Source organism: Malaya genurostris, chromosome 2 (genome assembly GCF_030247185.1).
Source record: "Malaya genurostris strain Urasoe2022 chromosome 2, Malgen_1.1, whole genome shotgun sequence".
NCBI lineage: Eukaryota > Metazoa > Arthropoda > Insecta > Diptera > Culicidae > Malaya > Malaya genurostris.
In genome coordinates, this window is record NC_080571.1 from 257583917 (window position 1) to 257872274 (window position 288358).

At 36.4% G+C, this 288358-nt stretch overlaps 8 protein-coding genes and 1 long non-coding RNA gene across 18 annotated transcripts; 6 read left to right on the forward strand and 3 right to left on the reverse strand.

The window, feature by feature from the left end:
• The first annotated feature begins 15348 nt into the window (after positions 1-15348).
• Positions 15349-16531, forward strand: LOC131429627 (m-AAA protease-interacting protein 1, mitochondrial). Its single transcript, XM_058593871.1, has 4 exons — positions 15349-15815; positions 15874-16038; positions 16097-16227; positions 16309-16531. Exons 1-4 carry the CDS (start codon positions 15429-15431, stop codon positions 16442-16444), a joined length of 819 nt encoding a protein of 272 aa, XP_058449854.1. The 5' UTR covers positions 15349-15428; the 3' UTR covers positions 16445-16531.
• Positions 16532-23907: 7376 nt separating this feature from the next.
• Positions 23908-82764, forward strand: LOC131429629 (nocturnin). Of its 7 annotated transcripts, none has more exons than XM_058593875.1 (7): positions 23908-24271; positions 72403-72860; positions 80448-80680; positions 80755-80820; positions 80881-81002; positions 81076-81810; positions 81881-82764. In XM_058593875.1, the coding sequence occupies exons 2-7, from the start codon at positions 72787-72789 to the stop codon at positions 82019-82021; spliced, it is 1371 nt and encodes a 456-aa protein (XP_058449858.1). In that variant the 5' UTR covers positions 23908-24271; positions 72403-72786; the 3' UTR covers positions 82022-82764. The 7 variants fall into 7 exon arrangements, with proteins under 7 accessions (XP_058449858.1, XP_058449855.1, XP_058449860.1 ...); XM_058593872.1 differs by lacking the exons at positions 23908-24271; positions 72403-72860 and adding exons at positions 43861-44026; positions 52746-53213; XM_058593877.1 differs by lacking the exon at positions 23908-24271 and having other exon boundaries at positions 72134-72860.
• Positions 72854-73516, reverse strand: LOC131429630 (uncharacterized). Its single transcript, XR_009229443.1, has 3 exons — positions 73378-73516; positions 73052-73273; positions 72854-72996 (listed from the first exon to the last, which is right to left on the reverse strand). It is a non-coding gene; the product is annotated as an uncharacterized LOC131429630 (long non-coding RNA).
• Positions 82765-87960: 5196 nt separating the features above from the next.
• Positions 87961-118328, reverse strand: LOC131429631 (proton-coupled amino acid transporter-like protein CG1139). 2 transcript variants are annotated; one of them, XM_058593880.1, is made up of 9 exons: positions 117985-118328; positions 100661-100834; positions 100320-100592; positions 100176-100260; positions 93226-93364; positions 89416-89546; positions 89161-89339; positions 88927-89102; positions 87961-88862 (listed from the first exon to the last, which is right to left on the reverse strand). In XM_058593880.1, the coding sequence occupies exons 2-9, from the start codon at positions 100795-100797 to the stop codon at positions 88621-88623; spliced, it is 1362 nt and encodes a 453-aa protein (XP_058449863.1). In that variant the 5' UTR covers positions 100798-100834; positions 117985-118328; the 3' UTR covers positions 87961-88620. The 2 variants fall into 2 exon arrangements, with proteins under 2 accessions (XP_058449863.1, XP_058449865.1); XM_058593882.1 differs by lacking the exon at positions 117985-118328 and adding an exon at positions 100899-101027.
• Positions 118329-122894: 4566 nt separating this feature from the next.
• On the forward strand, positions 122895-124726 carry LOC131429192 (uncharacterized). The gene is made up of 2 exons (XM_058593242.1): positions 122895-122968; positions 123029-124726. Exon 2 carries the CDS (start codon positions 123134-123136, stop codon positions 124724-124726), a length of 1593 nt encoding a protein of 530 aa, XP_058449225.1. The 5' UTR covers positions 122895-122968; positions 123029-123133.
• A 4033-nt stretch (positions 124727-128759) lies between these two features.
• On the forward strand, positions 128760-129755 carry LOC131429193 (uncharacterized). The gene has a single exon (XM_058593243.1). The coding sequence runs from the start codon at positions 128760-128762 to the stop codon at positions 129753-129755; it is 996 nt and encodes a 331-aa protein (XP_058449226.1).
• Positions 129756-137213: 7458 nt separating this feature from the next.
• Positions 137214-177954, reverse strand: LOC131429632 (proton-coupled amino acid transporter-like protein CG1139). The gene is made up of 8 exons (XM_058593883.1): positions 177118-177954; positions 140040-140112; positions 139577-139975; positions 139321-139489; positions 138588-138779; positions 138326-138504; positions 138084-138259; positions 137214-138018 (listed from the first exon to the last, which is right to left on the reverse strand). The coding sequence occupies exons 2-8, from the start codon at positions 140096-140098 to the stop codon at positions 137765-137767; spliced, it is 1428 nt and encodes a 475-aa protein (XP_058449866.1). The 5' UTR covers positions 140099-140112; positions 177118-177954; the 3' UTR covers positions 137214-137764.
• Positions 177955-206948: 28994 nt separating this feature from the next.
• Positions 206949-272843, forward strand: LOC131429633 (proton-coupled amino acid transporter-like protein pathetic). 3 transcript variants are annotated; one of them, XM_058593885.1, is made up of 6 exons: positions 206949-207363; positions 270009-270655; positions 270722-271087; positions 271142-271298; positions 271393-271653; positions 272422-272843. In XM_058593885.1, exons 1-5 carry the CDS (start codon positions 207298-207300, stop codon positions 271651-271653), a joined length of 1497 nt encoding a protein of 498 aa, XP_058449868.1. In that variant the 5' UTR covers positions 206949-207297; the 3' UTR covers positions 272422-272843. The 3 variants fall into 3 exon arrangements, with proteins under 3 accessions (XP_058449868.1, XP_058449867.1, XP_058449870.1); XM_058593884.1 differs by having other exon boundaries at positions 206953-207363; positions 271393-272843; XM_058593887.1 differs by lacking the exon at positions 206949-207363 and adding an exon at positions 223139-223489 and having other exon boundaries at positions 271393-272843.
• Positions 272844-278850: 6007 nt separating this feature from the next.
• On the forward strand, positions 278851-280727 carry LOC131429194 (proton-coupled amino acid transporter-like protein pathetic). The gene is made up of 4 exons (XM_058593245.1): positions 278851-279368; positions 279430-279795; positions 279853-280009; positions 280143-280727. Exons 1-4 carry the CDS (start codon positions 278851-278853, stop codon positions 280404-280406), a joined length of 1305 nt encoding a protein of 434 aa, XP_058449228.1. The 3' UTR covers positions 280407-280727.
• Positions 280728-288358: the final 7631 nt, after the last annotated feature.

A 288358-nucleotide genomic window follows, 5' to 3' on the forward strand; every position in this document is an offset into this window, starting at 1 on the left:
AAATCGCTGTTTTCTTCATTCGACTTCGCGAAATTGACTCTCTCACTGAAAACTTTGAGCACTCGGAAAACAAAAACCGAATACAAGTAGTACACCGGAAGGCGTAGCCCGGAATGAGAAGATACAAAAAACATCATTTGACGTGTACAATTAGAGTGCAACATTCGAAACTCACTTCACTGTTTCGCGTAAAAACATTATTACCCACAATCGGTTCAACTGCGCACAAATTCTGAATAAATACACTTTCCACTAACGGTTTACGTCATTTTTACATATCGGTTTAGAAATTTATATAGGGATATATCGTAACACATGCGAAAAACATCTAAACAATTTGCGAGCAGTTTGAACAAGACTGTCCCTTTAAGCTTTTTAATGGATTGTTTTGCTTTGACACTGCTGACCTTCAGTAATGACGGTGATAGATAAATAGAATCAAAGTTTTTGATTTTAATAACGAAATTAGTTGTCAATGAGAATTTCGTGTTGGATTGAAATATTGCTTATTTGTGCCCAGAATATTCGCCAACTAAACACATTCTCTAAAAATAAGAGTTTTTTTTCAGCACAGTAAATTCTAAATTTTAACTAATTTTATAGTTATTTTGGAAATTTTGTTGTTAAAATCAACTAATTCAAAAACAGTAATACGAATTAGGCGCAGAGCTAATTTCGGTCGTTCCGTGTGTAAAAGAAAACCGTGTTAATTGCGGAAACCGTGCAAAAAAAACCGCGTGGAAAATTTGACGTAATAATTCCAAAAACCGCAGATTTGATTATTTGTTTGTTTTGTTTTGGATGAAATATAACTTTTAATTATTCGAAGGGGAAAAAGATTGTTTTTCAACCCCCAAATTTATGCAAGGTGCCCATAACTGTGAAAATGTAACTGGTATTTCCCAGTAAAAACGGAAATCTAAAAAACAGCCTGAGGTTACGAGAAGGGTCCAGTCATACTTGATAGAACTCATTGGATGACAAATTGAAATTAGAACACTTAGGAAACGCGTTGCACGATAAGCAAATTATTCTAAATGTGTCATGCCTTCTGTATAATGCATTCAGTTTTCAAAAGAACGATAATACGTACAATTAGAACCCATAAACACTTTCACTACAAAAAAAGCTTGAGAATAAGTTCTTTTCAATTCCGAAGGTGCAATGTGTAGTAAACACTAACGATCTTAACAGTCATTCTTAACTAAACTGAGTGGGAAGACATGTGTATTGGATAAAGATCTATGCACGCAGCGACAGAATCGAAGGGGAAGAATTCATAGATATGAATATGGATCAAATTAGAAAATGTATTACTATGTGTCATGCTGAAGAAACTCATTTCATCGGCGTAAATCATAATACTACTAGAGCTATAGAATTCAAATGGGTATAAAATATTGTACTGTTTGATATGACGAAGAGTTGATGAGATTAGTAAACTCGACTAGTTCTTCAACGCTACGAAATTCTCGATGATATCAATGACGATGCTGACATCATACACCACAACTGAGCGGAAGAGACATTGTCGTGTAATTTACAACAGGGATTCAAGATCTGATGACTGATTAATCATTGTATGGAACGACAATCAATGATCCCGTGAATTGTTGAATGAATGATTTTAGTTAACTTTCAAACTTTAAATTAGGTAAAATAATTGTTTTCTTACAGACAACCTGTTCCCTTTTTTAAATTTTTTCTCAAAAAACAAAAAACGGTGCTTTTCAACTCTCATCAGAAACCGTGTTAATTGCGAAAACCGTGTGAATAAAAACCATGTTAATTCCGGAATCCGTTTATAAAAAAAAACCGTGCGAAAAAACACGTGTAAAAAGAAACCTTAGTGTATAGGCACTTCAACTGAACCTGAAGATTGTGGTTTTTGAACAGTACAAACAACAAAATCATCCGACTTAGCAACATTCAAATCAAATACTAGTTCGATTGCCTTAATTTTGAGAATGTTTATATTCAATCCACAAGAAAGTAGGGAAAAAACAAAAACACAGAACAACAAACAACAGCTTTCGTCAGGCTTTCCGCCACTATGAGTCGCTTGCTGCAGCATCTTGGTTTCGTTCCCATCATTTATTTGTTTTTTTTTTGTTGTTCTCATACATTGTTTTTTTTTTGTTGTTCTCATACGAATACTTTAATAACAGTTTTTACAGTCGCATAGTTTGATCAAAATCGGATTTTTTTATTACACGAACAACACTTGATAGATTCTTGCTTCGACATCATATTGACAACTGTTTAGAAAATAATAAAAAAATAAACGGAATATTTCACAAGTAGATGTTGAAAAAAGTAATTTGATGAATGAGGCAAAAAATATGTACTGGAAACTGGGACTGTGTGGGTCGATTCTTGTCTGAAATACTACAGCCGCCGGATATCACGCGGTCTCTAAGCTGTTTATGTCCGAAGAAATTTAATTTGTTAATCATCTTTTCAATGTAGAACAGCTACACAGGTAAAAGTTTCTGCTCAAGTTATCAAGTGTAGTATAACATTGCCGTACATGAAAAAAGAGTGCAATGAAAATTATAAATAACTTCACATAAAAACATGGTGTGATGTGAAATCCCATAAAATATTTATTTGCCATCCGAACAGCTTTTATAGTTTCGCACTCTTCCGAATAAATTAAATGCTTCTAACTTTTATTAGATTAGATTCAATACTCGAAAAATAGTCAGGCGCTGTAATTGACCGCCTATTCAATTTATTTGCGTGAAAGTAGAGGTGCAGCTTAGCAACATTTATACGAATGAATGTCACTTACTCTAATGAAAGCTTTTCTAAATCTGCATTGGAAAGCAGCAGAAAGGCCAGTATAGCGATAATCCATTATTGTTATTATTTGTATTAATTCCAAGAGCAAATAAATTGATGTTGAAATGTGAAATAGGTTCCATAAATTCCCAGTATCTGTTTTTGACGTATATTATTCCACTAGTTGCCTTGCTCAGCCTTCCACATTGCCTCCACCCCCGTTCCGTGACGCCGGCATGATCAACGACGTTGGCACTCGGCAGTCCTGTTCGGTTCAGCATCTTTTTCATTGCAAATCATTTCTATATCGCATTTATGCCATTATGAGCACTGAAAGTCTGATTTTATTATACCCATCACAACTTCCTGCGAGGCGTGACGATTCGTGAGAGGGATTGAGAAAAGCCTTCCCCGTTGGATCGAAGCAAGGAAGCGACGATAGGTGAATGCGCTAGGTGAGCAGCATACTAGGGATGTACATCACAAATGTACGAATGTGCAATTTATGATTAGAATAAGAGTGATCTAACGAATGTACATTTTAGTGAACATACTAGTTGTGATTGTTTTTAACATTATGTTTCGTCTCCGACGAACCGGTGCTCAGCAGTGCAAACTGAACTACTAGTGCAACTATTTTATTAAACTGGAAGTCAAAAATCACAACATAACTCTTAGTAAAGAATTATTCTAATTGAACTTTTAATAATGCCCATTCCTTGCTATTAGGCCAATGTTCATGGATGGATCATCCCTATAGAAAACCCAAGACTGTTATTGATGTGTACAAACAGAACCAGTGGACCGAACGTCGCGGTGCGCTCCGTTCAACTGTAGGCACACGCGGGTCAACATCAGCATCACCGGTTTGCTACTCGTCGCGATCCGAAACAGGCTAGAACGGTGCTTCCTGTGCAGCATCTTCACTTCCCTTCTCTACTCCGATCGACTGAGTAAGCAGATCTAAAAACAAACGCCAATGACGTGATGTAAGGTGGGTGGAAACCATGCGCGTGTTTCATTTGAAGGTAGGTTGAAGGAGGTAGGTAACTCTGTATGGAAAATCCTGACGGCGCTGGCATACCCATAAAATAACAAACGGAATAAATATTTTGTTACGACACAGCTTGTTACGGTCGGTTTTTGTTCAATTCGATTCCATCTTCTTGCGTTGATTTCGATTTGGATGAGGGTAAGAGAGCAAAATTAATATATTTGTGTGGACGCCTGACGCTGATCAATGGCATTGAAACGTTTTTGTTTTGACCACAATTATTGGCAAACCCATTACTTTGCCTTTCTATTCGCATAAATATGATGTTTTCGACAAGGATTGAATATAGATAAACTTGGGATATATTGATAACCTACGTCGAAATAATAAATAGAACGTTATTTTTCTTTCTTTCTTTTTTATCGGCTGTGTCATCTCACTTGGGATGACGTCCTTTGTTGAAACAGATTTTTGGCTATATTAGAGGACAATTTACATTTTCTAGTCCAATGGACTTTACTTTCACTGATTACCGATGAGAACCTAACGGTGTCACAACACAAATATAAGCTCCCTGATTGCTACCTGGAACTGGGCAATCATCCTTCAATGTACATCTTCTGGTATTCATCGATCAGTCCCGGCGCCGGCCAGCCTCGAACGCAGAACGCCTAAGGAATGGGAAGAGATGTTAGTCTAATACTTGCCGTTACTAGAGGCCGTATATACCATTGCGCACTCTACAAGTGTCACAGAAAAAAGTTATTTGTTAGTATAAATTCCAATAATGATGGTATCCGCGCGCGATTTAGTACGTTCCAATTTCATGATAAATAATCAAATTTCATGCAAACAAATTTGACAAGATATTATTTTGTTAGTTCAATGTGAGGCTTTTATTCCAATAGTATTCCTATTAGTAGAGTCGCCATATTACTTCACCGATTACCCGACATTCAATCAACGAATTGTGATAAAATCGGATATAACATCATTGCTACGACTCTCAGAAACAGTACTACAGAAAAATAGTTTGGAAACTGTTCAATACTGCACTTATAGCGAGGCGAAAACCTGAAGCGAATGCATCTATTTTCATCTTACCCTTAAGGGCTGAGGCCAGTAGGTCGCGTATAACCACGTGGCTCGCTCTGCGTATTATATTTCTCTCCATGCTTTCTCGCAAATGTGCAAAATGACTCTCGATGTGGCCCGGGTGGCCCAGAAAGTTTTGAAATTTTCGGTTACAAGTTTGACTACATCACATAAAATCCAATAAAGCTACCGCTTGTTTGGCAGCCTCTCTGAGCCGATTTTATTTTTCTCTATTTACCAGGAAACTGGAGCAGAAAAAATGGCGCCACCATAGAAATCGACTTACCTTCACACAAATAACATTCTTTTCCTTTTTTTCGCGACAACATATTTATGCACTAATCGCATCTAAATTAAATTATCTAGATATTGTCAGGATAGATTTTTTATGCATGCCTTTGAAGGCGAGATATTCATTGAACAAGTTGAAAGTTACCGTTTTCAGCTATGCAATTCTTCCTTCAGAAAAAAGATCAATTAATCATTCTGAAATTTTCACAGAATAATCTAAACTAATTTTCCAATAGGTTGTCAGTTGGGATTTTTGATATTCGTCACCATTTCTGAGAAAATCAGATTTGAAGCGTAAAAATAGTTCTCCAAATCACCCTAAAACACACTGGCCTCAACCCTTAACACCCCTGACAGAAGGAATATATATTGAAACGAAACAACTCAAAACTTAGCTTGATTTCCTAGCTCCGATGATCGATAATATAGAAACCAAAATTTTTCAAGGTTTGGAGTGTATTCCCAGTAGCTGGTTTATGACTGATATAATGAATGCCTCTTTGAATTATTAAACTAGTTTTGTGTATGAGCGTTCATCGGATGACTGTTTCACTCATATCAAATTTTGTAGTTTTAAGGTACATTTGATTTTGATGTTCTACCGTAACATTTTCTGACAAAAAAAACGGAGGAAATATAATAGACACTAGCTCTACTTTTTTATGCAAAGAAAATGATTTCTACCCAAAAAGGTGATGAATTACCTGATTTTGTTTGTAAATCATGCCGACTTTGTCTAAATCCGCATAAATTTCAAGATGTTCAGTCATAATTCCTTTTTCACCCGCATATTCACAATAAAATTAAGAGCGCCTGAACTTTTAACATTGACCCTCGAAATTGTAAATAAATCTAAGATATTCTTAGTATGTAACCATCAAAAACGGCATGGCACACACACATATTCCAGAAAAATGCTATCAATACGAAATTTTCATAAAAAGAATTGTGTTTATCATAAACCAGATTTTAAAACCTTCTTGAATTTGAAATCTTTCCGAAATAGATTTGACATAGATTTGATACTTCATTTTGCTTCATAATCTCATAACGGTTTTATTGGGATTTTAAGGATTTTAAAGGTGTTATGTTAAATCCATTTCAACAATAAATTTACTTGTTATTGAATGGAATAAAATGAAAAAAAAAGAATATATTGTTTTCCTTATTTATATTTCAAACCTTCATCAAATTTATGAACATTTCTTTGTTGACTGCATTTTGAAAATATGCTACAACGTTGACAAAGTATATAAGTTTTATGCTTCTTGTTAGCATTTAATCGAGATTAAAAAAAAAATAAAACGATGGTTGTTCATTATTTGATGCTTAAAAGAAGGAAATATTGTTTCATGAGTTCACCATTACTCGCCAATGGCGCTGGTAGCATTAAACAGTGATGTGATTTTGCACAGTACAACGATCAATGATCGTAGTACGGAAATCACCGTTGTATCATGATGCTCGCGTGATACCACCGTGATTCAGGGTGACAGACATGTGATTTCATAGTGTACAGTGATTCCGATATCACATGTCTGTCATAAGCATAAGGTCAATCTATCGAACAGAGACATCAGATCTCACTCTAACTAATGGAAAAGATGGCTTTTATCGTATCAAAAAACGCTCTTCACACGAATCAATCAGTGCCATCAAAGAGAGACGGATATCATCTCATCAATAAAAAAAACCGGCATGGTTCATTAAACATTGAATTGACATCGGTGTAAGAGCGAATTTCTCTCGATGATCTGCCTGAGCATCACAGGTTAGCACGCTGCTATGGGGATTCGCTCTTAAGTAACAAACGGTCGCTTATTCTCGTTTTGCGATCCGATTCCATACGGGCAGTGGATCATTGTGATTGAATCATTTTACTATTGCCGCTTATTCTAACTTTGTGCATATAACCTTTGTATAAGTTGTGGTCGTCAAATGGTGAGATAACTAAGTCCTCACAAGTCCCTATCTCATGCCTCCCCGAGCGTCTATGATGACATTTGGTCAATAGAACGGCGTCGACTGGGTGCTATCGCCTTCTGCGTTAGTAGCAGAATGAGAGGGTGCGAAATGGCTTGTAGGTTGAAGCCCATCCTAAAGTGCAGTGTTTATCATAGTATATTACAACATATAATTCTGTTGTTTATTACATCATGTATTATTATTATTATTATTATTATTATTATTATTGTTATTATTATTATTATTATTATTATTATTATTATTATTATTATTATTATTATTATTAGAAGAGCGTAACTTACACTGCGACATTAACTGTTATATTGTATCATAGCATATAATTTCACATATTATCGGCTTACACTATTTTATGTTATTATATACTATGTTGTATGGTATTATACTGCATTGCATTATATCATATTATATGGTATTATATTATAATATATTATATTATATTGTATTCTATTATATTATGTTACATTGTATTGCATTATGTTGTATTATATTATATTATATTATATTATATTATATTATATTATATTATAGGGTTTATTATGAGTAGTACTACGTACCTCTGCGCAAAATATAAATTTGTTTTCCTTATAAGTTATCATTTTTAAAGTAAATTTTAACTAAAGATCAAGGTCATCACAAGGTGAGCTTGGTCCTCACTGGTTCCTGTTGTGTTTTATTCATTCTATTATTTATTATATAATTCATTGTACTATATTATGTTGTTTTTTTTATTATTTTCATTATTATATTTATTGTTAGTATTATTAATTTGTCATCAATAATAATAACATATATTATTTTTATAGATGTGGATATTATTATTCTTATTAGAAGAGAAATATTCTACTTCCTGCAGTACTGCGAAGATAGAAGAGCATAACTGACACTCTACAGTAACTGTTATTTTATATATTGATTTATAATATATTATATTGTATGACATTGTATTATATTATATTAAATTAAAATATATTTTACTATATTATGTTATATTATATTATTTTGTAGTATATAAGTATTATTATTATTATTATTATTATTATTATTATTATTATTAGTATTATTATTATTATGATTATTATTATTATTATTATTATTATTAATATTATTATTATTATTATTATTATTATTATTATTATTATTATTATTATTATTATTATTATTATTATTATTAGTATTATTATTATTATTATTATTATTGTTATTATTATTATTATTATTATTATTATTATTATTATTATCATTATTGTTATTATTATTATTATTATTATTATTATTATTATTATTATTATTATTATTATTATTATTATTATTATTATTATTTTTATTACTATTATTATTATTATTACTATTGTTACCATTATTATAATCTTTATCATTATCAGCTACATTTTCATTTCCATACTAAACATTTCACTTTACACATATATTATTAAATTGTATCATATTATATTACGTCATATTTTGTGGTATTATATTATATTACATTGTACTATATTATACTATATTATGGTACAATGTTTGGTATTGTTTTATATAGTATTGTAATGCATTTTTTAATACACAATTATAAGTGTATTATATTGCATTGTGATGTATTACATTTTTATATTTTATGCATAATAATATTTTATTATATTCAGTGTCGTATAGTGACCAAACTATATTATAATATATTATGGTATATTTTACTATATTATGTCACATAACATTATGATACTATTATATTCATCATAAAATATTATAGTAGACTATAATACACTGTACCATACGATTTTGCACCGTTTTATACTATATTGTGTTTTATTGTATTATACTGCCGGAAATTATATTAAAGTGTATTATGTTACATTATATAATACTATGCTCAAGTACATTGTAAGGGAAGAGGGATGGGAGTGCATCAGGGTATCTTACAAGTGAATGACTGGATGAAGGAGTGAAATGTCAACCCGATTCACAGGGGAAAGCTGTGTGTTTTCCCCAGAAGGTCTGAAATGAGTAAGACGCACCCTTCTAACAAACAAACCATCAGGCAGGTTTAAGCTGGTACAGCGAATTCTTTTATTATATGGCCGGATGTTATTGCTGGAAGGCGCCGGGTCCTCAAAGTCCATTTTGGCCTTCTTAACAGCAGTAATATGAAAGTTATCTGATAATCAACTTCGGATCTACTGTAAGTCTACCTGCATCCACTGGTAATGCCTTGAACTGATGGTGGCTTCACACATACATACATACATACATAACCTTTGTATAAGTTGTGTCTATGAAGATGTCTGTGAATGCTTCACATCAAGGCTTTGAAATATTGTAACCTAGAATGATAATCATTAAGTCGAATCATCGATTCGATTTTCTGCGATTATTGTCAACTTGCGATTCTCTCTTGGTATATTCAACACAGCGCCGATCATTGCCAGACTGTATATTTTTTGTTAAGGACGGTGAAATACTCAGAGCATGAGATGGAGCGAAGAAATGTAAAAAAAAACTGCTCTCACGGTTCATCATTTAGAGACAGCAAGTTCTTGTAGCATCATCTACCAGATTGAAAATTGAGCCACTTTCTGTCATATTATCAGCAATCACCAACACTTACTAATGGTTCGAATATATGACATAACTACTGGAGCTGTTACCCCATTTAAAAATATCTCAATTCGATAATATTCCTTTGCCCAAAATTTTTCTGAAAACTTCAAAGTTCCATCTGAGGGAATTGGAGTTGGGAATTGGAATTGGGAATTGGAAATAGGCTCTACAAGTCTGTTTCGACTCAGATTAACGAAAAACTGTCCGGAAAACAGAGTTTGTATGGAAGCCTTAAGGCCCAGTAACTTTATGGACCGAGAAAGAAAAAGGACCGGTATCTTAGTCCAATTTAAAAAAAATCTTCGCAGGTGTTTAGTGTGAAAGAGAAGAAGCAAGAACGAACCCAATTTTATTCCAGTTTTGTGAGATGATGCTAAACTAGATTCAAAACTGCCAATGACGTGATAGAAGTAGAACATCTAAACAGTATAGCAGAAGTTGTTACCTATTTCACTCACAATTTCAAGATTGTACTACCAAAAAAACCTTCATTAATACGAAATGGATTTATACAACTTTTTTACAGATAGAGACTTTTTTCCGATACGTGACTACATACGCTATTTTCGAAGTCCCTTCTCACATAGGCAAGATGGCTTCGCTTTGCGATTATTTGATTTATTTTGATTTGATTTAATGCGAGTTCAAAGTTTTACTGTCTCGTGTACGACAAAAAACCCCATCGGGAGATGGGCTGTTGGGATTAAGAGAGTTTGCCGAAGTTGACAAGATTTGGGCTATTCAAGCACATTGGTATCGCAGCAGCCTCTACCGTCAACAGCATCAGCATCATCATCGGCACCACCGTCATTCCTTTCTCGTTCGCGTCAATATCGTGATATCGGCAACCATCAAGTAGCGAAAGGAAGATTGAACGATTGAACTCAAAATGCCGGAAAGAGCGTGACAAGTTGATGCTTCCGTTCCGTCCGTAGTGAGAGCTCCGTTCACAACAGCACTTCGCACTGACTGAGACACCGAAATGGAAATCGGTTGAAAAGGCGTAGAGTTGAAAGGACCAAAAGTGTAACATTTGAGGTAATTCAATCAACATAAAATTACGCTCTCTGTCACTGCATGATTGAATGAGGGGGATTTCTGGCTGTGTATGCACGAACTTTATTTCGTGAATTGAACGAAATGGATTCCACGTAGGCGATAAGTGTCTTTGGGAGGTTTGGTACATTTATAGGACTGTGAGCATACGAACATTTTACCTTATCGGAATCGTTACTAAGAATCGATTTGCCGGAATTTAGAAATTGATTTTGAGTCTAAGTCTTAAAAATATTTTCTCCAATTATGGTCCAATGATCGACGATGACGTTAAACATTTCATTCAAAATAAATGAAATCATTCTTATTAAGCATTCAAAAGTTTTGTTGGTTTGTGCAAAAAGCACTTATTTTATTTCGGCTTCGCCTCATCAATGCTGGAAGCAGTTCAAATTAAACAGCCATCTTCGCTAACCATTTCGTTTCTTAAAAATCACAGAACTTTTCGCTCCCGTGGAAAATCAAATAAAATTGGTCGTGTTTTGGAAAGAAAACGTATGTATTGCTTTCGTTTCCTTGGGGCTTTTCAATAATTCAAGTGTATGTAATTCAAAATATTACTAAACCTGCATACCTTTCATAACACGTTTTTATAGGTAATAATAATAGTGCTTTAAATTTACAAAGTTTCAAAAATAATTAAGAATAAAATGATTTCTTTCAAACTAATCTGCAACGTAATTTTTTATACTACTCTTATTTCAATTTAAATTCGTTTTCAAATTCTTAAAAATCAAGCTTTTGATTGATAATACCAATTTTCATTTGCTATTCAAGACATGTAGCCCTTTTGTCGCGAGGCGATGTAATTATTCACATATCACAAACAAGCCCTGGAATTTTAATTGGTATCCAATGATTTAGAGTTTCATCAGTCCGGTCAAGATCTCTGAATCAAATACAGGGTCCGCCATCTAACTTTTTTTTGAACTAGCGGTTATTTCGACATTGGTAACCTTTAGGGGTTGAAGCCAGTGTGTTTTAGGGCATTTTAAAGGGCTATTTTCACACTTCAAATCTGATTTTCTCAGAAACGGTGACGAATATCTAAAAACCCAACAGACAATCTTTTAGAAAATTAGTTTAGATTATTCTGTGAAAATTTCAGAATGATTGTTTGACTTTAGCGGTCGGGAAAGTCTTTTTTCTGAAGGAAGAATTGCATAGCTGAAAACGGCAACTGTCAACTTGTTCATTGAATATCTCGCCTTCAAAAGCATGGATCAAAAATCTATCCTGACAATATCTAAATAATTTAATTTAGATGCGATTAGTGCATAAAAACATAGATGAAAATTAAGTGTAAGTTATTTTTGTGGAGGTAAGTCGATTTCTATGTCGGCGCCATTTTAGTTCCCTGGTAACGTAACGAAACATAAGAGAGAAATGAAATCGGCTCCAAAAGGCTGCCAAACAAGCGGCAGCTTTCTTGGATTTTATGTGATGTAGTCAAACTTGTAACCGAAAACATCAAAACTTTCTTGGCCACCCGGCCACATCCAGAGTCATTTTGCACATTTGCGAGAGAGCATGGAGAGAAATGTAATACGCACAGCGAGCCACGTGGTTTTACGCGACCTACAGGCCTCAGCCCTTAATGTCACTTCTAATTTGACAGAAACTTAGTTTTATCCTTCCGCTGAACGGAAATGGTTGTGTATACGCTTGAGGAAGATCCTAGAAAACAAATAAAAAGTTTTTCCGAAAACACCAACTGAATTTTGGTTGACATGTAATGAATAGTTAGTTTATTTCCACAAAAAAGTAAGCCAAAAGAAATATTTTTTTCCATTTGACATTTCCAAAATTTGGATTCAAATCAAACAGAGAACACTATTGCTGTTGAAGGTAGAAATTAGTTCAAAACAATCATATTCTAGCTAGAAATCATCATGAATCGAGTTTAAAAATCTACTAACAATTTTGTCATTTTAAACGTGCTCGATTTCTCTGCGTGTTGGATGCAATAAAAATTAAGGAGCAAGACTCCCTGATTTTTATCAATAAATCCTCCATATGGTTGAAAAATAATTAATCAGTTCATTCTGCTCAAAATTGCAATTCAAGAAAAGCGAAAATCTTTGTCTAAAACTTCTTCGTTTTATTTAAAACTGCTCGAGAAAAAATATTTCAGTTTAAGCTTACTTCCACTGACACATTTGATTAGCAACAAACACATTCCTATATAGATTTCCTCTTGCAGAAATTATTGCAATATAAAGATTTACAAACCTTCTATTAGTAATCCCGCAAAATAGGAACCTTTAATTTAACACACGAAATGCAATGAATATGAAATGTGGTCGTAAAACTATTTATTTTTCCGGAAAACTACTTTTTTAACTGGAAATATTAAGTTTTGTTTATTTTGTGTAGCGCAACCTAATACAAATGCATTGAAGCAGTGTTGCTAACTTTTTTATAAAAGAATTAAAATCTACGTTCATAAAATGTAAGCAATTTTCCATCAAACGTCGTTGAAAAATTTATCAAAACTGATATTTCATCCAAAAAGTCAGGCTTAACATTCATTTAAGAATAAATTATTGTTGAAAAAGATTGTTTGAAACTCAATCGTGCAACCCACTTTGATAAACTCGGTGCACTGCATATACGAATACATAGATCTATGGCATACGTTCCAAACAAAATGTATACGTGATACACATATTACCAACACAAGTTAACTTGGTTTACTCTTGATGCTCAATATACCAGGAGCTTAATTATGGCATGTGAAAAATTCGACAAAAGGACCCAACTGCTGTTGAAAGCATTTGGCTATTTGAAAATGGATAAAATTCGAAATAATAAGAATTAGAGATTAGTGGCAAAATGACTTTGAAAATAAGTTGGAAAGAAATTTTTTTTCTCAAGTTTGTTCACTTTAAATTGATTTTGTGAGTGAAATTTACTATGATATTGTTTGTCAAGAAATTGACAGGTACGCACACCATGAAAATAACTTTTTGAAAAATTGTTCTGAGATGCCACTCTGTATTAACAAATTGAAAACTTTTTGCCTTTCTCATATAGAAAGGCTCTATAATCTATAATCACCGTGAAAACCGACTTTTGAACCACGAGCTGAGCAAATGGCTGTATGTGCACGTGTGTATATGACAAATAATTTCACTTGATTTCCTCAGAGATGGCTGAATCGATTTTCACAAACTCAGATTCAAATGAAAGGCCTCATGGTTCCAAAGTTCGCTATTGAGTTTTATCCCGATCCGACTTCTGGTTCCGGAATTACAAGGCAATGTGTGCAAATCTATGAGAAAATGCGCACTCAATTTTCTCGGAAATTTCTTAACCGATTTACAAACTAAGATGCAAACGAAAGGTATTGAAATTTTTCAAAAAGTCCCTGAAGAATTGATCCTGATCCTACTTTCGGTTCCGGTATTACAGCGCAATAAGTGAAAAAATTTCAATTTCATGAGATTTTTTTCAAAGGGATGGCGAAACGAGGTGCAAAGTTTTATAACTGGTAAATTCATCTAGTTGCAAACCTTGTTAGCTAGTGGATATTTGAATCTATTTTGGGACTTCTACAACCTGGTTCCCACTGCCGAACACCCAGGTAATAGTGAAGAAAAACTCCACAAACGGAACTCACTTCGTTTTCTCAGCAACGGTTAAACCGATTTTCACAAAATCATGATTCAAATTAAAGCTCATCAACTCATCATCTTAAAAGATACTGTGCAATGTCATCCAGATCCGACGTCCAGTTCCGAAATCAGATGGCGATGAATGTCAAAACATTTAAGCTGTCATACAAAATGAGGCAACACCGGTACCCATCGATACGTGCTGATATGGAAGAAGAAAACACTCATTTTTAAGCCATATTCAATAATTCAGGTAGAGTTTTAGATATAAATTAATTATCTGGCAGTGTGTACAGTAAACAGCCTCCTGCTATGACGTCATGAAACTGTGGCCAGCATAATTCTGCAAAAACCAAATCTATTAAGAAGAATGGTTAACAAAAAATTAGATATTACAAACTACTTGTTTATTCAGCACCCTTTACCGCACTTCCCCGCAAATTATCGATCAGAATATCATCACTACGAAAAGAAAATTAAGATTTTACTCGATTTGAAATGCTCGAACCTTTGTTTACCAAACTCTGAGCGCTCTGATTGCCCACCAAATGCCCCAGATGTTGGCTACGTTAGCACTTGCCGCGGCGCCTTATCCTTGCCAACAGGCTGACAGTAAAGCACTAGAAATATTTCATATCTTCCTCACAATATTGTGTTCAACATGAGGGAAAGTATATCTAGAGCAGTTTAAACCAACAACAATGAAATATTTCAAACGCAAAGATGCCACTTTTACCAGACAAGTATAGTTTTTGTTAATACTCTGTTTTTACCTTTCAGTCAATATTTTACTTAAATCCTTTTTCAAGTGTATGGTTATGTTTTATGCACAGGTTTCTGGGTCATCACCAAACTAACGAAACATATCTATTTTCGTGTAGTTATGCAAAAAGAAATTTTTAAATAGTGTTATGCTTTCGAACGATCTGGCCTCCCTATTTAAACGTCAACGTGAACTGGATTGTTTGTTATTGTTTCTTTATTTCCGTCTCGGTAGTTTCTTATCTAACGTAATGTTCCTCTATCAACGTACTCGAAACCTCAAACAAATTTCCCGATATTTGCATAACATTACTAAAAACCCATCGCCAGCAATATCTCAAACTACCTCCGTTACTGTAAATCTAGGTCGTACACCAGAACCTTTTTCACAACGATTACCTCCTATCGTCGGCTTTGGTGCGAGCCTGCGACGTAACTATTCAACTGAAAGCAAAGATGAAGCGCGTCCGAAGAAACCACGGAGCTTACCGATGCTAATGGATTTTCCAGAACTGGTATGGCCTTCCATGATCAAGTCCGTGAAAAACTGGATAATGGTTCAGTTTATTATTCGACCCTACTTTGATCGGGAGTTCAACTTACCGGATTTCATCCAGGGCGCCAAGCAGGCACTTCAGGTTAGACTTCTTATTTTTGGTTAAAATTTGAATGAATGGTGACAGTTTTATTTGTTAGGTTGTATCGGCTGCATTGTCCGGTGGAGAATTGAAAAATCTGGAAGGTCTGGTGGATCGTCAAACATTGCAAGATTTGAAAGATTCTGTCGGAAAAATGTCCGTTGCCCAACGGTACGATTTGATGGTTGACAAGAAGGACATATATTTCTCATTTCCTTATCAGGTACGTAAATGATTCCACTTTTTGCAGTAAGATCTTACCTAAATACTTGTTTCGGCAGGTGGGCGTAATGTTTGACGAAGAAGACGAGCAAAGCCAGAAGCGGTTTGTAGAAATTACGATGGTGTTCCATGTTCTCAAAGGATTAAAAGGAATGGTCGAAAGAGGTGAAGCAATCCCTTTGAATATCGGGTAAGCATGCAATTTCAACAATAACGCAACATTTTTTTTCAAATCATTTAAATTGTCTAATTATTTATTTTGCCAATTTAGTGTGATGCCGGAATTCCGAGACAAAATTAGTATTTGTAACTACCGGTTCATAAAAGAGTTCACGAAAGGGGTTGACTCAGACTGGACGGTGAATATAGTAAATCACTTCAAACCAATTGACCTCGTAGACGAATAACGGCATTGCCATCAATGGAACAGCATGATGCTGAGTACTAGTGCGACCTTGTATATTTTGCGAATAAAAGTCATAATAAGATTAAAATGCATATTCATTTTTTTTCTAAAGAATGTTTAGAATAGATTTCCAAAAAATTTCAGCTTAAAATTATGCTATTCTAAAGCACAATTTGCATTCAGTTAGGCAACTGTGTTTATCTCATCGATAAAATTGTCGTAATTTTATCGATAGGATTATTACAGTCAATGAATTTCATAAAAATCACTATCAGAATTTTTGATTTAGTTTTAAAAAATAATGTAAATAATGTGGCGGAAACGATTTTCTCTAACTTAAATTCAAATGAAAGGTCTTGAATTTCGGTTTAGGAATTACAAGGTAATATGTGTTTAAATCCCGATTTTATTTCACTTAGTGGTAAGATGTCTTTCGCACTAGCGCATATATTACTGTTGCATTCTTCAAACGAATAATTACTACGCTTGACTGAATTATAACAATGAAGTTTGTTCAAGCATAAACTTACAAAATATAAAAACTAAAATAATATAGAAATTAGCTTAAAATCAAATTATCTTTTCATTAAACAGTTTTTTAAACATAATTTCTTATCATTTTACGACTATATGATCTGTTATTTATTTCCATCCAGCTTCTGGGAAAAGTTTTGTTTGGTATTTATTTCTTCTTCCATGCCTTTCAAGATTATAAATTGAATGACAAAAACCAACTATCGCGAAGATCCATTCTTATAACAATGTTAATAACAGAGATCGGTATAATGAATAAATAGTAGAAAAATGTTTGTTTAATCACCTATAAATGTTCTATCACTCGTAAATGTGTAATCATCTTACTCCGATAGATTCAAAGTCAATAAATTAATTTTTTTTCGGCAGCCGGCTGCCCAGATCAACCAATATAACCAGTTGAACATTTTTCGCAATAAATAATATAGTGAAAATAATAAACCATCAAGACGCGCGTGAAGTCTTTTGACAGTTGATTGATGATTTAAAATGATTTGATATAATATATAGAATAATTAATACACGTACATTATCTGTTAAATAGAGCTTACGGATGATATTAAATATGTCACTATAATTAATCAACTATTTTGCGTAAATTGTATTAATTCGTTTATACAGTAGCCGACGATTTCATTAAGAATAAAATTAGGAAGATTTTATTAGTTACGCGATAGCGTTTCAAATTTTCCCTCGGTTTCCACGAAAGAGATTTGCGAATCAAAACATGCCGGGACTTCAGTATCGGCGACTACGATTACTGAAGTTATTTGCTAACAAATATCCTTCTCTCGTGATACGTGCAGTAGTATATACGGCCTCTAGCAATAACAAGTGGTGGACTAACATCCCTTCCTATTCCTTAGACGATATCTACATTCGGGCCTGGCCGGCGATGATCAAAGTACTCTGGTGCTACCAGGAGATGTACATTGAAGGATGATTTGTCAGTCTAAAATCTGATCAACTGAAAAATTCTCTGTACAATTTCAGTTGATTCCGATTAGTAAAGGAGTAGTAACCAGAAGTGGCTGCTCCAGCTCAAGCTGCCTGGCCCATCGTAACCGCCCTACCTTGACCGTTTGGATGAGGGTTGGTCCTCCCAGCAATTGGTTCATTCGCCTTCTCAATGTACAGTTTTAAATCCGCACTCCGCCAAAGATGGCTCGCAACACCTTATATTCAAAAACACCCAGGGCACGTTGATCCGGTCTAATCAGCGTTTTGTAGATAGTAAATATCGTACGACGGCGAATTTTGCTTAATCGAAGCGACCTACGTAGTCCAAAGTAAGCATAATTTTTTGACAAGATGCGTCTCTGAATTTCTCTGCTGGTGTCATTATCGGCAGTCACCAATGAACCCAAGTACACGAACTCGTCGACCATTTCGATTTCAGAACGCCAATCAGAACTCGTAATGGGTGACTGACATTATCTTCTCTCGAGTCCCTGCCTTTCATGTACTTTGTCTTTGACACATTGATGTCTAATCCGATCCGCTTAGCCTCAACTTTTAGTCCGATGTACGTATTTTCTATCTTCTCAAAGTTGCGTACCATAATGTCAATATCATCAACGAAACCAAGTAGCTGGACACACTTTCTGAAAATTGTGCCATTCGTGTCTATCCTCGCTCTTATTATCACAACCTCCAATGCAATTGCGAATCGAATTAAATTTAGAATCAAATATTTCGAATAGACAGCAATGCAACTTATAATGAAATTTGAATTGAACATATTTCACTGTACTCAGATATATTCGGCATGGTTCAAATAGAAGAAACACTACGTCAACAAAGAATGTTAAGGGAAGGATTCCTACCCAATAAATACTTTCGAAAGTTAATCACCGCCTTATTACAAACCTGCAGTTCTGTATTTGTACAGGAATAAAGTAAATAAATGATATCATTTTAATGCTTATTTCGTTACTTGGGAGCTTTTCGTTAAGAGAAAGTTAAAACGAAAACAATGTTACTTAAATATGATCATAATTAAATACATCAGTATCTAATGGGGTAAAAAAGAATGTAATATTGACATGCAATGCAACTAAATAATGGAAACCACGAAAATGTTACCGCAGAGACAGGACTCGAACCCGTAGCTAACTCATAACCGGGGAAATTGTTTTACCAATTGAATTACCCTGCATATGAAAACACACGAAGAAATATCCCAATTGATTAGAAGAACCAAGCATGCTTTGATACACTTGGTCACTTTACAGTCCTATATCTACGGAAACAAATTCAAGAGAACACACACTGATCGGGAACAAATACCCGAAACCGATGGGTATGGGTCGGGTTCAGAAAAAAAAATCTTTGTCGGGTGACGCTTTTTTCATTTTGAGCAGGTACTGGTTGGATTCGGGTTTCAGAAATTCGAGCTCGATATCGACCCGAAAAATGTACCTGTCGAGTTCGGATAAGGTTCGGGAACAATTTTTTTTTTGGATACGGATCATTTGTACTTCTATATCAACCTCCATGATCCAACTACTTTCAAAATGGCTAGGAAAACATGTCCACTAAATCAACGATAAAACAATGGCGATCGAGTTCAACGAACTACTCACGATTTTTAATCTCCAAGATATGACCATTTCGTATAGATTACACATTATTCGATGGTTATTTTACGTATAGTTGCGAGTCTCATCAGACTGAAAACACGCAATCGTACTCTTCTTTGATTGCCACCAACCGAAATTCACGAACCTTCCGAGACTATTCGTGTTTTTTTTTTGCTGCAGTTCTCATAAGGATGATTACATTGAAACAAGAATAAAACAATTTGCCATTCGAATAACGGTTCAAGCCAGCTAGAACCGGTTTGTTATCGGGTCAGACAGTCTGGAAGTGTGCGATAATAGCTCGTTCGGACTGGCGTAAACAAAGTCACACAATGTGCTATGTAGTGTTTGTAGTACCCGGTAATAATTTGCACAAGCCAGTTGCTTATCTGGTACCTATTATTTGTTTATAAATAACTTATCACTTCATCTAAGTAATCAGAGACATTTTTTTGGATTTGGTGATGCAGTACCTTACTACTAGCATTTTATTTACTATACTCCGCAATATTACAAGGAATAATTCTCTCGCCCGAGATTTTGAAAAAAATGGTTTAATAAGATGAGTGAAAATTACTACCGATATTGAATTGGATTTAACTGATATTACAATTTGAAGACCGCAATGCTTGCCGGGGAAGGAGATCGTTTCGCCGAAAGCCATTTCGCCAAAAGCTTTATGGCCGAGTAACATTTCACCGAAAGTCATAAATTTTTTCACCGAAAGGGTAATTTAGAATAAATCACATTAATAATTAAAGCTTGCTTCATATAGAATTGGAACAAAGACAATTGCCTGTATTTCAGTTATTTATTATTGAATTCAAGATCATTTTTTTATTCAAACGTAGCGTTTTCTTCATACTTCTAAGAAAAAATACGGATAAAATTATTCGTCACGGTTTCGAAGGAATTCTCGAATTTTTCCTGTAACACGGCTCATTAGGCGGCGCACACCTTCTTCGTCCATCGTTTTAGCTATCTTATTCCACCAGGTCGTCATCTGATTGATGTCTTTGACAACCTTTCCCTTTGCCTTGAGTCTCCTCTTCATGATTGCCCAGTATTTCTCAATAGGGCGGAACTGGGGGCAGTTGGATGGGTTAAGGTTTTTCGGAACAAACTGGACCCCTTTCTCTGCATACTATTCTTGAATGAATTTGCTGTAATGACAGCTTGCCAAAACATCTGGCCAAAACATTACGGCATGGTCGTGGGATCGAATGAACGGCAAAATTCGTTTTGGGAGACACTCTTTTTGGTATAGTTCTGATGTCATTGTCTTATTTGTAACGAAAACTTTCGTTTTTTTTGCCACAGCTGCAAATCCCCTGCCAAATCATAAATTTTCTTGCATATTTGTCGGCAAAAACAAATTTAAATTTGGCTGGAACATCCCCCCGAGCCGTTGCCAAGTAAAATTTTTGACCTGGGATTTGCCCGAAGTCAGCCTTGACATAGGTTTCATCGTCCATCAGAAGACACCCGTCGAACTTGGTCAGCACCTGGACATCCGAGCACGAATTTTGACCATACTATTCTGTTTTATGGTCCGATTTGGCTATTTGCTAGCTCAATACGACTTCATTCCTTCCCGGAGTCGAGCTCTCCTCACGGTACTATGGGCAGCACCGAATTTTCTGGCCAAATCACGTTTCGACAGATTAGGATTCCTCTTAATCGTCTTCAAAATCTTACCACGCAGTTTTCGGTCGACATTTCCACTCCGACGATTGGCTTGAGGCTTCCGAATCGTCGTCAATGTTTCCTTATACCGCTTGATAACGCGTTATACGGTATTTCTGGGCAATTTCAGCTGTTTAGCTAGCCTAGATGCAGACCACAATGGATTTTCCAAATAACTGTGTACAATTTTTTCCCTTCTCTCGGCTTCCATGTTGATTGTTTACAAAGTACAGTCGATTTGCGGAAAGTCAAAAATCATACGTGAAGCTGACAAAACTCCCGACACGTGGGCGCCAAGAACTTCCAAATCCGTCCAACAGGAGCGCCACAATATGAGCAAAAGTTTGTTCCAATTCTAAATGAAGCAAGCTTTGAGCCGTTTCCGAGAAAGTTGAGTGCACATATTTTCTCTAGCTTTCACATATTACCCTGTAACTTCGAGTTCGGAAGTTGGATCTACAGCAGGCTATGGGACCATAAGACCTTTCATTTGAATCTAATGGCGTTTTTCATTGAAAATCACTGGTGGCGTGGATTGCTCTGATTTTGCACTTTCGAGCAGAAATGGCAATGAAACACCGTCAGAATATTGCATTTCTGCTCGAAAGTGCAAAATCAGAGCAATCCACGCCACCAGTGTTTTTCAATGAAAAACGGCATAAGTTTATAAAAATCGTTTCAGCCATCTCTGAGTGCATACGTCCCGTCCAAACATACACACACAGACATTTGTTAGGTTTATCAAGCTGAGTCGAATGGTATATGGCACTCGGCCCTCGGTTAAAAAGTTAGTTTTCACAGTTATTGCATAGCCTTTCTATAGGAGAAAGCAAAAACGGTAGCTTTTGTAGGAAAATCATGTTCTTACATATATACGGCACAAACTGATACGTGTATGGGAATCTTATATCTAACGTTTTAATATTCGACACTATGTCACCAAGTAACGAATCTTTCTGCGTCATATTGCTGATTACATTTGATAAACGCCGAACTACAAGTTGTTTTAATTGATTTTTTTCCACTTTCTAAATGTTCAGATGAATTCTTTCTCTGTAAAACTGGAATTTCTTCATATCAAAATAATGGATTTCTTTATATCGACATAATTTTATTGTGTTCGATGCTTAATTGAACTTGACAAAAAGTTTTTTTATCATTCATTTATTAACTGAACAAATTATGACACAATCATTCGAGATCAATTACAATGGATAAAATGATGTGTTACATGCAAATATGTTGGATGCATTTAAGTCCCTTTGTGTATCAGAATGAATAAAAATGATATCATATCATGTCTACTGCTCAGTATTGTTTTTGAAGGTGTGATTAGAAGAAAGAGAATCGACACAACTGGTATAATCTCCCGAAAGTCTGTACAGCTTTTGAGGTTCGCTGACAGCGTTGATATTGTGACACGTAACTTTAAGATGATGATGGAAACAAACATCGGCCTAAAAGTCGGGTCGGTCTGGCTATAAGTGCATCAACAAATATTGATTGTTGATGACACTACCACCCTAAATTTACCATCTACTACACGCTCATTCAATTTATCGTTCTCTTTGGCCACGAAACCAGTTTTTGGATGTGCAGATGTGGTATAAACCGCGAATTAAAACAGTTACTTAGACAACTACTTACCCAAGCAACCAAAAGTTTCACAATTTTTGAAAACATCCACTTTTTTGCTGCTTGAAAGTTCACGCGGAACTTTTGAGAACTTGAAAGTTCAGAAGAAGTTTGACGTGAACATTCTCATTGCTTAAGGAAACACGTGGTTATTTTTTAAAGCTGGGAAGTACAAAGCAAGTTCAAGTGTGAATAATTACTTAAAACGGGCTGCTAAGAATACTGTTTATGAACTTCGTAAGCCATTTTAGCCATATCAGCCCCTTTTATGCGAACTTGTTGGTTAGTTAGGTATTGTATACATGGTAACACTTGGACGACTACAATGGAGTTGACATGTCTTTATCAAATATCGATTTAATCGATTATTCTCGGTAAATATTGACTGAGAGAAGTGAAAGATACGAAATGTAGAGATGGATAGGTATTCTAGATCCAAACAGTTAAAGAATTAGGACGGTAAAGCTAGATTAGGTAGGCTTCTATAAATATGATCAGAAAAAATAGATTCTACTTCTACCTTCTACTTTTTCAAAGTAAATTGCATGGTCGAGTAGAAAGTACATTTTTTCACTATACTGTGCCACTCACACCGGAATACTTGTATATTCACTTTCAGTTCAGTTGATAGTATAATGAAAATTGTTTTCCAAATAATGCAAAACACAGTGCACACTTATCTCCACTGGTTTTGGTAAAATTAACTTTATTTGGCTCAAAGTGAACTGTATTGGTGCAACACTGGAAAGGTGAATAGGTGATTCATTACGTTTCAGCTCACAGTCAGTGTGTAAACATGGCCAAGAAGCTTGTTGTATAAGGTTGGGGCATTTTCACACTTGAAACGCCAAACGTTACTCGTAAGCCCGAGGGGTAAAATTTTCCCTATGTAAGAACCACAATTACACTTTATCAAGACGAGTTACTACAAGCGAGCGTGAACTGATAACGCCAAGTACTTTCACATGGTACAGTTTTGAATCGATACCCGAGAATACTGAATTCAATTGTCCAGTAGAAGCGGCACAGCACGGTTGTAATTGCCTTTGGGCTTTAAAAGTAAACCAGTTCCTTGGTGTGGGATTCGCAAGGTATTCGCTGAGTTGTTGGTGTGATGTTCTTTCAGTTTTACTTGACGTGATAATCAAAAGTTTATCAGTTCTAATGAGTGATTCTGAAGATTAGTGCTTCTAATGAGTTCAAAGATTGAAGAGCAATGAGTACAGAGGTTCATCAGTGAAAGTTCTTACTACTTTGAAAGTAGAGAAAGTGTTCCTATGGATATACAGTAGATACGAGTTCATCGAAAGATTGCCGTTACTGTCCAAATTGGGTACAATCAAATACAGCTAGTTTTAGTGTTCCTAATATTTACTTATCTAGTCTACCAGGTGAGTACGTCTTTCTCAGAATAAACCAAAACTCTCATCACCTGCAATTCGCAACAACAGGAGTATTTTAAAATGGTCAAAAGCTACAAATTGTTACAATAAGTTAGTAGATAGAACAAATGCTTTAAAATATACTACCAGCGATTGTTTTTATAGATTTATCAATTTCATTGATTTCATGGTGATTGAATCTTCGGACAAGGCCTACTAAATTGTATGCGAATCTATTCATAAGTAATGCAAAAGCATAATGTTTTCACAATATAGTACTGTTTATTATATCGCCCTAATAGGTTTTATTTATACAGTTTATTTTGATCCGGATTTAACCTGATTGTGGTCGTTAGCACCCTAATATGTCATTCAGTTAGCGAGCCGTGGGGTAATGAAATCAAAGTCAATGATAGTACCGGCTTTTTCACCATCTGACTTACTGATTGTACGAAAGCAATCAGACATCATGTAGACTGATTACGACTTCAGAGTCGCCATTTTTGTGTTTACATCGACTTTGGCCAGACTACTTTGCGATTAGCTGCTACTGCTGGAATGGACTAGCCAGAATGGGTAGTAAGCGGTAAAACACTCTTCTAGACACCTTCAAGTTTTTGAGATATGACAGTAAAAACTGCACTAAAGTGGACTGAACCAAGACTGAAAATTAAAGAATGAACAATCACTCAACTAATCGAAGTACGCTATATGTATTACTTGTGGCATTTCAAAAAACGAGCAGGAGTTGTTCTGGAATTGACCTTCGTTGAAATCACGTTACTGTCCTTAACATTTGCGTCTTCACCCAAATTTAAAAAAAAAAGTAAATAGTTGTATGCAAGACACGACCGAGCACGATAAAATAAAAGTAAAAATAAAAATGGTGATGCACTGAACTGTGACAAATTACAAATTGATTCTACTTTAAGCACTTAGATTTGTTGCGAATCATAAAATTGACAATTAGATTCTTTCAGAATAATTGGTTCTATTCTATTTTGATGCATTCCACAATTTGAAAAATATCCCTTAAATGGAAGTCATTTATAATGATTTCATAGTTACTTAAAAAATCAGTTTTGGATACGAACAACCTCAAGATGGCGCTGAACCGAGTTCAGTGAGGGATCTTATTCAAATAATACATGTAAAATCGCAGTTCAGCTTATCTTGAGTTTAACTTTGATACTATAGGGTGATTTTTTAAGAGCTTGAGAACTTTTTTAAACAATAAAACGCATAAAATTTGCAAAATCTCATCGGTTCTTTATTTTAAACGTTAGATTGGTACATGACATTTACTTTTTGAAGATAATTTCATTTAAATGTTGACCGCGGCTGCGTCTTAGGTGGTCCATTCGGAAAGTTCAATTTTGGGCAACTTTTTCGAGCATTTCGGCCGGAATAGCCCGAATTTCTTCGGAAATGTTGTCTTCCAAAGCTGGAATAGTTACTGGCTTATTTCTGTAGACTTTAGACTTGACGTAGCCCCACAAAAAATAGTCTAAAGGCGTCAAATCGCATGATCTTGGTGGCCAACTTACCGGTCCATTTCTTGAGATGAATTGTTCTCCGAAGTTTTCCCTCAAAATGGCCATAGAATCGCGAGCTGTGTGGCATGTAGCGCCATCTTGTTGAAACCACATGTCAACCAAGTTCAGTTCTTCCATTTTTGGCAACAAAAAGTTTGTTAGCATCGAACGATAGCGATCGCCATTCACTGTAACGTTGCGTCCAACAGCATCTTTGAAAAAATACGGTCCAATGATTCCACCAGCGTACAAACCACACCAAACAGTGCATTTTTCGGGATGCATGGGCAGTTCTTGAACGGCTTCTGGTTGCTCTTCACTCCAAATGCGGCAATTTCGCTTATTTACGTAGCCATTCAACCAGAAATGAGCCTCATCGCTGAACAAAATTTGTCGATAAAAAAGCGGATTTTCCGAATGGACCACCTAAGACGCAGCCGCGGTCAACATTTAAATGAAATTATCTTCAAAAAGTAAATGTCATGTACCAATCTAACGTTTAAAATAAAGAACCGATGAGATTTTGCAAATTTAAGCGTTTTATTGTTTAAACAAGTTCTCAAGTTCTTAAAAAATCACCCAGTATATGCTATTGCATCTAATAATTCTACATAACACATGGATCAATAAGTCCCGAGACTAACAATGGAAACAACATTTTTTGTGCAAAACTTTTTCTTATTCATCAACATAATCACCTTTTAGGGTGATACAATGGTTCCAACGTTTTTCCAATTTTTCAATACCATGTTTATAAAAAAAAATTATCTTTCGCTTCAAAATAAGCTTCAGTTTCAGCATTTTTTTAAGATCAGCAAAGAGCCAGTAACCACTGGGGGCTAAATATGGCGAGTATTAGCGTGGGGAAGCAGATCAAAGCCCAATTCGTTCAATTTCGCCATTGTTTTCATCGACTTGTGGCAGGGTACATTGTCTTGATGAAAAAGAATTTTTTTTCTCTGCATGTGCGGTCGTTTTTTTGCGATTTCCTCCTTCAAACGCACCAGTAAGTCAATATAATAATCACTGTTGATCGATTTACCTTTTTCGAGGTTGTCAATGAAAATCACGCCATGCGTATCCCAAAAAACTGACGCCATGACTTTGCCAGCTGACTGCTGCGTTTTCGGACGCTTCGGACGGCTTTCGCCAGCTGTGCGCCACTCAGATGACTGCCGCTTCGACTCTGGAGTGTAGTGATGTATCCATGTTTCGTCCATGGTCACGTAACAACGCAAGAAATCTTTTTTGTTGCGAGTAAATAGCGATAAACTGCTTTCTGAATCATCGACTCGTTGCTGTTTTTGTTCCATCGAAAGCAATCGCGGCACCCACTTGGAAAAAACCTTTTTCATGCTCAATTTTTCATGAAGAATAGTAAATACACTTCCATATGATATCTGTGTCATCTCAGCAATCTCACGGAGCTTCACTTTACGATCTTTCATTATAATTTTTGTCACTTCACTATCATTTTCCGGTGTAACGGCTTCCACAGGTCTACCCGAGCGTTCCGCGTCATTTGTGTCGGTACGACCACGTGTAAACTCGGCGAACCACCGACAAATCGTTGCTTTTGATGGACAAGAGTCCGGATAACAATCCATTGTTTCGCTTGCACGGTGTTTTTACCCATTAAAAAAACAATGTTTTATCAAAACAAAAAAACTCGGTTTTTTCCATTTTTTAAATAAACTACAAAACGACTTTACTCCAACCTCGATAACTCAGCTGTTTCTGGTCGGATCGACTTAAAATTTTGACCCGTTTCAAGCAAAGGTTAGTACTCTAGAAAGACGTGGTTACTGGTTTACTACGAGCGCCATCTCTGCTTTAGTCTCGGGACTTATTGATCCATGTGTTATGTGAGTCTGTGCATCTTATTCGTACTGAGCTCCGAATCTTTTGAAGCGTTTTATTTCTGGTGGGACATCAACTTGTTCATACTGCATAACGCATAACTACTTTGCATTGCATTGTTTTTGTTACACTTAGTCTGGATTCCTTCTATGAGATTTTTGGAAGCAAGATTAGACCAAAATATTATGGATTATAGGACTAAATCAATTTCCAATGCTAGTTACCGGATAATCTAAAAAAAAGCTAACTTGTTTTCAATACCAGTGAATACGGTATCAACACACCGCACACATACAAAAGCGACTACCCAGCAGGGAATGAATGTAACTTTCAGCTTTGTCATCCACTCACCCTTCCTCACTGCAGCCAAGAGTAAACTAAAACAGAAATGTATTTGAGCATATACACTGAGGTCTTTTTTTATGCGGTCTTTTTTATGCGGTTTTTTTTTACGCGACTTTTTTTATGCGAATTTTCAGAGTTATGTAGTTTTTTTTATGCGAAGTTTCAGAGTTATGCGGTTTTTTTTATGCGAATTTTCAGAGTTATGCGGTTTTTTTATGCGGTACGTAAATTCGCATAAAAAAAGACTTCAGTGTATTTATAGATTCCCTTTTGTGTTATAGTTCATACTGCGCAAATCATACGAGAGGATGACATCATTGGCAAGCAATGATGCATTTGAAATACTCAAATGACGTTACCTCATAAGTTTAGGTTAAATGTTTCTAAATCGATTGGTAGTTAAATTATATAAATCCATCAACAAACGACTGAGTTTTAAGCGTTCAAAATTATGACAGGAAAGGGTTACGCGATTAGTTTTGCATTTCTTAAATTGATACCCAGCCTCGTATAGTAAAGAGTAAGGCATTTTCAATGCCAGAAAATTATATCTAGTCGAGTCATCAAAAATATTGAAAATATTTTCATCAAAGTTATCGAAATTTTGGGGATTGCACCCCTTTTTCAAAACGTCACAATTGCTTACTTAGTTTCGAGCTATAAACATACGCTATAAACATACTTATCGAATCTCAAGTCAAATGAGCGTTATGTGATGATTATCTTGTTCAGTCAAAAGAAAACACCATCGAAAAGTCATCGAATTATTTTTGAGAGTTGTGGTGATCGGGTTCAAGCTGTCAAAAGTGGCGTTGTCAACAATCGATTTCACGCGGAAAACTACCGAAAATGTTTGCACACACAACAAATGATGGCGTAACAGTTTTTTATTCAATAATGATATATGTTAACGCACATTGCGTTAGCTCTGAAATGCCGGGAGTATTATTTTTAAATCACAAAATCAAAAAAAAGTAGTGTACTGCGAGCTTCTTAAGCCCGGCGAAACAGTTAATACCGTTACAGTTAATACGGCTACCGTCAACAAATGATCAATTTGAACAACGCAATGCATAGGGCACTGGTCCTAAAAGCCAGTTGTCGTATGTTTGAGCCCCGACCTGGAAGGATTCTTAGTGTCAGTAGGATCATAGCACCAGCCATGCAATGATTCTGTACACTATGAATCGGCATTGACACAAAGACTTGTCAATATCATTTTGCAGTGTGACAAAGCTTCTTCATATTCTGCATAAGTGGTCCAAACACAATTTCCTCGCTTGGTTGGGAATTCCTTTTACACCTGCCATATTCACTAAACCAGGTGCCAGTGAAAAGAGAATATTTATTTTCCAATGGTAACCATCTATCGCCGAAGAGAAGGACAAAATGTGTTGAAAATGAGAGCCAGTACTTTTTAAATAAGAAATATTTCGCGATCGTTTTCGAATATTCGATTGGTTTAACAAAGAAATAGACGACATTTTAAGCTTGCGTTCCATGTAGCTGTTCATATCTATTTTGCTGCTCATTTGATAAATCAATCCGAATTCCAACCGGTTCCTGACGCAAGATCATCAAACAAAACTTTATTAATCGCATCGGATTTGTTTAACATTCACTCGTCAACATTGACTACCGACAACATTTCTTAGTTGCCAAGCATCTACAGGAAACCTCTCCAAAACAATATATGCAAAATCATGGGTATTAATTCTAATCGTCATCTCCGCTCGAGCAATTATTACAATATCAAGCTATCAGATCATATACCGAACCTAACCATTCCCACGTGGGCGTCTATATTAGAAGTATGTTGTGCTGATCTCTCTAGCATCCCCACTTGAAAGGCAGATACATTAGGCATCGTTTTCGTTTAGCAGTAGTCTTCATTCAGAAAGCATATTGTGCCGTTGCCAGGATTAATGATATCTGCATCATTGAAAAGGTCAATAAAGCGGCTTTCCCTTGGGCACGTATATTACTTTTGCGAGACCAATTTGTAGTTACCAGTTCTTTTCTCAACACTCAACCACTCATCGCTAGATGATTCACCGTCCAAATCGTTTCATTACACCATCTAATTAGTGATAATATAAGTGATGCTTGCTCATGGCAGAAAATCTGTTTACAATGAATCAGGAACGTTTTTTGCTGTGCTTTTTGCCCGGAGAAAAGTTTTTACTGGCCCAAGCGAGTGGTGATTCATTGTACCGCTCAATCCATAAGAGTAAAACGAAATATGGATACTTAAGAATTCAATAGTGCTAAAAAATTAATTGCTTTTCGGTCATACAGAGGGCATCGGCAAGCTATGAACCCATGACTATGTGCTGAGAAGTTTTGCTGTTACAGTGTATTATCCTAAATATAACACTAGAAAATCCAACGCAATTGTGATAGATAAGACACGTGTCTATCTAAAAAAGGTGGGATGAATGAGGGCTGACTAAAAGTTAATTGGTACGCACAAAAAAAAATGTAATTCATGTAATTCAGACTAAATTCATGAGGCGACCAGTAACATACCTCTGCGTACTTTCATTGGATCTCATCCAATCATTACGACCACTGTAGTTAGCAAAACGTGCTTCAAGCAGAAATCATCTTTCAGTGCTGGTTCTGATGGGATTATGTCTATGTTAATAAAAATATGTTCAAATGAAATTTTGATTCCCCTATCGATACTGTTTAATAACTCTTTAAAAACTTTTTTCAGTCTTTAAGATAGGCATTAAAACCGAAATATCAAATCATCGTGGAATGCGCAGTATCCAAATTATTTCAAGTAATCGTCTTGGACTTCATCACGCATAATTGCTCAAACTATATATCTGAAAGCCAACACGATAGTTACACTTCATTTATCATTAAATCTCTGCAAATGAGACTGCAAGTAGATACTATATATACTGATTTTTTTACTGCTTTCGACAAGAATGATCATCGGATCAAAATTTCCAAATTGAGTAGACTTGGATTCAATTTACCTTTTCTTAATTGGCTGTGCTTTAACTGATCGCGACATGTCAGTGAAAACTGCATTACGTCTCCATTTACTGTCAGCTCTGGAGTTCCTCAAGGTAGTCGTCTTGGACCATTTATATTGCTACTTTACCTAAACGATTTAAACATTTTGCTAAAATGCATGAAGTAATCGTATGCTGAAGATTTTAAACTGTTTCATCTTATCAAAACCTTCGAAGACGCCAGATTTTTGCTGTCGCAACTGGACGTTTTAAAAAATTTGTGTAGAGTAAACCTAATGACAGTTAATGCTTCAAAATGTTCTGTTATTTCATGCACTCGCAAACGTTCCACGATTGAATTCAACTACACGATATTACAAACCGTTCTTAAACGAGAATCGTATGTTAAAGACTTGGGAGTCATCTTGGACTCGAAAATGAATTACAAACAGCACATTGAATATACTATCAATAAAGCCTGGAAGCTGTTAGGGTTCGTCTTTCGTGTGACGAAAGACTTCAAAAACATATACTGCCTTAAAGCATTATATTGTGCTTTGGTCCGTTCTACACTAGAATATGCAGCTGTTGTTTGGTCACCTTACTATCAACACGACATTCAACGCATAGAAGCAATTCGTTTCACGCTTCGCCAACTACCATGGAGAGTCCCCCTAAATCTTCCGAGTTACCAAGATCGTTGCAAGCTCATAGATCTCGATCTACTGTGCGTTCACAGAGATCTGTTCAACGCAGTTTTCATTGCTGATCTTCTCAAATCACGAATTGATTGCTCGGACCTGTTATGTTTGATAGATGTTGATATTCGTCGTCGTTGTCTCCGAGCTCATTCTTTCTTACGCATTCCTTCTGCTAGAGCAATCTATGGCCACAACGAATCATTTGTCAGTATGTGCAGACTGTTTAATTGCTGTTCAAGACAGTTCGATTTTCATCTAACCCGTGATACTATCAGGAAATTATTTCCTCGAATACTAACTCTTTTAAAATTTATCTTTAGTTTTAAGAAATTTTTTATGTAGTTATAATAATTAATATCATGAAATGTATCATTTGGATATTCTGTAATCTATTGGTACAAGATATGAGGAGGTTTTATGCCTACTGGAGACGTTGTGATAGATTGATAATAACTTATCTCCAGTGGGGTTTTCCCTGCTCCAGAAAGAAATAAATAAATAAAGAAAGAAATGATTAAACAATTTTAAAAAGACAATTATAAGTGGCTTTACAATACTTTAAAATTACATCACTAGGGAGTTACGTCTCCTTGATGTACATCAGCACCGCACAGTGGAAACAGACACGAAATCTGTGCATTTCATAAATTTTGCGCATTTGCTGAATGTTTAGACAACAGTGCTAATTCAGAAAAAATGTCGTTGATGAATTGTATAGGTTTTAGTGATATATGTTTAGAATTGGTTTAAAAGAATATTTCTAAGTGTTTTATAAATCCAAAACGGTCATCATTAAATATTATCTAACGTCTCACTTATCGGATTTAGTGTTCAACAACAACGCTCGACTGAAACTCAAAAACCAGATAATCAAACACCAAGCCGGCATCACAAGTGCTAAGTAAAGCCACAACAAATTAATTAGATCAAAGAAAACAATCAAAGATCCGGCCAGGAGACGAACGACGCCATCAACAAAAAACACGCTGCCGGTATGTTGGAGCAATAGTAAATCGAAGCTCGTGTACGCCGCTGTTAATTAGCAAAAGAATGTGACGCCGCGTTGCCGGCCGGTTTCTTGGGGCGCATTTTGTTTAAAATGTTTATGGCTTCAGCGAAAATAGAAGGCGCCATCCGAAAGGTGTGAATTAAGGAATTAATCAAAACACATTTTGATCGCATCCACGCTGGAGAAAAGTAAGATTTACTGCAACACGTCGTAGGACACGTCTAACCTTAGTTGCTCAACGACCAATGAAAGAAGCAGGTTCTAAAATAAACGTAACCATAAATTCACTTCATCAGTTTAACTGAAGGACACACATAAAATCGTGACTGTTTACTTACTGAGTGAACCTTTTGGCGGATTACATTTAGAGTGGTCATTACTCTGTGAAACAACTATGATTTGTGTAATCAGGATCTTTGTTTACAGAGTTATTTCTTCCCGAATATTTTATGATTATTGAAACATCTACAGCATCAAAGTTTTAGGTATTACTTTTACCAAGTAAATGATCGATCAAAAGCACATGAAATGAAAAGATAAACTAAGTTATTTCTATTCACAAAACACTACTTGCCAGGTGAGTTTACTTCACCGTCAAACGCTTGTTAGCTTGGCTCAACTCTAGCATCGTGACGAACGGATAGCATATAAGGAAAGTTGTTTCAGTTTGCTTTCGTCATTCTGTAGAGATTCAGGTTCTGAACAATTGTGTATCAGACGAGAGTCTATTACAGCGCTAATGGAGGATGACAGTTTTATTGTCAATTCATGAATATGCAGTACTAATTGATTATAAGGTTCCAATATACCGCGAAAGACTTCCAGGAAATAAAGTAAATATAATATAATGAATTGCCATTTGATAAATGTTATAAATCAAACGCATATTACTGCTACGTCTGTATCAGAGTAATCACAATTCCTTAAACGAGAAGCGTCATTAATCAAATAACGAATGCTGCCAACGTTGAGTTAGGAACTTACTAATATGAAAGACACTCGTTTTGAAAATAAAGTCAGACTTGTTAAGAATAATGAAGCGTGAATATTTCAATGGACTTTTCAATTGGTTCAGTGGATAAGTCATTGAATGTGCATGCTAGCTGTCTCAAGTAGTTTCCCGTTCTGATAGCGTCACAGTACTAGTCCCTGTTTATGCCTTTTCGGGCCATAGCAGTAATTCTTCCGAATTTTCTGAGTAAGCCGTTTCAAATTATAAACAAGACTTCCTACAGATTAACTCTTCATGATGGTCCAGAAATTTTTGGAAGGGGTTTGCGTCGGAAGATGGGAAGGGACAGTTAGGAACATCTTCTCACCTAACATCATGAAGATTCGTATGTAAATTCTGTTAGTAACTCCAAGCTGTGAAATCCATGCTCTGAGAACACCGAATGAAATTGATACTGTTTCCAAACAAGAACCAAACCTAATTTTCGAAAATCTTGGCCCTCGCCATGCGAGGCAAATTTCAAAACAAAGTCTGCTCTCTTCGTAGTTTCGAGCAGCACTGAGGTAAATAAGTAACATAGTCAATCGCTAAAAAGATCCTGCTAATCAAAGAAAATGTGAACAATTTTGATTTTATTAAAAGTTGTATTAATTGATTTATTTCGTGAACCATAATGAATACCGATGAATATACTACATATAAATCGTTTTTGCTATTCGAAAATTCGCTCTGTCAATTGAACTACTCTTGATCTATTGAACAAAATTCAGAAAGCAACCCGACTAAACAGAATTCCATACATGCTCGGGATTTACATAGTCTCATTAGTCAAAGAAGAAACAGGCCCATATGATCTATCGTTGGCTGGAGACATTATCATATATTACTTGTCTCAGAGTATACATTAATTGCATACATTGCTCATAAGTTCCATGTTTCCCCGTATTTCTATCATGACATTTGGTCAATATAACGGCGTCGGCAGAGTGTGTTCGTTTTCTGCGTTAGTAGCAGAATGGGAGGGTGCGAGTTGGTTTGATCATCACAACATCATCACAATTTCTTCAAATAGCTCAAGTAGCTCAATTTGCTGATGTACTACTGACTACCGTTTCAATGACGCTCACTATTGCGAATTTAATGAATTTCGTTACATAATAAAGCGTTGTTTGGAAGCCAGATTTAAACCAGAGAAGTCCGTCATTCTCACAAAATTTTGTTGTTTGAAGAATTTCGCTCTTATGAATTGCGTTATATGTAAAATTTTGCATATTACTTGTGCAATTAACAATTAGTTTAGTTGTTTACTTGGAAATAAACGTAAATTTACGTCTTTTGAGACCTACATGTACAACATTCCAAATAACTTCTCACAGTGTTTTTATTGATTTTTTAGTTGTTTTGATGTGAAGTCGCCTTAATCAGTCGTGAGGCGGTTAGGATTTAGATTATTTATTCAATGTACGCTTTGCCAACTCAGATGCTATTATAGAGATGTGTCTATCATAGCTCAGGGTAGCGGAAATGGTAAACGCGTATGCACGATTTGCTTAAGAACGCAGGTTAGAGTCCTGACTCTGAGCGTATCTTTTTCCAAAAAATCATCTTTTTTGTGAGTTTCTCAACCATTCGGTTCCTTCAATATATGTTTCCTCTTTTCACAGTTCATTTAAAACATTCATTGAAATCAAATTCGATAAAAGACTGATGTTTATAAAATTAATTTTAATCTTTGTCAAACGTACCCAGCGTTTGGTACTTATACATTGCATTACATGTACTGTACATTAGTTATCTGTCAAATCAATTGTAAAAATATACTTTTTATGATACTGACTCAGCAGACACAAATTTTAATGATTTTACTTAATGGCGTTTTCGCTTGAAGCCTAACCCTGTTTCGACCCCAAATGTTGTCAAATGTATAGATTTGACTGCAGTTGGGGATGGAGTTGGGTTCGTTTTGGCTTCAACCAAAATCGGCATAAGTGTGTCTATACGCAAATCAAAGTATGCCGTATTTTCTTGTGTCATCACATGAAATAACATTTAAAACTAAATTGTCTGTAAAATTTGGTATCATATTCAACTAAATTAGCAGTGATGTTGATGACAGTAAATATTTTACACTTTTTGGCTTGAATTAACATGACTTTTTCCTACCGTGTATGGTTATGTCGTGAAACAGATAACAGATGGTTTCGGAAGCAAATTGGGAAATATCGAGTAATTGCAAAGCAAATTGGGAAATATGTAGCAAAGCTTGATTCAGATAGAATTGGAAAAAGGCAATTGCCTGCATTGCAGTTATTTATTATTGAATTCAAGATCTTTTTTTATAGAAATGTAGCATTTTCTTCATACTTTTAAGAAAAAATACGGATAAAATTATTCGTCACGGTTTCGAAGGAATTCTCGAATTTTTACTGTAACACGGCTCATTAGGCGGCGCACACCTTCTTCGTCCATCGTTTTAGCTATCTTATTCCACCAGGTCGTCATCTGATTGATGTCTTTGACAACCTTTCCCTTTGCCTTGAGTCTCCTCTACATTATAGCCCAGTCTTTTTCAATAGGGCGGAACTCGGGGCAGTTGGGTGGGTTAAGGTTTTTCGAAACAAACTGGACCCCTTTTTCTGCATACCATTCTTGAACGACTTTGCTGTAATGACACCTTGCCTAATCATGGACAAAACATTACGATATGGTCGTGGGATCGAATGAACGGCAAAATTCGTTTTTGGAGACACTCTTTTTAGCATAGTTCCGATGTAATTGTCTTATTTCTAACGAAAAATTCGTTTTTCTGCCACAGCTGCAAATGCCCTGCCAAATCATAAATTTTCTTGCAAATTTGTCGCAAAAACAAATTTAATTTTGGCTGGAACATCCCCCCGAGCCGTTGCCAAGTAAAATTTTTGACCTGGGATTTGCCCGAAGTCAGCCTTGACATATGTTTCATCGTCCATCAGAAGACACCCGTCGAACTTGGTCAACACCTGGTCATATACTTTCCCAGCACGAATTTTGACCACACTATTCTGTTTTATGGTCCGATTTGGCTGTTTGCTAGCTCGGTACGACTTGATTCCTTCCCGGAGTCGAGTTCTCCTCACGGTACTACAAGCAGCACCTAATTTTCTGGCCAAATCACGGTCCGACAGATTAGGATTCCTCTTAATCGTCTTCAAAATCTTACCACGCAGTTTCCGGTCGACAGTTCCACTCCGACGATTGGCTTGAGGCTTCCGAATCGTCGTCAATATTTCCTTATACCGTTTGATAAAGCGCCATACGGTATTTCTGGGCAATTTCAGTTGTTTAGCTAGCCTAAATGCAGACCACAATGGATTTTTCAAATAACTGTGCAAAATTTTGCCCTTCTTTCGGCTTCCATGTTGATTGTATACAAAGTACAGTCGATTTGCGGAATGTCAAAAATCATTCGTGAAGCTGACAAAAATTCCCGACACGTGGGCGCCAAGAACTTCCAAATCCGTCCACTAGGAGCGCCACAATATGAGCAAAAATTTGTTCCAATTCTAAATGAAGCAAGCTTTAATCAAAAAGTGATTTTATCAAATAATCAGGATACTATCTTAGCAATATTATCATCCCGGTCTTATGGTCAACTCCTCTCAAATAATTATCGTCTTTCAAAAAAAAAGTTGTTCCTGGGAATGATTTTCGACGACAAAAATACTGAGCTATCAGACCAACATTAATACAACAAATCAACCGACACTGAAATCCTTCCGTAACAGAACTCACTCATACACGATTGATATATGAAACCAAAGCTTTCAGTTCTCGTTTGTACTGACGAGTACCATGATTACCATGGTTACCACACGTTACGCTACTACATTGTACTACCATACGTACGACCACTTAAGTATTAAAGCCAATAGAGTGATGTTTGTTTGTTTGTTTTCATAGTAACAGCAAACCGTATCGTCATATACAATAGCATATAATTAACGTCCGGCCCGTCATCGTTTACATGTTTACTCCTCAGTCTGACCTAGTACCGCCTGGAGGGCATTCGCTGAGTCTGATAAGACTGGCTCGTGGGAGATAATGTCTTCATTGGCTTAAGTTGATTAGAACTACCGGTGCCAAGAGTAGAAACTACTCCACCATTTTCCATCCAAATACATTGTAACTGTAGGTTCGGTGTTCGGTGCGAACTTCATCACTGGAATGCCATAAGCGAGATGGGAACTTTATCTTCGCCATCTTTGGCAAACCCGGCTCATACGAAGTGTACAAAAGCCCGTGTCTTGTTCCCTGTTCGGGAAGTGATTAGCATCTGTTACCACCCTGCTAGTAATGCGGATTCATCACACATTCGACTGCCCCGTTATCAGCTGTATCGCGCAGTGGTAGCACTTTATCGAAAAGATCTTTTCATGAATCGTGTTGTCAGTACATGTTGGTATTTGCTGTTGCTATGATTGGTAGGTATTTGGGAACAGAAGTGAACGTGAATTCACGATTTCGAATGACAACGCGTTGTCATTGTCTAAGCCTAATAGTATTATGGAAAATATTGTATTTTCCCAGAATTCTGAATGTATGACTATAGAAATACAATCTGTGGGAAAACAGACTAAGAAGTACTATAACTGATGAACATAAACTGTGCAACGTATCACCTTGTTATTACATTCTTATGCGAAACTGGACGTGATGTTTGAACATTGTTCACATTGTGGCGAAAATAGAAAGTATGACATAATCTGTTACTCACGCTTGACTCTGTATGATATCAAAGGTATGCTTTATAAAAATTAAAAAATGTCTGATATATCGGACATGTCGGTATAATCTTCATTTGGTACATATAGAAGAAAAAACTGCCATTTGAGATTGAGTTTGTGCGACTGACTTGTTCCTCAATCAAAGTACATCAACGTCAAATCGGTTAGAGGCATCGAAATCATTAGGAGTTTTCGATTGCCTATGAACTGACGGAATTCCAAAACAACCAAAAGTTTAAAAATAACCTACTTTCTTGCCACCTAAAAGTACACGCCGAACTTGCTTCGACTTATACGTACAGACCAAGTTCTGAGGGAATTTTCTTACTGCTTAGAAGCAGAACACTGCAACTTATTCATCCATCAAACCATTCATTCATTTACTCATTAACTCATTCATTGACTCATTAATATACTCATCTATTTATCCACTCACTCATTAATTAACACTTAAAATTTCTTTTATTCACATATTATTCCAAATACGTAACAAAAAGATGAGGAGGTTTTTGTGCCCTTTTGAAAGTGTACTGGTATAACAGTCAGCTCAAGGGGGCTTTTTCCTGCTCCAATGAATGCATATAAATTTTGTTGTAAATTATTATTAGTTTTTAAAATATTTAAAAGAGCCCCTTAAAAGGAATCGTACATTCCACTGGGTGCTATTGCTGTGTAATATTAGTTTATTGCCTTCTTCACTTGTAATAACCGTTAATTGTTATATCCTCAGCTTGTTAACATCGCGTTGTAGTCTTTTGTTGTGTTGTAAAGTTTTTATTTTTTTCCAAGCTGAGGTTTGTATGTGTCCGTTACCAGGGGGCTCCGAACGTGAGCTCTTTGGTGCGGGGGAGTGTGGAGGGCCAATAAATAAAAAAAATGTATTTCAGATGTTGCTTAGATGTATGCTCAACTGATGCGTGATGTGCGAAGTCTGAGTGGAGGCAACACACGACTTGAAGTAAAGCGATGCCAAACTTGACAGATCGCACAGAGTCGTGCAAACAAGAACCGCTCATTTGATTCTAGCAAGAAAATGACATGTAGATCAGAATAAACACGATGTGTTGCGAAGCGAGCATCACACTTATGTCGTTTTTCATTGAGAACACTCGTGGAGTGTTTTGCTCGATTCGTGCACTTTTCGTGCAGTTGGGCAATCAAAACAGGTGCACTGTGTTTTATTGATTTGCACCGCACGAAAGAAATGCACTTTCGGGGCAATTCGCGGGCAACTATTTTGCACCCGTTTTCTTTCCAGAGCAGCAAGCGTGCAAACCGAACTTTACAAAACCGTTTCATTGATCAACTGTCAAGGCAAAACACTTGCACCGAGCGAGTGGAATCAATGAAAAACGACATTAGATTGCTGTCAGGGTGCAAGCGTCAAATCGTGCGTTCGAGCTAATTACATTTGATCAAAGTAAACCTGTCAGATAGAATGCTATATGTTAGCAGTAAACCGCATTGAATCGTTTCGCTTGACTCCACGTTACACGCTCACTCTAACAGCATCATTTATGAGAAGCCAGAGTGAGCGCGGAACGTGAAACGATGCGAAGCGATTTAATGTGATGTACTAATATTAGCGTATCGCAATTACTGTTATATGTTTTATGTATTGATGCTTTGCGTGACAAAGCACCAAGTGCACCATAGAAATCAACATCTGCATCTGATGTATATATTTTTACCAATTGTATCCAAACTTCAAGTCCAATTATAACTTCTGGACAAAGTATGATATTGCACACATCTGAATGCTATTCCCTTAGATAGCCTATGTAAAGAACTAATAACAAAAATAGAATTGCTCTTACTCTTAAGACATATTACGTACTCCTGATGTTGAATTCTCTAAGAATGTGATTAGAAATACTTCACAGAAGGTAGGGGAGAATCGGCAGGCTTAGGCCATTTTCCATTTGACATTTTTTTATAACTGTAAATGAAAGGTATTTAAAAACTCTACATCCTGGCATTTTAGTTCACCTCCTTACTTTTATTGTGAATTTTTTGAAAACAGATTCTTTAGTAATTTATACACAATAATTTAACTTGAAAATTTGATAGCTTATGGCCAACGGCACCCTCCTTGACGGGTCTATCTTCAACTATCATTTTTGAATTTATAATTGTTTCAATGGATAAAACTTTTAATAATACTATTTCGTGTAAAGAAAAAAATGATTAGGGTGGTATTTTCTTACAAATTTATATTTTTACTAGAAATAATATCGTAAATTATGATATGTAATGCAAGCAAAAATGGAAAAAAAATTTTGAGGTCAAAGTCTCTTGACTTAGTGTTGTGCCATTTCTACTTACTTTGTCCGAAACGACACATTTCAGGGGCATTGCTGATTCCTTCTTTTTTCTCTATTCATGAGCAGTGGCCCAAGGCTGTATACTGCAGTGTGGCACCAGATTGTGCATTTTAAGATCCTTCTTATTGAAACATTTTTTTGTCCCACTCGAATTGTAATGAAATCTACACAATCATATTATTTGATACTCAATTTCATTATTCTCTGCAAAACTGAAGAAAAAACTTACATTCTGTCAGAGTATTTATTTTTCTTTTGAAGTAATCTAATATTTATGATGCAATTTGGATGGAGGTCACAGATATTACTCACTTCACTTTGAAAAACTCCCTACTATCCACTCTCCCTACTAAGAATTATACAAGGAATTTTCAATTAGGGTTTTTTCAAAACAATTCAATTTGTTGGCGAATAATCATACTAAATTAGAACAAATTTTGAACAAAATTTGATTGGTATTGAACAAACTTCTGCAATTCGACGAAAAGACGGAATACTTAACCAATTCCAAGGACTTATATAAAATGGACTATATCATACAAACCAATTAGCACCTTATCATTCAGCTACTAACGCAGAAGGCGATAGTCAGGGCCGCCAAGAGAAAATAAGGAAAGGGGGGAACTCCCTCGGGCCTGGACTTTGTCAGGGGACCCCAAAAATTCGAAGATTTAAAATTGTTTTTTATTCTTCATAATTTAAAAAATGTTAAAAAAAGCATATTTAGTATGCGAATAATTTTGTTCAAAAATGTATTTATAAATTTCTTAATTCAACGATATTCCCATGCACACAAGTTTTAAAGTTTTTTTTTATTTTTCTAAATTTTTTCCCTGCTTAACCAACTTAGAAGCCATCCGTATCCGAGGGCTCAAATATTTCAGGCGAGAATGGGTGCCTGTAACCATGTCGTAAAAGGCAACAAAATTTACAGAAGTTTATTATCTTTTAGTGCTCTCATAGGCTTCCAGTGGTTTGCCTTTCGCATTTCATGACCAAAATTAAGTTCTTTCGATTTGTCATCGATCAATTTGTTTTTACTGTACCTTTTGTCTATCTATATCTATTTTTCCTTATTATTAGAAATTGTTTTAAAAAACTTCCTTGCATATATTTTCGTGGAATTTTATGCGACGCAGTAGTCATATTACAGACTAGTCTTATAGACCTTTTTTTGATTTCAGATGTGATGTGGTATAAGGCTTGTTCGCGACAAAATCTAAACATTTTTCAGACTTCTGAAAGTGTGTCTGTTCATTAGATAAAATAAATGTTTGCTGATACTACAACCGAATATGGCGTCGAAAGAATAGCAAGTACGAAAAACAATTGTGTACGGTCACAATAAATATCTGGATCTGTCAGTAAGAAAACTTGCAAAACCGATTGGTTTTCCTGCAAGCACTACCAATAATGTTCTTAAATCTTTCGATACACATTTAACAACAACCAGAAAGGCTGAGCGGGGGTCTCAGAAACCGTCAGAAGGACGTCAAGGTGGAGAGATTATTTCAGAAGAGACCAGATCTTTCGGTAAATACTGTGGTTAGATAAATAAAAATGTCTCCAACTCCTGTCTCCAGCACTGGCAAGATATGAAGTCGTTCAAGATAAAAAAAATGGACCGAACCGTAATGACAACCAGAAAGTGACGCCTAAAACCCGGGCTCGCAAGTTGTATCGCGCATATTTTACAAAGTTTTCTTTCGTGATAATGGATGATGAAACTAATGTGCTGGAAGACTTTTTCAGGGAAAAAAAAGTTTTATAGAAAATATTCAGTTTGGAAGGCAATATGCAGGTGTGGTTAAGCAAGTCAAAGCTTCATCATTACCGGAATGGTAAACAAAGAAATATACCGTGAAGAATGCATAAACAAGCGATTGTTACCATTCCTACCCTGCTCTCGCTATTCTGTTCTGATTTGGTATCTTATCACTACGCCAAAGATGTTTAAGAGCAGTATGTAAGCGGAGTTCATGTTGTACCGGAAGAAGCGAATCCACCTTACTGCCCAGAGTTGTGACCTATCGAACGGTACTGGGCTCTCGTGAAGAGAGAACTTTCTCAATATAAACCACAAGCAACAACTATAGAAAAATTTCGAAAATCTTGAACGAAAGCAGCTAAATTGGCTGCAGAAATGTCTGTACAGAACCTAATGCGTCCTTTCATTTTCGTACCTTTCGCTTCTTCCAGTTAATGTTTGTTGAAAAGAATCAATCAAAATTGATATAATAGACATTATGTGACAATTAAAACCAAATAACAAGCCTTAATAATATTTTTCATTTTAAAGCTAAAGTAAGAATGAATTCAGGTCAACTTTAGGTATTTTCGAAATAATAATTTAGGCTACAGGTACATTTGATACATGTATATGTCAATAACATTGGGTTTCGGGAGATACCACTAGGTCCTCTGATTGAAATAATTTGGGTAGGAAGAGTGGAATCGTAACAACAATAGGGAATGTTGACATTTCTTGGATTTTTGGTTTGGCTCTTCTTCTCACTTATTGGGGCTACCTAACATTACAATGATTTGTGCTGCGATTGAACTATATTGTTCTGTTTTCGGAAAGAGATTCTTGAACGTCTCCGTGCTCCAGCCTCTGTATTGAAAATATATTTAAATATATTTAAATACAGACAACGTAAAGTTTACTCTTAACCACGCCGTATCGGCTACGATCAGTAAAATAAGTAACACCAAGTCGAAAGGTGACATGGACAACCGATCGATACTCTGTTGAACGTAGACCCACTGTAATTAATGATCACATGTGATTATTATTCATGACCACCCCGGCATGCGACACTCAACAAAACGATCACGATCGACGTTCAGCGGTCAGTAACGAAATAGATAACAAACCGTTCTTCCCGAACTGAACCGGTAAGAGCTCATCTTCCATGCTCGAACGTCTACAACAGTGGATATGTGCTACTAGAACTGATTTCTACGAGTACAACCGAATGACGTATCTGAGAACCTGCCAGTTGAGCGACTTGAGTCGTCCTTTTCCCGTCCATCGGCAGTAGCATTAACGTAATACCGACATCGTTACAACGCGTTGTAGCTTTCGGGGTTCGGTCTGGAATAAAACCATTACCCCGTTCTCAACGACCAATTAGTATCAGCTCAGTGCTCGATCGAGATCGATCGTATTAGGCAAACCCGTGTCGAACAAGATACACACTGTGAAACTAGTTGTACTGAATCGCACTTACGGATACAAAACCGCGCATTATCGTCGCCGGTGTGCTTTCCAGTTGTAGAGAATACAGAACAGAACGGTGCATTGTATGTTCCTTTGTGTAGAAATATCTGCCCGCTTGTCCGTCTATCCGATCTTCCGCTTGGGGCATGTGATTGTGATTCGAAATACAATTCTCACCAGATTCTGAGAAGTGCAATATTTTTGGGATCGTTCTGAGTTATGGTGTGCCTTCGGAAATCTTTTCAAACCTTCATTTTGACCAAACAATAGCGAAGCGATGAAACATGAACAGTGATTGGTTGTAGAGCGATCACTAGAAGCTGTGCATTGTTCCAGAAAAAAATCAAGGCACTGTGGTAGTTCCGCGAACTCTCAAAATCCTACTCTGGTATGAATATTATACAAAGAATTTCTATGCGGACAATGTTGGTTTGATGATACTTGATACGTGATTTTTTGGCGTGGTTCGTTAAATTAGTGAATACTTTCATTGTACCCGGTATCAAATTTATAGGCACGATAAGGACGGTACATAGTTGAACGAGACAGTAAAAATAAATTAGATTAGGCCTATCCGGACTGTTACACAAAGTATTAAAAACTGTAAAAGTTGCTTGCAAAAAATTGTTTTGTTCGTTTCAATAACCGTTGTTTTTCATTAAATTATTGAAATTTTGACTTTTTTTGAGCAGAAACGACGTAAAAATAGATTTTCAACTGCGCGGACTCACTGACTGCGCTTCTAGTGAGAATACAAACTGTGGTTTTGTGAGATGCACAGGCCAACTTTATACACGCATTTGAAAAACATTTACGTGCCCATTTCTCACCAGAGACGCTTCTGGTATCACGGGCTGCTCAATTTTATTACTATTACATTGAGGTATACAGATTTATGGTTAGAGTTTCAAGATCCTTATGGTGTTGAAAATCTAATCCAAGTAAGCCACCGGTCTTACTTGTGAAAAGTCGTGAATTTTTTTACCAGCTCAAGTTTTATGTTCAACCTTAAAAAAACATAAAGTAATCAATCAATTATGAGTGTTAAATTCTAAAGTCTCATATTCATGAATTTTTTTTTGATGGACACCTGCGGTATGAGTTCATGTTTAATGTGCGTTCAGAGAAATTTGTGTTTGATCATATTCTAATCAGAAACTTTTCGCTTGAGTAATAAGTAGAATTTATTCACAGATACACTTTCAGTCAGTCCTACTAACAATTATAGAGGTTTTTAACTTTAAGTAACAAGAAACTTTGCAAGCGTGTGAGTAATGTCAACAATGTGTGCGTAAAAACAAATTCCTGCGCTTCTTTCCTGATTTTATTCAATAAATCTTCCATATGGTTGAAAAATAAACAAATCAGTTCATTCTGCTTAGAATTGCCATTCAAGGAAAAAGAAAGTATAAAACTCTTCCGTTTTCCTGAAAACTGCTTGAGACAAATTATTTCAGTTTCAGCCTACTTCCACTAACACATTTGAATAGCAACGCCCACATTCATATATAGATTCTCTCTTGCATAAATTATTGAGAAATAAAGATTTAAAAACCTTTTATTGGTAATACCGCAAAATAGAAACCTTTAGTTTAACACGCGAAAGGCAATGGATATGGAAAATTATTGCAAAACTATTTTATTTTCCAGAAAATTGCTTTTTTAACAGAAATACAAATGCATTGAAGCAGGAGTGGCCAACTTTTTTATTAAAATATTAAAATCTAGATTGGTCAAAACTGATGTTTCATCCAAAACGTCAGGCTTACCATTCGTTTGAAAATAAATTATTGCTAAAAAAGCTTGTTTTAAACTCAATCGTTCAAGCCACTTTAATAAACTAGTTGCACTGCCAAGTAGCAAATATAACTTATCAAGATTTCAAGGTGTTCTACAATTGTGTCAGAATTGTTATTTATGTTAGATATGTTCAGAAAGATTTTTGAATATAATTAAATCTGTTGTGCAACTTATCGCTGTTGAGTTTCACAATACTACCTTAAAATCTCTGTAAAACAACTTGTTCATGTTTCACTAGCAGCTATAGAAGTCCTGTAAAAAATTTCACATCGTCATGTAAAACGGAAGTAACTATAACGATTGTTAACTTATCAAAAAAATATTTTTCTGATGAGTCAGCATAGTCTTGGCTGCCTCATGAATTTTTAGGTCAGTGTGTGCAGTTTTCTTCAATTTAAAAAAAAAACAATGATATAAAATTTCAAACTTGCAAAAAAGTTGTGCAAGATTTATCTCACTTATAGTAGAATTCAATGGTGTTAAAAAAATTTTATCCTATCATAAATATTCTACTAAACACTCAGACCCTGTTAATTAGTGAAGATTTATCTGTTTGAAATGTACGCAAAACTTGCAGACATAAGAATATTATCAAAAAAGTTGCAGAAATACAGCATTACATACGCAATGAAAACAAAAATCAATCAGATAATTTGTATTCGGTTATCATCTTGCGAAAAAAAATAAGCAGACTTGACATCACTTTTTAAAGATATTGAACAAAAAGTTAAGTTCATCATAGTTTCTCTCATAGTTATATATTACCGCTTGAGCAACTTGTTTTTGCAACTCCAGCACATGGGCTTCCCAAAATAATACCTACAGTGCGTATCACAAAAGTCAGGCCCGCTTAGATGATACTATACTGTTTTGTTGTTTAATTCAACTAGAAGATTTAAACTGATAAAAAAAACAAAACGTAAAGCATTTCTTTACGAAATATTAACATGTTAATGTTTCCTGTTATTTAGACTAGTGTTTGATGGACAGAGAAGATGTTTGGATATAAAGGTATCGTTCGGGTGACGGCCAGGATGTAGACCATGTTCGATGTACGTTGCTACTATGTCTGTGAGTTTTAGTGTGGCTAAAGCAAGATCAGAGTGGCGAAATGGTAGCGCGTATGCACGGAATGCATAAGAACGAAGGTTCGAGTCCTGTCTTTGAGCGTATCTTTTTCCAAAAAAATCATCTTTTCTGTTAGTTTTTCTTTCACTTGGCTTCTCCAATATATATTTCCGCTCAGTCATTGCAAAAACTGAACTTAGTCATGGCGGCTTTACGTCAAACTAAAATTAATAAATCGTTAAACACATTTTTTTGCCAAAATTCGTTTTTATTATTCAACATAATTGCCATCAGAGGCGATACAGCGATTATAGCGATCTTCCAACTTTTCGATACCATTTTTGTAGTACGATTTGTCCTTTGCCTCAAAATAGACCTCAGTTTCAGCGATTACCTCTTCATTGCTTCTAAATTTTTTACCAGCGAGCATTCTCTTGAGGTCTGAGAACAGGAAAAAGTCACTGGGGGCCAAATCTGGAGAATACGGTGGATGAGGGAGCAATTCGAAGCCCAATTCGTTCAATTTCAGTATGGTTTTTCGTTGTTGTTTTTGATCGATTGTGAGCTCATGCGGCACCCATTTTGCACAAAGCTTTCTCATATCCAAATATTCGTGAATAATATGTCCAACACGTTCCTTTGATATCTTTAGGGTGTCAGCTATCTTGATCAACTTCACTTTACGGTCATTGAAAATCATTTTGTGGATTTTTTTCACGTTTTCATCGGTAACAGCCTCTTTTGGACGTCCACTGCGTTCATCGTCTTCGGTGCTCATATGACCAGTACGAAATTTTGCAAACCACTTACGAATTGTTGCTTCGCCTGGTGCAGAGTCTGGATAACACTCATCAAGCCATTTTTTTGTATCGGCGGCACTTTTTTCATCAAAAAGTAGTGTTTCATCAACACACGAAATTCCTTTTTTTCCATTTTTTTTTCACAATAACAAAAGTAGCTTCACTCAAAATGCAATATCTCACAAACTAATAATCAGACAGCTGTCAAATTTATACACGTATCTTTTGAAGGTTTGTACTAACTGAAAATGGTATGGATTTAATTCTAGTGGCGCCCTCTCATAGAAACGATACGAACTTTTCAGCCGATCTGTTATAGTGTGTAAAGTGTGTATGAAATTGCAACCCGTCATTTAGAGCGTGAACGCAATAAACAGAAAAAAATTCTTCTATATTTGGCTCAAAATTGTCTTGTAGGCTGTGTTAGTTGCTGATCAAACGAACCAATTTCAGCTATGCCGGTCCCCAGTTCCCGGTTCCGGAACAATCTTCATTTCCTCAGAGACGGATTGGTAGATTTTCACAAATTTAGACTCTCAAATGAAAGTTGTTATGGTCTCATCGACTTTTGTTCCTAGGCGACGTCCGGATCCGGAACACCAGGGTGGAACGTGATTAAAATTTATGACGTCATATAGAACGAAAGTGCGAAAGAAATCGAAGAATTCGTATAAACATGACTAAAAACTTTTTATAAATTGGAAAGGTCATGCTAGTGTATGCACAACAAAATCTTTTTTTGTTCTAATAAAAAGTTTTTGAAAACTCTCTCAGTAATATTTATTAAAACGTGTGTCATATGAGAAAGGCACCACCACTAGGTGGATTAAAACAAGTTTTTAATATATTACAACAAAAGTGGTCATACCGGTTACCTTATATTATCTCGGACAACGTTGAATTCAATCTGGAAGTCGATCGATTAGGACCCGAAGGCCAATCCATTTCATATTTTGAAAATAAGTATCAGAAAACGTTGACATCGAACGTTCCCATTGTAAACCCACGCATGGTTGTAAAAGGGGCTCTTTTTTAAGGCTCATTTGTTTATTGGATAAATGAGACCCAATAAGTTTTGATTGGACGTACTTTAGAGCACTTCGATGGATGCATATATTTGGGAACAAATACTACGAATTAGACAAATACCACTACTATACGCTATTATAATAGTGACATGAAGCTAAATTGGATCAAAAGAGTATTTTTCATTTTGCTGCTACAAACACGAAGAATAGCGTTTTAAGAGTATCCTGAGTAAAGGAAAGGTCTTAAAAATTTATGATCTACAAACATTCAAGTCACTTCGAACACGTTGCTTACATTTTGTCACATTTCTTATTTCATACATACAAATAACATACAATAATTAGCCATTAGTCTCCTTCATAGTAAACAAAAACAACCAATTTCAACTTGCATCCCAAGTCATTCCAGAAGCTTTTTTTTATTGTCAACAATCTCTCCACGATCGATGACACGTAGGAGCGGAGTTGGCGTTCCGCACATCAATTGAGAACGTGCCAACGTCGACGAGTGTGTCTCGTCTCGAAGTGTTTTCCATTCGGATAAGGCATTTCTTTCCTACACATCCATCTGTACATTTGTATATTGTTCACCACAAGGTTAACGAATTTCACTCTTCCATAGAGCTAGAACACTTAGTGGTGACGAGTAACACGGGATGTCTGGCTCATATATTGCGCATTTTCACGAAGGTGTCAATTCCTCCCTGATTGTCCGAACACAATATTATTGATAGTAGATATTATACGAGCTCGCTTGAAATCGATATTGATTTAGCGGACTGCTTGGCACACATTTTGGTCTCAGGTCATAACTGACTGAGTCTTTTTCGCAGCAGAATTTTACTGCGAATCTGTTTACTCCATAGCTCTCGATTCCTGTTCACTGGACTTCTACGTTTTTGTTTTTCGGTGTTGTACGAGAAAAAATTTCTAAACACTCTAATATGAACTAGTTTGCATTCTAATTTAGACAAATGTAGTCAATATAGAAAAAGAAAAAAGTCATCAAAACAGTTTTTTCGATATATATCGCATTTCGTGTCCGGTTGCATTTAGGGAGTTATATATCTTCTGGTGCGAGCAAACAAGATGCAGAAATGATTTTATTTCGTTGAATGAAAAAGCATTAAAAGTATATTCTCCGTAATGTTTGTGAAATGAATATTATCGTTATATGTGGAAATGATAGATTGTTCGGCTCATGATTTTTTGTTGAAATTCATTACGTGATATCACTGAAACCAATGAATCGAACATTAATAATATTACAAATTAAATTGGTATAACTGAAGCTTGAAAAAAGAATTTTTCGGAAATAGTAATTGAATGATTGATTTTTTTTCCGAAAAAAAATTATATTCGAATATATACAATATATTTTGACACCACAATACATTGGCTAACCCCTAAATGACCACAATACATGTTCTATTAGATGCTTCTTGATTCGGATTCGTATAAACCTCTCTAAGTCGCTTAATTTCAGTCTCTTGTGTGTATCAGTGGATCTAAGTTACATCACCAGTCACCTTTCTATACCAAAAGTATATGCGATTTCGCACCAGCAAGCCAAACTCGCTTCTTAAGTGCGCTCGCATTCGTGTTTTTAGTCCGGAATCAGTATGTGAGGCATCCAGCAGCAAGATACTTTTTGCATCTGCCGAATCTCCCTCAAAATATGTTAAGTGCGTTCAGTACTACTGCCTTTAAAAGAGAAATAAAACCGTTATTCTCCATAACAATCAAAGCACGCGAATAAAAATCGGGTGTCAAAACAAGACAAACTTTTTAGCAGTCAAATAGGTTTTTTAACCCACCTAATTCATCCATTCTAGGTACTACTGAAGTATTCTCATCTAGGCAAAATACAATTTACTGTGTATGTCTTAGAGAGATGCAGTTCTCATCGCTTATCGTGTCCATATCAATATTGTTGGTTATGTCAAACTTATGATTTCGATTAATCTACATATTCAAGGTACTGAAATTGATCAATTCGCACATTCCTATTGCTTTTGAAGATTACACAGTGAGAAAAAACATCTTGTAGCATGAGGTCTTACTAAAAAGCAATTCCAGAAAATAACAGCACAAAATGTGGCAAAATCAGGAACGACTGGTTTCAATTTGAATAAAACTTTGTACACGTCTTCAGTATGGCAAACCATTAATGTTGCACGTGACTATAATACCTACCGATTTGACTCAAGACTGGCCTTTCCCGTATAAAGTAATTATGCAATCTCTGTGAAAACCGATTTTCAAATCAAGGCTCTGAGAGCCAAGTTTCATATACCATTCGAATTAGTTCGTCTAGATCAGCAAATGTCTGTGGATGTGAGTATGTATGTAAAATTTTGTGCACTCGAATCCATTGCCGGTACCATGATTAAGAAAGTGTGAAAATCATGAAACGCGTCTTCTCATAAGATCATACCTATTATTAGTGATAATATTAATAATATTAGCAAAATGATTTAAATCATGATTTTTTTTGGGATTTGCTTACAAAATCATCAGTAATAGGCATAGTCTCATGAAACATAATGTTTTATGATTTTCATGGTACCGGCAATGGATTTGTACCCGTGTATCTACAAGTGTGCGTTAAAGATATTGATTGAATTCATTACGCGACGTTTATTTGACATATTTATTGTCTCACGACAAAAGAGCCCACCTGTAAATGAGAGCCTCTCTTTGTTTACTTTATCTTTCGCTTATTACGGAGCCACGATTGAAATTTCTTGAAAGCCTATAATATTTAGCGAAATCTTATGGTTTTGACTTGAAAATTATGCGAAGAGCTAAGCATCTAATAAAAAAATAAAACAAACAAAGAGAAACAATCATTTGCAGTTCGGCCCTTTGGTCGTGGGACGATAGATATGTCTAAGATATTTCGTTACAACTTTAGCAGCAGTTTGTTTGTTCAATCGTTTCAAACTATTGTGGTCATTCACCGGGATTTCGAACAGCTTGCGATTCTCATGCAAATTCTCGCAACTATTGATGACATCTCAGTTTAGCACATCCAACGGCTCAACTGCTCAGTGAACTTTCGTCCTCAACAATGTCGATGACTCTACATCAACAGCTCTTAATATTAGTCCTCAAAGTGTATTTTTGAAACTAATGAGCGAATGAATCCGGTCCTACGTAGAAGTAGAATGCATGATTATTCATAGATATAAGAGCACCAGAACAATTTTAAAACTATTTGTATATTTCCGTACCCAAATAGCTTAGACCGCGCTTAGGCCGGACGGAAAGCTCCCATCAAGAGCATTCACATATCACATTTCCGTGAAACAACATCTACATATTATTTACGAATTAGTCTCAGATTCATCCGGCTGAAGACTGTTCTATGACTCCATCCAAGCAAGCTACACTCATGCACCAAAATAAACTCTCAGTGCATCAAAACAAAAACCAGCGTTATCTTAAAATCTGCAAAACATTCCGTTCCGTCTGCCAAAACCGCACTCAACCGAGTGCCAGTGAGACTTGAAAAATTTTCCGTATGGTTATTGACCGCACCTCCACGGAATATTAGACCGGGTTTCGTACACACGAACCGCGACCTTGATCTTGGGAAAGTACCCACCCCGCAGTTGTATTCGTGTGTGTGAATGTGTATAAGAGCTCGGTCCGCGATTGCGTTGCCGCGAGGCACCCGCTGCGACCTACCGGTTTTTTTTAGATCATATCCCGTTCAGCACGGGGGTGCGAGGGCGACGAATCACTTGCCAAACTCAGCTGAGAGAATCGAATCCAAACTACACAGGGGCCGAAGATCGCGAATACGATCTTGCGCGTTGTACAAAAAGACGTTCGATACGCGAGGCGCCTCAGTCGGTTCGTGAAACCCATGTCGAAATAAACGGCGATCAGGACGTTTTAAGTGAATTGTGTGCTCACGAAAAAAAATTGACTGCTTTGCCGAAAGTGCGTCAATATTTTACGCGAATTGTGTGAGTTTTGTTGTTTTGGTTCGAATTTAGCCCAAAGCGAAACTAGAAGCGGATAAGACATTGGCAGTATTTTGACAGGAGAAACATATATCAGTGCATTTGATTTTTAATATTTTTCGGACTCAATAGTAACGTTTGTGGAAAGGCAATTATTTCAATCGCAGTGATGTTCCACGGTCCGTCCATAATGGATCTGCTGGTCGGTGGTCAGTTTGTGAATGCCCAGGACAAAAGCAAGGGCCAAGTGTCGCGTATGATATCGAAGGAATCATTACACTGTTATCACCGGGGCAATTTTCGCAAGGACTCATCGGATGCCGGCGATCTGGTAGTGGTTCAACAACAGAGCGACGGTATCGACGGGTACTACCAAGACGAAGAGGAAGAAGTGGACTTGAGTCAGTTTGAAAATGAAAAACAAACACGGGACTATTTTCGCAAAAGGATTGCCATTTTTGAAGCATCGATGAAGACGCCGGTGACCGCCAATCGCCGGTTGGCAGCACGCAAGATTGAAATGGAGGGTGGATTTGACGACGGGCTCGACACGGAAAATGAATGCATTCCGCCGAAACAGTTGCTGATGTATCTGGTCAGGTAATTATTACTGGTTTGATAATTACGGCGTAGTATTTGGAGTAAAAGCAAATGCAAAAGCAAAGGATTAATTCAATCTCTTTCTTGGTGTCATTCTCCGGTTTATTGATGTTGAAAATTCATTGTTCCTGAATTTGACCGATTTAGGGGCATTAGTATATTACATATTTTATCTGTAGCATGGAAAAGCCCAACCTTAAACTTTCAAGTAAAATTTCGGAAACTAGAGAACAAACGATTTTTTTTTCACTTCATTGGCCTATGGCGTCAATTGTCAGCTTGAGACGCAGTTTTATTATTTTTAAAATTCGCACTTTGACCACTTCGCCGCGGGACTGTGTTTCTCCCGTTAATTTGTAGATTGTTAATTAAGCCAAATCAGATGAGTAAGCAAAATGGCACATATCATTTGCAGGTATATTTTGCACCACATGCCTAATTTTTTAGAACAAAGTTGTTTCGCAATCGAGACTGACAAGAGACTGTTTGTTCCTTTGGGTTTCAGGAAATATTAAGGGGGCAGAATAATTACACAATCAGCATTAATGATTTTTAGAGTTATCTGAACCAAATCGTTGAATGGAGCTATTTATTAGAGTTTGTTTGCAGTGACGAGATAAAACAAAAACAAATCATTAATTGAAACGAATATCTTTTGTGCAGATATTTGATGGTGAATACTGAAATACATTTATAATTTGAAACCAATGGCATCATGAAACTTTGTCAGACTGAGAGTTTTATGACTTGACTTGACGTTGCGTTATGGGCGTTGAAATTCCATGTCAACGTATGAAGTCAACATGTTCAAACTAGATAACAAAACTATTGAATTCTCGGAAGCGCAATAATGACATACGAAGAACCATAATCTATTACAATAACATTTTTTATCAACATTTTATTATAGAAATTTAATTTGATCAGTGAATACAGATAAATACAGATTTTTTTACAAAACAATACAAATTTGCTATGAAAATATCTGACATCTCTGCTCTCGAGTCTCGGGTAGGTTTATTTTCGACAACGGATTGAATAACTACTCTTTAGTCATATTCAATACAAAATTCTGTAACTTGCTTTATTTTGATACACTTACCGGCATACTTGCGAAATATGACAGGAAAAAACTTTTTTCTACCTTTCGCTTTAGAAGGGTAGTAAAATTGCTGGAAACACTTCGACTTCGAACGGAGCCTCGGAGACCCATAGTGTTATATATCATTCGACTCAGATCGACGAGATCGGAAAATGTCTGTGTGTGTACCGCTTCGAAAGCTATTATTCAATTGAGGATAAAGTTCGAAGATGAAATGGCCTTCTTTTCTGGTTCCAAGGATGTGATGGTATAAGTGACGTAACCGACAAAACGTGTTGTTTTCTACTGTTCTTACAGATGGCAGAGCCGATTTCTACAAGTCTAGGCTCGTTTGAAAGCTACTATTGAATTTTGGATGCAGCTCGAAAATCAAATGGTTTTCACTTCCTGTTCTGAAGATATAATAGTGACGTAACCTACTAACCGCAGTGTTGGTAATTGCCGAAAATTTGACAGAAGCTGCTATATTGTATACAACATTTTCAATCCGGTAGAAGATGCTACAAGAACTCGAGTCTCTCAATGCATGAACCTTGATAGAATTTTTCTACATTTCTTCGCTCCACTTCATACTCTGAGTGTTGCACGGCCCTTAAAAAAGATTTACAGTCTGATAATGATCGTTGCTGTGTGAAATTTCCCAAGAGAGAATCGCAAGTTGACAATTATCGCAGAAAATCGAATCGATGATTCAACTTGATGATTCTCATACTAGGTTGCAATATTTCAAAACCCTTGTGTGGAGCATTCACAGACATTTTCATAGACACAACTTATACAAAGGTTATATGTACATAGTTAGAATAAGCGGCAATAGTAAAATGATCGCAATTGTCAACTGCCTATATAGAATCGGATCGCGAAACGAGAATAAGCGACCGTTTGTTGCTTCAGGGAGGATCCCCACAGGAGCGTGCTAACCTTTGATTCTCAGAAATGTGATCGAGAGAAATTCGCTCTCGCACTGGTGTCGATTCTATGTTAAATGAGCCATGCCAGGTTTTTGTTGTTGCGATGATTTCCGTTTCTCTTTGATGGCACTGATTCAATCGTTGAAGAGTTGCCAGTGAACGTTCTTTGATACGATAAAAGCCATCCTTGACTAACCGTACATTTTTTATCGGCTCAATTTTCTTGCTGATGAATCAATGAATTTCGATAAACTTAGGTTTATTGGAAAGCTTACCATATTAATCAAATTTGAACGGGTTATGGCGAACACTTCCTATTCGAGAGATGTAATCTTATATGTGCCGTATCCGACCAATCCTAGGGTTTTTTATGCACCTAACTTACTCGGAGATGAATTAATCGATTTCGGAAGACTTCGACTCGTTTGAAAGCTACTATTAGGTTATCTGATAAGCTCTCAATACAAATGACCAAGAATAGAACCCTACAAATGTTTTCATAATGGCAAAAGAAAGGCATTATCACACTATTACGTGTATTAAGAAGGGTTTTTTAATATAAATTTTGGAGATTTCAATAGGATTCAAATTGGCAAAAGCATTTTCCTTGGCCAAAAAAGGTTCAATTTAAGGTCATAATGTTGATTCCACTTACTTCTAATTCTGCCTTACTTTCGAGGCGAACGAAAACAAAAATTATTTTGAAATTTTCAAAAACCTAAATTGCAAAATCGGTTGGTCCGAGTTATATGGTGTCTTCGAAAATGTTTTAGGTAATTTTTCGGGCTAAATTGATGATAAACAGATGAAATTTGTATAATGCACTATAGGTCAAGATGAAGAGAACATGAATTAGTACACTGAAAGATTTTTATGTGCTTTTCTACGAAATTTCAAAGTTCTACGGAATTTCGTGTGAATTTTCAAAGTAATACTGTTTTTAAGGCAAATTTTCCAAGTCATGCGCTTTGTTCGAATTTTTCAATGTCAAATGTCTTAGAAATGCATAAAACGTTAAAATCTGGAATTATCCCGAAAAGAGATAATTTGTCAGATTTGATTAACTAGAGATTTTTTTCGTGATAATGCCATATCTCGGTTTTTTCCTGTTTTTATTTACTGTAATATTGAATTATTTCAGTTCAGTTTCAGTTCGTCACAAAATTCTATATTTGTGGGTCTGTGTAACTCACTTGTACTAAACCAGGCAGAACGCTTCAAGATCATTTTCAGAATTTTATTCCTTTTGGAAAACCAAATTGACAAGCGTTTTTTTTTCCTATTAGAAAAACAACTTGACCAAATTGCTACTGCATAAAACATGGCTGCCTGAAATTTATTTTATAAATTAACTATTAGTTCTTATGACAGAGCATAGTATTCCCTATTATAACAGGATACAAACATGGCGTATAGGGAAAAGGTTGGCAATAGTGCGCGGTACATATTAGTGCGCATCTTATTGTGAGTTCATGTCAATGTTTGCCACTATTTACTTACAATAAATTAGAGATTTCGCCCTATTACTTTATGAGCCACAAATCACTTTCCCACCTCAAGATGCATTAAACGCGGTCTTCGCTAACTGTCGTAAACAATTAGTTCGAGATTTGTTTTGACCACAAGACATTTTTTTCTTAGTCCAGAGTGTTGTAGGAAAATTTAAGGCTCGCAGAAAAAAAAATTTTTTTTTAAGTTTCATGGTGACCTTACCCCTTAAGAAGTTAAGCAAAACATTAAATAGAAAAGGATTAAATAAAAAAGCTGTCAAGTGCTACCAGCTCGAAAACGAAACTCACTGAATGTTTGTTATATACCTGCCGATGAGTATATTCAAACAAGAAGCATATTATTCTTTAACAATTTTGTGCTGTGTTGGAGAGCTAGATTTTCTTATTGCTTTACAATACCCACAATTTGTGTACCCGAAACGGTCATCTTTTTTTTGGGAAAGGCAAAATAGTGTTTTGAAGAACAAGGATCATCAGAGATAGTCTGATAATAATTGAAAATTTAACTACTAATTATCTAGAACATAACGTCAAACCGTCAAGAAGCAAAATAAACGTGAACATATCTTCAACATTACATATGTTCAAAACAGTTCCAGTTTAATGGTTTACAAACTTGTTTTATACAATAGTAGAGGGAAACATTTTGATGATTCCTACAGTTTGAGTGTGTATAAGCAGAAAAAATCGCCACTAAAAAGTATCTGATCTACTAACAGGATGTAGTTCACATTTCACAATCGCGGATAATCGCATTTTTGATACGCAATGATTTTAATGGTTGATCTTCTCAAGTCAAGCATTAGTTATTTTTCAACATTATTACTTTCACCTTCTATCTCGCCTTAAAACAAACATATTTTTCTGAAACACGCTCTATTATGCACCTAAAGATATGAACATGACAAGAACATGAATGTGTTCTAATGTTTAAGTAAATTCAAAATTAATGAGTGCATTGTTAGAATTCCCAAAGTTACAGATTGTTGATAATTATTTAATAACGGTATTTAGAATATCAAAGTCACATAAAACGAAACTCTTGGCTGCACTACGATGACATTGATGACAACTAGTCGATTATTTATACCATCCATCGAAATGCAAACTGCTTCGGCCCGGCATTGCCGCCGGGCTGAGCATTGCCGCTCAGCAGTTTCGATCGTACAGTTTATGTTGGAAGAAACGAAATGCAATGAGTCAACAACATCTGCGATCATCGGACTACTCTGCGCGAACTGTGCGATGCTGACTGCTGCAAGTGGCACCACCACTGATCTCAACCGTTAAGGTTAAGGAGCTGATGCATAACGAAGCGATCAGGTCAATTTGGTGAATAGGCAGAGCTCTAAGCCGACATTCTATTTTTTTCTAAGCAAACCACAAACGTGTCGTTTGAGTCTATCTGTTCTGATTCGATCCTAGTTAGATTGCAGCGTGTGATCACCCTGGGTACGATCTCCGCGTTTTATCGCCGCCGAGCTCTTCGGTCGCATATGCTATCGTGTCTGCTTCGGTGACGTCGTAGTCATGAAGCGAAGTGCCCGCGCAAAGGGTGCAAATGGTTACAGGCGGCGGGCGATGAATTGTGCGCTCAAGGACATCGATAACTGTAATTTAAATTTTTCACTTTGTTCAAGTTTGCTTCCGTTTCGGCGTGGAGAGTAGTAAATCTCGTTCGTCATGCAAAGCTGTCGCCGGGATATATTGTAGTGTGGGTGATACCGTAGAAGGGTTTTATTTTTTCTAGATACGCACCGCAAACTTGTTCTGGAACGGTTGTCGCGTCACCAGCTTGTTTGGCCCTTTAGTTAATGTGTAAGGGGCATACAGTAGAGGCTCCTAAATCAGTATGTATAGGCAATCGGAAGTCGCTACAGTTTGTTCGTAGCAATTTTGTTCCCCGAGAAAACTTGTAGTGATTTGATTTTAGCTTCTGGCAATTTCAGGATTGCAGTATCAGCTTTTGTTTTAATCATACATTAAACATTCCTTCCAATCAGGATCGCCGATTGGCTATTAAATATAGTACCTAAATTGACTTAGGTTCAGGAAGCAATAAGTGTAATAATCCGACCATTGATTAGGTTTACACCAATCACCTAAACCCAGTCGGCTCAGAAAATTAATACATCGTTTATCAATAGCTAACAACCAAACAATTCCACCTCTGAACCCACGGGTTACGTACACCGCAAACCCGTATGAGTTAGCGAAATAAACAAAATGATTTAGAATTGCGGAAGTTTTTAGCCGAGTTCACAAGGGATCCGATAGGCTGTGGAAGACAAAACAACTACTATGGGCACAAACATTTAGCACAAAACAAGTGAGCGGGTGAGTCAGCCGGTCAGCCACTACCCGTTTTACTTGGTTTGGCTTCAAAAAAAAAAAAAACAATGCTGTTTTCGGACAATCACTATCGACCTAATCTATGAATAAGAAAAGAAAAACGAATCCCATTGGTGTCGTGAACCTACGAGTTATGTACAATTTTTCGTGATAATTACATCGGGAAATTATTCACCTAACGAATATAAATTGACCTCTTCGAAGCATCAATTTTATTTATTAAAATATTGTAGTCATGTTTGTTATTTATTTGCTTTTTCCAAACAAAAAAAAATTCTTCAATTGCCTACAGCGGTGCTTCTAGTTCTCCAGAAATCGCTTATAGGCGATTCATGCGTGCTAAATTATACAAAATGATGATTTACTCCACACAGTTTTTTAAAAGAATTTCGTTCTAAATAGTTTTGAAGCCTATTAATTGTACATGTTTGAATTATAAATTAATGTTTGACTTATTGTAAATGATTATCATATTGAGAGGGAAAACTAATCATATACAATCAACCATCGACTTGATAAAGAGCTAGTTTGAGAGAGAAATACGCATTGTAGTGCTTGTGCATACTTTGCCATTAGTTTGCAAGACTTGTGGTCATTGAATGATACAGTCCGATTTCTAATAATTTCGATTTTTATGTACTATATCTGCATTCCATTCTTTAATCGGAATGAATCAACCTTATAACATTTTCCTGACTGAGACAGTACATGTACCAACCGATGTGAAAGGGTTTAATGTAATTCGACTAGTATAAGACGATGAGTCTGTTTTATAAAAGGTGCTATCCTGCAGAAATTGCTGAGGCAATGTTTTTTCTGTTCTCCCAGTTTTTCAACTAGTTTCAAAAGTATCCAGGTTCAATACAGTGCGCCTGAAATTCGTCACATGATTTCCACATTCCTGAGATTCTCAAATAAAGAATCTTGAAGCCGTTTAGTTTGTTCAGGATTTGTTATAGGATGTCCCAGAAAGGTTGATTTTTATGCGCCTTTGTTGTCTTAAAATCTGATGATAAAATTGTATTATTGTTTTTATTTCGATCTGAAACTCTGTGAGTCTCAAGTTTCGTTGCATAGAGTTTTCACTAAAAAGTGCAAGGGATTTCTGCAACGTTGGTCCTGTGAACCGAAACCTGGATCAGCAAATCGGGCAAGCTTTCAAACGTAAAAGAGATGCTTCCATGCGAAATGTGGCCAAAAAAAACTGGAAACTTTCAAGAGTACCATCTTTTGAGAATAAATAAAGATAACAAATGGACTGAGGCCTTTCAAGAAGCAGAAAAAAACGAAACTCGATGTGAAAAATAAGCCGCATCTGTCCAACTAAGGGTCCGTAATTTATACGATAAAGCACTGTGCGGGAAATAATGGATGATGAAACCTACGTTAAACTTCACTATAAGATTCTTTCGGGCGACCAGCTCAACACGGTCCGTGCAGGACTAAGTATCGGAGATGCAAATGAGCCTATATTTACAGGAAAAATTGGTGAAAATACAATGGTTTGGCAAGCAATTTGAAAATGTGGACTGTTTTTAAATCTTACACAGCTAAAAAATTTGAAATTTACAGGTGACGCAAATCTTCATATGACGCAATTAATAAGAACGATATTTATAAATGACTTTTACAAGAATATTTCAAACGTACCCCGACTTTCAAACAGACGTGAAATTTACTTGTCCCATTACTTGAAAATTTGTCAGAATACATTGAACATGTATTAGATTACTGTAAATATGAATCATATTTGACCTTCGAATATATCGAACTCAGAAGACTGACTGTCCCTACTTGAATGGTTCGTTTGGGAAAGTAGCTTGTTGTCCTTATGTAATTTGATTTCCTGAATCTTCTTGCCTTAATTCGGATGTAGCTTCTGTATACTGATATTTAAAACTCCTCGACATAAAGTTCAATCCTAGTACCCCTAGCTTTCAAAAACAACTAGTAATTTGGAAGCATGATAAATTTGAACACTTGAAATGCAGAAATTCTTGAAACGACAGATTCCTTGTTAAAAATGTATTATTTTGTAATATTTTGAGTTGGCAGGACTGTGTCATAATGATACCACGAACGTGTAAGAATGATCTGATTATGAGCTCTGATGAGCGAATTGAGAATGCACAAGCGCTATCGTATCTTTTACTGACATTTATTCGATCGCTTGTTTATTTGCTTAGACGCTTTTGAATTTCGTCCCTTCGTTCGTTTCTGAAAAAGTTTGTTCGCGAAAGTGCGTTTTGATATATTAGCGTATTCATCTAATTCGTTCATTACATGAAAGACCAATTCCAATTTTCAATATGAATGTACGAGTAGCATTAAATAAATGAGTTTGGCGAGAGTTCCAATACATAAAAAGAGAATTGTATCTATCATGCACCTAAACTACTAGGCGTGCGGTCCTTAGTACAGAAAGTCCCCACGATCCCTTATGATTAAAAGACAACATATTTCAATTTGCTACTCGTTTTCTATCAGTAGAAAATGTCTATATCTATTTTAAGGAGCATAAAAGCTCACCGCCTACGAGTTTAACCAGCTGCAAACGGCATGACAATTGTGTAGACGGTAGTAGTAGGTCCATAAACCAGGCATAACTCTCGATGAATTCCATTAGCTGAAGAACCTTTTGCACAGAAAAATCGTATTTCAGCACGAACATTATAGCTGGCGGCAGCAACGATTATAGCAGACATTGTTTACTGCACGCAATGATCGGCAAATGACTGTTGAATCGAAACAGTACGTGAAATAGTTGCTCGAGTATCGCTCGTACAGATCCGCATATTTTCCAACGTGTTACTTACTGTGACCTTTCACATTTAAATTGTTAGCGAACTGCCCTTAATTTTCGAGCCAAGGCTTTGCTTTCCGTACAACCAAATCCAACGCTAAGACAATCGAAAGCCGTCCAGTTAGGCACATGTTGAAATGTGCATAAGGTTTAACGCAGAAGTGGAAATAAGCCCATTTTGCGCAGGAAAATGTGAATCAAGATTTCCGATTGTGAATCAGAAAACCGAACACCGTGAATTAAAAAATTGGGTAACAAAACTAAAATGGCGATTAGTTTTTAAATGGTGGGAACTGATCGGAGTTCGAGTGCTCCATTCGCATGAGGACAGGTGTAGCAACTTGTGCTAATTAACTCTCTGACAAGTCCCCGCTCACAATATAATATTCATACAATTTTGTGATAATATTAAACCCTACATTTGTTGTCAATTGTGTTTTCTGAGACTTGTTCAATTACTTTCCTTTGCGTACGGCACAATTATTAATAATTAGGATTACTATTATCACTGATTCCTGTATGATCAAAGTACTGGACGATTCGATCAGCTATGAGTATTTTGGAAGAAAATCACATACGAGCCAAATCAGACATGAGTGCCGATAGATTTACACCTAAAATCGTTGATCCCAATGAGGGGCGTGAAATTTAACGACAACAGTAGTCCTACAGTAATTTTTAACTAAGGATAACGCGTGTCAATCAGACTTTTAAAATTGTGGAAAATTGCAAATTTTGCATCTTTGGGAAGTTTAGTGATGGGTGATAAGGAATATTAAAGGAGTTTGTACATCAATGATTTTTGTCAATTTATATGCATGATGGTGCATATTTTTTAACTTTCAGGAATGCTCGTTTAACAGTCTCTATCACCAGAGTTGGAAAAAATGCCAGTTTCGTTACGGCACGGTTTACGAAGTTTCAACACATGTTCTCCTTTGATACAAACCGTATTCTATTTCGCAAGCTGTTGTTTAATTGCAGTAAAATGAATACTAGATGAAAGGAAGTTAATGGTAAATGAAGGTTTTATGAAAATAATCAAATTGGATCGTAATCCAATTGATAATGTTAATATTACAGTTTTCGCTGCGCAATATCAACACACAATGCAAAACTAGTAAAAAAATATACCTCCCCAAATTGTGATTATAGCGACAAAAGACTTTGTTTTATTTCCAGCTGGTTGATGCTGATGATGACGTTCATGCACTATCTAGATTAAACCCAATGAAACGCTATTCGACATGAATTTGATTTAAAGAGATAACTGGAGCGCAGCATTTGACGCAGCGTTTCAATGTTGCGTTTGAATTGGCGTAGTCAAATCCTGCACTCCTGTTACTTCTGTTTATGATATTCAAGCTAAATAGGGTAATATTAATCAACTCCATAGCACGCTTTGATCTGTTTTTCTTATAGTTATAATTATTATTCATCGCAGCATGTATGTTAATATTATTCGCTGTTTTTATTGATGATATTACTCCACCACGACGGTATTGCTGAATAAATTTCAAATACATCACGAAACATGGAATTTCGATGCGACCGACGAAATAAACTCACTTAACGAGCCTAAAATTATTGATATCGGATAATCCATATCCGAGAAAATTGAGCGGTAATCAGTTTTGACGTTAACGTCACTTATACCACTACATCGCAAGAACTGTAAGTGACAGTTATTTGAACTTCAAACCTGTTTAATGAATACAGAGTAGCATTAAAACGAACCGAACTTTGTTGAAATGTTGATTCCGAATCAGACAGTAATACTGATAACGATGAAGACATTTATAAAATCTAAGTAAAATAAAAAATTTATCTTATAAAAAATCATTCGTTGCAGAATTCATTATATTATCTACAATAAATATGTGATATGAAATAATAACCCTAACTATTTTTATTTACTGTGAATCAAAAACTTTGCTTATTTCCACCCCTGGTTTAACGTGTAAGTTTATAAGGAATCGGAACAAATTGGTTCGAACAGCACGCTCTCAGAGATTTGAGAATTCGTGTCTTTAAGAACCAATCAACAGATGCCACCAGCGCATTGAGAATTTCAATCCTTACCCCGGTAGCCAGTTAGCAATAATAATTATGGCCGTAAAGTAGCCTTTTATGAGAACCAAAAATTCTCATAGCTCAATATCTGCAAAATGAAAGGTCATCTGTTGTAAATCAATCAGAATTTAGCTCTCAGGATGCAAACTAGTCATAAATAAGCACTATCTATAAATAGCCGTTGAAAGTCGGCCCTAATTCAGTCTCAAAAGCGATAGTTTTCTATCATAATGCGGCATTGGCATGTGCTTACTGATAACCTGAATTAGACTCTTGTTCTGCATTCCTTTCGCGTAACACATAAGTTCCAACAGGGCAGAAACCGGTCGAACGAAAATGTGAATCAACCCGAAGAAAAACAAATAACAAACTTCCCTCGGCGAAAGACCACATGGCTAAAGTCGAGGTCAAATATACTTACGGCCAATCAAATAACACGCTTTTGAGTGTACTTGCACACACATGCAGCCAGACACAAACACATTTGAACAAAATAGAATATATTTCATGCTTGAGCTCAGATCCACTCAAAAAAAAAAGATAGCGCGTTTTTTTTTGCATCATCAACTTCTCACTGAAACAATCCCTAAATAATAAACAAAGCATGGTTTTGTACGAAGTTATGTGATATCGATTAGCGACACCCAGTGGATACATGTTTTCTAATAAAGGCACAATCTTATTAAAATATGCATTTAATACAATTTAAGTTCACAAAAAAAATACACAATCTACTTTAGTAGAGTATTTTCAATCGGCGCGGCGGATGGACAGTTGCAGAACAACAACAGTTTCGATAGTTTGTCGGAATTCTACCGGGTCGAAGTCAATAAAATAATAGTCATAAACAAGTGGAAAAAACCTGAAGAATGGAGAGGTCAACGAATGCATCGCTGTCAATCATCCGTGCTCGAATTTCAACCAACACCAAACACCATCTGGTTAAACTATTTATCGGCACACGGTAGCAGGTCGTCGACAGCCGATGAGATAAACCTCTTTTGCACTAATGATTAATCCATTTTGGCTAAAACTCTGAAGACTAGTTGTTGTACATGTAGAAGACGAAATTCGTATGAATTTATAAAAACAGGAAAAATACCATTATTAGGAGGAATATTTTTTCGGGATTCTTTTAATCTTATTAATTTAAAAAAAAACAATAGACAGTTTGGCGTCAGCTTGTTTGTTGCTTCCAATACGATTCATGAACGCTAAAAATCAACGGCGAAGGTTAAGTCCCACAGTGGGATGTAGTACCAAGCCGTAACGATTTTACTTTGAAGGCATAGAGTTAAACATTTTGCGTCGTAATCAACCGCGTTCAACCTAAACAAACGGGAATTCCAGTTTTCAAGGAATTCATTATAAAGCTAAAATATACCAGTTAGTTGCGCATAGATGAATGGAAAGGAAACACACCTTCGGCGGCATGTTGATACATGATTTGGAATGTTACAATGGGTTTGATATTTTAGAAGATAAGAGAAACACTATCCAGTAATAAAAAAACGAATTCCGATCAAGTCTGGTGTAAGCAAAAAATTTCTGTGAAAACAGTTATTTATTGTGTTGTTGTTGGTGGCAATGTTTACAGATATGTTATGACATTCAGCGCAACTAATAGCTATTCTTACAGCACCTTACAATTACTCATCATACACTACCGCTACTAATTCCTGATTGAAATTCACTATACTACCCTGATCAGAGGTACCGAAATGATTCTTCAGTCATGCAGTTCTGTTTTCATAAACCCAATCCACCTGTTGTGGGGTGTGTTTTGCCGGCATTTTTATTGCGTCGATTTAGTTCGATAACAATTCGTCGCCGATCGCTGATCGAATTGGTGATTAATTTCTACGTTTATATTTTACTCGTGTGATCGGTTGTTTGTTTATTCTAGACAACTATTGCTGTTTTGATTCGACAGTTTGTCTGATAGCGTTTTAACAGGTTGTTTATTGTTTGTTTGGAGACCGGTTGAATCATCACTAACTTCATGATTGTACCAGTGTAGGTGGCGGAACGGAAATTTTTCGGTTGATTCCTAATACCAAACTGATCTAACCTGACATTTCCTCGTACACGAAATCAACATTCGTTATATAATATTTTTATGACTTGGGCAGGATTTAGCGAATGGTTAACAATACATATTACATACGCAAAGCAGCACTTGAAGAAACAATATAAATTACTTGGTTCAATCAACTGAACTTTTCGACAACCTGCTTTATTTTCTTTTATTCCGAATCATTTATATCTTTTCTGCTTAAACTAAGAGACTACTTGCCACGGAAAGTATAATTTATTCATCCTAATATTGGTTTTCTTACTCTCCAAGATTTGATCTGGTACAACCATAAAAATAGAACGAATATTAGAATATTCAATACTGATAGGTTTATTGCCGTCACTAAACAGTTCAGGATCAAGCATGAGCGGCTTGAATAACGAATTATGTACCAGTATGCGTTGGTTAGTGGGACTTGAAACCAGTTTCTCTGGTTTTAAGCAACAAATCTTCCTTTTTCTAGCTTATAACAGGATAGCTAACATGATTTCACAGGTGCGAGTTCTGATTTATGGTCGCACAGGTTCGGTTGAATAAATAATTCTGAACAAATTTGCATAAATCGGGTTTGCGTGAAATTTCAGAAGTATAAAAGAAAATAAAATTTCAGAAGTATGAAAAACAGTTTAAGTTGAAGTTAAAAAATATTCGGTTGAGCGTCTTATTAGAATGCTTTGTAAGGTGCAAACTCTAAAAATCATTCCAGTAATTCTATTATTTCTACCTCTACTTTAAGACTTCTTCAGTGTCTGAGTCACAATGGCATTCTAAGCCTACAAGTAGTGGCCAAAATACGTGTCTGTCTAGAATACGAAGAAAAAATTGTGGAATAAGAAAGGATTTTTGTTCTAATGCTGCAAATATTGTGCTGAAATCAAAGAAAGTTGACTTCTTCTTGTCTATTCTTACAACGATGAGCTATGTCAATGAAAAGCTTTTTGACCCGCACATAGGATCAAAAAGCTTTTCAGGCCCGAAAAGGTGAATGATCTTAAGGTTATAACCTCTATAATCGAAACAAAAAAATATTTTAAGTTGGGTTTTTGGTCAACTTAGCATTATAATTTCAAAATCCGTTACATTTCTGCTGTTTTCATCATTTTTTGTCCTGAATAGTCGTTCAAGTATTTAAAAAAATTAATAATAAAATCACAAACGGGTTAGTTAAAGGACGGATAGGGTCTAACTGTTTTTAAAAAATATTCTATTTTTTCCTGGTAAAGGGCAGAGATGTTTATCTCCTCTGTGTGACGAAGAGCAAGCAAAATTTCTCCCCTCGCACTGAGAGAGCTCTTCTCTTTCACATATATACACCACTGTTGTATAAAGTGTGCACGCATCATGAGTGCGGTTGTTTATTTCCTTTTACCTCTTCCACTGAATCATACCAAAGTGCTAGAGCATTAGCTAATAAATTCTCTGAGGTGGATGCAGATACTTTCACAGAGGTGTACACGCCGATGAGCACTCTGCTGTATGGTTTGCGTAGAAGAAGCGTGGGACACGCAAAATCAGCAAAATAAAACAATTTATCGTAAAATTTTCGGTTTTCCTTGCAAATTTTTCATAGCAAGGCCAGATCTACTCTCTATTAATTGAAGTTCACAGAAGTGTTCGCTCACCATCACGCGCCAGTGGTCACTTGGGTGTATTTAGACGAGAGCGCGTGTGAGCGATTCATGCGAAGAGAATGTGTTTCACTCGCGCCAGCTGCTTTAACCACAAACACACACTCAAATGCTGTCTATTCGACACTGAGAAGAAGTGCGCTTTCCTCTTTGTGCGGTGCTTCGTTTTTTTCATCCTCGGTGTGGACAAGAATCTGACTCCAGCGTGTATCACTCTGGTGAAATGCCATCTCTGGTAAAGGGTGATTTTTTCAAATGAATAGGATTTGATTTTTAAAAATAATTGAGAAAATTGATGAAATCTTTATTGCAATCAATAGAACGATCAATATAATTTAATGTTTGAATATGATTTCGGCCGGTATTTTACGAATAATGCCACCGGGCCATTATTCACACAAAACAGTACCATTTTTTTAATGCATTGGTAACTCTTGCAATGCTTCTGGCTGGTCTTCACTCCAGATGCGGCAATTTTGCTTATTGACGTATCCATTCACACAGAAATGAGCTTCATTGCTGAACACAATTCTTCGATAAAAAAGTGGATCTCTAACTTTGCCAGCGCCCATTCATGATTAAATGGCGGACTAAATGACGATTCATGATTAAATTATGGACCAAAATTTGACAATGACACCAGACAAGATTCACTGGCTAAATCTGTCAAAAACAGTGTTACCAAAAAGATATCAGCAAAAAAATCACCCTTTATTTCCTTATAGTAGAATATTTCAGGAATATTTTGTCAAATTTGCAGGACATTCAAAACAAAATTAGGAAGTTAACATATGATCTTTTATCTTTCTTATTTCAAACTGCGGAGAGACAAAAGGCGCTGCTTCGATGGACTTTGAATTTGACAAAACTCTTTTGAACTATTATATTATACCTAAATACAAAGAAAACATAAATAATTTTTCGAAAGTGTTCGACCCTACCGACCCCCTTGAAAAATAAAAAGTTCCGTTCGATTTTTTAGACAGTAAACTTTAAACGCTTTTTTCTCGGAAGTCCGTGTCCATCTTCATTTAAAAACTTTTCCCCCAATTATTTTCAAATTTTGCTTACACTTTCTACGTATAAAATACCCAATCCCAACATTTTCTTCTTGGTTTTTGTTGCTTTGGGGAAGTTTTTCGATTACAAAATGGCATGATTTTTAGTCTAAAGACTTTTTACAGACTTTAGAAACTTCGATTGTTTGCAGACATTCGTCAGAAATTACAGACTTTTGAAAATTGGCGCAATCTTTTCGTTTTTGCTAGCTAAACTTATTGTATAATCTGGCATCTCGTGTGTTATGCAACACGTAGACAATATATCCGTCATATAAGTAAAAACTTTCGTTCTCTGGTTCTGGCGACTTCAAACAAATCGTCCAAGTCAAGGGAAATGAATTTTAATGCACTGATTAATGCCATTTAACGTTGCTTAGTGGATAAGAAGCCAATAAATTCGACTGCAGCAACGTATTCAATCCCGCGAAGCCGGTGGAAAACCGGCCTAATCGACACCAAAGGCGCCACCATCCAAATCTTTGGCCAAGAGAACCAAGGCGAGGAGACAATTAAGACTTTTGTCCAAAACACCTCCGAAAAGAATAAATTCCATTTTTTTTAATAATTGCAGTTTTTACTTATATTTTTCCTTTTTAAGCGAAATTTCTTGGGATGTCGGTAACCGAACACCTTTTTTTAAAAATGTATCACTTTGCTAAATTGATAATAAATTTTTTTTCAATCGAATTAATCAACTTAGTTTCTTATTTAGTTGTTAGCTAGGGACTTTAGCTTTTCATTAATGTATATATGTCCGCATAATGTGCATAATAGTCAGAAGTTATAAGCTTGAAAGAAAAGGGTGCCGGTAACCGAACTCTCTCCCCTACAACTATGTTGCTTTGATTTTATGACTTTTGATAATTTTACGCTGAGATACAGTGGACACCGCCAGTGATGATTTTTAAAACGTCCTCGAAAATACTTTTTGACTGACTTTTTTCTCAATATTACAAAATTTTGCTCGAATGCATTTTTCCAGTCCCCTGAGACCGGGGCGAAAATTGTCACTTTTGGTCTTTCGCAAAAAAAAGTGTGGAAAATAATAATTTCACTCGGAGTGCAATTTCCTGTTCGAAAGCTACAACTTTTACTTACGAAACGCATTAGGTTTGAAGGTCATATCCCTACCTATTCCAACGCAATCTGGCTCAGAATGCACCAAATATTGTGTTTAAATGGAATGTTTTGGATTCATTCATATTTTGCAACTGTTTATTGTCAAAGAAATTAAAAAAACACAAACATTACGAGAAAAAAATATGTGAAATAAAATGCAATTATATTTGAGTTGAGATCAAAACTTAAATTAATAAAAGAAACGTAAACATTAAGGGGTTTTTGGATTGTACAGAAAAGTACATATTTTTCTTCAGCTTTCTTCAGGATTCGCCTTCGGCTCATCAGTGCTTAAAGCAGTACAAATTGAACTGTTAGGCGGAGATCACTCATAACCTGATTCACTGTCTGGCTCAGGAAAGTAATTCACGCATGTGAAAATGTTTTTGGTTTGAGCGCACAATCCGGGTGAGCTCTGTGGGAGCATTCAATCCAAACTTTGTAGCACTGATTATTGAGTAATTTCTCCCAGTAAACGCAGCATTTATCAAAATTATTCGATGGTACACACGTCGTCAGTAATATCGTATTTATGATCGTCAATTATGGACCGCGAATTGGAGAAATTTTGGACTATTGTGTTGGATCGTTGGAGCGGAAAAAGTGTAGATCTTCATTAAATCAGCAAGTTTTGATAAAAAAAAACAACAATAAATTTAGTCATAACACAAACAAATATTTTTTTTTTCATAAAAATTACTATTACCATTCGATTCGACGCATCTTAATTACTTAAAAACACGCAACCGAATATGATCTGTATATTCTACAAGCCAAAAATTCTGGATCTAAAAAAATTTACTTTTGACGAAAAAATATACACTTTCGCACTCACCGACTACTGAGGCTCAACTTAGTGGGCGGCGTGTCAATTTAATATAAGCCAATAGTAGTTAATACTCGGGCCCACGTATAGAGGGCGTAGCCGATGGAACGTGACATTTAGTTTTCGAATTATTGCGAGTGACCATTTTCGCCCCGGTCTCCCCTGATATTAACACATGGATCAATAAGTCCCGAGACTAACAATGAAAACAACATTTTTTTTTGCAAAATTTTATTTTATTCATCAACATAATCACCTTTTAGGATGATACAATGGTTCCAAAGTTTTTCCAATTTTTCAATACCATGTTTATAAAAAATTTATCTTTCGCTTCAAAATAAGCTTCAGTTTCAGCGATGATCTCCTCATTTGAGCCAAATCTTTTTCCCTGGAGCATTTTTTTAAGATCAGCAAAGAGCCAGTAGTCACTGGGGGCTAAATCTGGCGAGTATGGGGTGTGGGGAAGCAGATCAAAGCCCAATTCGTTCAATTTCGCCATTGTTTTCATCGACTTGTGGCAGGGTGACTCGTTGCTGTTTTTGTTCCATTGAAAGCAATCGCGGCACCCACTTGGAAAAAACCTTTTTCATGCTCAATTTTTCATGAAGGATAGTAAATACACTTCCATATGGTATCTGTGTCATCTCAGCAATCTCACGGAGCTTCACTTTACGATCTTTCATTATAATTTTTGTCACTTCACTCACATTTTCCGGTGTAACGGTTTCCACAGGTCTACCCGAGCGTTCCGCGTCATTTGTGTCGGTACGACCACGTTTAAACTCGGCGAACCACCGACAAATCGTTGCTTTTGATGGACAAGAGTCCGGATAACATTTTTCAATCCGTTGTTTCGCTTGCACGGTGTTTTTACCCATTAAAAAACAATGTTTTATCAAAACACGAAACTCGGGTTTTTCCATTTTTTAAACAAACTACAAAACGACCAAAAAAATTTACTACAGATCATTGAACTTTGCAATATATAAAGCATTTTTATGAAGGAAACGGAAAGGTTAGAGAAAATAGAAAACAACTAAGTAAAAATCACAAACATTTTCCCTACTATTTTAGTAATAACCAATATACGAAAGTGGTATAGTATAGCACAATTCACATTGTAGATAATTTGTTTTAAGTAACTTTAGTAACTTTGTTAAGAAATGTGAAGGATTACGGAGGCGAACTACGGGATAACAGAAAAATGTGTTATATTTCTAGCAAATTTTCTAATATTCCAGTTGTCAAAATATTGAAGGGGGAGTCATGGCCACTCCAAGAAATCTTGAAGCAAAAAGTGCTTCAAGACCCCCCCCCTCTCATAGTTTCCGCGCCTGGTTCCAAGTATGAATTTTCGTAAACAACAAAATGTCAAATAATTATGATATGGAAACGATACGAATTTATATCGGCTTTAATGAGATATACCGAAAATTCACTCATATTATGAGTGATGCGATCTAGATATAAACACATTTTAGGGAAAAAACTGGTCAATCTACAATTTCTTGCCTGCATGGATAAACTTTTTCACCTAGTCTGTTATTCTATAAAAACAAATCTCTCCTTATTGTCTTTCAAAGTAAACATATCATCGAGTAGGTTGCGAATTGCCGGATGGTGTAATAATTATAGAATGATTAATTTCCTAACAGCTACCGGTCTGACCTACAGGTGTTTTTTTTTCTTCCGTCCATTTTTCTAATTTTATTTTCCCTAACTAAAGCTTGATCGACGGTCCGACAGCAGCTACATCTGTAGAGAGACAGCTACAACACCCGGAGTTTTGATCAAAGATTCGAACCTTTTACAGTGAAGGAAACGAAACACTCTCTCATCGAAACAGTTCCTCTCACGGAACCTAGTGAGGCATCACCAACACAGTGTCAGTACACCCGTCGACAGTCGCACACACACATACCCACGAACATATTGACGAAAGTCTGTGAACCCCACACGAGCAGGTGGTCGTCTCCCACAAAAACACCCACAGCTGTTCCTAGCCCACTACCCGTTACTGGCGATCTGACTGCGGGTGACAGTGTGAGAGAAAGTGTGCTCCAATTTGTTACAGTCACTGCCACATACTGCAAATACCGATACCCACACCATGATGGACCTGTTTGTACGTACGATTTCTGTCTTCGGCACGAGACGATTCAAAGCATTACTACTTATTCCAAGGTAATAATATATACTCTTCTACTCGGTGTCATCAAAATCGTCCGCTTGATCAAGTTTTGGCATTGATTTAGTTCATCTACTCATCTATAAGTGTTTTTGTGCTACGTATTTCCGTGTGTCGTGTATGTTCGGTGTCCTGCCAGAAAAGTACAAGGTGTGGACCTATTCGCTATATCCATATTTATGTGTACCAATAATTTGCCACCCCACACAGTTTGAGTGATCTCTCTGGCACGGGTAGTTTTCAGTTTTCATTCGAGGGATGCTGTAATCAGTGGCAAGCTAGTGCATTATACCACGTCTTCAATCAGTGTTATTGTCCTTCACCGATGGAGGTGTTAAAACTAATCATGTTCACATTTAGAACACTCCTTAGAACTCGGTCCAGCTCGTACCGAAGCAAGCAATCAGATCTGGAAAGGTACTTTTATTTGACCTTTTCGTATCAAGGAGATCATTCAGAAGTACTCATTGTGACCTTTTTGGGGTCAACCATCCATTCACACTAACTACCTACCTATGTATTAAGGGTGCAACGCTACAAAATAGATAAGAATGGAACTGGCCATACCGTGACCGAGTAGTCAGTAGTCAGAATTCCCGAGTGCCTTTGAGTCATGCCATCAGATAGTGAAAGCAACTGGAATCAACTGGCCTTTACATGGAAATATATCACTTTTGTTGACGAAGTAGTTTATTACAGTTGTTTATTGCTTGGCCTCGTAATGTGTGAGTGAAGATGATATGAATTTGTACAGCTAGCCATCGTAAAGTTGGGAGAAGTTTATGTAGTTAAAAAATGGCATCATTTCATGGAGTACCTAAACTTCACGGAAGTAATATGTTCTTCGAAGCTCAAAACTAGTCCGTTGTAAACAAGAATCGCACTGCATACGTCCACCCGTACCTTGCTAGTGGAAAACTCACTGTTGTTGATACCACAAACACCAACATAGTATATCGAGGAGTGATTTTAATATTCCCATAGCTCCTAACAAAATGCAATACTTTCACGATACACACTCTCCCTTTCGAATAATAATTGTACTCGCTGCTGTGATATCGTGAGATGCCACTGCCTCTCCGTATGCACTGACGCACTCATAGTTATTTTCCAATGTGACGCAGTGTTTTGTTTGTTCGAGACAGTCAATCCTAGCAACTACTACCGACACTAGACCATTCGGACTTGCTGCGAAGATGCGCTGATTTTAGATGCGTTTTCGCCACTTCAATACATTCGATAGTTGCATAAGTGTTATTTTGGCTTGGCAGGTCGCAGAAAAGGAAAACAAATGGACTACAGACCACGGTAGGATGAGTTCCCAGGCGAAGTGCAAATGATCATAGTTATATAGTCAGGACATCTAGGCCCTGAATCAGTGAAATTTCGAGGCCAGCAGTGGCGCAGTTATTCGTGACATTTGAACTTGTGGAATGTAACATAACACCCGATTGATCGATATCATAAACCAGGTGTTTGGGGAGTGTTTTGTAAAGTGAGCGTAGATTCTATAAAACTTACCAATTCCGGTGCATTAAAAAAAACATTTTTGAAGATCTGAAAATAAATAACATGTCATTAGTAGAAGCGCATGTGACAATTATAAAAAGATAAACATACGTACATACATTTATTTTCACATCACATTTAAGATAACACATAATCATAAAACACACAAAAAAGATAAACAATATTAATCAAAACCAAAAAAGGTAATCTGATTTGCGACAACTGGCTTGCTAATCGTAATTAATAATCGTATTTTTCAAATATTTTTGTTTATGTGTCCTATATTTGGGTTAGTATTATCGGAACAAATGAGTTGGATCAGTGGTTTAGGTTCTCATAGACCAGATGTTGAATTTAATGTTGGGTTTTTTGAATCAATGGGATTGCAACACTAGTTGTGTACATGTCATTGGCAGCAAAGTGAACGAAACTAAAGGGCAAGTTCCCGTTATGAAATTATCGTATGCGTGATAACGTTATGTATCATTGAGAATAGTCAAATTTAAAAAAAATCAGAAAAAACTTCGGTTTTATTCACATACTTTATGTTTCGTGTTCGACTCGTCAGTACATAACAGTTTATGTTGAACTGTTATGTGACCCAGAAGTTCAACTTAAACCGCTAGGCAGACATAAACACTTATTATATTTGCACCGAAGTGCAGCGTCTTACCTGACGTACCGAACGTAAACGATTTTCGGCATATACTGTTCGTTTGGTTTTATTATTTATACAAATGGGGCAACTCTTTATTGTGTACTAGTTCGATCATTGCTCGAAAATGCGGCTGTCGTTTGGTCACCTCATTATCAAACTGATATTGATCGTAATGAAGCTGTTCAACACAAATTCATTAGGTTCGCTCTCCGAAATCTACTCCGAAATCTTCCAAGTGTAATCTGATGATACAAAAGATGAGGAGGTTTAATGCCTGCTGGTGAGAAGGAGTGCTTTATTTCATCTCCATTGGACTTTTCCCTATTCCGTAAAAAAAAAAAATTAAAAAGTCCCAGCTTCTGCTACTACCATCCTTGCAGTGTTCTAAATATAAGAAACTCATTGTGATACAACAAAAATGAACCGTTCTTGACAGTTCTTTTTTATGGTTGAGATCCATCTTTTGCCATATCATGCTTCCGATTCATCGTCTTAATACATATTATACCTGGCGGTGCGTTCTTTGTTCACCATGTCAAATCTGTCGTATTTTTTTTCTTGGAATTCTGCTATCTTTGTTCATCCTTTTAATTTTCAGGAGGGAAATGCACCCGTTCTGCATGAAATTCGTCGAGTCAATTCTCTTTTTTTTTCTTTCTGTTTCAGACTACTTAGATTGAAGTTTGTCTGTATCGCAATAACTACCGTTGTTTTATAGAATTTAGACTACAATCTATAAATATGCTAAAACTACATTGCGTCATTTAGTAAATCAATATAATTATTGTTTACAATATTATTTGAGTTGTATCTGGATTACTAAGTAATTCAGTTATTATAATATTTATTTCACGATGTATATTTTTTTTATTCTCTCTTGTAACTGGATTATAATACCACAAAATCAACCGTTTTAAACTTTACGAACCTCTCAGGATTGTAATGCTAGTGATAGACTTCTCTATCCATCACTACGACAAGCAAGAATTACAAAACTAAGCGTCCTCGATGTGGTGTAATATCACCACTTTTATGGAACCTAGTCGCTGATGGTTGATCAAGTTTAATTTAAATGGCTTTTGGCCAATGCAAACGAACTTTTGGTAAATTATGGGGATTAAAATCCAGATACATTCATTGGATTTGTACAACTATTATTATTGTTGGATGGCTTGTAGGGTGGCAGAAAAGTTCAGTCAAAACTAAATCATCTCCAAAGGATGGTTGCATTCACGATCAGAGCCTATAAAAGACATCTTCATTCACTGAAAATAGAGGAAAAATAAATGTCACTCTCAGCTCCATTCTCAAATTTTGAGAAGGAGATCTATGTCCAGTCAACGACAAGAGCGGAATAATAGTTTTAAAATTATGTTCTTTCTTGCGTTTTCACTGCAAATTGTATACTGTGCAGTATCGATTTTAGCTGAAGATTCGAGATCCAAAATGACAGAAAACGATTCGCAATGATGCTTGCCTGTTGTTTCTCGTATCTACAGTATTTTTGATTTACAAAGAAGTTCTGGTGTAATTACTTTAATTTTTCATACTTATACACTCTTTATAGTCAAACTTCACAGATTTTCATTACAATGAATACAGAATGAGAATTCAAATTTGACTGATTCTTCCTGCAGACGTTATTTTGGTTTCGTTTTGCCGTACACCCTCATTGAATCAAAATAGTCTATACTTGAGTTACTACCTATCTACTCATTTTTTTGTTAAAGGGCAAAACTGTCAAAATTTGAGTATTTTTTACTCAAAATAAGAACAACAAATTTATCAAATTTTGGGTGAGTTTAACTCAAAATTTTTGTTTTTTGTTGCTCGAAATAAAGAAATTCTTCGTTTATGCTTATATACATGGAACCCCTAGCTCATGTCATTCTTCATTCTTTTAAATGGGAAGCACCAAAAAATGATTCAAAATCGTTCCATTTTTACTGGAGTCCTCACTTAGCATAATTAAAATAACAAAATTTTTATTGAAATCATCTATGAATAACGATTGATAGTTTTATAACCCGGATCTAGGAACGGCAATGAAAGGCGATGTATTCTGCTAAGAATGTTTCGAGAACTAAAACGTACTGAACTTCACAGCGCAGTTTAAGTACGATTTTCACTCAAATGAAACGCACTAGATTGCTGTATCTGTTGGATGGTTGTACTTATGCTGGTGTCCACTGTCATGAAAAAGGATTAGAGCGATCTCATTCTGTGTTTTGTACAATCGTTATTTCAGCAGATAATCTGTAGTAAACAAGTCGCTTTGAAAGTACTCAGTTTGAATGCTTCACGATCGCATCTTGTGATCGCATATCGAACTCAAATCGAAGACCTTCGCATTTCGAATGCTATTTATTGCTTATGTGTACCCGGTCATTCTGATATTAATGAAAATGAATTGGCTGATGAGTTATTTGAGGCAATAGATGGGCAAGCATGTGAAATCTGTCCCCAAAGGGAATTCAAATCGTTATACCATATTTGAAAGATCTTGGATTGGAAACCATTTCCCGAAATTGTAACGTTTTAACTGCCATATTGATGAAGCTACGGTGGTTTTATTGATTTTCATTTCATTGGATTTTTGAATCAACCTCTCCACCGAAAAATTTGAGAAAAATCAAGAATGAGTAGGGTATTGTCGGGAAGTCTACATTTTTTCATTTTGTTTTTGGAAATGTATTTCTTGCATCAAAAATAGTTAAAAACTTTGTAACATAATTTCGATTTAGGTTCCAGCGTCAGATCCTAATATCCGAGTGATTGTCAGGCGATCCCGGAATCGTTTTAAAATGCTACTTAATGTCGAACGAAGGACTCCGAATGATTTATCATTATGCGACATAGAAGGATGTTCCACACTTTTGGATAAATTTTCTCACACACTTGTTGTTCTTTTGACTCCATTTGCGAAACAACGCTTTTGAATCAGCAAACTGTTTGACGAAACATACACACAATTACATTGCGTTAGCGATTTTGGTTAAATTGACTGATAAATAGTCATGGCTAGACTTTTCTATTCGCATATTCTAGTCAAATGAAACCCTATTTTGGGGTGAATGGACCATTGCTGTATTGAGTTTCAAGGTGTTGGAAAATTGTTTTTCATTCCTCATGATATACCGAATTCGGATCTAATCATAAACATTGCGAATCGTTGTACATTCTTCACAGGATGCAGAACGATGTCGCATCCTTGAAGAGCTTCAAAATCCTTTCGAAGATTGAAGGTTCCTGTTCTTAACTGTACTTAGATCTTGCTAGTGGGTGACAACACGAACCGACTTTAACAATACCGGTTCCAATTATCGGTTCCAGAAATAGTAGTCAAAAAAGTACACGTATTTGTAAATCGTGTTGTATTTGTAAAAATAACTGAATTTTAAATTCATGCAACGAATTTTTTTATTGAAATAATGACAAAAAAAAATCTGATTTGATATGGCAAATATTGTTGCTTGAAACTACAAAACATAATAATCAGTTTTTCTCTTTGAATTAGTTTGTTTCAATCAATATTTTAATAAGAAAAACAAATATTTGACTTGTGCATTCCTGTCATTTTTCTTGACAAACAATTTAACAGTAAATTCAATTTGAAAAATTATTTTCAAATGAACGAACTCTAGTTAAATGTAGCAATTGTAGCGATTTAAATTTACAAAATTTCAAACTGGAATATATGAACTAAAATTCAGCGCTTTTGTTTTTATAATCATATGTTTTTGTTTTTTTTTTTTAGAATAAAAAGATTTTTTCAAATTAATTTGCAGGGATTGATTAATTTTGATTATACCTTGATTCATATTTATATTCATTTTCAAATTCTTAGAAATCAAACTTTTGATTGACATTTGCTATCCAAAACATGTAACCCTTTTGTCGTGAGACGATCAAATTAATCACATACCACAATCAAACTCTCTATTTATTAGTAGTATTATCAAACTACTATTAATAGTATTATCAAACTGTTATTAATTATCAATACATACGTTTAAATAGTTGAAAATCCCCTACGAAATGGAAGAAACAGATAAAACTGTATTCAAAAAACATACACAAACTTTATCCGCGGGAGAAAAAAAGCTCTGGTTTATTCGCATGGGAAAAATTACTCTGACTTATAAGAAATAAAACTAATTCTGTAAACTTAGTTGTATCATTACACAAATAAGATCCCAGATAAATTGAACCGAATAATAGGATTAAATCAACATAGACATTACTGATAACATCAACTCAACTTTGGTTGACATGTACTAAATAGTTGGTTTATTTCCACAATAAAGTCAGCCGGAACAAATTTTGGTTCCAATCAAGCAAAGAACATTGTTGATGTTAAAGGGAGAAACTAGTTCAAAACAATTATATTCTAACTAGAAATCATCATAAATCAAATTTTAAAATTTACTAGCAGTTTTGTTATTTTAAACATTTCTCTGCGTGTACTCACTTCGACATCTCAGAGACGGCTTTCATAAACTTAGACTCAAATGGGAGATCTTATAGTCCATAGGTTGTTGTAAAATGTTATCCGGATCCGACTTGAAGGAGTAATAAGTTAGTTTAGTTTAGTTTTCTTTATGAAAGAGACTTTCAGCCGGTGGCTGGTTCGTCTCTGTGGAGTAATGAGTGTTAAAAATGTCAAAACATTGATATAGTTGACACGAAAGTGCTTCCTTCTAGGAAAATATTGAAAACCTCACGGTAAGACCGTGTTATTGCAACTTCATCATAATTTAATAGTATTGTAGAGAACCAGTAGCGAGTGAATAACTTAGCATCACATTAGAGTAATCTCTATTCAACCAAATCTTCACAGAAAACCTGAATGCACTGCGACAATACACTGAAGGGAGTGTCACAAGAACTGTTCAACCTCCGTCGCTCTGAACGTAGTAAAATAGTAGACACACCCGCACTGTTTGGTTCGAAATCTTGATTGTTATCTCACCTCGTTGTATGTCAGCACGAACAGGAGCCAACAAGAGGAAATGTTTTATTCACCTTTCTCGAGTGTACACATCTCATTTGCTATTCCGCACGTGTTACTACCATATGCAGATCAAACTCTCGTCGTTCGAATGCAGAAACATTCGTCTTTTCCTAGATTCAGTCTACCGCCGACGGTCATAGGAAAAGAATCTATTATTTCCTCAACAGTGAAGGCAAGATAAATTGTTCAGGAAAAACAAGAACATGATTGAATCCAGCTGCATTGCGAACGAATCAACTAGTGAAAATCAAATAGCCACGGGTGGGAAAAAGAAAACTCATCTGCAGCGTGTTATGCTGCAAAGGTACCAAGCCGTGAACGGTCAACAATAATCACCTGGCCCTAAGCATCCCTTCCGGAAAGTTAAATTCTTATTTCTTCTATTTCCTTGCCTCATTCCAGAATGGGTTCCTTCACATCGGCGCCCCAAATCAAGAACGTCGACTACCAGGATGATCAGCTGGAGATATCCAACGGGATGTCAATACCAGATCTGGTAGAGTACTGTCGAATAGCTCGTGGCGAAGATCGGCCCCAGCTGGTGAAGCGAAAGTTCCTTCGTCCAGATGAACGCATCAATCAACCCAGCCTGACCGATGGTTTCCGGATGCTGAAACTGGATGCGATATCAACGAGTGAGAATCGGTGTGATTTCTCTGATGATTAAAAAAAGTAATAACTTGTTTTTCTTTTCATGTTAAAATTCTAGCTTGCAGTGAACCAACGACTAATCCAGCCCAGCTCCGTGTTTTCCAGTGGAATATGCTCTCACAAAGTAAGTCATTGCTGTGGTACAGGATGCAAATTGCAACAGTGAACATTTTTCTATTTGTAGCACTCGGCATGAATAATGATGGCTTTGTTAGATGCCCAGTAGATGCACTTACCTGGGAATGCAGACGATATCAATTGATACAAGAAATTGTACAAAACGACCCGGACATAGTCTGTCTTCAGGTGAGCGTTCTTCATGTCTAGATGTCAAGTTTAAAAACAAGCTAACAATGTTATAATTTCTATCATATTCCAGGAAGTGGATCACTTCAAGTTCATCCAGAAAATTTTAGCTACCCAAAATTACGAAGGAGTTTTCTTCCCCAAACCGGACTCACCCTGTCTCTACATCAACGGTAACAACGGCCCGGACGGTTGTGCAGTATTCTATAAAAAAGATCGCCTGGAGATGATCAATCACTTCACCAGAGTGTTGGAAGTTTGGCGTGTCCAAAGCAACCAGGTCGCGATAGCCGCAATGTTTCGAACTCTGGACACCAATCAGGAGATTTGTGTGACCACTACCCACCTTAAAGCACGCAAGGGAGCACTGCTGTCCAAGCTGCGGAACGAACAGGGAAAAGATCTGCTCTATTTCATCGATGGCATAGCCAAGAAACGACCGGTGATTTTGTGTGGTGATTTCAATGCGGAACCTATTGAACCCATCTATAGCACGGTGTTGAACTACAAACCCCTGGGACTGTCCAGTGCGTACTCGGATCTTTTGGCACAGGAACACCAGGAAACCGAAAGCGAGAACAATCAGAATGCCGCAAATACAGACACCTCATGCCCTGTTCTGCAACATAAATCAAGCATAGCATCGTTTCACAGTGACGACGATGACTGCAGTATCAGCTCGACGGGAAAGACAAAAGCTGAACAATCAGCTGCCAACGAGCCAGCCTACACAACCTGGAAGATTCGGGAGGAGGGCGAGGTGTGTCACACAATCGACTACGTATTCTATTCCAAAGATCAGATCTCCGTGAGTAGCATGAAAGTAGTAGTAAACTCTATTGTACTTATGTTAATCTTTTACAAATTTTACACAACAGGTCAAGAACTGCCTCATGTTCCCATCGGGTGAAGAGATAAGCCCTGACCGAACACCCAGCTATCAGTACCCATCGGATCACTTTTCTCTGTGCTGTGATTTCGAGCTGCAGCCAGCACCGAGCAATAGTGATCAGCACTAGAAACGTATCACCAATGTTGAGAAAGAAAACTCTGCAAGCACCGCAAGATGAAAACTGAATGGACATCAATGTTTGTACCGAAAGTATCAAATTAGCTAATAAGATGGGAATTTTGAGCTATGCTCGAAGCCAAATCCACGAAACAAAATACAAATTGGACACCGTTCTTCCAATGAGAACTTCAAACAATTAGTGTTAGTAAACAAATCAATTATCCGGCGCAGGACGAATATGGAAGTCAAATCAATGTAATTGATTTGAGTCGGTGTCAATGAAAACGTAAAGTTAATAGTTGTACAGCTTGTGATAATAGTTGTGATATTAAATGAGCCGCATACCCTTGATGGGTGGCCCAAACGAAATGGGAGAGTTGAATCCCAGGGTTTTATTTTCATACTTTTAATTGTGTAACTCGATTGACCTTAGTTAGATACTGTAATAACGTATTGCTATAAACACAAAACTTATTCCTTTTTCTATGAGGCGATGCAACAAAGAAGCCATACTGACGGATTTTATGTTAACAAAGAGCACGATATTTTTTTACAATAGAACAAGGCAATGTAAGATGACATACGGTACGGTATGTTAGTCAATTATGTTGATAGTTAGGTGAAACAGTTGGGTCTACCAGAAAGATAACGCAACTCAAGGATTGTTAGGTGACAAAGCAAACAATAACCATTGACGAAATCTATGATGTGCGTTGATTTTCAAATAAAGAAGAAACAACAACAAACACAGTACCAAGGAAAATTGTTTTCTTTGAAGAATGTCCCAGGTTCGATTCTTGTTTAGAGATTGAGGTGTTTTATAAATTGTAATCCCGATTTCACTGTGGAATTTTTCAATCGGAAACATGCTTGGTTGGTCCACCTTGTTTCAAGTAATGCGTCAACAGAAACCACTTCTTCGAAAAGCACACCAATCAAATGAGATGATCACTAAGCAGGTATCATATTCGGGTTTTGATAGAGTGATTACCTTTTTTGTGATATATTCATAGGACTTCTACACAATACTACGATCCTTTTGAATAGGCATGTAGTGTGTGTATTTGTGTCGAAATTTGAAAACAATGTATTGCAATAAGTACAAAACGGCCTGAGTTTTGAAGTAGTAATACTGGTAACATTTTGTATCTTTTCAAACGCTAATTGAAATACCCTTGATATGGTAGGATGAAACTTGAAAGGCAACGCGACTGAACAATATTTCGTTCAGACTGCGCACGGCCAGAAGGCCTTCTTAGATTTCATAATAATCACAACTTTTGCGGTATTCTCGTCAAATCCGGACAGTTTTATCTTTGATTCTTGTTCTTAAGAACATTGGAAACACCTTTCTTTCTATAAATATCTCCTTAGTACGCAGTTCTATAAATATCGTCTGTGATGCAAAAAGTGTCACTTGCTACTTTCTCCTTGCTTTTAATATTCTTATGCTCGCAATCTGATAATGTCCACCTGATAATGAAAGGCTGTTCATCATTGATCCTACGTTCGTACTATAGAATAACTATTTAGTTAATTAATATGAGTGTTGTCGTAAATTTATCTCCTTAAATCTACATCTTGTGATCATTCTAATGGCCATCACTGAGTCGCTAGAAACGTACTGTGCTCCGTCAAGAAGTACCATTTTTCGTTAAATCCGATCAATTTCATCAAGATCAATCAATCAAGATCTTCACGTAGATATCAGATCAGTTGTGATTACGCATCGATGTTTTTTCTCTGGCTTAAATCACTTGTGATAAAATCAGTTGTGATTTTTCAATGTACACGATCAGTGATCAGTAAGATTATAGATCACTAATTTTGATTTTCGGTGATTTTCCCAGCCTTGGGCTGCTACCTTAACACATGAGATGAAAAGTCCCGGGCTTAAAAAAGAGAACGATTAACTTTATTCATCAACGTGATCTCCATCTAGAGCAACACAATTATTCCAGCGCCGCTCTAACATTTCAATCGCCCTTATTCTGAATAACTACGTATCGTTTTTTTGATCGTAATTCATTCGTATTCTTAATAACGCTAGCAAAATCAAGGGTAGCTAGGATTCGACCGAACCATATTCGATCGAAAAACCAATACGCCATTATTCAGAATAAGGGCGAATACCTTTTTATAGAATGATAGTTATAGTTTCAGCGATAACCTCTTTATTCGTGCGAAATTTCTTACCAGCGATAATTTTTTCAGGTCTGCGAACAGCCGTTAGTCACTGGGAGCCAAATGTGACGAATACCGTGGATGTGGGAGCAATTCGAAGTTCAATTCATGTAGCTCTGCCATTGTTTTGATTGACTTGTGTGCATTATCTTGATGAAACAAAATTTTTTTCATTGCCATATGCGGTCGTTTCTTTGCAATTTCAGCCTTCAAATGCTTCACTGTTAATGGTATTTCCTATCTCAAGATAGTCGATAAATATTACACCACGCGCATAAAAAAATACCGAGGCCATATCCTTTCCAGCCGATTGCTGTGCTTTCGGGCGCCCTTTACCCTTTACCTTATTATTTAGGGTGCTTAAATAAGTGTGTCGTGAATTTGGTACAAGGTTTCAATATATCAACTAATGAGAATAGTTCGTGCTCGCATCTCATCAGACTCAGTCGACAATTGCTTACGGTCGAGACGATAGAAACAAAGACAATACAGTGTAGTGAACAATAGAGTGCACGAAATGGGCAAATACGATTTAACAAAGCCTGAAAGTTGGCCTACAAGGCCAAATTCAATTTGTATTGATTTCAAGCGCTGCAAAGTTAGACCAGCAGCAACCGAAATTGAAATCTTGCTTAAGGAACGAATGCATCTAAACGTTAATGATGTAAGTGAGATTCAATTCAACAAGGCGTGTGTACATTATGTTCAAACGTGAAAAAGATGCATTTGCATTTGCTTCGGTTAATAACGGGATGCACAGTATTGATCATGACAATGTTGAATATAAAATCCCTGTGTACATGGTGGACAATGCCATAGAAGTACGCGTGCATGACCTTCCCCCGCAGACCAGCGATGGGTATGTTCGGAAGAGTATGTCGCAGTACGGTGAAGTTCTTTCCATCGAAAGGGAAGTATGGCGGAATTTTTTTCCGGATATCCGGAATGGCGTGCGAGTGGTACGCATGCAACTACGTAAAGCAATTCCATCTTACATCATTTGTGATCAAGATGGGATACATCCGTGTAAAACGCTGATTACGTATGAAAATCAACTGGTTACATGTCAGTTTTGTGAACAACCTGCACACTACGGCAAACCTTGCACTGAAACTGCAAAAAGGACATCTTCAAACAAAAATAAGGACATCCGCCCAACAACGGAAACTAGTGAGCGCAGTACTCCTGTTGTACCATCAAACCCACCAGCAACTGCAATTAATGCACAACAAGGCGCGTCTGCAGCAACTAACAACCAACCCAAGAATGCGAATTACAAGGAAAACGAAGAAAAATCGGAAACCAACAACGATACCACCGATGCGGCAATGAAGGACGAGACGAGCCACGAACAAAGTGCCCCTCACTTATTGCAAGATAAAAATGGAAGCTCCTCTCCCCCTAGAAAAAGGGTGACAACGAGATCCAACGGTTAAAAAATTATTTTATCTAATAAAAACATGGCTCATTCGGCTACGTAAAGCTTGTACGCAAATTGGCCTGAATAAAAAAAAAATTTATAAAAAAAAAACTAATGACAATGACTTTAGATATTCAGAAGTGTAACGAAATGTGTTAATTTTATTTGTATTCACGTCATCCAGTAATGTCTCTGACATTAACCACCCACTTTTTGTGGTGGGGTTATTGTACCAATAGTCATTTCATTACTAGAGTCGCCATGTTATTACGCGGATTACTCGACTTTCAATCAATGAATTGTGATAAAATCGAATACAATGTCTTCGCTTCAGCTCAAAGAAACAATACGCAGAAAAAATAGTTCGACCATTGTGTGATATTACTGTTATAACAACGCGAAAACTTGAAGCGAATGCACCTATTCTCATCTTACCTTTAGATTTAATGACCCGGACAGAGACAGCAGATCACACTTATGGTTTGAGTATATGAGATGACTACGGAAGCTGTGATGAATGGGGGTAGTGACATCCTACTTTATTTACAAGATTGACTGAGTATCCACGTTTTCTTCCAACTGTCTTTAAAACGAACGAAGACAGCAAACCATGTGTTGTCCATGGTTCAGAGTCAATATGAGTGAATTGGCTTTAAAACATTTTTGGGATTTCCATCGAGCATAATGTGGCCCTGATTCAACGCACTTCATGCTGCGTGGATTTTTTTTTATTCAATATTATAATATAATTTCAAGGCACACTACTTAAGCTCAAAGATGCCAAGGGTATTTACTAATCTTCATTACGGCTAACTTAAAACTAGAAGAGTATCATTATGTAATGTAGTATCGGGGTAGCGGATTCTCGAGAAATCAGCTTTCAGCTGACGATCGGCAGTGGCCGGTGAATTGAATATTGCATGAGGGTCTTTCATATTGCGTTGGTGACTATCCATGTTGGCCGCATCCTTCGGTCCGTGTGGGTCCGCGGGAAACACCCTCAGGCTACGAAGGCCCGGCGGGTGGCCCGCATGGTAATCATCGACTGGAACGGTCTTCCGTGGGCGGTGATGATGATATTGCCGAAGAGAATGAAAGAGAAGTAAATATTGTGGAAAACGTGGTGAAAAGGGGATGTGGGAACAAAATGTCCGAAACGACAAAGATCTAATTAGTTGCCATCGAGATGGTGAAGAGACAGGGAAGAGGGAATAAAAAGGTTAGTGACAAAAAGAAGATCTTGTTAGTTCCGATGAAGATGGTGGACAGGGACGGGGATCGTGAGAATCGGGCGGGTGTTAGTGTCGAACCTGTAGTTGGAGTTTATACTATCTGAGCAAGAATAGCACATTACACTTGTATATCAATGTGTTTAAGGTACTGGTATATGAGAAGCATATATGAACTATCCCGACTCGCCAACACATCCCGAACCGGAACCTCAGGCGGTCTACCGCGGGCCCTAAGGGATTCCAGTAGCTTCGACCTGGTGTCGCGATACTCTACGCACGACCACACGACATGCTAGCAGTCGCCACAGGTGCAGAGACCGCTCTCCGCAAGCCCAACACGACGGAGATGTGCGTTGAAAGTGTAATGCTGCATGGATGTGTCGAAAAATAATATTAAACCTAATATTTAAGGATGCAGCAACCGATAGGGATGAATCTGGAAAGATAGATGTCTTGTGACATGTTGGTGAAATATCCGCAAGTTATTTAAGCGTGCAAGGTATTACAAGACGACTGTTAATGTCCTTTACGTAAAGCTAACGAGTACTGAGATGGAAGCCTTGTGGATTGGATTGTGAGTAAACCCGATATAAGAATTAGAAACTGACTCGAATTTCACTTCAATTACGTTGAAACTAAGTTCAGAACTAGATTCAAACAAACGGTTTTGACAGCAGTTAGGGTGGAAACTGGGGGAGGTTTGGCAACAAGCAAATACGACATTAACTGAAGAAAACAAACCGAGAAATCTTCATGGATGACAATCATCAATAACTATTCTTTCACGAAATACAAGCAATACTCGTTGTGTGCCTAAAAATACACAAAATATCTAACATTTAACATATAACATTTTCCATTGAAATATATTCGGGGAGAAAATCCCAATGGAAAAAATCTTGAAAAATATTAATTTTAAATTTCAATATCGAAATGTGTCCTAACTAATTCATGATTTGTAAAATGGCTATTACAAAATTCCCCGATCTCTTATCCAGTTATGGATTAACGCAGCATGATTCACTCACACTCATCGACAGACTTTCAAACAATCTAACTCACACTTACACCGGTATAGCAGTCGGAAATAATCAATAAAGCAACAATATGTGGAATTAGCAAGTAATTCAACAAATGGTTGAAATCGTTTTATTTCCCCAGAATATATGCTTTGAGCGTTCAATTTGGCATTACAAAAACAAATTATCATTACTTATAATAAAAACTACAGTCGTAAGTGTTTCTGTTAAACTACGTTTTCGAAATAGTACGGTTTCGTGAACAGCAACGCCTGTTCATCACATTCCAATACCATACGAAGATATAAAACAATACTAAAGTATATAAATCAACTAGGAAAACAAACCAAATAGAAGGAACTGAATTCAAATGTTTCGTAAATTTTAATAAGACCGAAATCTTCTCCAATCTTTGCTAAATGATATGTAATTCAGAGATTCCGAATATAGTTTCTGATGTTCTGTTCGTTGCATATATGCGTATTTCAACATCGAAGCAATAGCTAACTATTTCAGCTTTTATGCTGCTTATGCTCTGTGCGTTGATTGTGGAACCTCTTCCAGTATACGAGCAGTACCATTTAGAAAAATATAAAAATAGCACAAAGACTACAGTCTATCATATTCGCCTTCTATAGGTTGAGTATGGCTACTCAGTGGGCCGCATTACTAACTACAATTGGTGTACTACGCGCTGTCTGTACCCGATTGAAATTGCTTTGGTTCAGTTGATGGCAATAAAAAAGACTGTTTACTGAAAGCTGTAGATAATGTCACGAACACTGGTATACGTGCCGGCAACGAGACCGACAATACCGAAAATAATCAGAATAATGTCCTTCCAGAGGGTTATTTTTCCTGGTCCCAGCTTGTCAGGCCATTTGACGCAAATTTCCATAATGGCAGGGAAAGCAATTCCAAGGGCCGACAGGCAAAGCGCTCCGAACAGTGAGATGAACAAACCCAGACGTGGGATGGCCACCGCCAGTAAAACTGAAATGAATCCATTCATATGAGTTCTTCGAATATTGATTAACTCAAAAAGTAAGATACTTACAGGTCACAATTACTAGTACGATGCGAACCAACATTTCATAGACCATTTTTTTACTCGAGTCCTTGTACCTATCGACGAGATAAACATTCCAAATGATATCCACCGGGACGTAACACTGCAGTGCGTAGGAAATGAATATAGCAATCGCGAAAAGAATTCGAACGCTCTGTGATAGCCTGAAAAAAAACATATGATTGTTTACATGGTCGTGAGACTGCGATCGAATTAGTATACCAGTCACCCTCCGGTAGATTCAACGTTACGCTACCAAGTGCATCGTTGCCATACTTTAAGTAACCAAGGAAACCCATCGCAGCATACAAAAACACAATGATGATCATACCTACGTTGAGTACACCAAAAGCTCCTCCAAACGACTTTGGAGTTTTCATGTTGTTCTCTAGGGCTATAACCTAACGCAGTAACAATGAGAAAAAAAATTAATAATCAGTCCAACAAAAAAGTGAAAAAAATATCTGAAAAACCTACCACTCCAACAGCTTCCAGCGCAAACAACGTCGTTCCGAAGAATAGTGGGAATTTACCGATGTCAGCCATCATTTCTCGCTCCGAAATTGGTGGTATATCGTCCAGAATGTAATGTAAGATTATGCCGATTCCTAATCGAAAAAACAATTGTTAATCAATTTCGAAAGTGAAGTACTCAATAGAGACACAAATATGTAAAAGAATATTGAATACTCTCTTAGTATCGATCTAATCTCGAGAATTTTTCTCGCTTCTGCTTGCACTGAACAAGATAAATTGCATCAGTTCGTCATTCTACACATAATTATTCAATATTTTTACTGGGTCAACAAGTAAGTTTTAAACCTTTTCTACCAAAAACATAATTTTATTGCGGAAAATTGTCACCACGATTTTCACTAATTTTTACAACTTTTCACTGCTTTCGAACAATTTTCTGATAACCTTTTTCAAAATAAAATCGTAGGTTGGAATCAATCTACGAATCGATACCATTTTTCAATACTTCGTGTGAAGTAAACCATTGTACAGCAAGTGTATACGTCAGATGTAGGAGCAAATAGAAATCCGAATGTGCTTAATCTGGGCTGTATGGTGGGTGCGCTTCTGATTAAATCAAACGCAAAAAAAACCCTTGCAATATTTTCCAAGGGCCTTAACTTATCATAATAGTTAGTACCCTTCTTGTCCCTTCAAATGGATAATATCACTTTGGAAACTTTGCTATTATGCTTCTATATTGGATATTCGGTCATAACCCATGATTTTATACGTTTAAGATTGTCGTACGTGACCAAATCTTTTCACCCGTTTACGTCGCTTATTCGGTAACACTACCAAGACCGACAGTATCAGAAATAATATATTCATTGACAAATTCACTGCTTTCAAATGAGCCGTCGATTGAGTTTCTTTAAGGAAATAGTGCGATAAGTTGGATAAGTCGAACATTTAAATATTAGGTTTGACCAACCTTCTCCAAGAAAATTGAGCGTGTAGAAAAAAAAACTGGCTCTATTCCATCTAGTGGTGTAATGATGTCTTACTCGTATCACTCATATTCTTATGAATATTATTGTGGAGTTTTTCAAAACACGTTTTATTGACTCTTGACTAAAAACAAAATATTTTTTTTAGTAAGAATCCAATATATCTTTCCAATTGAAACAGTTTTGAGACCAATTCAGGATTTTTTAACGTTTTTGCATCGTTGCTCTAAGCGACGGTTGAAAGTCCTGTAGTCTCGGTCTTCGGAACCGGGAGTCGGATTCGGACAACATACAAAAACTCCATATGGGTCCATTAAACCTTTCATTTGAATCTGTGACTGTGAAAATCGGTCTTGCCAACTCTGAGAAAAATTAGTGAGTTTTTAACATCTATTTACAGTACTGCCGGAAACGAAATTCGAGACCCGGCTTAGTGGAAGTCGATTCGTTTGACCATCAACTAATATGACTTACAAATTGAAGCAGTTTTGAGTTTGATTTATTAATTTCTTCTATGTTTTCGCATCGTTGTCATTAATGGCAGTTAATTCTTAAACACCTACCACCCGGTAATTCTGGAACCGGAAGTCGGATCCGGACAACATTCCGTATAAGCTAGTAGGACCTTTTATTTGAATTTAAGTTTGTGATAATCGGTTGGCACATCTCAGAGGAAATAATGTGAGTTTTATTTCGGAGTTTTCGACCACTACTTTCGAAGTAAGTTCATGTGAGCATCAACTTACAACATCTGTGAACTAGAGGAGTTTACTAATTTTTTTAAAGAAATTAGCTCAACTTTATATCTTCTTATATAAATGCAAATTCATAGATTCCTTTGTAAATTCCGGAACCAGAATCAGATCCGAATGAAATCTGAGAATTTTGTATGCGACAACAGGACCTTTTAATTAAGTTTGTGAAATTCGGTTCAACCATCTACGAGAAAAGACAGTGTTTTTTTTAAAATGGCACACTTTTCACGATGTCGGAACCGGAAGTGACATTTGGATAAAAAGGAAACTGGAAACCTAAGGGTCGCGTATAGATTTAGAATCGACCACGTGGCTACTTCAATTCTCTTTACGTCTGTGTGTTGCGGAACCTTGCGAGTCGATTTTATTTCACTCCTCTACTCTCTTTTTTCCGAACTTATTGCGTTTCACAGGAAAATATAAGGCTCAATTTTTATCGCGCCAACATATTTGTTTTAATGTATTTTATCATAAAATTATATTCAAACGAAAGGTTCCATAAGTCGCTATTGATGTTTATCTTAATCCGACTTCCATATCCGGAATTACAAGGCAATATGTGCAAATCTATGAGAAAATGCGCACTCAATTTTCTCGGAAATTTATTTACCGGTTTTTACAAACTAAGATTCGAAAAAAGGTCTTGAAATTCTTTAAGAAAACCCCGAGAAGTTTATCGAGATCTGACATCCAGTTCTGGCATTACAGCACGATAAGTGAAAAATTTTCAATTTCATAAATATTTTTTCAAAAGTAATGGCGAAACGAGGTGCGAATTTTGATAAAGCTTACTGGTAAATTCAATTAGTTGATAGACCTTGTTGATAAGAGATGAATAAATCTACTTTGGGACTACTAGTCTACAGTTTCCGCTTCAGAACGCACCAGTAATAATGAAGAAAAGTTCCAGAAACGAGACTCACTTCGATTTCTCAGCAAAGGTTAAACCGATTTTCAGAAATCATGATACAAATTGAAGCTCTCAGTGTCCTAAAAGATGCTGTGCAATTTCATCCAAATCCGACTTTCCGTTCCGAAATTATAGGGCGATGGGTATCAAAACTTTCAAACTGTCATACAAAATGATGCAAAACCGGTACGCTTCGGTACAAGCTGGTTCGGAAGAAGAAAACACAACCGCCTAGCACACAGTGTGCTTTGTTCCATTTTGTATAGCGTGCAATGTTGCCATATTTTATCAATATTAACTTGACATAACTGTTCACAAATTGAAAAAGTTGGGTAGTTTAAACCTTAATAAAATTTTAAATTTTAATCAAGTTTGAAATAAAAAATCATTACAGAATTTTCTAGTGAGGTTTTTGAAAATATAAGTAATATGAGAGAGGCATCATTACACCACTAAGTGGATTTAAAAAGGTTTTTTTCAAGCAATATAACAGTTTTTAAATTGCTTTTCTAAAACCTGTTGCACTGGCTAACAGCAAGATTTTGGCCTTATAAATGTTTTTTTTGAACAAATACTAGAATAAAACAATACAAACAATCTCAATATTACTTGGGGCTTCCACAAAAGGAATGTAATGCCAAGACTTTGTATGCCAGCTCAATATTGCTTTCAAACATTATCTTTAAAACATTATTGTCTATTAAATTCAAACCAGTTTTGTGTATGTGTGTTTCACACGGAGTAAATTTGATGGTTTTGTAGTACTTTCATTTCAGGTTGAGTGTGGTTTTTAATTTCAAACTCCAATCCAATTTAAAGTCGAAACATTCCAGAGAGTTGATAGATAATTTTTTTTTGTTCACTCCAGATCTCTATGGCACCGCAATTGTTGAAAGTGAAATCATTTCGTTGAAAGCAAAATAATTCAAGATTTATTCAAAAAACATTACGGTATAGAAATCAACTCAATAGAGTGTTCAGTTTAAACCTAATTTTTGTGACGCAGTATCATAACTCACACCAAAAGGATTCCCAGACAACACAAGTCAGCGGGAAGAAGAGAACTAGTATCTATCATTTATCAGAAAATGCTTAAAAGCCGTAATCAAGAAAATAAAACGAGTTCTTCTTAAAATTCTGAAGAAGTTCTACTTACCGACAAATGTAATCACGTTAGCCAACGAAGAGAACGGTGCCAGAATTTTCAGGTTGCGGATCATGTTAATACCTATTAGTGGAACCAGCAGAATCAGGCAGTGAATTTTCACATCCAATGGATACCACACATCGACGAGCTGAAAACGTAATAGCATACGAAGTTAGTAAACGGATTTACCGTGAGATGCACTATGTTTACGCATTGAGTCTTCCTATTAAAGGCAATTAGAGTTCCTAATTTTTGTTTCATATAATACGTAATTCTTAGATTTACAATAACATTTTATATGAGTGTCTTTAGCCTTACAAATCCTGATATTATCCCATATACGAACACATCTCTTGCTAAACAAGATAGTTTTCAGAAGTAGGTTTTCACTCGCGTTAAAAGAGTTCTACAATATCTTTTCTATTTGTTGCTGCAAAAACAAATTAGTCCAGAAAGATACCTGGGATCTATGAAACAATTCGTTTCGTAATCTAAAACTACGTTATTCTTTTTTTGAGAATTTACTCGTGAAACCGGTTCAAATAATTCATATCATTTACAAGGTCTAATTTCAATCGAATCGATTTCTTAAAAGCCATCATATTGTCCATTTTCACTACCAATTTCAGCATCTCAGCTATTTACCTCTTATGTAGAACTCCTATCCCTTTCTCCCCGGACCACCAATCGGGGTGCGAGTACCCTTAGAGATGGTGGATGGAGATCTATGGCCGTATACAGCCAGGAAAGAATGTTTCACCTTCTTCGAATGATTCAGCTAGTCAGTTAGGCCACGTAAGACAGGTCTCGATAATCAAGAAGTAAAAATGATCAGAATCAAACGGTAAAACCCTAGGCACGTTAAGGACAGCGATTGGAAACTCGGAACACGGGATTGTGGAACGCAAGAACATATAATATTGTGATTGGAAAATTTCATGACAAGAAATTCATTGAAATAAAAAAAAATGATAACGACGGTTTCGACTTGCACCGAGAATCAAACTCCGCTAATCGACTGAGCCTCAGAAATACACATCTGCTAGGCTGGTAAATGATGCATATAAATTCATACAGCCGCATTTGTTAGTCGAATGTCAATCACTGTCGAAACCAGTGAAATTCATGCTAATCCAACATTAAGGCTTGTTCGCGACAAAATCTGGACACCACTAAATACGTATATCTTTGAAAATACTTCAACGCTTGATATACGCGGAATGATGATCTTATGTCTGTTCATTGTTCAAAATAAAAAGCGTCGAAAGAAGACCAAGTGAGAAAAGCAATTGCTTGTGATCGCAACGAAAGTCTGGATCTGTCAGTAAAAAAAATCATAAAGCTTGGTTTTCCTGCAAGCACTGTTCATAAAGTTCTTAAATCTTCCGGATCTCAGGAACCACCAGAAGGATGCAAAGGTGAAGCAAATACTGCAATACTAATATGGCTAGAATCAAATAAAACTGTCTCCAACTTCGTTCATACTACTTCATAGCACCAGCAAAGTATGAAGTCACTCAAGGTGAGAACTGAATGTGACGGTTAAACCCTGGACTCGCAAGCTGTACCGCGAATATTTATTGAAGATTTCCTATGTGATGAGAGATGATAAACATATGCTGGAAGACTTTAAGCAGGTTCTAGGAATATCCGTTTATACTGCCATGCAACGGAACGGCGTAGAGTAGCATTTCAAGACGAAGAAAAAAACTCCTAAATATATTCGGTTTGGCAGGCAATGTGTTTCATCATTTCCGGAACGGTAAACAAGGAAATATACCATGAAGAATGCCCAGAGAAGCGATTGTTACCATTCCTACGAAGTCATAACGCTCCCTCGCTATTATGGTCTGTTTTGGCATCTTGTCACCACGCCAAAGATGTTTTGGAATGGTATTAAAGAATGGAGTCCATATTGTACCGAAAGCGGCGAATCTACCTAGCTACCCAGAGTTGCGACCTATCTCCATGCAGCCTAATAAAGTAATTGTATTTAGTTTTACGGTGACTTATAATTCACAATCAGATTTGTCGCGATCAACCTTTAAGTCATTACAAACGAAATTTGCCCTCATTTGCTAAATTTAGTTTTTACGAATTGCATCGTATGAGGGATTAGGTCACCTGCAATTTATTTTTATGCACCGATCGAGCTCGAACACCGCAACTTCGATGTTGTGGCACTGTGGGAAGGTAACAAAGGACGGGAAAGACGATGCTTTGGTGATCCCCATTTCCAGAGTGATTGAACCAACAACAGACTGGGTTCCGGCTTCGAATCAGAATCATTTAGCCGAATGCCATTTCGCCGAAAGCCACTTCGCGAATCAGGCATTCGATTTAATATTGTAATTGGAATCGATTCCAAATAAAGACAAATGAAAGATGACAGCGTTAACGCCCGTTTTGTTGACCTACAATTGTATTTCTTAAATAAAGATCAATTCTTGCACTCTTCAGTTCGCTTTCACATCTCATCGAAGTCAGTCGATATAACAAAACCGCTTACGTTCGGGAAGGAAGAATCCAAGTACAGTATTGTGTAGTGAACAATAAAACGACCTCGAAATGAGTGAACCAAACGAACAAAAGCTACCGCCGACACGAAAGAATACAATTGTTGTTGACTTCAGGCAGTGCGACCTTCGATACGAGAACTTGAAGGTTTGCTGAAGGAGCAAATGCATCTTGACATCAAACGTGTGCATTTACTTCAATGCAATAAGACGAATAATGTTGTTTACATCCAGTTTTATAAAGAGTTGGATGCAATTCAATTCGCAAAAGATAATAACAATGCGCACTATGTGGAGCACGAGAACATTAAGTACAACATTCCAGTATATATGGAAGATAGTACTATAGAAGTGCGTGTGTATGATCTTCCCTCAAGCGTCCCCGATTCTTATATTCACAAAACTATGTCCCAATACGGGAGAGATTCTCTCTATCGAAAAAGAAAAGTGGAAGAACTTTTTCCCCGGTATTCTAAATGGCGCACGGAAAGACCGAAATCAGCATTTTGGCGAAAAAATTAGTTGATTTTCTGATTTTAGTTAGTTATTTTTTGAGACAACTAAAAAAGTCTTACTTTTGCTAATTTAGATTTTCTATTTCTAGTTCCCTTAATAATAATAAAATATTTGTTGAAATGGCTATTTTTCTAGTTGAACTCACCAATTAAACGTGCTGTCATTTCTTAGCTAAGGCACACTTCATATCCATTCAACTAATTTTGTAGTTGAATTAGAGAAATAAAACGTTGTTTTCAACCAACATAAATGGTTGAATTGGTTTCTGCAATTCGCAGCTATATGGCGCTCTGTCACCGAAAAAACGTCAACACCGTAATGACTACTAGCCACTAGATGGCACACTACTACTTTCTGTCGCGGTTATCTTTTCTATATTGGCAGGTATAAATACGATGTTGTATTGGAGAAAAATACATAAGCGAAACATAAACTTTTTTTTGAAAATTTGACTTCTAAATCACTGTTTTCTTCATTCGACTTCGTGAAATCGACTCACTCACTGAAAACTTTGAGCACTCGGAAAACAAAAACCGAATACAAGTAGAAAACCGGACGGCATAGTCGGAAGATTGAAAGATACAAAATACTTTATTTGACATATACAATTAGAGTGCAACATTCGAAATTCACTTCACTGTTCCGCGTAAAAACAACAAACATCGGTTTAGAAATTTATATACGGATACATCGTAACACAGGCGAAAAATATCAAAACAATTTGCAAGCAGTTTCAACAAGACTGTCCCTTTTAGCTTTTTAATGGATTGTTTTGCTTTGACACTTCTCATGAGTTTTTGGCTAATAAACTTGTTAATAAAACCAATTTCATTTTTGTTTTCTTTGTGCTGTCCTTCAGTATTGACGGTGATAGATAAATAGAAACAAATTTCCTGATTTTAATAACGAAATTAGTTGTCAATGAGAATTTCGTGTTGGATTGAAATATTGCTGGTTTGTGTCCCGAATATTCGCCAACTAAACACATTCTCTAAAAATAAAAGATTTTTTCAGCAAAGTAAACTCTCAATTTTAACTAATTTTATAGTAATTTTTAAAATTTTGTTGTTAAAATCAACTAATTCAAAAACAGTAATACGAATTAGGCGCAGAGCTAATTTCGGTCGTTCCGTGCGTACGTTTGTTTGAAGAGGCCTATACCTTCTTATGTGATTTTCGGTCAAGATACATAAATTCCGTGCAAATCACTTCTAACCTATGACAATCAGATGGCCACATGTCAATATTGCCAAAAAGCTGTTCAATACGGTAAGCCATGTGATAAACTGGACAAGGAGACAACTACACCAAAGGACAACGGTGCTTCCTTCACACCAACCCCAAGCAACCCCAGTACACCTGTGACAGCCACCAACAACAATGAAGCATCCCCTTCAACGAAACCATCAGTATCCCCTATAGGACAAAGTACACCAGCTGCAGTTAACAACTTACCCTCCAACCAACCAGCAACTTCAATCAATGTACAACAAGGCGCATCTACAGCAACTCTCAACGAGCCCAAGACTACGATCAACAAGGACAACGAAAAGAAAACGGAAATCACACACAACACCGACGATGAAGCAATGGATGATGAGATAAGCCGCGGACGAAGTGACCCCCGATCCTCGTTGGATGGAAATGGAAACTCATCTCCCTCTAGAAAAAAGGTGATAACGAGATCCAATAGCAAAAAAAAATTTAAGTAACAAAAATGTAAGCCAATAAAGCTTTTACGCAAAAAGGCCAGAATAAAAATTTTATTACAAAAAAAAATTCTTGCACTCTTGAATAAAAATTGATTCATGGACTTAAGGATCAAAAGTAAACTAACCAAGTTTACTTGTGTTGATAATTTGTGTACTACGCACTGTTTGTGATTACCGAAAATTTGACAGAAGCTGCTATATTGCTATCTATATTGTATACAACATCTTCAATCCGGTAGAAGATGCTACAAGAACTCGAGTCTCTCAATGCATGAACCGCGAAAAAATTTTCTTACATTTCTTCACTCCACTTCATACTCTGAGTATTTCACGGCCCTTAAAAAATTTACAGTCTGATAATGATCGTTGCTGTGTGGAATTTCCCAAGAGAGAATCGCAAGTTGACAATTATCGCAGAAAATCGAATCGATGATTCGACTTGATGATGCTCATACTAGGTTGCAATATTTCAAAACTCTTGTGTGGAGCATTCACAGACATTTTCATAGATACAACTTATACTAAGGTTATATGCACATAGTTAGAATTAGCGGCAATAGTAAAATGATTCTATCGCAATTATCAACTGCCTGTATAGAATCGGATCGCGACACTAATAATAAGCGAACGAGACCGTTTGTTGCTTTAGAGAGGATCCCCACAGCAGCGTGCTAACCTTGATTCCCAGAAATGTCATCCAGAGAAATTCGCTCTCGCATTGGTGTCTATTCTATGTTAAATGAGCCATTCCGGGTTTTTGTTGTTGTGATGATATCCGTCTCTCTTTGATGGCCCTGATTCAATCTTGTGAAGAGTTGCTGATGAACGTTCTTTGATACGATAAAAGCCATCCTTGGTACTACGTACAATTTATTTGGTACGTATGTCATAGATCTATGTTTTTATATATGAAGTGGAACCAGTTTATCAAAGTGGCTTAAACGATTCAGTTTAAAACAATCTTTTTTATCAATAATTTATTCTCGAACGAATATTAAGTCTGACTTTTTGGATGAATTATCAGTTTTGATCAATTTTTCAGCAATGTTTGATGAAAAATTTATTATATTTTATAAATGTAGATTTAAATCCCCTAATAGGAAAGTTATCAACACTGCTTCAATGCATTTGTAGAATTTACATTTACAATAACGGTCAGCGCTGCATCGACTTTGTAGCATCCCGAAGAATTGTGGTACGCAGCATTATTTTCCCCTGGAAAGACTGAGAAAGAATTTGGTGCCACCTCACTCAACAATGATTGTGGCAGAATTTACTCGGCCATCGGCAGGGTTTCCTAAGCTACGCTAGCTAGTACAATCCGAGTCGAAAAACACCGCTGATACGACGAGAAGTGTCAGCGGTTAATCGACGAGAGGAAGAAGGCTTATGCGTAAAAACTGCAGCGCCGAAACAGTACAGTAGTACAGTACAAGGCTAGAATGAAGCAACTGTACCGGAAGATCTATGAGAAGGTTAATCGCTTGCCCACGAAGCCTTTGTACCGCATGTCGATGCCTGTCGGGGTGGCAAAGAAAAACCTTGCCATGTATATAAGCGTGATGTAGATAGGTGGAATCAGTTCTTCACCAAGTATCTCAAAGAAGAATTAAAGCCCAACTTGGAACATCCGCTGCTGACGAACAGTTCCCAGCACCTCATCTGAAGACGATGAAAAACAGAGATAAACAAAACAGGTCTTTCCGATCGAGGTGTATTAGTTCCTTAAGTAAAACTTCATCTTTTTGTACAGCAGGCTAAACGCGAGACCGCTTGAAATGAAAAACCGCGATATGTTTTCGCTATCTGTCAATGATTTTTCGGGAGCTTTACTTATCGTATTGCGACTCGTTTTTTTGTTCACAATACTTTTTTCTATGTTTCTGTTGTTCTGGCCAAAAGCTGTTTGTTCTCGAGCGAGGTATGAAACCGAATTGAATCAATTATTGATCATTTGTATTTTTTTGCCTTTCGGCACTACTGAGGACTTAACTTGCAAAGGGGTTTTTGATAATAATATAATTAATATAATTTTCGTTTTGCTTCGAGGATGGATTTAGACAACAAGGTCAGAAATCTTTTTGCCACTGCTACTTTGAATTGGTCTGTACAGTCATTCTAACAGTTTGCATACAAGTACAAGATCAAAATCTTTTAAATGTGTGTCTTTTAAATTTGGTAATAATGAGCTACGACACCATGCGAAATTACCTACCTGTTTTATGTTGGTAGCCACGAACACTATGTAAACACAGCATATCCCAAGCTGATAAAGTATCATAAACCCGTCAACGATTATGCTGCAATGATTACAACAGTCGGTTAGTAACAAGTAATGGGTTCAACACCTAACACTCACATTGAGAATGGTGCATATTTCCTCAGACACTGGGGTCCTTCTTCCAGGGCCATTTTCATCGAAATTGGATAAGTCAGTATGGGGACTCGGTGCCTTTTGCATAGAGCATACTGAGCTTGAACTAGAACATGTAAACAGTACGTACACAGCACTCCAATCAGTATGGTATTGATCACTCCGGACACGTAACCGGAATTGCAGAAAGCCTGAGGCATTGCCAAGATTCCCGTACCCAGAGACCCCTTCAGCAGGTGTACCAACGTTTCAAAGTTACTAGAAAATTAGACGGAAGAGGCATAAGTAGAAAGTTGCTGGCGATGGTAGAGACGCTAGTTACTTACGTCGTTGGGTGAGGCCGATTTCGGTGAAGATGCGGGTCGTAATTCTCGTCCACTATCGTCTCGCCGTTTCTCGTTGGAGACGGTTGTTTACTCAGCAGCTGCATGTCAACGTTGACATCTTGCTTCGGGCTACCCATTGTGAAGTCAAGAAATGTCCGGGAAAATTTATATTTTCTGTAAGAGACGAAGAAAATATTTAGCCATACTTAGAAATGTACAAATTGTATTCGAAAGTAACTAATCAGCCATCCGACACTAATAATAAGCGATTACGATAACAAATTGGCGAGATCAGATGAGCCGGGTAATCGATTGCACGTGATATCCAACAGCTAATTAGATTGCAACGATCCAAAAAACCAGTTCGGTGCAGTTGGCTAGCTTCGGAAAGAATTTAAAAATAACTAACAAAGTAACGGGCAAGTTTAATAGATCTTCGCTAAGTGCATCATGACAGATTTTTCATGTATATTTTTAGTTGCAAACACACCCCCTGTCCTTGGTTCAAACTAACCAAAGCGAAATTTCACAAGTGCAATTTATTTTAATCGGGTTCAATTGAGAGTGCATCGCTTGTTAAAGTACATTCGTACAGTAGGGGATTTGAGAGTGAATTCCACCAAACTATACCCAACAAGTTTCTTACCTATCGTTCAAAGAAAAAATCCATTGCTTTCTAGATCGAAATCATGTTTCACAAGAAAAGGTAAGTATTGAAATCATACTTTCGCAACTGATATAAATTATGAATTTCATGTGAATTTTGTATTATTACAATTAGAAACGATCTTTTCTTCTGTTCAAAACAGAATAATATTACGAGAACTGCGTTACTCTCAATTCCGATTGCATACTAAGAAAACAAGATCCAAATTTGAGCGACTTCGCAGCAAGACAGTGATGTCACGATCGTTCCGCTATTCACTTATTTTCGTTTGGATAAAGTTTTAGCACAAGTCTTCAAACTAACAGGGGAGCGTGCCACTTGAGCCAAGTAGTTCTGGTTCCTGCTACATTCAACAACACTTTGAGAAACAATCGTTGCTAGTTATTCTAGTAGATTTTAGCTTCTAGCAGAAACTTAATCGAGATTTTGGCAAGCATCCATATCACTTTTTGTGAAACGAAGTGAAAATTCAAAATTATTTCAACTTGTATACATTCGGTATAAGGGATTTGAATTTTTGTCTAGAAACGTATGGTTTTTTTTTATTAGATTTTCTAACAGAAAAAAATGTGCTATATGTTTTATTGCGTTTTATTAAGAATTTCGTTAATCCATGAAAGTCTTCACGCTATTTCGAGAAACCATGCTAAAAAAGAATCCGTGCTATTTTGAAAATTGTGGAGTGAAATATGCTCTATTTTAAAAAGCCTTTCCTTTTTACCTTTTTTATATATATAAAAACTAGGTATAGAATTCGCTCAAACTTTCGAAAAATTTTCCGAGGCCGGGAGGAGGGTCGAATGTCATATACCAATCGATTCAGCTTGACGAACTGAGCAAATGTCCATGTGTGTATGTGTGTGTCTGTATGTGTGTTGTCAACAAAGAGGTCGAGATCTCAGAGATGGCTGGACCGATTTTGATCAAACTAGTCGCAAATGAGAGGTCTCCCCGTCACCCAGAACTCTATTAAATGGTTTTAAGATAGGATGTTTACTTTTTGAGCTACACAAAGTTTCATGCCAAAATTTTCAGTTTTTTGACAGTATCTGTCACATTTGACCTTGAAAACAGAATATGTTTTCAGACTTAGATTCCGCACGGTAATAGCTATCCAACAAGCCATAGATTGTTAAAATCCGTCCATTTTTAACGGAGATATCGACATTTTTGTGTAAGCGACTTTTCCCCCTATTCCAGCAGTAGAAGTTTTGAGCGCTGTATGGCAAATAAATGCTTGGGAGCAACGTAAAACACGATTTTTATACTGTTACATACAATTGTTTCTAAGTGCCAAAAAGACTGTGTACCTTTTTCATGACATTTTACCTCGGACCGATTTTAGCACGGTTCGTTTTTGGCAACATAATCGTTCGAATATGACATATATAAATCAGATGATGGCATCATTTTCGAGTTGAAACCAATTCCATAATTATATTGTTTTAAACTACTTAGAGCAATAAATGCTGGAAGAACATAACACCAATATACCATTCGAATCAGTTCGTCGAGATCAGCTAATGCGTGTGTGATAATAATTTCAAAATAAATAATTTCACTCAATTTTTTTCGGAGATGACAACCGTTTTCTACAAACTGAGATCCATATGAAAAGTCGTATGCTTCCAAACAAGGTTCCTGAATTAGGTTTGGTTCCAACCTCTGGTTCCGGAACTACAGGATGATATGTGAAACGAAATTAAAATTGTGTAACTCATTTCGTAGATGGGTGAACCGATCTAAGATTCAAATGAAATCTAAGAATCATCTAAGATTCTAAAGAAAAGTTTTAAGATTTTATAAAACATCTTGTTTTTCAATCAGATCCAACTACCGGTTTCGGAGATACAGGGTGATTAGTATAAAAATGTCTATTTCACATAAATTAATCAGGTTTATCGGGTTAGCAGATTTGGATAGTCGATAACCAAATAAACTCATTTCAGTTTTAGTGATATTCAGTTTTCGATTCGGAAGGCACCAAAAATTTAATTCGTACTACGATTTCTCAAAGATGTTTACACTGATATCAAACATTTTGAAACAAATGTAAACTATACAACTACTCATGTGAATTTATCTGACCTCGGCTACACCGATTTTCGAATTCCGGTTTCAGTATCGAATCGTTTCTCAAAGTTCAACCGTTTTCTCAAAAAATCCAAATTGAATTTCAGAAACAAAAATTGAATATTAAATAAACTTATAGTCCCATACAAAATTAATGAATTTTATCCAATTCTGACTTCCGATTCTGGAATTACAGGATGATGAATTTTTAAAATTCAAACCGATATGGAAGATGACAATCCCGAAAAGCTTCAAGCTGGTTCCTTAATACCGGCTCTGGAAGTACCATAAATTACCATAAACTCTAAAGTGGAACTTACTTCGACATACCATGAAATTTTCAATCGATTGTCACACTTTTAAATTCAAATTTGATCCGATTTGCAGTTTCGACATTACAGAGTAAAGAGTGATTAAAATCTCAAATTGTCACTTAAAACGACGGTCATTAAAATAATATCATGAAAACTGAAAAACCGAAGAATATTCATGCAAACAACTGCTAGGTGGATTAATCACGTTTTTAATACATATTTTGTTGTACAATTTTCAAACCGACACGATTCATAGAATTTTTCATCTATTTCTCAAATAAAACGAAGATCATTTTCCAATGTGAGTATTCGAGAATTTACTGGAAGAGTCGAATTTTGAAATACGTGCCGTTTCAGGAAATATACGAATATTTTCATTATGCAATTTTTTCCCTGGGCATTGGCACAATTTTAAGACAGATTGAATGATCATTCAGGGGTTTGGTATCTCATGTGTACCGGTTTGTGCTCAAGTGCACATGACTAATTGTAATTTTTACGTTTCGCATTCAGCTCATCAGTGCGTCAGTAGTTTATGTTGTAAATAACAAATACTTCACGTCTGCTCAGCTGTTTATGTTGAACCGTTAGATGGCGTTAGCAGTTCAACATAAACTACTGACGCACTGATGAACTGAATGCTAAACGTAAAAATTAAGGTTGAATGATGTAATCGCGGTCTCAGGGCTTGTCTGTATTCTTACTCAATGTAGAAGGATACACACCAATAGCCATAGGTGATGTCTGAGAACAATAAAATGAACAGGTTGACAGACATTATCCATGCTAGAACAAATATTACGCTTCATTATACGAAGAATAATAAATAAATAAATAAATAAATACGAATCTACTAATCAAATTCAACTTTTGCAGTAGTTTCACCATATAATGACCAAATCAAGTGCTCTTTGCTATCATTGGGAGCCACAAATGGCGTGGACAACATCGTCCAAAATTTGCACACCTAGTAGTTTGGTTGCATGTTAAATGTAGCTCTCTTTCAGATTGCATTGTAAAATGCCACAATATTGTCAGACATTCGTTACTTTCACTCAATTCCATACTAATGCTCCACCTACTCAAAAATCATCATTTATACTCTATTATGCAGATGCATAAAAATATACATTTATTTTCATGTTCAAAGTTGTAGATTGAATGCATTTTTTAATGTTGTTTATACATTTTCTGATGTGTTCTCATGCGTAACGCTGATAAAGATAGAAACAATTAAAGCAGTTCAGAAAAGTTAGTGTTAGTAGACCAAACATTTCAATATCATTTGTAGATAATAAAAGTAATAATCGTTTGTACCGCTTGAGGCACAAAAAAGCAGGGCTAACGCCGAGGCGGATACAATGCGAAATTCTCCGAAGTTTCACAAACGAAGACAGTAAAAGCAGTGGCGTATCTAAGGGGGGTCACTCGCCCCGGGTGCAACGGTTTCACGGGGGCTTTTTTATTTTCTCGTCCAAGTCATCTTTCCGGAGATGGAGTTCAGCTTTTTTTGTTTTGCCGTATGTTTTTGCTCACTAAACCGAACGGCAAGTATCATTTTGCTCCGGACACCAAATTCCAAATTCCCTATGAACGTATCATTTTGATGATTAATACAGCAATACCAGTGTTCATTTGGGCACCATAGCCGAGTATGTTTCTCGAAATAACATAAATTGTTTTGAAGAGTTTGTTAAAATAATATACTTTCATACCAGTTCGAGTGTTTTTGTCAAAAGCCATTTCAACTAAAACCATTCAGCCGAAAGCCATTTATTAAAATCATATTCAAATATCTTTGTGATTTTTAAGGACATTTTTGTACGATAGGCTTCTATTCACGGTGTCACGATCAAAAATTTTTGAACTTAAATTTGACGCATTTTTTTTACACAAGAACAATCTTCACATTCCTCTTTTTGAAGATATGCCTGTGCAACATCATGCCTATTGTTTGATTCTGACATTTGCTCTACAGTTGTGCAAATGTCACCAAAGCTAGAAAAGCAACGCGTAAAAATTTTACTTGCTTGTCGGAAAAAAATCCCAACTACTCACACGCCAAGTTGGCGAAACTATTGAATGGAACCAAATCAACTCCCATCAACATAGTAAAAATGATCGACGAATCAACGATTTGTTTTTTTATTCTTGTTGAGGCGCTGTCTTGAGCTAGTTTTAAATTTGATTAATGTCTAACTGGGAAAACAGATTGGGAAAATGACATGCGAATGCAACTATATAATGAAAACCCCGAAAATGTTACCACAGAGACAGGACTCTAACCTGTAGCTATCTCCTAACCTCCTAATTAAATTACCCTGTATATGAAAACACATGAAGAGAATGTCCAATTGACTAGAAGATCCAAGCATGCTTTACTGTACTTGGCCACCACTGTATTTACTTACAGTCCTATATCTGCACTACAAGTCTATCCTTTCCTATTCTGCTTAGTAGCCGACATTGATTTGAGGTTTTATTTTTGTCTCTTTTGCTGCATATGGGGTACGTTGGTATAGTGTCTCGATATCGAGCAAAACCTGTCGACTGAAGTACGATCTCAGATGCTCAGATGGAATAATTGACATATTTTTTTTTATTTCATATAGTTCACTTTAAGATCGATACACTTATTTTAGCGATTTGACGGGAATAGGAAATTGATAATCTAGAGAAGTCAAAACGAACAAATAAGGTGAACGAGAAAGTAATTGCAGCCATAGATCGTCGATTTGAATTATAATTACGGTGCTTCTGTGAGCATTGTTTCATTGGCTTCAATAAGGCGCAGTAATACTCGCTGTGTATGGTTCTATTCTTTCACGAGGTAGTCAACAGAAAACATGCCATGACAATTTCTAAAAACTAACGCAATGACCTTCCTGACTCATTGATCCTTCGGGCACTTTTTCTGTTCTCTAGCGTATAATAGCTGATACAGGATTCATTACGCAACATCATGGCCAAATACGCTCCCGTTCAGGTGCTTAATTTGGAGTCAACAAGCACGGCATCCCAGAAGAAAATGGTAGTGTTTTTTAATATCCTAAAATTTCAATAAAATTCTACGAACAACAGCGTTCGTTCAATGCGGTACGATTTGACAATAAGCATAAAGTACGATACAGACGGTTTTACGATTTTTGAAAAGTGAAATACCTTTTTCGCCTCAACTTCCCCTACAAGTAAGTGAAATACCTTCGAAGCATTCCTCGGTTTGGAATGCGGTTAAGGTAATATCGAACAAAGCACTTAGTGGGAATGGCTTTATTGCCTATCAGATCGGTTTCAGATGCCACTCAGCTGACGATACAAAAGTCACCTGGTTGTGAGTTGGCATACAAAAGTAATATATTTGGATTAGTTTTGTGTCTTAACTTAGTGCTCTAACCAAAAATACGATTACATGCTGCATTTTGTGGCGAGTCTTCGAATTGCAACGGGCATAGATTTTTGTCCAAAGTTACTATATCTATTTACACTGTCACCTAGAAATATCTTGAAGTACGCTGAAAATTGTTTCTATTCAGTTCGCGAAGGAAACCATCCTTTCGAGATAAACGCGAAAAACCGTGACTGAGATGAAGTCAATCACACCATTTCTCTAAGTTAACAAAGCAATCGGTTCGTGTTAAAGGAACCTGTATGATGCTGTTTTAGTATAAAGCGACATTTAATTGGCGATGTTCATCATCAGTACCGAGACCAATTTAATGGATTATTCATTCAGCAGGTAGGCATAGCGCCAAATCTGAAACATCTGTAAAAGATGAACACTTTAATGTAGCTCTAGTTGATCGATGAACGGATGCTGAAAATGTTCCAATAATAATATTTATGCATTTTATCATTAATATAAGGATATCGATCACTCCATGATCACATCCTCGGGTACTGGAGTGAATTTGAGTGTCAGTTTAGAGTACGGTTTTGTTTTAGAGTGGTGCTTTACACATGGAGATCATTCACTTTTCGGTTCAGAAAAACTATCTGATTCCATGCGCGTGGTTGGGAATCAAACCCAGATGAGCTGCGCAAATAGCAATGGACTTACCAATCCGGCCAATATCAACGTTTAAAAAAATAGCAGTGTAACCCACATTAGAACAAATGCAAAGTACAGCATTGGTAGTATATTCTATGAGCTACGACTTTGGTAAACTTTGAAGCCGAATCCTGGAGTTCGAATGGTTAATTACAGTGGTATGTTTCTACTTACGTAGGAAAACGGAGTCCAACATTTTTTCGAAATACATATTTGGAACGATAGAATTAACAAAACATTTGCTACTAATCTTAGACTGCAATTATAAAAGATAATATCCTTCCGACTCTAGAAAAGGATCCCATATCTTTGGGTTAATCTAGGAAATGTAAAAAAGGGTTTCATTTCAATGAATTCAAAAGTATCATGTGCATATTTTGTCAAGTATATTGTACGGCCTCTGCCTGAAATAGGTTTTTGGTGTCATTAACGGTAAATAAAATATAACAAAAACCAAAAAATCAATGACAACAAAATTTTAAGATATTGTTCCTAATTGCTGTTGCAAGCTTGTGAACGAAACAAATTGTTCCTAATTGCTGTAGCAAGCTTGTGTCAACAAATGAAGTTTATTGAACTTCAGCTCTAGATGGAGAAACAATGGACCAAAAAGTTATAGTCATTTATGGGGCGGGTAGGGTCTAACATTTTTGAAAAATCATTTATTTTTTTCTTTATATTTTCTTATAGTAAAACATTTCAGGAATATTATGTAAAATTTTCAAGCTTAGCTCAATTTTCAAGGAACAAAACTCTGCCTTTTTCTTTGCTTATCTCATACTGCGAAGAAGTAAGAGCTCGATACATAGGCCCAAGACTTCTGTTTCGATTGACCTAAAAACTTGACAAAACATTCTTGAAATGTTCCGTTATAACAAATTATAAAAGAAAATCTGATTTTTTGAAAATATTAGACCCTACGGGCTCCCTTGAGTAATAAGTTGTTTTTATTGATTTTATAGACAAAAAACTTTAAACGCGTTTTTCTCGAAAGCAGGTTTTGAAAGTCCGTGTCCTTCGTCATTCAAAAACTACTGCACCAATTTTGTTCAATTTTTGCACACACTTTCTACATATAAAAAATCAGACCCAAACGTTTTTCTTTTCGTTGTTTGTTACTTTGGGGAGTTTTTACAGTTTCAAAATGGCGGATTTTTTCGTGAAAAATCATAGTTCACTTTGATCAACCACCAACAATTCAAAAAGTTTTTAAAAAATCAAACAGAAACGTTGGGGTCTAGAAAAACTTCTACTCTAACTATGCTGCTTTGATTTGTTCACTTCTGATTAGTCTGCGCTGAGATACAGTGAACACCGCAAATCATGATTTTAAAGAAGCGTCTTCAAAAATACTCCTTCACCGACTTATTTCTCTATATTTTTCCACGAAAAAATTACAAAACGTTATTCGAATGATGCTTTTTATCATGCAAAACATTTGAATTTATTTTGTTGAACGATAATTTTGAAAAAAATCGCAAAAATGATGATTTTTTTCATCATTTAGACCCTACCCTACTACTAACATGATGATCATTTTAAATTATCTATTTTATGTATCGACAGTTTCTACGCCGTGCATAGCTTGGCGAGGTGCAGTTTGACATCAAAAATTCGTGAACGAAGACGTTACCGAAATTGCATTAATTAATTTCCTTTTGAAGCTTCGTAAAAGTCTTTAAAAACGACATTAGAATCATTGCAGCGACAGACTTCGTATCAAAGTATTTAAGGTGTTCAGTTTTTTTTTCAATTTATTTCCCTAATGCCTTGAAACTATTTTGCGTCTGGCTACCATTAAATTACCGAACGACATTGGTATGCAAATGTAAACGCATTTTGTGTATACAAATAATCGATCTGTTTTGATGTCAACTGCCACCCAAACGGTGGTGACGATCAAACATCGGAACTGCTGACGCAACATAAGCAATCTCGGAAGGCTAAACGAGAAAGCAGCTAACGAAAGTTTTTTATCAGCATTGTTCCCTTTTTGTTGACTACTGGCTGGGAAAGGTTTGACTCGATCGACTATTCGCAGAATCGATAATTCAATTTTGATCGTTTGGTCAGTTTAGAATCCGAACGCCAGCGCCATTAACCGGTATTTTATTGCTTATGCTGTAGGAGTGTATATATTCATCGATAAGCTCACATCGCCTAAACAAAACCTGAAGAATAACTTGAACTCAAACATTTTTTAGCAAATAGTACCCAGATACTTCCCTCGGTGCGCGATTCATGTTAGCAAAATATTTCTTCTATAATTGTAATTTTTATAATATTTGTAGTACATTTAGTTATTTTAGAGTTTTTATTCGAACTATACGAAACATAGCGAATGTATAGAAATTATTTTGGTCACAAATAGAGTAAAATATTTTTTAATTTTAATAGATGAATAATTTTTACATTTAAAAATATTTGAAATAATAAACTTTCATAATATGCAAAAACAAACTTGTCGAGTGGGGGTTATGTGTAACCGCACGAAATCACGTTCGACATTCCGTCGCCATTAACACCTGCTGAAATCGACGAATCCAGTATATATGGGAGATAGTGCTATAGAAGTGCGTGTGCATGATCTTCCCTCAAGCGTCACCGATTCTTATATTCGCAAAACTATATCCCAATACGGAGAGATTATCTCTATCGAGAAAGAAAAGTGGAAGAACTTTTTCCCCGGTATTCTAAATGGTGTACGTTTGTTACGCATACACTTGAAGAGGCCTATATCTTCTTATGTGATTTTCGGTCAATATACATATTAAGCAATGTGATAAACTTGACAAGGAGACAACCACCAACAACAATGAAGCATCCCCTTCAACGAAACCATCAGTATCCCAGCTGCAGTTAACAACTTACCCTCCAACCACCCAGCAACTGCAACCAATGTACAACAAGGCGCATCTACAGCAACTCTCAACGAGCCCGAGACTACGATCAACAAGAACAACGAAATGAAAACGGAAATCACACACAACACCGACGATGAAGCAATGGATAATGAGATAAGCCGCGGACGAAGTGACCCCCGATCCTCGTTGGATGGTAATGGAAACTCATCTCCCCCTAGAAAAAGGGTGACAACGAGATCCAATAGAAAAAAAAAATTTAAGTAACAAAAACATAAGCCAATCGGCCACGTAAAGCTTTTACGCAAAAAGGCCAGAATAAAAATTTTATTACAAAAATAAATTTAATTTAGATGCGTGTCTATTGCTTTGTCATCCGAAAGAGATTGAAAGTCTTTCCTGAATCCATTGAATGTCAACATTGCATTGAGGCGGGGCTGGTCGGTATAACGATGACCAGAGATCACGATTTGCTCTTTATACGAAATGGATCATCAGAATTCGATATAGCGAATACCTACCCGAATCCGAGATTAAATTTATTTGCATGTGTTAACGAAACACACATCTTTTTTCGGTGAAGCGCTGTCTGAAATGAGCTTGTGATAGATTGAACACACCCTCAAGAATTCTTTTTCAAAATACGATCTTCAGTGGTGCAAGTTTTGTCTTGATACTCTCGATGCCGGCTTATCCAATTTACATACCATAAAAATAAATAGAAATGAAAAAAATAGAACCAGATAAATCAATTCTACAAATCTCGACCAAGTTTGAAATTGAGCTTATCCGTCGTAGAGAATGATTTTAAGCGGTGATAGAAAAAAGTGTTTCTGAGGACGTTGAAAGTAAGCGAACAATTGATTTACCCGCAATAATGTAACGATATGCGTTACACCTAAACCTCCACTTACGAAGCATTTGATTTACATAACTCTTTTTACGAACCAAATCCCAAATAGTGTAATTTTCCTTTTTTTCCTATTATATTTCATAAAAAGTGTTTTTCATTATTTTCATTATTTAAAAATATCTGCAGATATTCCTTGATGCACAATATGAATTATGTTTGAGATCGTTCAGATATCCAAGATGGTGACTTTCAGTTAATCGATATTCCTTGAAATGGCAGTTTTCGGAGCGAATTTGATGATTAGATGCTGGGAAACGACGTTAGGGGTCGTTTAAAAAATCAACATGGCGACTTCAGGTTAATCGGCATTTCTTGAAAACATATTTTTGAATCGTATTTGACGAGTACACAATGAAAAATGGTTTAGTTCTACTGTCTCAATTAAAAGCGAGAATGTTCGAAAACGCTCATGTTTTGTTTCCCAGCAATATCGATAGGCTGTAAGTTTCCATCTTGGATTTTGAAACGACCTCAAACGTCGTTTTACGACATCTACTCATCAAACCCGTTCCGAAAATACTCATATTGTAATTTGGATTATTGATATCCCGGAAGTAGTCATCTTGAATTTTGGAACTCTTTACACGCGTTCCTAGTACACTCATAGGATAAAGTTTCACAATGTCAATTAAACAGAACTTTTCTTTGGCGAAGCAAATTCCAATTACCGAAACCTTTTTTACGAGCTTATTCGATTTCCCATTAATATTACAAACTTTCAAGCAAGTGTAAGGTTTCCTTTATGTATTTTTACCTTTTACATAAATTTAAAAAATAGGAATCGAATTCGCTCAAACTTCGACAGTGTTAAGTCTTATATTGTAAATTTTTCGAATTTAAAGCGATAACTCATACAGCTTTATAACTAAATCGATTATAACTGTATTCAACTACAAACACCGAAAAAACGAAATTTTCATATCACTCAAATATGTTCAAGAAAATATGTATAGTTATTAAAATTGTCCCATTTATTTTAATACATAGTTTTTCCTATTAATTTTAATAAAGCAATCGATTACTACTTATCTAGTCTTGAAAATGAAAAAATGTCTAATGAAAAAATATCTAATGCGGCTACGCCACATCGTTTTGGTTCATGTGCTGTCCGACTTCGCTACCGCTCGTTCGAACCTAACTAACCAGGCTTTAAAAACTGTGGCTGAAACAATTCTGGAGTGTAAACAATCATTGGTTAGAGCAATATTCATTATTTTTAGTGCCTAAAGGATATAATACATATCCACCCGTTCCAAAGGTACCACTAGAAGATTCATGAGTATTAGATCTAACAAGTTATGCAGCTACTATTTTAAAATTCTATTTTGATAGCGAAGGCGAAATATGCTTTTAAGAATATTCAAACTTTCAGTAAAAACTTACTCGAGTTTCAAGGATAACGTATTCAAACTTTGTCATTGCGTTCTGAAAGAATCGTTATATAGACTCTCCCATCTTATTTGGTACCAAAATAGTTTTTAAGGATGAACCCTATCAATTTCTACAAAACATCTACTATGATGTAACCTTCTAAAATATGACTGACAGAATCTCAACACAAATACCTAAGCTAATCTCCCGAACATTTCCGGATGTATGGTGCGTTTATTCCTTCAGCTGTTCAATTCAGTTCTTTCAGTGTTCAGGGGACACATTGACCCACTAAGAATAACTAGATAATTTGTAGTGTACTGTTCATCTGTTGGCACATCCAAACATTTGTCTGCATTCCTAGGTGGGATCAATTGAACCCGTCAGGAGCAGCGCAAACAAGTAGTAGATCACCCGGCATCACGAGTGCTGCATTATTATTGTCACTTGACTGCGGTCGAACGTCGTGAGATGTTCGTTTCAATTGCTTCGTTTACAAGCCTGCAACAAATGGCATAGAAAGCGAAGAAACAGAACAGGACGGCGAAACTTTGGTTCTTTATACCTATCTATTAGTAATTGCATACATGTCGCCGGAAGACGGAAAGATTTGTCTCGGCTCAATTGGGTACCATGTAGAGAGAGAGCGGGGTGCTTTCCCATTTACAGTTGATTGGAATGTCATGTGAAAATTGAACTACAATGCGAGTGTCGTGCGAGTAATCAAAGCACTGTACCTAAAGGTTGTATACTTACTCGATGAAAGGCATACTGAGCCAGTATTCAGTAAAAAAAATCACAATTTATTATCACTAAATGATTGATACCTTGATGCTGTTAGAAGCAATTGTTAGTTAAATTGAACAGTGAATATACAATCTCAAGAAACTGGTCGGTTTGACAACTAATGTTCCAATACTAGTGAGGGGTTTTGCTTCAATGCATGCTTCCAATATCAACAAAAGTATTGCCCACCGAAACGGATAACAATACAGAATTTTTTATCGTTATTCGTTAACCCTCTAATGTACAAGATAATATAAGTTTTGCGTTTTGTCAAAAATCCTAACGTGAAAAAGCCTTTGTGCAAACGGTACTTAACCTGTTTTACTATTCTAGAAAAGAGTTCACTAGAATTGAGATGATTTTTTATAATTTTTTGGCTTTCTTTGCAGACCAAAATTGATGGTATTATTATTGAAAAATGGACTAGGAATTTCATGTCAGAATTACAGTACTTTATAAATTTAAATGACATTTTGAACATATGAATCTACTAAGTATCATTACTCAAAATACTATTTTTACAATACTTCTTCATTTACCTACCTTATTGAGGTGCATATAGTTTTGTTCTTTCTGTTTTTCTGTGTCTGTATACGAGTATTCAATTTTTTTTCACTCACTAATCACAAGAACGATTGGTTTGATTTTTAAAAACTTAATTTGTAGATGGAAGGGTTTAAAATGCTAAATTTCATTCCGACTTCAAAGCCACAAGTTCACAAATTTCAATGTCATGAGAGTTATTTTTTATAAGTGGCCATGCAAAAACAAGCGCAACCATCCTAAAACTGGTTGGCAAAATTGTAAAATTGGTTTTTGTTCGTAGATAATATGGTTTGATGGATAATTAACTTCATACCAGCAATTCCGATTCCCTGTTCCAGGAATATCGGAAATAGTGGTTAAGGATATCGTCTTATCAAAAATAGCTCTGAAAAATGAGTGTTTTTGTGATCTTTCACAATTATCTGGAAAAATAAAGCGATGACATATTTTTTTTTAATAAACCTTATGATGGATACACAGATTACATTCGGACACATTTTTGGAAAACCTTTTCACGCTTTTCATAGAAAATCCACGAATTTCAAAAATTTCCACGAAATCGGTTATATGAAATTCGTTGATTTTCCATGAAAAGCGTGGAAAGGTTTTCCAAAAATGTGCCCGAATGTGATCCTTGTTGCCAGCATAAGGTTTTTTTTGAAAAAAAAAGTTTCATTCCATCGAATTTTTTTTTCAAATAATTGTGAAAGATCACAAAAAAGTTCATTTTTTCAGTGCTATTTTTTATAAGACTCGGAAAATCCTCCGAATTTTCCAGCCATTTTCACCCTGTAGATAGATAAAAGTATTTCAAAGGTCTGTATGTTTTTGGTTTTGGCAAATTTTTCAAAATTTCCATCGAAAATTTCCTAAAACCACTCGCGCGCATGGTACTTGGACGGTGGCCTTAAAAGCTCAAAAACGGAAATTATATCGATTTATCGTAGATGACAAGTAACAATGGAAACTTGTTGAAATGTGCATGTTTCATCATGGTTATTTTTCACTTAACATATATTACTGCTTCGAAACATATCAAACTTTTCATGCTGTTCGATTAGTTGCACATCTGTTGCGTTTCCTGTGATAACGACCAATAAGCCACCTAGCAACCTTCTCTTGGAAGAGGAATTCCGAAAAACTCGGTACTCGCTGAGAGTAAGTCATAATAGTAAACGATACAGAAAACTCAAACTCAAATTAACGTTTCATGTAAAGTAAAGTGTGCACTTAGCATACATTATAGGGTAAAAAAATTTTTCTCCTTAAACTTACTACGATGAAGAAAAATTTGCTCTTTCGTTTGGTGTTGAAACTAATAATCTATTTTTCATAGCTTGCCTGCAATATCTTTCAAAAGAGGACGTTGAAAGGTGGTTTATTGGCCGTTATCACGAAAAAACGCGTCATCTGTTATTGAAATTTTTATCAAAACAAGAAACTTGCTGCGCATGATAAATGCACCTTTTTCAATCGCAAAATAGTTACTAGAAGAGTCAAGAAAACAAAACAAGGACTATTTTTGCTACTTCGGACGGTAAGACCGGTTTTCACAAAATTATATTCAAATAAAAGATTTTATGATCCCATAGAAAAAAATTCCAATGGTCACTCAAATGACGATAAAAAAATGTAAAAACTTTGCGAAACTGTTCCAATATGTAGGACTTCTCGATGTCTATTTCTTACGGACAGTAAGAAATAGTATCCTATGGCATCATAGTTGCTATAATAAGATTAGTAGAGCATTCATGAACGATTATAATCTGCCTCAAAGTCGTTCAATATTTCCATCTATTTATTATTTAGTGCCGATTTTCTATTTCATTGGATGAAAATAGTCAGGTATTTAAGATATATTCGCTAGTCCTTGAAAGAACCAATTACTTACATCACATTATTGATAGCAGCATCAGGGAAAAATCGAGCGAAATACCAAGTATACCGGTATGAAGAAAGTGTTACAATGCGTCGATAATGAACATTTAGTGTGAACGAGCCTTAATTTTTTGTTTGTTTGGTTGGCATGACATCTACCAAACATGTTTAATATACATCAAGCCGTTGAACAAAAAGAAACATCGTGTTGGAATTGTCGAATTTTGTACCAGAACGTAATGATTTTCGGAAAAACATATTTTTTTTGTTTTCATTTGAAGAAAAGTGCTGCAGTGTCGCATCAAACGCTTTTTGAAGCATATGGTGATCATAAAGAAGTAACATGCAAAGGATGCTTTGAGCAGTTTAGAGATGATGATTTTGATGTGAGAAATGTAGAACATAGAAGACCATAAAAATTGATTTCGCATGAATAGAACGAAAGACAGTTGAAAAATCGAAAACAAATATAAATCTCACAATTCAATTGCTTCATATACACGAGAGAAAATCAGTTTTGCATCGAATTGTTACTGACGTTGGAAAGTGGATTTATTAACAAAATCCTTAACGGAAAAAATCGTTGGTTAATCCGAAACAACAACCAACGTCGACTGCAAAACCAGATCGATTCGATAAGAAGGCAATGCTCTGTGTTTGGCGGGATAAGAAAAGAGTGGTTTATAATGAGCTTCTTAAACCTAGTAAATAGTTAATACTAAGCTAAAAGCTATAGACAAGAAATGATCAACTCAAATCAAGAATTGATCGAAAAACGACCAGAAGACACGGCAAATTGAATTTAGTATAACACCTCAACACTAAAGACCCGAGCCCGAACCTGACGGAAAAAAATCTTTGTCGGGTTCGGGTCGGGTACGAATGCCGTTTTTCCCATTTTCAACGAGAACGAGTTCAGGTTAAAAAAAATTGTTTGGGTTTTGGGATTTTTTTTTCGGGCACGGGATCCGATTTGAAAAAATGATTACCCTACCGGCTCAGGATACAATCAAAACACTTAGCCACTTGGCTCCACCCGAAGAAGTCGAAATTTTGAGTCTGATTTTTTTTCCATTCAAAACTAATGTTTCATTTCAACAAAAAATACTCATTTCATACCGATGAACCTGGTAGTTGGTTCGCGGTATCCAAACCTGTACTTGCGAACTGTTAGCACAAAAAATTAATTCATCATTTGCTCATTATTTGATCCTTTTAACTTTTGACTGACAATGTGTAGTTCTTTCTCAAATCTGACTAGAAATGATACAAAAATTAATTGAGATTGCATCAGACTGATCCTTCAAAGCAAACAAACGACCGCATGGCTTCCACGTGGTAACGCCAGTCCTGTTAACGACTTTTCGCCAGCCATAGAGAAGATGATAATTGTCGAGAAAAGTCGGAAACAATAAAACAGCATACTAGGAAGCGTCCTTCATATCCAATGCTCGCAATACTTACTGTACTATGATTTCAATCACACCACTAGAAAGATGAAAACCATGGAACTATCGGGTGTCCTAGCGGAAACAAAAGTTCCGTTATCACTAACGACAGACGTTGAATCGCTTGCAGCACATGAAAACCTAGCTATATGCTATAGCTAAACGTTGCTGGAAAATGCATCCGTTGCAAGCCACCCACTCGAGCCACCCGCTAAGGAACTCGGCGAGAAGGAAAATCATTCCTCTTTCAATGTATTTTTAGACACCCGCACCACCATCAGATCTCTCGCAAAAAGTTAGCGGGTGTTTATGAAGATGTAGACAGTAATCTCGAGTGAGAGGAAAACACTTTGCTATAGTGGAAAATCTTCAAATATTGACAAATTGAGCCGCTTTGTTTGAAACAATAATGTACTAACCTGTATCAAAAGACGAATCAAGTGCACTTTGCATATAATTACATAATCCACTTGTTATAAAACGAAGCACTGGTTGTCCTTCAGAACAACACCGATTTGGCACTTTGTTTCAAAAGCATATGGACGATTCACTCTAAAGTCGAGTCTAAACTATCTATTCAAAATCAAAGATAGTGATATGCACGGAATTCACTAGTCAGCGAAAGCGTCGGTCGAACTTACGCTACCACGAATTAGAACTGTCAACGGATCGGACGTGAATAGATTACCACAAAATATAGTGCATCCACTGAATGTTGCTGCATTCAGTTCGGCTCGAGTGCTATGATGAAACTGAGAGAAAATTTTCCTTATGCCAGTTAAACCACGGCTATCGCTTGGCATCCGAAACGAAAGTATGAGCACTTCAATCCTCTTGTCTCCTTAGCCAGAATCCACCACACCCTTCCTGGTAACGATTACGTGAACATTTGTAAACTGCAACCCTTCGCATGAATCGCGAGGGTTGTGATTTGAGCGTGAGAGAATCGAAACACGCCAAACCACGTGAAAGATCCTAGCCACGTTTCGGTGAGAAACAGACGAACGACATTCAACAGCGTCCTCACGGTGTCGGAAGGGAACAATGAGTTTTGCTCGGGAATCAAAACGCCGCGCTTGGAATTACATTTCATCGCCAGTGAGATAGTTGTACCGGGTGGTAGCAGATCTCACGGCGTTTCTCAAAGTTTCTGTCCATTCATTTGACATGCGCAGTTCGTATGCGATGTTTACTATACAGTGACTATTCGGTATTGTCAACATCGTATGAACTGATGAGTTTGTTGAATCGAGTTTAAATAGGGTAACAGAGGTATTTTGGCCACTTCATATATTTTGGCCCACCTAACAATCTTTATGGATTCAATCGATCTTAGGTAACCCATGTTGCATCAGTTTGAAGCTAATCACATTAAATTACCTATTGCGGAAGGATTTTTCGAAGATATTAAAACATTTGGTGGATATTTTTACAAAGTGGGCCAAAATAAAATCGATCCTAAAGCGAGCCAAAATACCTCTGTTACCCTACATGTTTTCTAACAAATGACGTTGCATAGAAAATGAACTGGAACTCAATTCCTTGACGATCGTATTGTCGATCAAGCACAGTTTTGGTTTTTAAACGCACGATTTAATTGAATGATTTTTCATGCCATTACTCAAAGAAAGGATGGAATGTTCTAAGCTGCTGTCGCAAACACTTTTGTTATTTCTTCCTTTATGCACATTTTCATTGTTTTCGTAAATTTGAACTCAGGAAAGAAATGAAAATAAGACGAGGAACTCCAAACATAGAACAAAGGCTTAATCGACAAACGATTCTTTCTATATTTATATGAACGAATCACCACAAAGCGAGACTAAAAATTAGCGACCTTTGCTTGGTCAGCATCAATGAAGAATTGAGGAATCATTATTTTGCAATCGAGAAACGGTTCCCACCAAGATTGCTACCCTTACCCGAAAAGCAAACATTTTTTTCAGGAGACATAGTTGGATGACGTGAATACGGATAAAATTGACGTGCTTTTTCCACACTTCCGAATATCAATAATTGTAGAACTCTAACGGTATTTGGTGGAATGCACGAGAGCAAAACATACGTGATTGTCTAGGGGACAAAGCCGATTACGACGACATTAAAATGCAATGCCAAAATTCATTCATAAAATCATTTAAATAAGAAATATTCACAACAAATCATTTGAAGTCTATTTTTAAATATAGGTTAGGAATCAGGCATTAGTTTACCGAAAATTCCAATTATATAGCGATTTGAAATAATATCCGCAAACCAAAAGCCGCCAAACGTAAACAAAAAGTATCAATAGTTCTTTCGAAAAGTCATGAATAATAGGAAAATATTAGTTATTCACTTATAACCAAGGGTTTCCAGAGTTACTACTAGTTTAAAGTATTGTTGATCGCTAGTTACTACTTTTTCGCACCTCTCTTGCAATTTTCGAATTCCATCTCGAATAAATGTCTTTAGAGGTGATCCAAGTTTGAGGGCAATTTTCTTTTTCTTCGAAAAAAGTAAACCGATGTCCTACCAAATCGTGCTGCATCCATCAGAACAACCAGTAATCAGAAGGAGCAATGTCAGGGAACTACAGCGCGTGCGGAAAAATGTCTCACTTGAGGGTTTTCCAAACATTTTTCCATGACTTTTGGAAAATGAGGTCGAGCGTTGTTAAGGAGGATAATAACTTTATCATGCCTTTGCTTGTATTTCGGCCGTTCTTCTTGTAATGCACGGCTTAAATGCATCAATTGCAGCCTACACCTATCGCCCGTTATCGTTGTTTTTAGTCGTACAGAAACTGTTTGTTGAGTCACTTTCAATGATTCTGCAAGCTCCTCTTGCCTTTGACTAATTTCTGTCAAACTATTCGAATGGAGCCAGTTTCGAACCCAGTTTCAAGATCTCTGAACTGAAATTCGAGTCAGTTTCGAACCTGGTTCTTACATCGGGTTCGTTCACATATCGATGGTATGTGCGAACCCAGATCAATTTCGTGAACATTGTTTGTTTGAAGAAACACGCCGACCATTAATGTACGATTCAGACGATCCGGCTTCCGTCACCGTCACCGGAAAGTCAGCCTCCGTCAAAATTAGTCAAATGAGTTTTCCCTTTGCGTATTCACACGATCCAGCAGAGATCCGGAACGTCAACGTCCGTCAACGGCAAGTTCCGTCAACATTTCTCCGAAAGAATATTTAACGGACGTGATTATCGCACACATGCACGATTCATATGATTACGGTATTGAGCTGACGTTTGTTATGTATGTATTCGGTGTCAAGATCCCACTCTTAAACGAAATATACAACATATAAGTAATTAAACTTATCAGTAGATTTGCAAAGTACGTTACGTTGTTGAGTGGGACTGATTGTTTTGTTTTTTCCTCTTTCTAGTTAATTTTGAAAGTTATTTATTCGATTAAAAAGTAGGAAAACAAAAGATCGAATGGCTTCCAAAGCTCCCAGATTTTGTATTGGTGGAATAAAATTGTGCGAAACTAAGTTCTTCAAATTCCGCGTGTAAGAAAATGACATGACGGACACGGATAGGAAACCGGATCGTGTGGATCAGAATGACGGTGACGGACGTTGACGTTCCGGTGACGGTGACGGAAGAAGCCGGACCGTCTGAATCGTACTTAAGTCTCACGAAACGTCAACAAACGTATGCAAGTTAATATCAATTTGATCAAAGCAAGCTTGTCAGAGCATCCAACCCAGTAAATTCGAACATCGGACGCATCGTGCACGAAAGCTTTTGATTGCGTTTCGAGCTTACATAGTGTATCGGTAGAACAAAAGAGTGAAGATATACCAAAGCAGAGAGCGGATATCCAATACTCAGGTGATGAGATATATCGGGGTTGGATTTTCAACCCCGAACATAGGGCCAGAGTTTTTCTGGCCCTAAGAGGCGAATGACCATAAGTTCAAAGCCTCTATGATCGAAACAAAAGAATGTATTTCACACCCTATCGGGGAGACGTCGGCTCGAAAATGCCTTGTTTGATGTTCCCTCGCTCTGTTTCTATAGCGATACATAATGTAAACATAAAGCTTTTTCAGATCGACGCGGTTGATGCAAATGGTGCAGAATTGCCCGATGACGGACCGATCGAAGCGCTACGATCGGCCCCATATCGTGCTCAATCGGTCCGATAATCGGCCCGATGATCGGGCCGATGCGGGTCGACAACATCCACCGGGAATTATTTTATAGCGCTTAGTGTGAAGCTTGCTGTTTGATTGCTACCTTCTTCTGACATGTTTCTTATGAGACTAGAGCAATAGAAATAACTGTGCTCAATGTTTATAAATTTGTCTTTACTTTGAATGTCTAATCAGAGCGAAGCTTTCCAGCAGTTGGGTTGGGTCTTGATTAGTAGTTGATTACTAGCATGCGAAATTAGACACTTCTCGCTATTCATAAAAATTTAAATATTATATTATTAAACATTCGTGGTCTAATCCAGTCAAACTCATGGGTATTTCCATTCAGAAGGTGAAATAATCTTGTTAATTATTGATTTCCATCTTTAACTCACTCTCGAACTACACGTCGTAATAACAATTTGCTTCGCGTCCGAGCAGTCACAAACATTGGTCAAAGAAAGATTCTTTTGTTGGTGCAATAAAATATAACGTTCCTTGTTTTATAAACTGTCAACTGTGTGTTCATTCTTGTGTAAATGTTTGTTAGTCTGTATTATTGTGAATCTCTTAAAAGAAAATCTTTTCCACTGAGATTCAGCTATATTTTATAATAATGATTAATTGCACATCAGCAAAATACGAACATCCCTGCGTTTTTTGTTATATTTATTGTAACGTTAGACTTTCTTTTAGGAGTATTTTATCAGAATATTATTATTATTATTTTTTTGGGCTAAGATTAGTTTGCGTCCACTACCAGGTAGCTCTTTGGTGTGAAGGAATGTGGTTGGCAAAAAAAATGATTGAGCTGTACATGCTCCTAACCTGACATTTCTGTGTGTATTTTTCACTTGATTTCCAATTTTCACCGCTATATAAAAGTGAATAGATAGTGTAACGACGAGTCGTGAGTCCCCTCGTTCAAACATCTACGATGATTCGGTTAACCTCACTCGTTATCAGAAGAGTAGATAAAACAGACAGATAAATGTCAGAGAAGAAGGAGAGAGATGAATAATGATCTCACATGTGCGGCTAGTAGAGCCTGGAATTTGTATTTCTTAAAATTTAATATGTTACAGTGATCTACTGATAAAATTTCTTTAAACATTTATTCTAGTTCAATACGTAAGTTAGAACAGAGATAATTTTATACTGATTTATATAAGTACATTGAATTACAGTGAAATATCATCCAATATAACCTCTAAAAGTGGTAATTCGAAGCACAACGATATCTAATTTTGTTACCGAATTTGTAAGTTTCTCGATTGAATCTATTTGGAATACCATACATTAATAAAAATATATCCTTCAGCTTAAAGCTATACGTAACAGTTAAAGGTCGGCGTTTGCTATTTGGAAGCGGTATCACAACATTCTTTAAGAAATTCGTGGTGCTTGTATTACGAATCATAACGAGATGATCACTCAGGAGCCTGCGGAGTCAAATTGTGGCCTTTGCGAACTCACGGATGATTACGATGCAATGGTAGTATGTGACATGTGCCATTCCTGGTTCCACTTTAAATGCGCGAATGTAGATTCTAGCGTAGAGTCCCGTCCCTGGAACTGTATAAATTGTGTGAAAGTTGCTACTATTCAGGATGCCATAGAGCAAGTACAATTAAACCAAACAAAAGATGTTCCGGTTCTGAAGGTAACAAAAGCTACTACGGAGAATTCATCCAAGGTTGGATCGAAGCGCTCGAAACTCGAAAGTAAACAAAACAGCCGATACTGCTTGGAACAAAAACTCAAGCTCGTTCGGGAACAGCAGAAGTTACGACAAGAAGAGCTTGCATTGGAATACGAAACAAGAAAAAAGCAATTAGAAATCGATAATGAATTTCGCAAAAAACAGCTCCAGGTACAGCAACTTGTCCTTGAGCAGGAAAAAATAATTCTCGATGAGTTGTCAGTGCAGGGAAGCAGCCGTACCAGCGGTATTACGTCTGTAAATGGAACGAAAGACAAAGTTCAGAAATGGTTGGTGGAAACGGATAAGCAAAATCCAGCCCCCGAACAGCCTTCAATTTCCGCCATTCCCTTACCACCATTACCACCAAACAATTCGTCAATGAATCCGTCAATGGATCTGTCGATGAATCCGTCAATATATGACGACCCTCGTCATTTAGTGCCCTCATGCTCTGGGACCAATCTGTTGAACGTGAGCACACACACTCAGAAACCGATGGAATTTGAGCTTGGCCCAACAGCATGCCAACTTGCTGCTCGGCAGGTCATGGGGAAAGAGCTACCAACATTTTCGGGCAATCCGGAGGAATGGCCAATATGGATCTCCAATTATGAGCAGTCAACTGCAACCTGCGGATTTTCAGATAATGAGAATTTAATACGATTACAACGGTGTTTGAGAGGACAAGCACTGGAAAGTGTACGAGGTCATCTATTGTTACCAGAAAGTGTTTCACATGTCGTATCTACCCTACGTAGACGATATGGACGTCCCGAGCAATTAATTCGCTCAGTAATAGACAAGATTAGACAGCTACCACCACTCAGAGCGGATAATCTAGAAAAGTTAATTGAATTTGGCACTGCAGTGGAAAACCTTGTGCAGTATATTAAAGGAGCCAAGCAGTATGCTCACTTAACAAACCCCATGTTACTACAAGAAATGCTAACGAAATTGCCCACCCAATTCAAACTCGAATGGTCTGTGTACAAAAGTAAGCTACAAGATGTTTCGTTAGCTAACTTCGGAGAGTTCATGTCTGCGCTCGTGAATATGGCATGTGAGGTAATAGATAGTGCCCCACTGGACACGCTAGAATCCAAGTCCAAGGCGAAGGAAAGGGGATTTATCCAATCACATGAAGAAGTAACACTTCAATCGGTCGGATCAGAAGTCGTGACACCAAAACCATCGAAAATGTGTGTAGCTTGTAAATGCTCAAGTCATCGAGTTGCCGATTGTGATATTTTCAAATCCTGGTCGTACGAAGAAAAAAATCGTGTCGTTCAACAACATTCGCTATGTACAGGGTGATTTTTTAAGAGCTTGAGAACTTTTTTAAACAATAAAACGCATAAAATTTGCAAAATCTCATCGGTTCTTTATTTTAAACGTTAGATTGGTACATGACATTTACTTTTTGAAGATAATTTCATTTAAATGTTGACCGCGGCTGCGTCTTAGGTGGTCCATTCGGAAAGTCCAATTTTGGGCAACTTTTTCGAGCATTTCGGCCGGAATAGCCCGAATTTCTTCGGAAATGTTGTCTTCCAAAGCTGGAATAGTTACTGGCTTATTTCTGTAGACTTTAGACTTGACGTAGCCCCACAAAAAATAGTCTAAAGGCGTCAAATCGCATGATCTTGGTGGCCAACTTACCGGTCCATTTCTTGAGATGAATTGTTCTCCGAAGTTTTCCCTCAAAATGGCCATAGAATCGCGAGCTGTGTGGCATGTAGCGCCATCTTGTTGAAACCACATGTCAACCAAGTTCAGTTCTTCCATTTTTGGCAACAAAAAGTTTGTTAGCATCGAACGATAGCGATCGCCATTCACTGTAACGTTGCGTCCAACAGCATCTTTGAAAAAACACGGTCCAATGATTCCACCAGCGTACAAACCACACCAAACAGTGCATTTTTCGGGATGCATGGGCAGTTCTTGAACGGCTTCTGGTTGCTCTTCACTCCAAATGCGGCAATTTTGCTTATTTACGTAGCCATTCAACCAGAAATGAGCCTCATCGCTGAACAAAATTTGTCGAATTTGACACATTTCGAACCTAACACTGATTTTGGTAATAAAATTCAATGATTTGCAAGCGTTGCTCGTTAGTAAGTCTATTCATGATGAAATGTCAAAGCATACTGAGCAAATAATAATGCATGAAAATCATAACCTCAAAAAATCTGAGCAAATACTAATGCATGAAAATCCTAACCTCAAAAAAATCACCTTTTAGAACCTGTTTAAACTATCACGGCAAATGGACCTGTAAATCCTGGAGAGGTTGTGAAGCACACGGTTGTCGTTTACGTCACCATACGCTACTACACCCACCACCTCCTATGGTCAGCCGAAATTTCACTACTAGACTCCGAGATTCCAATGCAAGTGAACCGATGTTTCGAATCTTGCCCGTTACTGTAATAACTCCCAACAAGCAACATGATATCTTCGCATTCATCGATGAAGGATCCTCTCTGACTCTCATGGAAGGCACAGTTGCAGAACGTTTAGGTATTATCGGGCCAATAGAACCTCTTCACCTCCAATGGACAGGAAACGTCAAACGAAGTGAGTCGAACTCACAACGGATAAATGTTACTGTGGCGGGAAGCAATAAGAATGTACATTTCCAATTAACGAACGTTCGAACAGTAAAAAACCTTCGTTTACCTAAACAAACCTTAATATATAATGATTTAACACAGCAGTATCCCTATCTTAGCGGCCTTCCAGTCGCAAGTTACCAAAATGTCGAACCTAAGATGCTTATAGGTTTGCAAAACCTCCACCTAACAGTTCCTCTAAAAGTTAGGGAGTGTGGTAAAAAAGGACCTATAGCCACAAAGTGCCGACTTGGATGGAGCATTTATGGTGGCAGTCCTGATGTACAAGTATCACGTTTCGTATGCAATTTTCATTTCAACGGAATTAACGATTCAGAACGTGAGTTAAATGAAATTGTCCGCGAGTATTTAATGCTAGATGGAGCAGGTATCACTTCACCCTTTCCAAAACCGGAATCGGATGAAGATAAGCGTGCCAAAATGTTACTCAAGAAAACTACACAGCGTATTCATGGTGGGTTTGAAACTGGGCTACTCTGGCGAAGTGAAGATATTAAATTCCCAGATAGCTACCCCATGGCATACAGGCGTCTCAAATCTTTAGAAAAACGACTGCTCAAGGAACCAGAGCTCTACGAACGAGTACGTATACTCATACGCGAGTATCAAGAAAAGGGGTACGCGCGACTAATTACGAAAACGGAAGAGTGTACGTCCCCACTCAACCGAACATGGTACCTTCCATTGGGTGTTGTTACAAATGCTAAAAAACCTGGAAAACTTCGACTCATTTGGGATGCTGCTGCAAAGGTAGATGGAGTTTCTTTAAACTCAGCGTTATTGAAAGGACCAGACATGGTTACAGCACTACCCGCGGTACTTGTTCGATTCCGACAATATCCAATCGCCCTATGCGGCGATATCAGAGAAATGTTTCACCGTATAAAAATTATAGAAACTGATCAACATTCACAAAGATTTCTCTGGCGAGATAAAGCATCCGAGAGCCCTAAGATATTTGTCATGCAGGTGGCTACATTTGGGGCTACTTGTTCGCCTTGCTCGGCCCAATACATAAAAAATCGGAATGCGCAAGAATATATAGAAAAATACCCGCGAGCAGTTAAAGCCATCGTAGAAAACCATTATGTAGATGACTTCTTGGATAGTTTCGAGTCAATAGAGCAAGCTATCCAGGTGGGCAACGAAGTAAAGATGATACACAGAATGGGAGGATTTGTAATAAGGAATTTCTTGTCGAATTCAAAATCAGTGTTAAGCGGCATGGGCGAAGCCATGATGGATGACTCAAAGCATATGCATTTAGAGTCAGTGGATGGAGTCGAATCGGTGTTAGGAATGAAATGGATACCCGAGGAGGACTGCTTTACTTATTCGTTAGCAGTTCGTGATAACCTGCAAGAGTTATTGAATGACAGTCGCGTGCCAACTAAACGGGAAGTGCTCAGAATAGTCATGAGTTTATTTGACCCATTGGGCCTCATTTCTTTCGTTTTAATACACGGTCGTATTTTGATGCAAAACATTTGGGCGTCCGGAGCCAAATAGGATGATTCAATAAACGACAGTCTTTTCCATCAATGGCGCTCATGGATTGATTTACTCCCGTGTTTGGAAACCCTTAGGATTCCCCGTTCTTACTTTTCATTTATACCCTACGACGGACAAAAAGAATTGCAGTTACATGTGTTTGTAGATGCAAGTGCTAGTGCTTACGCAGCGGTTGCTTATTTTCGCCTAGAAACTACGAACGGAATACAAGTGGCCCTGGTTGGGTCGAAAACTAAAGTGGCACCGCTAAAAATGATATCGATACCAAGGTTAGAACTGCTAGCCGCAGTCCTGGGATGCCGCTTGTTGAATAACATATGTTCCAATCATACTTTGTTAATTTCAAAACGTCATCTGTGGACTGATTCCAGTACGGTGATGGCATGGATACAATCGAAGCAGCGCAAATATAGTCAATTCGTGGCGTTTCGTGTTGGAGAGATACTGGCTACTACGAACATCGATGAATGGCGTTGGGTGCCCTCTAAAAACAACGTGGCAGACGAAGCCACGAAGTGGGGAAAAGGCCCTAACGTATCCGGAAACAATCGATGGTTCCGGGGTCCCGATTTTCTATGCCAACTGGAGGAGAGATGGTCACCCCCTTCTACATTCATAACCAATACAGAAGAGTTGGCGGCAGTGAACTATCACGAACAACAACATCAATTGATTGAGTTTGAACGATTTAGTCGTTGGGAACGACTTATACGTACACTGGCATACGTGCACCGGTTTGTAGAAAACATTAGAAATAAACAATCAGGTGAACCTCTAGAACTAGGCGCTGTACAACAGAAGGAACTGATATATGCGGAACAAAAACTTTGGATGCAGGCACAAGTTGAAAGTTTTCAAAATGAAATAGCGGTACTGTGGAAAACCAGAGGATCGCCTGATGCATTTCATCCCACGGTAGCGAAATCCAGCACGATTTTGAAACGTTGGCCATTCATAGACCAATACGGAACTTTACGAATGCGGGGGAGAATAGAAGCAGCAAGTTGGGCGACGTTTGATGCAAAATATCCGGTTATATTACCTCGAAAACACTATGTGACGTTTCTGATTGCAGACAATATCGCCATGCCAACCGGGAAACGGTAATAAATGAGATTAGACAACGTTTCGAGATTCCTAAATTGCGAGTCCTACTGGCTAAGGTGAAAAGACAATGTATGGTATGCAGAATTAGGGGAGCGATGCCTCAACCACCACCGTTAGGTCCGCTACCAGATGTGCGTTTAGAGACATTTGTTAGACCATTCACCTATGTTGGACTAGATTACTACGGACCTTTGCTGGTGAGAGTCAAGAGAAGTAACGTGAAACGCTGGGTTGCTCTTTTCACGTGTCTAACAATCCGTGCAATCCATTTAGAGGTGGTACATAGTCTTTCCACTGAATCATGCGTCATGGCAGTTCGGAGGTTCGTAGCCCGACGAGGTGCTCCAATAGAAATCTTCTCCGACAACGGCACTAATTTTAAAGGTGCGCATAGACAGTTGACGCAAGAAATTAAGATGCGAAACCAGACATTATCGTCAATATTCACCAACACAAACACACGTTGGAATTTCAATCCCCCGGCGGCCCCTCATATGGGAGGAATATGGGAGCGTTTGGTAAGGTCGGTCAAAGTTGCGATGGAGGGATTGCTCGACGCTAGAAGAAAACCTGATGACGAAAGTCTGGAAACGATTTTGCTGGAAACTGAGGCAATGATCAACACCCGACCGCTAACATATATCCCGTTAGAGTCGGCGGATCAGGAATCGTTAACCCCGAATCATTTCCTTCTGGGAAACTCAACGGGTGTTAAACAACCACCTACGAATCTAGTTGATTGCCGCAGTACACTGCGCAGTAGCTGGAAACTAGTTCAACATTTAGTTGATCAGATGTGGCGTAGATGGATCAAGGAGTACACCCCAGTGATCACTAGACGCAGCAAATGGTTCGAAGAGAGAAGAGATATCAAAAAGGGAGACTTGGTGTTAATAGTTAATGAAAACATAAGAAACCAATGGATCAGAGGAAGAGTTGAGCAAGTATTCTTTGGAAAAGATGGACGGGTACGACAGGCGATGGTACGGACCTCTTCCGGGTTGATGAGAAGAGCAGTTGTGAAGCTAGCAATGCTCGACGTCGTAAATCAAGGTGAACACGTGCATGATATGACCGATGTTCACGGGTAGGGGAATGTAACGACGAGTCGTGAGTCCCCTCGTTCAAACATCTACGATGATTCGGTTAACCTCACTCGTTATCAGAAGAGTTTGGACTGGAAAATGTAAGTTTTTGGTTTGTCGCATCTAGAAAACATTGAAGATTACATCGATAGTAATCCTCCCATTAGGATCTATAACAAATTGAGTTTGAGTATACAGTATAGAAACCTTTTGTATGTTCTAATGCAATAATGAAATAAAATTGACCCATCGATCCAGCTAAAAAAAAAAAAAAAAAATGTAACGACGAGTCGTGAGTCCCCTCGTTCAAACATCTGAATAATGATCTCACATGTGCGGCTAGTAGAGCCTGGAATTTGTATTTCTTAAAATTTAATATGTTACAGTGATCTACTGATAAAATTTCTTTAAACATCTATTCTAGTTCAATACGTAAGTTAGAACAGAGATAATTTTATACTGATTTATATAAGTACATTGAATTACAGTGAAATATCATCCAATATAACCTCTAAAAGTGGTAATTCGAAGCACAACGATATCTAATTTTGTTACCGAATTTGTAAGTTTCTCGATTGAATTTATTTGGAATACCATACATAAATAAAAATATATCCTTCAGCTTAAAGCTATACGTAACAGTTAAAGGTCGGCGTTTGCTATTTGGAAGCGGTATCACAACAGATAGTGTTAGAGACATAACTGGATGACGTGAATACGAATAAAACTAACACGTATCTGTTCATTTATGAATAACTCAAATCGTTCTCATAAGTTGATATATTGTTGTTGAATTGTGCAAGGTTTCTTCCAGAATTAATAAGACAAGACAATCGAGAGAAAAATGGTGCTCAGGCTAGAATGAATAAAATGAGTCAATTTTTACATTTTATACCTACCTAGTTGCAATGTCGATCTCTGCACTGAATCCTTTGTCTGAGCACAAGAGCGATACACAAGTGTCACGAGATTTTCTCTTCAATACTCGTTGATACCAAACATTTTATAAAACTATGGTTTTGAGTTATTTGTGGTTATTTCGTACTACTGATTTTTTTTTCTATAAATTGCTGATCATATATGCGATAGCATTGCGAACAAATTATGTTGTTGACTTAAGTATAACAAGTGATTTTTTCGACTGAGTTCTACCCATTCTCTAGTACAGGATAATTTTGAAAAGTCGCCCCATAGTAAAGTAAGTCGTATTCACGACAAAAAAACACTATGATGTTATCCATATCAAAAGTTCGGTTCTTCGGATACGTTACTTATACGATTACACCTCCGAAACGAGAAGTGTTCTTCGCAAGCCTTTCAAACTTAATTAGAAACCTAATCATGGCTTTCAAACGAGCTTCAGATTGTCGAAATCGGTTTAGTCAGCTCAAAGAAATTTAGCGGAAAGAAAAATGTGTGGTTTATCGGATAAGTCATTTATACCATTATATCTTTGGAAGCAGAAGTGTCCGTCATAAGTTCTTCACCTTGATCAATAACAAATAGTAGATTTCAAACTAGCCTAGAATCTATTTCTTGGTGCGCATTTAGTACGTCTTGTTTCTTAGAAGCGTAAGTGCAGATTCAAAAGTAATTATTGAACTGAAAAGAATTTACGAGCTCTTATAGAAAATAAATAACACTTTAAGTATATCATATATTGGTAGGAATGCGACATTTCGAATGAATCGAAAACGAAGAACCGCCAAAGAAATATTCATATATTCTACCGAGTATGTTGGTTGATGAGAGCACAGCGATTCTCGTAGCGTAGTGATTCAGCCAAGGTAATCTTCGTAGATCAAATAGGTAGAAACACTTCCAATTCTCGTACCTTTTCGATCTGATCGATGTGATACAAGGTCCAAATTGTAACTCCATATTCCATAATACTGCGTATTAGAGCAAAATAAATGTATACATGTATAAAAACCTCTCCATTTGAATACCACCACAATCCATACGGATTTGCGATGATGCGATATTTTTTTAGAAATCACTGCAAAGATCATTCGTATTCTGAACTCCTTACTCCAATTTATAAGACTTATTATTTGATAGCCATACAAACTTACTTCGGTGGTTCCCGATCACAGGTTTCGAAAATAGCAGTGTTGCCATGGTAGCGATATTCGGTATTTATTCGCTCCAATAAAGTACACTAATACTATGATTTAATTTTCGATTTTCAAGGTAGTTCATGAAAAGATTCACCATGGCAATCCAAAAACACTGACGTCCAACGATTGGGATCCAGGTTTGGCAAACAATTACCAACCTACACCAAAAGTCTAACCGAATCTGCATCAGCATAGCCAAACATGCTTCCGAAGTGCGCTCGCGTTCGTCTTTTTAGTCCTGAGTGTGTATCCGCGGCATCCAGCGAAAATCTTTTTCATATGCAGAATCTTACTTAAACTATGGTTAGTGCGCTCAGCCTGCGCACCTTTCCTTTCCAGTCATCCAGCACCATATCATGTAATATTGACACTGTACCTCTGCGGGCTCAATCATCACGAAACATTCGAAACAACAATTTCACGGTGCAATCCAAAGGAGCACTAGACTTATAATCTCGTATCATAACTTTTGTTTGGTTTTCTTCGTTTTTTCGCCTCCCAAACAAGGTCAACATTTTTTCTAAATTATATTATACAACTTAAAAAAAATGTTGTATAAAATTATATGAGTTCAGCATACTATTCTATAATCTATAAAGGTCTCCGATTTCGGGAGGAGCCAGGGCCCCTTAGGCCCTCCCCCCTCTGGGAACGTACCTGGCTGTCTTTATTCGATAAATTGACTAAAACAGTAAGATGAAAATATGTGCATTCATTTAAAGTTTTTTGCGTCACTGTAACAGCAGCGTTCCACAACAATCGATTTTTTTTTAATTTTCAAAGATATTGTATTCGATTTTATCTCAATTCGTTGATTGAAGGTTATCCTTAAATGTAGATATTTCCTTAACGCATGTCTCATCATAGTAAAAAGTATTTGACAATATTGACCAGTAGCAGTTAATTCAATTAATTTTACTTCCGCTGAAACTCTCAACAGATGAGCGCGTTATATCGTGTTAGTGCGGAGAAAATTCGAGTATTTCGCGGTAAAGGAAGAATTTTTATCCGTACTTTGACGACTCGACGTAGTCAAACAATGAGATTTCCGCTTGTAGTCCAGTGAAAAGAAAGTCCACAAACGAAAATCAACTGACAATATAGCCTAAGCTGCTGTGCCATCAAATCGGCGTCATCTCAAGTGAGGTGAGTGAGGCACGGTTATTTAATTGGTGATGAATCCAGTGAGTCTCATTTAAGTATGACAACAAACTGCTCTAAGTAAGGCAACGAAAGTAAATTTCATTTCTATCAAATATTTTCACGCTAAAATGAAGAGGTCTAGAATTAATATTGACATGTTGCCAGCCTAAAACAAAACTAATGAGAACTAATCAATAATCATTGGAATTCATGATCAGTCTTCATAATTGATAGGTCCTTCTGACCAGAAAGGTCCAAAAGTTAATATAAATCAAATGCTTAGAAATGCATAATCCGATTCTTGGAAACTCAAGTTCAAATGAAATGATTTTTCTCACAGTGCATCCAGTTCATCTGTAGTTCAATATCTCCATAATTAGTAAAAAAATTTCGAGCGCTTTTGTAAAATGGTTAAGTGCAATTTGCAGAATCTTACATGGTAATATTAGGTGGATTAAATTGATATTTTGAGAGTAAACTATGAGCGACATGAAAAAGCTGCCGGTACCATAACTACAAAGGCTACGTGTAGATGATTCAGCATCCGGTTTAAGTAATTTTTTTTCGCTATCGGTATAAAAAATGACTGAATACCCTCAGTCATAGTGAAGTAGTATACGGGGAACAGAATAACCGAAGTGAGATTGTTTAAACATCAACTTTGACTGTTCAGCTCACTGATCAGTTTATAGTTCACTGATCAGTTTATAGTTCACTGATCAGTTTATAGTTCACTGATTAGTTTATAGGAATTTGTTTTAAAACACACACTGATTCGAACAGTATATGACACTCGGTCGTGCGGACCTCTGTTGAAAAGTCGATTCTCAGAGTAATTGCATAGCTTTTTTTATATGCAAAAGCTGAAAACCGATCATATTCACGATAATGCATCGTCATTCACGTTATTGAAATCGATTGCCAAATTGGACCAATTATTGGATTGGAATTATTACTTCATCCTTCGTGTTCTGCACATTTTGCCACCTACGACTTTAACGTGCTTCTTCCAACGAACAGGAAAAGAGATTTGCATCAAATGATGAAGTTATCATGGGAACTGACGCGTATTTCGTAGGTTTAAATTTTTCTTACTAAAGAAGGTCATACAATATTTCGATTTACGAAACTTTTAATACATACTAATTATTATCAATGTTATGAGGAAATGCGCTGCTTAAAAATGTTTGGGGGATATGGTTGCTTTGGTACTAATTTACATCCGACAAACTGTTCTGTTTCAACAAGCAAAGCTTCTAAGTTTTCGATTAAGAAAATTGAAACTATCCCAGGGTAGTTTAATCAAACGAACACTTTTCACGAAACTGTGTTGGCTTTGCACTTAGCAACGGGGGTGTGAGCAAACCCGATATTAGATTCAGGTTCGAAACTGACTCGAATTTCAGTTTAATAACGTTGAAACCGGGTTCGAAACTGGCTTCATATAAACAGTTCGACAACGGCTAGGATGAAAACTGGGTTAAATTTGGTATCAAGCGAGAACGACATTAGTTTTGACTAGTTTTCTTAGAATTGATATTCATCTAACCAAAAATTTTGGTTTCAACATTTATATTGATTCAAACTGATATTTTACATTAAACTGATTGTAAATGAATACCTTAAACCTAAATTTCAATTTTTCCCCTTTGAATGTGGTTGAAAATATTCAACTTTTTAGATTTAAAGAAACTGCGCCTTACCGTTTTCGTGTCCAGGATTTCATGCTGGCTATCTGTATTGGACTTCTTTTGAGCTTTTTCAGTTCCTGTACAAGAAGGTACGGCCCCTTTTAAAAGAAATCCGTATCTCTTGTAATGAGTGAGTTTTAGTTTTGAGGTATGTTTGGTTTGACGTTTGAATGTAAACAATAAGATGTGAGACAGTCTATGCACTCCTTTATTGTCAAAAGGAAAGCAAAAGAAATGTAAATACAACAGCAGACAACACTTTGGTAAAAAAATCCGCGTCTAATAAAAAACAAATTTTTTTTCTTTTCTCAATAGAAATATAATAGAATTGCTTAAGAAACCGACGTTTGATTGGAAACCCATAGTGTTATATACCATTGGACTCAGCTCGACGAGATCGGAAACTGTTTGTGTGAATGTGTGCGTATGTGCGTCTGTGTTTCTCCTAGATGGCTTAACCATGGATCAATTTCAAAAATCAAACGGCTGACACTTCCGGTTCCGGAGATATGATCGTTAGAAGTGACGTAACCGGCAAACCGCACTTTTTTCTATACGCCCTCTTTTCTCGGAGATGGCTTAACCGATTTCAACAAGATTGAATTTTTTGGATAGCTACTATTAGATTATTGATCAAGCTCGATGATAATATGACTAACACTTTCGGTCCTATAGATATAATCGTATTAGTATCGCAACCGACAAAAAGCACTATTTTCTATGCGCACATATTTTTTCAAACTTGATCAATGGTATCTCCGGAGCTGGAAGTTCAAATGTATTATTTTCAATACATTTGGTTTGAGAAATGTTGCCGAATATGTGACGTAAGTGCTGAAGTAAACTTTTGTTACTCCCCCTCAATGAATTCGTATCAAATTGAGCCTAAATTCGTGTTAGAATTTCTCTTAATAAACAAAAAATGTTTTAATTAGACTAAGTGAATGACAACCACTAGGTGGATTAATAATAAGTTTTTTTGGTTCGATTTTTTTTCATCAAATTGTTGAAATTTTCTTGAAAATTCATATAATGGTTCCAACATTTCTACACCACGGTTCATCCTTAGCCCCAAAATACGCTTCAGTCTCAGCGAAAATCTCAACATTCGATGTTTCATTCTTCCTGGCAAGCTTCTTTTTAAGTTTGAGAACTGAAAACAGTTGCTGGCGATTTTGGTGCATGCGGTAGCAATTCCAATTTCAATAACACACTAATCAACCAAATGTCATTAAATTTTGATATATGACATCGAAAAGATGTCTCTATTGAACGGGCTAGAGAAATTTTTAATTAGAGGGGACATCTTTTTTTCAGAATGGGGACTTTTTGATAGGTGTGTCACATTCTGCATAATCCAGAAATTTTATATTCGCGAATGCTGAATCGCAGGAATAAACATGTAAAGTGCACAAACCATATCAAAAAAGACACCACTAGGTATTTCGTTCCTCTTAAATCGTCACTTCGTTGATGTTCTAAGCAAATTTTGATATTTCACAACCATGCATATAAGGTTGCAAAAACAGAGATCCAATATTTTTACGTTGAGCTCAAAACTTTATTTACTCTTCTTTTCTTGATCTCTTGATTTTCTTATCACTTAAAAAATCTTGCAATGCAAAAAATTATGGTAATCGCTTGGTTCCAGGACCAGACTATATATATGGACTTTTCAATGGGACACTGTTGACCAAATGTCTGATTCCACTAGCTTTAAACGATCCAGCTATTGCACCCAAGCCTTGGAAACCAGAACACAACGGCCAGGAAGGTTCGGCTGAGTATTTGGTTGGACTGGACGCAATTATTATAAGTTGCTTCCGTATGGTCAATCACTTAATTTGGACTTTTACTGAATCGTTTAAAGCTAGTGATAGACAAGAAACTGTTGTTGTCGTTTGAGTACAAGCGTTTTGAATCCAGATGATCGATTTTTTAGCTTCTGTAGATGCTAAGAATACTAACATGCCGGTCATCTTCAATTGTTCCTGGATTTTCATCGATTTTTTTGGTAACGAGCCTGGCGTGGTGCATCTTTGGCATGAAACATCCTGAACAGAATCTAAATTTGCACATTTTTGGCTGCTAGAGTGTCGGGATCATAAAAACCTTTCACAATTTTAGTTGTTTGGTTTAAATTTTTGACTTTATAGCAAGCAATTTCAACACTCTGTAATTGACAACTTATTGTACTTGAATAAATTCGAAAGAATTTAATTATGAATTTGTTTAGTGCGATGTTACCTCGACAACGAACATTAACCAGAAATTATTTGATCGATACTTTTTGAAACATTGATTACTATAGCCATCAACTGAAACAATAATGGATTTCTTTTTCCTTAACCTAATATATCATTATGACGACATAACGAGTTATATAAAATTTAAATAAAATCAAACGAAGGCTAATTACCCTTCTAATATATGCAATGATGTTTCTCTGACAAAAGAACAGATACGCATTCTCGAAGTCCAGAACATACCGCTAATAACTATTTAATACCTTAATGTTCAAGCAGTTTATTGGTCAAATACTAAACATCTAAACAGGAGAAATGCTCTGAAATTCGCGAATAATATTCTTCGATGCAGTTGAATATGTTATCTCAATCTCAACGTGATTTATGAAACTATTGTTCAGGAAAGTTGGCACAAGGACAGCACATTACTCTATCGATGCAATTACAAATGAGGTCTTAACATATAATTCAACAGCTATCCGTGGGTTCGGTTTATGCAAATAATACTATATAACCCATAAATATTTTCAATACATTTGACTTAAACATAACAGTTAAAAATCACTTAGGAATGCTATCATTGTTTTTCTCCTGTCTCGAAGGACTGAGATTTAAAGAGACGTGTCGATTTTCATCCTCGTCTCATTGAAACAACCAGACGATCTTGTCAAAAACAAGTGTCTCTTCAAAACTCCCTAGCAACAGTAACAGTTAATAATACTATCTCACGTCTAACGTGCGTCTGAAATCACTGCTTTTTTTTTCTAGTGCTTAATATTGCTTTTGGAACATAGGATTCAATTTCTCCGTGCAATTTAATCATGATCACCGAAAGTGTGAATAATCTCTTTCAGGCTAGTGCTCGTTCCCACGACCAATCCGAAAACGGCTATGACACCTATAACAACATTCTTGGAAACCATCCAGACCTTCTCAAGACCGTGCCGTTCGTGCCAGTAGGTACAGGTTTGAATCAATGCCGGGAAGGCGATCCCCAGTGCCGACAAACAGAGGGCTCCGAACAGAGAGATGAAAAGCTCCAGATTCGGAATGGCAACCGCCAACAGGACTGTGATGTGGAAAAATTTGGTTGGTTAGATGATAACTTGAAGAGTATTTTTAATGAAAACTCACATGTGATTAAAACCAGAACGGTACGAACCACGTACTCGTAGAAGGTGCTTCGTGTTGATTCGCCGTAGTTTTTCTTCAGGTAATCATTCCAGGTTATGTCGATCGCTACGTAACAGGCCAGTCCATGAGTGATGTAAATTGCGAAAGCCAACATTCCTTTCACGCATTGAGCCAAGCTGTCAGAAGAAATAGTATCAGTTTTTTCCGGAGGTTAATGGAAAATCTACTAGGTATCTACTCACATTTCCTGTTCCGGCAAGTTGAGTGTAATCGAACCTTTCGAGTCCGCACCGTAGTTCAGATAGCCGAAGAAACCCATTCCAATGTAAAGAAATACAATTAGCACCATGGCTTTATTGAGAACACCAAAGTTTCCACCAAATTTCTTAGGCGTTTTCATTTCATTTTCGAGGGGTAGAATCTGAAATGTCCAACAGAAAGCAAAAAACAGTGTAATGACTAAAATAACTGCGAGTAAATGCATCGGCAGTAGCCGCTACTCACCACACCGATGGCCTCCAGAGCGAATAGAACCGTTCCGAAGAATAGCGGAAATTCCAGAATATTTCCGACCGCTTCCCGTCCCTCGAACGACACCGGCTCACGAAAAATGTAGTAGAGAATTATGGCGAAAGATACCAGCGTAATTAAATTAGCGAGCGTCGAGAACGGTGCCAAAAATTTCAGATTTCGAACCTGCGGATGATGGGGTGAAGGTTAAGTGGTGGAAGGCGAAACACGTTGTTTGACGCGGATTAACATAGTAAGCTACAGCATTTGTGCTGTGCATTCTTTACAAGTAAATATTCAGACTGGGCAATGCACTTCAAAATACGGTAGTTTCGTAGTAAAATCGTGATTCGAGTGCTAAACGAGAACTATTCTTAAACACACCGGAAGACGTCTCTAGTTTTGCAAACTCGGCGATCAAATAACATGAATAGTTAATCATTTTTAGTCCTCGGGTAAATTATTTGTTAATCAAATCTATTTCCATGTCCCGAATTAAAAATTGGCAAACTATAGATTTACGAAAGAAAAAAATATTTTGCTGTTCACATTTCAAGCGGGAAAGTGTCACAAAACCAGCTGATCGATTTTTTGTTACATTACTTTTTCTTAGTATGAAATAAATATAATTTTATCTAGGACCACCCGAACATAGTGCCAAATGAATCCGAGACCAACTTCGCGATTCATAGTGAAATAATCATATACTGTCTACGAAAATACAGACCCAGTTGATCAAGATCAAGGGCAGCAAGATGATCAGCATAAACAGCCGCACGTCGGTGTCACTCTCGGTGTAGTAGTCGGCAATGGCTTTAATGTTCGAAGAAACGAACACCACATACACGCAGCACGTGCCTAGCTGATAGATCAGTAGAAAAACGTTGATGATATGTCTGTGCAAGAAGAATAAAGCGGATTTTAGGCCGGCATTCATTTTCAATATTTCTCCGATTAGCAGCTCAACCCGGCCGCAAACTCACACAATAATATTGGCCAACGGTTTCAGCATTTCCGGGCCCTCCTGCAGAGCGGTTTGCGTCACAGCTGGATAGTTAAGGCTAGGAACTCGTTTCCGTCGACAAAGCTCGAACTCGGCTTTGATCAGCAGGTGAATGCAGTAAGTGCACAGTATACCGATCAGCAGGGTACCGATGGAACCCACCAGCCAGCCGGCGTGATGGAAAGCATTTGGCATCGCCAGAATTCCCGTTCCCAGGGAACCCTTCAACAGGTGGATCAATGTTTCATTGTTCGTCGTCGGATGCTCCACGTGCCTGTGCTCGTACGGGTTGTAGTCCAGCTCGAGACCGGGTTTCTTCTCCTGAATTTCAAGCACATAGCTGTTGGAGCTAATGTTCTTCGCATGGACGGCTTTTTTGCTGCAATTGACAATTGGACATTAACGAATGTTTGCCTTCTTTCGTACTTCACTAGAGCACTTACTTGTTCACCTCGTCATCACCTACGAATGCCGTATTGCTGTGTCCCTTGTCGGCCGTCATCGTAGTTCGCCAGCCTGAAAATCGAACCACAATTAAAGTGAACCATTAGATTGTGACTTGAGATGAAACCTTTTGCTATATTATTCCTCATACGATTTGGCAAACCTGAATTCAACGGTCAACAATTTAAACACTGTTCAAAGAGATTTATCACAAGTCTGATGGAAATGTTTAATGATCTAACAACTTCTACACGCAGAGATTTTTTTTAATAACTAAATTTGGCTTTCATGCAACGAATTTTTTATTGCAATAATGACTAACGAAAATCTGGTTTGATATAGCGAATATTGCTGCTTGAAACTACAAAACATGATAATTGTATTTTCTCAGTGGATTAATTTGTTTCAATCTATATATTGATAAAAATATCAAATATCTTACTTGTGCGTTCCTGTCAATTTGTTGGCAAACAATTTCACAATAAATTCAGTTTAAAAAATTTGTTCTAAATTCACTAACTTTAGATCAAAGTAATAACAGTAGCGCTTTAAATTTACAAACATGTTAACTGTAATAAATAAACTTGAATTCAGTTATTTCATCTAACGCTTTTGTTTTTCATAACCATACATTTTTGTTTGTTTTTACAAATGAGATGGTTTCTTTCAAACTAATTTGCAAGGTAATATTTGATACTACTATTATTTCAATTTATTTTCGTTTGCAATTTCCTAAAACCAAGCTTCTCTCTCTCTCTCTCTCTCACACACACACACACACACACACATGCACACACACATGCACACACGCACACACACACGCACACACACTCATACACTCACACACACGGGCGTTCCGAACGGGCAGCATTCAGTTGTTCAATCAATTCTCTTCAAATCAAAGCTCAGTTTAACCACCTTCAGTTGATCTATTGAAGTAACAAAATATTTCTTTCAATAGTGTGAGAGCGGCCTTGAAATGAGGTTCATGTACACATTCGAATTGGTTCAAGATAATAGATGAAAGACAAACCAAATATCTGAAATATCAATTACAGAATACACATAAATACATATTTTCCCCCCCTTAGTTTTTATTTTTAATACTTTACTTCATTTATGATTCTATTCATTCGAACTTGTTCACTACCAACAACGAAAAAAATGAAGCAGCTAGACTCATTGGCACCTGAAACTGAGCAGGTGAAACTTCAAATGACTAGGTTCGAGCTTCACTTGAAAATGGTAACAAAAGTCAAATGAATTTGTATCGATATGCTGACGGTCAGTGGCCATAGTTTTCATTTTCATCTGATATCATTCGATTGAAAATTAAATTTTACTGCACTGACATTTAACCGTTGAGGCGAGACGATGGAATTATTCACATACCACAATCAAGACCTGGTACTTTAATTAGAATCCAATGATTTGGTGCTACATCAGTCCAGCCAAGATCCCTGCATCAATTTTTTTTGTAAAGAAAATGTGTTATTTAATGTTATACCGTTTTCAAAAATATGATTAATTATCAATTCATACGCTTGAATTGTTGAAACTCTACTAGAAAATGGAAGAACCTATCTGGTTTATATGAAATAAAATCGGTTAATTTAAACAGTAAATAATACGGTTCATTTAAACAGTAAACTTATGCCGCTTTTGTCATTTCTGCTCGAAAATGCAAAACCAGAGCAATCCACGTCATCAGTGTTTTTCAATGAAAAACGCTATTAGTTGTATCATTATACAAATACGATCTTAGATAAAATGAACCATTTTTTTTCATTGTCGTTAACATTAACTCAACTTTGTCTGTCTTGTAATGAACTGTTTTTTTATTTCAACAATAAAATCAACCGGAACAAATACTCATAAATCAATTTTGAAAATCTACTTTCAGTTTTTTCAAATTTTAAACATGCTTAATTTCCCTGGTGTACAGGAAGGTAGGTGATGATAGATTAGCAGTTGTTGCTACTAACACATTACTCAATAAGTCCGGTAACTAACACACACTCAGTTCGTGCTCGCATCTCATCAGACACAGTCGCAAATCGTTTACGGTCGAGACAACAGAAACAAAGACAATACAGTGAAGTGAACAATAGAGTGTACGAAATGGGCAAATACGATTTAACAAAGCCTGAAACTTGGCCTACAAGACCAAATTCAATTTGTATTGATTTCAAACGCTGCAAAGTTAGACCAGCAGCAAATAAAATTGAAATCTTACTTAAAGAACAATGCATCTAGACGCTAATAATGTAAGTGAAATTCAATTCAACAAGGAAACTGTACATATGCAACTACGTAAAGCAATTCCATCTTACATCGTTTGTGGTCAAGATGGAATACATCCATGTAATACGCTGATTACGTATGAAAATCAACTGTTTACATATCAGTTTTGTGAACAACCTGCACACTACGGCAAACCTTGCACTGAAACTGCGAAAACAAACAAAACAAACAAAAACAAGGACAACCGCTCAACAACGGAAACTAGTGAATGCAGTGCTCCTGTTTCAAAAAAACCTTCACCATCGTCCCGAGTTGGCGGTTCAATGCATAGGTCGCTGGTCTTACAAGCCAGTTGTCGTATGTTTGCCCCGACCTGGAAGGATTCTTAGTGTCAGTAGGATCCATAGTACTAGCCATGCAATGATTCTGTACACAAAGATTCGGCTGCGAAGTCTGTTGAAACAGAAAGGCCAAATTCCTCAAAAGGAATGTAATGCCAAGACTTTGTTTGTTCACCATCTAACCAAACAGCAACTGCAACCAATGGTTACAACAAGGCGCTTCTACAGTAACTAGCAACGAGATGAAGACTGTGAATAACAAGAAAAACGAAAAGAAGACGGAAATCAACAATGCCACCGATGCGTCAATGGACGACGAGCCACGAACAAAGTGCCTCTCAATCCTTGCAGGAGGGAAATGGAAGCTCCTCTTCCCCTAGAAAAAGGGTGACAACGAGATCGAATACAAAAAATTTTTTATTTAAAAAATCGGCTCAATCGGCCACGTAAAGCTTGTACGCAAATAGGCCTGAATAAAAATTTCATGGTATCAGCTAAAAATAAGTCAAGCAATTTTTGTTATTTTCAAAACAATGGATTTAAAACGATAACATGTGTAAATTTATCATTGCTTCTTGATGAAAATATACTGTACAAGTTCAACAATTGCTACTAAAGGTTATTTGTACTCTGCTACATACAAAAAACATTTGTTATTGGTTTGCTGAATTTAAGTGTGGTCGTACAAACAACGATTGTGGTGAACGTTCTGGTCGTGTGGTTCTCGAACTTACTCCAGAAAATACCGAAAAAGTCCACAAATTGGTTATATCCAATCGTAAATTAAAATTCCGTGAGATTGCTGAGGCCTTAAAGATATCAGAAGGCAGTGTGTTTACAATAATACATGAGAATTTGACCAAAGCTCTTCCGAAAGTGGGTGCCGCGTTTACTCACAGCCGATCAAAAACAACTGTGTGTTGATGATTCAGAGCAGTGTTTGGTCAAGTTTACAATAATAACTCAGGATTTTTGCGTCAATATGTGACAATGGATGAAACATGGATCCATCACCTCATTTTTGTGTCAAACTATCATCATATGAGTGGACTTCAGTCGGTGAACTACGTTCGAAGAGATCAAAAGTACAACAAACAGCTGGGAAGTTTGAAGGTTATGGCTTCTGTATTTTGAGATGCACATGGTATAATCTTCAAGGACTAATTTGAGAAAGGAATAACAATCAAGAGTCCAGATCTGGTCGCTACTGGCTATTTGCTAATCTCAAAAATATGCTCTGCCGGGAAGAAATTCAACTCCAATGTTAAAGCAATTGTTGAATGTGAAGCCAATTTTGTAGGTAAAGAAATATCCTTCTACAAGTACCGCATCAAGAAGTTAGAAAAGCACTGCAATGATTGTATTACTCTTGAAGGAAATTACAGTAATGTATTTTATTTTTCTCAACAAAAATGTTTTTCTTAGTTACAGGATTTATTGAGTGATTAGTAGCCCAGGTGTTCTCTACATCGCCTTAGTGCCACAGAAAACGATTGAGTCCATTTTTGTTTGCTGATGTTCTCTCAATGATAGTTCCGAATCATATTTGGGATCCATAAAATGTAATGTAATGAGTTTCTCGAATGATGAGAGCAAGCATTTTCTGTTTGTAATCGTGTTCAGGGATTAGTACTGAATGTATTCGGATTATTATTATAAATGAAACTTTTTACTATTCCCGTATTTCTTTCAGAAACTGTGTATTGTTATGAAATTCGCGATTTAAAGTAATGGCACTGATAAGCGAAGCTCGCTATCAAATGAACAATCGCAGTTGTTAAACTTCATAACAAAAATTAAAGTGTTTTTCTGAATTTTAAGCACTTATAACCACTTGCTACAATTAACCAATTGAAATTCAAAATTTCAATCAGTTCAGAAAATTATCAACAGTATCCTGTTCTAGGTGCACATTCAACCAATTGAAAAATTTGGTTTACTAATGGCATACAAATTCTAGTTAGTTAAAACGATAGATCTGTCTGTTTGAAAAAAAACTCTTAAAAGCCTTTCACTACTTCGCCATTTTAGCAATTCAATTCCGGGACCTATTAATGCACTAATTCAAACGTTCACTACATCAGCAGCTGACGCTGACAATTCGAAACAATCACAAAACGAGAATCGGCGAGCCGTGAACAAAGTGACGGAAAACAAATGAATGAGCCAGTTCCTCGAGGCACACAACAAAACCCAACCAAATCTTGCTTTACAAACTCGTTCGAACCGGTTCACGTGACCATCCTCAAGCCAAAATGCTATCGAGTGATCCAGCTGATTCGCACGACTATACAAAACTCATGAATATTCAAAATAGCTTTATAGATTTTCTATCTTCGACTTCTGGTCAGGTGCCAGCGAATTTCACGAAAGATGCTATCGGGAGAAAGGCAACCGACACCATCAGTCTGCTATGTGGTTATGCCAAAAAAATGACGTCGGCTTCAGAAATGTAAACAAATAATGCGATAATTTATTCGGTGGCAACCAAACGACCATTTTCGTCAATCATCGAGGGACTTTCCAGAGCGAGCCGATTGTTTTGTTTACCTTTGCAAAAACTAAGCGATAACTCAAGTGGAGATTGATTGCCCATCTATATCCAAAATGTTGGCAAAGCCATGAACTAAATGCGACCAAGTCCAAGGTCTTTTGCCGTTTGTATAATTTCTTGTTTGTATAATAATTATAGTTGATTTAAAGATGATTGGGGAAGATTTCTGAAATTTAGGATAGAGATTTTTTAAATTAATCCAAAACATTGCTTCTTATTTATACTTCATAGCAACATTAGATTTTTTTCAAGTAATTTTTATGCAGGTTTCAGCTGCATTAACTCTCAAATATTATCCGATGAGCAGTAACTCGAAAAAAATGTTTCGATATCGCAGATCACCTTGGCTTGGTTTTGATAGATTATATATTTTTACTATCGATATAGAATCGATAGAAATTTAATATATGCACTAGACTCCATCGTTTGTGTGTTTCGTAAACCAGTGTGTGTAAGATTGCATGTATTATAATATAAGAAATACCGAATACGTTAAGTAAAGTCAAGTCAAGTCATTGAACAAAGAATATCATTCATCGAGATAAAAATGTCGAATTTCGTGCTAGAAAATGATGATTTGCAGAAAGCATTTATTTTTTTAAATTTGATTAGTTTCAAACAGGGAAAACAGATTCAAAAAATGACATGCGAACGCACATATGTGATGAAAACCGCAAAAATGTTAGCGCAGATACGGGTCTCAGTTAACCCGTAGTTAACTCCTAACCGGGGAAATTGTGTTATCAATTAAACTACCCTACATATAGAAACACGTGAAGAGATAGCTCAATTGATTAGAAGAACCAAGCATGATTCGCTTTACTTTCCACCACAGCCTTCAATCATAATCCTATTCAAACAGTGAATCAATACACACGCATCACATGTATCTTCACTTCTACTTTGCCATACGATGCTGATTTGAGATTTTTTATTTGTCACAATTTGCTGCCTATGGAGTACGTCAGCATCATACATGTATTTGATGGTCTCAGCCGATGTGTTTTGATGTTCTGTTTGATGTGTCATTTTTCTAATCTGTTTTCCCCGTTTGAATCTGATCACATTTAAAACTAGCTCAAGACGGCTCTACGTTTTGACAATACTAAAACAAATCATTGATTAACTCTATGTTTTCATAAAAGTACTACAGAGTTGCATCGAATGCTTGTTGGGGCATATGCTGATCAGGATCTATCAGAAGCAACATGCAAAAGATAGTTCGAACGGTTCAGAGATAATGATTTTGATGTGAGAAATGAAGAACGTGGACGAAATGTTGGATGAAGATGATACTTAAATGTTAGAAAAGTCCGAAAGTAGGGAAAATGGGTGCCACATGAATTGAACGAAAGACAGACGACAAACCGAAGAAACACTCGTGAAACGACACGAAAGATAATTAGTTTTGGATCGAATATTTGCTGGCGATGAAAAATTGAGTTAATTTAAAATATCTAAAGTTTGAGCTTTTGAAGCCTAGTGCAATAGTTAATACTAATCGCAACAGACAACAAATGATCAAATTAAACCATAAATTGATCGACAAACGACCAGAATGGGCCCGACAATAAGCAAAATAATTTTGTATCACGACTATGCACCTGCACACAAAGAAAAAACCGGACCAGAATAAAATCAAAGCACTTGACTGGTAGCGGCTACCTTATGTGCCGTATTCATCAGACTTGCCCCCTTCCGACTACCATAGTCACGCGTTGGCTGAGCAGCACTTCGATTCCTACGAAAAAAAAAATTAGTTATCTGATTGGTTTGCTTCAAAATACAAAAATTTCCATTAGCGTGGTATCTATAAAAAAAAGTAGTCAAGATGTGTACAAAGCAATAGTCAATACTTCATTCTAACAAAAAAACGCTCACTTCATTCCAGTATACCTTGTATATATGCACATCTTCGATTATGGTTCCTTAGCGTGCTATCGTACTGTATCCGGATCAGTCTTCCGTTTCCAGAGATACAACATGATGAGTGTAAGTTATGAGATATTTAAGAAACATGAATTTCTTGAAATTAGCTATTTTTTTCTTCTTTGCAAAGCTTCTGACGGATTACCTAACAAAATCAACAAACTCCGGAAACAGTGACCAAAAGATTCTGAAGCCCATCGATTTCTTTGAATTGACCGAACTGTTTGGAATGAGCGTAGAATCAAATGAAAATAAATTATCTTTCAATGATATAGGACACAAAAACACAAAAAAAATTTAAAAACCGATGAAATCTTTATTGGAAGCGATAAAACGATCAACATAATTTAATGTTTGAAGATGATTTCATGCAATTGTTGGCCCAATTTTGACCAACTCTCTCCAACATATCAGTCAGTATTTCACAAATAATGCTTCAACATCAGTCTTTCAATCAGAAATGAGTTTCGTCGCTGAACACAATTTCTCGATAAAAGAGTGGGTCTTCCTCCAACTATGCCAGTGCACATTCATGATTAAATTGTTGATCAAACGACGATTCATGATTAAATTATAGACTAAACTGAACAACTCACGCGTGATCTGTCGAAAATAGTGTTGCCAAAGAGATACCAGCAAAACAATCACCCTTTAGTTTAAGCCAAACGACTTCTGTGGAAATTTCATTTGGATCCGATTCCCGCTTCCTGAATTACAGAGTAGTAAGTGTTCAGAAATTTAAGCTGTCATATAAAATATTAATTACAGTTATAAAACAATCCGGTACCGGGAAACGAAACCCAAAAAAAGTGGTCAAACAGCATCGAAAAAGAAGTTACCATCGCCCGGATTAGCGGTTCACTGCATAGGGCGCTGGTCTTGCAAGCCAGTTGTCGTATGTCGAATTCTTAATGACAGTTGAATCGTAGTACCAGCCATGCAAAGATTCTGTACGCTATGAATCGGCTGCGAAGTTGAAACAGAAAAGCCAAATCCACAAAAGAAATGTAATGCCAAGACATTGTCAACATTGAATTCTACTATTCAATATCACGTCACTACACTTTCACTAATGTCGTTTTCGTTTTTAAATTGCACTACACCGGTGTAGCGAAAGCTGCACCTAAACCGTTCGTTTTTACCAATTGCACTACACCAGTGCTACCAATAACTTTTGACAAAATTGTCAGATCGACTAATGACATACCGCGTTGGAAGCGTCATTTCAAGACAATTTTGCCATGGAATAGAAGTTACCATCACCTTTTAGTATACACTAAAAGAACATTCGAAATATGCGAAATATGAAATATGAAAATGAAATATTCGGTTTTATGCCACTGAACCCACTCAATTAACCTCTACATGACCGAAAAGTTACAGCTTGGTGTGATGTTTGTGCGGATATGTTGATTGGTTCCTATTTTTTCCAAGACGATGACGGAGCAACGAAAACGGATAATGGCGATCATTATCAATCCATGATAAATTATTTTGTGATGCCCATTTTTCGTGAAATTGGTTTGAATGGCTACTGGTTTCAACAGGACGGTACAACATGCCAGACAGCTCGACTAACAATCGATTTGTTACGACCATTGTTCCCCGGACGAGTCATATCGAAAAACGGTGATTTTGACTGGTCCCCTGAGATCACTCGATTGGACATTTTTGTGGAGCTATTTGAAATCCATGGTATACGCTGATACGCATAACTCAACTCAAAGACAACATACGATGTGAAATCGCCGCAGTATCGACCGATACATTGGCCAAAACGATGGAAAACGCCAAAAAAGGACAAATTTCGTATTCAAGGCCAAAGGTGGCCATGTACGCGATATCATTTTCAATAAATAGCATTAAAATATCGCGAATCATTGTGTCTAATTTTTGGCCTAAAATTTCCTGAAGCATGTACTTTCAATGCCTAGCTGACTCTTTTGCCGGATCGAACTGGATCTTTAAACTTTTTCATGTCAATATATTCAAATTTTCATGTAAAAATCTGAATCTAAATGTAAAATAATTGTAAATCTAAAAAGACCATGTTCGATCGGGCGGACCCAGCAGTCTTCCGGTGCACACGCTGAGCAATGTCAGTGTCAATAGAGCACTTCCTACTGCAATCTATTCTAAGTAGCGGTACAGTAATTAGCGTTACCTGTTACGTCAGTTACGGAATCTATGCAATTTGACCGTTGTACGTTGCAATTGTCACACTAAAACGAGATCTCATCAACAGCAACTAGCAATTCACTGCTCCATCGGCACGCACATCGCACGGCCCAATTATTCAATTGAAGAAATTGCATTCTTCCTCGGTTTCGAACTCGACGTCATGCGGTCTGACCTGTTCAAAATCGTCCCCCGGAGCGCGGTTGCCACCACTATCCCATGTGCGAAGCGCGTTTTTCAAGTGTGAATCGCTTCATCAATGAATTAGAGATTATCACAGGTTGAATATCCCATAAATTTACAAGTTAAGTATTTAAACAATGCTATTTTTGAAGTCGCTCCTGTCAACACGCTCTCACGCCTTCGCCGCTTCCAAGCAACTCTATAAAAGGGCCCAGCTGCATTCAGTTCCTGGTCCGTTTTATTCATTCAATGAAGTTCTTCAATGCCATGGCTTCCTGACTAAACCAGTTCGGCCGGCTACAAAGACGGCGTCGGTGGCAACGCCTGACCGGTGAATCTGGTTCTGATCGTGCAGTTCAATCATTGTTAACTAGGCGTAAAATCCATCTGGTGTACTCGATTTCAATCAATCTTATCTGAACAAAAAAAGTTCAGTGTGATGTGAGCTAACGGAAGGGGCTCCACTTGAAACTATTTGTAACCGGTTGTCACATTGTTGAGGTAGGGCCCTGCATTGGTCTAGATTTCAGTAAAAACCAATTCCCGGATCTCAATGTCATGGTCAGCTATCGGGTGACCTTGCACCACAAAATGTTTGTTTCATGAGAATGAGTGATTCTTAACAATGAATGACCACCCCGAACAGTCAAACGGTAGCGATAATGATGATATCAATCTGTCCCAGCACGAATGATGTCGATTATATTTTTTATTAAACACTAATAAACTGTCCCCATTGGAAACGTAAATCATATCTCTTGAACAGCTGCCGTTTATCACTTCCATTGAGCTGTTGTGTTATTGTTTGATCCGTTGATTTACTATCAGTAAGAAGAGCCGCGGGGTAGCGCTTCTGGTAATCTCCGTTTACTATTGAGGCTATTGACTTCATTGTGAAAACAGGAAATAAATCAAACCGCTCAAATCAAGTCCACTGAAAGTTTTGTTCGGATAATAAAAAACAATTTTCATGATTATGCTATGCGAAATTGAGAAGTGATGCGTATGGAAACAATAAAACGGTTTTAGTAAATATTTCGCATAAAATAACATAAATATATGACCAATTTGAAACAAATCCCAACTGGTTCATCCATTTTATGATACTCTGATCTTCGCGGAACTGAGAATTGGATCCGGATAAAATTTAATTGCGTTGACGAAAAACGACATTCGAATCAAAGTTTGAAAAACTTTGAATCGATAAGAGATCGATGTGGGTTCCATTTCCGAATTTTCGATTTCATAGAAGAAAAATGACCATTCACTTATTTTTTTCAACGATTTATTAATTTTAGTTAGTTTGACGTGAATCCGCCATAACTAAGTTCAGTTTGGCAATGACATATATTGAAGAAGCCAAATGAATGAAAAACGTAACAGAAAAGATGATTTATTGGAAAAAGATCCGCTCAGAGACAGGACTCGAACCTGCGTTCTTATGCATTCCGTGCATACGCGCTACCATTTCGCCACTCTGAACCTTGTTATAGACAGACGCAGTCAGACATGGTCACAATTTTAATTTGAACGTTGTGAGTCCTATTGAAAATGCAGTCTCGCTGAAATATGAACATAATTCAACTCAAGTGTTATTACAAGATGACATTATTGAGACGAATTTTGATGAAATTAAGTTAATCATTAGGAAACTTAAAAACATGAAGGCTCCTGGTAATGATGGAATTTTTAATATTTTTATTGAAAATCTTTTCGATGTTGCCTTGAGATTCTTGGTTAAAATTTTCAACAAGCTTGTCAACAAGTGTTTTTCATTAGCTTACTTCCCAAAAAGATGGAAAAACGTTAAAGTAATTCCTATCCTCAAACCTGATAAAAACCCATCAGAAACATCAAGTTATTGAACAATTAGCTTACTTCCTTCTATCAGTAAACTTTATTAAAAAAATATCTTATTGAGAATGATGTCTCATATACATGAGAATTCAATTTTTTTACCAAAGCAGTTTTGATTTCGTCATGAACATTCAACTACTCATCAACTTGTAAGAGTCGCGAACATGATAAAAGCAAATAAGTCTTCTGGGTTATCCACTGAAGTTCCTCTTCTAGACATAGAAAAAGCATTCGACAGTGTTTGGCACAAAGGTTTAATAGCAAAAATGTCTGATTTCCAGTTTCCTATTTATTTGATCAAAATGATTCAAAATTATTTAATTGATCGTACTCTTCAGGTTAGCTATCGGAATTGTAAATCTGAATTGCTACCCGTACGAGCCGGTGTTGCGCAGGGTTCGAGCGTAGCTCCAATCTTGTATAATATTTTCACTTCTGATCTTCCAAATCTACCCGTTTGTTGTCAGAAATTGCTATTCTGTGACGACCCAAGTCTGTTAGCCACAGGTAGAAATCTAAGAGTGATCTGCAGTCGCCTACAAAGAAGTTCAAATATTTTCAGTGATTATCTGTCAAAATGGAAAATTAAACCAAATGCAGCAAAAACGCAAATAATTATCTTTCCTCATAAGCCAAGAGCTTCTTTTCTTAAACCAAACAATAATCACATTCTCAAATTGAATGGCTTGGAAATAACATGGTCTGATCAAGCTAAATACTTAGGTTTAACGTATGACAAAAAACTCACTTTCAAGGATCACATTGAAGGAATCCAGGCAAAGTATAATAAATATATTAAATGTTTATATCCTCTTATAAAGAGAAATTCTAAGCTATGTCTAAAAAACAAATTGTTAATTTATAAACAAATTTTCAGACCAGCCATGCTTTATGCAGTACCAATTTGGTCAAGTTCACCAGGAAGAAAACGCTTTAAAGGATTCAGAATAAAATTGTGAAAATGATTTTGAAGCGTCCTCCCTGGTTTAGTACAAATGAGTTACACAGACTCACAAATATAGAACCATTAGATGTAATGTCACATAATATTATAAGCAAATTCCGACAAAAATCGATGCAATCTTCAATTGAATCGATTCGCTCTCTGTATTAGTTAGTAAGTTCTAATTTGGCGGTTCCCGGGTTGGCGGTTCAATGCATAGGGCGCTGGTCTTACAAACCAGTTGTCGTATGTTCGAGCCCCGACCTGGAAGGATTCGTAGTGTCAGTAAAATCGTAGCACCAGCCATGCACTGGTTCTGTACACTCTGAATCGGCTGCGAAGTCGGTTAAAACAGAGGGTCAAATTCCACTACAGGGATGTAATACCAAGGCTTTGCTTTATTAGTTAGTAAGTTAGTATATAAGTTCCTTTTCCCCATTACACCATACAAGTAGGTTTAGAATTTTTCCTACACAAAAATCACAGAGTTGCGGAAGCAAATAATGTCTTTATGGTAATAATCAAATCATGTATATAATAGGGCTGAAAAATCACCACTTGTGGCTGAACACCCAATTTAAATCCTAATGATTTAATTTTAACTCATATTCCAATAAATAGTTATTAAAAAAATAGATGTAAAATCACAAAATACAAGACATAATAAGACATGAAATTTTATGATTTTCTCTTCAAATCGTTGTGTCAAAAAAATTATTAATTGTAAAACAATGGCATCCAAGAAGAATATTCACATTCACAGAATATTTCATATTCGGAATTTCAGGGTATCATGTTCAAAACATTGTAAAAAATATATACACTTACTTTTCTCCGAGATGACCTCTCCGATTTTGAAAATCTTAGAACTTAGAAAACATATGTAAAATCCTAGAGCCCCCTATAAATATTGTATTTTTTTCTGAATCTGACTTCCGGCTCCGGATGTGATGAGTGAAAAGTACTTCGAATTTAAGATTGTAAAAAGGAAAAAGTAAAGATGAGTAAATCAAGTAAATTCCTCTATTTAACAGGTATTGGTAGCAAATGAACCGGCTACACCAGTTCCCAGATTCCGGCTCCGGAAGTACCAGGAACAGTTTGCTATACTGAAGACGCCTGCAAAGTTTCATTCAAATCGGTGTATGTAAAAGATGATGATTTTTTGATCATTCCTGTAGCTACTTATGGATAAGAATATGAAAAAATTTAACAACCATGCTCCAAACGTCGGCTAACTAAACCTCACATCTAAAAACAATAAACGCACCAAAAGATATATGCGGCTTACTTCATGCACAGTTTAGTAACTTATATCCAAGTGACACTTTCAATTTATTGCAAATCTCGGAAAGCCTTCGTGGAAGCTCAACGTGACTAATATATAGACAAACACAGTACTGAATATGTGTTATTACAGTGATTGAGGTATACCGGAAATTAAAAACCTTGCGGAATATCAACTTTAATGACGTTCCGGTACACCCAAACCTGCGTTTGCGCACACTTTTTTTACGAAACTTTTTTTACAAGTCAAATTCCAAAAAACGTAATCTTTTTTTTACAAACCAAATCCCAAATCACGTGAACTTTTTTTGAACCTACTTCATAGAAAAAGGTTTTTGCATAAAAAGAAAATGACTTCTGGGTAATTGATAGTCCATGGAAAGCAGAACCATATGATTATTTTTGGAACGAGTTTGAAGAGTAGATTCCAGAAAACGTTGTTCGGGGTCGTTCCTAAATCCTAGATGGCCGGTTTTTTTTTAAATTCTTTGAAAACACACTACGGATATTTTCGAAACAGATGTGATGTCTAGATACCAAAAAACTCTGCTTGAGGTCGTTTGGAAAAGATAGCATCTTCCGATGATATTCCGTGAATAACTTTATCATATGGGTATTTTCGGAACAGATTTGATGTGTAGCTATCGAAAACGTATTTGTTCTATTCCATACCTTTTCAATATTTTATCTAAACTGGATTTTTCTTCGGGTCGTCAGGAAAGAAATTGCACTTCGACGCATTTTGAAACATTGTTTCGAAAAAGCGTTAACTTTACGTCTGCTTAGCGGTTCAAATTAAATTGTTTAAGTATACACTAAGTAGTTCAATTTGAACTGCGCTTCACTGACGAGCCGAAGACGAAACATTATTCATTAGTTAAGCTGGATATGTTTTTCTTGATCGTTCCTATCGGAGAGCATGGAATCATTTAAAAAATTAGTTTTGAATATTAGACATGTTGTGAATACAGCTGCATGTGCAGCTCAGCCATAGCCGAAGCAGAAAGACCTCTAGACCAGATTTCGAGTGCTGCAAAGTACGACCTACAATTAATGCAATTGAAGGCTTGCTAAAAGGAATGCACCACGACATGCACTAAGTATCAAAATGTTTCATTATCATATAAACAATAATACAACATACGACAACTGTACTGTGGGACGAACTGAGAAAATGTCCGTGTGTGTGTGAGTGTATGCATGTGTGTTGTCAACAAAGAGTCTCTAACGAAAGGTATCTTTGCCACCCTGAACGCTATTGAATGGTTTTGAGATCCATTTACTTTTTGAGTTATATGAAGTTTTATGTCAAAATTTTCAGTTTTTGCCTTTCTCATTATGCAATCACTGTGAAAACCGACTTTTGAACCGAGGCCCGGAGGGCCGAGTGTCATATACCATTCGACTCAGTTCGTCGAGTACGCAAAATGTCTGTGTGTATGTGCGTATGTGTGAATGTAACGTTTTTTTGTACTAACTTTTCTCGGAGATGGCTGAACCGATTAGCATAAACTTAGGAAGGTCTCGTAGTCCCATACAAAATTCCTAAATATTATTTGGATCCGACTTCCGGTTCCGGAATAATGGGGTAAAATGCGCAAAAAAATGTGAAAATAAATGCACTAACTTTTCTCGGAAATGGCTGAACCGATTTTCACAAACTTAGGTTCAAATGAAAGGTCCTGTGGTCCCATGCGTAATTCCTGAATTTCATACGGTAAAGTGTGTTAAAAATTTTATACCATCACTGCCAAGAGCGAAAAACCGTAAAAAGTTTTCTAAATCGACCTCAAATCTTTTCCAATTAATAGTTTTCATCAGTAGACGGACAAACAAACCGATTTCGGTCATTCTTTTAAAAATCGAGAAAAATTATTTTGAAGAATACCACAGTATTATATATGATAGTATGATTGATATGAGAAAGGCATCATTACACCACTAGGTGGAATAAAACAGGTTTTTGACAATATCTGTCACAATTGACGTTGAAAACAGAATATGTTTTGAGACCTAGATTCCGCACGGTAATAGCTATCCAACAAGCCATAGATTGTTAGAATCCGTCCATTTTTAACGGAGATATCGATATTTTTGTGTAAGTGACTTTTCGCCTTATTCCAGTAGTAGTAATGTTTGGAAGCAACGTGGAACACGATTTTTTATACAATTGTTTCTAAGTACCAAAAAGACCGTACAGCATCCTTTTTCATGACATTGTGCCTCGGACCGATTTTAGCACGGTTCGTTTTTGGCAACACAATCGTTCGAAAATGACATATGTAAACCAGATGATGGCAGAATTTTCGAGTTGAAAGCAATTCCATAATTATATTAATTTAAACTACTTACAGCAATAAATGCTAGAAAAACATAACAGCCATATACCATTCGAATCAGTTCGCCGAGATCAGCAAATGCGTGTGTAACAAATATTTTCACTCAATTTTTTTCGGAGATGACTCTACAAACTCAGATTCATATGAAAAGTCGTATGCTCCCAAACAAGATTCCTGAATAATGTTTGGTTCCGACCTCTGGTTCCGGAACTACATGATGATATGTGAAACGAAATTAAAATTGTGTAACTCATTTTTCTCGTAGATGGCTGAACCGTTTTAAGATTCAAATGAAATTTAAGAATCATCTAAGATTCAAATGAAAAGTTTTAAGATTCTGTAAAACATCTTGTTTTTCAGTCAGATCCAACTTCCGGTTTCGGAGATACAGGGTGCTTAGTATAAAAATGTCTATTTCACATCAATTAATCAGGTTTATCGGGTTAGCAGATTTGGATAGTCGATAACCACTCACTTACTCTAACAGCTATAGTCCTGGGGTGTCCTTTGCTGTATAAAGCATACGTATCCACAGAACTCGGTCCATGGCTGCTCGTCGCCAGCCACTCAAGGCACGGATGCTTTTCAGATCATCCTCCACTTGATCGATCCACCTTGCTCGCTGCGCTCTTCTTCTTCTTGTACCAGTCGGATTAGATTCAAGAACCATTTTCACTGGGTTGTCGTCAGACATCCTTATGACATGCCCAGCCCATCGTAGACGTCCGATTTTAGCTGTCCGTACGATGAGTCGTTCTCCTAGCAGCTGTTGCAATTACGCCAGAGATGGTCCCCAGTACCTTTTTTTCGAAAACACTGAGGGCGCGTTGGTCCTCTGCCAACATAGTCCAGGTCTCGTGGCCATAGAGAACAATCGGTCTAATGAGCCTTTTGTAGATGGTCAATTCCGTGCGGTGGCGTACTTTACTCGATCGAAGGGTTTTTCTGAGTCCAAAGTACGCACGATTCCCTGCCAAAATACGTCTCTAAATTTCTCTGCTGGTGTCATTATCGGCGGTCACCAGTGAGCCCAAATACACGAACTCGTCAACCACCTCGATATCGTCCCCGTTTATCAATATTCGTGGTGGGTGGCGTTGTGTTTCTTCTCTAGAGCCTCTTCATCTCATGTATTTTATTTTTGACGCATTTATGGCCAGTCCGATACGCCTAGCTTCAGCTTTCAGTCCGATGAAGGTTTGCATCATCTTCTCAAGGTTACGTGTCACAATATCAATATCGTCAGCGAAGCCAAAAAGTTGTACGGACTTTCGGAAGATCGTGCCACTCGTGTCGATTCTCGCTCTTCGAATCACACCTTCCACTACAATATTGAACAAGATCCGAGAGTCTATAACCAAATAAACTTATTTCAGTTTTAGTGGTATACAGTTTTCGATTCGGAAAGTACCCAAAAATTTAAGTCTACACTGATTTTCAAACATTTTGAAACAAATGTAAACTATACAGCTACTCAGGTGAATTTATCTGACTTCGGCTACACCGATTTTCGAATTCCGGTTCGTTTTCTCATTAAAAGCGAAATCGAATCTCAGAAACAAAAATTTAAATTAAAATAAACTTATAGTCCCATGCAAAATTTATTTATTTTATCCAATTCTGACTTCCGATTCTAGAATTACAGGATGATGAATTTTCAAATTTCAAACCGATGTAGAAGATGACAATCCCCAAAAGCTTTAAAGTGGGACTATTGCAATTTATTCGTCATGTGTTCATACGAATCGGTTTGGGTAATGCTGGTTCCTGAATACCGGCTCTGGAAGTACCGTAAATAATAACGAAAAACTCTAAAGTGGAATTTACTTCGACATCTCATGAAATTGTTCATTCGATTGTCACACGTTTTAATTCAAATTCCATCCAATTTGCAATTTTCGACACTACAGGGTAATGAGTGACAAAAATCTCAAATTGCCGCTTAAACCGACGGTCAATAAAATAATATCATGACAACTAAAACAACGAAGAATATTTATGCAAAAAACACATGCGGATTGATAAAAAAGGTATCATCTCACTGCTAGGTTTTTTTTTTTAATTTGCATTTGTTTTCCAGTTGTGTTTCATAAAAAGTAGAAAAAATTAACCCTGATGAACAACAGCTCTTTCAACACGTTTCGAAAAATGTACTGTCATACTTGGTTAAAAATAAGATGTGGCTCATTGCTGATGTTAATTATTTTGATTGTGATAGAATTATCTTAGCTTAGTTGACCGCCCGTGAGTTTTCCGTAATTGATCAGAAACCAGTTGAAATTACATACTGAACCAAATGCATGATACTTGTGGAGTCGTAGATCCTGATCAACGTACATCCTACACTGCTACTCTCATGCAGGTCATTATATAAAGGGAAGGAATGTTAGTTCAACACTTGTTGCTGAGTGTTGCTACTCCGTTATTAATCAGAACCATTTATACTTGCAAAATGTTTTTTTTCTGAAACAGCTTGCTTTGGAATAGCCCGTAGTTTCACATTATGTAAACTGCATTGATATCTGCATGCTGATCAATACCAGTCCGGTCACGTCGGGATTTAAATCTACTTGGGAAGGAAGGATTTGTTATATTGTTGCTACTAGAAACCGAGGAATCCTCTGCATTTTCACATACATCATAGGAAGGTGTTCTTTGTTAGTCAATTTTCGAATGATATTATCATGTGTTTATTGTTCTGGGTAGCCGGCTACCGAGAATACATTTCTATTTGAAATAATATGTGCTTCCTACTAAAATACGAAGTTCCTTCAATTCATTACATTCGTTTTTAAATAAGGAGGAATATAATAAGACATTGTTAATAAGAAAAAAGTGTAATATATCTAAGGAACGATACCCTGCTATCCTGCTTTTCCTATTCGCATTGCTGTAAACAACGCGAGATAATACACCATTACTAATAAAATAAACATTCGTGAATGGGTTTGCTGTAATCCAATTTTAGATTTTCAGCTTGAATCACACGATTGACTTGTAATTTTTCACACATTTCATATAATTCTGATAACACCGACAATGAAATGCAGATGGCGCTTCAATCGGTTGATATCGTTTAACTTTGGGCGGTAAATACACAATATCCGTCGCTTAAACGTTTTTAGTTTTGATAATCAACATGATTCAATAAATAACACTTTTCACGAATCAACACACATACCCCGTCAAATATTGGAAGAAACTGATGTATGGAATCGACTGTTTACTTCAACAAAAATAAGCGTCAAAGAGGGACTGTTGTGCGACATGCAAATAATTGGCTTTCAGGTAATACATGCTAATTAAACAAACCATCAAATTTCGCGAAGTGGATGGAAGTTTCCGGCATCGTCAGCTGTAGGGTAAACTTCGGCTCACAAAGAAATGATAGTTTATTATTCGGAATGCCCAACACGACTGTGACCACCGTAATAAAGTGTCGTTTAATTCAATCAAAAAACAAGGGAAATTTTATAACAAGTGATCCATCTGAGTATCACGTATTATATCATAAATGAACTTCAATTTCGGCATACTACCAAAAATCGAAAGTGACACTAGAGATATCCTCAACCAAGACACACATTTTTCACCAAAAGCAACAAATGTTTTAGCTCGGTAGTAAAATGCTACGAAATTACTAGCAATCAAATTGAGTTGATTTCTCATCGAACCGGTTTTTTCTTGATACCAGACCTTTCTTTTGCGCATATCTGCATCTGCTACTCAAACCAAAAATGATACGCGAAGTGTCACCAAAGCAATTTGATGGCTCCTGGACGCAGCACAACTCACTTGAAGGGGACGATAAACATTCGCCTGATGGATCGTAAAATGTTAATGGAAGCTGAATGAAGATATGTAATGAACGAAGATCGACGAGCAAGATTGGATACGACGTAGGGTGACATGACGACAATAGTACCGTTGATCAGGTTTTATCTGCGGTTTTCCAAATAATTCCCAGCAAAACTAGATTGAACGTTTCGTTACATACAGGTTTCTGCTAATTTTCGCTAATCCCAATACGTATCATTTCACTAGCAAAATTCCTCAGGTGCTTCGAGCTGACGATCTCTCTTCTATATAACCAATATAACTGGTAAACGTCAATCTCGAAGAGACCTTGTGGTGCTCGACCAACATATGTTCGTAACAAAGACGTTCTTGTTTACCACCGCGTACCGAGTGGTCAACGGTTTCCAGTTCCTTGCATTTATTGTCCCCTTTACGGAAGAGCCCTGGTAAAACCCAACTGCAAAAAAAAAACACGTCGATCGACGTAAGTTAACCAACCAAGAAATCCAAAATCCAACTTTGAACCAGTTGTAGACCAGTTCACGTGATTTCCCCTTTCTGCGTACAACCAGAGCAGTTTGATGCTGAAAATTTCCACTAGGAGTGTGTTCTAGCAATTACACCGGTAAATGTTGGAACGAATAATATTGGCGGTGAGCCAATCAAGTACAATGATGATTACTGATGCGTGACATTCAGCGCACATGTCATATGTGAATAGTATGATGTCGATTGGAGTGCGATTAACTCTCGAATGTAATAAATATACATGAGGCATTTGGCTGCTGGATCTTTTGACAGTTAAGTGCTAGAAGAAAAGATCATATTCGCTTCGATAGATTAAAGACATTAGCATAGAAAATCTGAGTTAATCTTTAATTAGCATATAAAGATGGACAGATCAAAACTATTGGTCCCTTTTCTATCAACAGCAAAACAAAACAGACGATTAACTCTTAAATGGATACCTGAAATAATAAAATAATAAATAATTAAACATATATTCATCACCTAATGAGAGATCTCTAGCACAAAGTCCGAATACCACAGCGCAGTATCTCACAGTGACATCAAAGGGTTAAAATAAAATGAGCATGAACCGCCCGCGCTCAAATTGAAATCGACAATAATCATTCCATGAACGTCCTTTGGAACGATCATCGATCGCTGTAATGTGAAGCTTGCAGGGCGTATTCAAAAAGATTCGATAATATGTGGAAGATAGAAATCAAAATAATCAATGCAACAGTACAAAGTAAATGACATCATTCCTGGTTCTTTCGAAGGTAGTGATGTCACGTTGGCAAATTTATCCGCAAATCTATAGAATTCTTATGAACACTGCCAATTTCTGCCAATTCGCAGAGTGTAGCAAGTGTATTCAAGTTTTCCGAAAAAAATCAGTGAACATCATTTCAATCATTATCCAATAATAAACTTAACAGTCCAACTATGTTACTTCGAAGCACCGTTACGCAATTGTTAGAATCAATTTCTTGTGAAGGGCATTCCGGGGAGCTTTATCAATGCAGAGAAATGTGAATTACGAACTGAATTGATTACTGAATTCTAACGGCGCATCAAGTGCGTGGGAAACGTATATTATTTTCCATGTGCCGGAAAACTGATAGGAAATCAGAATTTTATGAGCTAACCGCATAAACGGTAGACCCGCGAGATAGATTGGAAGTCTAGAATAATTTTCCGCAGTAATTGTTTGCTTCTCTATAAGAGTGTAAATCATGCGGAAACCGCGCAATTCAGACAGTAGAGGGCAGAGCTGATATCTGTCAACTAGCAACATTGTACGATAAAGATAGGATTGCTTGTGCTACTGGACAGCTGCCAACCAGGCTCTACAAATCACCACAAATATTGAGTGTCTGAGAGCCTGTGTGTCAAATTTAAAATTCACCTAAATATTCCACTCGTCAGGACGCTCATTGATTGCAGAAGCAATTGACATTATCTTCATTTCTCCTGTCACTGCTTGATTACGATGTGACTAAATAGTAATTGGACAGCATAATAGCATAATTGAAATACATTCATTCACTCCAATAAACGTAAAGTAAGATGACTGTTTGCAAAGAATAATGAACTTTATCAATTTATGTTTATGTTAGTGCTCTCATTTATTTTTTTTCATTTCAACAGGGAATAGAAGAATGAGAGAGAAAACAAACGAAGTCACCTGTCTGACTGAGCATACTTCTACTTGGTCATAGAACTATCGAGTATCTCGTTTGACAGTCACTTTCACAGTAAAGATTAAAGTTGACTATCGTTTAAGTCAGTCCGTCAAAATCATTTGACATGACTGACAAATTTCTACTCTGGTAGAGGGTATGTCAGACAGAAATCATTTCTAGCATCTCCATGGCTCAATTTTACTTGATATGATTTAAATGATAGTGTTTCATCGATTTTATCGTTTCGCCGAAGATTGAATTTCAATGAACATTGTTTCGAAAGTGAGTTTTAATGTATTTTCATATCACGGTAAACGAGGATGTTCAATTAACGATTCAATTGGTTAGTGTATTGTGAATACTATATTTTTTATTGAACAAATAAGGCTTAACATTATTATATATGAGTGAATTCCAGCACCCTCGACTGCCTGCTGTCCAAAGTTTCAGTAATTGTGCTCTGTACTTTCTGTTAAAATGTTCTTTTCTTGGAATTACGGTACCCTCATTCATCTCAGCTACAGTTGTAATCTCATATACGAAAACCATTAGTTAGAGTGAGATCAATGTTGCTCGAGTATCAAAAATGAAAAAATAACGATAATGATCATCGTTCGCTACCCTTCGTCTTTGTTCGATAATCGCTCTGATATTCGGACTTTTCCGTATATGTATTCGGGTTGCTCGCATAAAGATCTATTCCTTGCAGTTGTTATTTGCATTGAACATACTCCCGAATGCCTTAACGCGAATGTGGAACGAATATTCATGCAGCGATCATCGCCGCGTTGATCGTTCGTGCTGTCTTAGAAACAAGAAAATTAGGATGTTTCCCTCTGCATTAGTACCATAGTCTTATGTGTGTGTGATGAACCATATTCCAGCACTCCCCCATTACTGCTACCTCAGGAGATACCTAAAATTAATTTATTAAATGAAGAATGCTTCGCGGAGAATGGTATCCAACGATCATCGAAGTGACGCTATTCGAACCAATTCAAAGAGTAAAGTAAATGAACGAATGACAAACGAATATATTAAAACGAACATGCACGATGTATACCAGCAGCGAAGAAAGTATTAGTAGATTCGCTTTCTCTATGATTATTGCTTATTCATTTTCACCCTTCTCTCTTTCGTGCAGTGAATAGTTCAACGTTGTTCGAGACGGGCATGGGTATAGACAGGATATTCCTAGCGAGAATGGGTGAAGGACTTTGAAGGTAAGATGAAAATAACTAACATTCGCTCAGTAGCACAGCGTTGTTAGAGATGATTTTATGATCAGTATCGTTATGGATCATTTTATTATAAGTTGTAATTTAGAGGATGTGCCCCATGAAAATAGTTTGCTTCTCGCTTGCATCATTTGAATTTTTGCAAAATACAGAATTAATGGTAAACCTTCTTTTGATCACCATTCAACTCGGTTCCACGGGGTCACACAAAAGGCAATGATTTTCAATGTGTGTGTTTGCATTTAAGAAAAGCTCCAGCACAAAACAAGAATTAATCTCAACCCGACTTGTACTCTGTGCAGCTTGGTAATGCATGAAATTGTTGTTTTGAATACCAGCAACGAAATCATTTGTAGCTTTTTTTTCTGAACACCGTTTGCCTTCTCATGCGTTTGCCTAGCATCGAAATTCTACAGTTTCTTCGCAGTCGAGGGAGTGCTAGATGATCGTGAACAGCACATTTCATCATCAATACCAATAGAGTTATACGGTCCTTTTCAGGGCATTCAAAATTTTCAAACAATTACTATAGAAAAAAAATACTTTGCCTGGATACAGATAAGTTTTTATGGGACACAGAAAAACTGCTGCTTAAATTAAAAAAAAAAACTAAGAAGAGATTGTGACAGTAATTGTGTACTCCTACGTCAAAAGTTCTAAGGACCTCGCAGTTTTACCAAAGCTAGGCCAAAAAAGATAATGCATCTCGATTTATAAAAGATCAGATTTATTGCTAAAATTTACAAAGTTCATACTGTCGAGCACGAAAACGTCTAATAAAGACCATTTATACCGCTTATACCAAACACTGACAACATTTTGAAAACTGTCGATTTTTTATCTATTCAACAAATTTCAATTAGTTTTTTGAATTTACTCACGCCTAGCCATTCCTTCGAAGCTTGAAAAATTTTGTAGTGTGATTTCTCGAAACACCCGTTCACACGATTGAAGAATTAACTACTTAGCCAATTGACAGTTATTTTTTTTTTTTTAGTAAAATTTTGAGCAATGAACCTTCGAAAGTTGGCCATTAACGTAAAATAAACTTGTTAAAGCACTAAAAAAGCTATCTTACAATACAAACAACCAAAGGGTCGTACTTGTTTTCAGTAAAATCAACCAGATGTACTAGAAACACACTGTCCTATCAGAATCGGCACGTGGCACGTTATTAGTTATTTGGAAATGTGTGCCTTACCGTAGCTTCTCATCATTTTCCTGATAAAAGGAACATAGAAGGGTAATTTGAAGTGGGTGAAGTAGAAAAACACCATAAAACAAAAAGAAATAAATCGTTCTGCATTCATGAAAGGATGCTGAACGATCTGCACGTGCCAAAACACACATTCAATAAAACGTCCAACCCTCGAGAGGATTAAGAGATTTTACAAAAGCGAAACCATTCTGCTTTTCTGTAAGAATGCAGAATGATTCGCAGTATGTATGAACAGAAGTAAATTCGGCACCCCATAAGGGTTGCCAAACAATCTGCTGAAACCTTTCAAGGTAGAAATAGAAAGGATTCATTAACTCCAGGAGGAACGATGAACTTCTCTGACTATTGCTTCTTACCATATCTGGTGAGAAACGATAGAATATCCTTCAATTTTAGCTCACCATATACAGATTCAATTATTTATAGAGAACCAAAAACCCGGATGCGTAGTTGCGTCAATGCGTGACGGACACATATCAAATGATATAAAGTACGCAGTCGCACTTACACAAATCACAAAAATAATACTTAGCACGAATAGTAGCCATGTGATGGATGAATTTGCAATGTCCAGCTAGAGCTATGGCCAGAATCCTGCAATGATGCACAGTGAGAAAAAAACCAGGAAACCCGCGAAGAAATCGGGAACCATGGAAAAAGGCAACAAACAAGAGTGCTTCTTATGTAAAAAAAAATCCAAGAAATTCAATGAAATGGTTTTTAATGGCCGCACGAATCGCCATTCTGCTCGTTTTACCTCAAATGCCCAGCAGTTTTAGGGTTTACTGTAGTATTTGTTCTGTAACTTCAAAATAAATCGAGTGCGGTCTACTAAAATAGCTTGATTTTATGTAAAAATGTCTGGAGAATCGAATGGAAGAGTGTACACTGGCCGCATGAAATATGACTATTTTACCCCATTTCCTCCATTTCATGATATCTTATTGTAAATCGTCCTTAAATCTCGGTAAAACTTATTGGAAGTTTACTAAATCTAGCTTATCTTATGTGAAAAAGTCTGTAGAATCGAATGCCAGAACTTATACTGACCGCACGGAGCGTTTTGCGGCTACTTTACCCCAATTCCTCCAGTATGTGAAATTTTAATCTAAATCACCCTTAAATCTTAAGCGAACCACGTTGAAAGCACACGAAAACTATCTTATATTATGTAAAATAGTCTGGAAAATTAAATGGAAGAACCTAACTGGCCGCACGAAACGTTCTGGTGACTATTTTACGCCATTTCACTTCTAATCGGTTCTACAGACTTTTTTACATAAGATAAGCTGGATTTAGCAAACTTCCAATATGTTTTACCAAGATTTAAGGACGATTAACAGTAAGAATCTCATGAAATGGATGAATTGGGGTAAAATAGCCACCAAAACGTTTCGTGCGGCCAGCGTGGGTTCTTCTAATCGATTCTCCAGACTTTTTTACATGAAAGTAGGCTTTTCCAGAATACCGCACTCGACTTTTTTTCAAATTACAGAGCGAATGTTATAGGAAACCCCAAAACTGCTGTACATTTGTGGTAAAACGAGCAGGATTGCGATTCGCGCGGCCATTGCAAATTATTCCATTGAATTTCTTGGACATTTTTACATAAGAAACGGTTTAGTTTGTTGACCTACCTCAATTAGTTCATGAGTTATAGAATTCTTTGCGGGTTTTTATAGATTTTTTCCCACTATGTGATGCTTAGAAATATGACCAGTACCAGTGGGGGGGATAGATCCAACACTTATTGTTTCAAAAGATCGCATCTACTACGGCGCACTCCACTCCAGTGTCACAGGAGGAAGATATTTGTTAATTTACCTTCAAGCGATAGTAGTATTCGTGCGCGACCCAGTATATTCCGACGAAGATTTATTAAAACTGAATTCGCCGGTACTGAACGTAAGCTAAAAGGTAATTGTTAAATACTATTGCAGAACGAGCAAGAACAACCAAAAACTTCTTCTATATTTGGCTTCTACAGAAGAAACGAGTGAATATGATTTATGCAAATTATAGTTTCGTAGGACACAAATCTCAAAATAAGAAGCATAATTTTGCAAAAACGAAAGATAGATAAGAAAGAATGTGTTCTAAAAATTAAGAAAAAATATGAAAATAAAAAATGTTGGTTGAACGAAGTGATAGTATTGTGAAAAGAGTGTCCAAATGCAGATAAACTTCTATTTAAACACAATTTACAATAGGTATGTGATATTATTAGCTTAATTGGTCGACATACAATAAAAAACTTTATAAAACGATTTCTTTTTAACTAAATAAAAAAAACGAATTAATGTTAAATTAGCCGCGAAAAGTCTCGTCATTCATGGTGTCACAATATGACCGTGAATTCGTATGCCCATGCGCCATAACTGGATGCACTATATTGCTACCATGGATGAACGCAATAAAACAATGTCAACAACGCTAAAGCTATCGCCAGTGATTTCCTGTAGATGCACGTTGCTTCCGACAGCATTTAACGCCGCTTGAATATCTAGTAGTATGAGCTCACCTAATTCGATTACGTGCTAAGCTGACATTCATCATACAGGTAATTATAAATCTTTATATAGTGTGCAGATTAATCTAGGCTAACCAAAAGACAATTTATCGAGCAGAACAGTTTGACTCGTTCTATAAAATCAATGCACTCAAAGATGTTTACCGTTTCGACGTGGTTTTCCTATTTGAATAAGTACCGAATTAAATAATATTTCGGTTATTAGACTTAAACCATAAATAGTATTACGCGAATTCAAATTCGATATGAAACGTTTCACGCCTAGGTGGATCGCAGAAAAAAAAACTTATCCAAGATTCAGCTGTCCATGAGTTGAGATACCAATACCTGGCGAAACATTCGAAGCAGAATAATATTGCACGCTTTCCGTCATAAGCGACATGCGACATCGATTCTTACTAGAACCGATTTCAAATTTCACATATGACTCGATAGACTTGACATTTCCCAATAACTACAGGTGCTAGCGTCGTACATTTCCTCACCTGGTTCATTTCTAGAAAAACGAAGACAATTTCACCGAACAGTAAATGACAGCAAACGATCGAGAACCGAGCCGGATCGTTGGAAGTACTCATTCCGCTGCAAATCAGTAGTGCTGTTGATACTAATTTAGAGCTCGAACTAGATTTAATCGGTTTACGCTTACGGGTTACTATAGGGCAAATAAAACAATAGATTCGTCTGTGTTTAAGAGGTATTTCACTCAATTGGACGATGAGGTGCATTAGACATCGAAGACTAACGAGGAATTGCTGAGCTGATTTGAAGATTACAGAGTAGGTGTCTTTACGGCGGCGTTCATCAAATTGAATAGAGTTTGCAAAGTTTGTGAGAGAGTAGCGGTATTGCCTGTCTCTAAAACTACAGTTTGAAGAGGTTCTGAAATTTTATAGAATCTGTGCCATTACTATTAGCAAGACACTAGTAATTCTCCAAATAAATATGTTGCATATAGTTCTTCTGCAGTGAAAATGTTTTTACTATTGCGTCTTAATGACACGAATTAGTAACAAGAATCAGATACCAATATTTCGATAAGCTTTTTGCAACCTTCATCAGTGTATCAGTTTACTATTTTCTGTCATTAGTGACGAAACAGTAAAAAATGGCTAGTAACAGTTCGGCTGAAAAGTTCGTATCGCTTAATAGAAACACACATTTTTTTGCCAAAATTCGTTTTTATTATTCAACATAATTGCCATCAGAGGCGATACAGCGATTATAGCGACCTTCCAACTTTTCGATACCATTTTTGTAGTACGATTTGTCATTTGCCTCAAAATAGGCCTCAGTTTCAGCGATTACCTCTTCATTGCTTCTAAATTTTTTACCAGCGAGCATTCTCTTGAGATCTGAGAACAGGAAAAAGTCACTGGGGGCCAAATCTGGAGAATACGGTGGATGAGGGAGCAATTCGAAGCCCAATTCGTTCAATTTCAGCATAGTTTTCATCGACTTGTGACACGGTGCATTGTCTTGATGAAACAAAACTTGTTTTCTTCTTCATATGAGGCCGTTTTTTGAAATTTCGTCCTTCAAACGCTCTAATAACGCTATATAATAGTCACTGTTGATGGTTCTTCCCTTTTCAAGGTTTCCATGCGAATCCCAAAGAACAGACGCCATAACCTTACCGGCCGATTGTTGAGTCTTTCCACGCTTTGGGTTCGGTTCATCGCGTGCAGTCCACTCAGCTGACTGTCGATTGGACTCCGGAGTGAAGTGATGGAGCCATGTTTCGTCCATTGTTATATATCGACAAAAAAATCGGTTTTATTTCGATATAACAGCTCCAAACACTGCTCAAAATCATCAATTCGTTGTTGTTTTTGATCGATTGTGAGCTCACGCGGCACCCATTTTGCACAAAGCTTTCTCATATCCAAATATTCGTGAATAATAGGTCCAACACGTTCGTTTGATATCTTTAGGGTGTCAGCTATCTCGATCAACTTCGCTTTACGATAATTGAAAATCATTTTGTGGATTTTTTCACGTTTTCATCGGTAACAGCCTCTTTTGGACGTCCACTGCGTTCATCGTCTTCGGTGCTCATATGACCAGTACGAAATTTAACAAACCACTTACGAATTGTTGCTTCGCCCGGTGCAGAGTCTGGATAACACTCATCAAGCCATTTTTTGGTATTGGCGGCACTTTTTTCATCAAAAAGTAGTGTTTCATCAACACACGAAATTCCTTTTTTTCCATTTTTTTCACAATAACAAAAGTAGCTTCACTCAAAATGCAATATCTCACAAACTAATAATCAGACAGCTGTCAAATTTATACACGTATCTTTTGAAGGTTGGTACTAACTGAAAATGGTATGGATTTAATTCTAGTGGCGCCCTCTCATAGAAACGATACGAACTTTTCAGCCGATCTGTTACATAATAAATTCATTGCGAAAATTTTCAGCACACTGGATAATAGACTAAGAAAGCTAACGAATTGGCAATTATCCTAATCGAGCTCAAGCTAAAAGACCTGATCTCATCGTACACAACTTTGATACACTGAAATACGTGCCTGTATTGTACCATTTGTTATACTTAATGGAAGTACAGTGACATGACAATGAAATAGTAGAACTAAATGGTGACTAAAAAGTATAATTCTGAGTCTCATCTTGTTTCAACCAGAATACTTGCGGCATCGTACTGATCCTAATTTTGGATGTATGTTAAATAGAGGTGTCTGAAAGCATGTCAATGCTAGTGAGCACCATAAACACAACAGTAACTACGACGTCACGACTGCACTTAGCTAAACTGGTATCAACCGAAAGCTACCTTCGGATGCCGCGAGATAACACGCGATTCGCACTGAACCCGTCCGCCATCAGACCGCACTACCTCAACAAGACATTCGCATTTAAAATTTCAGTAGCGAGCTTTATGATGGGTGTGTAATTTATACTTTCCCCCATTCCCGCTGCCACTGGCATTCTCGCTCAAAACAATAAATGTCACTATCTTATAATTACCAACCCCAGCAAATGGAACAGCAATCCTTCTCATCGAGTGAAACTGCCGTTCGGTCTGTCAGTTGGATCTTACCTGATCGTTTCGGCTAGGAATACTAGTGCTTCGGTACTTTTTGGCAAGTTGAACAAACCTTCCGAATTGCGACGAAGTTGTTTTTCTACACAGCTCATATGGCGATCTTTCGCGAATACAAATGAATTTGTTTGTTGTGGGGAAAAATTCTAATATTTGACACAGTTCTGGCAATTCATTGTAATTCTAACAATGTTCTAATTCAAACTATTTCACATTTTTCAACTCATGTGATAAATTAACAATCGGAAAAAAATTTGTATTGAGTAAGTAAAATTTACATAATTGCTTCAGTTTATATTCAATTTAAATTGATTGATTGATGAAGTGATAAAAAGTCCAGCTACAGCAATTAAACTTTAGAATATCGCCAGGGTAGTCGCCTACAAGTTGGGGGCTCGGGTTATAGCTTGTTGAAGATTATATTTATTACAGTAATTCTGTCGGTAGATTGCTTCAGTGAATATAATGAATTCTATGTCAATGCCACACTAAAACTAAACAAGTTTGCAACATCCCATAGGTATGTCTCGGGCTCACTGAGTAGCGTTTTAGTCTTCGTTATTGATTAAACTGCATAATTTAAGTTTGTGATGAGTAATACCAGAGCCAATAAATTATAAGGGCTGATAAATTGTACTAGAACTAATGAATTATTGAAGCTTAATGGTCACAAAACAGTAAAGTTCATATCACACATTTGCAGTCAAAAGTTTTTCTCAGTTGTGTAACTTTTTTGCTCCCCTTCCTCTTAGATGGATAGTTGTACGATTCTATTGAAACTAAGAATCCTTCCTGGTCGGAACTCGAATATATGTCAACTGGCTTGTATGACAGGATTCTATGCATTGAACCGGCAACCAGCCGAAAGTCGTATTGACACCACCAGGTGAATTAAAAGTTTTTCTTGCTAGAATTTCGTTCTTCAAAAGTCATAGTTGGTTAAATTTTCATCGATTAATGTGTAAAAATAAGTAGGTGATTATTTGAAAGCTTCGAACATACTTTTACCATTTTATACGAAGATGAATTTTTACAATACACACCAACAAAGTTTGAATTTGACAGGTGACTTAATCCCTCATACGATGTAATTCAAAAAGACCTAATTTGTCAAATGACGGAAAATCTCATTTGTAATGACTTAATGTTAGATTAGCTTGAATTTTAGAGGTTTCGACTATAACTTGCGTCCTTGTATTAGGTGTGATTGTATGCATTTTAATGCACCTTTTACCACATAAATAAATAAACAAATAAATACCAGCCAAGTAGACGTGTACTTCTGTGGCTCAGTCGATCAATAGACGTACTTTGTGATCCAATGATTCTCAGTTCTATTCGCGCGGCGGTCGTAATCAGTATATCTTTTTTTTGTATTTCAATGAATTTCATGTCTTGGAATTTAAGACACAACATTGAATGTTCTTCCACGTGAATTTGCTTGAACTTCGACACTCCATTTATGTGCATCTAATATAATGTAAAATCACAAGAAGTGTGTAATCTCAGCGTAATCGTTAAAAAATTGATTTTAATATTATAATATATAGCACTCCTCAACTTGACTCCACTAGATTTAATCATGCAAAAATCGATTCTAACCAAAATTGAATCGTGACTAAAAGGAGCACCTTGAGCAATTCCAGATATGAATAGCAAGTCATCTGACTTTGGATACTTCGATTCGAATGAAAATTTACGCACGTTTCTTGTTTGGCGGAAAGACAAATTCGACTTGAAACCTGGTTATCAATCAGGACGGATGTTTTTTTGCATGCACTTTCGCCAAATCGTTATAACTCGGCATCTGCAAATAGTATTGTGGAATGTTGAATGCTTTTACATGTGTTAGTAAAAAAAAAGTCTCCTTAATTTTTATTGAATAATTTTAAACACTAAAATTTTGTTACTGAATTTCGGAGAAATAATTGCAAACATTTGCATCACTGAGTGCTCGATAGTCGTCTCGGCAAAATTTGTAAAAACGAAGAATCTAGGTAATCCTAAATTTGGTAGCTGTCAATTATTGCGGAAATTATAAGCAAAAGTTTTACTGAAAGCTTGGCAAAAATGTTCATAACTAAATTTCGAATTTCCGAGTCATCATTAACTGAGCGTAGAGAAGGTTTTAATTTATGAAATAATGAACACAAAAGCTCGGACTGAAGAAAGAGAGTGTTTTGAGAATCCTATAATATGAAATATGAAAAAAAATAAAACCATCGCAAAATAGCACGAGTATGTATGAAAACTAAATGATTATTTTCAAATTTCACTTTTTCGATAGGTCGTTGAATCTTCTTCGCATATAATTTCGCGAAATACCAGAATATTTTCCCTCACACAGTTTGTACCTTTGCGAGTTCCACGAGAAATGGCGACGTGGAGCTATGCAAAATCGACGAGTGACATTAGATTACAAGTATCTTGTCGAATTCCGGTAAAAGTTAGCAGACTCACTCAAAATCTCGGCAAACGCATTTTATGACTTTGATATATTTGTTAGTTACTGATAAAGTCAGTGAATTATTATGCCAAACTTCGGCAAAATGATGCACTACAACGAGATATGAGAATTTTATTTCAACGAATCACGGAAAAGAGTTTTAGGATTACAGAGTGATTAGCAAAAATCGTGTGCACGTAATTTTGATTTGTAGAACTGTGTCTACCATAGTTCAGGGTCGCGGAACTTGTAAATCCGTATGCATGGATTGCATAAAAACGCAGGTTCGAGGTTCAAAATAACAATTTATTTTCCAGCTTAGTCATGAAATTGAAGTATGGCAGATGCGTGTAAATTGTTTAAGATTTAACATTTTCAATTTGGATAGAGTACAAATCATACTGATATCAAATATTTGATTGAATAATAAGTTTAAAATAGAAATATTACAAAAATTATTGTAAAAACTTTCAACTTTTTGCCATTATCATATAGAAAGGCTGTCCAATCACTTTGAAAGTCGACTTTTGAACCAAGGATCAAAGGGCTGAGTGTCTTATACCATTTGACACAGTTTGTCGAGTACGCAGAATTTCTGTGTGTTTGTCCATGTGTGTTTACGTATGTCTGGATGTGTTTATGTATGAGTGTGTATGATTGTGTGTATGTAACAAAAATATTCACTCGATTTTCTCAGAGATGGTTAAGCCGATTTCCATTAACTTACACTTATACTAAAAAGGAAGGTCTCTTGGTTGCATAGCCTATAGAATTTCAGTCTGATCGAATTTCCGGATCGGGAGTAACGGCGTAAAATATACGAAAAAACGATTATCTTCAACTAAGATTCAAATGAAAGGCCCAATAATATTATAACCTGCTATTGAATTTCATCCGGATCCGATCTACGATTCCGATGTAATGAAATAAAATATGCGAATAAAATAAAGAAGAAGGATTCCGACGCTACAGGCTGATAAGTATAAAAATTACATTATTAAGAGCATGTTTTATACACGACACAAAAATATCGAAACAAATACTTTCAACTAGTTGTATAATTCTTCATAAGAACGGGTTTGGTTAGTTGATGATCAAATGCATTGATCATGGGTATACAGGATCTTCGTTCCCGGTTCAGGAAAAAGAGTTCGTTCGCTCAAACCTAATTCTCACAAACTCAGACTCAAACTAAAATTATTATGGTTTCATGAATGGGTTTGAGAATACAGAATGAAGGGTGAATGGAATTGCAACCCGTCATTTAGAGTGATAATGCAAGAAACAAAATATTATCCCTAATTTGACTCAAAATTGTTCTAATTTAAAATTAATGCTAGTTTCTAGCAAAAAAAGCGATTTCAGTTCCATATGAATCAGAGATAGTGGTCAACAACTGAATAACGGTACTCTTATCACTGTCTCTGAGACGATTGAGTCAATTTTCACAAACTTAGACTCATACGAAAGGTTTTACGGTCTCATAAACAGCTATTGACTTTTGTTAGTATCCGTCTTCCGGCTCCGGAACAACAGGTTGAAGTGTGTTCAAAATCTTAAACAGTCATGCGGAAACGCAAAAAAAGTGAAGCATTCTATAAACTCTTCTTAAAACTGTTTAAAAATTGAAAATATTATGCTAGTGTATGCTCAAACAAACTTTCCTGTTTTCATTCAAAATTCAAAGAAAAGTTTTTTGAAGAATCCCTTTATAATAATCATTTGTATATTAGTTATTTGAGAACAGCATTTTTACACTACTAACTGGATTGAAACAATTTTTTAGTGTAAGGATCCGATTGATTTGCAACAACTTCGTTCTGAACACTATTTTTATAAAATCAATAGTTTCCGAGCAACAACGATTTGAAGAAAGGGCAAGCAACATTTTGAGTAGCTTATTGAAAATTTCCCATTATTTCTCCATACGTGCTAAGCTTTTGGTATGCCATAATATACTTTTGAGGTAGTAAAGTATGATAATTCTTCAAACCAAAACATTGTTCAATTTTCAAGTTCTGACAGAAGCAAAGATTGAAATCTGACACTTTTGGAAAGGAAGCACCTATAGTTGAAAGTAAACATTCTATTACAACTTATGCGGAGATGTCAATAACTAGGTTGAAATATTGATAAGCATTAGCATTGGTAGTAGCATTAGAGACCGCCTACGTATTGCTACTCCGTTATTGATTAAAAGCAATTACGCTCGTAAAATTTAATCTTTAGCAACTTGTTTGGGAATAACACCAGTATTTTTCAATTATCTTTTATTCTGAGTAGGTTGGAGAATACAGATTAAAAAAATGTATTTCATTCAAGAATAGATAAATTAGATATACACTATAAAACACGAATTTTGGAGTCCACGTTGATGCACCGATGCAAAAAAATAACACATGCTTCCAATTGAAAAACGTATAGTACGAAGAAATGCTGTCATGCTATTGTTCTGGGTAACCGGCTACCGAGAATATTTTGAAGTTTTATTCTGTCATATTTTGACCTCCGGACTACCGGCTCAAGGCAGTGCTATGACTCATTTATTTAATTATAATCCTTAATTTTGTTTCTTGGATAGATAAATTAACTCTTCACCAAATAAAACAGCATTTTTCCCTTCTCATATAAAAAGGTTATGCAATCACTGTGAAAACCGACTTTTGAACGCTCGTAAATTTTAATCTTTAGCAAGTGTCATATTTCATTCGACTCAGTTCGTGGAAAACGCAAAATGTCTGTATGTCTCTATGTGTGTGTACGTATGTATGTAACATTTTTTTGCACTTATTTTGCTCGGAGATGGTTGAACCGATTTTCATGATCTTATATTTAAATGAAAGGTTTTGTAACTCCACACAAAGTTCCTGAATTTTATTCGAATCCGACGTCCGATTCCGAAATTACAGAGTGATATGTGCAAAAATAATGAAAATAAGTGCACTTGCTTTTCTCAAAGACGGCTGAACCGATTCATTCAAAATTAGACCCAAATGAAAGATACAATCGTCCTATACAAAGTTCCTGAATGTTATTTTGATTCGACTTCTGGTTCCGGAGTTACAGTGTGATTAGTAAAATACGTCTTATTTCAAATTACTTCTTCACTTTTCTCAGAGATGGCGTGACCGATTTCAAGAAACTTATATCAGGGGGACGGGTATAGCGTGATGGGTAAGTCGATGCCTTTCACGCAGCCCACCTGGGTTCGATTCCCAACCCCGCACATAGGGTCAGAAGCTTTTTCTGGCCCGAAGAGGTGAATGACCTCAAGGTTAAAACCTCTATAATCGAAACAAAAAAAACTTATATCCAAATGAAAGGTCTTACAAAACTTCCGAATTTCATCCGGATCCGACTTCCGGTTCCGGAATTATAGGGTGAAGTGTGTTTAAAAATACTGTCACTTGAAGCGGCGAAACAAAACACGTAAAACAATTCTTAACTTGCCTCGAAACTATTCCAATTGGTAGCCATTGTCAATAGACAACCAAACAACCAGATTCTGGCTATGCTGGCTCTCGGTTTCTGATTCCGGAAGCAACGGAAATAAAAAGTGAAATAATTTCTAAATTTGCCTCAAAACTATTCCAATCGGCAGTCATTGTCAGTAGACGGCCAAACATTAATTTGGCTTTCCTTGCTCTTGGGTTTTTAATGAATGACCGAAGATTGTAGCCATAGACTCAATAATGGATCCCAGTCATTTTTCTCGAAACTACATCGATTATACAGGTTCCCAGATTCCGGTTTCGAAAGTACCCTTTTTTGTTTCCTCAGCCTAACCGACCTGAGTACTGTTTCACTCTGTAGGTTATATTAGTTTATGGACAAACATTTTTGTTTTTTAAGAATCACAGAAAATTATTTTGAAGAATACCTCACATTTATATATGAGAATGTGAGAGATATGAGAAAGGCATCATTACACCACTAGGTGGATTAAAACAGGATTTCAGTTTTGCAATGACTGAGTGGTAACAGTGAGTTTCTCATTCATTTGAATTCTTCAATATATGTTTACACTCACTTAATACAAAAATGATCTTAGTTGTGGCAACTTTACGTCAAACTAACTAAAAATTAATAAACCGTGCGTTTTGATATAGTTACATGATAAACATTTACACGAAAACATACAATACGATGTGTACATAAACGACTTCAAACAACTGCACAGCAGTCGCACTCAAAACAACATTCACCAATGCATTTGAAATAAAATGAATATTCTAGGCAAACGGTAGAAACGCTTGATATCAAATTTACACACATTACTTTAGCAAACGTTCAAAAAATTAAGAGCGCACAGTTTTTGAAAAAACTGTTTGAAATATAACATCCAGATGTAAAACCCTAACAGGATCTGGTCATTAAAAATAGAAAATAGAAACTTCTTTAATTTTCGTCTTTTACGACTTGGAAAAAAAGTCAAGTGGATCAATTTTTGGCCGCCGGAAGCAAACGGCTTCTTGCTGATACTATCCGTATTCCAGTGAACACCAGCCCTTAGTAACTGGATCACATCGTCGTTGGCCTAAAAACAGATCTACATTGCATATATTTTATGTGACATATATATTTTTTAGATAGGACTTTGATATCCACAATCAAGAAATAATGTTTGCTCAAACTTCATAGCATTATCAGTTTCCAGCTGTGATGATATATTTTTCCATAAACTTGAACTTGAAACTTGAATCAGATAGTTCGTATCAATAGAAATCTTACCTAGGAGGTCGTCTCTAGATGTCGATGTTCGTATCCCAACCTTAAATGTCAAAACGGTTCACTATATCGCCAGACCGGTTAAGAGTTTTATAGAGCGGACCGGAATTTTAGCGTCGCCAAATAACGCCAAACAGCAGTTGTTTGTACCCTACTTGGTTTGCACAGCTGATTCGCAACACTCCGACTTTGCAGGCGTAACAAACAGCCTAATACAGCATAGAACGGCACCACACACATTCACCACCAAAACAGCGTTGACATTCGCCTTGAGACACTGTGAGAATAGTACAATGTTTTGAAAATAGATTCTATTGTTGAGCTTTGATTTACTTTGGGCAAATAGAGCTTGTGAATTCGGAAATTGTCAAATTATTCAACAGTATTGCAGTTATTTTCCGATAGCAAATGAATCCCATATCACCACGAAATGTTCTCCGAATTCCGATATTCTTTAGTGCAAACCGATCCGAGCGCATCCGCGACCTACGATCAACTGACGGTCGGTTCACTGTTACGGACAACAACACGCGCAACGCTCCTGGCAAAGAATTGATATTTCAGAATAAGAAACCCATCGACGGTATGACAACCGCAGCCAAGCAATGACATGTGCAGTACTACTACTATTGCTCATGAACTGTAGGGCTACCGATACCACTACTAGCCGCCGGGTGGCTGCCAAAAAACAAATCCAAACAACACCGGCGTGCTAACGAATCTCGGCCAAATCTGCGCGCGCGTTTTGATCGCCGTTCTGCAACTGATCGTGGAGACGGTTTTGCGTCACGTTTCCCACTGCTCACTGGTCGACTGCACTTTGTCGACTGGTACGTTAATCGGACTTGATAGTGTCTTTATGATATTAAACTTGTGTACCTGTATGCTACCGGTGGCGTTTGCCATCGGCACTACTATTGTTGTTGTTTCTGTTATCGGACTAAGTACCCTATTGTCTGACTCTGTAGGGGATACTGACGAACGGGGATGGAAATGTACTGCGGGCAATTCGCTTTACGGAAAATTTAGTTGGCCATGCAACCACAATTCGGCACAAGGCTATCTTCAGGTTACGTTAATGTACAAGTATTGTTTCAAATGACAAGATATAAAATATTTAAATAGGGGAGCGGATCGTTCGACCGGCCTGTGTCAAACACAAGAATCGAGAGTGTAATGACGTTCTCTAAAATAACAAAATCAAATACAATAAAGAAAGAATTTTCGAAATATATTAAGAAATTGATTTTCAAATTGTTTAATTGAATCCAACACTTAGTTCAATGGCTCGTTTTGCCTTTCTCATATAGAAAGGCTATGCAATCACTGTGAAAATCGACTTTTTAACCGAGGCCCGGAGGGCCGAATGTCATATACCATTCGACTCAGCTCGACGAACTGAGCAAATGTCTGTGTGTGTGTGTGTCCGTCCGTGTGTGTGTGTGTGTGTGTGTGTGTGTGTATGTGTGTGTGTATGTAACAAAAATATGCACTCACTTTTCTCAGAGATGGCCAAACCGATTTTCACAAACAAAGATTCAAATGAAAGGTCTCATAGTCCCATAGCCTGCTATTGAATTTCATTCCGATCCGACTTCCGGTTCCGGAGATATAGGATGATATGTACCAAAAAAGTGAAAAAAATATGCACTCACTTTTTTCAGAGATGGCAGAACCGATTTTCACAAACTAAGATTCAAATAAAAGGTATTATGGTCCCATAGTTTGCTATTGAATTTGGTTTGAATGTGACTTCCGGTACCGGAGTTATATGGTAATATGTGAAAATTTGAGAAAAAGTTTACACTCAATTATCTCTGGAACAACTCAACCGATTTTCGCAAACTTAGATTCAAATGAAAGGTCTTATAATACTCTAAAAATTTATGGAACATTTTATCTGGATCCGACTTCCGGTTCCGGAACTAAAGCGTGATAAGTGGAAAATTACCTATTTTATTAGTATTTTTCCACGAACGATGGTTAAAAACAGGTACAAATCCCATAAAACTGTCTGATAAATTCTTCTAGTTTGCAGAGCTTGTTAGTTTGTGGGCATAAAAACTTAATTCGGCACTTTTGGTCCCCTCTTTTCCTGTTCCGAGAGCACCGAAAGTGGAGAAGAAAAACTCCTAAAACTAAATTCACTTCGATTTCTCTGCGATGCTTGAACCGATTTTCACAAATCTTGATTTGAATTAAAGTTCATACTGGGGGGGACGGGTATAGCGTGATGGGATAGTCGATGCCTATCACGCAGCCCACCTGGGTTCGATTCCCAACCCCGCACATAGGATCAGAAAGATTTTCTGGTCCGAAGAGGTGAATGACCTTAAGGTGTTAAAACCTCTATAATTGAAACAAAAAATTAGAGGGTTGTATTCAAGACACGACCGAGCACAATAACATTAAAAATGGAACGTTTCTAAGGTCTTCATAATATATACAAAAATAAAGAGATGATGATACACTAAACTAAAAACTTTTTCAATTGACTAATTACAAACTTGCTCTAGGTTAAGCGCTTAGATTGTTGGCGAATGATAAAATTGACAATTAGATTTTTTCTTGATAATTAATTATATTCAATTTTGATCCCTTTCCACAATTTTTTACATTGTTAAGATTTTGAATAACGTCCTTTAACTAGAATTCAAAGTTACTTGAAAGCTCAATTTTAGATACAAACAACCTAAAGATTTAATCCTGAACAAATGAAACTGTTTTATTTTATGACAATAATCTTCGAGAAACATACAAACTTATTAATATTATAAACAGTTAATCGATCCAAGAGAAGATTTTATTTATTTTAACGAAAAATGTTGTACCAGTAAGCTCAGTAATAGTGTAATTTTATTAATCCTTCTTCAAAATCGTCGATAATCTTCGGAAAGTGTCGGTAAATAATATGGCAACAATACGAGGAAGAAAAATGTGAAACAGTCCGCATAAAATATTTAGTTACTTACATTGATTTTCGCTTTGGCATATTAGGAATATACGAAATGGATACGCAACAAAATTCAGAAATTTTGTTCATATTGTAACTTGATGTTATTAACACATGAATGAACATTGTCATAGTTACAACGCGTGTTTTGAAGCAAATAATAATTGAACTGAAACTGGTGGTTAACCAAATTCTACGAGGGTTGCTATTCAAACGATACATATAAAATCGCAAGTAAACTTACCTTTAGTTTATCTTTGATACTATATGATATTGTATCTAATTGTACTGTATATGTGAGCCTGTGGAACTCATTTATACTACCAAACCGAGGAGGCCGCTTTTAGATAAGTTTCAGAATTTAATTTTGAATCTTTTGAAGCGTTTAATACCTGGTGGGCAACAACTTGTTCAGTCACATATAATGAAGAAGAAGTTTCTATGATTATCATAATAACACAACTTTATACTGAATCCATTTTCGCGCCACCGCTTTGTTCGTATGGGAATGGAGATTTAAGTATGCAAACCGATCCGTTGACAAATTAAAACATTTTTAAGCTTACAATATTGAAGCTTTGGAATCATTTAAATGAGGAAATTCCATTAACAAATCATCGAGGAACAAGCGCTGTAAATTAGATCCGAATTAGATCTATTGCCGATAATACTAAATTAGCCTGATAGTTACCAGAGAACCAAAATAAAATACTCAATTCAAATAAATTTTTCAATGGAATGCAATTGAAATATTCAAATGACGTTTTCTCATAAGTTTAAGTTAAACGTTTCCGAATCGATTGGTTGTTGAATTATATAAATCCATCAACAAATAACTGAGGTATGAGCGTTCAAATTTATGGCAGAAAAATGTTACGCGATTAGTTTTGCATGTTTTAATTTGACACCCAGCCTCGGGAAGCGAAGTGTAAGGCATTTTTAATGGCAAAATCGACCAACAATTTGCTAAATACATGGGATGTTTCAAAAGAACCGATAACCATGCTGATTCGGTTCTTCAATAGCTAGATGATATAAGATATTCAAGCGAACACGAAGCGGTGTTGTGCAGACAGCAGGAAGTTTCACCAACACATAATGCAAAAGCGACAATCCAGCAAGTGAACGCATATACAATCCAGTCATCAGCTCACTGGACGAGCTACTTGTTTCATTCGCAGTCAAACATCAACTAGGCAAAGAAATATTGTGCAGCCTATATTTATAGATTTCTCTTCATACTACGCAGAACGATGTGGTGTTTTTTATGCATGACGCAAAGCCTCCTATGCCGAACAATAAGTTGACGTCATTTTGTGAAGCAGGGATTGGTGGATGAAAACATAGGTCGATTCCAACAATTTTTTCAATAGTATGCTATTGAAATACTGAAACGACGTCGTCATACATGTTTAAGTTAAAAGTTTCCGAATCGATTGGTTGTTAAATTATAACAATCCATCAACAAATGACCGAGTTATTAACGTTCAAAATTATGACACAAAAAGGTTACGCGACTATTTTTGAAACTTTTAATTGACACCCGGCCCCGTATAGTGAAGAGTAAGGCATTTTTAATGCCAAAAAAAAAAAGTTCATACTGTCTCTAAACCTACTGTGAAATTTCATCCGGACCCGACTTCCGGTTCCGCAATTACAGGGCGATGAGTGTCAAAGTTTTCAAATCGCTATATAGAGTGACAATATGTACAACACCGAAAGAAGAAGAAAACACAAAACGAACAAGGCGTGCTTTGTTCTATTTAGTACACGTTGTGTAGTGATGTCAATAATAATAATAACAATCCTAATACATGTTTCATGCTGTTTAGCACGCAGTAGTAACAGAAACGCAGGTTCATTTCGTTAGATTTCGTTTAATTGGTTTAATCGAAATAGAGCATGAGATAGTAAGTATAAGTTTAACTACGTTCAAAACTGTTCCAATTTGTAGGTCATATTTGTTGGTAGCAAACGAACCAACTTCGGCTATTCCGTTCATCTGAATCCGGTTTCGGGAGAATTGGAAATAGTGATTAGAGACTGCAAAAAGGATCTCACTCACTTTTCTTGGAGATGGCCGAATAGATTTTCACAAATTTATAGGTTCAAAAGAAAAGTCTTACAGTTTCATACGGAATTCCTTAATTTGTTGTGGATACTACTTTCGGTTCCGGAACTACAGGTTAAACAGGATTTATAGAGTTTGTGAGATTAGATCCGGACAAATTATCCTATTCCTATTCAATAAACAGTTGTTTTTGCGAATTTCACTGTTATATTTATGATGTAATGAGTAATATGAGAAAGGCATCATTACACCACTAGGTGGATTAAAATAGGTTTTTTTTTCAAACCCTGTCTTGCAGTGATTCATATCGAACAAAATTAGTAGCTAGTTGGATATCTGATGAATGATTCGAAATGTAGTCAGATAAAATAATCCACCTAGTGGTGTAATGATGCCTTTCTCATATTAATCATACTATCATATATAATACTGTGGTGTTCTTTAAAATAATTTTCTTTGATTCCTAAAAGAATAACCGAAATCGGTTTGTTTGACCGACTACTGATAAAAACTATCCATTTGAAAAGATTTGAGGTCGATTTAAAAAACTTTTTAAGGTGTTTCCCCATTTTCAGTGATGATATACAATTTTTAACCCACTTTACCCTATATATCCGAATGCGGAAGTCGTATCCGCATGAAATTCGGGAATTACGTATAGGACCGCAGGACCTTTCATTTTAAGCTAAGTTTGTGAAAATCGGTCGCGCCATCTATGAGAAAAGTTAGAAACATATTTTCTTTTTTTTTTTGCACATTTTACACCATAACTCCGGAACCGGAATTGGGATCCTAATAATGTGAGAAAAATTAGTGCAAAAAACATTAGAGGGTTGTATGCAAGACACGACCGATCACGATTACATTAAAAATGAAATAATTCTTAGGTACCCATAATATATACAAAAATAAAGATGATGATGGATGCACTAAAAGTCACAAATTACAAACTTACTCTTACTTACAATTTGATTCTATCAGAACAATTGATTCTACTCTATTTTGATGCCTTCAATAAATTTTTACATTTGAAAATTTTTGGAAAATATCCTTTAAATGAAAGTCAATTATGATGATTTCAAAGGTACTTAAAAGATCAATTTTGGATACGAACAAGCACAAATTATAAATCTGGACAAATGAAACGATTTTATATCATAATAATTTTCAAGGCAGAGAACGTACAAACTTAATCATTTTATAAACAGCGATTAGAGATGACTTTAAATATTTTGATCGAAAAATGTGGATGTGAAAAATTTGAATAACCGTCAACCAATAAACTCTGTAATAGTGTAATTTTACTGATCCTTCGTTAAAAAGCATCGATAATCTTCGGAAAGTGTCTGAACATAGAATGGCAGCAATACAAGGAAGAAAATATGTGACACAGTCCGCAGAACATATTTTGTTACTTTGATTGATTTTCACTTTTGCATATTAAGGAACCAATGCATATGCAACCAAAATCCTTAATTTTGTTCATATTGTAACTTGATTTTATTAATAAATGAACGAACATTGTCATTGTTACAACGCATGTAGTGATAAGATACTTGTTGTTTTGATGTAAATGATAATTTAACTGAAACTACCGCCAGTTTAGTAAGGATTTAAATTATTTAAAGCTTGTCTTGAGTTTATCTCTAATACTGTACTTTATTGCATCTGATAATTCTGTATATGTGAGTCTGTGCAACTCATTTGTACTAAGTTCCGAAGCTTTTGAAGCGTTTTATTCCTGGTGGGACAACAACTTGTTCAAATCGATACTGCATAACGATTTGCATTGCATTATTTTTGCTACACTTAGTCTGGATCTCTTCTATAAGATTCTTGGAAGCAAGATTCGAACAAAATGTTATGCTTTATACGAATAAATCAATTTCTAACTATTCAATTAGGTTACACGATTATTGTTTGGTTTAATAATAGGGTCTGAGGGATTATGCTGAGAGATAGGTCTTTGTGTTTAGCCACATTTAATGCAAAATAATTATCTATGATTATCATCGTAACACAACTTTATACTGAATTTATTTGCGCGCCACCGTGTTGTTCGTATGTAAATGGAGATTTCAGTATGCAAACTACCCGTTGACGAATTAAAACATTTTTAAACTTTTTCGAACCAAGTTAAATGAGGAAAATTTATCAATAAATCACAGAGATACAAGCGCTTCAAATTGGGTTCGAAAAATCTATCGCCGGTAATTCTAAGTCGGCCTGCTAGTTACCGGAGAATCAAGATAAGCCATGGGTGAACTAAAGCAGAAATGTATTCATGCATATATTTATAGATTCCCTTTTGTGCTATAGTTCATACTGAGCAAATCGGACGAGAGTTTGACATCATTCACTGAGACTGTCATTGGCTCGTGAAAACATAGGTCAACTCAATCCAATTTTTCAATGGTATGCAATTAAAATAAATTAATGTCGTTATCATATAAGTTTAAGTTAAATAATTTCGAATCGATTGGTAGTTAAATTATATAAATTCATCAACAAATGACTGAGTTATAAGCGTTCAAAATTATGACAAGAAAAAGGTTACGGTTTTGCATTTTTTTAAGTTGACACCCAGCCTCGTACAGTGAAGAGTTAGCAAAAGCGACAATCCAACGAACGATTGCATATACAATCCAGTCATCACCTCACTGGACGAGCTACTTGTTTCATTCACAGTCAAGCATCAACTGAAATCAAGAAATGATTTGCAGCATATATTTATAGATTTCTCTTCATACTACGCATAACAATGCGGTGTTCTTTATGCATGACGCAAAGCCTCCTATGCCGAACAAGAAAATGACGTCAATTTCCACAGCTGGGATTGGTAGATGAAAACATAGGTCAATTCTAACCATTTTTTCAATAGTATGCTATTGAAATACTGAAACGACGTTGCTATACATGTTTAAGTTAAAAGTTTCCGAATCGATTGGTTGTTAAATTATATCAATCCATCAACAAATGACTGAGCTATTAACGTTCAAAATTATGACACAAAAAGGTTACGCGGCTATTTTTGAAACTTTTAATTGACACCCGGCCCCGTATAGCGAAGAGTAAGACATTTTTAATGCCAAAAATCTTCATTGTGCATGTTGAAACATAACCTTGTTTCATCACTAGCCTTTTAAGATATCATTACTAGCCTTTTGTGATTGACTAGAACTATTTTTGATGAAAAATATGCTCAAGGTTAGATTCTAAACTGAACATGTTTTTCTACGTAGATCGATTTCAACCACATCTCTAGAAGCTTTTCCTAGAAATACTCCTGAAAAATTTATTATACTAGCGTGGGTAAAAAGTAGTACGACTTTTGAATTACATTTCGCGCGAAAACTATATTCGTCGAAATAAATATTATGATTGTCGCTAACATCTGTACCAAGTGTCACGTAAAAATATTCATTAGTGTTAAGTATACGTCTTTCTGAAGTATTAAAGTGCAATCGTGATATTTACAATGGAAGAAATTATTCAACAAAGAAGTTCCATCAAATTTTGTGCACGGAATCAAATTTCTGGTGCCGAAACGTTCAGAATGTTGCAAAAGATCTTCGGTGATAATTGTATGTCGCGAGCAAGTGTTTTTGATTGGCATAAGTTGTTCAATTAGGGTCGAGAACGCGTTGACCACGAACCACGTCCAAATCAAGGTAATGTTGACAGTTTTTTTTATTATCGAGGTGTGGTGTACTCCAAATTTCTTCAGACCAGCCAAACTGTCAAAAAAAGTACTATTTGGGTGCTACGCGTTATTTGTGTGAAGTTATTTGTAAAAAATTCAACCAACATCGCTCCTCATCCATCGTATTCGTCGGATTTAGCTCCGTGTAACTTCTTCAAACTCAAACGACCGTTTTGAGTCAATTGAAGACATCAAACGTGAATCGCTACGCGCATTGAAGGCTATTACGGAAATTAACTTTAATAACTATTTCGAGGATTGAAAAAAAAACGTTGACACAAGTGTATTGGGGCCGGAGGGGATTATTTTGGAGGGAACGAAATAGATTTGAAAGAATAAATGAAGAATTTTGTAATTATGAACAAAGTCTTACTATTTTTTGTCCACAGTAGAACAGCGAATAAACAGTTATAACATTACATATTTCATTCAAGAGCAGACTATTTCAACGTACCAGTATTTCTGATAAGAATATTACGAATAAAATAATTTTGATCTTTCCTAAAATAAATATATATTGAAAATAATCCATCCAGTGGTGTAATGATGCCTTTATCAGTAACATTTCACGAGAAATCGTTACAAGATTCATATTAAACATTTTGAATAACTGTTTCCGGAACCGGAATCAGGAGACTGTCGAAGTTGCACTTTGTTCTTAGTGTCAATAAATAGCTAGGCCTACTAGTTCGAATAGTTTCATAATTTGCTTCGAAAATTGCGAACTTTTCTGTGTCATCAACTGGTATTTGTACCACTGCCGTAATTCTGGCTGAAAACTCGAACTCATGTGTGCTCGGTGCCGATGGACTCGTTTGTGGTTTCAAAGTCGAGCTTCGGTGTTAGTTTTCTTTATTTTCACCGCGTGTACAAAATCGAACACCACACACAGTGTGCTTCGTTCGTAGATGCGGTGTTGTGTTTTTTTTCTTCCGTACCACCGCATGTGCGTACCGGTGTGCTTTATGAGATGGTTTGAAATGTAATTCAAGAGTTAGGTATGAAATCATAAGACCATAAGCAATCGCTGAGAAAATTAAGTTCGTTCCATTTTAGAGTTTGTGACCACTGTTATCCACCGGAAATCGTGATCAAATAAAGAAATAAACAACTTTTTTGGTATTTTCTGCAAAAATTCCTTGTAAATTTTATAGAATATGATTTGGTGTCTTCAGCAATATTTCAGGTAATTGCTATGGCTATATGAAGAGAGTGTGTACTGTAAAAAACTAACTCTGTTTCTATTTTGTTTCGAAAATGAAAACCGATTGTCTCCTTATATAAATATTTACATCTTTTTTAGATGTTGATATATAATAGAAGAAGTTTATTGTACTATAGGTCAAGTTTAAAAAATAATAGACCAGAAATGTAGCCTTTTCAAAGTAGGTCGATATTCAAAAATTGTTGAAATATTTTTCATATTATTTTTTATCCAATGTTGTGAAAGAACGAAAAGTTTGAAAAATCTGCAAATTTTACAAAACAGATTGCTCCAAATCATTTTTAATAAGCTTATTTTGTTCTATAGTTTGTTATTGTACTCTGAAAGTAATCATAAAATATTACCAATAGCATTCTTATGTGATGTTCAAGCATTGCTGTTCATTCATAATAACTTGCATAATCCCTTAGCTTACCATAATATGCAGTTTCTAACTTTATGTCATTCTCGAACAACACGCCGTAGCAATAACTTGTTTCGTGTTTGAGCAGTCACAAGCATTGATCAGAAACAGATCCTTTTTGTAGGTCCTACCGAGTATAATGCACTTCCACTAGACATTCAAGGAACCAGTAGCCGTAACGTTTTCAAGACTAGACTGAAGCACCCTACCTCTGGAAGCAGGGGTTTAATCCGAATAAAAATTGGAAGTTTGTAGAAATCGGTTCAGCCATCTCCGAGAAAAGTGAGTGACATTATTTTTACATTTTTGGTACATAATACACTGTAAATCCAGAACCGGAAGTTGGATCCAAACGAAATTCCAGAACTTTACATAGACCGTAAGACCTTTTATTTGAATTTAAGTTTGTAAAAATCGGTGCAGCCATCTCCGAGAAAAGTGAGTGATATTTGTTTCACTTTTTTAATGCATTATTTCCACATATTTGGTGCATATCACCCTATAATTTCGGAACCGGAAGTTGGATCCAAATGAAATTGTGGAACTTTGTATGGAACCATGAAACCTTTAATTTGAATCTAGGTTTGTGAAAATCGGTCAAAAATCGGTTTTGCAGTTGTATAGTCTTTCTATATGAGAAAGGCAAAAAAACTAATGACACGCCTTTTGAGATAATCGATATTAATTATCATATTATCATTTGCGAAGAAAAATAGAAATTTGACATTTTTTACGGTACATACTTTACCCATACAAACCCAGTAATTAGCTTAAACACTTTCAAAGTCAAAAAACCAATCGGATTAACCAATTTAAGATATGTATGGCGCTTTAAAGAGTAAAAGCCTGTACGCACTATACCGGGACGGGACCATCCGGGACTATCCGGAACGTTTTTTTTTCTCATCGGCAATGTCTGAGCTGCCGGCGTGTGTATGTATTGGAATCCCGAATCCGGGATAAAAATCCATTTGGTTGCCACCGATATTCCTCGCCGGGTTTTTTTTCCTGCGCCGACGGTGCGATCCGGGATTCCAATACATACACACGCCGACAGCTCAGACATCGCCGATGAGGAAAAAAACGTCCCGGAAAGTCCCGGTATAGTGAGAACAGGCTTTAAGATTAGAGTCAAAATTGCGAACTGATAATGGAAATTGTTTATTTTAAGCATAACCATAACATTTTAACCAAAATTTGAGTTGAATGAAAAATACAAAAAAATCGGCCGTCGAATCGAAATAGAATCGAATTGAAATGGAAAATGGTACGGACAATTTTTTTAAGTATCCATGGATGTAAGGATGAGTTTTTTTTCAATTCACGAAGATAACGTTCACATGATATCGATGTAATCTAGTCAATAGTCTGATACATACAAATGATATATCGATTCAAATTAGGAGACTTACCGCCAGTGCATAAATCTCAGAAGCCAAATGAATGTTCAAAACGTTCTTTCTACCGTGTGAACGGACTCTCAAAATGTTGTTTCGAGAAAATTCGTTTCACCGTTCAGACGCTCCAAAAGTATTTGAAGATCGATTTTGAAAATTTGCAATACTATTTGCAGCTAATATTCTTATCAATTTAGCAATAAAATTATGATTTTTTCGAAGCTATTTTATGGAGCGTCCCACTCAATTGAAAATCGCAATCTATGTATAACTGAATTAAAACGTACGAAGTATTCAATCATTGAGAGTGTAGTTTTGATGAAATCAGTGTTACAAATAGATTGAAAAAAAAACAAATAAATGATTTTATATTAAATTCCAAATAGGTGCAAGGAAGTAAATGTTAAATTACAAAATACTCAGTGAAACGTGTACAAAGAACGTATGTCAACAAGTTTCGCTTCGTTTGAAAATGAAAAATCACATTCAAACGGGCTATCAACAGATCGGGTCTATCTGAATTTGCTAACCAACTCAATAAAATGAAAGCATCATTTAAATTACCTACGATGAAGGCGAGTCACTTTTTCAATTCCAAAAAATATAATAGTGATAATTAGCATAAAAAATCGGAATTAATAAACTTACATCAATATCATCAAATTACTGAAAACTTGATTAAATTAGCTTGCAGTCGTATGTTCGAGCCTCAACCATGACGAAATCTTCACGATAAATATTTCCACATTTCAATTGGTATTACGTGATCAAGGTATTACGTTTTTGCATCGATATACTGACGCCGCTCGAACAAGCATGCCTCATTGATTATATCATCCCGAATGATAATCATTCTCTATGATACGTGACATCTGTAACATCTAGATCAACGAATTCTCGAACAGAAGTAGCATGGCTCAAATGACTCATTTGAATTAGTTGAGCCTTAATAAAATTGTGAGTGTTGTCAAGAGACTGATGCAAAAGTGGTACAAGTGGAAATGGCGAAAGTAGCGACAATCTCGTTGACTGTCAAATTATTCAATACCGCATAATGACCTTCTTCGCACTTGGATTCGTTGGAATCAGAGGGGAAAAGGGGTATAATGCTTTTTTGTGAGACAAATTTTCGATCCCACCAAACAATAACTGTGAGACTAATTCAAGTCGTTGATGATCATTGCTGAATCCAAAGTGTAGTTCATAAGGAGCATTTAAGCCGATTCCTCCCCGTATACATATATTCCTGAAATTTTAAATTACATCTCTAAATTGCTTAGAGTGTATTATCTCGTTAGCTAAAAATAATACACGTACCGGTTGGATGCGTGCAAAACTACACCGTTCTCTGTGGGTGCTTCGCTTGATCTGGTTGACCATTCTAGCGGCGGCTTCGAAGGTGATTTCAATTTCATCGCGTTAATACCAATTGAATAAACGCCTCGTTTTCTTAAGCAGTTAAGCCACGGTTCGCTGCTCGAGATAGACTTCACTTCTCACAACGCTGATGATTGGGTTAAAATTGAAATACCTCAAAAAGTTCAAGCATTTATGTTCGACTGCGAGGTTCGGCAGGTAGTTGGATTAGTAATTATCTAACAATTATGTTTTATACAATGTTTTGCAATCATTCAAACTTACAAAATTATGGTAAAAAATGAAACGAAAGGCCTGAATCATCACGTTCGTTGATCTTCATTCGGTTTTATTAGAATGCTTGTAACCACACTGAAGCATTTTTCGACTAGGTGTGATAATGGAAAAGTGAGCTCAGCTATCCTTGTAAATTTATCATCAATGTTCGCTTTACAATCAACTTCGCTTCCGCTTTGATGAACACATAGTACCGACAGTTCTCTATAGAGATGGGCAAAACAGTTTGTTCTAAAGCACCGCTCAGAGCTCTATAGTTCTACCAAAAGAACTAGCTCTGTTGAACCGATCTTTCATTCTTCTGAAATTTGGTATTCTCCACCAAAAACATATGAGAGCTATATTATATTATGTAATACATTAAGTTTCCAGTTAATGTATTGAGGTATTTTTACCATTAATCATTTCCTTTCGTGCACGTCTTTAAGCACCGCGAAAGTATGCAACTTTTTACATATTCCTAAAAGCTGCGACCGTTCTAAAATACGCAGTTAATGTATACCGTCTCTTGAAGAATTCGATTTTTTCTATTGCCATTGAAAAAGAATAGAGAACTATCATTCTTGAAATAAAAACTCTAGTCCACTCATTTTTTTAGAAGAACTTTTGAACGGAATCAGAATCTAGATTCCATTCCTAAATTTCTAATCATTCCATCCTCATATTGTAATGGTTTTCAAGAAATACCAATAAATCGGAAGCCGCCATCTTGAATTTCGGAACGATTTAAAAAATCGTTTTCTGGCAACTAATTATCAAATCCGCTCCGAAAATGCTCATATTATAAAGGGTGCCCTGGAATATTTACAAACCGGAGGTCGTAATCTCGAATTCGGTATCCAGTTCAAACATTGTCTTCCGGCAACTATTCGTCAAACCAATTCCAAACCAAATCATGATACGAATATAGTAATAATAAACTTCGTAAATGTAGGCTTGAGTGTAAATAAACGAACGCAATGAACATCATCTCTGGTTATCATTTTGTTATCTAATCCAATTCCGAGTAGTCCTGGCGTTTCAAGTCGCTTTCTGTGGTTGTTGTGCTAGCTTGTTGAAAGCCGAGTTTCAGTAAGAGGGTTCCATGTCTTGATTGTGATAGGTTGGCCAAAATATCATTCGACCGTCGTACTTGTGTGAAAGTAGTATATCTCACCAATCATCCTTTCTTCAAGTGCAAAAGGTCACTTTCGGCCGTGAGGTCGGAACTCGGTGTTATATTGGAATAAATAATCAGTTCTGATTTCAACGGATGTTTTCATTTGGCTCTTGTATGGTCCTCGTATTTGCTGTGGCATCAAAGGTTTCAGATGCACATAATATCTATGATATTGAAGCTACTCAGTTGACGAACACAATTGGTTCACATCAACTAAATAAAACCCACAAATAATGTCAACAAAATAGTAGTAGTAGTTATTTTTTAATTTATTTGACACGGCTCAAGTGCCTAAAACAGATGCGGTTTATCATATTACATTGCATGTTAATAAAACTAATATTTTTCTCAACAGATCACGTTGTCATCGTTTCTTACCACTATCCAACTGGGATCAGGATCATTTCGCCGAAAGCCATTTCACCGAAAGCCGTTTCACCGAAAGCCATTTCACCGAATGGGTCACTTCGCCGAATGCCATTTCGCCGAATGCCATTTAGCTGAAAGCCATTTCGCCGAAAGGGTCATTTCGCCGAATCCTGAAAACGTCTTGAAATCGTAATTAGAATTGATTTAAATTAAAGACAAACGAAAGATGATAGCGTTAACGCCCGTTTTGTTGACCTACCATTGTAGTTTCCGAGAAAACTTGTTGACTATTAGCTACTAAGCATCAAAGCAATTGCATAGGTGTATCTACCAGGCAAATGTAGGTGGTATTTTCCGTTTGTTAAGTGAAAATGAAAAAATATCTAATGCGGCTACGCTACATCGTTTTGGTTCATGTGCTGCTTTGTGCCGCCGAGCCATCTTGGCTTCGGTTATGTGGCTGCGCCACATCAGTTATACAGAAGACATAACATGCATGAGATATGACCCTTTCGGCGAAATGACCTATTCGGTGAAACGACTTTCGGCGAAATGGCATTCGGCGAAACGACTTTCTGCGAAATGGCTTTCGGCGATATGACCCGCTCCCATCCAACAGGGATTGGAGAAGGTCAGTTAGTTCTGAAATCGCAGCTTCGTCCGTTTTGTAATCTTCGTTATTGCTATGGCTATTGTTGTTGCTATGGTTGATGTGGAAACTTTTGTTTATCGGCTTTTTAATCATTTTAGTCGTTCTTAGAATGTGTAAATTGGTTATCCTCGAAAATGCGAATTAGAGAACACGTACGATGAAATGACACTACAAAGGAACATCGGCATTTAAAGTGACTGTTGAAGATTCGCTTTCAGTTATCACAAATTTAGTGATCCCTGTCTGAAAAGCATCGCTGCCCACCCCCAGCCATCGTTTATCAAGAAAAATAACCTACTTTGTGGAAGAACGACGAATAATCAGACTCTTCCGAAATTTAAACAATTCGGTGGTCGATGCAAAACAAAGTCTTGACATTACTTGCCTTTTGTGGAATTTGACCTTTCTGTTTCAACAGACTTCGCAGCCGATTATTAGCATACAGAATCATTACATGGATAGTACTACGATCCTATTGACACTATGAAACCTTCCAGGTCAGGGCTCAAACATATGACAACTGGCTTGTAAAACCAGCGCCGTATGTATTGAACATTTAATTAGTAATGAGCGATGGCTAATTCTCCCTGTTTTCGAAGCCATTATCAAGGATTGCCGATACATAGTGTATTTCGTATACATAAGTTCACTTTGCATTTCGCATTCTCTAGGGGACGGATGCCTTTCATGCAGCCCACCTGGGTTCGATGCCCAAACCTGCCCATAGGGCCAGAAAGCTTTTCTGGCCCGAAGAGGCGATTGACAATACGGTTCAAACCTCTTTTGAACGAAAAAAATAACAGTATTTTTTTTTTGTATGATTAGTTTATTTATAAAATATGGTGTTATTTACAAATCATTTTCTAAAATGAACTTTAATTCGTTTTGATTAACTGTGGCACATTGATTTATGTAATTTATGTATCGAATGAAAACCTTGAGGATGTTTGCCTTCGTTGTTTTTGGTATTCCATCTAGGGAAGGTCGAATAAGATCCGCAAAATTCAGACTTCGCCATCCGTGCAGTAGTAACAGAAGTTTTCGTTGCAATAGAAACCATGCGTCTCGTACCCTAGGACACTCACAGAATTTATGTTCTAATGTTTCGACCGCGTTGTTACAATGTTCACAGTTTTCTCCGTCTGCCCGGTGTTGAATGAACAATAACCGTCTGTGATCTATTTTCCTGTTGACTATCAAAAACAGGTCGCTTTTTTGAGAAGATGATAGTTTTTTAGCTCGATGTACGTTCGACCAAATTTGACTCCACTTTGCGTTCGGATTGTCGCGTTCAACTTTTGGTTCATCCGTGTTATCTATGTAGGACCGATGTATACTGCTGGCAGAAGGAGACTGCTGTAACTGAGGTAAGAGTGGTATTTGCTGACATAATAGTTTGAGGCAGATGCAATCTGCTGGGGAAACAGGTTGATTGTGGATATCTTGGTCCAAGAATGATTTTTAGAAAGGCATAGAGTCGATTTCTTTGATGTGACGATGAAGCAGTAATGATTTGCACTTTAGTGCAGGTAATTGCAATTTTAAGCCCCCCATTTCTAGGTTTCGAGCTAGCAAAGAGCCGACCTGCACTCTGTGCGGTTCGTTAATGCTGTAGAAAATTGCCACACATATAGTTTAGAGTGTATTTCAATGATTTTTCTGACAAATTTCTGACCCGATACAGATTAAATATATTTGGTCTGAAATGCATTTGAAAGATATTATATAAATTGAAAATTTAATAGAGATGAAGTTATGATGAATTAAAGAATGGAGCTGTTCTTTCATTTAGTGAAATTAAATGAATGGATTTATCCAAGAACGGTAAACTTTAAACATGGTCCCATATGCAGTTTCTCTTGATTCACTTTTCTTTCTAGTTATTATAGCGTTATCCTTTATTTTTCCGAAAGGTTAAGATAGAAATACAACCCTTTAATCATAACGTTATACAAAAAGTAAAAAGAAAACAGTACCAGTACTTTACACTACAGAAAAGTGAAAACATATAAACGGTAGCTGTATTTTGTAATAGTAATTTTTGTCATCTAGATGTCATTTTTAGACGCTCATACGTATTCATCACATTCAAGTGTTTTAACTAAATTATTTGGGGGTTTGACTAAAAACCGTTTTTGTGCTTCGGGCACATAACCGATTTCACTATTCTTTACATCTGCTTAGCGGTTCAAATTAAATTGTTTAAGTTTTTGCAATGAGCAATTCAATTTGAACTACTCAGCACTGACGAGTAGAAGACTAAGCCCAAAATTTCCAAATCTGCCCATGTAACCAATAAACGCATATTAATGCCGCACTATGACAGCTAATAATCGCTAATTGGCACTTCAATCGCTCTTGAGACTGAATTAGGACAGATTTTGGGAAAATATACGGCTATGTATGGATAAAGCTTATTTATGACAGGTGTGCATTGGATTAGCTAAATTCTGATTAATTTACAACAGATGAGGTTTCAGATTGCAGATATAAAGCTATAAGAATTTTCGGTGCTATTAAAAGGCTATTACACTGCCAATAATAAGTGCTTACTGGTTACCTGGGTGTGGTCGGCCACTTCTGTCGCCTATTCGTTTCGCTCGGGACGTCAGAAAAGATATTGAGTTCGGAGCAATATAAAAAAACGTGATTAATCCACCTAGCAGTGAGATGATACCTTTTTTATCAATCCGCATGTGCTTTCTTCGGTGTTTTAGTTCTCACGACATTATTTTAATCATCGTCGTTTCAAACGGCAAATTGAGATACTAATCACTCATTACCCTATTATGTCGAAACTGCAAATCGTATCGAATTTCAATCTTAACGTGTGACAATCGATTGAACATTCCATAAGATGTCGAAGTGAGTGCCACTTTAGAGTTTTTCTTCATTATTTATGGTACTTCCAAAGGCGGTGTTCAGGAACTAGCATAACCCAAAATGATTCGAATGGCCATAAATTAATACGCCAAACAATTTACATCTTCTATATCGGTATGAATTGTAAAAACTCATCATCCTGTACTTCCAGAATCGGATAAAATTCACCAATATTGTATGGGACCATAAGTCCTTTAATTCGAATTTTTGTTTTTGAAGTTTGATTTGGCCTTTTTGAGAAAATGATTCAGCTTTAAGAAACAATTCGATACTGGAACCGGAATTCGAAAGTCGGTGTAGCCGAAATCAGTAAAATTCACCTGGGGAGTGTGTAGACATCTTTGAGAAATTGTAGTGCGAATTAAATTTTTGGGTACCTTCCGAATCGAAAACTGAATACCGCTTAAACTGAAATAAATTTATTTGGTAATCGACTATCCAAATCTGCAAACCCGGTAAACCTGATTATTCTATGTGAATAGGACATTTTTATACTAATCACCCTGTATCTCCTAAACCGGAAGTCAGATCTGACTAAAAAGTAAGATGTTTTATTTGAATCATAGATCGGTTCAGCCATCTACGAGAAAAATGAATTGCATTATTTTATTTTCGTTTCACATATCATCCTATGGTTCCGCAATCAGAAGTCGGATCCAAACTTAATTCAGGAACCTTGTTTGGGAGCATATGACTTTTCATATCAATCTGAGTTTGTAGAAAACGGTTTAGCCATCTCCGAGAAAATTATTTGTCACACACGCATTTTCTGATGTGATGTGATGTGATGTGAAGTGAAGCCACCATCAGTTCAAGGACTTGCCAGTGGATGCGGGTAGACTTACAGTAGCCCCGATATGACTCATCCATTCACCTTCTTACTATAGCTGTTACCGAAAAGCGAACAAAAAGGGTTGGGCGGATACGTAAGTAGAGTCACTTACTCGTATTCCGCGGGAATAAAAGATGCTCTTCCAACCATAATATCCAGTGCATGGATGAAGCATATCGCTATACATGCTTGAACCCGCCTGATGGTTTGTTTGAGAAGGGCGCGTCAGACTCATTTCAAACCTTCAGAAGGAAACAAGTTTCCTTCAAGTGACTTGGGCTGGCTATCCACAATCCCTCGTCCAGTCATCAATTCGTCCGATGCCCTGATGCTCCCTCCCCTTTACGCCCCCGTGCAAAATGTTTTATATTGATAAATACAATGAAACAATGAAATTAATATAACATAAAATGATATAATAGATTACAAAATAATATAATATAACATAATATAATATAACATATTTTAATTAATTATAATATAATACAATGTCATAAAATATAATATAATATATTACAAAACATGATATAAAATAACAGTTAATGTAGAGTGTCAGTTATGCTCTTCTATCTTCGCAATACTGCAGGAAGTAGAATATTTCTCTTCTAATAACAATAATAATATCTACATCTATAAAAATAATATATGTTACTATTATTGATGACAAATTAATAATAATAACAATAAATATAATTATGAAAATAACAATAAAAAACAATATAATATAGTACAATGAATTATATAATAAATAATAGAATAAATAAAATGATATGTTGCGATATGCTATGATATTATATTACTTGAATTTATATGTCATTTCTCATCCTCTCATTCTGCCATCAACGCATTCCATCGACCAATTGTCACCACAGATACACGTGTAGGCATGAAACAGGAACCAGTGAGGACCAAACTCACCTTGTGACGACCTTGATATTTAGTAGAAAGTTACTTTAAAAATGATAACTTATAAGGAAAACAAATGTATATTTTGCGCAGAGGTACGTAGTACTACTCATAATAAACCCTATAATATAATATAATATAATAAAATATAATATAATATAATACAATATGATATGATATAATGCAATGCAGTATAATACCATACAACATGTTATATAATAACATAAAATAGTGTAAGACGATAATATATGAAATAATATGCTATGATACAATATAACAGTTGATGTCGTAATGTAAGTTACGCTCTTCTAATAATAATAATAATAATAATAATAATAATAATAATAATAATAATAATAATAATAATAATAATAATAATAATAATAATAATAATAATAATAATAATAATAATAATAATAATAATAATAATAATAATAATAATAAAAATAATAATAATATTACATGATGTAATAAACAACAGAATTATATGTTGTAATATACTATGATAAACACTGCATTTTAGGATGGGCTTCAACCTACAAGCCATTTCGCACCCTCTCATTCTGCTACTAACGCAGAAGGCGATAGCACCCAGTCGACGCCGTTCTATTGACCAAATGTCATCATAGACGCTCGGGGAGGCATGAGATAGGGACTTGTGAGGACTTAGTTATCTCACCATTTGACGACCTGTCACACACGCATTTGCTGATCTCGACGAACTGATTCGAATGGTATATGGGTGTTATGTTCTTCCAACAAGTAGTTTAAAACAATATAATTATGGAATTGCTTTCAACTCGAAAATTCTGCCATCATCTGATTTACATATGTCATATTCGAACGACTATGTTGCCAAAAATGAACCGTGCTTAAATCGGTCCGAGGCAAAATGTCATGAAAAAAGCTACTGTATACAGTCTTTTTGGTACTTAGAAACAATTGTATGTAATGTAGCAGTATAAAAAATCGTGTTTAATTTGGCTCCAAAACGGCGCTTTGTCATCAAACGCGTAAAACTCCGAAAAATCGTTTAAAAAAAAATATCGATATCTCCGTTAAAAATGGACGGATTTTACCAATCTATGGCTTGTTGGATAGCTATTACCGTGCGGAATTTAAGTCTGGAAAAATATTCTGTTTTCAAGGTCAAATGTGGCAGATACTGTCAAAAAACTGAAAATTTTGACATTAAACTTCGTATAACTCAAAAAGTAAACATCCGATCTCCAAACCATTCAATAGCGTTCTGGGTGACGGGGAGACCTTTCATTTGCGATTAGTTTGATCAAAATCGGTCCAGCCATCTCTGAAATCTCTCGACCTCTTAGTTGACAACACACATACAGACACACACACGGACATTTGCTCAGTTCGTCGAGCTGAATCGATTGGTATATGACACTCGGCCGTCCGGACCTCGGAAAAATTTTCTAAAGTTTGAGCGAATTCTATACCTATTTTTTATATATATAAAAAAAGGTAAAAAGGGTTTCGCAAATAGCGAATTACGAAAGTTTGATAAAGAAAGTTTGTCGATCTGACTATTTAAATTCGTATTCTTATAAAGGGTGTAGCCGGGTTTGCATATAAAAACTGCCCCCAAAAATTAAAAAATTGATATACGCTGTGTGAAAGGGTTTATATTGGAGAAAATTTTCCCAAAATTTTAACCCTTTAACTATCATATTGGTGAAGTTAGGGTGGTTCTTCTGATTTTCATTTGACCTAAATTTTTCAAAAACCAAAAATTGAAAAAAATCAGGAATATTTTAGGAATTATGGGAAACCTCTCTGATTTTTTTTCAGAATTTTTCAAAAAGTATTTCATGTTAAAAAAAATTGTTCAAAATATTAGATTTTTTATTGACCGCACTTACAATTTTGGTACCACTCGAGATTTTACATCAAAAATAAATCATTTTTATTCAATATTATAATATAATTTTAAGGCACACTGCTTAAGCTCTAAGATGCCAAGGATATTTACTAATCTTAATTACGACTATATTAAAACTAGAATAGTATCATTATGTAATGCCGGTGAATTGGATATTGCATGAGGGTCTTCCATATGGCGTTTGCAAATATCCATGTTGGCCGCATCCTTCGGTCCGTGTGGGTCCGCGGGAAACACCCCCAGGCTACGAAGGCCTGGCGGGTGGCCCGCATGCTGGTTTTCGACTGGAGCGGTCTTCCCTGGACGATGATGGTGATGTTACGGAAGAGATGAAGAAAAAAAAAAGTAAATATTGTGGAAACGGGGTAAAACAGGGGATGTGGGGACAAAATGTCTGAAAACGATAGAGATCTAATTAGTTGCCATCGAGATGGTGAAGAGACAGGGAAGGGGGAACGAAAAAGTTAGTGACAAAAAAAAGATCTTGTTAGTTCCAATGAAGATGGTGGACAGGGACGGGGATCGAGAGAATCGGGCGGATGTTAGTGTCGAACCTGTAGGTGGAGTTTATACTTTCTGAACGAGGATAAACACATTACACTTGTATATCAATGTGTTTAAGGTACTGGTATATGAGAAGCATATATGAACTATCCCGACTCGCCAACACATCCCGAACCGGAACCTCAGGCGGTCTACCTCGGGCCCTAAGGGATTCCAGTAGCTTCGACCTGGCGTCACGATACTCTACGCACGACCACACGACATGCTCGATGTCCTGATAACCGTCGCCACAGGTGCAGAGACCGCTCTCCGCAAGCCCAACACGCCGGAGATGTGCGTTGAAGGTGTAGTGATTTGACATGAGCCGCGACATAACACGAATGAAATCGCGACTCACGTTCATCCCCCTGAACCAAGGTTTCGTCGATACCCTAGGGATAATGGAATGTAGCCATCGTCCCAGTTCGCCATTGCTCCATGAAGTTTGCCAACTTTCGAGAGTTTTCTGACGAGAGATACTGAAAAATTCATTGAAGCAGATTGGTCTTTCATAAATATCACCTTCCAATGCGCCCACTTTAGCCAATGAGTCTGCCTTTTCATTGCCCGGAATGGAACAATGCGAAGGGACCCAGACTAACGATATTAAATAAGACCGTTCAGATAAAGTTCTCAAATGTTCCCGTATTTTCCCCAGGAAATATGGGGGATACTTTCCTGGCTTCATTGCCCGGAGAGCTTCTATTGAGCTTAGACTGTCCGTAACAATGCAATAATGGTCTTTGGGCAAGGTTTCAATGATCTCGAGGGTGTACTGAATAGCAGCTAATTCTGCGACGTAAACTGAAGCCGGATCACTGAGTTTGCAAGAAGCGGTGATGTTTTGATTGAAGATGTCGAAGCCTGTGGACCTGTCGATGTTTGATCCGTCAGTGTAAAACACCTTTTCACAGTTGACTGTTCTAAATTTATTATAGAAAATATTTGGGGCCACTTGAGGGCGCACGTGATCCGGAATTCCATGAATTTCTTCTCTCATGGATGTGTCGAAAAACACAGTAGAATCAGAAGTATCCAAGAAATGAGCACGGTTGGAAACAAACGAAGAAGGATTAATATTCTGAGCCATGTAATCAAAATACAAGGACATAAAACGGGTCTGAGAATTGAGCTCGACAAGCCTTTCGAAGTTTTCAATCACCATCGGATTCAAGATATCGCATCGGATAAGCAATCGATATGAGAGATCCCAGAATCGATTTTTCAACGGTAATACGCCCGCGAGCACTTCGAGACTCATCGTATGAGTCGACTGCATGCAACCTAAGGCAATACGCAAACAACGATACTGAATTCTTTCCAGTTTAATGAAATGGGTGTTCGCGGCGGATCGGAAGCAGAAGCATCCATATTCCATTACGGACAATATCGTTGTTTGGTAAAGCCTGATCAGGTCTCCTGGGTGGGCACCCCACCAAGTTCCGGTTATTGTGCGAAGAAAATTGATTCTCTGCTGGCATTTTTGTTTCAGATACCTAATGTGACATCCCCAGTTGCCTTTGGAATCGAACCAGACCCCGAGATATTTAAATGTGAAGACCTGAGCTATGGTTTCACCCCCTAGTTGAAGCTGTAGTTGTGCTGGTTCTCGCTTCCTTGAAAATACAACCAGCTCAGTTTTCTCCGTAGAGAACTCGATACCCATTTGAAGAGCCCATGTCGACAAGTTGTCGAGGGTATCTTGCAATGGTCCTTGGAGATCGGCAGCTTTGGGTCCTATAATAGACACAACGCTGTCGTCGGCAAGTTGTCTTAGCGTGCAAGATGTGTTGATACATTCATCAATGTTGTTTACGTAAAAGTTGTATAAAAGGGGGCTTAAGCATGAGCCCTGAGGAAGACCCATGTAACTGAATCGTATTGTCGACAAATCACCATGCGCGAAATACATGTATTTCTCGGACAACAGATTATACAAAAAGTTATTCAAAATTGGTGAAAGACCTTGCTGATGCAGCTTCTCAGATAGGATGTTTATGGAAACTGAATCAAAAGCCCCCTTGATGTCTAGGAAAACTGACGCCATTTGTTCTTTACGAGCAAATGCCATTTGAATTTCGGTTGAGAGCAACGCAAGACAATCGTTCGTTCCTTTGCCCCTGCGGAAGCCGAATTGTGTATCTGAAAGTAAGCCATTAGTCTCGACCCAATTGTCTAGACGAAACAGAATCATTTTTTCGAACAATTTCCGGATACAGGAAAGCATAGCAATCGGCCGATACGAATTGTGATCGGAGGCTGGTTTCCCTGGTTTTTGAATGGCGATAACTCTTACTTGTCTCCAGTCATGTGGGACAATATTATCCTCAAGAAGCCTATTGAATAAATTCAATAAGCGCCTTTTGGCAGAGTCAGGCAAATTTTTCAACAAGTTGAATTTGATTTTGTCTAACCCCGGAGCTTTATTGTTACACGATAAAAGCGCAAGTGAGAACTCGACCATCGAAAAAGGTGTTTCGTTTCTGTTAGATGAGGCGACGCGCATGATCGTCTGTTCCGGAGCAGAGTCAGGACATACTTTTTTAGCGAAATCGAATATCCAGCGGTTAGAATATTCCTCGCTTTCGTTCGTGGTGTTTTTGTTGCGCATTCGTCGGGCTGTGTTCCAAAGAGTACTCATTGATGTTTCTCTCGATAATCCGTCTACGAATCGACGCCAATAACCGCTTTTCTTCGCTTTAATCAAGCTTTTCATCTTAGCGTCTAATGCCGCGTAGTTTCTAAAATTATCAGGTGTTCCGTTTTTCCTAAACTCGATAAATGATGAAGTTCTCTCCGCGTTTAATTCCGAGCACTCTTTGTCCCACCACGGGTTGGGAGGACGGATGTTAGTTTTCGCGCCGGGTACACGTTTCGTCTGAGCTTGAATCGCGGTGTCGAGAATCAAGCCAGCCAAAAACGTGTACTCTTCCTCCGGAGGAAGTTCTTGTGTTGTTTCTAGTTTCTCAGATATCGAATTTGTGTAGCATTTCCAATCAATATTTCGTGTGAGGTCATACGAAACATTGATTGTCTCCGATGGTCTTAATCCGGTGGCGATTGAAATTACGATAGGCAGATGATCGCTACCGTGGGGATCAGGGATTACCTTCCACGTGCAATCCAACCGTAGCGATGTCGAGCAAAGGGATAAGTCTAGCGCACTTGGTCTTGCTGGTGGTGCAGGAATTCGTGTCATTTCTCCCGTATTCAAGATTGTCATATTGAAGTTGTCGCAGATATCATGGATCATAGTTGATCTGTTATCATCGTGAAGACAGCCCCATCCCGTACCGTGTGAGTTAAAGTCTCCTAAAACCAACGTCGGTGAAAATAAATCATTTATGAGTACATTACGCTGTATGTTTTCAGATTTTTAAAAAATGTGGACGGGTATAATATCAGACTTTTAAAAAATAAATCCTTCGGAAAACCATTCGTCTCCATCAAACTGTCACCATCTGATGGAGACGTATGGTATTTAGTGCTAAAATCAATTCAGGGATTAAGAAAGAATTTTTATAAGGAAGGACCAGCGAAAGAACCATGAATCAGAATTAATGAATTGACAAATATTTAGGTTTAAAGTTTTTATTTATGAATTGATAAGTAATTTTACATTTATTTTACATTTATTGTATTTAAATCAAATAATAACTATATTTAGTAAAAATTCTAAAGGACAATTAAATGGTATTTAAGGTCGTGTATAGGGTATTTATTTACCATAAAAATATTTTGGAAACTCGCTCGACCAATAGATGCTAGAAAATGAAGTGCTGAATTGTTTCAAAATCAATGTGACGTCCGATTTATGGATATTTTACTAAATCCCTTGTAATGTAAGTATGTGAAGTAAGCATCAAATGAAAAATCCTAGAAAACTGTGTCAAAAATAAATAAAGTCGTTTCAGAATCCAGATTCGATTTCTTCCTCTTAAGGATTTAAGATTGATTAATCCGCAATTATCCAGTACACAAATATCGATTCTAGCTTACAATAAATATCAATCCCAAGCCATTGATAACTAAAAAATAAACACAATACCGGATGATGACGGCTCGTATAGCGTATGTTGATTCGATCGCTCTGCCCTACATTAGACAAAAACAAGGAACAATATAATGTGTGAACAATAAGACGATTTCAAAAACTTAACGAACAAAAAGGATAGCCGACAACACGATTTAATACCGTTGATGTTGACTTCAAACCAGGAGTGGAAATAAGTAAATTTATTGATTCACAGTAAATAAAAAAATTCAGTATTATCTTTTCATATCACATATTTATTGTAGATATTATAATGAATTTCGAAACGAATGGTTTTTGATAAGATAAATTTTGGTTTTACTTAGATTTTAAAAAATTCTTCAATTTCATTCCCCACAATTTAAAACATAATCGCGATTCTAGTTTTGTTACCTAATTTCTTAATTCACGGTGTTCGGTTTTTTGATTCGCAATCGTAAATCTTGATTCACATTTTCATGCGAAAAATGGGCTTATTTCCACCTCTGCTTCAAACCTTTGGACAGAGATAGGAAAATTTTTCAACAAATTGAATTTGATTCTGCTTAGCCTTGGGGTTTGATTGTTACATGACAAGAGCGCAAGTGAGAACTCGGCCATAGAAAACGGTGATGATAGTTATTTTGATAGATGCTAAAGGGTGTACGGAATTAAATTACATCACAAGAAAATATTCCGAAAAATTCAACAATTCTACCGATCATCTCCTGTGTTTAAGGAAATCAAATCAATGATATTATTAAACATTTCACATATGTGTTTCATTCAATTTCAATACCATAACCAAATGCACGAAACTTATTCTTATAAATTCTAATAAGGTCTTGTACATCGTTTGGACCTACATTATTTGCGTGGAAATCAATTCAATGCATATTGTACAGGTCTTCTAAGCCAGTAGTTGTATGTTCGAACCCAGATCTGGAAGGATTCTTAGTATCGGTAGGATCGTAGTAGTAACCATGCAACGGTTCTGTAGGAGAATCAGCTGCAAAATCTGTTGAAACAAAAGGTCAAATTCCACAAAATATGTTCCGGCGCGTTCGGGGGATTGAAGTCCTTCGGCACGAAGCTGACCTCATTAGCCTTGTACTACTCCAAAATATCTTTCGAGTAATGGAACCAGGCTAAATTTGGTCAAAAAAGCGTAGTATCTTTTTGTGACCTTAGAAATGGAAGTAAACGATTTAGAAGGCATGCGCCTGCCCGTTGATCGTCCCGGTTTTTGTACGTGTATTCCTTCCGTTTTTTCGCGTTTTGCATGCAAGTTCTCTGCAACTTCGTCTAATCCCTCACAGAGCTGTTTGGATTCCTCTTTAAAGCTTGAACTAATCGCATTTCTTCCTTCTCATTCTACGGAGCTTATTTTCTTGTTCCGATCAACAGTTAAACGTTCGTTGTGCCGATTCAAAATACGAGATACCGTAGATTGTACAGTAGGGTGCCAATATTTTGGGGTCATCTCTAATTTAGTAAAGCGGTAGTGGTCCAAAGTTTACGCACCTCTAAAAAGTTTTTAAGCAAAATGTGTGCTAAATCAGATATTCGCAAGTGGTGCGTTAAAGATTGAAAATTTTCGATCCTGAATCTTGAACTTTTGTGTTATCTTAAATTAGGAAAATATCGACTCTGGGACTTGATTTAAGATTTCTGAAATCGAAAAATATTTTGTGATACCGAATGTCTTTTTGACCGAATTTTTTTCATGATAACACCAGATCTTTCATGATCGAAAACTTTCAAGCTTTAATCGCCGGGCGTCACCACCTGCCCATACCCGATTGAGCTCAAAGGGTCATTTTTTTTGTGCTTTACGAAATTAGAGATGACTCCAAAATATTGGTACCCTATTGTACAGATCTCCAGCTTCCTGCCGATTCCGGTATTATGGGAGAGATCCGGATTTTCAAGGTACGGGCACAAAATTGTTTTACGCCACTTCTGCTCTTATGACTCCATCGACATCGTAACGATTCAAAAACGAATCCGTCGGGTTGTGTTTCAACGAGTGCTCATTGTTCATTCTTTCGTTAACCCGTCGGGGAATCAGCACCATTATGCGCATTATTTTACTTTTATAATTTTTTTTCTCATTTTTACTTCGTAGTATTTTCAATTGCGGAAGACTTCTCAGCATATACATCTGAGAACACTCAATCCTACCACGGGTTGGGAAGACGGATGTTTAGATAGTTTTGTCTCGAGGAAAACAATCTCGTTATCAACCTTCCCGACAGACAACAGCAGTACTTTCATTGTTCAAAATAATTAGTTTAATTGAAACATTCAAATCAATATTCCAACAACCAATAAGCAGTTATCAGTTGTTATCATCTTATCAGAACAAATCGTTTGTGAGCTAAACAGAAGCCTCTTGTTATATATAGTGACGGTCATTGATATTGAATATTTATGGAAACTTTAAAAATACTAGTTACTTAAATTCTTACCGCTCAAGCTCATTTTTTCTATTAAGTCTAATTGACTGTATTAAATGGATTTATTATGTTATGCCAAAAATTAAACATAAAATTCCAAATCTACAACAAAACGTGCATTGATCAAACGACATTTGTTCTTTCATGTCCAATTTTTTGTCTACAGTCCAAAAGTATGATGATGTTTCAGGTTTTCCAGGTTTTTTATTCCATGTACATATCAGACTTGTACACCCTATATCCATGTACCTTTCAAAAACTTAACACACATGTTCACTTTGACCATGCTGTGTTCTGCAGAATAGAAACTCTCTTTTTAACGGCCAGTTATAAACTTAAACGGACTTTTTATTGCCATATTTGAATTTCGCCATGTTCATAATTCTGAAGAATGTACTGAAATTTGGTAGCGTTTTATAGTACCTCGTCTTTCCTTAAATTCAGATACATGCTAAAACAAATTCACGCAAATAAATTTTAAGCGAAATTGCATCCCATTGTCGATTGCATGTTTAGTATCTATCCGAAGGCTAACCAGCCATTTAATATGGTGATCGTTTTCAGCCCTGCAAGCCACAATCTAGGCAGTGATTATTTGAAGGGGATCTCCTGCCGACAACGGATGTTTTCTGATTCAACAGCTGGGTGCTCACACAACCGAAGTGGTTCATAATTGAAATCTTTATGGCGTATAACTTTTTGTACATCACTGCGACAATCAATATCATGCACTCCGTCAGTACGATTTCGGACATGTCCCAGCGAGCAGTTGTAAGTTAGCTCGTGCGGTGGATGCAGAAACGATTGTCGACGGACTTTCCGATCGTATAAACCATACAACCTTGCTGCATACTCAACTGGCCCAACCGTGTCCTACACGCGGTAATAAAGTTTATCGTTAGTCTACTAATCCAAGCCTCTGAAAGTCACGAACAAATACCTACGAGCTGCCACTAACATATGTGTACAAATCGTCGACCGTGACAAACTTCTGGTCAGAATTGTGTTAATTTAAATTATCTCACACACTGTTATTAATTATTGCTAGTGTAGTACATTTCAAATGGAACCAGTTACCGTTAAAATTGATCCGCCAGAACAAAACGTCGAAAAAGGCAAAACCGAACAGGTAAGAGGATATTGATTTTAAAGTGATCGCGATTTATCTTAATTGACAATAATTTGTAACAAAAGGTCAAAATCGCTTCATAAAAGAAAACCATTTTGATTCTGTGTAGAGTTGGGAATCGAACCCAATGCATTCTGCGTGAAATAGAGCTACTTACTCATTACGCTTTGCCCGTCCCCGAACAGTGAAAAGTGAAAAGTGAAAAGTGAAAAGTGAAAAGTGAAAAGTGAAAAGTGAAAAGTGAAAAGTGAAAAGTGAAAAGTGAAAAGTGAAAAGTGAAAAGTGAAAAGTGAAAAGTGAAAAGTGAAAAGTGAAAAGTGAAAAGTGAAAAGTGAAAAGTGAAAAGTGAAAAGTGAAAAGTGAAAAGTGAAAAGTGAAAAGTGAAAAGTGAAAAGTGAAAAGTGAAAAGTGAAAAGTGAAAAGTGAAAAGTGAAAAGTGAAAAGTGAAAGGTGAAAAGTGAAAAGTGAAAAGTGAAAAGTGAAAAGTGAAAAGTGAAAAGTGAAAAGTGAAAAGTGAAAAGTGAAAAGTGAAAAGTGAAAAGTGAAAAGTGAAAAGTGAAAAGTGAAAAGTGAAAAGTGAAAAGTGAAAAGTGAAAAGTGAAAAGTGAAAAGTGAAAAGTGAAAAGTGAAAAGTGAAAAGTGAAAAGTGAAAAGTGAAAAGTGAAAAGTGAAAAGTGAAAAGTGAAAAGTGAAAAGTGAAAAGTGAAAAGTGAAAAGTGAAAAGTGAAAAGTGAAAAGTGAAAAGTGAAAAGTGAAAAGTGAAAAGTGAAAAGTGAAAAGTGAAAAGTGAAAAGTGAAAAGTGAAAAGTGAAAAGTGAAAAGTGAAAAGTGAAAAGTGAAAAGTGAAAAGTGAAAAGTGAAAAGTGAAAAGTGAAAAGTGAAAAGTGAAAAGTGAAAAGTGAAAAGTGAAAAGTGAAAAGTGAAAAGTGAAAAGTGAAAAGTGAAAAGTGAATATATAAAATATTTTGGAGACCGCGAATTCGCGAAATAATCACCAGAAACGGTTGTAAAATCAATGTCAAGGTGTTCTGATTTTGATGAAGCTTCGTACAAATCTTCGACGGGGAAAACCGTTGATTTTACGTGGATAGAGCTCGTCGGATCAAAGACTGATTCTATTCAAGACTGATTGTTTATAGTAATTCCAATCCATTTAAAGTTGATCTAAATCTATAAATAACATTCATTTTTGCAGTGCATATTTCTTTTAAAGTGCCCAACAGAATTTCTAGAACTTCTATTTGAGCATCATTGGTAAGCAATTTGAAGTTTTGGAGTCACCACCATTTGAAGTTAAAATACATCCACCCTTATTAACAATCAGTTTTAAGTCGAAGTGGTCTGTAAATTCGTGCAAAATAAATGGCTTGTCATTCTCAAAACATGTAAACAGTTTTCTCTAGATTTGAGTATGTGAAGTCTGATGACTTTCTACCCGTTTCTGGAATTGCTAGAATAAAGATAAGTAGATTACAAGTATAAACATACTGTATTAGAAACAGATTCCAGAATACAGCCCTGTACATATAGCAAATAAAGTCAATTGAAGCTTTCAAACATTCAACATACATGCAGGAGCAATGTTTGTGTGATTTTAAAGCTTAAAAGCTCTCATAGCTTGCTCACATGAAAATTCTCTCATTCTTTGATCCGACGAGCTTTCCATTCATAACAATCAGTTTCGAGTAGCAGAAGATGCCGCACGAGACCGATAAATTTGTGCTGGTGGTCGTGAGTTCACAAAACTGTTGCAAACGATTCCAATTAAACGAAGGTGGATGGCCATGTGCTCAGATCTGTGACATTACTCAGACCAGCAGGAGAACGATCGGCGGATCGAAAAATCGCTGTAAAAAGGCCGGCCGGTCGTAGATCGGCATGAAAGAAAAGAGATACGACGTTTTTTTAATGAAAACTGTTCAATGAACAATATTGCACCGCCGTCGCTCCAGTTTAGAGTTTGTGCGTGTAAAGTGATTGGATTTTGTTTGGGTTTGTGTGAAGAAAGTGACGTCATGGAAAATTTATCGTACCTGGACGGGTGTTTCGATTCACTTTGTAACATGCGATGCACAGGATTTGTAGGTCGCATACCTTCAAAGAGAGAGAAACAATCATGTAGGAGAAGGAAACTTGGAATTGTTTATGTTTTGATTGCTACATCGTGTCAGGTTCAAAACAGTGCTTGATTTGACTACGATGAAGAATGTTTCTTAGATTGTGTTTGTGGCGTTATTTATAGTTTGATGGAAATTTTTGCTACTTCGTTATTCCCACAGCATTCACTCAATTAGGATGCGATTCGCATAAAGACCGATATTGGTGCTACATTTTCGCACGATGAAATATTATATTCGTTACAATCGTATAGCCCGATAATTTTTTTATTGAACATATCCCTAAATAGATTGTTATGTGTAAATTACAATAAAGGAGTTATACCAAACCGCTTTAGTAAACCAGTTGGTGGTTCAAATTGCGTTAAATCGATTGAAGATACTTAGTTTTGATTTCGACTCTTATCAATTGAAATAAATTGATGCTTTGAAATGGTACCCTATCTCTATTCACTTGAGCATCAAGGTCATAGTGCAAACTTTGAACAGTTATTCCGTTCCAGTCGAGCAAAGTGTGTGCAAGAATCAAAATTAAAATTAATATTGATTGAAATTGACGACTGATCACACTGTGCGTGTACGCCAACTCGCAAATGGGGTAGCGTGGTTTTTTCGGACTTTCTGTCTCTTAGATGTAATATATCAAAATTAGAATTAGAAAAACTTTAATCTTCGAGAGTCTTATCAACATTCACGAGAACCAAAAAAATGCTAAAGACACTAATGGATTGAATTTTGAAAACTACTGTAACAAAAAATCTTACTATCTCAAATTATCATCTGTCTAAAAAACTTTCAAAATAAATATTTGTTCACTAAACGAATCCTAAATGGAGGACGGGTATAGCGTGATGGGTAAGTCGATGCCTTTCACGCAGCCCGCCTGGGTTCGATTCCCAACCCCGCACATAGGGTCAGAAAGTTTTTCTGGCCCGAAGAGGCGAATGACATTAATGTTAAAACCTCTATAATTGAAAAAAAAGAATCCTAAATGGTTGGAATAAGTTTGACTACTTCAACAATATCGTAAATTAAAACAGTAATATATTTATTCTGTTTCGGATATGGTGAAACTGATGCCAACGTAGATCGCATACGAATGCAGATCCACTGCAGAAGAGAAAACATGTCAACAAAGTCTCCAGTCTGACAAATAAAAAAAAACTTCTTCCCAAATTTCGATTTCATTCATTTATTTATTTATATATATTTTAATCAACAGATAAACTAAAGTCCCAATGATTATTTCTAAGAATATTAAAAATATTCGCTTTTATTCTGCTACGAGGAAAACGGAAGTCGAATCCCATAGATACGCTATTGAAGGTTCGCTGCAATCCAATAACGGCACCGTTGATTCCGTAGTTCAGGAATCAGAACAAATTGGCTCAAATGGCACGTTCCCCTTGATATTTGGAGATTTGTGCCTTGCCATCAATATGTTTTTAGCATCATTTTCCCGATATATAAGAGGGAAGGATTGAAAGGAAATGGTAAGGGTTGGACTAGGAGGATGGGAAAAATTGACGACACAAAAACACATAAAAGCAGAAGTAAATTCTGCACCCCTAAGGGATGCTGAACAATCTGCTGAGGATAACATTTAGTGGAAGTAGAAGGAAATTCTGAACCTCAACGAGGTCCAGAACAGTCTGCTGTTAATAAAACCTCCAACCCCCGAGAGGATTTAGAGATCTTACAAAAGCGACACCATTCTGCACTCCCGGAAGAATGCAGAACGACTCGCAGTATGTAAGAGCAGAAGTGAATTCGGTACCCCCCAAAGGATGCCAAACAATCTGCTAAACCCTATTTAAGGTGAATACAGAAGGGATTCATTCACTCCAGGAAGAACGATGAACCCTTCTGACTATAGCTCCTTACCACATTGGGTGAGAAACGAGAGAATATCCTTCAATTTTAGCTCCGCATACACAGACTCAACCATGTATGGAGAACCAAAAAACCCGGTTACGTAGCTGCGTCAATGCGGGACAGTTACATATCAGATGATATGAAGTACCATAATCGCATTTACACAAATCACACGAATAATACTCAGCACGTTGAATAGTAGCCATGTGATAATTGAGTTTGCAATGTCCAGTCAGAGCTCTGACCAGAATACTTCAATGATACTTGGAGAAATGCAGTAGACACTTTGACATTTTCAGATTTAAATCTGGTAGAAATGCTTTTGTCTGAGCGCAAGTTTGCAAGCTGCGTCAGTAGCTGGCATGTTTGGATGCAGCCCAAGAACGTATCTTGTGCTTTATACAACTAGTTGAAAGTGGTAAAGCTGGTTCAGGACCAACGAAATCATTCGTTGCACCAGCTCTAGCCAACTCATCAGCCCATTCATTTCCAGTAATACCAGAATGGCCGGGTACCCATAAGAAGTAAACAGCATTTGAAATGCTGAGATCTTCAATTTGAGTTCGACATGCGATCACTAGATTCGACCGTGAGTCATTCGAACTGAGTGTTTTTAAGGCTGCCTGACTGTCGGAACAAAAATAAATTCGTTTACCACAGATCCTCTGCTGAAGTGCCGATTGTACTCCACACAGAATTGCGTAGATTTCTGCTTGGAACACAGTACAGTATCTACCAAGTGAATGAGACTGCTCCAGCCTCATTTCACGACAGTAGACACCAGCACCAGCACGACCATTCAACAGAGAACCGTAAAACAAACTATGTGTTCCTCAAGTTGTCGTTCCAGACAACCAGACAACCATTCCTAACGAAGAGGATAGCTCACATTGAATGTTTTAAAAGGAAAACTGCATGTGAGAGTTAGGTCACTAGGAGCGAGTAAATACTCATCCCACGTAACCATTTGAGACCACAAGCGAGTGTGGCTAGTAGCATAATCCAAAGGGTTACTGTTCCAAAGCCTATAACCTTAAGACGGTATGCACAAGATAATGCTTCTTGTTTTAGGAACACATGTAGTGGTTTAATGCACAGTAGCGCCTCTAGAGCAGCAGTAGGAGTTGTCGTGAATGCTCCTGTCATCGCCATTAGGACCATCCTTTGGAGATGATTTAGCTTTGACTGAACTGTCGCGACTTCTCCTTTCTGCCACCATACAAGACATCCATATGCTAAAATTGGTCTAACAATAGTTGTGTAGATCCAATGAATATATCTGGGTTTGAGTCCCCACGATTTTACAAAAGCTCGTCTGCATTGGCCGAAAGCCACGCAAGCTCTTTCAATCCTGAAGTCAATGTGAGCAGACCAATTCAGTTTTGAGTCAAGAATAACCCCGACGTATTTAACTTGATCGACCACAGTGACCCCTGAACCAAAGAACTGCAACGGACGAGCTTCTGTAATTATCCTACGATGAGTGAAAAGCACCATTGATGTTTTGCCCGGATTTACAGATAATCCAACCTGACAACACCATTGTTCAACAGATCGCAGGGCTTGCTGCATTAAATCAAAGAGAGTGTTAATGCTTATACCGGTCATCAATAAATGATAATCGTCGGCAAAACCATAAGTCGGAAATCCGAGGTTATTAAGTTTCCTTAACAAACTATCAGTGACTAGGTTCCATAAAAGTGGGGATAGTACACCACCTTGAGGAAAAACCCAAGATATTCCGTTCACGACTGCAATGTTTAACCTCCTGCAGCCATTCAGCCATCGGCACGGAAATACACCTTGACTTAGGAGTTCCTATTTTTGTGGCCTTTTACGACATGGAACAGGAAACCAGTGGATCAATTCTTGGTAAAAAATAATTCCGCCGGATGCCACACGGCTTACCTGTTTGGTGGACTTATACCACCGGTACAGGTGGACCGTAGCGTTATTCTTAGCCAGTTGGGAAACCGCTACCGACACTACACGGCTATCTAGGCTGCTCAGAGAGGGAAGTTAACATTGATGGTCAACTTCCATGGATCCACTGCAGAAGAGAAAACATGTCAACAAAGTCTCCAGTCTGACAAATAAAAAAAAACTTCTTCCCAAATTTCGATTTCATTCATTTATTTATTTATATATATTTTAATCAACAGATAAACTAAAGTCCCAATGATTATTTCTAAGAATATTAAAAATATTCGCTTTTATTCTGCTACGAGGAAAACGGAAGTCGAATCCCATAGATACGCTATTGAAGGTTCGCTGCAATCCAATAACGGCACCGTTGATTCCGTAGTTAGTACGACGAAGAGGCATTCTGAGGAGGTTGTTGTTGCGAAGAGCTCTAGAACGAACATTGATGTTGATTTGACTAAGTAGTGCAGGGTAATCAATATTGTTCGTCAAAATATCGGCAATTAGCATTTCACGGAGCAGATCTCGGCGTACTTGCAGAGTATCGAGTCCGATAAGCATCCCACGGCTTTCATAACTAGGCAGCTGGTGAGGGTTATTCCAGGGCAAACGACGAAGGGCGAAAGGAACGAATCTGCGCTGTATTGATTCAAGTCTTAAAGCTCCATTATGAGTGAGGGTTCCATACTGATGAACAATATTCGAGTGTTGACCATACAAGCGAGCAGTAGAGAGATTTCAAACAGTATACAGTAAAGTGCTTAGCGGTTCTCATGACAAGTCCTAGACAACGAGAAGCCTTTGCCACGGCGTACGAATATGCTGCTTGTAATTCAATTGTTCGTCGAAAAGAACGCCAAGATCTTTGACACAATTGACTCTATCAATCACTGATCCTCGAAGGCAATAATTGAAACGAATAGGTGTTTTTTTTTCGTGTGAAGATGGTAATCGAGCATTTGCTGATATTTAGCGTCATTTTATTAATTTCACACCACTCGGAGAAAATTTCAAGCTCACTCTGAAGGAACTAGGCATCTTCAAGAGTCTTGATAATTTGTAGTGAATATCGTGATTAATCGTGAACCTTTCAATGAATAGTTCACGTCGTTGAAATACAGTATAAATATCAGTGGTCCGAGATGACTGCCTTGTGGAATACCAGAAAAAGCAAAAAATTCCTTGGAAACGTTTTCATTGATCTTAACCGCCAGCCGTCGATTGCAAAGATACGATTGAATTCACCGAAGAATGTTGGAACCGAAGCCCAGTCTGTCCAAGTTGGCTATTGTGATAGCGTGATTGATTTTATCAAAAGCAGCAGAGAGATCCGTGTAGAAAACGTCCGTTTGATGACCTTTAGACATAGCATCCGTTATAAACGTCGTGGACGTTAGTAGGTTAGTGGCAGTTGAGCGTTTCGGCATGAACCGTGTTGAGTTTCTACGATGTACTGCTTGCAGTGATTAAAAATAGGCTCCAGAACGACAAGCTCAAACAATTAGGAATGGCCCTAAGAGCGGTGATACCACGGTAACTGTCGATGTACTTCTTGTCTCCTTTTTAGTACACAGGAAACATATAAGCATATTTCCAAATATCAGGAAATACTCCAGTCATGAGTGACAGTCGGAACAGAAGACATAGAGGTACTATAATACCACTAGAGCATCGCTTCAAAATAACTGCCGGGTCCAGCAGAGTGTGAAGACTTCATTTTTGCGACTGCTGTTTTTTCGGAACTTGCGCATATGTTGATTGAATTCATTGACTGTCCCAAAACGGGAACGTTAAGTGCAGCCCGGGTGATTTGGTAAGGTGCTAAGATTTCTCTAGAAAATATCTCAGAGAATTTCTTCATGAACATTTCGCAAATTTCCTGCATGCTAGAACTTGTCTGTTCATTTTGAAACATAGATGAAGAAAGATCTGACTCCTTCCTTTGCTCGTTAACGTGCTTACAAAAGAATGCATTGGATCAGCAAACAGAAAACCATCGGAAGCTGTGAGCCATTTTAAGCTTGGGTAGTTGAAATTACCGACGATAAGTATTTCATCTGCCGGATGCATATGGGCAGCAATGACATCTTCTATCGACTGAATATGCGAGTCAATCAATGAAAATCAAACAGAAATTTTAGCTAATAATTAGCCGTCCTTTCAAGCGGCGGTGAATAGCAACGAGTACACCACCACCAAAACTCTTCTAACATGCATTACAATCGCCATGGAAAATTTCATAATTGGTACCAAATGCTATACCTATTTTATGCATCAATGTAGCAAAACAATTGTTCCAACGGCATACCAACATTCAACACCACTTTTATGTCACAATTGCTCGTTGTCCTCAAGAAAAATGCTTCAGTTTCAGCGATAGTTATTCGATGCAAATCCCTTGCCAACAAACTTTGTTTTTAAAATCTAAGAGCAGAAAGTAGTCGCTGAGGGCAAAATCTGGCTGATTTTGCGAATGTGATATCAACCCAATTTTCAATTCATGGAATTAAGCCATCGTAACAATAATTTGTTTTTGATAAGCTGTGAGAGAACGCGAAAACAATTTCATCACTTACAAGTGCTGATACAAAATTGTGAATACACATCCTTCCTTATTTACGGTATCGGTAATCTCCTGTAATTTCACTTTTCGATTATCTATAATGAAGGGATGCGGTTTTGAGAAGATTTCTTTACTTGTGCCGATTTTTTTCATTAAAACACTAATAAACCGAACATGATTAGATTTTGACAGATGACATCTGAAGGATATCTCTATTGAACGCTTGAGGAATTTTTAATTAGTTACGCCATCTGTCTATCAGACTGGAAACTTATTGACCGACACATACATTTTCATTACGTTGTCATAAAAATTTTATAATTTCATAATGTATTGAGTGAATATGCAATTCACCGCATCAAATGATAATGCGAACATTGCATCAAAATATATTTATGCTTTAATCGACCCTGATTAATACTGATGCCTTTCTCATTGGAGTTTATATGAAGAATCTTTGAAATTTCCATTTTGGAATCTTTTGACCACTATTTTCGGAGCTCTTGAAACCAAGACCGACGAACTTTAAATGAAAACTCTCTGCTAGTACAAATAGTTTCGATAGAAATGTTTAAGATGTCGTACCATTTTTACATTCCCCTTTTTATAGCGCTTTGATATTTTGAAGACCTATCTCCCAGTAATTCCGGAATCGAAAGTCGATTGAAAATATAGTTCAATTGCAGTCGAAGGTATGTGAATTCCATTCCTGAGTTTCTGACTCCTACTTCGGGTGCTTCCGGATCGGAAAGGCTGTAATTAGTTTGTCTGACCATCAACTACCAAGACTTACAAGTTAGGATGCGCTGTTATGGGCCACAAAACATATACCAGAATCGACAGCAATCAGTCGGAATGACGGAAGCTCTTGTGGTCCCATAGCAATAGCTATTGAATATTATCCAAACCCAACTGGCGTGACCGGAGTTACAGAAATGAAGTGGAAACAATTGACAGAATTCTCACACAAACGGCTGAACCAATCTTAATGTATCAAACTCAGTATGACTTCATCGGTCCTACATTTTCAATTTCGGAAATAACGGACATAGAGTTTATAAGAGGCCCAATAAAACTCACATCTATTACTAAGAGGTTTCAGAATCTGTTTACCTGGTTCTAGATTCATAAAAATGGTCTGGTGACTTTATCGGTGACTTCAGCTGAAATGGGTGCGAACCAAACGGAGTTTGAAGTTCACGTCAGTGATTTCCTTTAACACTTGAAGAGACTTTAGTTAATTGAGTCATTTTTAAATTTGTTTGTGGCACATTTAATGTTGCGGGATTAATGCTACCTAACAATGAACAAATTAAACAATTTATATGCATACAAATCAGAAATAGAGCTCTACATTAAAAACTAATTGTTTACCTTTTTTATGTAATCGATGGAAATGGAAAATTATATCTGTTTTTAAATTTTTATGTCAATCTTAAGATCATTTATGTAATCTATATTGGGACAGTTTATTTTTTTTGTAAATTCTCACGGAAAAACATCCTACTTCGCATACACGCATTTCGTTATGTATTATGGCTGAATTCCACGCTCTTGCCAAAAGCAGTATACTGAACAACAAGTAGCAGAACAACGGCTCGGTAGTTTTTTTGCATTGCCTTTTGTTTGTACAATGATTTCATCACTCTTTCTTCCTTCTGGCGAAACGAGTGAAATGAAGGAATATGTGACCAGTAACAAAAGGCAAAGACATCATATTAACAAGATATCCAGCTCTCACATTTCTCGAACAAATTATTGGCAACAACATTTTTTGCGAGCATGGCGCCCTCAAGCGAGTCCGCATCGAATCTCGTACACAGAAGTAGGGGAGAGAAATGTCAAACTCGTGCGCGCCAAAATAGCAGCACTGCGCACCCATATAATTGACATGATAAGTTGAATGTGACACCGTGCGATGGCGTTGCTAAACTGAAGATTGATTTCGCTCCAAGCTGACAGGGTCTGCAAAAGGTAAGCTCTTCCATTCATGTTGATTCTCGTCTTGATGCCTAGATATGAAATCAGAACACGTGCAAATATGAAATAAAATTTCGTCCATAATTAATCCTAGTAAGGAACGTTCTTTGTGTACATTTTTTATGCAAAATAGTTCAAGTTAGGAGCCCGATCAATGTACTGATGTATGTAGTCGGTTATCATGCAGGAAACATTAGTTTGATTGTTGAATCCTCAGACAGGTTTTAGAAAAAAATATGGTAAAATCTAATTCATCTTTTCATGAGAACGGATTTAATATGAAACTTTTTCGGATTACTTTAACATCCGGAGTATTTTTTTTCTCTTTATTTTACGTTACGCTAGGCAGACGTAACGTTAATGCTATTTGCAAAACACTTATTTGATATTTTACTTTGGTATATAGTGCGGTGCCTAGCGATTTATGTTGAACCGTCAGGTCGGAGGTCTAAGACGAAACGTAAAACCCAGTGAAATTGGTTATGTGCACCTAGCATAAATTACGGGGTAAAAACCCTTTACCTCTCAAACTTATCCGGAGTATGTTTCTTGTAAAATAATATTCTACACACCAAGAAGGTTTCAATGTAAAAGCAATGAATCAATTACTATTTCTTAATAAAACAATCATTACTAATTTCAATTTCGTCTCAAACATAGCTCTCTGCACATTACTTTGCAATGATATTTCAATGTAACCCACACAGTGGTCCCAAAAGGGGATTTTAGCAAGACAAAAGTATTATCTTTAATACTTAATAGCGAAAACATTTTTGTCGCGCTAGTTTTCCATTTCGGTCCGCTATGCATTGTACGGCCATGTGAGATAACGTAATATCTTCCGGAAATATGTGCACGATCATCAGTTTGATAAGTGTCATTGTTTAAACATTTCGTTCGCGGACGAATGATTTGGCATTTCATGTATGGGAGATTCTAAATTTAACTGTCGCGCCATTTAATTAAAGCATTCTGTCAATCACTGATATTTACAGTCTGGACTTCAATACGGTAGTTGAATCAATACAAGCAATTTGAAAATACATTAAGAGTTGTTTTGAAATGACTCATGAATCTTCATCTATTTGAACTATAGGGTCACAATTCTTCGAACTGGTTTTAATATTACAATTTTGACATATCACCGACGTCAATAAAATGTTCAAGATAATTTCACTTGAATAATATGCTCGAAAAATTGTTAGTGAAATCGATAGTTTTTTCACGATTGCGTGACAGATTGTTTGAGATAATTTTACTGAAAAAGTGTAGTAAAATTTCAATCCGATAAAGATCACAGAATAAAAAAACATAGAGTATATTTATGAATTTTATTCACAGTAATAAAGAAATATTATTGAAACAGCATTAAATCTACCCGTCAAACGACCACAACTAGATTAAATCCGGGTATACATAAACGATAAATAAATAAATTAGGATTGAACACATGGTATGATAACAAGAGCTCATGAACTAAGCTACGCTGAGCTGAAGTAGAGTGTCTGTAGTTGCACCACAGATAACAGACATCTAATCTCTTACAAACTTTTTTAAACAACAACGGTTTTGCACGCATGATTTACCTTTGTATGCAAGCTCGATAGCAAGAGTCCATAAGCGATTGTTGAGCTGCTCACAACGCCTCTACAGGCGAATTGCTACATTGCTACGTGTTGATTACTTCACCATTAAATTTCTTACACACATTTAGATCTCTACTAATTTAATGCAATAAATTTATTCGCTAATACGAGAAATGGCCCCTGCCGGAATCGGAAACGGAAAAAAAGTTTGACAAATATTATGGGGCTGTTGATTACACCGTGAGATCAAATACAATAAAATCAAATTATATGAGATATTTTGTTACAAATCATATGAGATATTGTGTAGAAATTATGAATGCTAAAACCTTAATAAGGGTTAGACCAGACCTTGTCAGCTTGGAGCGAAATCAATCTTCAGCTCAGCAACGCCATCGCAACGCTATTTTGGCGCGCACGAAATTAACATTTCTCTCCCCTAATTCTATGTACAAGATTCGATGCCTCGCCTGATGGTCGTTTCACAATAACCCTTTCGACAAAATGACCCTTCCGGCGAAAAAACCCTTTCGACGAAATGACTTTCGGCGAAATGGCATTCGTCGAAATGACTTTGACCCGCTCCCTACGAAGTGTTATAAACGTCGCTCTTTTGTAAGTTATAGGTGTTACCAAGCGTTACTTTTATGTAAGTTATAGACGTTACATGCGTGATTGTTTTGTAAGTTAAAGGTGTTACGAAGCGCTACGTGCTTTACTTTTTTCTTAAATGATATACTTTACGAAGCGTTACATGCGTTATTTTTTGTAAGTTATAGACTTTACATGCAAGATATTTTTGTAAGTAATAGGTGTTACGAAGCGTTACATGCATTACTTTCTTGTTAATCATAGGCGTCACATGTGATATTTTAAGTGAGTTGAAGGTGTTACGGAGCGTTACGAAGCGGCACATGTAGTTACTTTCTTATAAGTTATAGGCGTTACGAAACGATAAATGCGTTACTTTTTTGTAAGTTATATGTGATACGAAGTGTCACATGCGTTACATTTCAGTAAGTTATAGGCGTTACATGCGTTATTTTTTTGTAAGTTATAGGCGTTACGAAGCGTTACATGCATTACTTTTTTGTAAGTTATAGACTATTTTTAACTGGAGCTGTTAGCGGAATATATTCAATAGTTGCACTATTTATGTACCATTTAATTCCACTATTTCACTGTCACGTTATTACACTTTCACAGAGTCACTATACTTTAATGAAGCATAACAAACGTTACAATACAGATACACGTATTTCGGAATGTTATCTACATCCTTCTTCAGTGTATCGGTTATAAAAAAATATAGTGGAATTAAATGGTACATAAATAGTACAACTATTGAAATTATAGACGTTACGAAGCGGTACATGCGTTACTTTATGAAAGTTATATGTGTTAGGAAGTGTCACATGCCTTTTTTTACAGTAAGTTATAGGCGTTACATGCGTTACTTTTTTGTAAGTTACAGGTGTAACGAAGCGTTACATGCGTTACTTTTTTGTAAGTTATAGACGTTACGAAGCGTTACATGCGTTACTTTATGTAAGTTATATGTGTTACGAAGTGTCACATGCGTTATTTTTCAGTAAGTTATATACGTTACATGCGTTGCTTTTTTAAAAGTTATAGGTGTAACGAAGCGTTACATGCGTTACTTTTTTTGGAAATGTGGGTGTTACGAAGCGTTACATGCGTTAGTTTTATGTAAGTTCTGGGCGTTACGAACAGCAAGAAAAAAAAATTTTGGGAAATATTGTGGGGCTTTTGATCCTGTCAAAACTCCACTGCCGATAAAGCACGCATGAAATGGAGGATGAAACCGGGGAAAAATAAATGACAATAATAATAATACATAAAATTGTACTAGACAACCGAGACCGAGTTAAGCAAGATTCTGCAGATGAGAAAGATGTCCTGCCGCTAGATCCTGCACATACCTGTTTAGGTCTAGAAAGTCGAACGCAAGCGCACTTCGAGTACATGTTTGGCTGAATCCATTATTATACGCCAGAGAACAGAATGATTACCCGACAATAGTCGAAACGGCACAAGTGCCTCGAAGGGCGTCTTAATGGGACGGAAAGATCACTATGTCGGTAGTATACTTTTGGAAGACCACCTCAAATGAAAAAGCCAGTATTAGCGTACATTAATGAAGCGATTGAAGACCGAAATCGCTGTGAAATGGCCTGACATGAAGTCATGTGCATATGTACCATAGTTAAAATCAATGGTTTAGGTTTCAATTACCCTCGTTCACCTGGTTTGGTTTCCTCGTACTGTTAATTTATTTCTGAAAAATTTATGTGAGTTTCGTTGTGTTTTCCAGACCACTACTTCCGGAAACTGAATCCGAAATCAGTTCAGCCAAAGTAAATTTCTATGACCATCTACTAAAATGACCTATAGATTTAGAAGATGTTTTCAGTCCTACACGAATCGGCTGTGCTACTCTATGCAGTGAATTGTTGTCATTTAAAGTAGGAATGTAAATGATCTCAGAATATATGGTATCATGACAAGTATTTAGAAGATCTTAGACATGTGTTAAAGAAATAACATGACAATAAACGTAAAGAAATATTATACAAATTCTTCTCTCGGGCACAGTCACAAATTTTATTTGAATACTCGATAATGACAGATTCAGTGGAAAAGTTTAAAATGTCTGTTGAAAACGTCGGTCGGCTTGATCATAGATTTACTGATTTTTTTTAAATGTTGCATTATTATTGTCGTTTATTCATTCCCAGCAATGAGATGATTTTTTTTCCTTTACCAGTGAACAAGTTTATTGCACCGTAGATCAAGAATATTTTCGATCAGTAAGCAAAGTCTTGATATTACATTCCTATTGATCAATTTGGCCATTCTGGTTCAGTAGACTACGCAGCCGATTCTTGGCGATTCTCTTTCGATTATCACGGAGCTGTTATTGAAATTTCTATAAAGTTTCCAAAATCAATCGAAAGTTTGAGGCTTCGGCTTGAAAATAACGCGAGTAGTTAAGCATCTAATATAAAAGCAATCTGGTAATTTGCGAAAGGAAAGGAAACTAAGCGAAACTGACATTTGCAGTTGTGGCCTTTGGTCGTGGGACGATCGAATTAAAGAAACCAATTCGGGTGTTCAGAAACGAAGACTTTGGTATTCGTTTCTCACATAAAAACCATTCTTATTACAAACAAACTCAAATTGGTATATCCACTCGAAACCTCCTCATTCTGATACTGTATACTAATAATTAAAAATCAGTGATAATATAATTACAATGCATCAATCATATTAAAACCGGATTCTCTTTGTTAAGACGAATTTAAATAGAAATATTATCATTTGAACTTTATATCTCCGCTATTACTAAACATCAACCATCCTGCATCAGAACGAAGAGAGTTTTGAAAGAGCCGCGAGCAGCAGTGGTTTCGAACCGCTACTATCAACATCTGCTACGCGTCTATGCCGAACACGCACCACAGGAATCCTCGCACACATCCAGTGAAAATCTGCGACAACTTTTCGTTTGTTGTCTCGTCGCACCGGAGAGCGATACGCAACCGATGCGGCGTACGTACGCGTGACACAATTCTTGTCACACGTCCCGGTCGGCGGCGGTGAAGCACCTCGAAAGTCGCATGTCAACAGTGCGCACACCACCATAAGAACGCATTGTAGCGAAAGCATGCCACCGTTGCCTTGGGTCATCGACGACTTGCGCCCGCCCAAACTGCTCATTCGTACGGAAAATCTCGTGGAAAACGGACGTGTTTTTTCCTTGTCTCTCAATCACCATTTCGTTCATCCGCCTACCCGTTTATTCGGCGCGTATTCGTTTCGTATTTGCCAGGCTTGTTGGATAAAAACTTTTTCAATTTTGCATGTAACATTTTCATTAATTGTTGATATATCGAAAGTTTAGCGTTTAAAAGTGATTATTCAAATTCGACTCAAGTTACTGTGTTAAAAGAAAATTTTGTGTTAAATTCGTGTAAAACGTTCCTTCAGCCTTGGACAGGATATCTACAATGGATAACTTTAAGAAAAAAACATCCGGGCGGCCCAATTTGGAGTACACGGTAAGTGATCTCCGCAGACGGAAAACTGCTCAGTAAACCGAGTCAAATATCAAGGATATCCTTTGTCAATCAGAACAGTGAGTAGTAGTGTATCGTCTAATGGAAGCAGAAAGTGTAATTCAAATGAAAACCGTTGAACCACCCTCGAAGCCTGACAATGCTTGCATATTGGTTGACTGCGGGCTGGCATTGATCTTGTTTCAGCGTAAACTTGAAGATAAATTTAGGACTGCTTTTCTTCTGTTCAAATGATCGTTTCACGCCGTGACGCCAGTACCGTTCGTGCTGTGTGTGCGTATCACGAATCTACTACTCTGGCGACCAGACGGGATGAACACTGCGATTATTCGTGCGCGGAATGCGGTTTGGGTGGGCTACGAAACAATATTTTGATTGGCGAAAAACCAGACTAAAAAGTTTTCCGGCTTACGATGCACAGCAAAATGAACAAACGAGAAGATCAGGATTACGTTTGTTTATCCAACCCATTGATACTTTTGAAAGAACAATCCAGCGGCTGTGAACTGACAGTTCGATTTATGTTCTTTAATGTTGAAAGAGAGGTGAATATTTACAGCATTCTGGAAATTATAAAATATTGTTATTGAGTTTTTGAGAATCAATCTACACGGAAGCAAATTTATTTGACTCCAATTATGAGGTACATCAAAGGATATTCTCTTTATTTTCATGACTAATAGGTTCTGTTCTACTTTTAAAGACAAGAATTTAAAAAATTCGAGACTCATCCGACGGCTAAACGATGTCTTCTTAGGCATCAATAACTCAAATTCTCGATGAACATTAGAAAAGATCCCAAGTGCAAAGGACAGTTTCTCTTTGTTTGCTTACTGTTTCAATTATTACGGCATATTCCTGTATTTTCCAACAATTTCTTGGGTACAGATAGAAAGTCGATGGGCTCAGCTGTTATTCTAGATAAAGTGTTAGAAAGTGTTAGATAGAGGGTTTACCGATCGGACCGTAATAATTGACAAAGAAAGTAAAGAAAGGGAAACTATTATTTGCATTTAGGACCTTTTCTCGTGTTTGTCTTCAATTCTCTCCACAGTTATGGGTTAACAAATTAATTGAGCACATGTTTTCAATAATTTCATATGATCTTGGGATAATATTAGCAATACTTATTCAAAAGTATAAAATAATTGTATTAAATCTACTTTATTCCAATTACCCTAGAAAAGTACCAGTTTAATATAAACTGCTAACGCATTGATGTGTCGTTGACGAAACGTGGGAATAAATCAAAATGGTTTTGTACATTTAGCATAAACTTGGTAATTATATCTTCTAAATTATCACATGTATCAATGGTTGAGAGGCATTTGAACTGCAGATCACTTTTTTCCATTGCTCTATAGTTTTTATTGTGGTTGTTGTTGTTGCAAGGGGAACGAGGTTCTCTTGTATTTTATTTTATCTGTAACATGTAACCAATTGAGTTTTGTACATTACTTGAGATTTAGAAGGACTCGAAATGTTATGACATTGCACAACATTTGAAAGAATCTGAATTATAAAACGTATACGCACAATTCCGAAAAAAAGGAAAAAATCTCCTTGTACGCTATTTGCAACGGGAAAAAATAATTCCGTATTGTAATATGCCTTCTTGAATGTCTTGAATCATCAATGGCCCTGAAATGTGCCGTATCGGACGAAAAACTTAAAAACTCCTAAGCACCTATAAAATCAGTAAAAAAACGCTAAATGAATGTATTGCGTCAAATATAGAAATCAATTTCGCTTCAAATATAGTTTTTTTCGATATTACTTCTAGTAAAATATGAACTTGTGAAAAATATCATCTTAATAATTTTTGCCTTTCTCATATACTGCCATTCTACGCATAATTGTCTCATATCCTATTGGATTTCCTATGTATACGGGACAGTTAGAATGGAACGGTAGAATAGAAAGGTTATGCAATCACTGTGGAAATCGATTTTCGAACCGAGGCCCGGAGGGCTCAGTTCGTCGAGTACGCAAAATGTCTGTGTGTGTATGTGTGTATGTGTATGTGTATGTATGTATGTAACATTTTCATAAACATAGATTCAAATGAAAGGTATTGTAGCCCTATAAAAAGTTGTCTATAATTGTAACAAATTATTTTCTCGTAGTTTTCGTACCAGAAGCTTAATCTCCGCTTGACTATCTACACATATATGAATATTTTTACGAGGAACTATAATCTGTTTTTGTAAATTCTGTGTTACTAGAAATATATATATTTATTTATGCCTAACTTTCAAATATAGCTCTTCTGAAGAAGATGCCAACCAAACAACCAAACAAACCGATTCCGACTACACCGAAACCTCCATTTACGAACTAAACGGGGGTTCGTAAAAAGAGGTAGTTCGTAAAAAAAGTTTACGTTATTTGGGATTTGGTTCGTAAAAAAAGTTTACGTGATTTGGGATTTGGTTCGTAAAAAAAGTTTACGTTATTTGGAATTTACTTCGTAAAAAAAGTTTTGTGTGATTATTGTGGAAACCGCGCATCATATGTTTATTTTCGGAACGGATGTGAAAAGTAAGTGCAAGAAAATGATGTTTGGGTTCGTTTCAAAATCCAAGATGGCGGCTTCCGGTTTATTGAGATTGCCTAAAACCCCTAACAATATGGGTATCTTCGGAACGGAATTGATGAGTAGATGTCGGAAAACGATGTTTGAAGTGGTTCTGAAATCCAAAATGGCGACTTCCGGTGTCTTGATATTCCTTGAAAACCCTTACAATATGGATATTTTCGCAACGGAATTGATAAGTAGATGTCAGAAAACGATGTTTTGGTAGTTTTGAAATTCAAGATGGCGACTTCCGGTTTGTTGATATTCCTTTAAAAATCCTTACAATATGGGTATATTCGGAACGGGGTTAAGGTGTACATATCACAAAAGGATGTTTGAAGTGGTTCTGAAATCCAAGATGGCGACTTCCGGTTTCTTGATATTCCTTGAAAACGCTTACAATATGGATATTTTCGGAACGGAATTGATGAGTAGATGTCAGAAAACGATGTTTGAGGTAGTTTTGAAATTCAAGATGGCTATTTCCGGTTTGTTGATATTCCTTGAAAACCCTTACAATATGGGTATTTTTGAAACGGGGTTAATGAGTAGATGTCGGAAAATGATGTTTGAAGTGGTTCTGAAATCCAAGATGGCTACTTCCGGTTTGTTGATATTCCTTGAAAACCCTTACAATATGGATATTTTCGGAACGGGATTGATGAGTAGATATCAGAAAACGATGTTTGAGGTGGTTCTGACATCCAATATGGTGTCATCCGGTTTCTTGATGTTCCTTGAAAACCCTTACATAATGGGTATTTTCAGAACGGGATTGATGAGTAGATGTCCGAAAACAATGTTTGAGGTGGTTCTTAGTTCCAAGATGGCAACTTCCGGTTTCTTGATATTCCTTGAAAACCCTTACAATATGGGATTTCAGAACCACTTCAAACATAATTTTTCGACATCTACTCATTAACCCCGTTCCGAAAATACCCATATTGTAAGGGTTTTCAAGGAATATTAGCAAATCGGAAGTCGCCATCTTGAATTTCAAAACTACCTCAAACATCGTTTTCTGACATCTACTCATCAATTCCGTTCCGAAAATACCCATATTGCAAGGGTTTTCAAGGAATATCGATAAACCGGAAGTCGACATCTTGGATTTCAGAACCACCTCAAACATCATTTTCCGACATCTACTCATTAACCCCGTTCAGGAAATTATATAGGTTTTCAAAGAATATCAACAAACCGGAAGTCGCCATCTTGAATTTCAAAACTACCTCAAACATCGTTTTCTGACATCTACTCATCAATTCCGTTCCGAAAATACCCATATTGTATGGGTTTTCAAGGAATATCAATCAACCGGAAGTCGCCATCTTAGATTTCCAAAATACCTCAAACATCATTTTCCGGAATCTACTCTTTAAACCCGTTCCAAAAATACCTATATTGTAGTAGTTTCCATGGAGTCGGAAATCGCTTTCGATGAATGACAAAACCTCTTTTTACGAAGTAGGTTCGTAAAAAAAGTTTACGTTATTTGGGATTTGGTTCGTAAAAAAAGTTTACGTTATTTGGGATTTGGTTCGTAAAAAGAGGTACGTAAAAAGAGGTTACGTATAAAAAGTGTTCGTAAACGGAGGTTTGGGTGTATCTTCGTCTTCCTATTTCGCAAGCACCGGAAATAGTGGTCATATATTCCAAAGGGGTGCCTTGGGCCAAATGTCCAAATGTTAATGAAACTTCAACAGTATTATATTTTATTACAGTATTATAGATATTGAACGTGAATCCCTTGAAAGGTAATTTAGTTCCACTGGGATTCCACACAAGTTATTATTTAATTAGTTAATGGCACATCCTAGAATAAATTGTTTTTAATCTCAGTTATTCTTGCTTTTTGTTAATATTAAAATTGCCGGTGTTAATCAACTGAGATTAGTTGCGTCCAGTACCAGAGGATGTCAACAAATTTTCAAGATCAATTTTTATGTAAAAATCACAAAAGTATCTGTTTACAAAAAAATACAATTAAGGTAAGGAGTATACTAAAATGCCAGATGACGGAATGTATAAATACCATCTATTCAATATACAGTAACAAAAAAATATCAAGTGAAAAATAGCCCAATGGTACCCACTCTCCATTATTATATAAAAAACAGCAGAAGACAAATGTAATAAGGATTATTATTTAAAGCTTCAAACAAACAAAATATCCACCTGGTGTTATTTTATATTCGTTATAATGCAGGCGTAATAGTGAATAAAATTTAAAATTTACCAGCTTAACTTTATTCACCCATGCTTTCCAGTCAGGATAACTACATGAAAAATATTGGGTAAATTTACGGAAATCCGCTTAAAAATGGCATGACCTCGGAAATCTACAAATTCCGCAAAGATTTGATTTTTGAAATGCAACACGAATTTCTTTGCATATTCATTACATTAATATACGATTTTGCCGCATAATTTAAAAAATCCGCAGAAAAACAACTTTCGTAGTGAAGCGGTTGTCATTTTGAATTTGAATATCTAAACAAAATAGGCGAAGGTATCCCAGCAACAACATTCGAATAATGCATTCCAGAAAATATGGGGAAATTAACACAGTACGGAAAAATCTTGTGATTTTACATCTTATAAGATGCACATAACTGGAGCGTCGTATTTCACACAAATTTATATTCTAAAACATGTAAAATTGTGTGATTTAAAAATTACATGGCTTGAATTCGAATGCCATAAAAAAACAAAAGATCGATAACAACTCCGCGACTTGAACCGAGAAACATTAGATCACAAAGCACATCAGTTAATGGACTGAACCACAGAAGCACATATCTGCTTGTTCAATAATTAATACATATAAACCTATACAGTGGCACTTGGTAGCCGAGTGCAAATTATACCCGGAACGTGTAAAATTCTGTGCGAGTGGAATATTGCGTCGCACAGTGGTTCGAATCAATAAAAACGTGGACATAAATCAGTAGCTGCCAAACCGTTCTTTTAATGCATATAGTTGCTTTGAAGAAATTATTTACAAATATATACCGCGTAATTTGATCATATCAATAATTGTTCATGGCCTACTTTGACAAAAAATGTAACCATAACTTTTTTTTCTGAAGAGATAGAAATTTTTTTTCTTCCACAAAGTTTTAGAACTATTAAAAATAATTTACTTTGTCAAATATACCAAAAGTCTAGGTCGCACCGTTTCGGATATACAAAGCGTTTTTATGGCAGCCCCCTTAAAATCAGTTTTTTATTTATAACTTGTTTCGAGTTAGTTTTTAATGCATACTTTCTTTGGAATAATTGAAGAAAATAAAAAATCCCATATTTTTGTTGAAGGTAGTACATAGGTTTCTTGTTTCCTGGTAAAGTTATACAACATTTTACCTTTTTTTTACCTATCATAAAACCTTACACAGAAGCGAAATATGCAACTTTATGCAGCTGATTTTTACAAAATTTGTAGAAAAAGATGTGCCCAATATCATAAAAAAAAATCTAAGTGGAACTCGGTGGAACTTTTTTTTTAGGTCTTTCCAAAGTTAGTTTTAATTACTGAATTATGGCAACCCCCTTAAAACTAGTTTTCTAGTCATAACTTGTTTCGAGTTATTTTTTTATGCATACTTCGTTTGGAATAATTGTAGAAAATATAAAATTTCATAATTTTGTAGAAACTAGTGCATAAGTTTATTCTTTTCTGGAAAATTTATGCATAATTTTACTTCTTACCTAGAAAACCTTGTGCCGAAGCGAAATATGCAACTTAATGCAGCAAACTTTTATAATACTTACTTTACATGTACCTTATCAAATTTATTTTCCAATGAGAATTTCTAGAGTAATATTCGTGTGACTCATTTACACTATGGCCATGCTGAAACCATAAATGGTTAAGAAACAGAGGGCGCACAGTGGTCCAAAACTGGAAAAAGACGGTCACAAGCCTGTACCCTTCACTGATTTTTAAGAGCTAACGTGTCTTCGAAGAAGTTTTACAAAATTATATAACGCTTCTTTTGAAAGTAGCACTTTAATTTTTGTTAAGGGGGTAGTACCGATTTCGAAAAAAAATAATTTTGTTGTTGACGAAAAAAAAATTTTTTTCTATCTCATTTCAAAGAAAAAAACATCTCAAGTATTTTTGCTGAAGATATGAATAATGTAAAAAAAATATTTTTTGAGATATTCGCTTTATTTCAAAAACAGTTTTTTTGGATTTACCTACGTAGAATTTATCTTTATTACCTAAGTATCTACTACAAAATTAGCATTCAAATGAGTAACTTTTCCCAATACTTTTCACAACCTAATCAATCAACTAGGTAGTTAATGTTACCTAATAAATCATTACAATATGTCACTAAATCGCATTGCATTCGATCAATCAGTATCAGTCACGCTATCGTCCGAGTTTTCCGTATCGCTAATTTCTTGTTCTGTTGTAAGTTCTAGCATATCTCTTGCTTCCAGTGAGAATTTCTTTCCAGTTTTGATAGGTTTGTAATAAATATTCGAAATCAGTGGGTCAGACGCAACTAGGAGTCTACAAAAACATCTATCATCGTTTTTTCACGGCTGTTTTTCCTCGTGCCCAAGTTTGGATTTTTTTATTTGTTTATTAATTTTTAACTTTTTTCATTCAATAAACTATAAAGGTTGTTTTATGGAATCGCTTATTTGAAACCTAAGAAAAAACCGTACATTCATGCCTTGGACGAATTTTTGTATCTTTGTTTTATTTTACAGGCTGTTGAAAAAAAGCTTTGTGTGAAATACCCCATGGATTATTACTTTGTTACTTTTTACAATTGAATTTTTTGTTACTTTTTACAATTGACAATATTAGAATAAATCTAAGTGGAACTGGATGCAATTTAAGGCCTTTTCAAATTTAGTTTTAATTATTGAAAATCCGAAAAATATCAAAACTTCAACACATATTTAAAAAATGGAAAAATGTTTTCTAGACAAAATATGATAAAGTATTGTTAAAGTACAAACCTTTACGAAGAGATTTCATGTTTAAACGTGTAAATAAATTGAGTTATCGCGAAGCAACACGATTTTTAGGACGAGATGTTGATCGGGCGACTGCAAAAGTGAGTTACAGAAATAGCAAACGTGTGACGCCCTCTGTTTCTTAACCTTTCATGGTTTCAGCATGGCCATAGTGAAAATGAGTCACACGAATATTACTCAAGATATTCTCATTGGAAAATAAATTTGATAAGGTACATGTTCTCCTATAAGTATTATAAAAGTTTGCTGCATTAAGTTGCATATTTCGCTTCGGCACAAGGTTTTCTAGGTAAGAAGTAAAATTATGCATAAATTTTCCAGAAAAGAATAAACTTATGCACTAGTTCCTACAAAATTATGAAATTTTATATTTTCTACAATTATTCCAAACGAAGTATGCATAAAAAAAATAACTCGAAACAAGTTATGACTAGAAAACTAGTTTTAAAGGGGTTGCCATAACTCAGTAATGAAAACTAACTTTGAAAAGACCTAAAAAAAAGTTCCACCGAGTTCCACTTAGATTTTTTTTTATAATATTGGGCACATCTTTTCCTACAAATTTTGTAAAAATCAGCTGCATAAAGTTGCATATTTCGCTTCTGTGTAAGGTTTTATGCTAGGTAAAAAAAAGGTAAAATGTTGTATAACTTTTCCAGAAAACAAGAAACCTATGCACTACCTTCAACAAAAATATGGGATTTTTTATTTTCTTCAATTATTCCAAAGAAAGTATGCATAAAAAACTAACTTGAAACAAGTTATAAATAAAAAACTGATTTTAAGGGGGTTGCCATAAAAACGCTTTGTATATCCGAAACGGTGCGACCTAGACTTTTGGTATATTTGACAAAGTAAATTATTTTTAATAGTTCTAAAACTTTGTGGAAGAAAAAAAATTTCTATCTCTTCAGAAAAAAAGTTATGGTTACATTTTTTGTCAAAGTAGGCCATGAACAATCAATGATAGGATCAAATTACGCGGTATATATTTGTAAATAATTTCTTCAAAGCAACTATATGCATTAAAAGAACGGTTTGGCAGCTACTGATTTATGTCCACGTTTTTATTGATTCGAACCACTGTGCGTCGTTTGAAAAATTAAATAGTTATGAATTGATCGTTCGCAGAACTATGTCATCTGATTTTTTTTCTGTATAGGAACCAAAACTTAGTAATTTTACATTTATTGTTATGAACATTTCCGAACCACGAAATGAAATTTTAAATCAGTCAGTCAGTCCGGATTTTTTCCACGGTTTTTAAAAATAAAATCATACTATTGAGAGTAACATACAGATTAGTTCGGTCCATTTTCAAAAGATGGCTCTGGCTGTTATGATTACTGAACAGTAACAGCTGATGTGGATAGTAGATAGGATAGATATCTGTCATTAATATTTAGTTCATATTATTTCGAGTTTTTTTTAAACATGTTTTTCACTGAATTAATTATGAGCAATTTTGTGTTAACTAAGCAGCTTTTGCAGAAAGTTATAGTTTTCTTTTTTTTAAATTTTGATGAAAAGTGCAGCTGAAGCGCAACTGATATATCATTTAGGGAATGGTTTCAACGTTTCGAGAATGGGGATTTCAGCATTAAAAACAGGCCTCGCTCTGCACAATCAAAAAATCCGAAGACAAACAGTTGGAGGCGTTACTCGATAAAGATCCGAGTCAAACACAAGAGGAGCTTGCAGAATCATTGGAAGTGACTCAACAAGCTCAACAGTCTGTACAATCCTCGGGAATGATTCAAACGCCTTATGAACTGAAACCGAGAGACATTGAAAATAGATTTTTCACTTGCGAGCATCTGATTCAAAGGCATCAAAGAAAGGGTTTTTATTGGGGATGAAAAATGGATATTCTATAAAAACCCCCAGAAGAAAAAATACTACGCTATGTCAGGTCAATTGATGCCATCGACCTCAACATCAACACCAAACCGAATATTAATGGTTCGAAGGTCATGTTGTGCATCTGGTGGGACCAAAAATGGGGTTGTGTACTATGAGCTGCTACTACCAAGCAATACTATAATGGACGATCGGTGCAGACTGCAATTGACGTGTTTGAGCGGCCAGAATACAAGCAAAGACATGATAAGGCTATTCTCCTGCATGACAGAAAGGCCAAATTCCACGAAAGGTATGTAATGCCAGGACTTTGCTTTGGACTTTTAAGGAAGCGATTGGGCACTCTAAAAATATATACGCTGAAGCAAAAAGTCGAATACTTTCAAATAATTAAGAAACTAACCGAAAAATTTGGGTCTTCCTGAATTTTTAAATAAACTTTTTTAAATTTCACATTTTGTGTTAATTTAATTAGTGTGAATTCCAGAGTAGAGAGTAAACCTTCACACATAAAGACCGAGAATCGAGCTCAGAACTGTTCCATGAAAGCACCCAGCATTTTACGAAGCGCGCTATATTGTGCCTCATGATAGTAATATTGATCCACTAATGTTGCACACATTTATAAACGATACTGACTTTTCCAGTTAGAAAATCTTTTCGACTACAATACTGCATGATTCCAGCTATTTGAGAATTATCTTCTCTAGAATTATTATTGTTAGGGTTATTGTACCAACAGATATCTCATTAGTAAGGTGGCAATATTATTTTGCGAATACTTCACTTTCAATCAACAAATTGTGATTAACTCGAATACAATATCTTTGCTTCGACTCTAAGAAACGATACCACTGAAAAATAGTTCGAAAATTACTCTATACTGCTTTTATAGCGGCGCGAAAACTCGAAGCGATTGCATTTTGGTAAGACCAACGCCCTATACATTGAACCATCAACCCGTGAAAAGGATTTGAAAATGAACATCGTACCGAACTTGCATTTTTTATATCAGCAATGCGTACCGATCGATTTCTAAATTTGTTAGAAGGTTCAGCCCTGCCTCACAACGACTAGCAATCAAGACATTGCTATTCTTTCACTGACCTTCAACATTCAAATGATATCTCTCAGCTATAATTCTCACAGCCTGACTCCCTAAACCAACACAGCAAGAAAGTTTGTTTATCGCTTTTTTTTGTGCTGTGTCGGTTCTGAAGGGTATGACACGCTACACCAAAGGCAAATACTTCAACGCCGCAAAGAAACCATGTTTACTGGGTCGCTAGAACTTAATTCATTACATTTCACGAAAAACAGGCATCTCCTCATTCTGAGCATTTTCAAGCTTATTTAGTAAGATAAAGTTGAATGTTGGAACTGGAAAAGAGGTCAAACTCTGTAAAACTTACGTTCATAGTTTATTTAGTATAATTCAAAAGATTATCATAATCAAAGTACATATTTCAAATTTTGTAGGCTGAGTTTCTTTCGATAGGCCTAAGTATTATGCTATTATATTAGCCATCCTAAACCATTTGAATTTCTCTTATTTGTTTCTATTACCCGAAATTTTACAAATATATGGGCGCGTAAATCATCTCTCTCTGAATTGTTTTGAGAGAATAAGGATGTTGAGAAGTGAAAATATGTTTTTTTATCGCACCTTCATGAAAAATACAGTTTTGATTTTGTTGAAAAAAGCAAACTTTTTTTTCAATAACGCCACTAAATCTTACTGGTCTTAGATTCATCAGTTCAGTAGCAATTTATGTTGGAATAGTGCTAAGCGAGATATCATTGGCAGTGTTTCATCATAAACTGCTAGTGCACTGATGAGTCTAAGACGAAATGTAACAGTAAATAAAACAATCAAGTGAACTTTGTACAAACTGGCTACTCATGAGATACCAAAATACGTAAATGATTTCATCTGCTTACCAGCGCCATCTATTTGTCTCTAAATTATTCCAGCTTAAACACTGCCCAATATTTTTTGATCGTGCGTAGAAAAGAGCTGTTTGGTGGGTTGAGGTACAAATATTCCTTTTCAATGAATGATAGCAAGGGCAGGTGTTTTTCTTTATAGAACTTCATATTCATAGACTCATTTGTAGATAATATTAAATTTTTTGTTCGCAACTGCCAATCGCTTGCCAAATCCGAATTTTCTAGCAAACTTATCTGCTAAAAAGAATTTATATCTGCTATGCCATCTCCTGCAGAAAACTCAGACCCAGGAAGCCGTTCAGAGCTGTGGATCAAAAGTTGCGAAAATAAAAACTTCATAAAGCACCATTACCCGTGTATTGTAATTATTTTACAGCTAATAAAAACAAGAAACATTTATCCATCAGTGTGACAAAAACCAGTTGGTATATTTAATATAGGCTATTCTGGAAAACTCTTTTTCCGACGACAAGATAACTTTATTTTACCCCTACATACTCTTGATTTCTAAGTACTGAATCAACCTCTAACCCCTTCTAACTGGTTTAGGCTTAAGCTCGTTTAGTTACACGCCAAAATTATTTCGCTTACATACCAATGCAGTAAACAAATTTTACCAATGGGTAAAGACTCGTAGGATATGAAAATTGGTTTAAGTAAACACGAAATGAAACTATAAAACCACTCGCCGAGCAAACGAAAATGTGATTGTGTAATATTTATGTTGATGTTCTACTCCTGCTTCTTCTCGACTGCGACGAGCAACCGTCAACCTGTACTAACCGGTCAAGCAAACCGGGAAAGATCTTTGCACGAAATTTTCAGTTTATCCCCGTCCGTGTGGAGGCGAATAGTGAGCACGAAGAAAACGCGGCGCATCGCCAACAGCCGTGGTCAACAATACAACAGAAGCTGACCCCTAAAAATAGAGACAGAAATTCTGTCGCCAGCATCTAGCGGAGAGGATGTTTGTTTTTTTCGCCGCACCTGACACATACTACGCTCATGGTACCAACGCGTGACGCACATGGTCATTTGCGACGGAGTAACACCCGTCAACATTGCAGTTGTCTTTTCATTATACAGTGTGATACTTCAATTACTAACTGTAGCCTCTGAGGTACCTCAGTATGACACGGCGCTACTCGTTTGTGGGGGACGTATTGTTTGATTACTATGATTGATGATTATGTTGTGTTTACTAGCCGTCTGTCGGAAGCCGTTGAACTTCAGGACAGGTGATGCCCATCGTTAAGGATATTATTAGTAACAGTCAGTTTATGGATCAACATTGAAAGAGTATATGATAGTCTTCAAAATAAACTGTGATTTTACACTTACTTATAATAACAAATAGAAAATTTAATTTTGTTTACTCCTTGTATTACTAATGTTAACAGATACTTGAGATCGTGTAAGTAGCAATAAGATTAATTAAATTTCTAACACACAATTAGCCCAAATGATCAGCATATTTTCTTTATTTTCTTCTTTTATAAGGGTTCAACCTTGGTGTTGTTCAGCTTCCTTGTCAGAAAATTGTTGAGAAGTTGAAAATCAACACTTCGAAAAAAAACCCTGTGATTTTAAATATTATAAGAAGCACATAAATTCACGTAAATTTACGTGCAAGAACATTCAATATTGTATAAAAAATTCCATGACATGAAATTCATTGAATTGAAAAAATAAATAAAATTGCTACTGCCGTGACTTGAACCGAAAATCATTGGATCACAAAGTACATCCGTTAATCGACTGATCAACAGAAGCACACATCTGCTTGGCTGGTAAAAGGTGCATTTAAGTTTATACAGTTGCACTCGCTATCCGAATGCACATTACAGTCGAAACCAGGAAAATTCATGCTAATACAACATTAAGTCATTAAAAATTACATTTCCCGACGTTTGACAAATTAAGTCTTTATGAATTACATCGTATAAGAAATTTTTTTTTTTTTATTTTAATTATAGAGGCTTTAACATCTTAGGTCATTCGCCTCTTCGGACCAGAAAATCTTTCTGACCCTATGTGCGGGGTTGGGAATCGAACCCAGGCGGGCTGCGTGAAAGGCATCGACTATCCCATCACGCTATACCCGTCCCCAATATAAGAAATTAAGTCACCTGAAAAAATATTTTTTTTGGTATGTTCAACTCCGTCATTAATTTCAATGTATGTACGCAGTTCAACAGGGATGTTCTAGAATTGACGTGAGTTGTGGGTTAGAGTCGCATCTCTGTGATTAGATTGTTGGAAGACTTAGCTGTGTAACATACAAGTTTTTCAATCAAACTACAATGGAAAAGCCCTATAGGGTTGTTTCAACTCTTGACGTAAGGCTACCCAACTGTTGTCAAAATCACTATTCATTTTTATTAATATTACGGTAGTTGTTTGTTTGTTGTATTCCGCATAAACTTGTTTGTATCTACGCGAAATATACATTAGTAAAGAATACTTAAACAATGTTTGATATCCTGCAAACGACCCTTTAGTTTGTTAGTGTTGGGGATCATCGAGCACCTTGATGATTAAGATCGTCCAGCCTTTTCTTTGAATGCGAAAAATCAATAGAATTCCAATGAAAATGATTATCTCTTGTTGCGAGGCGAGCGGTGCATTAAATAAACCCGCAGAAGGTTCACTTGATGAATGACACAGAGCGACATTCGGCTCGATACTAATTCAGGTTGTGTAAAGGAGCTAAATAGTAGCATCTAAACTATGTAAAATGTACAGTAGGTTTATGGAGATAACATTCGAACAATTTCATAAGAGAACATTTCAAAATCAGGATCGATCTTCTACGATCTGGATGGAACTTAGAACACAACTTCAGTATGGCAAATCCTTCGTTTTGCAGAGGTTGATAGACCAATGCGACTCAACACAGCTTTTCGAAAAGGGGGAATCTTCTTTTTCCATGCACTTTCTTCAAATCGTTGTAACTCGAATACTGTCAATCATATAAAAACTGAGTCAAATAGAATTGTTGTCAATTTTCTAAATTGGCTGAAACAATTGAAGGAAATTTAGTAAAACATCAAGATCCTGATTAAATATAATGATTCCAGATTGAGAACGAAAATTTTCCATTTTAAATTGTATGCATATAAATCTATTTCAGCTCGGTTTCAACCATTAGCTCTTTCGTCGAAGGCCTTTTATAATTTTTTTTTATTATTTAGATATGGAATTCAAAGACCTCATGTTTATGTTGAATAGTGCCATTTTTCTTAACGTCGTTGTAACTCAGGAACAGCATAATATACAAAATTGTCCAAGAAGAACTCATAAGAATTCGATTCGTCACTCTAAAAAATATACAAGTTACAGAAACAGAGTACACTCTAAAAAAAATCTGAGTTGCTTTAATTTCAAGTCTAAATATTTCGAGAACGGCTACTTCTAGGAAAAAGATCTCTAGAAGCAAATTTATTGCTTTTCAAGTAGACTATATTATCCATATTACCCATATTATCCATATTACCCATATTACCATATATTATGGTGACTATTTTCACTCCAAATTTGATGTTGGCACATGTGGGTTAATTTTAAAATTTAAATAAAAACGCTCTTATCCCATAAGCATCGAGTGTTGGTTTTAACAACAGCTACTTCTTTTCATATATTTCTGCACTCGGATAGTGTTCTAGTTTTTAAAACTACAGTATCGAATCGATTCCCAACAATTTGGGCACCATTTTTATTCAATCAATAGTTTTCAAGTTGAAAGAAACAATTGAAAGAAAATGCTTGCCAAAATAAATACGCTTTTTTAATCAGTCTCGATTAGAATTGGTATCTCCATCCGTACAAAACAAATAATTTGCCATACTGAAGACGTGTGCAAAGCTTTTTTAATCGGAATGAAGAAAGTAAAATGATAAGTTTGCCATTTCTGTAATTGCTTAGCAGTTTTTAGCTGGCATCCAGAATAGAAAATATAAATCATGATCTGAAAACAACAGATGTACTAAAATTTCTTAGTGATATCAGAAAAAAAGTTATGAATTTCAGTACTACAGTTTACACTTTACTTATGAATCGATTCCAGCAATTTAGCCAGCGAAATGAGCTTGGCGTTTGTTTTGTACTTTAAGGATTATCAAATCCCTTAATATCACTTTAATTTATATTAAAAATTAGAACAAGAACTTCTCGAAAATGATGCTTACTCGGCATGGCGCTAGTCATGCTTTCACTGAAATATGTATGCTAAATCGATAGGATTCGACCAAAACAATGATGCAATTCTATTGACATGTGTCCAAGCTTTCAACACAATAGTGAACATCAGACATTTCATCACAAATCTACCGGAGACGTTATAATTTGTAAACGCTGTAAAATTTTTAGACCCAAAGTATCCAAATCATCCAATTTTTCGTCTACTAAAATTCTGATCCCTGATCTGCATGAGGAAGTACAAAAATTTATCTGTAGAATGAACTAATAAAAAATTGAAGAAAGCCAAAGAGTCAAATTATGATCAAACGACAAATTATAATTGTAAATGTTATTACCGATGCGCCGACATTCTCGGATCCTGCTATAACAGTCAGAAATATTTATACCTCAATAAACCAAATTCATTTTGTGTCAGCCTCTTATCGAGCGGGAAAAGTGCGTCATCAGCAACCGCTCAGGAGTATTGAGTTCAAGAAAAACTGAAAATCTTATCGATGCCAAAGACGGTCGCGGTGGGGACGTTGTTTTTATCGTACGACAACAGCTGAATGAATGGTGACAGGCTTTGCCCTCTAGACGTCAAAAGTGAGAATCGGCTAACGGAGCAATCTAAAACGACGCAGTTTGTGCGTTCTATTCTGGGATCCTGATGGATGATGCTCTAATACATCCAATCCAATCGGTGTAATGACCACTTGCGATGGATTGGTCGTCGTATTCTCTAGGTGGAGGTGTGGCACGAGCACGGTGCACACTAGTTTTTCGCCTCTGTTCGTCCGTTTGCGCTAATTATTACATCAGTCATCGACACGTGAGTTGTGCCCGTTTCTTCGTACGTATGCTGAAATCATATGTAAACAATGCGGACAGCCATAAAAACTGCTGTCTCACTCAAACAGTTGTTGTAACTGCTGGCGATAAATGACCAGGTTCGTCACTTACTTTTTGCCTAGACTAGAACTGCACCCGCGATCCTACGACCAGCTGTGGCAGAGTCGCAGATAATTTCAAGTGTGCACTGGATGCATTTCATTTGCAGACTGACTACAATTGTGACAGTAAATTAATGATAATTGTTGATCTCTGTCAGATTGTGATTATTCTCACTTATGGCACATAGAAGAGGATTGAAAACAATTCGAGAAGCGATTGACGCTGCTTTTGATCGAGAAGTATTGTTACAATCGGAACGAAATGCCATTAGTGGCACGTTCTTTTCATTATCTAGAAAAAAAATGGGAGACGGGCTTAGCGTGATTGATAAGGCACATAAAGTAGTCACCCGAGAGGCGAGTGATCATGAGATTGAAATCTATGAAATATTAAATAAAAAGTTTTAATCAACTATCGATAATTGCAAGAAAGTTATTCAAGTATAACCATTTAAGTAAAGTAATTGATTTATCCCACAGGTGCAAATTGCAGATTGTAAATCAAAATGTACCTATCCAATTCAATAAACAAAACTGATACGTCTACAGTAGATGATCTACACCCAATGACAATGGAAAATATTTGTTGTCAAATCCAAACAGCCTCAGTACTCCTGAGATGAAATTGATAACAATAAAACACAGTCATCGATTGAAATATCAACTGCAACAAGCGTACAATTAGGTACGTCTGCTACATCGAGCAACAACAACAATCTGAGAAAAAATAGATACGAAAAGACCACACATGTAATCCACAACGATGTGTTTTCGCCGAAAATGCAATTAGAGAAACAGTATCCCTCAAACCTTCGAGGAATAGCAACGAGAGCGTCTCTTATCCAGGGATAAAAATATATCAACGAGAAAGAGAAAGTGAATAACCAATCTATTGCATGTCAATACACTTCAGTTGGCAGAATTATTTCACAGATGGTCAAATCAAGTCTTTATTTTAGACGGTTCTGAATGCGCCGGAATTATTGCTCACATAAATTTATTAGAGAATGATATGCCGATAAAAAGAAAAATGTCTCATGTTTTTATCTAAGGTAAAGCATCCCGTAATAATGCTATTCAATGGCATTTGACAAGTTTTACACTTTCCATCTTCGACTTACGGTGAAAATAAGTTCATTCGCTTCTAGTTTTCGCGTCGCTATAATAGCAATATTGAACAAGTTTCGAACTATTTTTTCTGCGGCATTGTTCCTTAGAACCGAAGCAATGATATTGTATCCGGTTTTATCACAATTCGTTGATTGAAAGTCGAGTAATCGGCAAAATAACAAGACTTTACTAATGAGATAAGATGAAAAAAAACTCGTTTGTGCAAAATTTCGTTACAATCTGTCAAGTGGTTATCGGTATGGCTTCCAAACAGATAGAGCATCAACAAAAATTTTGTGCGCGGCAGTGAAAAATCCGCCGCGAGCTGACAACGGAACAAAAGCTAAGAAATGCAACCCTGTGAACGCTAGAAAGATAAAGGATCTCTTCTAGTCAAATCCGAACCATTTAATTTTAATAAAATATGTAAAATTCGATTGGCTAATATGTTTTTATTTTTGGTTATCATATCAGTCTGTTGCATTTTTTTTTCGAGTGTATAGTATACTACTAACATGTCTAACATGAACCACACTTTAGTTTGATTTTTCAATATCAACTACATTAATACAATTAATATCAACTTATTAATTAGTAATCGACATATATCCTTCCCCTCTAGACATTTCTTGCAATTGGGTGAAATGACATAAGTTTTCAATAATATTTCTGGTAAATCAGTCGAAAGTAATATTTTGAGCATTTTCAACAAATATTTCAGGCATATAGAAAGGTTATGCAATCACTTTAAAAACCAACTAATAAAAAATTGCCCAGAGGACCGATTGTCATATACCATTCGACTCAGTTCATCAAACTGAGCAATGTCTGTGTGTGTATGTGTCAAATAATCTCACTAGGCTTCCTCGGAGATGGCTGAATCGATTTTGACAAGATTCAAATGAAAGGTCTTACGGTCCCATACGGAATTCCTGAATTTCATTTGGATCCGACTTCCGGTTCCGGAGTTATAGGGTAAAGTGTCGTGTACACCGTCACTTAAACCGGCGAAATTTCTAAACTGGTCTCAAAACTACACAAATCGATAGTCATTATCAGTAGGCAACTAAACAAACCGAATCCGGCTATCCTGATTGCCGGTCTTTGGTTCCGGAAGTACCGGAAATAGTAGTCATATATACCAAAATGAATCTCACTCACTTTTCTCAGCAATGGTTTGACCGATTTCCACAAACTTAGATTCAAATGAAAGGTCTTCTGGTCCCATATGGAATTCCTGAATTTCATTTGGATCCGACTTCCGGTTCCGGAGTTATAGGGTAAAGTGTGTTCAATATTGTACACCGTCACTTAAACCGGCGAAGCAAAAATCGTGAAAAATTTTCTAAACTGGACTCAAAACCGTTAATCCCAATCTTAGAGTCAAACGGAAGGTCTTATGGTCCTACCAAAAATTACTGCATATTTTCGGATACAACAAAAATTTAAATCATCGTTTAGAGTACGATGGCAAAATCGTTTAAAATCTTCAAAATTTGAATAAAAACTAGTAGTTTGTACGTCATGTTAGTTGATGGCAATACGAAAGGACATCGATTATATCGGTTCTAGGGTTCCGGTGCTGGAAGTACATATAATAGTGAACAAGTTTCAATCTTCATGTTATACTCTGGTTTCTTTCAAAAATCAAATTTTGAATAAAATACATAGCATTATATTTGAGAAAGGCATCTTTACACCACTAGGTGGATTAAAACAGGTTTTTAAAATTATGCTGCTCTGAAACTATAATCATTTCTCATCACTCAATATCTAACAAGAAAAAAAAGTTTATAAATACCTACAAATAAAACAAAAAAATGAAAACTGCAAACTAGTTTGCGTAATTTATTTCTGTTTTGGGTAAATCCCTCTGACTTTAGGTGCATCGAAATAAATTTTTGTGTGATCCTCAAAACTTACGCCAGCTCATTATCTCGCCTGAGTTGCACTTGCCAAACTTCTTTGATTGGGGTGTTCGTTAGGTGAATATTTCATCCGGATCAAAAACAACGGTTTGAAAATTCGAGCCCACATCACTCGATAATCAAACCCGGCAAGTCCAGCGAGTTGGAATAGTTTTCAGTACAGTACAGTTCAGTTCGAAGAGTCTTCGTGTTCTTTGCAGAGTTACATTGAATGACGGTTTGAAGATTCATCGCCTTATAACTCCGAAACCGGAACGCGGATCCGGGTAAAACTTCTAAGAAAGTGTTTAAAGCGCTGTATTGGCCTGATCGTCTCACATCGAAGTGACTCCGTTTTGAGGGTTTTGGCCACTGTTTCCGGTACTTCCGGAAACTGTCAACAGGCATAACTACTATTTGGTTAAGCTAACAAGATTTGAAGACACTAATCTACTAATTAAAGACATTTGTCAACTAATTTCAGAAAAAAAATTGCTGTAAAATTTGAAATGTTTACATTACCCCGGTAACCAGTAAGCACTAATAGTAGCCTTTTATGAGCACCAAAAATTCTCATAGCTATATATCTGCAAACTGAGAGCTCATCTGTTATAAATGAATAAGAATTCTGCTTTCAGGATGCACACTAGTCAAAAATAAGCATTATTTTTGAATAGTCGTATATTCTGCCAAAGTCGACCCTAATCCAGTCTCAAAAGCGATTGGAATAACCAATTAGCGATTATTTGCTGCCATAATGCGGCATTAGCGTGTGCCTATTGGTTAGCGGGGTAATCGTTCTGTAATTTCGAAACCAAAAGTCGGATCAAGACGGAATTCCGGAATTTTACGATGGTTTCTTGAGATTCCATTTAAATCTAGATTCAGCCATCTCGAGAAAAGTTACTGCATAAATTTTCATTTGTTTTGAAATTTTGCAAATATCACCCTGAGTTCGTTTAAATCGGCCGAGCCAAGGAACCTGACACATTTTGTTCTTCAGTTACACTGGACTCAGGCAAGGATGGAGAAAACGAACACGGCTTCGGAAAGTAGAAGAATAAAGGTATATTTTCATCTAGTAGTTTTCCTTCATGGAGCACTAGAGTGTCGCTCACCACGTTTTTATTTATAACTCGTTTTTGAAGAATCAGTCATACGTAACAACTATTCGTGAGTTTAAAAAAACATTTTGAATTAAATCTGGTGCCTTCGCGTAATACTGTGAAGCAGTAAGTGAATTTTTTTTAAATACAGGTTATGTAGCCAAAAAACGGACTGCATAGACAAAAGGTAGTGTTGAACGAGTTCGATCCACTCTTGTGAAGAACCACGCGTATTCAGGTAAGAAGCATGCGGCTGCTCTTCAAATTTCTCGTATTTCTTTCCACCGAATGGTCAAGGAAGAGTTGTTTCATTCATATAAGATCGTCATCACCCAGCAGTCACAACCGTTGGATTATGAAGCTCGTTTATCGTTCGCGAACAAGATGCACGAAATGCTAGGCCGTGGTGAGATTTCTCTAAACAACATAATGATGAGGGACGAAGCCCACTTCCACATTACATCCAGAAATATGTACGTCGGACTAAAATATGTTAGAATGGCCAAAATATCTCCGTTACTCTTAACGGTATCATTTGCCCTTTCTTCGGCGCGGTCTTATCTTCAACTTCACTACTGCTTCTCTTTAACTCTCTGAAATTCTCCCATATGCTGAAGCGAAGCTGTGTAATATTTCTAGAAGTCCTTCTTTAAAATTTATCTTACTGGTTCAGCTGTGGTTTGGTTATGTTGAACATTCTATTTTGTTCCGTGCGCTTCCAACATTCTAATAATCTAGCAAATATAGCTCTGGTAAAATTAATCTTGTATTTCATCATGTAATATCCAAGCAGGGCAACTCGTAGCAACGATTCACAACAGTATATCTATTTATTCTTCTATAAAAAAGCAAAATAGCTAATAACCAGCGTGGATGGTAAGAATTGTTCATCTCGCAGTGCTTTGCTTGAATTATTTATGAAGAAGAATAAAAGTATACAAAATAAAAAAAAATCTGTTTTGTTATCTTATGAGATTTTATTCGAACCACAAACTCTCTCCAAGTAAAATCCCACATCCTTCCTTCATCTTCAACTCATTGAAAACAAATCACTCCAAAATTCACATTCCCGACATACCTTTATTTACAATTCCATCACGTTTTCCAGCCTTACGAATCGCAAAATGTACCGACCAAAACACGCTCACTGCTATTGCAATTTAGCATACTGAAGCCAGTTGATTGCTTCCATAATCCACCCTATTCAAATGCTAACAGTGGTCAGAATAAATGCATAGCCCATTACCCCAACAGGAGCAAAATCATCAACCCCTTATTCGTTCCGTTTTACTTCGGCGTAGAAAAAAAACCGCTGTGACCTTGAAAATCGATCCTTTCATAGGCAGCTCCCTACGACGCATTTGTTTTGTTCCACTGGTTTCTATGTTCATGCCAACAAACGGTGTCTTGGAACATGAACGAAAGGAAGCGAAAATCAGTTAATTTTAACTACCGAGCTGAGCCAGCTGGTGTGCTAAGACTTTTGCTCCAGGGTCGGATTTCTGAACGTAGTGACGGGAGCACGCGGTATTTTTTTTTCTTCTACCAAAAAGCACCAGATGATTCCTACGTTTACATTCTGTATTCCCCCAACCGCTACTAGAAACAGCGAATGCTAATACTTCATATGTAATTTTTCCTAACCCGTTCCAAATGACCGAAGTTTTGCCAAGGACCATCAGCTATCATCATTCAGGTCAGCTTCAATCACGACGGTTGTTTATCCATTCGATTGTAGGGAGTTCCGGTCGCTCAGAGTGCGGCACACAAATCCATATCCTGCCACGCTGCTCCAACAAACCACCACACGTTGCTTGTGACAAAAGCTGATGGGCGCTTTGCACGTGCTGCCATTTGCCTAGCCGATGGGTAGTTATTTTCTGGCGCCAAACCGTGGACTCGGTGACGAAATGTCATCAACCGCGCCTCTGACGCGACGGCCATCCGTAATGACATTCAGTTTATACAGTGACAATGTCGCTGACGCTCTGTTCATGTGGATGAGTGCCTCGAGCGAGATGCCGGACGCTTCGAGCAGGATGCTCGTGACAGAAGGTTTGATTGGAAAATCCTGCTCAGCCTACATAGGAAAAGGACGATGTAATTTTCAAGCCCCGATGAACAATAACAAATGTTGAAAAAGGGTAACCTTGGAAATGTGTGAGGGTTTTTTTATGTGCCAGGACGCTATCTCGCTAATATGCGCAACAAGTAATCAGACGTATAATGGATTTTTCCGAACGGAATACATAAAAAGCCTGGGATAAGAGTGGGCTTAAAGGAATGTTTACATGTAATCGTATGTCTGGCTATATCCTATTAATTTATTTCAACATCAGACGTAATGTGATTCCAGAGCTCTTGGCGGTGTTTTTGGGATAACAAAGCTTACCTTCGTCATATGGATTTTAAATAACGTAACGAGTTGTTTTATTGAATTTATTAGTTGAACACACTTAGGGATTTTGCCAAGCAAAATCACATACATTAATCAGATGGATAAACTGCTTGAAGCATTTATTAAGCTTATGCAGGATTTTCTTAGCAAACTTTTTTTTTCGATATGTCAATCTCAAAATAGCTTTTCATTAGCAAACCTAAACTAAAATAACGGCTGAAAATTATGTTTAAACAATGCTTACCTAGAGAACCATACTAATGCAGCATTATGAAATGAAATAACCACTAATTGGCACTTCTAACGCTCTTGAGGCTGAATTAGGGCCGTCTTTGGCAAAATATACGGCTTTTCATAGACAACAGATGAGCTTTAAGACTGCAGACATAAGGCTATAATAAATTTTGTGCTCATAAAGGGCTATTTTACAGCTATTATTAGTGCTTACTTTTTACTGGGGTATAATCATACAACTCAAACTTGCGAGCAAATTTGAACGGAATTCAAACCCGAAATTTTCTCCTATCTGGGGAAATCGTATTGTCAATTGAACTACTCTGGATGTGATAAAAAATAATTCAGAAAGCGACCCAATTCACAGAAAACAAGTTGATGTAAAACAATAAAACTAAATACGGTTATTAAATTGTGTGTCGGTTGGTGAAATTTCAATCAATGAATTTCATAATAAAGAATCTCGAAAAAGTTTGGAGCTCTGTTTCTTTGTTTTCGTGTTGTGTCACTTTAATACATCAATCATTCCCTTGTCTTCACTGCTCTCGGCGACCATTATGTAAAGTCTTTTCGAGCATGTGTCCAAAACTTTGTAGTTTGTAGATAGTTTATAGTTTTGACTAGTTACATGAATATAATGACTTTTTAGCAAAGGCGTTTATGTGTGAGATGAATAAACCAATTAAACGAACCTCGAAAATCTATTAGTTTTCCGAAGATAAATGGAATTATTATGTTATTGTGATATTTAAAAAAAAATTCCAAAAATTCTTTGTTTCATGCAAGTTTTCAAAATTACACTATTTCAATTATAAAGTCATCAGAATACGTCAAAGTAACAAATTCAAAACGCGCGTCTGCCTTTCTTAGAAAGACATGACAGAATTGTCTTGCTAAATGACATGAAACTCGCATCGATCGACAAAACAAAAATTTAGTATTTATTCTTATTCTTCTACTTATTCTGTTCAGTAGCTTGTAGCGGAAGGTATATTTCAATACGTTTTGTTTACTTTCGAAACAAATGAATGAGGCTCCTGAATTTCAAATTTACAACCTCAGCTCCCTAAACCGACGTCAGCTCAATAGATGTCAAAATTATTTCATACCATCGGATAATTTGTTCATTGTTTTTTGCCTGTCAAATATGAACTGATGGTGGTGACCTCAATTCATCCGCGTCCCTTATCGCGTTTATTTTTCGATATTCATCAGTAAAAATGTTATTAAAAATGTTTCGCTAAAGTAAGCTGTTTAGTTTCCTCGGTTTCGTACGTTCATTATATTATTTCAATGTGCATCAGAAATTTTGTTTTAAATGTAGAATTAATGTGATCTGTGAATAATATCGGTGGTGTCATTGTAAAGGAACACGTATCCATCAGGTGATCTTAATTGAGCCCTCATAGATTCGCACTAAACAAACCGTATTGCTACTTCGTTGAATGTTTATATGAACAACTTGGAACTTTTCCAGTAGGGAGTTTATTTTGGGAGTAAATTCGCCTTATTATGTCCAAAGTACTAGACCTAATCGACCGTTCCGATTTTTTCTCCTTTGGCTATGACTGAGCTGCACATGCACAAAGCTGCATGTTAGTCAAAAATGGATGTTTAAAAAAAACTCAAAGAAGTCAACAACACGACAATCGTCACAGCGTGGGGTTAAAAATCATCCCCAGATAGACTGCGTGAGGAGCGATCGGCTAACCTACAACGCATTACTCAAAGTCAAAACCATTCAAATCTTGTATACCTATATATCTACGTAATCATAATATACTTTTTTTCATCTCTACCAACCAAAAATAATCAAGAGAAAAAGATAGATGAATGAAACTGTGCTAAAATGAGAATTTGCCCTGATGGATAGTCTAGAAGCGTAAATGTGATTATTTTTCCGTTCTTTCATTCAGCAATCTTTAGCGTTCGACTTGATTCTCGTTAAGTATAGATGAAAGTAAATATCTGAGTCGATGACGACTTTTCGTCATGTTTCCAAATCTAAATATAAATCATCTTCCAATATACAGCCACCGGGGACATCAGAGCTCAATTTGAACGGAATTGGTTTTCTGGTGTCGAATAGAACTAGCGTATCCATTCAGTCAGCCAAACAAAAAATCAAGCTGTATAAGCACTTCCTTGACTAGACCATATCGAACCTTGTCATTACCTCGTAAAAGCTCGATCTATATTTATATGATTTGTCACCTTAAATCCAATTTACTTATCCCTTGGTTCATAGTATAGATAAAATTTTTTGTCGTCGAGTCCTGTTCCCCTAAATACACTTTGTAACTCGAGTCTCTTTGCTTGCTTTGTGTATCAAACCTTCAAACGATTCAGGAAGTGAAAAGTAAGAGATGCTAAGGCTAGGATATGTTATCCATTTCTAAATTGCTTTTTTTGTTACTCGGAGTACTTCGGTTAATTTTTTTAATTTTCTTGGAAGAACGAAATGTTCTATAATTTGTTTTATTTTTTTGTTCAGCAAAGTTAAAAGTTCCATTCAAGAGCCGTTGGGATTAAGCCACATAAAAAGTGCTCCACTGTGTCGGGATTGCGGGTTGAATTCGCATTCAAGTAATAATGACAAGTTTTATAAATTCAACATATATATGTATAGTGAAACTCAGTTCTTCTTACAATTTTTTTAATACAGGATGGCAGTTTAATCAACGCCACAGTGGAACGATAATGAATTCTGAATCAAGAAACTCAACAACTTTAATATTTTACTGCCAATTTTTGATAATACTCGATCAACCTGTTACAAAAGAATCATTTTTAAACTTTTTCTCGTTTTCAAACTTTTCAGAAAATATTGATATTTGATCTACTAACGAGACCAGACGTATATCAAATTTTGTTATAATGTAATTGATTTCTGTTATAAACTTGGTACTGCTTGCTGATCGGGTTATTATCAAATTCTTTAGATAAAAATACTGTGGGAAAGTATCTTGAAAATAGAGACATTTCAGAAATTAACATCAGAAAAGTGGCTAAACCAGGATTAACTGCTCCGATTTGTGTGAAGCTTTGAGCACATCATTAGTATGGCAAACCAAAAATTTTGCTAGAGAGAAAAATTCGACCCAAGACTGGTTTTCAAAATAGAAGGAATGCTTTTTTTTCTAAATGTACATTCTTGAAATCGTTGTAACTTGGAAACCTTTACGTTCACATAAATAGTATCAACAAATCAACCACTGAAAAACCTGTTTTAATCCACCTAGTGGAGTAATGATGCCTTTCTCATATCAATCATACTATCATATATAATACTGTGGCATTCTTCGAAATTATTTTCTTCGATTCTTAAAAGAATAACCGAGATCGTCTACTGATAAAAACTATCAGTTGAAAAAGATTTGAGGTCGATTTAGAATTTTTTTTAAGGTTTTTCCCCATTTTCAGTGATGGTATACAATTTTGAACCCACTTTACCCTATATTTTCGGATACGGAAATCGGATCCGCATGAAATTCAGAAATTACGTGTGGGACCACAGGACCTTTCATTTGAACCTAAGTTTGTGAAAATCGGTTTAGCCATCTCTGAAAAAAGTTAGTGCACTTATTTTCACAATTTTTTGCACATTTTACCCCATAATTCCGGAACCGGAAGTCGGATCCAAATAATATTCAGGAATTTTGTATGGGACCACAAGACCTTTCATTTGAATCCAAGTTTGTGAAAATCGAATCAGCCATCTCCGAGAAAAGATAGTGCAAAAAACGTTACAAACACACATACGCACATACACACACATACACACAGAGACATTTTGCGTACTCGACGAACTGAGTCGAATGGTATATGACACTCGGCCCTCCGGGCCTCGGTTCAAAAGTCGGTTTTCACAGTGATTGCATAACCTTTCTATATGAAAAAGGCAAAAAGTAGAAGGCTTTTTTCAAGAATTAGAAAATTTACCGAAAAAATGAAATAATACTAATAATCATGTAATTTATTTATTTATTTATGATGAAAGATGAAATTTATCAATCTCTCTCTCCAACAGGCATAAAACCTCCTCATCATTTGTATCAACAGATTACAATGATCCAACAGATACATTTAGGCCTAACACTACAATACTTTTATTTCAACTATGTAATAATAACGAACAATTAATGTTTGCTTTATTTGTGCCTTATAGAAAATGAAGAATTTACTGTTAAGATCAATTAAAGGCAATTCAAAACTTCTAGCTTCTCTTGAATAATTATCATTGAAATACAAATGATTTTTTTCAGATTATAAGCAACAAATATATTCATCGTGATTGTTCCCCTAAACGCAACCGTTCTCGATATACTTGGAAATGTAATTTATAGAACTTATGTATTTGAATAGCTTAACAGTTTTTATATACAAAAATGATTAAAAATAAAATCTAGAAAATCAAATGAGCACTGTAAAAAAATATAAACTGAAAAAAGCTCAAATTACATTTGGTGTTAAATTTATTAGTATCTTTTTTAAAAATTAAGATATAGCAAAACAAATTATAGACTTTAAAAAAACATCAAATTTTTAATGTTAAACAATTAATTAAACAATTAAATGTAATTCTACGGCTCAATATACACGCTACTAATGAACTTTCGCCTGGAAGTAGCCGTTCTCGAAATATTAAGACATGAAATTCAAAGCTGCAGAATTGTTTTGTATTGTTTGAATGACTATTTAACATAACATGTTCTAACTTTTCTCATAGACGGCGCGACCGATTTTCACAAACTTAGATTCAAATGAAAGGTCCTGTGGTCCCATGCGTTATTCTAGAATTTCATGTAGATCCGACTTCCGGATCCGGAAATATAGGGCAAAGTGTGTTAAAAATTGTATACCATCACTGAAAATGGGGAAAAACCATAAACAATTTTCTAAATCGACCTCAAATCTTTTCCAATTTGATGGTTTTTATCAGTAGACGGTCAAATAAACCGATTTTGATTATTCTTTTAAGAATCGAAGAAAAAATTTTTTTTTGCCTTTCTCATATAGAAAGGTTATGCAATCACTGTGAAAACCGACTTTTGAACCGAGTGTCATATACCATTCGACTCAGTTCGTCGGGTACGCAGAATGTCTGTGTGTGTATGTGTATGTGTGTATGTGCGTATGTGTGTATGTAACGTTTTTTGACAATAACTTTACTCGGAGATGGCTGAACCGATTTTCACAAATTTAGATTCAAATGAAAGGTCTTGTGGTCCCATACAAAATTCCTGCATATTATTCGGATCCGATTTCCGGTTCCGGAGTTATGGGGTAAAATGTGCAAAAAAATGAAAAAATGTGTTCTCTGCATGGTCGGAGCATCCATATGTTGCCCTACGTTTCGGATTATAGTAATGGACCCACTTTTGATCGTTAGTAACGATTCGAGGCAAAACAACTTCACTTTTGTGTCCTGAGAGCAGTTTTTTTTATTTCATAATATGAGTTTAAAGGCCCACTACTTAAGCTCTAAGATTTCGAGGGCATCGTTGGAGCAGTAGTTCGAACGTTAAGAAATTGCGTTCGGCATTCCTTGGTTTCAATTCATACGGCATTCAATTGTCTAACCTTTCGGATCATTCAGAACTCTTTAAGACGTCGGTGAATGGCTAGCTGACTAACTTCGAGAGATTTTATAAGTTTTTCTTGCATTTGCAACGAGTCTTGAGCAATTCCTCCAATTCTTCATCTTCATACTTTGGTGGGACACCGGCACGTTACTCGTCTTTTAAATCAAAATTTCCACTTTCAAGCCTTGCAAACTACACTGAGGTCTTTTTTTATGCGGTCTTTTTTATGCGGTTTTTTTTACGCGACTTTTTTTATGCGAATTTTCAGAGTTATGCGGTTTTTTTTATGCGAAGTTTCAGAGTTATGCGGTTTTTTTATGCGAATTTTCAGAGTTATGCGGTTTACCCTTCTTTGGTCTTTTTTATGCGAAGTTTCAGAGTTATGCGGTTTTTTTATGCGAAGTTTCAGAGTTATGCGGTTTTTTTATGCGAATTTTCAGAGTTCTGCGGTTTTTTTTATGCGGTTTTTTTTATGCGGCACGTAAATTCGCATAAAAAAGACTTCAGTGTACTTTCGACAAATTCATTCAGCTAAAGCAAGTTCACCATACACTATTACCAAAGTTCGATGACTTTCATCAGCTATTTTTTTATATTGAAACAACAAAGAAGATTTCCCACAAAAGCACTTTATTCACCAAAAAACTAGACAAAAACTCAGCAAAATATTAAATAAAGCATTGTTAAACATTGTTACACTTCAACTAAATGACACATACTGATCCTGAGTCTGCATGACAGTAGCTTTTCAATACATATTAGGAAAGGTAAATCGTAGGTATAAAAATCATGTTACGTCATCTGTTAGAAAACGGCACGAACTTATTCGTGCTTCTATTAACACTAAATGTTGCTTCTAGCATCACGAAAAAATCAGATTGTTTTCAATGTTTTGGTTAACTTTTTAACTCTTCAAAAATCACAACAATTTTTTTTACGGTACACATTTTCAGAGCTTCCTCTGTGTTTCCTGAAAAAAAGATTGAATAAGTATTATTCATATTTAATTAACGACATTTAGAACGGCGCTCATATTCGTGTCGAATTTGGAGAGAGTTCATACCATACATTTGGACGATCAATTTTGAGATGAATCGGTATAAAAAATCATTATTTTGCACAGATCAAGAGAAAAAAATGATGTCCTATACTGTAAAAAGCAGTAAGAACTGTGTTCTGCTAATTGCGAGTGCACAGAAATCTGTTTGATTATAATTTATTTTGTGTATATTGCATTCAAAACAAAAAATTTTCGAGCACAAAATAAATAATTGACTCCGCAATCGTGAGTAACTATTTTGTCCTCTCTTATTACAATTTTATTTTACTCATTTGGCGTGAGCTGTTAATCTTACAACCATTACCATTTCTTATTGACATTCTCCAAGAGGCTTACGACAACCTTTTCGTTAACGGTTTTACTTATGTTTTCTATTATTTTAAATTAGTTGATTTTATCGATTCCTCTATCTTTCTCTATCTATTCTTCAGCAACTTGGAACGCGCTCAGTGGCAGAGTGCCAAATCGGCCCAAAAAAAACTAACCAGTATGTTTGCGGAAAAGGTCGGAGTTCATTTCTGAAAACATACCTTCCGATACATTTCGGCATTCATATTCATGGTAGTAAGAAGATTATAATTTCGTATCACATTGGCAAATCGCTTGCCAAACCATTACATTTTTCCGATTATTCACACAATATCGACTTCGCAGGGTTCGGAACATTCATCCTCTGCTAAGCAGTGTCAATCTGTGTCACCGGAAGTGTCCTGCAAGTGTTCCACTTGAGGTTAAACTTTAACTTCAACTTCTTTTAAGGTTATCGTTCGTGTCTTAGAACAGTAACAAACTAAAACTCGACAGCTGTCATAGTATTTTTTCGCAAAGAATCTCTAGAATATACTTATAATTACCGAATCGGTCCTTATGCTAGTATGATGAATAGATCCACACTAACTAATAGGATGTCTCGGGAAAATTCATTTGGCAGATTCTGTGTCACAAGACATCACGGTTCGCTTATATTCTTTATAAGCAAAGCCTTGGTGTTACATTCCTGTAGTGGAATTTGACCTTCTGTTTCAACAGACTTCGCAGCCGATTCAGAGTGTACAAAACCATTGCATGGCTAGTGCTACGATTCTACTGACACTACGAATCCTTCCAAGTCGGGGCTCGAACATACAACAACTGGTTTGTAAGACCAGCGCCCTATGCATTGAACTGCCAACCCGGGACTATATTCTTTATACAGTGTAATAATATGTAGCACATTTGGTGATAAGGCAAATAAAATTATGTAACTGTATTCCCCGTTAATTCAATGCTCATATTGTCCTCAAGTACCCTCGAGTAATACAGTCCAATGTAGCAAATATTTGTCCGGCCATGATCAATCGCATAGCTCGTCAATCAAGGAAGCCACGTCGGTCGTTCAAGTGATATGTTAACAAAAAAGTTATGATAAAGTCCACCATCGGACAGCATCAAATCAACGAGAGCACCACCAGACATTACTTATCTGTATCCGAATAACCTGACCTTGTATATTTCCGAGGTGTTATTTCCCTGGTCGTGTGAATAAATGCCATTCGCGGCGCTACCGTTTGACACGTGCTGAACAGATAAAGCAACTTCGACTGGGAATGCTAACCACCACAAACCACATTTTCTCGAGCGTCCGAACGCTTATCGCTCGAAACATTAGCAGTGTTAATTGTGTTTACCTTGCAACTCAAAATAAGCGGGAAAATATCGGAGAAGTCTAAACAGCACACGTGTTTACGCTTCAGAAACATTCCATGGGATCATTAGAGCGACTGCCAGCGAAATGCGTGAACTTCTTATCGCAGAGAGCCTCTCTAGTATTATATTAATATTAGCGTTGTTCGATTACGATTACCCTGGAACCTCTCCCAACAGTGAATAATACAGTATTTGCTTTTATTTGCATGATGTGTGTTGCTTAGCTAACGCTTCTTCGCTGGCGGCTTCAGGCTAAGGAGTTCTGCCAAAATATTTGGACAAGTTTGGCTAGTGCGTAGAATTAATGTTTTCGTGATGTCAAGCCTAAATGAATAGTTGCTATATTTTCATTCATCAGGCAGAGATACAATATTTTCCATAGTATCTTATCTTAGAAATCATAACTGAAAAAAGCTAAGTTAGCTTTGATAAAGCATCCTATTATGATCGAAAAGGAATCGAAGGTCAGACATTCACCACAATTTTTCCGGTTCAAACTTTCCCCACATTCTAATGCATCATCTCGTTCCGAGCACCAGTGAAATCGTTCGTTCGGTATTCGGCAGGATCTGGTTGCCACGAAGGTGTCAAAATATGCAAATTGTTTCCGCGAAGCCGCCAACCAGCCGTCAAGTGCTTAGTTATCATTCAGCGTTCAGCTCGTCTTTCTGCACTATATTTGTATAACGCGATGAAACGCGAAACCGCTTGCCGGTGCACTTTCGAGGAAGCTTGGGTTCATTCCAACCAAAGTGCCGCGAGTAAACTTTGCCTGTTGCCCGTAGATCAGGTTGTGCATTTGTCAGTTCTTCAAACTAAAAACACAATAGGAGCGACGTATGTGTGTGACAGAAGAAAAAAAATCGTTTCGCCACATTGCATTTTGTTTGCACATTCAAGTGCGCTCATACTGGCCGCCGAGAGTGGAAATTTCCACTATTAATTGTAATTTATCCAACCAAACAGCGGCAATGGTGGCCGCGGAACTTTTCGCGAGTTCGGAGCTTGTAAGTTGAAACTAGATATGAACGCGGGTTGTTTGTACTGTCAAATTGCAAGCAGCAAAGGGGGAATTACTTTGCGTCACGAATTTTTATCAGTACAGAGGTACTTTGTTTAATGACATTCCGGATAGAATCGATGTTATCAGAAAAGATATTTACACATATTGGTTGACGGGCAACAGGAAATGTGAATAATTACAGATTACAGGAAAATGAATCAACAACAACCGCAAATCGTGAAATTACACGTGAAGTTACATTGATCTACAGTAAGTTCGATTAGATAAGACAAACCTTTTGTATATTGACTAATGTATGCAAATTGTTTGAAATATTCCATCATTTTTCCTTCAAGTCTATTGAAGCTCGCTACGGTGCAAATTTTTTACACTCGAATGCGACGAAGCGCCGCGTGAACCGGTTTAAACCGCCTCACTCGATTTACTTAGAATTTCTCTGTTGACGAGTTTCCCAGACAAGGTACAACCCCGCTGTCTGCTAATTACTATACGGACTACATTGAAAGGTCAGCCGTAGGACTGAGACAAGAAATAGTTCCGCGTGGAACTAAGCAAACACACACACACTACCGTTTGTAGCATTATAGCGTTAAACATCACCATCGCCGTCTGCGAGTGACATCTTAAATTATCCGAATTTATAATCCGACCTTCACTCGGTAAGGAAAAAAGGAAGGAACATTTTAACGTTTTATCATACACAGAGAATTTTATCCTATCGTTCCTGCGAATAACTGCTTGGCTCTGATCCCAATCCGACGATGATATTTACAGGTTAACGCACGCCCTGGCCGAGTCGTTGATCGAATCTAGGTCAATCGTCTCGTTCCGTTTGTTTGACTATTAGGAAGAAAACGATTTTTGCCAATGTTTCGTATCGTAGAGACGATTTGTGTTGAAGTTTATTTATGATCATAACTTATGTCTTATTCATCTCTGTTGTTAGTAGGTTTTCTATATTCTGCCGATAATTCGCAGTTTCAAAACAATGAAGAAAACGGTTTGTAGTCTTGTTAAGACGTAGAGCAAATTTTATCAGTATCTAACGAGGAAAACAGATTTTAAAAAATAACATGCGAATACAACTAAGAAATGAAAATCGCGAGTTTCGTTGCATAGTTGTATTTGCATGTCATGTTTCCAATCTGTTTTTCTCATTAGATACTGAATGAAGAAGAGTATACGAGGTGTTACAATTAAGTAATGAGACTGATTCTATAAAAAAAATCGCATATTTTAATTTTTTTTCACAACTTTACCATACCATTCGAAGTAGTCTCTTTGGGTAACTATATATCGATTCCAGCGCGTTTTCCATGCTTCGTAACATTTCTGGAACGCTTCGACTGGGATGTCAGCAAGTACCCTCGTCACGGCCGCCTGGATGTATGTATTTGACACAATATACACAGTGGGTTCCTTTGACCACTGATTTTGTTCTAACAAACAAAAATAGTCACAGGGTGACATATTGGACAAATGAGGTGGCTGTTGCAATACCTTTGGCGATAGTAGACGTGATTTACGGTTGTCCCGATGGAACTTCAGTCAGTTCACATTTCGACTGGTCTCCCGTATCGCGCCTCGTCTTCTATGCTTTAACGCTCCTTCTTAAGCTCTTTATGCCATCATGGCTTCGCACCACCAAGAGCACTTTCACCAATTTTAGCGTACGTTTCCGAAGCTGTTTTGCCAAATCTGGCGCAATATTTGCGCGATGCGTTTCTCTTGAGAAGCAACGCTTGATTTTCGTGACGAGCACCACCAACACACGTCTACTGAACACGACACAGCAGGCGAACTAGACATGCTAGAGCGACAGTAAATAAATCAATGGAGAGGAGAAAGATACCGGGGAAGAGGATGAAAAATTTCGAGAACACAGGTTTACCACAAGCACGACAATAAAATCAGTATCATTACTCAATTGTCACACCTCGTATATCAAGGAAACGTTACATAGCATAGTAGGATGGGTAAAAAGTATTATTCTTGGCCAAAATGCGCTGCAAAAGCAAAAAAAAAATATTATGCAGCCTTTTTAAACGGTCTATTCGGTACTATTACTTGTGTTGTTTGGATATATTCCGCATCATTTAGATGGACATATATTCTAGATAGTGGCCCACACAATTGAGCTGTCAAATGGTGGCTCAAACTAGGAAGAAAAGAAGAAAAAGCACCATTTAGAGTAAACTATTGTTTGAGAGCTGAAACGACGACGGAAACCAAAGAAAAGAGATAAATATTGTAAAGCTTGTGCTCCTTCAGAAATTTAAGTTCCAAGAATTCTGTAAAAGCCGAAACTCCATTGCCGATGAAGTCTGTTGAAACTGGCACTTCGATGCGGTTACTCTCAGGACAATGTCAAAATATACGCTGGTGTTGGCCGATCAGAATCTGAAGGTGTGCAAACTAGTAGGCGCCACAAGGATTACTACTGAGAGCACATGTCATATTTTGGGCGACATTTCGCGGATACAAATAACTGTCCAGCACCCAGCCCGCACATTCCGATTCGGAATCAAAATCACGAGTGCAAATGCATTTCGGAAACGTGTTTGGCTGTGCTAATAAGGACCGGGTGGACTTTTTGTACCGAACTGTTGGTGAAACCAGGATCCACTGTTACACGCCTGAGATCCTGGCAATCGACTAAAACCGGCACGAGTGCTGCTAAGTAGCCTACGGAGGCTCAATAAGGTTATGGCGTCGATCTCTGGCATAGTAATGGCATACTATTCGTTAGGTACCTTGACAAAAAAATCATCGACTAGTATTCTGTTCACTATGGGCATCAAATCAATCTGAAAAGGTTCTAGAAGAAATTATTTCTACAAAACAATCCGCAGATGCACACAACCATGGCAAACCCTCACGATTGAGAACCTCGTTTGCATTTTCACCAACCTGTCCCCAAAAGATCCAAAAAAGATAGTTCATCATTTAAAAAAAAGAGAGTTTCACAGATCTATCAAAAAAAATTACGGAAATCGTTAAAAAAAATCACTGGTATAAATATAATGCCCTACATTGACAATATTAAAAATATATTATAATGAAACTAGTAATGTAATGATTCCAGATTTGTCAGATGACCTATATCATCTTCGACAAACTTTTCATACCTTAGAAAATCTTGAATGAAAAAACCTGTTTTAATTCACTTAGTGGTGAAACAATGCCTTTCTCATGCCACTCATATTTTCATATATGGTATTCTTCCTGAAAAAATGTCTTTGATTCTTGAAAAAAACAAAAAGGGTTGGTGGGTAATGTCAGAGGCACAACCGAATTGACGTGAATACGAATAATTTCCTCTAGTTTAATGCACATGTAATGCACAATAAAACATTTGACACCACTTGCACATCCTGAAGTCACCAAACGTAAAACAAATCAATACGCAAAGTGCATTTTTCTACTACTATGTCTACTTTTCACCTTTCCATTATTCTATCACTAAACTCTGAAGATTCAAAGCAATAAGTTCTGATCATGATTGATGTTCATGGGAAAAGAGTTTTTACTCTTGATTTGGATTATAAAATAATCCATAATTCATAAAATTATGAAGAATCACCACGACTTCATGAGAAGACAAAACGATTCGTTTCATGTTTTCTTAATCATGACAGCAGTAACGAATTCTATTCCGTGTACAGACCAGAACGAACGAAACATATCCAGTGTTAACTTGTTATATCCACCCAGTAGGTAGCGCTGGCATGAAACGTCGCTTACTTCCCTCAAAACCATCGTCGAGAAAGGTAAACACCTACCATGACCTTTCCTCTCTGATACTCGTTGAAACGTTTGAAACATTTCAGAAATTCAGTCTGCTTAGTGGATTATGTTGATCCATGAAGCAGCATTAGCAGTCCAACATAATCTGCTAATGCGTTGATGAAATAAATGCGAAACGTAAAAAACTGTAAAACAGGTTATTTTTTCGTAAGCTATTTCGGGCATTGAAAAATTCTGGAACCCTTAATTCATTCGAAGTTTTTGAAGAACAGAAGCTGGTCCGATTTGGATGCTGATTATATGGTTCTATAGTGACCCCATTATCGCCAGCTAACTCATTTATCAAATCAATCTTCTGCTTGAGCCAATCACTGCTGGAGAGAATCAGACGATGCCGTTTCTGAGCCCATAACCCTTAATGCTAAAAATGGGAAACAAAGATGTCGTTGAAAGGATACGCTTATTTAGGTCTCTAATAAGATCATTTTTCAGTTCCTCGCTGAATATTCCGTTCAACAAACAGACCTGAAGGAGATCAAATATTCCTGAAATAATTTCTCCTAAAGAAGAAACATGTTGTAAATCTGTTGACATAAAAGAAAATGATATTTTGTACTCCTATATATGCTCCTATCAACTACCAAATAATAAAATAATTGCACAACAATTTCAAATAGTGCATATAAAAAGTATTTGAAATGTTTGTTTATTGTGGAAAATTTGTTGTGTGCGAAACAAAATAATATTTGGAAAAGTGAATATTCACATGAAAATCGAACTTTACTAATACTAGTTTCGAGGAACATCGTTAAAGTTTGCAAACATATATCCCTAAAGAACAAATAATGGCGAAGAAATGTAATGCGAATGAAATATTATGTAACAGAGTCAATATAATACAAAACGTAACAAGCGGTCATTGTGATAATTAAAATTTAACAAGAACATTATAAGCTCGCACCTTTTCATTTCAGGAGTTTGAAGTAAATATTTTCGTTAGTTTTTTTTCGATGATCCAACATTCCCTGACTCGTTTAACACCACTTTGTCCTTAAACTGTTTATATGACGTGGCGTCGTCGATCGTTGGCACGAGATTCACCTAGAAAGGAATGCGCACGTGTGCCGAGTGTGAATGAACGTGTGTTATTCAAGTACATGGCGTCTTTAAATTAGAGTGACCAGGCAGGATGTACATTTCCATTGTTACAATCCGCATTATAGAAACTTCACATATCATGAGCGGGTATAATCACCTGTTACACATTATCCAAAACTGAAATAAGTCTCCTAACTTGCAAAAGCGCAAGGTGCAATACACAGGTGATTATCTTTTCGGACAGTCTATTGTGGATCCGCTTACACCGCAAATCAGTTTGCATTCATTCAGTAGCAGATTTCAATTTGCTGAAATATTTATTATTGTATGCGTATTCGGTTACACTTCGGTTCGTGGGAAAATGTTTACGTGCGGATTATTTTTAAACCTAGTCGGTAGAAATGAGGTAATGATCAGTAACAAGAGAGAGATAGAGAGAGAAAAAGAGTGAGAGACCGAAATACCTACGAATAAACTGAAAACATTATTGTACCATTTTTTTTAGCTGTGAGTAAACCGCGAATGCGTTAGTTTCATGTTTCATTTCAGAAAGAAAATAATCGGATTCCGGAACAAAGTTAAGAGGAAGTGCTCAAAACAAAGGTCATTTCATTTCCGTTTTGTGTAATTTATTTGTATCGTTCCCGTAGTAACTCTTTCCTCATGCACTAAAAAGAGTGTCATTAAGTGCAAAAATAAAATCTTTACTCCCGTAGTCATGTTTCGATTTCAGACAACATGCACAAGTCACTTTCCTAAAATAACTCTAATAAACAAAAGATGTGTTTGTTGTCAAATACAAACAACATCGACCTTAAAAGGTGAAATAGCTCCTCTTGGCGAAAAGAGTGCGAGAAGAAAATTCCTTTTCTCTGACGATAGAAAGCTGTCGTCGGCACATGAACCACCTACGCGAGACGCCACTTTGCCGGATTATGAATTCATTCGAGTTGACACTTGTCCCGTCTGTCAAACAATGCGTTTTTCGAGAGCCAGATATCAGAGAAAAAAATAGATCGATCATATTAGGTAGTGATCTATTTCACAAATTGTTTTAATTTTTGATTAGAATTGGTTAGTCGTTTACTGTCGCCATTTACGACTTTCTTATTTAAAAGTACTTAAGTGGGTGCTTTGTTTGTTGAACTATTCAAACCTTGGTTTCTTTCTAAAGAGAAATTGACAGCTCAGTAACAACAAAAACATATTTCGAGGAAGGAAAAGCTGGGTGGGTAATGGCAGAGACGTAACCAAAGATACATCAACTATTATCAATCGATGTTTTAGAGTTAAAGTAAAAATTGAAAAACAATTTACATTGCCCCAAAAATCGTACTTAGCCATATGAAAAAAGGAAATTGTTTAAAAGTGATTTTACGCACCGAACTTCAAATTATCAAATGGCGAATCGGTATCTCAGAATACCTCTGAGAAAAAAAAAGTTTTTAACTCAACTAACCATAGAACAGCGGAACTTTCATGTCTCTTACGTAATCCTTGTAGATTTTCAAATTTATGGATATAAATTTCATATAAAAACAAAATCAATCTTTTCCGACCGCAAATTTTAATACGGCATCCAACACTATGTGTCAAGTGGATCGTGTCACGATGTGTCAAGTGGATCGTTCCACGACCAAGGGCCTAACTGCAAATGCAAGTTTCTCTTTATTTACTTTTGATTTCATATTTGACGCTTAACTCTTTGCATAAATTCCAAGCCAGAACCACAAACTTTCTATTGATATTGAAAACGTTGAAGAAATTCCAATAACAGTTTCGTAATAATCGAAAAAGAGAGAGTAATCAAAGAGAGGCTCTCATTTGCAATTAGGTCCATTGTCATGGGACTATCGAAGTGATTGTGTATTAATAATTCACTATTGAGATAGAACTTAATACAGATATGAAAACCTGGCCGAGGCAAAAAATACCAAAATTTCAATGCAGGCAATTCCAGAAATTAACAGCAGAAAAGGTGACAAAATCAGGATCGATTTGCTCCAATTTCGACGAAACTTTGTACGCTTCTTCAGTATGGTAAATTTTTGATAGTGAGACCAATTCTACTCAAGACTGATTTTTGAAAAAGGTGTATACTCGTACATTTTTGCATGCACTGTCATCAAAACATTGTAACTCGGAAACTCAATTGCACGGAACCACCCGCGATCCCATTTCAACCAGAATATTAGTTGATTTTCTGAATTCGATTGGTTAAAATTTGATACAACTAATCGATTGTTGTTTTAACTAAACTGTCTTTTTTGTTCTTCGATTAGCAGAAACGATGGTTGAAACAACTTATTTAACTGTTTAAAAAAATGCTGTCAATTAGTGAGGACACACACCTTTCAATTTCAACAAATATTTTAGTTGAAATAACTGGTGTTGTTATTGAAACAAAAAATCGGTTTTATTTGTTTTAGACATTGCAAATAGTTGAATCAACTCGAACAATGTTATTGATTTGCGAAAATAATCAAAATATACTTACTGATACACGTCATGATCTATTTGAAATAAGTTCGGTATGTTGAGATTCATGAAATAAATATCGTCGTTGAAATATAAACAGTATTTTATATTGACATGTAATATTATTAGGGCTGGGAAAACCACCGATTACTGCTGATTTCAAGTGATCTTAACCAAGGAATAAATTATCATTACGAAATCAGAACTGATCTGATCTCTAAGTGATTTTGATTTTGGTATGATCATGATCATGTCAAGTCGAGATCAGTATAGATCTAAATTCTAAAGAAATATTTCTGATTCGATCGGAAATGTTTGATGTAGAAAAACATTTTTAATCAGCAAAAGTGACCGGAGGGGCGAGTAAATTAGCGAAATTATTAAAATTACCTAAAATGAGTATTGAAAGATGATGCCTTCAAACGGTTGAACTAAAGTTATGCACTGATAATTTTGGTCAATTTATATGACCTTGGGTGCATCAACCGCTGGGAATTGGAATTTTGCGACGTCAATTCAAACGCGCCATTCAATCGCAGCGCGTTGTTTAAAACCCTTCGCTCCTGTTACTTTTATAAATTAAATTCATGTCAAAAAGCGTTTTATTGCTAATGCATGAACATCATCATCGGTATCAAACAGCTAGAAGTAAAACAGTCTGCTGGAAGTAAATCAATGATCGAATTAGAAGCATAAAATTTTTGCGCATACCTGAAAGATTACGAGATGATTTCATTAACATTTTCTAATTTGTCACCAAATCTTTTTCATCTTAAACAAGGTTAACTTTATCACAACACCGCTGTTAGATAAACACTTGTTATCATAAATTTCTCAAATCGAATGAACACAATTTCACCAAATGCTTTAACCATCAATGATGTTTTCATTGACATTTTGAAGCGACGCGAACAGATTTCAACTAAAAAAGTTGTTGATTCTGCATTGCGATTATTGTTTTGCTTTCAACTGTCTCCGGCATTTGACACCATTCAAAACAACATATTTCTCAACTACTTGAATAACACATGGATCAATAAGTCCCGAGACTAACAATGGAAACAACATTTTTTTTGCAAATTTTTTTTTTTTATTCATCAACATAATCACCTTTTAAGGTGATACAATGGCTCCAACGTTTTTCCAATTTTTCAATACCATGTTTATAAAAAAATTTATCTTTCGCTTCAAAATAAGCTTCAGTTTCAGCGATGACCTCCTCATTTGAGCCAAATCTTTTTTCCTGGAGCATTTTTTTAAGATCAGCAAAGAGCCAGTAGTCACTGGGGGCTACATCTGGCGAGTATGGGGGTGGGGAAGCAGATCAAAACCCAATTCGTTCAATTTCGCCATTGTTTTCATCGACTTGTGGCAGGGTGCATTGTCATTGTCGAAAGCAATCGCGGCACCCACTTGGAAAAAACCTTTTTCATGCTCAATTTTTCATGAAGGATAGTAAATACACTTCCATATGATATCTGTGTCATCTCAGCAATCTCACGGAGCTTCACTTTACGATCTTTCATTATAATTTTTGTCATTTCACTTACATTTTCCGGTGTAACGGCTTCCACAGTTCTACCCGAGCGTTCCGCGTCATTTGTGTCGGTACGACCACGTTTAAACTCGACGAACCACCGACAAATCGTTGCTTTTGATGGACAAGAGTCCGGATAACATTTTTCAATCCATTGTTTCGCTTGCACGGTGATTTTACCCATTAAAAACAATGTTTTATCAAAACACGAAACTCAGGTTTTGTCCATTTTTTGAACAAACTACAAAACGACTTTACTCCAACCTCGATAACTCAGCTGTTTCTGGTCGGATCGACTTAAAATTTTGGACCGTTTCAAGCAAAGGTTAGTACTCTAGAAAGACGTGGTTACTGGTTTACTACGAGCGCCATCTCTGCTTTAGTCTCGGGACTTTTTTTTATTTTGTTTCGATTATAGAGGTTTTAACCTTAAGGTCATTCGCCTCTTCGGGCCAGAAAAATTTTCTGACCCTATGTGCGGGGATGGGAATCGAACCCAAGTGGGCTGCGTGATAGGGCATCGACTTACCCATCACGCTATACCCGTCCCCTAGTCTCGGGACTTATTGATCCATGTGTTATATGGAAATCAAAAACCATATTGGCTGAATCAAAAAGAAATTAGTTAAATCAACTATCGCAAAAATAAAAAAAACTGCGATATCGCAATTTTATGATCGAAGGTTTCTACGTGTGGGCACTCTACAAAAGTATACACTGAGCACTGTTAATTCTGTACATACAGTAGTCATTGTTTAACTGAAATATATTGCCGATAGTGAATAATCTTGATGCCTTTCGGACAACAAAACTCTCCGCTGTTTCACTATATCTAATTTAGAAAAATCCAATTTAGTTGCTATAGTTGCACATTGTTTTCATTTTTACATTGAGAAAATTACAGTGCAACTTTTATAATAGCTGAATTATTTCCCCTGTTGTGTGGGCTGAATCCGGGATGTTTCATGCCATTAATCTTGAAAATGTGAAACCATAAACAGTAGTTTAGTCGATTAGCGAAACTACTAGTAATGATTTATTTAGCCAATGGATGGATACCATCTTCGAACCTGACAAAACAAATAAATCTTCATATCTCAGTTGTATCCACCGCTCATTAGTATCTAATGCATTATACTGAAGCTAAATCACTATCATTATCCATTGTGATGTTATTTTCAACATTAACACTAGATTGTTGCTCATGATAAAAGGACACAATGCAATGATTTTGTGCAAAAGGCATATCTCTACAGTTGTGCGGCCATTAGTTTTAAGGAACTAAAATCTATCTCGAATGAGTATATCATAAACAGAATTAGGCAACCGGCGAAATCGGGCCTTCATTCAGGTGTCTCCTTATACAATTTTGAGCAACTTTTCTGCAACATTGTAAATTGCGAAGTTTAAAAAAAGTATCAAAAGCATTTTATCGACATTAGTCACCATTATATAAAAACAATATTGCAGATTACTTTCAAAGCTGGACTTTTGACAGTTTCTTAACCACACTCTTTTTTGCACAAACACGGTAGCCGGAAACAAGTTGAGAAAATGAACGAAAAAATAGTTTTTCTTTGGAGTTTTCTTGAATATTAGCATAACTGGTAAACCTGCTTACGGATTTGACAATGAGCAGAAAAGAAGCAAAAAAAAACAGAACCATATTATTGTGTTGTCGTTTATAGACGTCAGAGCTCTGTCAGTACAGTGCAGTTACAGTTATGATCCACTTTTGATTCGACACACTTTCATACAGTGCAGTTCGATTTGTTCTGAACTGTGCAATACACAATGTGTATTGACGATGGACTGTATCGTAGACTTGATTCTGAAATGTAGTTTTTGCAGGGCATCTCAAGGTAGCAGAGTACTATTTAATAATATTTATTAATAAGGTTCACTATTTTTATCGCTTCATTTTCTGTGTTTTTTTTTCAATATTTTGATTTTCCAAGCATATTAATAAAAACATCTTTTAATACACCTAAAATTGAGAAAACGAAGTGAGTTCTACAATGTTTATGATTTTGACCACTATTTCGGAAATTTCCGGAACCGAAAACAGAAAAATAGTGAAATTAGGTAAATCGGTAAACCATTAGATAATATGAACTACTAACTGAAACAGTTTTAAATCCAAGTTAAAAGAATTTTTTGCATCTTTGAAACAAACAACAGGTCAAGTATATTCAAAAACAGCTCATATTTTGACTAAAAAATATGTTACACTTACAATACAATCTCACATTTTCAAAAAAAAGCTTCAATTGTGTTGACTAAATTTTTTTTCAAAAAAAATTCTTCAGCGAAATTCATTAATTATGTTTACTCATTCATTACAATCACACAGATAAAAATACTTTGTGATTTTACACACGGAACGACCGAAATCAGCATTTTCGCGAAAAATTTAGTTGATTTGCTGATTTTAGTTAGTTATTTTTTGAGACAACTAAAAAAATCTTACTTTTGCTGATTTAGATTTTTTAATCTCATTCCCTTAATAATAATAAAATATTTGTTGAAATGACTATTTTTTTTAGTTGAATTCACAAATTAAACGTACTGTCATTTCTTAGCTAAGGCACACTTCATATCCAGTCAACTAATTTTTTAGTTGAATTAAAGAAATATAATGTTGTTTTCAAACAATATGAATGGTTGAATTGGCTTCTGCAATCTGCAGCTATATGGCGCCCTGTCACCGAAACGGTAACACCTTAATGACTACTAGCCACTAGATGGCACACTACTGCCGAAAAAAATTCAGACGCGGTTGTCTTTTCTATATTGGCAGGTATAAATACGATGTTGTGTTGGAGAAAAAGACATAAACGAAACGTAAACATCTTTTTGAATTTTTTTTCTTCTAAATCACTGTTTCTTCATTCTCACTGAAAACTTTGAGCACTCGGAAAACAAAAACCGAATACAAATAGTACACCGGACGGCGCAGCTCGGAAGGTTTGAAGATACAAAAAAACTTCATCACAATTAGAGTGAAACATTCGAAATTCACATCACTGTAAAACATTATTACGCACAATCGCTTCAACTGCGCACAAATTCTGAATAAATACACTTTCCACTAACAGTTTACGTCATTTTTACATATCGGTTTAGAAATTTATATAGGGATATATCGTAACACATGCGAAAAACATCTAAACAATTTGCGAGCAGTTTCAACAAGACTGTCCCTTTTAGCTTTTGAATGGATTGTTTTGCTTTGACACTGCTGTCCTTCAGTAATGACGGTGATAGATAAATAGAATCAAAGTTTCTGATCTTAATAACGAAATTAGTTGTCAATGAGAATTTCGTGTTGGATTGAAATATTGCTGGTTTGTGTCCAGAATATTCGCCAACTAAACACATTCTCTAAAAATAAGAGTTTTTTTCAGCACAGTAAATTCTACATTTTAACTAATTTTATAGTTATTTTGGAAATTTTGTTGTTAGAATCAACTAATTCAAAAACAGTAATACGAATTAGGCGCAGAGCTAATTTCGGTCGTTCCGTGCATTTATTTTCATGCACATATTTGGAGCAGGCAATTGAATGGAAATTTACATTACAAAACGAAGCGGTTTGTAGATATACAGTCTTGTTCAATGAAAAACTAAATACATTTTAATGTAATTTTACATCAATCATGGTTTTAAATCAGATTTTCGTTTCAACTGATGTCTATTTCATAGTACTATCGGTTTACATGTCGTGTAAGTTTCATCTTTTCTTTCTGTGCAGGGCTTTTTTTGTGAGGGCATGCAGTGCCCCTTTAGAAAATTTCGAAAATATTACCGTGACTCATCTGTGCATTTTTAAGCTGATCATGCTTATAAATTCATTACTTCGTAAATGAGTTTGGTCAATTAACCAAACCAACAAATCGAAATAGTGTGGATGACATCGTTTCTGTTTTTGCGTCATCAATCATTTGAAGGTTGGGATTTTTAAAACTCATCATCCTACAACTTACAAAACCAGAATTTCGAAAAACACTTATTCGACTGTTTGAAATTTTTTCAACACTCAACACCTGGTGATTCTGGAACCGTAAGTCGTATCCGGATGAAATTCAGGATTTCCTTATGGGACCATAAGAACTTTCATTTGAATTAAACTCTTCTCATTAATAATGTCCATCCCATAGCAGTTACAACGAAAGAATGTGAGAGAGGATTTTCAGCAGAAGAACTCAATAATGACTTCTACTAAAATAATTTCATCGCTATTTGATTTCAAGATCGATGAGCCACCACTTAGCTTCTTTCACCCAATGAAGTATGTGGACTCATGGACAATAAAGTCCAAAATTGCGAAAAGATTTATGAGCAAAATTTTATTAAAATTTGAAAGCTAGTTTAAGTTGCTATTTTGTAACAATAAATCGAAAATAAAAGTTTAGCAAATATTTTTTACTATTATGTTTTTAAACAATGGAAAAAGAAATGACTTCTATATTTTCTTCTTAAAACATGGTATACAAAATTGTGCACTAGCGTGCCCCTTATAGAGAAGTGACAAAAAAGCCCCGATTATAAAGTTCAACACTTGTAAACGATAAACTGTTTTCTCAAGCTAATATATTTACCCTCCAAATCATCGTATGAATATGCTTCTTAAAAATGCATTTTGAAGAATTCTACATTTGTTTATGGTGAAAACCAACGTTTCCAATTTAATTAACGCGTCTTGTAATTGAATCAAATATAACAATGCTGTTTCAATAATCAGCACGATTAATTAATCAAAATTAATTAAAAGCGTCCAATGGCATTTCGATGTGAAACAATTATAAATCAGCGATATAATGCTTCTTTGTTGGGATAGGCAATTAGTATCAACTTTCAGCTTCGTTTTTCCGAAATAACTTCAGAGAAACCAAAACAAATTTTAATCGAAACGAATTCAACGTCAGACGCTCACGATTCAACTAACCTCTTGAGATGATTGTTTTTCATTTCCATTTTTATCAGTCTAATTTTCTTTCTCACTTTCAGGCCATCCGCCCGCAATGGACCGGTTCCAGCAAGTCCGATGTGAACAACTACATTTTTGGCAACATGAAGGCCAGCCTCACGGATGTCCCAACGCAAACGGCGGCCGGTTCTACGCTACCGCTAGTTGGCATGCCCAGAGATGACGAAGAGGCAGCGTGCTACAACCCGTTTGAAAATCGGAAACTGACTCACCCCACCTCGGATGTTGACACGTTGATACATCTGCTGAAAGGATCGCTCGGGTCCGGTATCCTTGCGATGCCACTGGCGTTCGTGAATGCCGGCCTATGGTTTGGATTGGGAGCTACGATAGCTATTGGTGCCATCTGTACCTACTGTATTCATATTCTAGTGAAGTGTTCGCACGTGTTGTGTCGGAGGGCGCAGATTCCGTCGCTGTGTTTTGCGGATGTGGCCGAAACAGCATTCCTCGCTGGACCAGAGGGCATTAAAAAGTACTCCCGGTTGGCGAGATTCATCATTAACCTGTTTCTAGTGCTGGATCTGCTGGGCTGTTGCTGCATCTACAACGTATTCGTCGCTAGCAATATCAAACAGGTGGTGGATTACTACACACACAGTCATCTTGATGTCCGGTATTACATTGTGCTTTTATTGGTACCGCTGATTTTTATCAATTTGATCAGGTAAGTTTAAAAAATCATTTTTTCGTGTTTTCAATCACTAACTGTAACAATAAAATAATTTCGTAGGAAACTGAAATATCTGACGCCATTCTCGATGATCGCCAACATTCTGATTGGAACGGGCGTCGGTATCACTTTGTATTACATAGTCCAGGACTTGCCATCGTTCTCGGAAAGGCAAATTATCGCGGAAATACATCATATGCCAATGTTCTTCGGAACTGTCATCTTCGCCCTGGAAGGTATCGGCGTAGTCATGCCACTGGAAAATAACATGAAAACTCCACAGAACTTCATCGGATGCCCCGGCGTTTTGAACACTGGCATGGCAATTGTTGTTGGACTATACGCCAGCGTTGGTTTCCTTGGGTATCTCAAATACGGGGATGAAACTAAGGGCAGCATAACACTGAACTTGCCAGTGGAGGATGTGTAAGTAGAGTCATCTTCTTGTAAGGTCATCTAAATATCCTCTTACTTTTGCAGTCTTGCTCAAGCTGTAAAGATAATGATCGCGGTCGCAATTTTTCTCACTTACACACTACAGTTCTATGTGCCGATGGAAATCATCTGGAAGAACGTGAAGCACAACTTCAATCAGCATGCTGAGGCCGCAGAGTATAGCATCCGAATTGGACTTGTGGTAAGTGAACCTATTCGATTATGAGATGCTTTTAAGCAAAACTTACAAATTGAATGACTGATCGTTATACAAATGTTCTTTTTCCTTGTTTCAGACACTTACCGTGGTAATCGCCGCTGCTCTCCCCAACATTGGGCCGTTTGTGACGTTGATCGGAGCCGTCTGTCTCAGCACCCTCGGTATGATGTTCCCAGCCGTAATCGAACTGGTAACCTATTATGAGAAGCCAGGCTACGGCCGCTTTAACTGGATCCTGTGGAAGAACATTGGGCTTATCTTTTTCGGCGTGATTGGTTTTGTTACCGGTACCTACGTCAGTATCGAAGAATTCTCCCAGCACCTGGAAGAAGTTTAAGTAAGATTCATTAGCCTCCCCCACAATGCATTGGGCATACTTCCGGTCGAGTAGATTAGTAGCATGTAGTACGAGATCCGCGTCTTGTGCTCACCACGAAGTATGCACATCAGGTCGGAAGTGCACGTGATGGTGTCCCGAATCTCCTCCAGTAGCTGTAGCAGCACCACGCGAGACAGGCTTGAGTCACTGCCGCGGTCGCTACCCTGACGACCCACGGTTACCACTCGCTATTTTCAGCCAGTTTCGCCGTCGGAGTTCGGGGGTATCAAAACGCACGTGTCACTTCTATTCTGTTTTGTTTCCGATATCGGAAACGTTTGCGTATATTTTTCATCCTATGATATAGAACAAAGCGTTAAATTCGTTGAAAGGCACTTCGAATATGATTCGGATGATTTCATCATATCAAAAAATTTCCTATTACACTATTTTTAGACCTTATGAAGGAGTTTCATTAGACTTAATGGCTTTAATGGACTAGAGTATTAAGCAGTAGAAACGAAACCATTGTGATTTTGAGCCTGTTTCTGATTGTTTTACCTGCAGTTGTTGTGGGCACTGATTTGTTCAATTATTAATTATAATAAGAAATAAATATTAGTAAACAAACATTATTAGACGACAAAAATGAAATCAATATGATTGCTCTGCAGTGATCATACGCTCATCGATCAAAATTTCTTCAAATGCTCGAGGCTTTGTTCAATGCAAAACTAAAATATGTATGGTAGAAAATGTCCAACTAAGCTATTTCAATACTTACAGTATCTTTTGCACACAGCCACTGAAAGAGGTATTTAGAAAATCCATGTGCGAATCTTCACCACGAAACAATGCTCGATAACATCGAAATCGATAGGAATTATACGCGTCACCGTCTTCCAAGTATGTTGAACATAAAACTACGGGAGCCATAAAATCTCGAACGTGAACAACAAATGTTCCTAATAACTTTTAATTTCATCTTAAATTTAGCTAACTTTGTCGTGAACATCATGTTGCGCTGTAGACAGAAAATAACACAGAAATACCATGTTTTGCGATTGTAAACAACGACAAATAAAACAACGAGACAGACAATATCTAAAATATTAATCATAAGTTAAGCTCACTGTTGAGAAGGTAATCTAAATGTTGTAATTTTTGCAAAAAGTGATTGAATAAATACAGTTGAATAATCTATAAAATTTGATGTTTATTTATCAATTTATCTATAAATCAAAATGGATGTTAGTTTGGATATATGTAACGGCGTGACTACGAAACAACTCAACGGATTGCCGCCAAACTTAACACAGATATTTCGTGTTCTACAAACGTGATCATAAGGATATTTTTAGAAGGCGGAAGTATCTCTAACATGAAGGTCTTAGAAAAATCTTTCTAATTTGTTTTACTAGCTATTATTAAAGGAATCCATCAGCAAGTAAAATCTATTCGATCAGGAAGACACCGAACATATGAGTAATAAAACTTCGGTTAAAATACTTAAGTCGAAAACACGTTACCGAACGATAACGTCAGTATGGACATTACACTTCGGTGCAAAACAAAGAAGATTTCTGCAATTGACACAAAACTTTACGTCTGCTTAACATAGTTGCACTGTTAGGTGGCATAACAGTTCGACATTAACTGTAAGGTACTGTCGTTTCCTAAACGAAATTTTTAGAAAATTACAATCGGCTATGTGCCATGCATAACACAGAGGGCGTCTTTAGGATGTTGGGGGTAGTAAGTGTTCTTAACAAGCGGAATCTGAGGCAAAAAATTTTGAATTTGGTGAAAACCAATTATAACTTCGGAACAACTCCGGGGATTATCACTAAACTTATTGTTTTTGGCATTCTATTGTATTTATTATTATTTTTTTCTATTGTTTACTTTAGAATGTCTGATGAATATGATTGGAACTTGGAGTAGTATTATTATATGAACCAGACATTTTACAAACAATCTCAGCTCAGTTTTTGACATTTCTAATGAGTAAGCACGTATTTCTAGTTCGGCAAAGCCACACCCTAACTTTTAATAATAAGTTTAAACCGAACCCGATAAATAACGTAAATCTTAAAATCACACACATAATATATTGACGACATGCCGTAAAAGGCCACTCCTGCTATTGCGTCCTTTTATGTCATGGAAGCAGGTACGCAGTGGATCTACTATTTGTTACATTTTTGTTGCCGCTGGATTCCACATTCGAGGCTGGTCCAGTCCGGAGAAAGATAATAGAAATCAATCAGAAAAAGTTACGTATGGCAAAGTAATTACAGACTAGTTGGCAAGTCGTTGTCACATTAAAAGCTTTTGTCTCACAATTGAAACAAAGTGAACTCAATAACACATTAACTTATAATCTGGTCTAAAGTTATGCCGAAAAAATCACAATTACTATGACCCAAAACCATTCGAAAAGGTTGGTAAAACTTGTTTTAATCCACCTAGTGGTGTAATGATGCCTTTCTCATTAACATTTCACGAGAAATCGATGCAAGTTTCATATTGGACATTTGGTATAACTGTTTCCGGAACCGGAATCGGGAGACTGCCACTGTTGCAATAAGTTTTTATGGCCAATAAATAGCACAAGCTCAAATAGTTTTACAATCTGCTTCGAAAATTCCGCACTTTTTTGTGTCGTCAATAATATGAAAGTTAGACATTTTTAACTTTCATTATCCTGTCTTTACCTCAGCACCGTATCCACCAAAAATCATATACCGGTAACAGACATGTGTGCCTGTTCTGTGATTCTGTATTCTTCAAAACTGGGGATCATGTGTGCTCGGTGCGATGAACTTACTTTTGTTTTTAAAATTGAGCTTCGGTATTAGTTTTCAGTTTTTTTCTCGCGTGATCGAAATCAAAGACAACACACAGCACGCTTCGTTCGTAGAGGCGGTGTTGTGTTTTCTTTTTCCGTTCCACCGCATGTACCTACCGGTGCTATTTATAAGACGTCTTAAAATTGTATACTCTCATAACCTTGTAACTCCGGAGCCGGAAGCCAGATCCAGTGGAAATTAACCATAAGCCATCGCTGAGAAAATAGCGTTCGTTCCATTTTAGAGTTTGTTGCCATTATTTCCGGTGTTTCCGAAACCAGAAACCGGGAATTGATATAGCCGGAATGGATACGTTCGCCCGCCCGCCCAATTTTTTCGTGTTTTGCATCACTGCTCTATATAACTGCTGGAAATGTTCAACACTCTTTATCCTGTAATTCCGGAACCGGAATTCGGATCCAGATGAAGTCCAGAAGTTTTGTATATAACCAAAAGACTATTCATTTGAATCTTTATTTTTGAAAATCGGTCACGCCATCTCTGAGAAAAGTAATTTGAATTTTAACACTATTCATCCTGTAATTTCGGAACTGTGAGTCGGATCAAGATGAAATTCGGGAGTTTTCTATGAAATCATAAGACCATTTATTAGAATCTAAAAAATCGGTTAAACCGTCTCCGAGAAAAATTTTTCATTTTTTTGCACTTTTTACCCCATAATTCCGGAACTGGAAGTCGGATCAAAACAATATTCAAGAATTTTATATGTGGAACCACAAAACATTTGAAAATCGGTTCAACCATCTATCAGAGAAAAACGTTATATACACACATACACACAGACATTTTGCATAACCCTTCTATATGAGAAAGACAAAAATCGGTATTTCTTAGGCTTGTCAATTTAAGATTTGTATTTGTTGAATTTTAATTGTTTGTATTTTTCGAGATTCAACTAGAAGACACATGTCTTATGTCTTATTCAGAATACTATAGCGGGGGCTAAAACTCCCTCTAGCATATAGTTTTCGCAGCGAAGGTATTCAAGGTACTAAGGTGTCTATACTGAATTAAAAAAAAAACAAAATCCGATTGTAGTATTTGAAAACATAATAAATAAACATGCTTATTTTCAAAACGATTGTTTTACTCCTTTTATTTTAAATAAGATTCTGAAAAACGGTCGAAATTCGGTCGATTTACATGTATCGTGTATTACATGTATATTATGTTTTGTGTATTACATGTATATTATGTTTTTATATCTCCACGCCAAGCGTAAATCGAATTGAGACGAACTGCAGGAATGACTAATGCTTTTGTCAGTTATTTACTGATGTTTACAAAAAGTATCCTTACAAGTTTATAGATTTATAAGTCGCGTATGCAATCATGAGTTCATTTTGATGAATGAAGATAGATTGAAATTTTACCAAACACTAAACACGGTAAGCTTCGAATTGCTTGTGAATTATTTTAAAAACCCAAACATCTGTGTTCATCCAATATGTCAATGAAAGACTATCGAAGTCGGTAAATTGGAAACATGTCCACGAATCTGGCACCTCAGGCCATATTTTCAAATCGTATGAAAAGTAACGTCTTATTTATAAGACGTATAAATTATGTTATCGAATACATGAACCAAACAGAACACTGCGCCACCTCTCGGTCAGCTCATTAAAGCTGCAATAATGCTTTGTACTACTATTGCATAAGAGTGGGCGCTGAAAAATCTTGGAGTTTTCGTAATCAATGTAGTCGTATGGAATAATTTTTAGAAAATATTTTAGTCCAATAAAAATCAATCTGTTAAGCTACGATCAGACTTGCCAGTTTATCTGTCACAGTTTTTCTGCCACAGACAAGTAATTTTTCGGCAGTTTAAATTTGGTCTGGCAATGTGATCACACTATTCAAAGTTAAATGACTGCAACAGTCAAGTTTGACTGCCGACAGTCAATATTTTGACAATTGTTATATTTGACTGTGACAGACTTTTTGAGCATGTCTGTATTGTGATTACATTGATCAGACAAATCAAACTGGTTACAGACGTAAATATAGGGAGTGGGCTGTTTATTACAGTTTTTCTGCACACAGCGATTACATTGGAAGAAAGTTTGTGGGGCAGAGAACTTTTCACGGAATATTTTATTATGGTAAAATATCGATCTGGTCTCACAAACTGGTCTCGTTGCGTTGCTACTTGATGTGTTGTGTTTGGAGCAATTAAAGAAGGAATATAAATGTACTTCGGTTTTTTCCCTTTTATATAAATATCAAAAATAGGTATAGAAATCGCTCAAACTTAAAAAAAAATTTCCGAGGTTATTATTTTAGAAAATCTCAAATACTGAACTTTTCCACAGCTCTTCGATGTATCTAAAAATTGTTTATTAACCAAGTATAAGGTGAGCGTGTTTTTGCTGAATGAAAAGTTTATTTTGAATGAGAAAAAAAATTGTCCAAATAGTGACCACCTTTCTTGAGATTCTTTCACTTCATATGTTCATTATCTACACGTTTGTGTAGATCTGCTATTACTAAAAATCCAGAGTGGCACCAAAATCGAAAGCGTGAAAAAATATGTTTCGCAATTGTTAAGTATTTTTCACGCAACAAATACATTTTCAATAAATTGTAAATAATGTTGTGGATTCAAAAACCAAATGCAATGGAAATCCATAGAATCATCCTACCTCCGTAAATATGACAATTAAAGAGTTGAAATTTTGGGAAGGTTGTCTCCAGTTTAGGCTGTTTCAAATATGGTATAACGGTATGAATTCGCTTTGGGGCAGAGTTCTGATTTGGACAGATCCTCAATTTTATTACCAAACGCTTTATAATCAATTTAATTATCGAACTAATAAACGAACGATAAGCTATTGGAAATTCGGTAAATATTTACGAAACCTTGAAAAAAATTTCAAATAAGTACATTTTCTGTTACCGTCCAGCATTTTTTTATTTGGAGTAGTTAATACTTTTTTTCATTAATTCATTATTTAATTTTTCATAATTATTTCATCCAAGTACAAAGCAAAACGTTCCAGTACTATGCTTCTGGAGATCCATTGCACTTTATGGTGAAGGAGGAGCTCGGAAAATTCAGTAGTAATTCTACGAAATATGCGATAAGCTTCATTATTTCGACCGGAAATGACGACATTGACAACGCGGTTCGGTGAGAAGTTAGTACACGTGTTTGAGGGATAGAAGTGGTGTCTAATACTCGTTAATCGATTTCGATCGATTTTAAGTACTTTTTTGTAAAATAAACAATATATGTGCATAGAACTGAAGAGCCGCAGCATCATATTCAAAGAGCCTTGGGCTATCCTGATTCCCGACTTCCTGTTCCTGAAATAGTGGTCATATACTCAAAAATGGAACTCACTCACTTTTCGTAGAGGTCGCTTGACCGATATTCACAAATTTAGGTTCAAATAAAAGGCCAAAACTCTTGAGCTTCGGATGCAAGTGTTTAAAATTTCATTTTTACCATTTCTAAAATTATAAGTATTTAAAATTTAAACCGTCGTTTAAAGTACGATGGCCGAATCATATAAAATCTTATAAAATTGACTAAAATCAATACAGTTTGTAAGTCATGTTAACAGATGGTCATTCGAACCGACTTCATTTACACCGGTTGCAGAAGTACCTGCAATAGCAAAACTGTTTCATTTTGTTGGTTGTTGGTTGTGCTAATTGATTTTTTTTGTTTTCTTTCAAGAAGCAATAAAAATTATTTCGACCGGAATGTGAGAATATGAGTAATACGAGAAAGCCCTCAATACACCACTATGTGGATTAAAACGGGTTTTTTATTACTATCTGGTTTTTACACATTAGAAAAAAAATTGATCACGAAACCAACCCTCTTGGGGAAAACCACGTGTACTCACTTCTCACACTGGTGCTGGAACGTTTTGCTTTGTGTTTGGATGAAATAAACAAGTTTTTGGTTGTCATAGAATCTGTGGCAGACAACTTCTGCACAACAGTTTCAGAAACAGTCAAATTTGTCTGCACAGTCATCAACTGTTTGTCTGTCGACTATGATCACACTGTGATTACATTGTCACAGATAATCTGCACACTTTGACTGCATACAGATGGACAGTCAAGCCGATTTTGACTGCTTGCAGACAACTGCGAACCGATTACACTATGATACAGTCAAACTGCACAAGTTTGTGCAGATAAACTGGCTAATGTAATCGTACCTTTAGAGCAGCTCTAACTCACGTTCATGAAACGACAACATCAGAAAATAACTGTCAACTATGCGATGAAAACACAATATTTACATGAAAATAAATTTACCACAGCAACCAGACTGTCATCGTTAAATGTACAGTTGGTTTTTCACTTTTCGCAATCACTGGTCAGGATGTCTCAGGATACAGAGACTATCGATCTCTATAACCCGTTTGAGAACCGCAGATTAACGCATCCAACAACCAATGTGGACACCTTGATACATCTGATCAAAGGTTCCCTCGGATCAGGTATTCTAGCAATGCCGTTGGCTTTCAAGAACGCTGGTTTGTGGTTCGGGCTAGGAGCAACTTTTGCCATTGGTGTCATCTGTACCTACTGTATACATATATTAGTGAAGTGCGCTCATCTTTTGTGTCATCGAGAGCGAATCCCTTCGTTGAGCTTTTCCGATGTGGCTGAAATAGCTTTCCGTACTGGACCCGATAAAGTTAAGAAATACTTTCGAATGGCGAGATTCAGTATTGATCTTTTTCTGGTACTTGATCTGATGGGCTGCTGCTCCATTTATCTGGTTTTTGTTGCAACCAACGCCAAGCAGGTGGTAGATCACTACACCCAGAGTGACTATAATGTTCGGTATTACATTCTACTTTTGTTGGCTCCACTAATTTGCATCAACTTAATCAGGTTTGATTTTTACATTAGTGGACTTAGAAGTTCTCAACAGAAATCGTTTATAATATTGCAGAGAACTCAAATTCCTCACACCGTTTTCGATTATTGCCAACATTCTCATAGGGATAGGTGTCGGTATCATTATTTACTATACAACACGGAATATACCTCCAGTTTCCGAACGGCCAGCCATCGCACCGCTTTATCGCATGCCCATGTTCTTTGGAACAGTTATTTTCGCTCTGGAAGTGATCGGCGTTGTCATGTCACTGGAAAATAACATGAAAACTCCACAAAGCTTCATTGGATGCCCCGGAGTACTGAGTATTGGAATGTCCTTTGTGGTTCTACTATATACTAGCGTTGGATTTCTTGGCTATCTCAAGTACGGAGATGAAACGAAGAGCAGCATTACATTGAATTTACCGGTGGAAGACTTGTATGTTTGATATCAAAACCAATTGAATTGATGAAAGAATATTCAAATCCTTTCCAGTTTGGCTCAAGCGGTGAAAATTTTGATCTCGGTGGCAATCTTTTTCTCATACTCACTCCAGTTTTACGTACCGATGGAAATCATTTGGAGAAACACTAAGCATAATTTCGAAGAACCTAGAGATGCAGCTGAATACGCGATCAGAATCGGACTTGTGGTGAGTCTTAGTAGTACAAATATGAAACGAAAATTAACAAATAAAGTATAACTTATAAAAATAAACAGATTAGATTATCCACACTCCTTTTTTGATGTAGTTTAATCGTGCAAGTTTTAACTACTTTTTTCAGACACTCACTGTAGCAATCGCCGCCTTCTTGCCCAACATTGGTCCATTCGTGACCCTGATAGGAGCCGTATGTCTCAGCACCCTGGGCCTTATGTTTCCAGCCATTATTGAACTGGTCACCTACTATGAACAGCCAGGATATGGAAGCTGTTACTGGGTGCTTTGGAAAAACATTGTGCTAATTTTGTTCGGTGTAGTTGGTTTCATTACCGGGACATACGTTAGTATAGTAGAGTTTACCCAGCATTTGGAAGAAGAAATATAGTAAATAATTTAGACGTTGGGGACGGGTATAGCGTGATGGGATAGTCGATGCCTATCACGCAGTCCGCCTGGGTTCGATTCCCAACCCCGCACATAGGGTCAGAAAGATTTTCTGGTCCGAAGAGGCGAATGACCTAAGATGTTAAAGCCTCTATAATTGAAACAAAAAAAAAAATTTAGATGGCTAAAAAGTCGAACCATTTTTTTACACTCGATTATAGAAGTTTTATCCTTAAAAATTCTAACCCTATATGCGGTGTTGAGAATCGTGCCCCGGGTGGCCTGCGTGAAAGGCATCGACTTAACCATCACGCTATACTCAGAGCCGCCGAGAGAAAATTCGGGCCCGAGGGAACTGCAATGTTACGGACCCCTAAACATAAGAATTAAAAAACTGTGTGAGCATGGGCATATCATGGAATCAAGAAATTTTTAAATACATTATTTTAACAAAATAATTTACTAGCCAAATTTGTATCGATTTTTGATTTGTAATGAAGAATGAAAAACCAATTTTGAATTTTCAAAGTTCGGACTCGGGAGGATTCCTCCCTTTCCCTCTTCCTTTTCGGCGGCCCAGGCTTGTCATTTGTATTTATTGAAATATAATTTAAGCAATCAACACGCTACGTACAGCATTTTCATTTTTTTCATGTCTCTTGAATAAAGGTTAAGTGTCACATTAATATTGTCTTCAAGTTGATCAAATAAACGTTTTCACAATTGGCTTTGAACTGTTATTTGCTAGTTGTAAAAAAAATTACTCAAATTTCAGATATCGCAAAATAAAATTCAGTTAAAGTGGAGAAATTGTATGTTTCATTTGAAAACAAATAATTTCCTCTGCAGATGGCTGGACCGATTCCTACAAACTTAGACTCGAATGAAAACTCTTACATACTCGTACAACAGATATTTGGTAGATAATCGCCCTTATTCTGAATAACGTCGTATCGTTTTTTCCCACGTATTTCATTTGTATTCCCCATAACGCTAGCAAAATCAAAGGCAGCTATGATTCGATCGAACCACATTCGATCGAAAAATCAATACGTCGTTATTCAGAATAAGGGCGAATGTCTTGACATTTAACATTTAAGTATGATTTCTGGCATATGGCCGCCACGACTATGTTTCACAAAGGACATTCTGGAGGTCTAATATACGATTACCTTTTCAAGCATTTGAGGACTTATTTCAGCAATTCAGCAAAATTTTAAAAAATAAGGACCGATGATTCCACCAGCGCCTAGACCGCACCAAACAGTACATTTGTCGGGATACATCGGTAATTCTTGAAAGACGTGTTGATTATCTTTGCTCCAAATACATCAGTTTTACTTGTTGATATATCCATTCAACCAAAAATGCGCCACATCACTGAAGAGAATTTTGCGTTATAAACAGTTTTAATTGAACACTGATTATGAAAATAAATTTCCACGATTTGGAAGCGTTGTTCTGGAGTTAATATATTCATGATGATTTGTAAAACAATAATGAGTAGAGACGTCACTTTAAACTGATTTTCCTAATACAAAATAATTAATTTCAAGAATTTAAAAATTTGTATGGCAATAATTGATTTTGGCCTTTCTCATATAGAAAGGTTATGCAATCACTGTGAAAACCGACTTTTGAACCGACTCCCGGAGGGCCGAGTGTCATATACCATTCGACTCAGTTCGTCGAGTACGCAAAATGTCTGTGTGTGTATGTGAGTATGTGTGTATGTAACGTTTTTTTGCACTAGCTTTTCTCGGAGATGGCTGAACCGATTTTCACAAACTTAGATTCAAATGAAAGGTCTTGAGGTCCCATAAAAAATTCCAGAAGATAATTTGAATCCGACTTCCGGTTCCGGAGTTATGGGGTAAAATGTGCAAAAAAAGAAAATATGTGTTCTAACATTTCTCATAGATGGGCAGACCGATTTCCACAAACTTAGGTTCAAATGAAAGGTCCTGTGGGTTAAAAATTGTATACCATCACTGAAAATGGGGAAAAATCGTAAAAAGTTTTCTAAATCAACCTAAAATCTTTTTCAATTGATAGTTTTTAACAGTAGACGGTCAAACAAACCGATTTCGGTTTTTCTTTTAAGAATCGAATTATTTGATTATTTTGAAGAATACCACAGTATTGTATATGATAGTATGATTGATATGAGAAAGGCATTAAGGTGGATTAAAACAGATTTTTAATTTGTGTGAATTTTTTTATCGGAAGTGTAGAAATTGATGAAATTTCGGTTAGCTTAGCTGGCTTAGAGTTAAATTTGATCAATATCTATCGCGGAAAACAGATTGAAAAAATGACATGCGAATACCACTATGTAATGAAAACTGCGAAAAAACTAGCGCAGAGACGGGACTCGAACCCGTAACTAGCTTCCATGAGGGGAAATTGTTTTCCCAATTTAAGTACCCTGCGTGTGCAATACATGAAGAAAGAGCCTATTTTGTTCACAATATCTGTCACAATTGGCCTTGAAAACAGAATATGTTTTTAGACTTAGCTTTCGCACGGTAATAGCTATCCAACCAGCCATAGACTGTTTGAATCCATCCATTTTTAACAGAGATATCGATATACACTGAGGTCTTTTTTTATGCGGTCTTTTTTATGCGGTTTTTTATGCGACTTTTTATGCGAATTTTCAGAGTTATGCGGTTTTTTATGCGAAGTTTCAGAGTTATGCGGTTTTTTATGCGAATTTTCAGAGTTATGCGGTATTTTTATGCGTTTTTTTTATGCGGTACGTAAACCCGCATAAAAAAGACTTCAGTGTATCGGGAATAGAGAAGCGAAATGAAGACTAAAACGAATTTAATAAAATTTAATTCAACTTAAAAAAAATAATTCAAATTAATATAAACTTATGGTCCTATACAAAACCAGTGAAAAAAAAAATTTTTTTTTGTATATTTTGTTTTATTTTTTAATTGATAGGTGGTGAGTTTTTAAAATTCAAACTGTCATTGAAGATGACGATACCAAAATATTTTAAAAGTGGGGTTGAATACCATTTCTGGAAGTACCATAAATAATGACAAAAACTTTAAAGAGCAACTCACTTTTACATACATTGATTGTCACGTTTAGATGAAAAGAAATAATTTTAAGGTTTCATACAATTTCTATCTTCGATTAGACTTGCAGTACCATAATGGGAATTTGTTGAAACAGAAAGGCCAAATTCCACAAAAGCAATGTAATGCCAAGACTTTGTATTATATAAGAACAATTTAGTAGCTCTAGAACTAGACCGGGGCTTCACCGGATACTTTTGGAAATTTGGAACAACGCTCATTGTAACTGGGTTTTTACCCAAGTTGTATAAACCGTTGTGTAACTCCAACCCTCAGCTTCATTTCCCAATTTGTGATCACGATGCATATAAATCAAATATACCTGAAATATGAGAAATTTAGAAAAAAATCACGTTTTGACATGAACACGTTTTGACGTCTATAAATAAAATTGATTCAGCGTCATTCAACTAACTGACGTCTGCCTATCACATAAAAGCGCTTTTACAAAGTCAATCAATGGATCGAAACAATTGCTTATTTATAAGATATTTATGCTGTCCGGTTTAAGTTTGTGTCCAGTTTAGTTCCGGTCTCCTCTACTCTATTTGGTAGCCAATATTTCTAGATTCTAGCAACAACAGGCTGCAATCATTGTGGTCGTCAAATGGTGAGATAACTAAGTCCTCACAAGTTCCTATCTCATGCCTCCCCGAGCGTCTATGATGACATTTGGCCAATAGAACGGCGTCGACTGAGTGCTATCGCCTTCTGCGTTAGTAGCAGAATGAGAGGGTGCGAAATGGCTTGTAGTTTGAAGTCAAGAGGCAATATTTATCATAGTATATTGCAACGTGAGGTTCTGTTGTTTGTTGCATTATTTGTTATGTATTGAATTATATTACATTGTATTATGTATTGTTGTTGTTATTATTATTATTATTATTATTATTGTTATTATTATTATTATTATTATTATTATTATTATTATTATTATTATTATTATTATTATTATTATTATTATTATTATTATTATTATTATTATTGTTATTATTATTATTATTATTGTTATTATTATTATTATGATTATTATTATTATTATTATTATTATTATTATTATTATTATTATTATTATTATTATTATTATTGAAATAGAAATATTATATTTCCTGCAGTACTGCGATGAAATAAGAGCATAACTTGAACTGCGACATCAACTGTTATACATTGTATCATAGCATATTATTCCATAGATTATCTTCTGTTATGTTACATATGTTGTTTGGTATCATACTGCATTGCATTATATCATATATATTGTATTATATTATATTATATTATAGTATATTATATTATATTACAACTATTTGTATTCTTTTATATTGTATTATGTTATATTATATTGTGTTGTATTATATTATATTTTTCTATATTAAATTTATTATATTGTATTATATTACATTATATTATATTATATTGTATCATGCTCAAGTATATCGACAACGGGGAGGGAAGGGATTGCATCAGGGTATCTTACAAGTGAATGACTGGATGATGGAGTGGATTGCCAACCTGAGTCACGTGGGGGAAGCTTTGTGTTTCTACCTGAAGGTCTGAAATTAGTAAGACGCACCCTTCTAACAAACAAACCATCAGGCGGGTTTAAGTCGGTACAGCGAAATTCTTTATTATATGGCCGAATGTTCTTGCTGGAAGGCGCCGGGTCATCAAAACCCATTTTGGCCTTCTTAACAGTAATTATATGGAAGCTATCTGATAATCAAATTCGGATCTACTGTAAGTCTACCCGCATACACTGGTAATGCCTTGAACTGATGGTGGCTTCACACATACTACATACATACATACATACAACAGGTTACAATCATTGTGTTTTTGAAATTATTGACGTAATTTTCGTAATTATTGATTTCTGTCTTTCCTGCCTGTTATCCTACCTGTCCTGGATATGAGTTAATGAGCGCAAAGATCGTCGCGCTTAATAGTTGTGTGTGTGTTTTTTTAAATCGCTTATCGGTTCCCTACTAACGTTTTTCTTTAGACGCAATTTCAATTTCGCTTTTTTTGCTGAATTGATAAACGCTTTATGTATGTTCTTTTGTGTCAAATGCAACCATTTGCAGAGATAGCCAAATTTAAAAAACAATTCTTACATAATACAGAACTTACATATTACAGAACTACTATTGGAATTTAAATTATAAAACCAACATTCATTTGGAAAAGGAATATTTTGCACGCAGTAACAAAACAAACTATGCATCCTTAACTCAAGCAAGTACAGAAACAACCATTCATCATTTTATGCTAACACCCGCCAAATTATGGTAATTTGACTTCATTTTTCAATGCTCAGGTGCTCTGTACATGAGCACGTACTGCTATGATTACTTTAGTCTGAGCGACATCGACGGAAAAAAGATTCCGGAACAGGCGTCAGGTATTGTCACCGGTTGTCATTTTCTGGTTTCAGTTTCTGGAAAAGAAATGAACCGTAGTCAATGGCAAATTCTAAGAGATTGTGTGCCTGTTTCTTTGTTTGCTCAAAATTAAAAACCTTAATTTGTCATCAACAATTAAGAACTCATAATAACCTGCTTTGTTTGCAAATTTAAATATTCAAACCACCGTTTAATCAAATCAAATCCTATTACGTTCCCGTGTATCTGAAATCTTTTGAATTCGTCTGTTTGTGATTTTGTATTCACGACTCACCACTCACGCGATCGCATTTAAATACACGCCCGCGAGAAAACAAATAACAACAACCAGATCATCCCATAAATACCAGACACACAAAGCACCCTCCATCATCACCGCCACCACCATCCATGACCGTCAGTTCTCATTCCTCATGCAAAGTTTTGCATGAACGACCCAAAGCCCGGTCAAAAGGATTGGAGGCGAAAAAGTAGTGCCTTTCGTGGAGTGTTTGTCGTGTTCACACTTTTCCACCTACGCAACTCTCACTAACGGACCGATGGATCGGAGGAGAGTAGGTGAATGTGAACAAGGAGTCTTTCTCAGGTGTCTGGTGTTTAGTTCTGGTGACCGGGCCTCGGTAAGAGCAATCGGTGCTTGCATAAACTGCTACGAGGTTGCCTCATCTAAACTGGCCTCAGTACACATTAATTCAGATCAGCTCACTTAATATGTTCCCCATACAAACCAAATCCTCTATCAAATTCAAACATGATTCGTTTGACCAACTTTCGTTACGGCCATGTCAATCTTCTTGAAAAATATCATAATCGCACCGTAATAGAGACACTTTCTTGTCCTCCACTTGATTCCTACAACACCCACCATCTCACTCACCAAAGAGCGATCTCAACTTTCAACCGGTGGGAACTACGGGGGAATTAGCATTTCCTAAATTTCAATCTTGATTGGCAAGATCTGGATCCAGACAAATTATCACCACGAACGAGTCGAACGGCGATGAATGGCTGATTTTGAATGACATTGTAGGGGGGGAACAAAATGGGCCTAATAACTGTCACTCATCCGAACTAAGTATGTCGTCCTGGGCGCGCAGATCATGGGTGGTATCGCTTCACTTGGTTCTGGTACTTGAGGCGCTGTCAACGCGGAACATACGCCCGCGGTTCCCGAGGAATGTGCGCAGGTGGCAATTTTCGGGGTATTCGAACATGACAAGATCACTGCGTCTGCGTCGGCAATTTTCCGCAACCTGCATGGAGTGGCGCGTGGTACGGTGGTTGTTCTTCGCATACAAATGGCTCATCAGTGAGCGGTCAAACAATCCCGATGAGAGGAAAGCTGCGTGTGTGTTCTGGCGGTTGCAGAGCTGATGCTGCGAACTAACGGGCTCCATTTGAATAAAGGTGCGATAAAGTTCGATATCTTATGAAGTGAAAAATTATCGGAATAATTTCCAATATGCAAAACGTGCCGACCTACAGCAGCTTCTGGAATGATTGAATAGTTTCAATAGTTTATTGGAATTTTATTCCAATCGATCCTTCATAAGCCAGTAACGTTGTTTTGGAGAGTGATTCTTGCGTGCACCACTTATTACCACCTTAACAATCACTGCGTTGATACTTGGCAACACTAGGGGACTGGCGGAATTCGATAAAAAAATTGCAAAATTATTAATATCATGAACATGCACCGATATTTGCGCAGTCAAGTTGCTTCAGAGTATTTAAATTTTTTATAAACCTGTTTCAATCCACATAGTTGTGTAATGAAGTCCTGCTCATATAATTCATTATCACCTGTATATTACAGTGGTATTCATCAAAGCACTCCAAATAAAAAAAAATCTGCATCTAATTTAAATGATTTTTTCTGCAAACATTTTAAAGATTTTGTCCACTGTTTCCGGTGCTTTCGGAATAAAAACGTGCTTAATCCACCTAGCAGTAAAATGATACCTTTTTTTATCAATCCGCATGTATTTTTTGCATGAATATTCTTCGGTGTTTTAGTTCTCATGACATTATCTTAATGACCGTCGTTTTAAGACGCAGTTTGAGATTTCAGTCATTCCGACATTACCGTGTCATGACGAAACTACATATCGGATCGAATTTAAACGTGTTACAATCGATTGAACATTCCATGAGATGTCGAAGTAAGTTCCACTTTAGAGTTTATCTACGATACTTTTAGAGCCAGTATTCAGGAACCAGCATAACCTAAAAAGATTCGTATAGCCATAAACTAATCTCACGAATGAATTGCAATAGTTTTGAATAAACCTTTGAAGCATTTTTGGGACGGTAATCTATTATGAATTTTAAAAACTCATCACCCTGTAATTCCAGAATTGGATAAAATTAATTAATTTTGTATGGGGCCACAAATCCTTTAATTTGAAATTTTTGAAATTCGATTTGCGCTTTTTTGAGAAAACGATTGAGCTTTGAGA

Bases quoted from the DNA above. Each gene is read 5' to 3' on its own strand.
- LOC131429627 (XM_058593871.1), top strand. From the start codon at position 15,429: ATGTTCCTCTATCAACGTACTCGAAACCTCAAACAAATTTCCCGATAT. The intron at 15,816-15,873 runs GTTAGACTTCTT...TTTATTTGTTAG, and splicing joins GCGCCAAGCAGGCACTTCAG to GTTGTATCGGCTGCATTGTC. The intron at 16,228-16,308 runs GTAAGCATGCAA...TTGCCAATTTAG, and splicing joins GCAATCCCTTTGAATATCGG to TGTGATGCCGGAATTCCGAG.
- LOC131429629 (XM_058593872.1), top strand. From the start codon at position 52,783: ATGTTCCACGGTCCGTCCATAATGGATCTGCTGGTCGGTGGTCAGTTT. The intron at 81,003-81,075 runs GTGAGCGTTCTT...ATCATATTCCAG, and splicing joins CGGACATAGTCTGTCTTCAG to GAAGTGGATCACTTCAAGTT. The intron at 81,811-81,880 runs GTGAGTAGCATG...TTTACACAACAG, and splicing joins ATTCCAAAGATCAGATCTCC to GTCAAGAACTGCCTCATGTT.
- LOC131429631 (XM_058593880.1), bottom strand. From the start codon at position 100,797: ATGGGTAGCCCGAAGCAAGATGTCAACGTTGACATGCAGCTGCTGAGT. The intron at 89,340-89,415 runs GTAGGTTTTTCA...TTACTGCGTTAG, and splicing joins CGCTGGAAGCTGTTGGAGTG to GTTATAGCCCTAGAGAACAA. The intron at 88,863-88,926 runs GTAAGTATCTTA...GATTCATTTCAG, and splicing joins CGTACTAGTAATTGTGACCT to TTTTACTGGCGGTGGCCATC.
- LOC131429192 (XM_058593242.1), top strand. From the start codon at position 123,134: ATGATCACTCAGGAGCCTGCGGAGTCAAATTGTGGCCTTTGCGAACTC.
- LOC131429193 (XM_058593243.1), top strand. From the start codon at position 128,760: ATGCCTCAACCACCACCGTTAGGTCCGCTACCAGATGTGCGTTTAGAG.
- LOC131429632 (XM_058593883.1), bottom strand. From the start codon at position 140,098: ATGACGGCCGACAAGGGACACAGCAATACGGCATTCGTAGGTGATGAC. The intron at 139,490-139,576 runs GTGAGTTTGCGG...CTTCTTGCACAG, and splicing joins CCGTTGGCCAATATTATTGT to ACATATCATCAACGTTTTTC. The intron at 138,019-138,083 runs GTGAGTTTTCAT...TCCACATCACAG, and splicing joins CGTTCTGGTTTTAATCACAT to TCCTGTTGGCGGTTGCCATT.
- LOC131429633 (XM_058593885.1), top strand. From the start codon at position 207,298: ATGGAACCAGTTACCGTTAAAATTGATCCGCCAGAACAAAACGTCGAA. The intron at 207,364-270,008 runs GTAAGAGGATAT...TCTCACTTTCAG, and splicing joins AAAAAGGCAAAACCGAACAG to GCCATCCGCCCGCAATGGAC. The intron at 271,299-271,392 runs GTAAGTGAACCT...TCCTTGTTTCAG, and splicing joins GCATCCGAATTGGACTTGTG to ACACTTACCGTGGTAATCGC.
- LOC131429194 (XM_058593245.1), top strand. From the start codon at position 278,851: ATGTCTCAGGATACAGAGACTATCGATCTCTATAACCCGTTTGAGAAC. The intron at 279,369-279,429 runs GTTTGATTTTTA...ATAATATTGCAG, and splicing joins ATTTGCATCAACTTAATCAG to AGAACTCAAATTCCTCACAC. The intron at 279,796-279,852 runs GTATGTTTGATA...AATCCTTTCCAG, and splicing joins AATTTACCGGTGGAAGACTT to TTTGGCTCAAGCGGTGAAAA.